At 46.3% G+C, this 288,358-nt stretch overlaps 1 protein-coding gene across 1 annotated transcript; it reads right to left on the bottom strand.

Moving 5' to 3' along the window:
- Positions 1–49,216: 49,216 nt before the first annotated feature.
- PPP1R14A (protein phosphatase 1 regulatory inhibitor subunit 14A) lies at positions 49,217–283,122 on the bottom strand. The gene is made up of 4 exons (XM_085625940.1): positions 282,530–283,122; positions 138,376–138,456; positions 137,627–137,659; positions 49,217–51,092 (listed from the first exon to the last, which is right to left on the bottom strand). Exons 1-4 carry the CDS (start codon positions 282,731–282,733, stop codon positions 50,970–50,972), a joined length of 441 nt encoding a protein of 146 aa, XP_085482066.1. The 5' UTR covers positions 282,734–283,122; the 3' UTR covers positions 49,217–50,969.
- Between the last annotated feature and the right edge of the window lie 5,236 nt (positions 283,123–288,358).

The raw sequence follows: 288,358 nt of genomic DNA, 5'->3' as shown, positions 1-288,358 counted from the left end.
GTACAATGATATGAACTCTGCCATGAAGAAATCAAGACTCGGTTCCAATTGTGTGTCTTACTCGACCGCAGTGTGTGCCGGAGGCAGCGGTCAGTGCAGGGCAACCGCTGTGCAGCCAGCTACTCCTGGATCTCTACCACACGGCGTTGAAATGGCATGTGGAGAAGATTCCTGGTTGACGGAGGTGGAGGCACCAGAACAGAGCGGGTGTGCACCCTGCGACGATGCTGTGTCCTGCCTTGTACCTACTGTATTGGATTGGTGTGAGCAAGACAAGTGTGGTCGGAATGCTATGCTATGCACAGAGTTGGCGGCACCACATCGAAGGAAGAATAGGGATTTAAACTATGCCATAAAATATGTACTCTGCCATTGTGAAATCAAGACTCAGTTTCAAATGTGTGACCTACTTGTCCGCTGTGTATGCCGGTGGAGTACGTCAACAAGAAAGGAGTACAGCGGGCCTTGCTCGCGGAGGCCATGATGGTCTGAGAAGGCTGCCAAGGTCCTGGGCCTCGGGCTTGGAGCTTGCACCGGCACGTGGTGGGCCCTCTTGGAGACACTCCGGTGTCGGCAGGTGAGCAGTGAGGCCTGGATGTGCAGGGGCGGACAAGACTGGTACGGGGACAAGCGGCCCGGGCTGCGGCAGGTCACAGGATCGCAGGCACCGCCGCACACGGTGTCGTTCTCGTGGCGGGATGAGAGGCGCCGCCCTGGCAGACACGTTGGCCATTCCGGAAGAGAACCACGCCCAGGACTATGTGCTTTTTATTCACACCCCTAGGCTAGCCTGGCATACACCGGGCCTGCACGCTCTGCACATGCTTACAGGGGGGACGTAACAAGCTACATTTTCAAGATCTTCCCCACTGGCTGGGGTGACATGGTTGCGTCCACTGTCCACAACACTACCACCACCAGCAGTATATGTCGACATGGCTATGTCTGTGGTCTGCATACTGCACTCTGTCCAGCACTTTCACGCCACACTTGGCATTGTGTGCATTCTCATTCATGGGTCACTTGCCTCCTTCGCACATGCCTGGTTCCCACCTCTCCCCACATTCTGCTATTGTGTGGCTGTGGTGCCATGCCGTTGATGACTCATGTACATGGCTAGCCCAGGTTACATTGTGCTGTCGTGTATGGTGGGTGGGCATGTTGTTTGGCATGTTGTATGTGAGTTTGTAACATGTGCATTCCCAGAGTTGTGAGTTGCATGATTGTGGAGTTGAGGTTTATGGCGTGTTCATTTGGTACTTACCAACGAGCAGTGCATTTCCGTAGGTGCCATCCTGGAAGCACCGGTTGATGATGGACTGTCGGAAGATGTATGAATCATGCACACTGCCTGGGTAGTTGGCAACGACATTGGTGAAGAGTCCCCAGTGGTCCACTATTGCCTGCACATTGATGGAATGCGTGTGCTTTCTGTTGCGGTAATTGTGTGCATTGTCAGCAGGGGGCACAAGTAGGACATGTGTGCAGTCAATTTCCCCCAACACGTGCGGGAATCCAGCTATGGCGTAGAAGCTTTGCTTGGTCTCCAGCTGTTCCTGCGCAGTGTGGGGGAAGTATAGGTACTGGGGTGCCAAGCTGATGATGGCATCCAGGACCGGTATGAGGAACTTGGATAGGGCTGGCTGTGAGACTCCTCCGACTCTGGCGGTTGTTAGTTGGAATGCCCCAGAGGCCAACAGGTGCAGCACAGCCAGCAGCTTTGTCTGAGGTGGGAAGTTGGTTGTCCGCTGTGTTGGTACCGGCAGCCTGTGGGCAATGATGTTCAGGATGCGGAGGATGGTTGTCCTTTTGAGTCTGTAGTGGGCAATGACATTCTCTGGTGTGAAGTCTGTGAGGCTGGTGCGTTTCCTGTAGGTGCGCTGTCTTTGTCTGCGCTGCCTCTGTGGTGGTTCTTTTTAGGTTCTTTTCCCTACCTGCCTTTTAGGTCTCGCGCCTAGCGTTGCAGTGCGCAGAACTGCTCGCGCAGCGAGAGTTCTTTTGTACGGGGTTTCAAAACGGAGCCTGTAATCGCACACGCTCGTGTGTGTGCTTTTCCTTTTGTGGCCCGCTATTGGCCTATGCAGTGCATCTTTTTATTAAAGACAGCACGCAATAGGCCAAAGGCGGGCGCATTGCTCCGCCCATGGCCTATTGGTGTCTATTACGCGCACCAAAGGCCATGTGGTTTCAATTATCGTGCCCAGACACGCGCGTGATAATTGAAACCACATGTTTCGCTGTGGAGCGCGCGCACGCACCACTCGTGGGCTTCTTTGTTTTCCAAGCGATCGTGAAAGTGAAAGCGATCGCTTTCCCTGCCGCTTGTGTTAAAAACTGCAACTTGTGCTGAAGATGATGGGAGTATTTGGCCAATGCATGATTTCGCTGAGAACAGTGGTCACACGATCGCCTTCCTCCAGAGGACCGGGTGTAGTTTCTACAAGCCTTTTCACTTTATGAAGGATGAAGAATTTCACCATGGATTTGAAAGTACTGCCAGGGTAATACAAGACTTGTTTGGGTACTGTACTTGTCTATCCAGTGCAGGTGGGCATCTTCTGCAAGTGTGGAAGGGCCCTATCTGAATTCAAACACAGCAGCTCTGTAGTGACTTCTACCGTCGCTGTGCTCGGCTTGTGAGTGAACTGCCCCCCGCCCCCTCGCTGAGAGTGAATGTAATGTGAAGACCATTAATAGGTACAGGAGATTAGATGATCTGTGCCCTCCAATCTGGGTGTCTAACCATCTTAAAATGGTAAATTAGAACATAAGGGACACCATCTCATGGTGTATTTGTATGTATATATACTGAAACATGAACCCCTATGTGTCTGTCACCACGTTGGTGCCAGCCACTTTCCTGAAGTTCGCAGGTTTCACATTCTATGTAGGTGCTTTTTCTACATGTATTTTTATTAAACGATAGGTAGTCCCTGCCACCTGCTACACATTCTATCTTGCATTTTAAGATCTTTTTTTGTATTTTCATTCATCCTTTCGCACCCCTTTATTTTAACATAGCCATAACTTTACTGTAGAGTTGCTATAAAAGCTTATACTATGGTATATATAGTGTGCACATTTTTCTTTAAATAATAAAAAAAAAATGCCATTTACAATGCCAATAGCTCAAACTCCAACAAATGTGAGACCTATTGCATTGCAAATGCTTGTTCACATTGTCACTGTTTCCTAGCTTTCTCTTACTTATTCTTTCCCTTTTTGTGCTTTTCTCTCTATTGCTCTGAGTCAAAGTCTGGTAATGGAAAGCAATTCCCAGAACCCCAAAATGAGTGCCAGTGCCCATCACCTGCAACTACCCGCAGTGATTAATTACTGATTGGTGCCTTTATTATTTAATATTTACGATCTCCAAACCAAAACCCAGGTAACTCAATGAACAGGTTTGTCACAAGATTACATTTACAAAGAATGATATCAAGTGCATTTGTAAAGCGTACTATCACCCGCAAAGTTATCCTGGCACCGAGAAGGTGTGTGCGTAGCTCTGCCTATGGTAGGATGGTTGATTGAAAAGCTAGATCTTCAGCTTCTTGCAGAATTCAAGAAGAGAGGAGGAGGCTCTGATGTGCAGTGGGAGGTCGTTCCACGTTTTAGGACAGATATAAGAGAGCACTTATTATCCTGATCTTGTTCTGTGTATCTATAACACACCCCTCCTTATTGCAAAGGTGACCTGCACGGCAAGAGGCGGATAATAGCCTGGCAGTGGTCTCACCTTGATGAATGTGCGACTACAGGGAGTCACTCCTCTCCTACGCTCAAGCTACTCGTTTGATGAAACTCTGTTTGAAAGAGAGTGTATATTACTATAAACCTATCTTGGAGGGTAAAAGACCCCGAGAATCCTTTTTGGGAAGAGAAGGTGTGTCTTAGGATCCTGAAGGTCCAGATGAATGCCAGAGTGACCCACCATTGTGGGCGCATTTGTATCGGCAGAAGCATATCGAAACCTTTGCAGTAGGGAGGGTTGAAGTGATCCTTATTTTCTCCTATCGCCACCATCCTTCTCGTTTTTAACCCTGGCCGGATGGCCCAGGAATAAAATTATAATCAGGGACAAATCCAACCTAATTGTAGATTTCACAAAGCTGCACTGTTTTTTTGGTGATCCCAAAATCTTTGTGTATTGTCTCCCTATCCCTTTTGCTCCACCCCAAGCGTTGGTCTGCGCAGGGGTGTCTGTCAGCAAGCCCGATGATGAAGCATGTCACAAATATGTAAGTGAGGGACAGTTTTTACTCACTGATCATGTGCCGCCACCAGAAAACAGGTTCCTACCTCGCTTTTGTGCGTTATAGATGATTACTGAGGAGGTTGTGGTAGGAATGTAACCTCTCCCCCCTTCTTTTTGTGTATTTGATTACTGGTTCTGTGTATGCATGGAATGTGGTCAAGTAGGAGTCCTGCAGAGTGGAGATATATGGGTCGTTGGTGGAAGGCGATGCGACTGTTCAGGTAGGTGGGGCCTGAGTTGAGTAGTGCCTTGAACGTGTGCATGTGAAATTTGAAATGAGAGCGTTTGTGCATCAATCAATCAATCAATCAGGATTTATAAAGCATGGCAAGCCACCCACGAGGGTCTTAAGGCGCTGGTTACTAGCTGCTTCGCTGTGCTCTGTTCATTCGAACAACCATGTCTTGAGTCCTTTTCTGAATTCCAGGAGTGATGTGATGTTCCTGAGGTGCAGGGGAAGGTCGTTCCAGGCTTTGGCTGCCAGCTGAGAGGAGCCTCCTCCGCTGTTAGATCAGCAAACCGGGGGCTGTCTGTGAGGAAAAGGGAGGTAGATCACAGGTGTCTAGTTGGTTGGTGGAAGGCAATTCATTTGTTGATGTATGCTGGTCCTTCGCCATGCAGGGCTTTGTATGTGGTGGTCAATATCTTGAACTGGCATCTCTTCTGGATCAGAAGCCAGTTTAGCTTCTTCTGATGTGAGGTGAAGAGAGTCCATCTGGGGAGGCCCAGGATGAGTCTTGCTGCTGCGTTTTGTATTGCTGTAGTCTCTTCAGGAGATGTGCAGTGATTCCAACGTAAATAGTTTTACTGTAGTCCAGCCTGCTGGTGACGAGGGCTTGAGCGACGGTCCTTATGATGTCAGTTGGGAGCCACTTGAAGATCTTACAGAGCATGCGTAGGGTGTAGAAGCATGTGGACGAGACTGCATTTACCTGTTTCTGTATAGTTAACTTGTTGTCCAAGATGATGCCAAGGTTGCAGACAGGTCCAGGAGGATGAGGACTGCTGTTTCACTGTTGTCTAGGAGGGCCCTGATGTCGTCTGTGGCTGCTATTAGAGCTGTCCCAGTGCTGTGGCTGGCTTAGAATCCAGATTGAGAGGGGTCCAGCCGGTTGTCATGTTCCAAGTGTTTGCCGAGTTGCTGGTTGATTGCCTTTGAGAAACGTCACCGGAAAGGGGAGCAGGGAGATGGGCTGGTAGTTCTTCGGATCTGCTGGGTCAGTGGATGGTTTCTTCAGGTGTCACACAGGTCTTGGGAGAGGGTGATGTTGTTCCTGGTGACTGTGGGATTGGAGAACTCCTTCATGATGGTGAAGAGCTGTTTGCTGTGGGTTGTGCTGGCTCCTATGTGGTCTGCTATAGCATTCTTCTTTGTTTCTCTCAGGAGGTGATGGTACTAGTTGAGTGCTGTTTTGAAGGTGGTATGGTCTTCTGTTTTTTTGCTAGTATGTCACTTCCTTTCTAGATGCCCCCAGTTGCGTTTGGAGGATTTCAGCGCCGCAGAGAACCAGCTGGCTCTTCTGGCTGGTGCTTTGGGTTTGGCTGGCTTGGAGAGGGCGATTGTGTTGGCGCATTCCGTTATTTAGTGGGAGTAGTTCTTAGCAGCCTGTTCTGGGTCGGATGATGTGTCTGGGAGGTGAGAGTTGAGAACATTGTTGCACTATCTTCCAATACCTTTTTCCAGTTTCTGCATGTGGAGCTGGGGGGCATGGTGCCAGTGCTGGTAGATATAGATGTGGGTAGGGAAGGTGACAAGTGGTTGGAAGCTGATATGCCCCAGGAGGTCAGTTGTGTTAGTGTCGTTGAGATGGAAGTTAAGGTCTCCTAGGAAGATGTAGTCAACAGTGATTGGGGCGATGAGATCAGGGGTGATGTTGCAGAAGCTGGAGCGTGGTCCCGGTGGTCTGTATGGGAGAGTGCCTCTGATGGTGTTTTTTCTGTCTGTGCGAAGTTGAAAATTAAAGATGCTTTATTATCGGGGTTGGGGTGTCTAAGGCGGTTGTGCAGCAAATGGAATGCTCGTGGATGATGGCAATTCCACCTCTTTGTTTGGTCCCGTTGTGTTATTTTGTAACCTTTGGGTGTGCCGATGGCGATGTCTGGCACTGAGGCGGGGTTCAGCCAGATCTCTGTGAGGAAGATGCTGTCTGGGGTGAGGGATGAGATTGTGTTCCAGATCTCCATGGCGTGTTAGCTGAGCGATCATGCATGCATTGAGTAGAATGCTTGAGTTGTGCCATGCCCGTCTCGGTCGGCGTGGTGGGTGCAGTGGTGTTTGCGTTGTCTCCAGTGTTGTTGGAAAATGGGCAGCAGGTGGGAGAGGCAAATGAGGAAAAAATACAAGGAGAAGCATTACAAAATGATGGAAAATTCTGAGAAAGCACTCAGAAAAACAGGGGGGGGAGGAGAAAGCAGTTAAAAATTAGGGAAAAGCATAAGAAAGCACTCAGAAAAATGGGGAAGAAGCAGAGCGGTGCAGCAGCATAGGACAGCTGGGCCTGAACCAGTGTAGATCCCGGAGGTGTAGTATCAAAAGCCACTGTAGTTCCCTCAGGTGTGGTGTGATGCGAGTTCTGTGTGGGGGTTGCGGGTGAGTCTAGCTGCCGGGTTCTGGATGACTTGTAATTTTCTAGTGAGTTCCTTGGTGATCCCAGTGTAGAGGGTGTTCCAATAATCCAACTTGCTGGTGACTAGGGCATGAGTTACAGTTTATCTAGTTTTGCTTGAGAGCCATTTGAAGATCTTCCGCAGCATATTCAGGGTGTGGAAGCAGGATGCATTGACGGCGTTGACTTATGTGGTTATGTACAGTTTACTGCCAATAATTATTCTGAGGTCCCTTGTGTGGGTTCTGGGTATGGGTGTTGGTCCGAGTTTGGCTGGCCATCAATTGAAGTCCCATTGTCAGATGTTCTTGCCGAAGATCACTAATTCGGTCTTGCAATGTTGAGCATGAGATAGTTGGTTTTTATCCAGTTAGAGACTTTTGTACTACAGGCGGTGAACCGGTTTCTTGTTTTTGGAGTCTTTTCTGAGAGGGAGAGTATGAACTGTGTGTCATATGCATAGGAGAGGATTTGATGTGTGTGTGGGTGACACTGGCTAGAGGGATCATCTGTAGATGAGTTTACGGGTGCCAGGCTGACAGCTTGTGTTATCCATTAAGAAGACACAGATCCACTGGAGAAAGTCCTTGGATGTCAATCTCATGCAGGTGCCTGATGAGGATGGGGTGTCAGACCGTGTCAAATGCTGGTCCTGGAGAATGAGGGCTGCAGTATCTTCCTCTCTCAAGAATCACATGGCTGTTGTCTGTGTCAGCAATGAGTGCTGTTTCTGTACTGTGTTTGGGCCTGAATGTGGACAGTGCGATGATTGTGCTTGATTAGTTTCTTTAAGACCTTTGTCCGGAATGGTTGGCGGGAGATGGGTCTGTAGTTGGAAAGCATGGTTGGGCCAGCGGATTGTTTTTTTAAACAGGTGTATGATGGTGGCATGTTTCCATGTGTCCTGGAACGTCGCTGAGTCAATGGAGGCATTGAGGAGGGGTGTTAGTACTTTGCTGATTGGTAAGAGTCCTTTGGTGAAGGTGTGGCGGTGACAAGGGTCAGATGAAGCCCCTAAGTGGATGGTCTTAATGGTAGAAGCGATTTCGACAGTGGTGAAGGCAGGCCACAGGGTCAGGGTTCGTTTATTGGCTGTGATGAGAAGTTGAGTTGTTACGGTAACGGGGTCCAGTTGAAGGTCGACATTGCTGTATATGGATGTGATTTTGTTACATGAGAATTCAAAGAGCTGGTTACAAAGGTCTTGTGAGGGGTGATGGTGCTGGAGGCAGTAGGAGGCACGATGAAATCTTTGATGATGGAGAAGATTTACTTGCTACTGTTAGCGCTGCGTCAATGGGAGCTGCAAGAGCTGTGCACTTGTTAACATCAAAGTACTGTGTGAAGGCTTACAGATTTGTGGCAATAATGTTTTTCAATATTAACACATTAGGACCAGGTAGACCTTTCATAAGGCGGTTTAAAATTAGTCATGAGGGACATGTGTGTGCTGCAGGCAAAACAATGGTGAAAATAAATAACTCTGTTGGAATATAGATATATCACTTGGAATGCCCTGTGTAGCTGATTTTATTAACGTGCTCGGATCTTTGACTAAGCATGAGCTAAAGAATGCCCTAAATAGAGCTATGAAAGTGAGAAATAACCATATAAGTGGACGCATAAAAGGAATAATGAGATCTACGGGGTGTAGATCATCATCTTTGGGTGGTTTCTTTAAACTTGTCAGGTATCATCCCAGTCACTAGCTATTGGGAGCTTTTGTTCTCCTTTGGCCTCTTCTCTCGCAAGAGCCTGGTTTTCTTCCTCAGCCCATTTAATGGCAACCTGGCACCACCATTTATGGCGGGGGAAAACACAGTCCTCTATTTTATAATGATTGCAATTATTAGTGATGACTAGTCCAGTAAAGGGTTCCAGTTCAGTACTATTGAAATTGCATTTATATGGCGCTTGCTATCCCGGAGGAGGCATTCAAGTACTTTGCAGTGAGTAGCATGCTACTCTGAAATCCAAGGTCATTGGTTAATTTGGGGGTTATTGGAATTGGTCTTGAGCTCTCAAGGAAACAGAGTAATGTCTTTACTCCAGTGTTTTGTGGCAGATTAGATTACTACATGTACAATTAGAATTCTTTTAAGGTATTTAAGTACCTTACAAAACAACACACCATATTGGACATATGTTGAGGTCACATCAGAGAGCAGTAACACCATTAAAAATACAACATTATGTTTAAGATACATAGCATTTGTTCCAAAGCATTAATAACTGTTAGGTATCCTTTTAATGGTAACATTTTCTCCAAAATATTTTACACTTAAAGTTTAACTTTGTGTTTTAGTCACTGATAACGAAAAATAAGAAAAAAATACCCTTTTTAGGTCGCAGCCTACCAGACAGCACAGCTGTCTGGCTTGCTAAAGACATTCAGAAAGCTGCCCTAGGAATGCATTCTGCCTGTTGCTTACCATTAGCTTTGTGGTTTGTAATTCACATTTTCTGGCTTTCTAGTTGCTGCTTTTATTTGCTTTGGGCTGTCCAGGTTGAGTTACTCCAAATTGGGTTTACTGTATTCTTCCACGAACTCACTTTCTGTTAACAGGCCTTTAAATCTTGTTCTCTTCTTGTCACATTGGCTATGCATTCAAAGACAGAAGTCAAATGTTAAGCTCTTTCCCACAGGGAGCTGGGTGTTTACTTTTCCTTCTCTGGCTTCAAAGTGAAAGAACGTACGTGACAATCCTGCTGAGTATCCATGTAAGAGGAGACATGTAATATACTTTTTTTCAGGCACACAATTGTTTTTTAACTGTGCCGATGTTTCAAAATAGATCAGAATTAGTACAATTGAAGCACTTTTTTTTTAATTCTGAAGTGTGGTGGAAACAAATATTTGAATATGATCAAAACACTAGGGGCCTCATGTAGGTAGCCAAATACCGGTCGGTAACGGCCGATTTTCGGTAATTATACCGTTACCGACCGGTATTTTGGCCATTGGTATGTAGGGGGACATATTTTGCTTTCGGAATTTACCGAATCGGTAAAATTACCGATTCGGTAATGTTACCGAATCGGTAACTTTTCCGAATCGGTAATTTTACCGATTCGGTAAATTCCGAAAGCAAAATCGAGATGTAGGGGGAGTGTGTGTGTGTGTTTATGAGTCGGTATTTACCACCAACTTATAGTTGGTGGTAAATAATGAATGTATGTGGAAATGCATTTTTACGCGCGTAGCAGTGTGCAATGTGGCATACATACATGCCCTTAGGGCATGTATGTGTGCCACATGTGCACACATGGCCGAATCAGGGGTGCAACAGGGTGTCAATGTGACACCCTGCCACCCTTGTATGTGTTCCCCCCATTACCGAATCGGTATTTACCGATTCGGTAATGAGGCATACCTTCCCATCAATGGGAAGGTATGCCTCATTACCGAATCGGTAAATACCGATTCGGTAATTACCGACTAGTAACGATTCGGTAAAAAATACCGACTCATTACCTACATACCAGTTACCACTTCTAAAATACCGATTCGGTATCGTTCGGTATTTTAGAAGTGGTAACTGGTATGCTACCTACATGAGGCCCTAGGTGATGACATTTGCTCACATTATCGTTTGTACACAGTAAAACTGTATTTCGGTGCAAATGTAATGGTCATTTCAATTGAAAATGTGCTGTCTGTAATGGCAGTGTGTTACCACTCCATGCATACTCCACACTATGGCACTCCACTCTATGGTCTTCCACTCCATGCCACACAACTCCATTCTACTACACTCCACACTACAATACGCCACTCCAATCTACACCGCCACTCCACACCACTTACCCCACTCCACCCCACTCCAATCTGCCCCACTGCTTACCAATAAATCCCACCCGATATCCCCAATCTACTCCATTCCAATCTACCACATGCCACGCAATCTACCCCACTCCAATCTACCTCACTCCAATCTACCCCACCCCAATCTACCCCACCCCAATTTACCCCACCCCAATCTACCCCACTCCATTTGAATCTACCTCACTCCACACTACCTCAATCCACTCTACAACAATCTAAATCGACCCCACTCCACTCCAATCTACCCCACTCCAATCTACCCCGCTTCAGTACAATCTACCCCACTCCACTGCAGTCTACTCCAATCCACTCCATTCTATTATAACCCACTCCACTCAAGTCTAACCCAACAACCCCACTCCACTCCAATCCACCCCACTCTACATCAGTCTACCGCACTCCACACCAGTCTACTACACTCCACTCAGATCTACCCCAATCTAATTCACTCTAGCTGACTCCAATCCACTCTACTCCAACCTATCGGAGTCCAATTTACCCCACTACATTCAAATTTACCCCACTCCACAGCAATCTACCAAACCCCTCTCCACTCTAGTTAAGTCAAGTCAATTTATTGAGCGCACATATCACCCGAAGGTCTCATGGCGCTAGCGTACGACTCCAGAACCTGCTGAGAGAAAGATGGAAAGGTACTAGTGATCAAACAACCATGTTTTTAATTCTCTGCGAAATCGGTTATGCTCCATGATAGAGAGCAGATGGGATGGAAGTTTGTTCCAGAGAGTGGGGCAAGAAAGGAAAACTATCTCCCGCAATTTTTTGCGGTACGCACTCTGAATGAAGTAAGAAAGGATTTAGTGCTAGATCTGAGCATCCTCGTTGGCCTGTACCAGCTAAGTTTTTTTGTCAGATAGTTGGGTCCTCTTCTGTGCAAAGTTTTATGTACTAGACAGAGGATTTTGAAACCAGTACGTTTCCTTATGGGAAGCCAATGGAGGTGTTTCAGGCTAGGGGCTGATGGAGCCCTGGAAGGAAGATTCAATACCAGTCTGGCCGCTGTGTTCTGCAGGACCTGTAGCCTGGAAAAGAGTTCTTCATTGATTGAGGCCAGCAAGGCATTACCATAGTTAATACGACCTATGATCAAGCCTTGAATCAGTGGCTTCCTTGATTCGATTGGGATCCACTGGAAGATTTTTCTTAACCTACGCATGAATCCATAGCAAGTACCTATTAGGTGATCTACGTGATTTTTCATTGATAGTTGCTTATCAATCAACACACCCAGATTATGCACCACTGTTTTTGGTGATGGACAGGGACCCATTTTGAGAGGCCACCAGTCCTTTGACCAAACTTCCTGTTCCCTGCCAAAAAGAATGACCTTGGTCTTGCTCCCGTTTAACTGTAGATGATCGAGGCTCATCCAGTCATCTATATGGATCATGCAGTTTTTAAAACCGAGTTTTGTATCAATGGGATCAGGTCCTAGGGTGATCAGAAGCTGAGTGTCATCAGCGTATGACACTACAAAAAAAACCATAGGTTCTGACCACCTTAGCCAACGGTGCCACATAAAGATTAAAGAGCAGAGGGCTCAAGATATAAGCCCTGCGGAACTCCCATCTTTACTGGTCGGCTGTGAGAGACCATCTTTCCAATCTGAACAGTAATGGTCCGGTCCGTCAGGTAGTCACAAAGCCAATTTAGAGCCTCACCTCTGACACCCACCTCCCAGAGCCGTTGTTTTAAAATGCTGTGGGAGATGGTGCCAAAGGTGGCTGACAAGTCCAGCAAGATGAGCATGGCTGACTGCCCGTTGTCCAGGGCTAGTCTGATGTTATCCATGACTTCTACCAATGCTATTTCTGTGCTATGTGCAGCCCCGAAACCGGACTGTGCGGGATCCAGTAGTCCATGATTCTCTAGATGTACAGTAAGTTGCTGATTAATCAGAGACTCAAGCACTTTTTCAAAATAAGGGAGCAACTATATGGGCCGGTAATTACTTGGCGTCTTGGGGTCAGCAGTCGTTTTTTTTAAAATAGGCCTGACCCTAGCAGCTTTCCATATGACTGGGACTGCTGATAACGTGGTGGGACCGGGTCTACTATAGAACCTGATTTAATTTTAGCCAGGGTGCTTATCACTTCCTCTAAGGTAAACATGGAGAACTCTTCTAACAAAGGGAGAGTGTCCTCAGTATCATTTTGAGGATTCTTTGCTTTGTTGGTGTCATAATGCGGGACGGAATTATGAATTGCAATGACCTTTTCCTCAAAAAATGTAGAAAGATAAACTACCCAGTCTTGTGTCACTACAGCGCATTGGCTGTATAGAGGGGGGGGGGCGGTGAATTCCTTTAATATTTTGTAGAGTTCCTTATTAGAGTTACTAGCCTTTTCAATCCTATTTATAAGGAAGGATTTTTTTGCCTGTTTAATATTATCCAAGTAGCTACGATAAGTGAGTTTATACGTTTCCCTGTCTACAGTACTTTTTCTTCTCCTCCTTTTCGTTTGGCTGTCCTGCAAAACAGTTTTTCTATTTTTAGTTGTTCTGTATACCAGGGTGCTGCCCTGGGCTTAAATGTAATCCTTGTAAGAGGGGCTACAATGTTCAATGTTGATGTTATTGCAGCCCCAAAGAAGGTAGCTGCCTGGTCAATACTCTGTGTGGGGAAAAAGGAGAGGAGCTAAAATGAGCAGAAAAGGCGGTAGAAGTAACTTTTCACCAGGGTCTTCTCCATGTACATTCAGGACTGCGATCCTTTTTTTCAGTAACTACTGATACAGAGAATTTCAGCATATCATGATCTGTCCACAACAGTGGAAAGGGCGGCTCCACTCCAATATTGGTTGTATTGGTGAACATAAGGTCAAGGGTCAATCTACCCCACTCCACCACAATCTGCCTCACCTAAATCTACCTCAAGTTACCCCACTCCAATCTACCACAATCTACCCCATTCTAGTGGTTAATTTGTAAAAAATATAAGTGCCAGGGCTCTCGTTAGGAGGCAGCTTCGACCAGCCCGTTTCTCCTCTTGGCGCTGCCTAACTCAGAACCAACTACTAACAGTGAATCCTTACAAGTGGGAAGAAGATGTGGTGTAATGGCAAGAGCTGCCAACTTCGGAGCTAGGGAACCAAGTTCGAGTCTCGGCATCGGCTCAACATCCTGTGATTCTGGACGAATCACTTAATCTCCCTGTTCCTACCAAAATGAATGTGCCCTTAACTGGTGCTCAAGCCCCGATGTTGATTAAAAGCTGGTGCTGAGCACCGGAAACCACAGGCTCAAATTAAGCACTGCTCCATTCAAATCTACCACACTCCAATCAACCCGACTCCACTCTACCCAAAAGAACCCTTCTCCACTTTAATCCACCCCATTACAATCTACCTACCACACTCCACTCAAATCTACACCACTCCAATCTACCCCTCCCCAGTCTACCCATATCTACTGCACTCCAATCTACCCCACTTCACCCCACTGCAATCTATCCCATCGCACTCTACCCCAACCCACTCTATCCCTCTCTAATCAAACACAGTCCACTCCAATCTACCCTACTCCAAACTACCCTACTCCAATCATCCCTCTTCCAATATACCTCACTCCACTCATCTACCCCACTCCACTCCACACCAATCCATCCCACTCTGCTCCAATCTACCCTAGTTTATCCCACTCCAATATACCCCAATATACCCCACTCCAATATACCCCACTCCAATCTACCCCACTCCAATCCACTTCCGTTCCAATCTACCCGCACTCTACCCCAACCCACTCTATCCCTCTCTAATTAAACACAGTCCACTCCAATCTACCCTACTCCAAACTACCCTACTCCAATCATCCCTCTTCCAATATACCTCTGTAGGAGAGTAGGGTCTGCTATCCTATGGTCACCCCAAATTTTTGCTTTTTGCTTCACTGGTTTTTGACATATTGAGGCTGTGGGCCTGCCAATCAGACCCCCAGCCTGCTGTTCTCTCTACTAAATTAAAACTATGCACCCTAGGTGCATAACCAATTGGAAGTGGATCACCCTGTCAGCCCCTGTACCAGTGTACACTAGGTACCCAGGGCATTGGTGTACCCAAGGCCTGCCAAGGGCTGCAGCATGTATTATGCCACCCCAGGCTTGGCCTAACGATTTGACACAACTGGCTGATCACTCAGCTGGGGTAAGTTGGTGTAATCACCTCTTACTTAGGTGTAGTATACCTATACCTAACCTTAAATGGGACACCTGGTAACCTATAAGTCACTCCTATGGCAGGCCTTAACAATCCTGAAGGCAGAGTGCTTGGTTCCATGTGAGATGGTGCTCTGGCATGAGCTGAGCCTGTCTGCAGTGGTCGGAACAACTTCCCTCTACTGTTTCCAGATATCGTCATACCATATACTCTTAAGTGCATTATGAACCTCGCGGTTAAATGCTATCTTTGGTTTGGCTTTATCAAAACATGTCGAGTAAGGTGTCATACGACTTGGAATACTAACCCCTCGCCAATTCTGGCGACGGGGTTAGCATTCCACCCTTCTAGAGGGACACGACATGTACAGTACCTGAAACCCGGGTAAAATCAGACATAGCCTCAGCTCCACAAAATGGATGCTGCCACCACAGACACAAGTCTGCCCTCCTGCTGCTGGGAGTCCTTCCAGCTTGGGAGGTGTGGACAAAGGGTTTCCTGCCAGGGGAGGTGCGAGCACCACCCCAGACAGGATTTTGTGTATTGGTCAGGTAGGGCTTGAAAGAAACCAGACATGCCTGTGGCTCACAAGGAGCCTCGGGACATATGCCAGTTCAAACCGGTCCTGGGGCACACCAGTCCCGGGCCTGGGGCGAGCTGGACAAAGGATTGGGGGTGTAACCACCCCCCTTCCTGGTCCCACCCATAGGGAGGGACCTAGCAGGTAGTCCGGCCCCTAGAATCCGAATAAAGGTAGGAGCTGTGTCCTAAGACTTCAGACATCCTGGAATCAACTTGAAACTAAGAAGAAGACGGGAACTTCGACGCTCTGCCGCACAGAGGACTGAAGCCAATCTCCCCTGTGGTCAGGGAGTGACCACCTTGCTAACGCAAGCACCATCCAGCGAATCAACGTCTGCTTTGCCGCCGCCTCCCGCCGGAGCCCGAGCCCAGAGACTGACAAGACCTGGACCTCCAGACCTCTCACCGCCCGATCCACAGTCCCTGCAAAGAGGAGACCCGTGGAGGCACCGAGACACGTGGAGCCAGCCATCTTGGAACGACTACGACAAGCTGACAAGTGCAACAACCGGGGCTCCCTCCAAGTTGTGCTTTGGGTCCTGAGAAGCCCAACCCTCGAGCAGCATCTGCACCAAAGGTGAGCCCTCCAGCATCTCCACGATCTGCGTGGGGCCCTTCTGCATTTTGCCACTCGACGCGCCTAACCGGTTGCTGGCCCGCTGGCTAGTGGCCATCTTGGCGACGAAATCTACAACAAACACCGCTGGTCTGGTTGCTCCAGACTGGCCCTTGCTCCCCTCCAAAGGAGCCGTTCCTCTGACCTTGCTGGTCAGAACCATCAGCTCAAACTCCTTGCCTACAACAATTGCTTTTGCCAAGGCTTGTTTGCTTCGATCAAGTCGCCGACACCGCCGACAGCGAGAGCCTGCGTGGGACAGCTCGTGACTCGACTCCTGGACGTCGTCGACCTTCAGGGACCACGTGGCTGCAGAGTCAAGCTACACCTTCCTTCCTGTTTGCACCCGACATCGCCTGGTACCCACCTGGTGCCACGCTGGTCACTGGCTAGTGACTGTGAACACTGTCCCCTCTGCTTACAGGTCTTCAACATCTCCGATCCACTCTTGGGTCCACTGCATCTCTCCCGGACCGACCGCCTGCAGCATCTTTGTCTTCAAGCTCAACGGAACAGATAGAAGAAACCCGACGCACTTTGAGGCCTATGCACCTGCTTCCTGTGGGTGAGGTAAAGCTGGTACTCCGGTGCCCAAGTGTAGTAATACATCTCTAGTGCCTGTGTTCCAAATCTTAAGTTCCTAGTTAACCCGGAAGATCTCCTTTGCAGTAACTTTGTACTTTTTACGCACCCATTGAAACCTATGGGAGCACGCGTGTGACTATTTGCTCTGCACACGCCACCCGTGGACCTCCTGGTCACTAACTGACGTTAGCTCCTTGTAGGCCCAGCGATTCTAGAGGCCTTAGGCCTTTCCCCTTTTCTGTTCGTGGTACTTATACCACTATTTTAGTATATCGTTCGAGTGGCCACCAGGGCCTATCCATATAAAGTGCAACTTCTGTGTATTCTGTGATAATCTTGTTTGACGATTTGTGCTCCTGTGCTCATAAAGAGACTAGGGGTTACTTTGATAAATAAATACATATATATTTTGAATATATATCTGTGTGGTGTCCTTTCATTGGTATAAAAGGGGGTTGCATTTGGTAAAACAGCTGGCTTAACACGCTTCACGAGTTTAGCCTCAAAGACTGCTTAGCCTACGCTACCACTAGGGCAGCTAGTCCGAAAAGGTTGACTTACAACCACACCATAAGGGTTGCTTGGCATGGTACAAGGTGATCACTTTAACTAGTGAGCATCATATACCAGGCCAACTTCTCACATTGGTGAGCAGCGGTTGGATTTGAGCTTGCTGTGTTTTACCATTGTAATCTCTTGGTTACCAATTGAAAGATCACATAGGTACCTGTAGGTACATATAAAACAAGATTAGATATACTTAAGTTCTACTGAACTTAGTTGTTGTAGAGCAAAGGGAGTAGCACACCCTGACTACAACTACTAGATAGGTTTAGTAGGTAAACCCAAGTGTAGGTAGATTGCAACACATCCACCCACACTTAAGAGCAATGGCCGGGGCAGAGGGGTCCACTGTACCCATCTCTGTCGAGAGTGACCCCCAGAGGGCACCAACCAGCTTTGCTACCCTTAATCAGAATGAGCTCAGGCATTTGGCAACTCTTAGAGGCCTTAAACAGCCCAAGAACCCAAACTCTGCTGAGCTCAGAGAGCTCTTACAGAATGATGAGAATCAGAGAGCACTCAAGAAAGCTTCCCAGTTAGCCCCCTTAGGGACAGGAACAGGAGGCCCCCCTTCTGAAGATGCCACTGAAGTACCCCTTCCCAATAGTCACCCCTTAGATGGGATGCCTACCACAGAGGATGAGAGTGAAAAGGATACTGACAGTAGTGAGGATGAAGGGAGAACTAGCCCAGTGCCAAGTGTTATACTTGGCCCAGCTAAACCAAGGCTATTGGGGACTGACAGTGGGTTCAACCCACTGGATCTCCCCAGTGGACTTAACACAGGGCTGGGAAGGCAAAGGAATCGCTCAGGTGACTCCAATGCTTCCCATGGCTCTAGAGGCTCTCAAGGTCACTCCAGGAGAAGGATGACCACCCCTCAGAGGAGGGAACATGAGGCCAAGATGCAAGAGGCCCAGCTGAGGATCAGGAAGCAGGAGCTAGAAGTAGCCCTGATGGAAGAGAAACTTAGCAAGGCTAGACAGCATAAAGAGAGTGGGTCTATACCCACTGGTGGCAGCATTGTCCCTAAGGACAAAGATAGGGTTTTCGACAATAGAAACCTGTCTAAGGTTGTGCCCCCCTACAAAAGTGGGGATGACATCCACAAGTGGATAACTGCTCTTGAGAGAGCCTGCAAAGTACAGCAGGTTCCTGAAGATCAGTGGGCAGCAATCCTCTGGCTCTCCTTTGAGGGAAGAGGCAGAGACAGACTCCTCACTGTTAGAGAAGAGGATGTCAGAAACTACAGAGTCCTGAAGAGTGTTCTAGTTGATGGGTTAGGCTTAACCACTGAGCAGTACAGGTTAATGTTCAGAGACACCCAAAAGACACAGACTCAGGACTGGTCTGAATACATTGAATGTGCCACTAAGGCTTTGGAGGGTTGGTTGCTGGGAAGTAAGGTATCTGATTTTACAGGATTGTATAATTTGATGATGAGAGAACAGATTTTAAATAACTGTCAAAACCAGCAACTGCATCAACACTTGGTTGACTCTGATCTGACCTCTCCCCAAGAATTGGGAAAGAAGGCAGACAAATGGGTCAGAACCAGGGTTAAGCAAAAGAACCAGAACCAGGGCCAAGGGGGTGATCAGAAGAAAACAGACCAAAAGGGTGGAGATCAGAAATCTAAAGACCAGAAGTCTTCAACAGGGCCCCAAACTACTACTAAGGAGGGTGGGTCCCAACAACAGTCCAAAAAGAAGAAAGAAGGTCAAAAGAAACCCTGGTGCAATCATTGCAAAAATACAACTCACTGGACTAGTGATTGCAAAAAGGGTGGAGCCCCCAACACTGTTGCCCCTAAGGCACCTGCTCCCAGTACTACTGTTAGCAGTGTTGGTCCCCAGACAAAGGGTGTAGTGGGAATCACTATGGGAACCGAAGGAGATTCTGACTTAGACAGAACCCTGACACAGGCAGTCTTGATCTGTGATGGGGACATTGATTTGTCCCTGACTGTGAGCCCCAGTAACCTGGGCAAGTACAGACAGACTCCTTTAATTAATGACAAAGTGGCTCAAGCCTACAGGGACACATGTGCCAGTGTCACTATGGTGACACCAGGCTTTGTGGACCCTGGACAGTACATACCAGGTGAGAACTACCTGGTGACCAATGCCAGCAATGCCACTACTTCACACAGTGTGGCAGTTGTTCTCATGGGGAGGGGTAACTGGCCTCAAAAGGGTTGTGGTTAGTGCAGACCTCCCAGTAGAATGTTTGTTGGGCAATGACCTAGAGAGTTCTCTATGGTCAGAAGTGGAGTACAGGACTCATGCAGAGATGTTAGGTATATCACCACATGTCCTTGCTGTGACCAGGTCACAGGCCAAAAAGTGCCTCACTGAACCACAGGTCTTGGATCCTGGAACAATGGACCAAGCACCTACCAAGAAGAAGAACAGGAGGGTCAAGGCTGTGCCTTCCCCCCTGCCTCAGAGTGATGATCAGCCTTCCCAGGAAGCTGATCTAGAGGACCCTGAAGGAACTGTCCCTGAAGAGCTTGAACCTGACCAGGTTGAGTTTCTGGGGACAGGGGGACCTTCAAGGGCTGACTTGAGGCAGGCTCAGTTATCCTGTCCCTCTCTTGAACCCCTCAGACAGCTGGCTGCTGCTGAGGCTGCTGGGAATGCTCAAGGTACCCATAAAGTGTATTGGGATGAAGGGCTCCTTTATTCAGAGGCTAGAGACCCCAAGCCTGGTGCAACCAGGAGGTTGGTTATACCTCTGCAATTTAGGGGCTTCCTTCTTACCTTGGCCCATGATATTCCTTTAGCAGGACACTTAGGCCAGAACAAGACTTGGGACAGGCTTGTCCCTCACTTTCACTGGCCCCATATGAATGAAGATACAAAGGAGTTTTGTCGCTCCTGTGTTACCTGCCAAGCCAGTGGCAAATCAGGTGGCACAACAAAGGCCCCCCTGATACCACTACCTGTGGTGGGGGTTCCCTTTGAAAGAGTGGGAATAGACAGTGGGTCCCATGGATCCTCCCACTGCATCTGGGCACAGATTTATACTGGTGGTAGTGGATCATGCCACCAGGTACCCAGAGGCAATTCCCCTTAGGACCACTACAGCTCCTGTTGTGGCCAGGGCCCTGCTGGGAGTATTCTCCAGGGTGGGGTTTCCTAAGGAGGTAGTATCTGACAGAGGTACCAACTTTATGTCAGGATACTTAACAGCTATGTGGAAGGAATGTGGTGTCAACTACAAGTTCACCACCCCTTATCACCCACAATGCAATGGGCTTGTTGAGAGATTCAACAAGACCCTAAAGGGTATGATCAAAGGATTACCTGAAAAGCTCAGGCGAAGATGGGACATCCTTCTACCCTGCCTTCTGTTTGCTTACAGAGAGGTCCCACAAAAAGGAGTTGGCTACAGCCCCTTTGAATTGTTGTTTGGGCACCCTGTGAGAGGCCCACTGTGTTTGGTGAAGGAAGGCTGGGAGTTACCTCTCAAAAAGCCTAAGCTAGACATAGTGGACTATGTACTTGGTCTCCGCTCCAGGATGGCTGAGTATATGGAGAAGGCATCCAAAAACCTTGAGGCAAGCCAGGCCTTACAGAAAGCTTGGCATGACCAAAAGGCTGTCTTGGTTGAGTTTCAGCCAGGACAGAAGGTATGGGTGTTGGAGCCAGTGGCCCCAGCAGCACTCCAAGACAAATGGTCTGGACCCCATACAATCCTGGAAAAGAAGGGAGAGGTCACCTACTTGGTGGACCTAGGAACTCCCAGGAGTCCCCACAGGGTACTCCATGTTAACAGGCTTAAAGCATATGTTGACAGGGCAGACATGGGCTTGCTCATGGCTACAGATGAGGGACAGGAGGAAGAGAGTGACCCTCTCCCAGACCTGTTGTCTCAGAACCCTGAAGATGGCTCAGTTGAAGGAGTGACCCTTGGAGGCAACCTCACTGCCCATCAGCAGACTGAATGTAGACAGGTTCTACAATCATTTTCACATATGTTTTCCTTGATACCTAGTCAAACTGACTGGTGTACCCATGTTGTGGACACTGGTGACAGTCTGCCTGTAAAGAACAAACTTTACAGACAACCTGACCACGTCAGGGACTGTATAAAGGCTGAGGTACATAAAATGCTGGAATTAGGTGTCATTGAACCCTCAGAGAGCCCCTGGGCTAGCCCAGTGGTCCTGGTCCCCAAACCTCACACCAAAGATGGCAAGAGAGAGATGAGGTTCTGTGTGGATTACAGAGGACTCAATGCTGTCACCAGGACAGATGCACACCCTATTCCAAGGGCAGATGAGCTCATAGACAAACTAGCTTCTGCAAAGTTTTTGAGCACATTTGACTTAACAGCTGGCTATTGGCAAATCAGATTAGCTGAGGAGTCTAAGGCCAAAACAGCATTCTCAACCCCAGGTGGGCATTATCAGTTTGTGGTGATGCCCTTTGGTCTGAAGAATGCACCTGCCACCTTCCAAAGGCTGGTGAACCAAGTCCTTACTGGGTTGGATGACTTTTGTGCAGCATATCTTGATGACATTGCTGTCTTTAGCTCCACCTGGGAGGATCACCTGATCCACCTGAAGAAGGCTCTTGAGGCCCTGCAGAGGGCAGGCCTCACTATCAAGGCTACTAAGTGCCAGATAGGGCAGAGTAAGGTTGTATATTTGGGCCACCTTGTAGGTGGAGGCCAAGTTCAACCACTGGAGAGTAAGATACAATCCATCAAGGACTGGTCCCCTCCAACCACCCAGACTCAAGTTCGAGCTTTCTTGGGCTTGACTGGGTACTACAGGAAGTTTGTTAAGAACTATGGGTCCATTGTGACTCCTCTTAATGATCTGACATCCAAGAAGATGCCCAAAAAGGTTCAGTGGACAGTAAGCTGTCAAAAGGCATTTGATGACCTGAAGGAGGCCATGTGCTCTGCACCTATCCTGAAAAGTCCTGACTACTCCAAAGAGTTTATTGTCCAAACAGATGCTTCTGAGTTGGGTGTGGGAGCTGTGCTGTCACAACTTAATGTAGATGGTCAAGACCAACCCATTGCTTTTATTAGCAGAAGGTTGACCCCCAGAGAGAAGAATTGGTCAGCTATTGAGAGGGAGGCCTTTGCTGTGGTGTGGGCCCTGAAGAAGCTGAGGCCATACTTGTTTGGCACTCACTTCAAGATTCAGACCGACCATAAGCCCCTCTTGTGGCTAAATCAGATGAAGGGTGAAAACCCCAAACTGCTTAGGTGGTCCATTTCCCTACAGGGGATGGACTTTACAGTGGAGCACCGGCCAGGTACTGACCATGGGAATGCAGATGGTCTCTCCAGGTACTTCCACTTAGGACATGAAGACGAGACTGGTCAAGGCTAGTTTAATGTCCCAGCGTTTGGGGGGGGGGGGTTGTGTAGGAGAGTAGGGTCTGCTATCCTATGGTCACCCCAAATTTTTGCTTTTTGCTTCACTGGTTTTTGACATATTGAGGCTGTGGGCCTGCCAATCAGACCCCCAGCCTGCTGTTCTCTCTACTAAATTAAAACTATGCACCCTAGGTGCATAACCAATTGGAAGTGGATCACCCTGTCAGCCCCTGTACCAGTGTACACTAGGTACCCAGGGCATTGGTGTACCCAAGGCCTGCCAAGGGCTGCAGCATGTATTATGCCACCCCAGGCTTGGCCTAACGATTTGACACAACTGGCTGATCACTCAGCTGGGGTAAGTTGGTGTAATCACCTCTTACTTAGGTGTAGTATACCTATACCTAACCTTAAATGGGACACCTGGTAACCTATAAGTCACTCCTATGGCAGGCCTTAACAATCCTGAAGGCACAGTGCTTGGTTCCATGTGAGATGGTGCTCTGGCATGAGCTGAGCCTGTCTGCAGTGGTCGGAACAACTTCCCTCTACTGTTTCCAGATATCGTCATACCATATACTCTTAAGTGCATTATGAACCTCGCGGTTAAATGCTATCTTTGGTTTGGCTTTATCAAAACATGTCGAGTAAGGTGTCATACGACTTGGAATACTAACCCCTCGCCAATTCTGGCGACGGGGTTAGCATTCCACCCTTCTAGAGGGACACGACATGTACAGTACCTGAAACCCGGGTAAAATCAGACATAGCCTCAGCTCCACAAAATGGATGCTGCCACCACAGACACAAGTCTGCCCTCCTGCTGCTGGGAGTCCTTCCAGCTTGGGAGGTGTGGACAAAGGGTTTCCTGCCAGGGGAGGTGCGAGCACCACCCCAGACAGGATTTTGTGTATTGGTCAGGTAGGGCTTGAAAGAAACCAGACATGCCTGTGGCTCACAAGGAGCCTCGGGACATATGCCAGTTCAAACCGGTCCTGGGGCACACCAGTCCCGGGCCTGGGGCGAGCTGGACAAAGGATTGGGGGTGTAACCACCCCCCTTCCTGGTCCCACCCATAGGGAGGGACCTAGCAGGTAGTCCGGCCCCTAGAATCCGAATAAAGGTAGGAGCTGTGTCCTAAGACTTCAGACATCCTGGAATCAACTTGAAACTAAGAAGAAGACGGGAACTTCGACGCTCTGCCGCACAGAGGACTGAAGCCAATCTCCCCTGTGGTCAGGGAGTGACCACCTTGCTAACGCAAGCACCATCCAGCGAATCAACGTCTGCTTTGCCGCCGCCTCCCGCCGGAGCCCGAGCCCAGAGACTGACAAGACCTGGACCTCCAGACCTCTCACCGCCCGATCCACAGTCCCTGCAAAGAGGAGACCCGTGGAGGCACCGAGACACGTGGAGCCAGCCATCTTGGAACGACTACGACAAGCTGACAAGTGCAACAACCGGGGCTCCCTCCAAGTTGTGCTTTGGGTCCTGAGAAGCCCAACCCTCGAGCAGCATCTGCACCAAAGGTGAGCCCTCCAGCATCTCCACGATCTGCGTGGGGCCCTTCTGCATTTTGCCACTCGACGCGCCTAACCGGTTGCTGGCCCGCTGGCTAGTGGCCATCTTGGCGACGAAATCTACGACAAACACCGCTGGTCTGGTTGCTCCAGACTGGCCCTTGCTCCCCTCCAAAGGAGCCGTTCCTCTGACCTTGCTGGTCAGAACCATCAGCTCAAACTCCTTGCCTACAACAATTGCTTTTGCCAAGGCTTGTTTGCTTCGATCAAGTCGCCGACACCGCCGACAGCGAGAGCCTGCGTGGGACAGCTCGTGACTCGACTCCTGGACGTCGTCGACCTTCAGGGACCACGTGGCTGCAGAGTCAAGCTACACCTTCCTTCCTGTTTGCACCCGACATCGCCTGGTACCCACCTGGTGCCACGCTGGTCACTGGATAGTGACTGTGAACACTGTCCCCTCTGCTTACAGGTCTTCAACATCTCCGATCCACTCTTGGGTCCACTGCATCTCTCCCGGACCGACCGCCTGCAGCATCTTTGTCTTCAAGCTCAACGGAACAGATAGAAGAAACCCGACGCACTTTGAGGCCTATGCACCTGCTTCCTGTGGGTGAGGTAAAGCTGGTACTCCGGTGCCCAAGTGTAGTAATACATCTCTAGTGCCTGTGTTCCAAATCTTAAGTTCCTAGTTAACCCGGAAGATCTCCTTTGCAGTAACTTTGTACTTTTTACGCACCCATTGAAACCTATGGGAGCACGCGTGTGACTATTTGCTCTGCACACGCCACCCGTGGACCTCCTGGTCACTAACTGACGTTAGCTCCTTGTAGGCCCAGCGATTCTAGAGGCCTTAGGCCTTTCCCCTTTTCTGTTCGTGGTACTTATACCACTATTTTAGTATATGGTTCGAGTGGCCACCAGGGCCTATCCATATAAAGTGCAACTTCTGTGTATTCTGTGATAATCTTGTTTGACGATTTGTGCTCCTGTGCTCATAAAGAGACTAGGGGTTACTTTGATAAATAAATACATATATATTTTGAATATATATCTGTGTGGTGTCCTTTCATTGGTATAAAAGGGGGTTGCATTTGGTAAAACAGCTGGCTTAACACGCTTCACGAGTTTAGCCTCAAAGACTGCTTAGCCTACGCTACCACTAGGGCAGCTAGTCCGAAAAGGTTGACTTACAACCACACCATAAGGGTTGCTTGGCATGGTACAAGGTGATCACTTTAACTAGTGAGCATCATATACCAGGCCAACTTCTCACAACCTCACTCCACTCATCTACCCCACTCCACTCCACACCAATCCATCCCACTCTGCTCCAATCTACCCTAGTTTACCCCACTCCAATCTACCCCAATATACCCCACTCCAATATACCCCACTCAGATCTACCCCAATCCAATCCACTTCTGTTCCAATCTACCCGCCGCCACTCCAGTCTACCCCAGTCCAAATAACCCCAGTCCATTACAATTTACCCCACTCGACTCCAAACTTCACTGCAATCTATCCAACTCCTCTCCACTCTAATCTACCCTTCTCTACTACACTCCAATCCACTCGACCCCACTCCACTTCAATCTACCACAATCTGACACACTCCAATCTACTACCATCTACCCCACACCACTCCAATCTACCCCACCCTACTCCAATCTAACCCAATCCCCCCACCCCAATCTACCCACCCTATCCACCCAATTATACCCGACTCCAATCTACCCCTCCCCGATCTAACCAACCCTAACCTATCCCTATCTACTCCAATCTACCCCACTCAAGTCCAATCTACCCCAATCAACCCAACTCCACCCCACTAGAGTCTACCCCACCCCAGTCTACCCCAATCCACCATACTCTAATCCACCTTATCTACCCCACTTCATTTTACCCCACTCCAAACTACCTCAATCCACTTCACTATGATCCAATCTACCCCACTCCACTACAACCTACCCTACTCTGTCCCAGTCTACTCCACTCCAACCCATTCCACTTAATCTAACCCAATCAACCTCACTCCACCATAATCTACCCATTCCACTACACCACAATCTACCCATCTCCAATCTACCACACTCCAATGCACCAAATCTACACTACTCCAATCTATCCCACTCCACTGTACCACACACCGCTCTACCCAGATGTACCCCACTCTAATCCACCCACTCCAATCTCCCACACTCCACTCCAATCTAACCCGCTCGACCCCACTCCATTTTACCCCACTACAATCAACCCAACTCCAATCTACCCCTCCCCAGTCTACCCCACCCCAATTTACCCCTATTTACTCCACTCCAATCTGTCCCTCTCTACTCCAATCTACCCCGCTCCACCCCACTGCAATCTACCCCACCCCACTTTAGTCCACTCTGATCCAACCCAGTCCACTTCAATCTACCACACCCCAACTACCTCACTCTAATGACCCCTCTTCCAATCTATCCCACTCCACCATAATCTACCCCACTATACACCAATCTACTACACTCAAATCTACCCTGCTCTGCTCCAATCTACCCTAATCCAATGCTCCCCTCCAATCTACCCTCCTACACTCCATTTTACCCCACTCCACTCTGCCCTAGTCTAATTTACCCCAGTCCATTCCAATTTACCCCACTCCACATTTCACTGCAATCGATCCAACTCCTCTCCACTCCAATCTACCCCACACTACCCCACTCCAATTTTCCACAATCTTCCCCACTCCAGTGTAGCACAATATACCCCACACCAGTCCTATCTACCACACTCTAATCCATGCAATGTACTCCACTCCAATCTACTCCACTTCACTTTACCACATTCTGCTAAACTCTACCCAAATGTACCCCACTCTACTTCACTCCCATCTTCCCCACTCCAATCTACCACACTCCACTAAAATCTACCCCACTCCAATGTAACCCAGTCCACTACACTCCAATCTACCCTGACCCACTCCACCCCAATATACCAGATTCCAATCTACCCAAACCCAATCTACCCCATCTTCTCCACTCTACCCCACTGGACTCCAATCTACCCCACTGTATCCCAATATACTCCACACCACCCCAATCTACTCCACCCAACCCCACCCTTCTAGAGTCTAACCCACTCCAAACGACCCCACTCCAGTGATCCCTGTTCAATCTACCCCACTCCAATCTACCCCACTTCATTCCAATCTGCCCTACTCTAATCCACCCATAGCTGCCAAGGTTTCAGGTTGCTATGTGTGATATTTTCAGAGTAATTAAGAGTTACATCTCAACGACTATGAGCGACTCTTTCTCGCAAGCAAAATCAAGCAATGAGGACGAGAGAAACATATATAAAAAATTACACCCATTTGAGCAACGAGAAACTCTAAGAAGATCTTACAACTGCTGCAAAGCATCAGAAACAGAAGGAAGGATACTAATGAGACAGACTGCGTGACTGCAGTTCTAAGTAACCGAGGGCAGGCAGGCACTGCAGCTGCTCAGAAGATGATCTCATTGATCTGATCATTCATGTCCGCACGCTACCCTAAAAAAGCAAATTCTTTAGCATAGCAAGTCAAACTAGGAGATTATATCATCACTCAGTCTCAGCCATAATTAGTTGCTAATGCGATAGGGTAAAAAAGAATGGTGGGAAGTTCAGCTCAAAACCTGGAGGTGTAAAGCTCTAAACATCTGGTACTGAAAATAAATGAACAAATACAAATTACCCTCAAAGTGTAGGGTTGGGTGCAGGCGTAGATCCCGCTCCCAGCTCCTCAAGGTAGAAAGCGCTATTAATTGACATATATTGCAACAGTTGGCGCAGGCTGGTGTGATTCCTGTGTGAATTTATTCATCAGGCCTGTCACTTCAGTCTCAAGACATGTGACGTGCCATGATTTGCAGGTACAGAGGGACTAGAAAGATGACACCAGTGATTCGCACTAAGCAACGCTCCAATTAGAGTTACCTGTTTTAACAATCTACAGTTTTGAATAGACAAAAGGCTCGGTGGCGTACCCGTACTCCATGTTGTTAATTGCTAGGAGTGTGAAGGCAGCAGTGAAGGTTGCAATGTTTTCGGATATTGCGTGAGAGGAGAGGGCAGGCCTCTGTGTACCGGTTCTTGTTAACCGCTTGCAGCCGGCTTCCTCCTAACAAAAGAAGGCTCCACCGTCAACAAACATCTCATGGGCTGTACCATGAGCGTGCCCACAAGAAGAGTAGCAACAAAATAGGCGTGGCACATAGTTGAGTCTAGACACTGTTTGAATTTTTGAGAATTGCAACTCTTTATTCCTTTTTTTTGTAGGAGGTTACCATTGGTTGTCTCTCGGACGTCAATGTATGAACATGTGAATATTGTCTTGACTCATTGGAAGCTCTTACTGTCTACCACCTCTGAATATTACCCAGCCTGCCGGCAGCCTCGAACCAGCCCGGGGTACAACTTCAGTATTAACACCTACCGGCAGGCAGCTGATTATGAATGCGCCCTGCGGCCTAAAAGCAAATTAAATTAACAAACACTCAGCGGGCTGCACTCTCACTAATTCCGCTTACTTGCGAGGAGAGGCACCACAATTTATTACCACAACGGCAGGCAGTCGCCTGCCTCCTCAGAGTCCTGGCTGCTGCAACGACTCACTCCCTCAGCCAACGCGGCGACAGGGCCATGATGACTGATTTTAAATTAACCTCGCAGCTGTACAAGCCGCGCTGCCATTATTTGCTGCAGCCTCCCACAAACTCTGCAGCAGGACCGGACGTCCCACGGCACCCAAGTCTGACTCTGTGACTGTGTCACTCAACCTGACTAGTTGGCGGATGTCTTGGTAGTAACCTTTGGGCACTGCCTCGACATGCGGTTGTGCACTCATGTCACAGCGGGAATTGCCTTCTAGAGATACATAGTAGCAACAGCTAGTCAGCCCGCTGAGTCCCCATGCCTGTAGGGAGCAACGTGTGCATGCCACAGTGCTCTGACAGACACTCCAGCGTAATCATATCAGTATCAGGCAGCGCTAACGGCTTGACAGCCGAGGCGCTATGCCTATTATGCATGACAAAGCATTTCCGTGTAGTGATGCGGACCACCACACTGAAATGCGTTAGTCGAACGCCTGATGCGTGATATTCGTAGGACTGTCCACCCAATCTACCTCACTCCACTCTAATCTACCCCACTCTACTCTACCTCAACCTACCCCACTCCAATTCACCCACACCCCAGTCTACCACACTCCATTCCATTTTACCCAAGTTACCCCACTTCATTACAATCTACCACATGCCACCCAAACTACCCCACTCCAGTTCAATCTAGCCCACGCCACCCATTTCAATCTACTCTACCCCATTCCATCCCAATCTACCCCACTCCAATCTACCCCACTCCAATCCAATCTGCCCCAATTCACTGCACTCCACTCTTTCCGAGTCTGCCCCACTCCACTCTACCCAAATACTTCCCAATCCACTCTACCTCACTCCAATTTACCCCGTCCCAAACCACTCCAGTCTACCCCACCCCACTCCAATCCAATCTGCTCCACTTCACCCCAATCTACCCCAATTCAATCTACCCCACTCCAATCTAATCTAATCTATTCCACTCCAATCTACCCCACTCCAATCTACCCTACCCCAATCTGTCCCACTTTATCCGAAACTACCCCACTCCATCCCATTGCAATCTACCCCACCCCAATCTACCCCACACAACTCCAATCAACCCCTCTCCCCCAGTCTACCCCAATTCATCCCAATCTACCCTACTCCAAACTACCACAATCTACCCTCACCCCATTCCATCCTACCCTACTATAATCTACCCAATCTACCCCACTCCAATGTACCCCACTGCAGTCTACCAGATTCCACTCCAGTCTACCCCACTCCACTTTACCCCATCCCAACCCTCTCTTCCCCAATCTACCAGCCTCCACGCCAATCTACCCCAATACATCCCACTCGTCTCTATCCCAATCGACCCTATATACCCTACTCCTATCTACTCCACTCCAATATACCCAACTCTACCCAAATTCAATCTACCCCACTCCAATCTACTAGGCTAATCTACCCAACTCCCCCACTCCAATCTACCCCAATCCACCCTACTCCAATCTACCCCACCCCAAACGAGGGCCACTAAGGTTTTAGGCATGCTGAACAGCAGCCACTCTACACTGGTGTATAGGACGGCTAAAACACATTGCCAAAACCAATTGCTCTCGCATATGCCAGAGCTATTGGCTTTGCCAATGCTTGTTTATGTGTGGAATCTTTACATGACAAAAGCAGTCCCTAATTAAATGCCAGGGCTGACTGAAGGTGCCCACAGGTCATAAGGCACTTCACATGTATAAAATAAGGGTTTTAAGTCCAGTTTTCTAACACTTCACAAATTGTAGTCATTCTTTAATTTTTATGGCAAACATTGTAGTTCCTCTGTTGACACTGTCTCAGGTTCGGTTTGGAAAATCTGGTCACACATGCACTAGCGCCGGGTGCTGTCTGAATGGGCCTCTCACCCTTACTTGCCCCACAATGGCCCATCATCCTCCCAGGGCTGAAGCCTCACTTTAAAGTAAAAGGGGACACAAGTGGATTAAGAGGGTTAATATGTCTCCTGCAAAGCACATTATGTAACATATTTTTATTTTATGCAGTTAAGTGGGTTACTGCCTTTAACATGGAAGTCCTTTTGTCACTTGCAGTTCATAAATTGTAGTCCTTCTAATATAGCACACTTAGCTATGAAAGACGTGTGACTTCTACACCTTGTAACCCTCACTGTCTTATGCAACACTGTCTTATGCACAATGATTTACACACAAATGATTTATTGTCAATGTATAATGTGCATTTGTGATGTAAAGCACTCTAACACCCTGCACTGGGATGAGTAGCAATATAAAAGAAAATAGTATTTAAATTGTCATTTGTGTAAATAGTGGGGCAGACCAACACATCTGAAATTCTTACAGTGCATGCATATCTCTTCTATACAGGAGCTGAACAAGGCCAAAACCATGCCTTGTACTTGTGAAGTAACAAGCTGTGTTCCTTTGTTTACCCTCCATTGCGTTTGAATCTCGGTGTAATGCTCATGTAGCCCCCAGCAGGTCCAGTTCTAGGGGGGTACACGCCCACCATCGTGTGGGGGTGCCTTGTTTGCAAGTATATTATGGCTTTAAAATCACATGTTGCCCCTTTCCTTGCCTCCAGCAATTTTCAGTCCACAAGAAAAATGTAAAGGATAACTCAGGTGATTGGAATTTTGTCTAGTGGAAGTTTTGACTCACCCTAAGGTAGACCAGAGGGTTAATATGCCTGCTGCACAGAATGTGTACCATGCAGGTCACAAGGGGCATATAATGTAAATATGTCAGCGGGTTACTGCTTTTGTCAGAGAGACCCTTTTATTACTTGCAGTTTATAAGTTAAAATCCTAAGTTAGAACAGTGAGTTATTAACTGTCAAAGAGTTGCATGCAAACTGCAAGGTATTGATTAGAGCATTACGATTCTTTTCTCTGTCTTTCATTATCCTAATGTTGCAAAAAAGGGTTCATTCGGGTAGAAATCAATTCTTATTAGTAAAGACAACCCCCCAAACATGGTGTAAGGTTTTAAATTCTGAGTTTGTGCTTCTCCAGACCAAGCACTCTTACACTATACTGCCTACCATTTTGGATGAAACGTGACTCCTACATCTTGTAGTCCTCTGTCTTATATAACCTTTCGTATACACGGATTTACACATGTATGATCGATTGTCTTTGTGTAATGTGTGTGATATAAAGTGCTCTGACACCCTACTCTGGTATGTGTGGTTCAATAAAAATAATTAAATGTATCTGCGAGAGAGGGGGTTATGGAGACTTGAGGGGCACTGTTAAAGGGTGGTAGTGAGGGAATCCGTGGAGGAGGTGGTCATTGGGGGGTGCCAACAAAAATATTCGCGCTGGGCACCACCAGCAGAAAAACTGGCCCTAACAAAAGGAGGCCCGATGGCCCCTTAACTTACGCCTTTGTTTTGTGCCCAGTAGGAATATTAAATAACAAAGCCCCCTCGCTGCCTGCACGTTGCTTCTCGGGTGGAAAGTTGACAACTTGCACGTGCTGCTGAATGTGTCCCGGTGTCACTGGGACGAGTTCAGCATATTTTAATGGGGTCCGTCTTCTTGGCAGGGTGGATGGCGTCCACGTTGTGAAAATAGTGGTTGGATGCCATCTACCCACGTGTACCTCCAACTTCTGCCCATAGTGCAGCACTCAATGGCTTTGCCTCGTGTAGCACCAAGTCTGCGATAATTCATGCAAAGTGCGCATCTTGGCAGGAACAGTGCACAAAGCCCACCGGGTTCACAGCAAGCCAGATCAACTAAAGTCATGGGAACATGCTGGACATGTATTTGAAGAGAACTCTAATGCCAAAGGAAAACTGCTGCAATCAGTAGGTGAAAGTAAAACTGTGATTTTCCAACTTATATTGGTTTAATTTCAACTGCATCCTTGGTCATATGGTGATGCAGTTCTGCAGAATTGCTGCAGACTTCCACTCAGTGTTGCATTGACTAACCTTGGTATAGACATTAGGATGCTTGCCATTGCCTCTTGTGCAAAGGGCCTTTAGCGGCCCCCATTATGGTTCCCATAAGCCAGTAATACGGGCTGCTCATCTATTGGGGTGTAATAAAGTTGCCCCACATTGCAAGTCACCACATGCATTAAATAGAATTGTACCACTTTTATTTGTCCAGGTATTTCCTCGGCTGCAGTTCTGCAAGCCTCTATTCTTTCATGTGTGTAGCCCAGGATCAGTCCTGTTGAGTGGCAGGAAGGCTGCAGGACCAGGCTGAAGTCAAGTGTGCATGTCAGGTTGGACAGGTCTCTTACTGTGACCAGCGCAGACTCGCTCTGTGTTAACAAGGCAGGGGGGACACAACACACACCAGATCTCCTTTGGAGCACTGTCCCCGACCAATCCTTGCATTGCTCTCATGCGGTTTGTTATACCCAGCATGGGAGTAACACAAGAATTGGTTCTGGTCACAGATCTTCAGGGTGGCCTGTCCCTAGGGACCAGTGCTCACAAGGCAGCACAGTGACAGGAGTATTACAGAACATGGACAACCACTGCATTACTTTATTTTGAAAACCATGCAGTGATTGGCCAGGTTTCTGTTTTTTGCTGGTGACACTCAGGTCTTCCCTCTGTGTACAACACCCTTGATGCCACTGTGCACGAGGGGAACAGAAAAGAGCAGTCACGCTTCCTTGTCTTGTCCTCCCCTAGTAGAGCACGTGTTTCCAGGCCCTGCCAGAGTCTCAGTTCAGCCCTGTTTTTTTATGCCAGCGACATCAGATGAAAGCTTCACCATCACCTCACAGTGTGTAGCCAATTGGAGGGGGGGGGGGAGAAACAGGGGATGGGGGGGGTCATAAAACTTAAAAGTACATGACTCAAGACACATTTTGTTGCCCTTTATTCCTCGGTCCCACCTTTGGTCAGCGCTGGGCCAAGCGCCGCAAGTTGCCATCCATATACTCAGCGTTTCACCTTAGAACATCAGACAAGATCTCTGCATTGAGAAGTATGGTCTTAAAAGTTCGTTTTTACACATGAACTGAGAATCCTTCCTGCTCCCACCCGGATGACAATGTTCTTAGTAACATATGAAGCAAATCAGGGATCGGTGTACCTTATATGTGGCCTAGATTCATATTATAGATGGAGCAACATTATAGGTTATTAAATCAACTACAAAAGATGTTTTTATAAAACGCACATCCTGAACTCACATTTTGAAAGTGCCGATATTAATATGGAATAAAAAGGAGGCTTAGTAAAAAAAAAAACAAATAATAATTGTCTCGGATCACACTGTTTGGTCAAGCATGGAAGCCTGGATGGATCTGTGATTTTTCAGTTTCACATTGTGCAATTCAGCTAATAGAGGGGAATCTATTGGCTGAATCTGGGGAAAACGCGATTCGTGGCTAATAAAGTATTCACCTCAGATCACACAGTTTGGTGGCTGGTGACATTTCAAAGCGTTCACACATAGAATTGCTTTATAACCCTTGCTTTCTCACAAAAATGTTATTAAAAGTAGCTTTAAAATGCACAATTTCCCCCTCTTTTTAGGTCTCGCCTGAGCCAGCGCTTTAGCGCTGCTCTCGCGAGAGCTTTTGTAAACGGGGGATTTGGAAGTGCAAACTAGTGCTTTCAGGCCTCCAAATAGAGTGCATGTGCGCCGGGCGCGCACACCATTTGGCAGCCTGCGTGATCATTTCGCGGCCGCTTTGATGTTCTCAGTGAGCCGCGCGGCCACTGAGAACAACAAAGCGGCCGCGAAAGTGCTCACCATTTGCCAGCCTGCGTGCCTCTCTCCCCTACCCCCACCCTTATCCCACTTTCTGCTTGTTTAACTTAGGACCTGCAACCGGCGTATCTTTGAGACCGAGCCTATGAGATGTTTTTACATACTGGCTTTGTTAAATCTGCGCTCCGTTTGATAAAAGGGCGTTTACTTCTATGGCATAGATATATTCACGCTGTAAGCTTGGGAGTCTGTGATCTCCTTACGTAAAAGCCGGCCGGGGGAAGATGTTTCACTGTGACTTATAAGACGTGCCTTTTCCTGAATGTGGCAAGCTATTGAAACTGAGCGCGCAGGCCCCCGTTTTGCGGCAAACAGCCTTGGTTGTCCATCATTTCAGGGTTTGCATGCCATGGGGTGGTTTTCAGAGCAGTGGCTACCCTCAATTGTGGTGACTTTCCGATGTGCAGCGTTTCTCCTCTACGTGCTTCAAAGGGAGGGTGCGGGGGATGGCTGAGCAAATAAGCCCCCCCCACCCCCTCGAATCAAACACATTTCCACACGCGGCTCTGCCACAGCGCCCCCGAGTCACTTTTACGGACACCACTAGTACAGACTTCCCTCGGGACCAACATATGTGCTCTCTGAAAGTTGGATTCTGCTCCCATGCAATAAGATGTCGCTTACAAAAATAGATTTAGACAATGGCGTCTATATTCCTACTTATATAGATTTTAGCAAACACAAACATTTGCACAGATATATTTATTTCTTTGTAGTCTGTGGTTTCTTGGCGAGTTTAAAGAAACCAGTATATCGAATACAGTGTAATTTACTGATTACTGTCATGTAAATCTCATTAGCAGGCTAGTATAAAAGACTATTGAGGCCATGACGCCTGCCACTTTCCATAGGAGTAGCTGAGACAACCCCATGCTCAAAAAGCAATAATCCATTCCACCAGCACGCTCAAGCTCCCTGACTCGCAAACAATAAATAAATAAATAAACCGCTTCTGTTTCACTTTTATGAGCAGCGTCATATCTCTGAGCTAATGAATTCAGCCGCACTATCCAGGCAGTCTATGGCCACTTGCGGATAATGGACAGTTTGCCAACAGCCAGAGGCTCAGCCACCGGCAGTTAACACTCCGACAAATTAGTCGTAAGCTGTGCTAATGACTGGTTTTAACAGAATTATTACTGCTGTAAACCAAAACCAATCCTTGTTTAAAACTGGGCATTGAAAACGTTTACAGACAATGTATGTTTTGTTTCAGCTCTACCCTTCGTTGTCAGTATTCTCAGGAGAAAAGCTGACATCGGTGAAACTACACAGGAGCCGCCTCAGACATACATGTAAGTGCAACATGTTGTGCAGACTCGATTATTTGCAATGATTAACGCTATTCGGGACCCTTTATTATGGGGCCTTATATAATAACAGATGATCGAAGGGGATACAATGTAAGATCTAGGGTATAACAATCAATTCTCGGGATCTAGCTAAAACAAGCACTGGCATAGCCAATAGGTCTCACTTTTGGGACCTTATAAGTATTTTAGTTATGCAGCACAATATTCTTGGTGCAACAATATCAACCGTTGCATGGCTAAACACTTATAAGGTCCCTAAGGCGAGACCTATTGGCTATGCCAATGCTTGTTTCAAACTTTTCTCTGGGAAACAACTTCCCCGACCTAACTTAAATGACTTGAGGGTCGCTGGCATTTCTCGCTCACGAAGTTAATCTGGTCACCAACATTTACAGCTCACCACTTTGAAATGTGACCAGCCACCCCTGCTCTAGAGGTCTTGGATCGACAGGAAGCACAAGCTAAAAGAAACAAGATACGGCGTGCAGCGGACCATTTGTAAGAGGACAAAACACATTTACTCCCAAGAAAACTTGCGGAGTCAAGATCAAAGGCTGCTCTGTGGCTTAGCCTTTATCAACTGTGCGTTCCACTGACGTGCTCTGCGCAAGATGGAGGAGGGGGTCAAAACGAGGGGATAATAAACACTGCTGACAGACACCCTTTGTTGCATCCTGATTGGCTAAGATCCTCTCCTCTTGCTCCCAGCAGTGTTTGCTTTTAAGATAAAACGGTTCTGATGTGCTGTGGATGAATACTCGACAACGAAAGAGGCTGTTCATTGCGGGAAATAAAAACGCCACGTTCCAACTGTTAAGCCGGGCCTGGCTGTGCCTCTCACCACAATACAAAGCCCTTATTTAGGCTACAAGGGAGACTTTGATGTAAAACAATGGGGGCTGTCGCACTGGGAAGTGATGGTTGAACAATTCACGTTTGAATCGCTCTTTGTTTTCGGGAAACCGAACCTCACATTTTGATGTTCGATTTGGTTCTGAATACAGACTGCCACAGGGAAAAGGATGGGATTCTAGCTTACCTTCCCATCTCCCCTCAAGCCTTTCCAGGAGTTTGAACCCGTTGCCACCTGGTTGTAACCTGGCAGTGGACACCCCAATCTTCCTACCCATCCCTTCTTAGAGGTCAGTGCTTATTTTGTAAGAAATTAGGTGCCAGTTCCCTCTTCGGGAGGTCACCGCAGCTCATTGCACCTGCCAGCGTTGCCAATAACAGTACCAACACAGCTACTAACCATCACACTCATGCAAGTGTGACAGTTAAGACTATTCCAGGTCCCTATAGCTATAAGATTGGCAGGTAGTAGTCGTTGTAATGCATCTTAAATTAATTAGCAACTTTTGTTGTGCTCATCTCTAAATTAAAGAAGGAGTGCCACCATGTGGCAGACTGTCACAAGTGCTGGTGTTGACAAGTAAGTGCTGGTGCAGAGTACCAGGAACCACCGTCTTAAATTAAGCATGGTTAAGGATTTTGGTTTTTATTTTTTTTGTTGTTGTTGCTAATTGAGTATACTACAGAAAGAACCACCCTCATCTTGGTGCTACAGCCATCTCGGATAGAACCATAACAAATTGTCAACATACTTCATAGAACAAGGGCGGAAAATGAGATGTGGGCTGTTGGCTCGATTGAACGTGGCTGTGAGCCACACCCTCTTTCCGGGAAGAAGTCACTTAAAGCCGGATGCTTAATAAGCCCTGGTAGTAAATAACCCCTTAGAGCATCATCGGTTAATAACCACTAGTAAGTAATTTTTGCAGCAGGAATGCATGAAGGTCACTTTCAAAACTATCCTGACAACAAGATTGACATTTCTTACCTTAGAAGTTGTGTACATAAAACATAAAAAAAAACAAAAAGAACCCAAAAAAGAAAAAAGAAGCAGTCAGAGGTTTAAGAGTTCAAATGCAGGTCACACATAGGCATTACCCATATATATATAATGTATAGTGGATCACCTGCATGGCAAGGATAGACCAGGACTTAGCCTAGAGAGCTTATATCTCACGGAGTGTTAATGACAATATAGCCAAAAGTAGAGTTGGCATCAAGTGCATCCAACTTTTTAATCAACCCTAGTCATAGGTTCAAAGCCATCATCAACGCCCATGGACAGGTTCAAAGCCATCACCAATGCCCATGGACCGGGAAAGCTTGCGGTTACAGCTGGAGTGAGGTTAACTCGACAGGACTGAATTTTATCCATAATAAATACAGAGTACAAGGGCATATCACATAATGGCTGTAGTAGAGCGATAGCGTCCCTGAGAAATGATCACGATTACCCAGAACTGAGAATTAGGACCAAGGGGGTCCTAAATTCATGGTTGGAGTCCTTCAAATGTTTTGCAGTAGCGTTATGGAGGATGGGTCCGAAGGTATGAAAAACGTGATCCAGCACAGGAAGAGTAAGAGCACACTCTGATGGCTTTCCATTTCCTACGGATGCCTACAGGAGCATTTTCAATGTTCTTTGGTTGAATGAAGAGTTAGGTGAGAACACCTAGGTCTTGCACACAATCTCCACCACAGAAGGCTTTTGCTGCCATTTGTGGTGTTACTTTCTCTGACTGCGCCGCTGGTCTACAAATTCCTTTACTCCTTCATGGCATAAGATGACAAGGAAGATTGCCTGCGTTTGAGCGTTGTATGCCACAATATCAAGGTCATTCATATAGACCAACAAAAATATTGCATCCACTACATCAAGGTGAGCTTATATGTTTCGGAAGAGTAGATTTAGTATTATTCATTCCACATCCGCTCACCTTGACAATGTAGTGGAAGTCGATATCATGGTGTTTGTATCTTCGCAAGTCGATTGATTATTTCAACAGCTATATAGTGACTTCCACATTGAACTGGAGTCAAGCCTCAGATATAAATGGCTGCCTGCCCTGATGCTTTCTTTTTTATATAAAACATCTTGGTGCTACCTGTCTTGTTCGGAATCGTGTTAGGCTGGAGGAAAACAAATGCTTTTGTATCAAGAAAGATGCCCTCCAGCTGGAGCCAACGGGCGCGTGTTTCCTTCTGGTACCCAGATGAAAGATCATTCCCTCAACAGGGACACATGACAAATCCAGTCCAACTATTTAGTGTCACTGATGAGCCAATAGGAGTTTCTGCGACAGTAAAAACATTGACTGAGGGTGAAACTTTTGTCTCTACTAGGAAAAAAAATCAGTCTTGGTTTCTTTCAAGATCACTGATATTAAGACAGAAGAGGCTTGCAGTACCATTTGCAGCCACTTGTGGCTGTTGACCGGATTAAAAAAACAGAAGTGATCTAAGCTGCCGACGTTTATAACGTAGGCAACCTAGGTTAAAAACTCAATCTAGGCACTCAATTGAAAAGCATGTGATTCTGGGCAAATCAGTTCATCTCCTTGCACCTAAAAATGTGATCATGTGAAATATAAACTTATGTTCTGTCAGAGATTTAAACCCTAACTTGATGTGCACAATCTGGTATGTCTTCCAAAATACCCCTGATAGCATGCGGCATTTCATTTCTCCTCCACCTGAATTTGATCCGATGGGAATAATTAACGGTCTGGCAGAGTGGGAACTCCATGAAAAACTGACAAGGTTCCCACTCCGTCAAACCCACGGTTACTTGCCTTCTGAGGTCAAGGGCTGGATTAATCATTTAGCAAAATAAGAACATGCTTAGGGCATCAAGGGAAGGGGCATTACAGACATTTGCCATTGCCAGATTTACCATGGACCATATAGTGCAAAACTGCAAATGTTGCAATTAGAAAAAGTAAGAGAAAACTTTTCACATATAAATAAAGGGGGAGTACACAAAAATAAACATCGCTTTCTATCCTACTGTAAGGTTTGCTTCATTTCTGCCACCAGCTTTCCGAAAGCAGAGCCCCAGTTGGCCATCCGAAGCCCTTGATCAGTCAACCCATCTATCACAAAGTCATTGGGTCACAGTGGCAGATGTACCGGTCACTTGTTTACGGTGCAGCATTCACCAAGGGTTTACCGAGCATAACCACCCCACCTCCCATCCCATTAACAGGCTTGCCTGAAAAAGATAAATAAAAAAGCCACTGACATGCAGGAAGAAAACTTCCTGCGCGTAAACGAAGCTTCTTTTTTTGCTTTTCAGAAACAAACATGAAGAGGCTGGTGACTCGCTCAACATTCAGCTTTCCCGGAAGTGTTACCAATACTTAAGCAGATGCATGTTCGATGAAGAGTTTCTGCCAGGTAGGCAAGGACATCTAAATGTGGTCCTCCACTGGGAGTCAGAGCCAAGGCTTCTGCTGACCTGGGACATTGCCAGTGTCCAAACAAGCCCTTGAGACTTTCCATCCCTAGTCCCAGACATTGGCACATCCTGAATGCAAACAAAATTAGAAGACTTTCAACAGTAGTGGATCGCTTGTCCACAAGCACCGCTGGAGGATTTTTATTAGTAAATACTGAAATGGTTGCCATGCATGCCATGGTAATGCAAAATCGACTTGCCCTTGATATATTATTGGCAAAAGAGGGTGGAGTCTGTGGAATGTTGAAAGTTCAACACTGTTGTACTTACATTCCTGACGAAAGTAAAGATTTGAAAATTTTTATTAAAAATATTACAGAATTGCATGACGAAATTGCACCACTGGAGGTTGAAGGTGTTTGGGAAAAGATTGGAAAGAAATTATCAGCTATTAAAGATTTTGTAGTAAAACTAGGTAGTATGTTTAGGTAAGATTATTTCCATTAACATGTGTGATTTTCATAGTATTAATAATAAAATTAGGGTGTATTTGTCGTAAAAAGGATAAAAATCAGAAGTGAAGAGAAAATTTAAGGAGAAGAGATAAGAAACAAGAAAGAATTTGAAGAGATAGATTGAGGAGTTTAAGGAAAGCATGTATAAATCAGCAAAAAGAAGAAACAGGGGAAACTGAAATATGAATAAAAACAAGAAATCACTTTGAAATTCCGTAAAAGGGATACAAAATTTTGTTGGTGTGGTGATATAATCACCAAAGGGGGGATTGCTGGAGCGGGTAGTACAACATTTTGTATACCCCCCCCCCCCCATTCTGTAGGTTTATATTAATCCGAATAATCAATTAATTGTAATATTATTAATCCGTTTGAAGTGATAACTCACCAATAATATTAACAAAAGAATTACACGTGGGATTTGCATTTTGCATGGCTAAACTAATTGTATAGTAATATATGTACGCATACTGATGGTAGAAAATTAGAATATTGCATGATATATGTTGCTTATGTGACGGAATTGTAAATTGCACCAGATGACATCACTGGGTGAATATAAACGCTTTAAAATGTGGCTATTATGCTAGGTAATTACATACACATAGGGGAATTAGTGAGGGTTTAACATTTTATTAGCCATTTCTATGTTTTAATTAGGTTTTGTGTTTGTTTTGCTTAAGTTGACCATTTGGGCCTAAGAAAAGATGGCCGACTGAGACACACAACGTGACTGCTACCGTTCCACGAGGTTTCGGGTGAAATGCGCCTGCGCAACAGCAAGCAACAATGGCCTCGTCCTGACCCCAGGCAAGATGTACCAACCAAGGTCGTACTGGGAGAGTTGCCAGGACCAGAAAACAAAGGACTCTTTAAAACCGGAACCAGCAAGTGTGATGACTTAATCAAATAGACTGAGAACTTCACCGAATGACCCCAAATCCACCAATCAGGACTGTCTAAAACTCATTCTTGATACATTTTGACATTAAAATCATTATAAAAGTCGGTAGAATAGTTAGTGCGAGGTTTGGTTCGGTCGATTTGTCTTGCTGCGAATTTCCTGACATTCTGCTGACGGAGAGGACGGTGACACTGCTGGACAGATGTTTTCCATGAATCTTTGACAGACGGAATTGTGGCCTGACTTTGATGAATTGAAGATATTTCCACGACTTGACTGACTTAGAGGACGACTAATAGCCAGATTAGGTAAAGATTCTCTTTTGTGGTTTGATCGATGATTTTGTAAAATTTGCAATTAGATAAACTATGCTTTGATTAATTGACAAATGTATTGAGTGATTTTTTGAAGAAATTAGAAATAAGAGAAGAGTATAGATAAAAGAATTGAATTACCAAATACCCAAATTCAACTAACTGATTCATCGCCAAATGAGGGGAACATCACGAGGTTTGGAGTTAATAAAGGTATTCAATGTATATTAGGGTTTAGGTGAAAGGATATTCCTTTCATGTCAGCATATGGAAACTTATCCCTCCCGGGAAAGCAGATCAATGAAGTGTGAGTGTTGGTGTTATGGGCCCCACCAATGAATGTATTGAGTTAATGTGCTATTGCGATATTTGGTCTGTGCCGAAGGGATGATTTGACATTCCACGCTGCAACACCAGAATGCAATGCATCCACTACTCACACCTGAAATGGAAAAATGCGAGGTCACTCTGTAGGGCTGAATGGATGACTTCTTGTACACACACAACAGTAATACATTTCTTAACCCCCCCCCCTCAGTAAGCACTGTCCTTCCTACCTTTTAAGATATACTACTGAGGTTTGGATAGCTTGCAGCAAAACCCTTAGCAAAGGGACGTTATGCTTCTCCCTCCCACAATGATACACAATACTAAACATGATCAGATGTACAATTGCCGGTTCCGTGAAGCTGTTGCCCATCAAGTCCCAATCGCCTGGCATCATAGCTCGAAGGTCCCACCCTTGCTTAGAACTGCCATGCAGTATCAGCTGGTAATCTTGTAAAGCTGTGGAGCCAGAGGCAATGGGCCCAATAGGACAAGGTAGATTAGGCTCCATACATTTCCAGCTGCACGGATGGAAATCCCTTCCAAATCAGAGGACCTAGACACAGGGCTGCAACTTAGCTACATTCCCCAATCACTTGCACAGGCACACTGCAGGCAGGGCAACCAGATGCAACCTTTTAGCTGCATTCAGTGTGGATGATAATTTGCTTGAGCAAGACCACCTCCTAGTACAATGTCCTCCAGACCCCCTCACGCTCTGCTGCTTGACCGAGCAGACAGGGACCTTCTCAGGACATGGGGGAAATCAGGTCAGCAGGACAAGCAGAAGATATCCTGATTAACTGTTTCCACATTTCTACTGGGTCTCAGCACAGTGCTGAAGAGCCTCCTGCAGGTAAATCAGAAGAGAATATGGGAAGTGAAGAACCGTGTGCATGTTTGTGTATGTTCACGTGTTGTCAATGGGTATAAATGCATGTATGTGCAGTGGGAGAATTCCTGGCAACATTTTGGCCATCCTTGGCAATGGAGTTCCAACCTCGACATAGTGGAGAATCTTTTGAATATTCCGGACATAATAGCCCACCCTCAACATAGTGCATCTATTCTTGACAGCGTTCTATTGATGGCATAAACGGGGCCAGTCGTTCAGTACTATCAAAATGATGATTAGAATCCCTACAAGGTCACTCGCATCCATGGTTATTTGATGGCTAGGAGAAAGGGCATGAATGACAGAATCTGGGAATGCGTGACAGTAGTACGTTAAGTGCATGGTAAAAATGAATTGGCAAGTTGGTGTTTGGAGACCAATACCATATGTACTAAAAATGCCTTTTGAGATTTCAATATTATACACACACTTATTTTAAACTTCAGATTGCGCAAATTGAGCATATTTACCAATAACAAAATTGTTGGATTTCATGGTGGAATGTCTAGATTTTCAAAAAATATTTCAGACTAAAAGCATTTTGAAGACTCATTAATTTGAAGTTGATTTGTGAGGAATAATTCAATCTAAGTTCAGTAGACATGTTGCCGATTTTGTGTTGTTGGGACCCCAAGGCTCTTACTGCTGGGTCTTTTATTGGAAGACGCGTGGGGCAGCATTTATTCATCGAATTTGATAAAATAGTCTTCGAGATGATCACCTCTGCTTTCTGGTGCACCATTTGACTGGTATAATCTGTCTGCTGTCCGATAGTGTTAACTCTAGAAAACTCCGCAAGAGCATTGTTGTATGAGGCTACAGGATTTGTCTAGCTAATCTCTTTACAGTTTGGTTGTGTCATTTATACAGTGCGATTTATCCACCCGGCTCCTTTTAATCAGATTTTCAGAAATACAATGATGCAATCTATACAGCAGGGGCAGGATGGAACACGAAGTGAAGAAATGTGCAGCTTATACTTTTGAAAAATTAGACATTCCACAATCAGATTACTTTAAACAGTCGGAGGACACTTTAGTCAATTTCAGACGAAGGTGGGACCCGGCACGACATTCGAGGCAAGCGTTTGCCTGGCCCACCATGAAATTATGGAAAGAGGAGTGCATTACTACCCTCTGAGATTTTCTTGGCGATCATTTATTTTATGTATTATTGTGCTGTACATAGCACTTTTTGGCTCGGTTTGTTTGAAAATTTCCCCATGGGCAGAGCCATCTTGAATTTGTGAAAATTCAGGGTTGCTGGTTTTGCAACTGTAGTTCAATTCCAGGTAGGTCTCTGAACAGAGACCAAAGCAATGGATCCAGACTTCCTTCAGTTATGTTGCGTTGGGGCAGTGGGCCAGAGTGCAATAAACAGGGTTCCAAAAGTAAAAAATAAAATAAAAATTCGTCTGGTCCTTCAATTTTGACATTTCCCTTCCTATCGTTTAAGACCCACTCCTATGTGGAGTCTCAATAAGTTATGCTTGGAAATTGACTTGAAAGGGACGGGGTGGGGGGAAGAATTGGGTAAACACTTAAACCTCCAGAATGCTTGACAAATCTCAAAGCCCCATACAGCAGTGTATTGCACATCGCAGACAATTCAAACGATTATGGGCGTTTGATTTCACATACTCATTTGCAACATGTGTACATTACCTTTCTTCACATCTACATTCTATTTGTTTTCACTTTTTCATCCTGCTCCTGTGACAGAATAAGATTTTGCAGTGTGTGTACTGGTTTTTCTTTTTTTTTGTAGCCAGTGTCTCTGGCTCGCAGTAGTAGGTTGTGGGATGAAGCTTCGGTCTGAACGTGTGGCCTAAGACATGGCACATACTTCATTTATTTGGTCATGTGTTTGCTTTTCTTGTGCAGTCTTGGGGTGGTCAATAGTTGAAATATGGTTGTTTTCTAAAGTTTGCTGAAGCAGAAAAGGAAGTTCCCTAGCTTGGGCAATAAGCTCCCAAGGCCAGACTATCCATACCGGGCATCGTGAGTTTCCCTGCAAAGCTGGAAGGGTGGGGCCTGGTATTGCAGCGTGGGGGCCTGTTTTGATACTGGGAACCAGTTTTGCAGCAGTGTTGCAATATTGGCCCCCAGTAACAAAAGGAGCAAGCAAGCGTCTATAGCCTACTGGGGCCAGGCAGTGCTTCCTCGGGAGCTGGTCCGATAAAATTGCCAGGGCTGCTTTGGGTTCCCAGTCCGGCCCTAGCTCCCAAGGGACTGTGTCTATGCATCCCATATATGAAATCTGGGTGAATGTTTTAGATGGCATTTGTTCATCTGAATGCTGTGCTTCACATTCAGTGGGATACCAGTTTCTGAAGGTATGCTGAGCCTCTGCCGCAGTGGGCTCGTTTATGCAGAGGGTTTTATCCTAGACTCCACTGCAAATCAACAGAAGTCTTTCACGGCTGGTTTGGTGGCTCTCCACGAGTTTGAATCTGTCTGGCCATCTGGTTTTGCAACTGCCACTGCAGACTAGATTGCAGCCACCACACGAAGACATCCTCTTAAGAGTTCAGCTCGATGGTTGTCTTCCAGAAATGGCAAGATTTTTCTCTGCAGTGAGAGCGGTGTTCGGCCCATCTTATTTATGAACTGAAAGGGTCTGGATTCGAATAGGTGATCCAGATTGACCTGTCCTGCATCACTGGTGGATCAGAATGTTGCTGACCTTTTCAAGCGGTCGGTGCCTCTCATAATTCCATATCAATATACCTATTCGCTGGAGATTGGCCTGTTGCTATACATGGGTCATGCAGCTGAGAAGCAGCTGGGTTTAGTAGATGCCCAGTAAGTTATAAAGATCTTCAGAGAAGTTATGCACAAGCCTGGATAGATTTTTCCCTGAATTTAGGACCCTGGTAAGGTTGAATAAACGCTGTTCTTAACAGATTGGTTTAATACAGATGCATTGAGTGTACATTTGCAAGGAATGAGATCTCTAGCTGTACGACCTGTATTCTCAGCCGCTGGTGACCTAATACATACCAGGGGACGCAATGGTCCTAGGTACTCCTCAGGCAACACTCCAATACTTCAATGTGAGCCTCAGAAGGAATAAGTGAGGCTTTCATAGTAAATTATGTGAGATCATTCAAACCAATACAATCCAACCAATGCCCTGGTGTGCTTCTTAGTTCCTAGTGAAATAGTGTGCAGATATCCACACTGCATATGTAGTGTAAGTAAGCAAGCAAATAAACGTTGTTACTCTTCAGTAACATAAAAGTACTTCAATACATAAAGTCACAAAAGACCAAGCCACCGTAGTAAAGAAACATGCAGAAGAAAAACCATAAAACATTTAAAACAATTTAGATGGGATCCAACGTCACAATTTCCCTAATTTTTTACAAATCTGCCTTATACAAGAGGCCATAGTACAGCACCAAAAGATTATTCAATTGTTACAGGAATAATGAAGCTGTCATAGATTAAACATTTATAAAAAGGGGTAGAACACATTTTCTGCATATCTAGTGCATTTTGCATGTCTTGAGGATGGAGGTGTAAGAGTCGGAAGTAGGACCAATTAGTGCTTTGTCATCACCTTTATATAAAAAACAATGTCCATTTGTGTGAAGTAACCCTAAAGCTAATCTGTCAGACCAGTCTAGGCCTTTGGAAGACAGGAGGAGGGGCTCTATTTTCAAGACAGTTTTGCACTCCACTAGACAAATTCAACCATAATGAATTTAACTTCCCTGGCCTGAAGTACTAGAGTCGTTTGAAGGCATTTGGATGCCACATTCTTTTTATGTTTGAGGAATTTATTAAGCGCTGGTTTACCAACGGTCTCTTGGCGCTGTGAGGGGTGGGAGAGCCATCCTAAGGAGCTCTAGCAATAGGCTAGGGTGAACAACCAAGTTTTCAGTTTTTCCTCCAAACTGGTATACTCATATGTTAGTCTAATGTCTATCAACAAGAAATTCCCGAGTGTGGGGCCAAGTACCGAAAAGCGAGAGCCACCCATTCTCTTTCGCTTGAATCTAGGAATAGTCAGCATATCCATAGTGGCTGATCCGAGATTCTGTTTGGGAGAGTACCTTGAGATCTTCGTAGATATAAATTTGGGGCCCATTTCATAGAGTACATTAAAAACCATGCAACCTGTTTTAAACATGGCCTGCTGAGTCTCAGGAAGCCAGTGTAGCTGCTTCATAAGTGGCTTAGTGTGACAGTGTATCGGTTGCTGCAAGACTAGCCTAGCCGCTTGATTTTGGATCAGCTGCAGCCTATGGGTTTGATTGGCAGGAAGGCCTAAATAAGTAGCGTTGGCATAGTCCAGCCTGGACATAATCAAGGCTTGCAGAATAACCATGCTCGCCACCCTTGTGAAAAATGTCCTGATTTTCTTAAAGGTCCTCATGTGATACACAAGTGGAGGTGACCAGGTTGATCTGTGCCTGAATGGATAAATTAGCATTTATTTTAATCCCCAGACTTTTGACTGAATTCTTAGGGATAGGTGGAGTACCCAATGCAGCTGGCCAGTGTGCTGGCATCCACTGCTCGAGTCTTGTTGGAGAGAACTATCTCTGTTTTATTAGAGTTTAATTTGAGATAGTTGTGGCTCATCCAATCTTTAAAGAAAAGCATAGTGCGCTGGAAGAAATCCTTGGATTCCTCCATCTCAATCGGGAAAATTAGCTGCATGTGGTCTGCATAATTTTATACCTTTACTCCCCTGTTTTGAAGAGCGTGGATCAGGGGACAAATATTTATGTTAAACAGATGAGGGGAAAGAGATGATCCTTGAGGTATACCATATGTAGTATTGACCCAGGCTGAGTTGAAAGGTGCCAGCCTGACGGACTGGGTGCGTTCCTCTAAAAATGAGAGCATCCAATCCAGAGCCGTGCCCCTCAGACCTGCCGCTGCCATTCTATCTGCTAAAATGGAATGATCCACGGTATCAAGTGCAGCGGAAAGGTCTAATAGTACCAAGGCCCTATCTGCCCCTTCCTTCAGCTCGTCCACTACACTCACGATAACTGATTCAGTAGAGTGCGATGGTCTGAAGTTCACCTGGAGAGTTCAGAAAATGAGTTTCTTCTATGAAAGCACAAAGACGTTTTGCTACATGTGCCTCCAGCAATTTTGCCGGATAAGGTAGGAGCGATATAGGTCTGTAACAGCTCAGAAGGATAGGGTCTACTCCACCTTTCTTTTGCAATGGGACCAATACTGCCTCTTTGAAGGCACATGGGACTACCTCTTGCGCTAAGGAGGCGTTAAGGAGAGAATAGTAGCCGTGAAATGTGAAAAGATCTTTTTGTATCCTAGCAGGACAATGGTCATTGGGGGAGCCAGGTTGCATCTTGGTTCGGAGTTAATCAAGCCGACCTAAGGTAATGTTTTGAAAACGACATCATTATGGGATTTGCATATTGCTTATGTGATTTCCATTCCTGAGGGCTAGTGGAGATAGAGTTCTGGATGGTCTTGCTTTTATCTATAAAGAAAGTATTCAGATTGTCACATAAGACTTGGGAGGGGGTGATGGCCAATGTAATGAAGTCAGGATGGAAAGTTCATGGACTATTTTAAAAATATATTTGGATTTGTTTCCAGGGCGAAGTACCCAGTTTGTGTAGAAGGCTTTTTTTGCCTCCACAATAGCAGCTTTATAGTCAGTTAGTGCTTTGTCATACGATTTCCTTTCTGCAGGGGAGTAACTTCTCCCCCATTTCCAAAGGTGAGCATGCAGTTCAGGGGTAAACTATGTACCCTCCTGGTTATATTAACCATAAAATCTGGATCTTTAGAGCCATGCTTGGATGATTTGTTTCAAAGGAAAGATTCTCAGTTGAAGCTTTGAAGTCCGTATTAAAATAGGGATTATATTTACTCAAATATTTCTTTAAACAAACAAGAAACTTTACCTCTTGTCAAAGAGGACATACCTCTGATCACTCCTCCTAAGCAGGTATGCATGGGAAGCACGACGTTTCAACCTGATAAGTGAACCTCTCTTCTGGGTAGTGGCAAAGCTAATAAGCCAACAAAAACCTACACTAAAGGTGCAAGAACAATATCACACAAAACCTGCCCAATAGCATGGAAGTAAATTGTATGAAGAATTTAATATGTAGAACTTTGTCGACAAAAATACACCCTTAACAAGGTTGCAAGTGTGAGCAAGAAGGCCCTTTAAAATGCTAACATGGAGTTCCCTTTAACCAAGGCTTCCAGTTTGAAGAATGTTAACACCATCCAAACAATTTAAAGACAAAAATACAATTTTATTACTTAACTAAAACTTGGTGACGGTTCAACAGAAAATAGCAAGATAAACATGTGTAAAACTTCGACAAAATGCAACATTAATGTGTTTAAATAATAAGGTGGTCCAATGTCAAAACAGGCAGGGCAAGGATTTCAATTTGTACAAGAGAAAGTAACACTGAGATTGCCCTACAAAGCACGTACTAATTTCCAGAGGTTCCTTCACTATACAAACCATGAGTATGGCCAACATAGAAAGCAAATTTGGTATTTACCCAATTTAAACCTTTCCTTTGCTGCATCAGATTCACAGCCTTCCATGGTCTTTTTGAACCAAAAAATCCATGTCTAAAACAGTCAAGACATTGGTCTTCGTAACAGGGCCGTATTAACAAGCCTGTTACCTCACGAATTCTGAGCTTAAGATTTAATGAATTTTGTTTGTACAGGAATAAAACGTTTTATCGAATGGATCAAAAAAAACCAATCTTTATTATCTGCCTTCATTTTCCTCCCTCCTGACTTCTGGGGTACAGGTGCAGTGCTGCTGAAGTAAAACAACTTTGGTATTTTTTTATCAAACCATAAAGGTCTGGGGAAAACAAAAAAAGCTACTTCTGACAAAAAGGAAAGCATGGGCAGCAAAGGAGATGACCATATCAAATCATTAATTCCAGTGGGCTGTAAGTAAATCAAATCTACATCAATCAAGGGAAAACCCCCTGGCAAAAAGGATGGCGCGTGAAGAGTTGGTGGATGGAGGGCTAGTTCAGAGGAAGGCAGAGCGAGCAAAGCTGGATATTTATACTAGTGCTGCTTCCGAGTTAGTTTAAATGTCAAATAGCTCATTCATATATGTAACGTGTACTAGATAATCCTCCTCCACACTGCAATGAGAAATTCGATATATGCTGAATATTAAAGTGACAGCTTCTGAGATTTCAAATGTCCAAAACTCATGTAAACTCCTAAAAAGCAAGTTAAAGTCAAGTGTACTAAATACATTTAAATATTTACAGAGGGTTCCCTTAATGGCCTACCCTGTGAAATGTGAACGTATTAATTTAAAAGACACTAGAAATTGAAAATGTACTGAAACAAGTGCAAATGGATGAGGATGCATGCCCTAGCACACATGCCTAGGTGCCAACCTCAGTGGACCTAAAACTAACTGGATGCCAAAAAGTGGGTCATCTTTGGTTCACCAGGCGCTTCCATTCCACTATTTTGGTTCTTTCCATATAACCCACCCATCAGTTCCATTGTGCCCTCATCCCTCATGCCCACCCGCTTCAGGGGTAGCAAGACAGAATAAAACCCTTGCAGGATACATCTTCAGACCATGGTGGTTGTATACTAAAATGGCGGCCTTCGATCATCAAAACTGCCAGTACCACCGATCAGGCTTGGTCTCGGCAAGAGTTTTAGTAGAAATGCTGAAGAGTTACTGAAGCCCTTTGTTATTGATGCTCAGTTACAATGTATGTAAAGCACCTAGAAAAACAACTATTGTGGATTACATTGGTTCAAGGGAAAATAAATCTGCTTTGGAGCAAATAAATTGGATACCAATGATCAAAAATAAGAGGGGTGGCTTTTCAACCTTTTCTTGCTCTCAGATTGTGCTCAAGTATTCTCTGGTTTAAGTATTAGGCTCCCACTCAGGTTTTTGAACTTTCTACACTCTTAAAATTGCAAAAAAAGAAAGTCAAATCCAGGTGTTGCTCCTCCCTTTGCACCTCTTGCTGCTCATGCGTGTTCTTTGTCCTCGCTCACAGCTTCCATTTCTTTATGATCTCCAAAGCCGTTTTTCTTCAGGGAGTTTTGTTTGTGAAGACCCTTCAGGTTCTGGAGAAGTTCTTCGATGAAGGCCTAAATGGACAGAAGTGGTACAAGCATTTAGAGACATAGCGGTAGTTCATCCAAATAGTGGCGTTTAACAGAATCAATCCTAAATCAGATTGCTGGACATTGTACATTTGTAGCCCTTTTCTTTATAAAATAGGTCTAATTTTCTTCAAGCTAAAACAGAAGTAAAACTTGACAGGGTTATGACAACCAAACCATTGATTCCTATATCCCAAATACATTTTTGCCTAAGACTGTCCAAAGAGACATTGGATGCCAGTTAAGGTACAAGAAATGACTTCTGCATTGTGTACCTTAAATATTAGATTTTATTATTTGAAATAAGTGAGGACACAAGTTACAACCCCCCCCCCCCCCCCCCACTAGGGTTTACACCACTCTTACGCTAGAATTCTAAGATTGACAGTTAACATTTTGCCCTCTACTGGGGATGTTGATCTTTGGAACAACTTTGGTTCAGCACTGGACTGGATTTGTGGGCAGTCTAACGTTGCCAGATAGGCCAGCTTGAAAGGGCCAATTTGCAAACTGACAAACACTGGGCTTTTATGTGAAACTGCCAGTCAAGGTCAAATTTTCAGTTGGCAGAGGTACCCACAATGGCTACTGGCCTAGACAAATGTTTGAACCAGCGAGTGCTCTGTTACCATAGCAACTAGAATGTTTCCATTGTTTCTGAAGTCAGAGCATCATTCTCTCAGCTGATAGGATGGGACCAAGGCAAGTAGTCAAAAAACAGATAGCTCCAGGTAGCACCAGGGGAATCGCAGCAGGGAAGTACCATCACCTAAAGAGCACAGGGAGCGTCCGGGATGATGCAGGCTCATCCTGGTCGCTTGATGAGACTGGGTTACCCCTCAACCCACATCAAGAGTCTCTTGGGCATCTGGACTGTGGAACCTCTTGGCTCCAGTGCAGGGATACCGATCTTCCACTGAGTTCAATCAGTAGGCTGCAACTTGTGTGTCACTATGTTCCTACACCCTAGGGAGAGCATTCTTCTGACTCCAGGTTCAAATTAGTGGGCCCTCTACCAACTCTCCCTTCCGGTAAGAGATTAACCTGGCTCGGTGGATTTGTAACTGCTATTTCACAGGGGGGAAGACTGTTCACAGGCAGTAATGAAGAGGTGGATTTGGCACGGGAACTCTGCCCCCTGTAAAGGGGAATGGGCTACCTATCTGCCTCTAACCACACTTCGGTTTGGTAAAGGGGACAGCAGATGTGCCAGGTGGTATGTCGTAAGAAAAGGGGTTATTATTTGGGGTAGTCTGTCACCCACTTTAACTAATAGCACTAACGTGTTAAGGTGAACCCTGAAGTCACTAATTTAACCTAAGCTCAACCCCCTGGGCTATTGCACAGAACAGACAGGCTTAACTTGGGGCAATGTGTGAAGTAATTATGCAGTTCCAAAACAGTAATAAAGTCAAAATTTCAAACAAATCTCAAACTGAATTACAAACAGAACAACATTTATGACACCAAGGTAACAAAAATCCGATGAGGGAAACCAGAGCTATGAACTTTTAACGTTCTAATAAAAATAGCACCAAAAAGCATCAAGTGCCAATGATAGTCTAAGGAAGCAGCAGACCAGGACGTAGGCACAAGTTCAGGCCAAGCTTGATGGAATACCTCCTGACTTAGTCTTTTATGGGGGGGTCAAAATTCTCCAACAGGGCAGGCCCGAAGCTGTATCAGAGAGGAGCATTGGAATCCAACACCTTTGCTGGGGGGGGGGGGGGGGGGGGGGGGATCTCCCTCAAAGCTCTGAAGGTCTTGGAAGTCTGAAACTCCAAGGGTCCCAACATTTCAAGTTTCAGGAGCAGCTCCTCTAGGTTACTTCTAAGGCTGCCAGGGTCTCAAGTGTGGAAATATGGATGTTTATGATCAGTTATGTCCCCTATCTTGGACCCCAACGGTTTAATGTATAAATCACAAGTACATGTATGTTTCCTCCAGTTCCAGTTATGAAGACGCAAACACATGTGCGTCCACCGTCAACATGTCCTCTTTCAGATCCGCCATGAATGGGCCGGATATTCTATTCCTAAGTATGAAAGGCCACCGGCTTTATATGGTTCATTTATCCCATTTTACAGTCCAGGCGAGTAGGCCCTGATTCTGCCATTAAGCCTTTTCCTGCCTTCTGCCTCTGAAAGCTCCAGTCTGAGCTCGCATCTGTATCCATGAACTTTGTCCTACTCCCTGCGCGGCTAACGGTGCCTGACTCGACCTGTCTGCTTGCCAAAAACTGTATTTCACCTTCGAGATTATCTGCTCCGCTCCCCATCCAATGCATTCCTGTCTAGTAGTTTAAGTAAACATCCTTCCAGCTACCGAGCAAAGGGCCCGGCTTCTCTGTCTTTATGCAAGTAATTCATAGCCCTGTTACTATGGAAGATTTCTGCCCTTGCATTTCATGTAGACACTTAGACGCTTGTACACGCACTCACAGTCAGTATAGAATAGATTTTGTTCGAGAGACCTTTCCTTTTGGATAACATAGTTCTTTAAACATAGGATGTTAGATATGATTTGGGATTAGGTGGACTTGACCCCCCAGACTTCTGTCTCCACATGTAGAGCTAAATGTCAAGTCCCCTTCACCCCCTAGTTGCACGTCAATCACACGTCATGCTGCTGCGCGCGCATCTCTGCCAAGTATTTCTGCTGACATTGCGAAATTCTTTCATGGAACCACCCATTTGTGACATCATACCTAATGACGTTCTTTAGTTACGCCTAGTTACACCCATTTTAGTTACGCATGTATGTTTTTATCTCTGTTATCAACTGTTACGCCTCCTGCATCTGTTTCACTATAATGCCTCTTCTATAAATGTGATTATCTGTCAATAAAGTGTTGTCCTTCACTTCCTGAACCTTCGTGGTGATGGAATATGGAGTCCTCAATTCGAATTGATTTTGGAATAAAGCCCGTTCCGAACCTCTAATACCACGGATTCTGCCTCTTATTTTACTGAGCTATTATTATAGATTTTCCGCATCAAATTAAGTACCGGTAATTAAATTATTTACCACATATATGGCGCCCGAACAGGGACACTTTCTCATCTCACGCGCCAGAGGTGCGTTGCAGGCCCGGTCTCCTGTCACAGCTGGACGGACAACAACGCGTACCCACAGGATTTCCTGTATCTCCCTCCTGCCGAGCGGGGGTAACTGAGGCTGCGATCAACACCCAGACGAGGCGGTGAGAAGTGCGAAGTATCCCGACCAGAGCCTAGCTGAGAGAGCAAGATCCGAGGTATACAGAGGCCCACCAGTTTCCGAGGTTCCGAAGTTTCGAGTCCAGTCCAGTCCGGTTCAAGTCCAGTTCAGTTCAGTTCCGAGGCCTTCCGTTCCGAGCTACCCGGTGAGTACCATTGTCGGGGAGGCGTTCTGACGTGCACATAGGTTGTGCCGGTCAAGACGGGTTTGGGTACACAAATCCGGTCTGCACTGTTTCAGCAGTGTATCTGTACTGTTTAGCAGTATATCTAGTATGTCTAGTATATAATTCAGAATTACCTAGTTAGTGCCGAGTATTATGCTTAGTGACTAGTTCCCTAAATGGCCATCATTGTTGTTCATTAAATGTTAAATGTTAAATGTTTTAAATACGTTCTGCATATTGTGGTGTGAATGACTGTTCATTATTGTGTTTTGTTGTATTAAACGTGTTCAAAATTAGGTATCAGATCAGTTCTCAATATGCCGCTCTTTTCGAAATTAAGACAGATAAAAACTAGAAAAGGGGTACTCGAAGAAGCTGTTCCCATTCCTCCTAGGGACACTCCAGGGTACTTCATGTATCATAAACATGGCCTAGACGCCATATTATTTCTTGATTTATGGGTAGACTACACCAAGGAATTACCAGAAAGTCAGAGGTGGCCCGCAGCTGGGACTTGGGATGCAGATTGCATCATGAAAGTAGAGGAAGAATTATGGAAAAAGAAAGCTAGACAGTCACAGAAAGATGCCATTGAATTATGGCGTAAAGAATCATATAGACGTACAGAAAAAGCGCTCAGACAGGAAGAGAAAAGTAAGGAGAATTCAAATAAAGTCCGAGAAAATCTATTAATTGAAGAAGGTACTAGAGTAAAATCAGAACAAGTAGACAGACAAAGAAATGCCCTTATGAATGGTATGTATCCTCTTCTGGCCGAAGGGTTACCTAAGGCTACTCCGGAGATACCAAAAGACTTGCCACCCCCATTGTTTCCGATAAAAGCACATCCCAAAGGGCATCCCAGAACCGCAGAAGATGTTTTCCTTTCCTCTTATTTAGACGACGCAGCTCCCGAGTATGCTAATACTGCGCCACATAGACCGCCTGCTGAGGGGGTTCAACGCCAAGACCCTCCTCCGTCTGTACCTCCGCAACAACAAATTCCGACACAAGTTCCGGCAAGCACATCTGTTTCTACAACTGTATCCACACCTATGGTTGCTATATCACGTTCAACGAATCCTTTCACATCCAGCACCCCAGGTGGTGCTACAGGAGGTACATCAAACATTTTTTCCACGCCACCCAGAGTAAATAAACTTTCCTTTCAAGAATTAGCCCACCAACGTACGCCCAAACTAGTAACTCCCGACATGCTTAAGGAACTTCTAATAGATTGTAGATATGACCCTGTGCCCGGCAAAGAGGACGAAATGCTGCTGGCATCATTACGTATCCGACGAGCTGCAATATATTTAGGGAGGCTACCAGGAATGACTACACATTTAGAAAATATATATCATTTTGTCCAGTCAGGGCGAGATTCTGAAAGTATTAATAGAGCCATGGAGTACCAGAAAGTGGAAATACAGGGGGAACTGTTACGTTTCCTCATAAATTGTGTGATCAGAAATCAAGACCGACCAGGGGTAAATCCGGAAGAAATGCGAATTCTTACCACATGGAGTCGGAATATATCAGAGGGGAGACATGATAAACGATTAAGTATAGTAGCTATGTGCCGAAAGATCCGCAAAGAAGTAGAACGAATACACGAAGAAAGATTAGCAGTAGACCAGCCTGAACAAACTGAGGAGGAGGAAGAATTAGAACTGCCCATAGGACAGTTAGAAACCATGGCCTATGTAGGTAGAGGAAGATCTTGCAATAATACTAGATGCTTTACTGATCCGATACGTCCGATACGTCCAGATAATAGCAGAAATTTCCAAACCCCTATAATAAATATAAGGTCCCCGAACATTCGTTCCAAGCCGCTGACAAATTACTCCGAGAACGAAGGGGTTATCATATACTCGATTCTATGGACGAACAAGAATTAGCCAGGTCAGCCGTTCACTGGGTTGACAGTCCCGGAAAATATAGTGATGATACACTAGCACATACGTTTTTGAACCTCACCCCAGATGAACAGCGTTTAGCTGGTATCTATATGATTCAACAACTCCTTATATTATATAAAAGCCAACACTCCGATCCTGGTCCCTTACCTGATATATTGACTGAATTACTCACGAATAAATGGAGAGGTTCAGGCACTGAGTTAATTAGAGAAATACTAGAATCCAGAAAGCAGTACATTCTTTTTGTATGTCCCGAACATGTCTCACTGCCCATCAAGGAAAGAACGACGTATTACATGGATAGACAGAATCCCTTACGCGAAGTCCACCCGATAAAAGGTGAGGACAATCAGTTTAAACGTGTGTTTGTATACACACCCATATCTAAAATAGAACTATTAGAAATGAAGAAAGTGGTACCCAGTCATGACAAAGACCCAGCGGGTTTCCACCGTGAAATTAAAGACATGTTGCTCATGGGAGAGTATACCTATCCCGACATTATGAAAATATTGAAGGTATTAATGCCTGCGGGCATTTACGAAAAACTCAAGGAAAAGGATTGGGAGGTGGGAGACCAAAAGATAGATTGGACAGCATTAGAAAACGAAGAAAAAGCTCGAGGTCCAGGTTCAGGGCTTGGGGACAAGACCAAAACACTACCAGGTTTACTAGTACAGGTACTGCCACGTTTATTAACTACGAAAAAGGAAGACTGGGGTGCAATCTCAGCCTGTAAACAAAAGCAAGATGAGGACACTAGTGATTTCTATGCCAGATTCGAAAAATGTTTTGGTATAAATAGTGGAATAAAAGCAAGTAGCGAATCGTATCCACATCTGTTTGTGACAAAATTAGTTGAAAATTCCTTGCCCCAAGTTAAGAATAGAGTATTGAAATTCGAGAGTACCTGGCAAGGTAACACTCCGTCACAAATGTTACAAATGCTACAGTACCATCACAATAGAATTAGAGAGGAACAAGAACATGAACAAAGACGCATGAGAGACACGAAAATGAAAATGCTAGTTTCCCAGACAGTTCCAGCTGACGGTCATAAAAAGGGTATGACACAGTCCAGTGTTTCAGTGGGTTCTGTAAAAGGGACATGCAACTATTGTAAACAGCCAGGTCATTATGTACACGATTGTCCAGTTTTAAAACATAATATCGCCATAGGTAATACAAAGGAAAGACCACGGCCACTTAGACAGGATCAGAACCAACAAGGAGCCCTGCAGCATGCACAGTCCATGCCAGCTCCGCAACAGTCTATGCCAGCTCCACCACCGCAGCCTATTGCTGCCACACAAACAACGACACAACAGATGTACCAGACCGCACAATATGACTATCCTGATTATCAACGATACTCATGCAACAGCCTAGAGAGGGAAGTTGGCTTACCCCTTATCGAGGTCCCTGTAGATCAAGAAGGACCTTATGTACACAGTGAACTATTAGGCCAAGATAGAAAATTTTTACTTGATACAGGGGCAAGCCGAACAACCATAAAACGTAGTGAAGTTCCAGGGGCACCCCTCTCAGGCTCACAGAATATTTTCAGGAATATTTTCAGGAAAACCTATCATTAACGAAGTATCACAGCCTCTTCCACTTACGATTGGTCCCTTGACACGAACTACAGATTTATTGCTTACTAAATCATGTCCAGAAAACCTGTTAGGTATAAAAACATTGAAAGCTCTAGGAGCTATAATATGTTGTTCTCCGGAAGGAGTAAGATTGTTTCTACGTGATTTCAAAGGGCACTATGTGTCCCGAGACATGGATCACCGACTGCAGACTTTACCCACACATTTATGGGCACAAGGCCCTACAGATGTTGGTTGCATGAACATTACACCATATCGAGTCACACTAAAGACAGGAGTGGTACTACCACGAATGCGACAATACAAGTTACCCCCAGATGCTGTAGTGGCTTTACTGCAAATCATTGACGAGCTTATTACCCAAGGAGTGGTTGTGGAAACCGACTCCAATGTATGTAATTCCCCGATAATTCCGATTCTTAAACGAACTGATCCAAAAGCCCCGCCAGTATATCGATTGGTTATTGATCTGCGCGAATTAAATAAATGTATTGTACCACAATACCCCGTAGTCCCAGACATTTCTTCATTACTGACAGCCATTGATTCCGAAGCAACATTCTTTACTGTAATTGATCTCAAGAATGCCTTTTTCAGCGTCCCAATAGATCCGGAAAGCCAATACTTGTTCGGATTTAGTTTAAATGGACGAAGCTTTAAATTCACACGCGCACCTCAAGGATTCACAGAAAGCCCCAGCATCTATAGCCAAGCACTGAAACGAGAACTTGACAGTATCCACATGCCAGTCAACACTGCCCTGCTTCAATATGTCGATGATCTGCTGATCACCGCTAGAAGCGAACCTGAATGTGAAAAAGCCTCACTGACGGTTTTACAATTTTTGGCCGAAAAGGGGCACAAGGTGTCCCCTTCTAAGCTGCAATTCTGTGTCCAGCGAGTTGTTTACCTTGGGCACTCGCTGTCCAAGGAGGGAAGGCAGCTTACACCAGATCGCATCCAGTTAATTGCTAACATGCCAATACCCAAGACACAAAAGGAGGTGCGGGCTTTCATAGGCCTCACTTCATACTGTAGGCAGTGGATCCCTCAGTATGCATTTCTAGCAAAACCACTCATTCTGTTGACAACGCAGGAGGCAGCCACATCGACTGTCCTCCCTTGGACTCAGGAACATACACAAGCTTTTGAAAGCCTAAAGAAAGCTTTATGTCAAGCACCTGTTTTAGCAACACCATGTTACAATAAACAGTTTACACTCTTTGTTACAGAACGCGAAGGTACTGCCTTGTCAGTACTCACACAGGAACAAGCAGGATCACACAAACCATGTGCTTATTTTTCTAGTACATTAGATCCTGTAGCTCAGGCTCTGCCTGCGTGCCTGAAATCAGTGGCAGCAACAGCTTTAGAAATCCGACAAAGCGATGCCATAGTGTTAGGACACCAATTGACAGTACAAGTACCACATGCAGTAGAGGTTCTTTTGAACCGTACACAAACCACACTTGACTATAGCAAGACTCACCGGTTACGAATTAACATTGTTTCAGCCACACATAGAAATCAGACGTTGTAGTACATTGAATCCTGCCACACTGTTACCAGTAAACGGAACAGACCCACTAGCACATGATTGTATTGAAGTTATCACTATCATGACGAAACCCAGACAAGACTTGACAGACGTCCCATTGTCAGATCCAGACCTGACGTTGTATGTAGATGGTTCATGTATGAGAACAAGTACATGAGAGTTAGTGGCCGCGTATGCAGTCACAACAGACACTGAAGTCATTGAAACAAATTGCATAAATACCTTGTCAGCTCAAGCAGCAGAGCTCATCGCTCTGACACAAGCCTGTATTCAAGCCACAAATAAAAAAGTCAACATATACACTGATTCACGTTATGCATTCGGAGTTGTACATGACTTCGGCGTGCTGTGGCGAGAAAGAGGTTATTTAACTTCTCACGGTGCCCACATTCAGCACGGACCCCTCATTCATGCCTTATTAGATGCAATACATCTACCCACTGCAATATCAATTATGAAATGTAAAGGTCATACGAAAGTTACTGATATCATTTCCCAAGGCAATGATCTAGCTGACAGAACAGCTAAGCAGACTGCTCAAACTCACACATCTGACATGACAAAGACAATAGTTCCGACACCAACACATTGCATGACGGTTAAGGATCCCGCTCTTGATGTAATTGACATACAGACACATGCTACACCAGATGAAATAAAGAAATGGACTGAATTAGGAGGGATCCAAACGGATCAAGGATGGATGACGAAGGAAAAATCTGTATGGTTCCTTCCTGATTCTATGGTTCAAGTTATCATTAATACAATACATAGTCCAGCGCACCTAGGAGAAAAAGCTATGCTAGACAGCATTCAACACATTTGGTTCAACAAACATTTACGAGCAGCAGCTAAACAAAAAGTTCGTACCTGTATGATCTGTTGTCAGTTTAACCCAGGTAAAAGCATTCCCGTAGAACAGGGTGGATTTCAGCCTCCTGATCACCCTTTTGAAGTCCTCCAGATGGATTATATCCAGATGGAACGATGTCGAGGATTCAAATATGTTCTTGTAGTTGTCTGTGCTCTTTCCCGTTGGACAGAGGCATACCCGGTTTCAGATTACACTGCCCCGACTACTGCCAAACAGTTGGTTCGAGAATTCTTCCCACGGTACGGTTTACCACGTGTTGTCTACTCAGATAACGGCCAGCCGTTCTCATCCGAACTAATGAAACACGTTTCACTTTTGTTAGGCTATCAATGGAGATTTCACTGTGTCCGACACCCCGAGGCAGCAGGTCTCGTGGAACGACATAATCAAACTCTGAAAATTAGATTGTCCAAAATATGTAGAGAGAAAGGTGTCGACTGGGTAGTAGCCTTACCAGTTGCACTCTTTTACATGAGAATGGTAGCGCACTCTCGAACAGGGCTATCCCCTTATGAGGTGATCTTTGGCAGACCACCAAATATGTGGGGGACGCCTATACCACGCAAAATAACTGATGTTGACTGTAATATGCTGACAGATTACTTGGCTTCCTTGATGTCTGCACTACAATCTTGTCGTTCACAGGTAGCTGCAGCCTTTCCCGACAACACCGAGGTGAAACCCCATGACGTAGTTCCCGGGGACCTGGTGTTAGTGAGGAATTTTGACCGAAAGACTCAGCTGGATCCTAGGTGGAAATCGCCTCAACTAGTACTGCTCACCACGAGGACAGCCGTGAAGATCGAAGGTCGCAAAGGTTGGATACATTCAAGTCATATCAAGAAATTTCATGGACTACCGTCTGATGTAAACGATACACCTCGCGTGTCTTCACCGATTGACTCAAAGCTTCCTTTGGTTGAACAGTGTGATAAGGAACTATATAAACTAAAACTACGGTCTAACAAGTCAGACAATTTGATTGTTTAAGTCCTCTCCAAGGTGAATCGGTCGAATTTGTCTCTGACATGTATCCTCTGGACCGGAATAGAGAAAGAAACCGAAAGATGCAGTTGAAACATGCGTACTGTAAATCACTGCGTAGTCATTGCACAGTGACGTTATTAATTTTGTTTTTCTTAAGTCTTTTTATAATCGCTGCAAGTATATTGTTGCACATATATTATCCTATTTCTAAACATGTTTACAATGTTACTGCTGAACATTCTTTTAGTGAATTACCCCTGCATGAGTTGTCCTATAGATTTGCGCTGCGCAATAACACTTTTATTAGTATGTTACATCATTCCCATCAGACTAGCAATGCTACAAATTGTTGGATATGTGGCCGACTCCCTCCCTATCAGAACTATAAGGGAATTCTGCCTCTCTTTCCATATCCGTTCACACACAATGGCTCCTGTGGAGCATGGTTTAGTTTAATTAATTCCTTAGATTCAAACTTAGTAACTTATCAAGACAATTGGGTATGGGGAAACCTGAACTTAGTTTTACTCAAAGTCTGCTACCCTAACAAGGAGGGACTTCCCAAAAGAACAGGAACTGATCTAGAAAATGAAGTATACGGATTAGGGAATTTCACGCTTAATCTCATGATCCTGAATGTTGAATCCGAAGCTGCACCAATTTTTCCCGCTATGTCAGTATTTCCAGTTAAAGGTGAATTGTGTGTAAGAAAGAATGGTTCCATACATATGGGCCATAGTAGATGCACCACTGTAATAGAATTCAGTGATCAAGGCAAGTCTACCTTTAGAGCTTCTCGCCATTCCTACTTCGTATGTGGTCAGACTGCATATACACGTTTGCCTCTAGATTGGGATGGTACCTGTTACATCGGATTCCTTTTGCCACCTGTTTTCCTAGCTCCTCCTGATTATCACAGAAATACTCATTTAATACACAATAGAGAACGGAGAGATCTCCCAATCGTCGATTACACTGAGACAGCATGGCAAAAATACACAGATTTCAATAAAGGTCTCTTTCCCTATATAGGTACAGTTACCAATAGTAAGCTGATACGTAGATTAACCAGAACCCTTGAAGCAGTAGTGAACGAAACTATTTCCGCCTTAGGCAATTTAACAGAAGAGCAGTCTGCTATGCGGATTGTTGTGCTTCAAAATCGTCTTGTCCTTGACGTCATCCTGGCCGATAGGGGCGGAGCTTGTAGGGTCATCGGATCAAGTTGTTGCATTTTCATACCAGAAAATTCGCCGTCTGCATATAAAGCCATAACTCGCCTTCATAAGATTGTAAGCCAGATACACCAGAATCCAGGCACCTGGACTTGGTCCGGTTGGTTTTGGGGTGTATTGTCAGCCTGGGGATGGAGGGTCCTATCCTTCCTAGGTATTGGCTTTCTCATACTATTCAGTTGCTGCTTATGCCTACAATGTGGACCAGCGATTTGTGGTCTGTGTGCCACATCGTGTATTCCACCACCAAGATTTCATTCATCCCGGAAGAAGAAAGAAGAACAAATGATGCTATATGAACAGATCAACGGATTGATGAAGATTGATATCTCCTAAGGGCAAGTAGGGGACAAGGAGGGAATGTGGAAATATGGATTTTTATGATCAGTTATGTCCCCTATCTTGGACCCCAACGGTTTCATGTATAAATCACAAGTACATGTATGTTTCCTCCAGTTCCAGTTATGAAGACGCAAACACATGTGCGTCCACCGTCAACATGTCCTCTTTCAGATCCGCCATGAATGGGCCGGATATTCTATTCCTAAGTATGAAAGGCCACCGGCTTTATATGGTTCATTTATCCCATTTTACAGTCCAGGCGAGTAGGCCCTGATTCTGCCATTAAGCCTTTTCCTGCCTTCTGCCTCTGAAAGCTCCAGTCTGAGCTCGCATCTGTATCCATGAACTTTGTCCTACTCCCTGCGCGGCTAACGGTGCCTGACTCGACCTGTCTGCTTGCCAAAAACTGTATTTCACCTTCGAGATTATCTGCTCCGCTCCCCATCCAATGCATTCCTGTCTAGTAGTTTAAGTAAACATCCTTCCAGCTACCGAGCAAAGGGCCCGGCTTCTCTGTCTTTATGCAAGTAATTCATAGCCCTGTTACTATGGAAGATTTCTGCCCTTGCATTTCATGTAGACACTTAGACGCTTGTACACGCACTCACAGTCAGTATAGAATAGATTTTGTTCGAGAGACCTTTCCTTTTGGATAACAGTTCTTTAAACATAGGATGTTAGATATGATTTGGGATTAGGTGGACTTGACCCCCCAGACTTCTGTCTCCACATGTAGAGCTAAATGTCAAGTCCCCTTCACCCCCTAGTTGCACGTCAATCACACGTCATGCTGCTGCGCGCGCATCTCTGCCAAGTATTTCTGCTGACATTGCGAAATTCTTTCATGGAACCACCCATTTGTGACATCATACCTAATGACGTTCTTTAGTTACGCCTAGTTACACCCATTTTAGTTACGCATGTATGTTTTTATCTCTGTTATCAACTGTTACGCCTCCTGCATCTGTTTCACTATAATGCCTCTTCTATAAATGTGATTATCTGTCAATAAAGTGTTGTCCTTCACTTCCTGAACCTTCGTGGTGATGGAATATGGAGTCCTCAATTCGAATTGATTTTGGAATAAAGCCCGTTCCGAACCTCTAATACCACGGATTCTGCCTCTTATTTTACTGAGCTATTATTATAGATTTTCCGCATCAAATTAAGTACCGGTAATTAAATTATTTACCACACAAGGACCACATGTAGGGACCAGGACTCATTGCAACAGATACACCTAACAAGGTCTATTCCAGGTCCAGTTTGTACTGGTCAATTGGTCACTTCGTCACTTCAGGGAAAGAACTCCTGCAGTGTGTGTGTACTGGTAGCCACACAGGAGGTCAGCCAACTGACCTTTGGAATCCACTTTGACCTGGGTCCAATCCTTCAGGGCTCCTTTCACATCACAGGTAGCAGGTCCAGTTCATTTCCTATTTTTTGCAGTTTCAAAAAGTGTTTTGAGGAGGGTGCCTGTGGATGGCAAATTTATGGTTGGCACTAGCTAGGGGCTACTCATTGGCTCCTCCCTAACAGGATTAAAAGTTCCCAGGGGCAACCCTACCCACTTTTGCAGCAGGTCTTGTTTACCAGACTTCAAATAATCCCATAGTGCCCTCCCTCCCTCCCAAACTCCAAGATGGAAAAACCCTTACCAACGCTGATGTACCCACTGAGAGGTGCAGCCAGGGAAATGAGCAATCCCCCTCTCTGTGGTTCCTCAAAACTGGTTTGGAGGCTCCCTTCCTCTGGTTTTGGTGCCACTCTGACTTTGGTGAAACAAAGGTGTACCTTCTCCAGGTCTCACCAGTTTACTTGCTAAAGGGCAAAACACCCTTAACATGTTAAAGTTTGAGTCCAACAGTCTTCTTGTCAGGGGAAGGAAAACACCTCCCAACACCCAGGTAATTTGTTCCTGCTCTGAGAGGAGTTCACACCTCATTAATAACAAATACTGGTATACCAGCCGTCAGAAGGTGAATGCTAATTAACCAGCTGGAGGTTTAGGCAGGTAGAAGGTAACTTCCAAAAATTACTTTTCCTAAATAGTTATTTCATTTCATCAAATCTTTATTTCGGCCGCCAGGGCCATAAAAGAAAACACTGTACATCATTAAAAAACAATATAAACAATTATAATTACAATAGTACAACAGCGTTAGACTCGTTTATAAAGACTTGATGTATCGCATGCGGGTAAACCACATAGATGTTAAAAATTTTGCCACTGCAAAGACTACTGGAGGGGAGAGGTCGGTTTCCAATATTCTATAAGCAGGAGCACATGGACTAAAACCCATATTTTTAAGAAGGGGCCGAAGCCAATAGTTCCTTGCTCTGCGATAGGTCGGGCAGAAAAATATGATGTGGAGGTCCGTTTCCTCAGGGAGTAAACATAAGGGGCATTGAGCAGAGTGGTTTGTATGTGCCCAGCGTGCTGTATAGGCCCTTAATGGCAGTGTGTTATATCGCCATTGCATAAATAGTTTCATCGTTAGGGGGGGGGGACCCATATCCTCGTAAATAATCTCTAGATAGAATGAATCTTTAAAACACAGAAAGTATGCTGTTTGAGAGCCCTCGCGGGCGCTTGAGATGGAAAGACTCCGGTGATACTCATAGTAGGCCTTGGAAAGAGACCCTCGTGAAATCTTTGGGCACGCCTGCGCTGGATCTGACCACAGTTCCGGTCTACCAAGTGCTTCGCAGGTATGTTTGATGTAGGTGAACCATGGAATTGAAGTACTTTTGCACAGACGCAGAATCTCAACCAATTCGGCTCTATATTTCCAGAGATCCTGAGACGACCAGATTTTACGCCAAAAGGTCAGGGGTTTAAGACCGAGGACCTCTGAAATCGGTCTCAGGCCCAGGTCCAGTCTAAGCTGCATGAGTGGAGTACTAGTCGGTAATGCGGTCAGCCGTCTGAGAAAATCATTCTCCGTTGTCTGGAGTTTCTGCCCCATAGTGTGACCCCATAATTCAGCTCCATACATCACCGATGCTCTTGCTTGGGTTTTATAGATCTGCAAGCGGGGCGCGAACGGCCTATACGTCAGACCCCCTCGCCATCCTTGCAATGCCCCCCACAAGCTGAACAAGCTTCATATTCATCTTGGACAAGTGGGGGTCCCATGACATGGACTGGCTTAGGACCACCCCTAGGTATTCAAACGTTAATACCCGTTCTAGCCTGACTGTCCCAATAGAGGGCGGTGCTCGAGTTCTGGGGGGTGGATTGAAGATCATGTATTTTGTTTTTGTGGCATTGATCTCCAATCTGCGGTCTGTACAAAAACGCACAAACCCATCCAGAACTCTCTGGAGACCCATGGGAGATTTAGAAAGCAGCAGGGTGTCATCCGCAAACATAATTGCGGGAACCCTGCTGCCATCAAGCTTGGGAGCGTCGGTGTTACTCAGCTGGTTGAGAAAACTTATGACCCCGTTGACAAACAGGCAAAAGAGCAGGGGTGCGAGAACGCACCTCTGACGAACCCCCCTGTCAACGGGGAAAGCATCAGACAGGGAGCCGTCCCTACCACACCTGACCCTGGCAAAATTTCCATGGTGGAGTCTCTTCAAGATTGATAATATGTCAGCCGGGGCCCCTAGGTCCATTAGGACTGCCCACAGCTTGTCCCTTGGGACCAAGTCAAAGGCAGCCCGTAGATCCACGAAAATCGTGTATAAACTGCCGCCCTCGAGAAGGACCGTTTTCCAGTAGATAAGGTGCAAACGGAAAATTTGGTCAGTAGTCGAGATCCCCCTTTGGAACCCTGCCTGGTATGGGCTCATAATCACGTTAGCTTCGATCCATTCCTGAAGGCGATTCAGGATGAGTCTACCAAAGATCTTCTGGGAGACATCAATTAAGCTAATAGGTCTGTAGTTGGCCGGAAGCAGAGGCGAACCCTTCTTGAAAATTGGGACAATCTCTGCGCCCAGCCAAGTACCAGGGATAGCCATGCCTTCAAGGATGGCATTAAAAAGGATCGTGAGATAGGGCGCCCAAACATCCGGCTCCTGTTTAAATAGGTCACCTGGGATGCCATCCAGCCCAGGTGCCTTCCCGGATGCCAGGCCAACTACAGCCACACGCACCTCATCGACTTTAAGAGGGACCACCCGCCCTTCTTGATGTAAAATGGAGATGGTACTATTTGGGACATCCTGTGGCGATTGGTAGAGGGACTGAAAGTGGTCTTGCCAGACTTTTGGTGAAATATTGGAAAGTGTGGCCGGGGCCAGTTCCTCTAAGCCAGAGTTGACACAGCACCAAAATTTGCGCGAGTCAGCTCTGGCTAAGAAAGTAGTCAATCTTTCCCACTTATCATGCTCCCATTCCCCTTTGGCATTAGTAATTAGGGTTTTGTAAGCTACTCTTCTTGCCCTAATATCCTCTTTATCCTTGCCTATTTTAATGGAAAGTAAGAGGTCGGTCTTTGCATTCCGGCAAGCTTTATTATGCCACAAGGGGAGGGGGCTTTTCCTGCCATGCCTGTTTGTTTTTTGGGTTAGGCATTCTGAAAGGTGTTTAACCAGATCAACATGGATCTGCCCAAGTTGCATAAAGATAATCTGGGGAGCTCCTTCAATTCCAAGGGGACCTTCTCTTGGTGTGAGACTAGATGTTCCCATTTTACTCTACGCCTGTTATTGGCGAGAGCCAAGAGGTTCTCCTCTGCAGTCCCTGGAGTACCTCTCGGGTCCAGTCCAGGATGGTCATAGAGTAGTTCGAGGGCGTTGTGATCACTATCCTGTCTAGATAGAACACTAAGGTCCCTTACACGTGTCCATGAAGACAAAGGGACCATGACAATCTATACGGGATTCGCAGCCCTTTCGGTTAAATGTACATCTAGAAGGGATGTCCGACTTTAGCCTTCCATTGCAAGCTCTAAGGCCAAATTTCAGGGACAGGGAAGTAATTTGTAAAACTAAAGGGGAGCAAGCTCTTACGGCCGGAGCCTGCGTGGGGGGAATGGACCACAGGAGATCTTCTTCCGAGGTCAGCCCCTCTAGTATACCTGGAAGTGGCTCATAATGGCAATTTAAATCGCCACCAATGATGAAAGGGATGTCCTCGGGGATTGTTTCCAAGACCGTCGCTAATTTTGCAATAGTGGGCGATTCCTGTGCGATGCTCACTGGCCGTGCATAAATATTGACCAGGAGCAGATTATAGGAATTAGGCAATTCCAACAATACAGCTAAAATGTCTTCTGAATCGGTTGGAAAAATAGTGGCCTTACAGCCCAGATCTATAGCCACCCAAATGGCTAAACCGCCAGACGGGCGGCCCCTCCCCCCCCCAGGTCGCATGTACTGAGAATGTGGCGAAGCCAGTTTGTGGGACCTCTTCTCTTGCCCAGGTCTCCTGGAGGAGGCAGATATCTTTGCCCCCCTATAAAGGAGCTCCAGGCCGGGTTGGTCCATTTGTTAGCTAGGCCCGCAACATTCCAGGATAGAATCTTTAGGGGAAACAGAGCGGCCGTCACGTTTTGAGATTCTGGGCTGCATGGCTGGTCCGGACATGGCTCCAGATGCAGATCAGAAGATATGCTAGGGATTTGAGCATTGCTGCACCTAGCCAGTGTGGGCGGAGAATAGGTAGTCCCCTTAAGACCATCTGCATTTTGAAAATTAAAATGGTGCTCCTGTGCAATTTGAATATCAGAAGACAGGGGGGAGATGGAAGAAGAAATTTGATGCGAGGCTGCACCACCCCCCCGAGTGGGTGGTCAATCCACCATGTCTAAAGGGCTAAACCTATTGTAAGTGCGTGGGTAGTCGTAACAAGGGGGGACGACAGAAGGGAAGTCCCTACTAAACCCTTGGCCGCCCCGCTTCCCTCCCCTACCAACCAGTGTCCATCGTTCTTGCTCCTGGGCAAGCAGTATATTCGGGTAGAAAAATGTAAGTGGCTGGGGTTGGATCAGGGATCCCTGGGTATTATGGGGCCAGTTGCAAATATGTGCCACCGTCCGTGGATCACGGAAGTTGATCAGTACACAATCTCCCTTGGTAAGTTTGATGGTAGACCCCAGCCATGGAACCCTCCTCACCATGAGAACCTCGCTATGAATGCCCTGGGGTAGGGGTCTGTTTTAGGAGAGCCAGTGGATGACCTTGTTTTTCAGGGCATCAGCTGGCTACTTGGCAAAAGGGCGGAGTTCCGGAATACCAGTTAAAACAACGATATATGGAGCAGCCTCCGGGGGCAAATGAATTGGGCCACAGCCAGTGTCAGTGCCTCCTGTCCCTAATGTGGGATCAAATGTCGGCCCTCGGAAGTTGGAGTCAGTAGGACAAGGTGTGGGCAAAAGTTTAGGTATGTGCGGAGTGGAAGCAGTTTGGGCGCCTAGTTGTGCGGACTTGGGCGGAGAACAGATTTCCTTCTCACGGGGAATTTGGGGATTGCTTACATGTTGCTTCTCTGATCTGGGTGTTTCTAGGAGTGATTGAATTCCCTTCTGCAGATTGACTAAGGAAGTTTCTACTAGAGCCAAACGGTCCAGTAGTGGCAAAAGTAGGTTCTTCAGGAGAGAACTAAGATCAGAAGTGAAATAGCCAGCCCCACACGATATAGGATTGTGTCCCAGAGATATATGGGCGGGTATGTCTATGGGATCTGACCCTGTTTCGGTTAGACTTGATTGGATACGATCCTCATATTGGGCTTAAAAATCTTGAACTTTTGCCCTTTATTATTTTGTGCATTTCTTTTCCTCTTCGAGATTGCGCCCTCTCGCTCTCCCTGACTAGATGGTTTAATTGGGGGGTTGCTACAGTGAATGTTAATCTGTTCTAGGGTTAGAGGGGGCCTTGGTGGTGGAAGGGAGGAAATGCTAAGTTCAGTTGAAGCTGAAATGTCAGAGTCAATGTCAAAAATAGGTGGGATAGCTGGCTCAGGGATGCCAGAATCAGGAGCAGCAGAAGCTACATTAGGATCCTGCGCATGAGGTGGAGAGATAGCCTGAGCGAGGGGACCCAATGATGATCTTCTTACCCAGTCAATCTCCTGGGAAATACGTCTTTCCAGGACAGTAATCTCATCGATGAGCAAAGAGCCCGCCTTGGCAAAGTACATATCTAAAGTGCCAGAGGCAGCTTCGGCAGCGAGGGCGGATTTGCTTCTAGTTTCCCTGGCAGACATGGGTGCGGTCAGGTGAGGCAAAGAGCCTTAGGGGCCCCTTAGTAAAATCAATAGATAATAATGGGGCCCTGGCTCGCCCGTTCGAGATGTGACTTAACCACTGAATAGGACTTTTAATCAACATGAAAAAAAATATTTGAATGAATATTTTAGCAGTTTTCTGTAAAATGTTTATTTAAGTTTGTAATTTGTACTTTGACATTTTCTAGGATACAGCTTCAGCCCTACCAGTGAATAGCCTTTGGGGTCTAGTCACTAGAGGAGCATTCCAACTTTATTTTTGCCCAGGTTTGACTTTTAAATATCAAGCACCATACCCTAATGGGCGACAAGGTTATTGACAAGTGACTTAATATTTATAAGGCGTGTTATGTTGATGGAATTAACCGCAGGGTTGTAGGCTGCTGCAGCTAGGCTACATATGGTAGGCCTGAAGCCATGTTTTACAGGCCAACCATAGGGATGGCACCTTGGGTGCTGCAGTCGACTGATGGCACTTAACTTCCAGACCCTGGATATATTTCCTACACCATGTACTAGGACTTCAATCCAAGTTAAATATGTCAATCAGGGGTAATGAAAAATAACCATTTTAAAGTGGGAATCACAGGAACTGTTCTCTTGTTTAGTAGGGGTAAAGCACACAGTGAAACAAAACAGCACAAATTGGATCCAGAAATTTTTTAAAAATCAGAGTGGACCATGCAGTGAAGGCAGTTTGACATGAGATCCATGGGAAAAAGCAGTTTGGGTTGATAATGGGGCTGCTTCTGTTCCAGTTTAGAAGGGAGACTGTAGTCTACTCTAGAGATTGTCCCCAGTGGGAGTAGGGCCAAGACTCATTTCAGTATGGTGCACCCCATATGAAATAGCACCAAAGAAATCTGGAAACATTGAGTGGAATGCAACCCATAATAATGGCTAATGGCTGAGATCAATTCAAGTCTTCCATTGACTTATTTGTGCAGTTTAAGCGCGTTTCTGTAGTGAGTCCTGAGCTCCCTTTGCCATTCAATTTAAGCTGCACCTAACGGATGAGATGTAACTTGGCCAAAACTGGTCATGGGTGGTTTGCGTTTGTTTGGAGAGGATCTAAAATGGTAGTATGTCAGGAGTTTTCACATTTCCAATTTTGCTTCTTTAACTGTATATACATTATTCATTTTAATGTATTCAGGTTTATATTATTTAATTTTGTAAGAGTCAGGGACCCCTGAAAAGGCCTTCTGGACCCCCAGGTGTCCCCGGACTGCAGGCTAAGAATCACTGCCTTTAAGTATCATACTTCCCCAATCAGGGGGGGGGGGGGGGGGGGAAGGACACATTGTTTTTGAACCATGTAATCAACTGATGATTTGACTCAATTGGAAGCTTTTAAATTCACTGTCACCTCACACGAACCCCGCTCCGCAGTAACCTGGCGTTGCAGCACACTGGGATGGCATTCGGCCATACCCAGTGGAGCCCGATGATGAAGCGTGTCACCAACCAGGTTGGCGAGTGAGGGCTTTATATAAAACCTATTTAGGTTTTTTCTCCTTAAACAACCTACAGTGTTGTTTTGAGTCAGCAGACTTGTGCTCCTTTGACCCCAAGAGGTTGTGTATAAACCACACGGACTTCGTTGATTTTTTAGATCAACTGATGAACAGCAGAAATATTAAGAGATCAGTTACATAAAAATGAAGTGCCCATTTTCCAACAAGAGTTATCCGGTGCAATGGTGAGGAATGGTATCAAATAGCCCCTTCATGTTGGCATAGTGGCTTGAGATTAGGGTTTTAATAGTTCACTTTGCCACTGGATTCAAGCAAGCCTGGCTGAAGACGGCTGAAATGCCAGAAACCGGTCCTAGGAAGTGTTGGATTGGTTCTGATGCTCCGTCCATCACCACCCCCTTTTGTACCTCTTTGTTCGCCATAAGTTGGCAGGGTATGCTCAGACGTGAGTCCCTTGCTCACTTTGCCACTGGATTCAAGCAAGCCTAGCTGAAGACGGCTGAAATGCCAGAAACCGGTCCTAGGAAGCTTGTTTCCGGTCCAGGGAAGGCATGGCTTGGCAGTTCGGGCTGGACTGTTCCCATGAGGCAAAGGGTCAGATTGATTTGCATATGGCCATGTCTGAACTGGGGTGGCAGAGTGGGCTAAAGAATGGTGATGGATCAAACCCAGATCTGTTGACTGAGTGTGAGTGTTTGATTGGTTCTGATGCACCGTCCATCACCACCCCCTTTTGTACTGGCATAGTGGCTTGAGGTTAGGGTTTTAATTGTTAGAAGTCACAGGGTCTCCTCAACTCCAGGGCAGATTGAAAGGCTAGTGGTTATCAATGTGAGGATGTCTGCGTAATGGATCACAGTTTACGTCCAGTAGCTGGGCTGACCTTTTTCACAACATTAAAACCCCTGCAATACACCGGTCCAACAATTTCCCAACGAAGTTTAAAAAACAAAAAAAAAAAAAACTTAAGAAATGGCAATATCGGCCTATCTTGCCATGAAGGGCTTATGGTGACATTTACAAACCACGAGGCAATAGGATGAGTGGCTTATAATGGTCACTTAATCCTGAGGTGGCATTATAAGAACATATGACAATTTTTGGAATTCATTTATATATTTTATTAATTGGCTTTAGTAATATTTAGAGCATTTGAGAGTCATACGTTTAGTATTCATGGTTTGCCAGAGATGGCAGATATCTGTAAATGTTTTGAAAAATGTGTTTGTGGAAGATAACGTGCTAATATTAAATGTGTTTTATGCAAAAATATGCATTATAAATCACATTTTAAATGGAAAGCACATTGTAAGGACAAATGTACTCTAAAAAAAAAATCACATTTTAGAATGCATGTTTAACAAAATACAGTACCATCTTGCAGACAGAAATCTGCGTTTACATTGTTTATTTTCACACAGTGAGATGGATTCACTGGTAGCTGCCAACATCAAGAATGGGCCTGCAAGTGTGAGTTTGTCAGGTGCGTGGGTTAATGGTCTAAGAGCAGGACTATCATTGTGAAAGCGCAATGCAATGCTGTGTAACTTTCTTTAGGGAACTTAAATACCACTGTTAATTAAGGGACATAATTCACAGTTAGACCTCTTATGCGAAATTTGAGCTTTGAAGCCAATGGCAAACAGTCTATAAGAAGACTTGCCTGTGAGATCTAGATATAATACACACCAACACATGCATAGATGCTATTTACGTAAATTTAGCCATTTGTTTTTTGGGTCATGCTTGACAGCGCAACTATTTGCCAGACGTTATGTAATCGAAAAATTAGCTTTCAGAATTAGTAAAACGCGACTGTGGCTCTGTTCAGATGTTGGTTCACCCAGGTGCAGCTGTTAATTTGGACAAATGTTCCCACAATAGAGCGCTTACCCTCCAAACATCTGTGATCATTTTGTTTTTTGTTCATCACTAACATGCAGAAAATGGACCACACATGTCACTGCGATGCTATTACACAGTGCCTTCTGATGTATCTGCACCCCACTGAAACAACTAGAAGCCAGGGGACCCCCCCAAAAGTCCCAGCTATTATTTTTACCCAAATACCCAAAACCTACACAAACCTGTGCACACAATGTGAACTCAGCGCATCTACTTTCCTCTGAAACTTCTTGTTCAAACAGGAGTGTGACTACACAACGGTATAAGACCCAGGTTGTATTCACTAATCATGTTCTCAGGAGAAGTGGTGGGACAGAACTAGTAACTGGACCGATATTGGCCTCGGGCAGATACAGTGCAGCAATGGAGCTTGGTATGGAGATAGTGGTGGAGACCAGGCACGGTCTCTGTGTCAAACGGGGACAAGCGATGGGCAGACTGGAAAGGTCATTTGGGCATTCTACCCTGGAATATATGCGAAGAGACAGTGCCCTAAGCGCTCAGTGATCCAAGTGTGCAGTTGAATACGATTTTCTTAAAAAAATCAAAAAAAATTAACACAAATCAAAATTGTTTAGCCCGAAATGAATTGTTAGTTCACATCTGAGCATGTGTGAATGTGATTGTGCGCATTCAGACCTGCCCCGTCCTCAACTTGCAATCCGCTTCTGATCTACAAAGTTTAATTGCTTACGATTATTTTTTTAAACATTTATTTAATAAAGACATATCAAATACATTGGGGAGGGACTACAGTAGACTAAGTATTGTTACTTGATGAAGCCATTATCCTCGTAGGATATATCTTTATACAGTTAGTTTGCTCAAAATTGTTACGAGTGACAAAAAATAATGGTTAGAAGGTATATGGGTTCCTGGACCACAAGTTAAGAATCTCTGTTCTAGATAACAAGTGAATAACAAGGTGTATCCTTCTAAAGGAAAAACAGTGTCTGAATGCAGAGTGAACAATGACATGCAGAGTGAGCAATGCAGGAGTGTGAAGGGTTAGGTGTGGGTGTAATATGAGTGATGACTGAGTGGGCAGGATGAGCGATCGGTGTGATTGCAGGGCGAGTGGTGAGTGAGTGCAGCGGGAGCCTTGTGTGAACAGTGTGCAAGAGTTCCATTTAAGAGCTGTTCGAGTGTCCAGGATGAGTGTGAATAGAGGGTGAGCACTGTGTTCGCAAAGCAAGTGGTGGGACGGCAGTGTGAGGTGTGTAAGCGCTGAGGTGGGTGAGTGGAAAGCAAGCGGTCAGTGCGAGTGGTGTTTATTGGTGGCATGTGAGTTCACCATGCGGTGGGTGAGTAGTGTATGAGTGCAGGGCGAACAGTCATTGTGCAGGGTGACCAGCGAATGAGTGGTGGGCGCAGTGTAACATTGCAGAGTACACGGGTGACAGGCACGAGGTGTACGAATGCATAGTGGGCATTTTGTAAGTGCAGGACGAGAGGTGTGCCTACAGGGTGAGTGGTGGGTCTTCAAGTGACAGGCTTGTCTATGTGAATGCAGAGTGAGCTGCATGCTTGTGTGTGCAGCACAATAAAGCCAAGCCAACTGGTGTTGCCAATGCTTGATGCCTATGTTACAGGATAGCTTGGTTACTCGCTAACTAAACTAGGCCATCACCCAACTGGTGCTCTCCAAATGCTTTAAGCAAAAAAATGTTGCTGTTGGCGTTTTGTGCTGAGAGAAATACAGTCAAATTAAACAATTAACTTGGAATGTTTTCTGGAATGTTCCTGTGGGCAGTGACAAACACAAATAGGCTGTTGATTAAGAACCCTGTGTTCTCACGATCCAAGCTGCGGAAGGAGACCTAATGACTTCCAGCCACCTCATGCGCACCGATCATCTTATTTTAGTTGTCTCCGGACTAAAATTGCCTTTGCTTCAATATGTCAGTGAGGAAAATGCAGCCCTCTTTTTCCAAATACTCCCCCTCTACAGCTTTAAAGTGCTGCCATGTATGCGCCCAGTGTGCCCTTGGTTACTAAGTGCCAATGCTACCTCTGGTTCCTGGCGTAATGAAAGAAGCAACAGAACAGGCATTGGCAAAGCCAATTGGTCTCACCTACGCAAGATCGATCCTCTTATTTTTATGTTTTTAGACGGGTTGCATAGCTGCTGTGGAACATGGCTTTAGGTCAAGAAAAAACAAGCATTTGCAATGCAATAGGTCTCACATTTGTGAGAGTTTAAGCTATCGGCATTGTGTAAATTGCAATGCTTTTTATTTATCTGTTTTGATAATTAACACGAATAAAAGGCAGTGTCATTTACAATGTCAATAGCTCAAATTCTTGTAAATGTGAGACCTATTTAATTTCAAAGAAGCGGCAGTCATTGTCCCGGGCTGCATGGGAAGTAAAAACTCGCATGGCGCTCAATGTTGCAGGAAAGCAGGCCGTGCCTGCAGTAGGGGAAACTCATTGAAGAAAATAGTCCTTACAGACTGAATAAAACGTACCCTGTAACAGTAGTAAAAAGGCCAGTCCTCAAGGGAGGTTACTAATGAAGACAAGGTGGTACTAAGGAGGGAATAACAAGCCTATTAATGAATCAGAAGAAAGCATTTACGAAGGACAATGAAAAATATGGGCGGAGTTTCAAGACCATACTCTAATACAAGCTTGACCTAAAAAGATGCTATGACGAGGCCAGAGTCGGAGTCGTCATGCTTTTTACAATTGAAAGACTGTTGCACAGCAGCATGGGAAAGTGGAAGCCAATGAACTGTAAGTAATGGGGGGGGGGGGGGGGGGGGGCACAAAAAGACCGTTTTAAACTTTGTTAACAATAGATTTCAGCAACAGTGCATGCGCAGTCTCAGGCGAAACCTAAAAAGTAAACAGGTCTTCAAGTACCCTGCATGCTCTATGGTTTCCATTCCTTCCTCAAGCAAATAGTAAGTTTTTGCTGGCTGAATGCAGAGAGGGGAAATCAATCCTGCCAAGTCATTAGGGGTCAAAGGGTGGCAGATCACTTCCACTACCACTTGTGAGCCGTGGAATGCACATTCCAAGTACTTAGGATGGGTAAAGAATCCATAAAACATTCACCTAAATGACATGTACAGGGTGTAAACATGGCATCTAGCTCTGAAGGCTCTTGACAAGACACTAAACCATTGACGGTCATTGCCCTCTTCGCATTCCTCCTAGAGTGCCCCCCACACACACACATCTCTTCTTATAGCTCCACTGCCCAACCACCATCCAAAGCCCCTTTAAATGCATCCCGCCAAGTCCAACACAACCCTCCTAGAGACCCGTCCCATCACATACCTCCAATCACTCCCCCGCTAATCCCCTTCCACAGCCGTCTTCAAACATAGCGCTGCTGCATCCCTACAATACAAGGCCGCAATCTCTTGGTCCTCCACTCCCTCAGATAGGGCCCTGTCCCAATAAATCTAGGTAGCGCAGCCAACCTTTGTTCCAACCATCCTGCATCTCAGTGCAGAAGCTTCTAGACTCTCCCGCTTTGTGCGCTATGATTACATACACTATGACTATACCATTCTATCAGGCATGGGGGAGGGGGGGAATGGTTACTAGGTCACTATGAAACCATGAAAGGCCAAGAGACCACAGTCATCGGTGATAAGGAGCGAACCGGACATTACACGGGCTTGATCCGAACTACTGACTGCAAATAAATAAATCCACTCACGACAGAATAAACAGCTGTAGAAACATTTCCAAACCCATCCGCGTCCGTCATCCAGAAACAAATGCTAAAACCGCACAATTCCTTTGCCTTATAAAGGTCGGTTTTGACTCCGACACAGGCAGGCAGTTCTGATCGCCGAGACTTCCTTATCGGCCTGTGGTGTGAACGGGGCTATTGTGTGGTGAGGTCGCAGAGGCGCGCGGCGCACTCTACAAAGGCTCCTCTGTCCAGGACCAACCGCTCGTGCTGGCAGGACAAACTCAGACAGGTGCCAATCAGAAGGAAGCACGAGGGTGACGGTTTAGGAGACACCAAGGGGTGGCGGGGAGTGAGCTTCAGATTTGTCGACAAACACGCCGACATAGGTTTACATACATTGTAGGACAAGCAGGATGCGTGAATTGGGTCTATGAGGAAGTATCAAGGAATGCGGGGCAGTAAAAAGGAAAAGTAATGCGGATTGGTTGGAGTACTTCGATAGCACTATTTTGTAAAAAAACAATTTTTTTTTTTTTTTAGGAGATTCAAAACAGAGGGCGAGTGTGTGCGTTTGTAAAAGTTTCTGGTGGAATCCCACCGACTGAAAGCTCTTGTACCAAACTATTGAAACAGATTTATTCGGGGTGTGCCACACGCCAAACACCCCCACTGATGCTAGGGCCCTGCCAATGGGGCATGCACGATTTATCGAAACACAATCTAAAACCGCTGGATCAGGAATTTATCCGGTCCAATAAATATCCAAATCACATTAAAATCCGCAAATCCGTCTATTTACCGCGCCCTCCCTCCTTTTCACATTTTGGCAGGTTGGTTCTGTCACAAATATCTCCGGGGGCGGGTTATCGCACCCGTTGTAATTACTATCCCAAAGCAAACTGGTTTTTGTGCCTGAATCGTATAGTGCCAATATCGGCAACCGTTATCATATCATACATCAGTACATAATCATAATAAAACACACGACTCTGAATGTAAGTGGAGAAATATTGCTGCAGGTTTATTAGCATAATAAATATGCAAACACGGTGGGTTATCTTACGGGCGATCCCAGGGCAGGCCAGCCCCATGGCGCCTGCCCGTCTGATAAGCCTAGGGTCACCATGGCAGCGCCAATTGGTGACCACCAAATGTTGGGAGGGTCCACCCCTCCCATCCGTGAACCTCGAGTCCACATGCTTCACCACGCCCCCCCGTGATGGGTGGGCGGAGCATACATGGCAGCCCCCGGTTGCTCAGACCCACAACCGCCTGTCGGTAGCGGGGCGCCGTAGGTCTTCCAGTGGACACGCTAAAAGATCCCTGGGTATCCTGGCTTAGCACCACACGGTGCTGCTGCATGCTATACCCCTTGGTATGTGCAGACCCTGGATCGCCCTGTAACTCCTCCTGCAACACAAAAGTGAAAGTTGTTAGAAAAACCTTCCCCCCCCTTCTTGTCCCTCCTGATGCCGGGTAAGCGGATGGGCGGGTAAGGCAAAACGAGCGGACAAGAGGGCGAGGAGGGGGCGGGGACCGAATATGTACCCCCCTCAAGGCTCCTCCCCGCCGGAAGCAGCTACCTGCTTGGGGTCTCCCTAGGTCAAGCCCAGGGACAAGACCTCCCACCCCTGTGCCTTCCTGTGGCACTAAGGCGGCCGCCCTCAAGGGGGCGGGCCGCTGCGCAACCCCCACCCCGGGCAGCCTTACATAGTGCCAATATCGGCAACCGTTATCATATCATACATCAGTACATAATCATAATAAAACACACGACTCTGAATGTAAGTGGAGAAATATTGCTGCAGGTTTATTAGCATAATAAATATGCAAACACGGTGGGTTATCTTACGGGCGATCCCAGGGCAGGCCAGCCCCATGGCGCCTGCCCGTCTGATAAGCCTAGGGTCACCATGGCAGCGCCAATTGGTGACCACCAAATGTTGGGAGGGTCCACCCCTCCCATCCGTGAACCTCGAGTCCACATGCTTCACCACGCCCCCCCGTGATGGGTGGGCGGAGCATACATGGCAGCCCCCGGTTGCTCAGACCCACAACCGCCTGTCGGTAGCGGGGCGCCGTAGGTCTTCCAGTGGACACGCTAAAAGATCCCTGGGTATCCTGGCTTAGCACCACACGGTGCTGCTGCATGCTATACCCCTTGGTATGTGCAGACCCTGGATCGCCCTGTAACTCCTCCACAGCCTTGGGAGTGGCCACCGTCACTACCAGGGCCCCCCACCAGAACCCCTATTAATAGCAACCCGCAGCTGTCAGAGCTTCTCCTAGATCCAGTAAAAACAACCCCATGCCTAAATCCGAGAGGTGAACCCCATCGCCTTTGAGACATCCCGTTGACTTGGCATGCAGAAGGCCGTGCCTGATGAAACCAAAGCCTCTTTGCTCCGTGAACTTGCGCATAGCGCTGTTAACCTTTCTTCTAGATGCCTCGATGGCATCGCCTGAGCGAGCACCATGCCAAATAGTACGTGGAGTCATCTCAGACCACCACAGCTCACACGGTCCCAACAACACGCTCAACTTGCAGAAAGTATCCCTCATGTCTTGTAGTAGAGCTCTCCTTCCTAGTGATGTGAGGTCATTCCCCCCCAGGTGAACCACCAAGAGGTTGGGCGGCAGCCACCCTCCCCGGAGTCTCTGCTTAACCTTCCGTAACAAGTCGCACCAGCGCAAGCCTGGGAAACCCAACCACGTGATGTCCGTGTTGGCAAATCCATTCTGCCACTCTCTTGCCGCCGCCCAAAGTGCCAGTCTTGCAATAATTGAGTGACCAATTACCCACACCTTCATACCTAATAAAGAGAAAATTGGTTTTGAGTATATGTTTATTAAGCGGAAAAGAAAACAACACAAGCAAACTTCAGCACATCTGCAGTAAAGGTATACGTCAATCAAGAAGAACCAGCGAGGGAGGGGAGCCCTGCTATGAATGTGGGCACGACAGACAGCCCCCCCCAAGTGACCCACAGCCCCCCCGGCCACCCTTAGGGCCGGATGTACCGCTTGAAGCAATGCGACTGCCAGCGCCCCACCATCATAATACCTTCTGCAGGCATTCCCGCCAGGAACGCTGTGGTGGCCGCACCTATGCGGAAAGAGTGGCTGCTGAATATTTTGCCCCTGACCTCATGGCCGGACAGCCTAAGGCAGGCCTTGAGGATGTGGTCCACTTGAAATCTAGTGACCGGGAGGCCATCCTGATGCACTAGCAGGTAACCCGCCCCCCGCGGGCGAAGCAGCAGGTAGGTTCTGACACAGGCTACCGGGCAGTATCTCTCATCCCCCAGGCCATGAAGCACAACTACCCTCCCTCGCCCTAGCTGGTCAGTTTTGGACTGTCTAATGACTATTTTCAAGCACCCCGGTTCAAGTTCTACGTCCTTTACGTTCAGTGCCACCCCCGAGGGGTCAGATTTGGAGCGGGCCACTAGTTCCCCTATCCTGAAGGCACCAAAGAAGGCCAGGGAAAAACAGGCCGAGAACAGCGTAGCTTCGTACCTAGAGTGGGTGGCCCTATCCATACAGTCCAACATTCCTTGTAGCAGTGAGAAAGTAATGGGGGACCTGGGATCCGGGGATCGCGGATCCATTTTCGCCCACCCTCGCAGAGCTGCCTTGATCACAAAAGCCTTGGTGGGATCCGCCTGCCCCCTCAATCTTGCGTGGTGGCTGATGGCAGCGAGGTGGCCCGATATCCAGGAATGAGTTTTCCCCTCCCCTCTGGCCCACAGCAAGAATTGTTGGACTCTAAGTTCCAGCGCCACCTGATCCTCCTCCCAGCCCCCTGTAATTGCACAAAAGAGGGTGACACAGCTCCCGTAGCGCTTCGCAGTTCTGGGGGCTAACGACCGCTCTCCCAGCTCCCTCATCCGTGGTCCCACTTCAGCAGCCGCCACAAGTGCGGCGGGAAAGGGGTCCCCTCTTGACGTGCGCTCGGCCAGGCCTCCCGGAAGCGGTGCCACTGGAAACGAGACAAAGAGTCAGCGGCAACATTAGAAATCCCTGGAATGTGCCTGGCCCTGCACTCTACGTTGTTAAATAGGCAGGCCCTGGCAAGCTCTCGCAGTAGACACAGGACTAGGGGGCAGCTAGCAGACTGGGAGTTGATGGCCTGCACCACCGCCAGGTTGTCAGACCAGAAAAGCACCCGTTTGGCGGCCAGGGCCCTGGGCCAGAGATGAAAAGCAACCACAATGGGGAAGAGTTCCAGGACCGTGATCTTGGACGTGACCTTTTTTCTGTGCCAGGCGTTGGGCCACCTCTCTGCGCACCACTCCTTGTCCAAAATCACTCCGAACCCTTCCCGGCCAGATGCATCAGAAAAGAGGGCCAGCTCCCGGCTGTTGGCCCAGGGGTCGCGCCAGATGACAGCCCCATTAAAGTTGACTAGAAAGTCTGCCCACATGACTAGGTCTTCACGCATCCCCTTGTTCAGCTTGACCATGTGGTGCTTCCTGCTCACCGAGGCCGTGGCTCTAGCTAACCTTCGCGCAAAAGCCCTACCCGCGGGGATGACTCTGGCAGCGAAGTTTAGCTTCCCCAGGAGGCTCTGAATGGCAGCCAAGGAAACCTTCTCCCTCCCTACCACTTGGCTAATGTGATCTCTCAGGTCCCGCACCTTGTCAGCTGGCAGCCTGGCCTCCCCCGCCACAGTGTCCAGCTCGATCCCTAAGAAAGAGAGAACTTGAGCCGGGCCTTCCGTTTTCTTAGGGGCCAAAGGAACGCCGAAATGATGCATCAGGGCCTGAAAATCAACCAGGGCTCCCTTACATTCCTGAGTGCCATCCCTCCCGATGAAAAGGAAGTCATCTAAGTAATGGGAAAGCCCTGAAAAACTGTACGTGTGCTGGAAGGCCCAATGAAGAAAGGAGCTGAAAGCCTCAAAGAAGGCACAGGAAACCGCGCACCCCATGGGCATGCACTTGTCAAAGTAGTACATGCCGTCCACCTTGAAACCCAGCAGGTGTTGGCTGCTGGGGTGCACTGGTAGTAACCGAAAGGCCGACTCAATGTCAGCCTTCGCCAACCAGGCTCCTTTGCCAGCCCTCCTTACCAGGTCAAGTGCAACATCCAATGTACAATAAGACACCGAGCAAGACCCCTCCTGCAGGCCGTGGTTTACTGAGCCCCCCTCAGGGTAAGACAAGTGGTGAATTAACCTGAAAGACCCCGGATCTTTTTTAGGGACCAAGCCAAGGGGGGAGACCACAAAGTTGTCTAACGGGGGCTCCCTGAAAGGACCCGCCACCCGCCCCAGCCTCAGTTCCTTCTGAACTTTTTCATTCAAGACCTGTGGGAGGACCCTGGCAGATCTGAGGTTCTCCGCATCGCGGCCGGACAGTGGACCTACATAGGGGATGGTGAACCCCAGCGAGAAGCCTTCAAGCAGGAGCGCACTGTCAGCGGAGAGGGGGTACAGTCTGAGTAGCTCTAGCATACGGTCCAGGAGGACCGGGGAAGGACCCTTGCTGGCCAGGGGCGCAGGAGAGCAGGCGACCAGGTCAGTAGGAGGGAGAAGGAGGGGTGGGGCCGCAGCTGGGGGAAGGAGTGTAGGCGAATCAAGCCGATGGCTTGGCGGAGTCAGCAGGCTTCTTGTCCTGTTTGGATTGGCACGAGGCAGCGGGGTGACGCCCCCCGCACTTGCTGCATGAGTGCTGGAAACGGCACTTGACCCCCCAAGAGCAAGCGCCGGCATTGAAAAGGTTGCAAGTCCCAGGAGAGACCCGCTTGGCCCCCCCTCCCCTGCCACCCCCTCTACGCCCGCCCCGAAAGGACTGCCTCGCTTGCTTCGCATTGAACTGGGAGTTCCCTGTCTGTCCACCTCCTCCGGACCCTTTGGGAAGAGAGGCAGGACTCTTGGATCCCCGAGACCCCATGTGATCCATCCACAGCTGTACCTCTTTCTGGTCCCATTCCATCTCTGGGCAAATGGCCATCTTTTTTCTGAACTCCATGTCATAATTAAGCCACCCTTCCCCGCCCCACTTCTGCGCCTCTGTGTGAATTAGCCTCTGGTACAGTACCAAAGCCTGGCCCTGTTCAGGAAATTTTTCAAGTATCACAGATTGAAGGATGGAAAAGGCGGCTAGCCAATTATCTATTGTTTTATCCGGCCACTGCTGGTACCTGACCTTCTTGTCGTCCTCTTTCCCCCCAAGCCTACGCGCGTCTTGCCCATGCTGGCCCAGCAGAAGTAGTGAAAAGATGTCTAAAAACTCACGCCTCCAGATGAATTCTTTTACAGCTAAGGGGACCTCCCAGATGAGCGAGCTGTGGCCAGACAGGAGCGGGGCATGGGTAAACTCCTTCTTTGCTGGGGCCTGCGGAGGAGAGCGTGGAGCTGTGGCGCTAGCTAGTTGCGTGGACGCGCTGGCCCCCGGGGCGGGGGGGGCGGCGATATCAATGGCGGCAGCAGACTGCCCGGTTAGCGGCTCACCTCCTGCTGGTTGGCGCAGCTCCCCCCCAGCCGGGATGGGCCCCGAGGCCGGGGGGCCAGCGGGAGCCGCATTCTCCCGCCTGGCGGTCAAGACAGGCCCTACCACCGCCGCCGGTTCTGCACTTCTGGGCAAGGAAATAGGCGGTGTGCACGGCACCGGGGACAGCTCGGGGGCGTGACGACATGTCCCATGTGGTGCCCAAACAGTGGCTGCAGCGGAGAGAGCCCCTCCCGCACTGTCAGCAGACGGCCGCCCCACCGCTGAGGCTGCCCGCGAGAAGCCCGCCCTGACCTCATCCATGAAATTTTTGAGTGTCTCATTGAGGTTGGCGAGGTCCTCCCTGGATGCAAAGGTAGTGACATGAGGGCTTGAGCTGGTCGGTGGTGGCGGGCCAGCCGGTGACGTCGGGGGCGGGGGCCCGGAGGAGCCCTTGACGGCGGGCACCGAGCGGACCCTGAGTGCAGTACGTTCAGCCGGGAAGTCTCTAACTGTGGCCCTGCGGATTCGTTTGGGGCGAGGGGGGCCCGCCTCCTCGTTCGAATCTTGTCCCGTTGTATGGCCCCCAGAGATGACCCCCGAGTCCTCAGGGCAGCTGGCCTTGAGGAGGTCTGCAGCCCAGGCCAGTCCTTTGGATTTGGCCATCTCAATAATAGCTGCTAACTGTGCGTCTTGCGAATTGCCCGGCTGGGTCTCCTCGACCTGGGACGGCGTTGAGAAGAGCGCTGGGGTGCCCTCACTATCCATCTCGGACTGGGTCCTAACCTGAAAGAGAAATGAACGTAAGCCTAGGCCAATACCAATAGAGACCGGCCCCTACCCCCCTTTAACCAACCGCGCCGTCACACACGCTCCTACTTACTCTCGCGGAAGAGAACGCACCTCCTTCAACTCAGAGCGGAAAGCTGTCCCCGATTTCCTGTATGCAAAGAACAAAGCTGTTAAAACGTGCCCAGGGCGGAGTTGTCCTAGGCCGAGACAACCAGGAGCCTACTCTCCCCTTCCTTCCCCAGCCAAGCCACACTTACACCCTTTATCCGGCAGCAAGCGTGATCGTCTGGTATACTTAAAACCTTCGCACGAACCTTCGCACGATCTAGGAGGAAGAGAAGAGAGGATGACACGACAATATTACTTCCTTGCTGCTCAAACCCACATGCATGGAGGTGATGCGCGCGCAGAATCCCGGGTACAAGGCATTCAACACAGGCCTGAGATTATCTCCCAGTTCCCCGGACGCTACAATCCCTTCGCTGCTGTGAAACGGGTGGCCAGGATGACGTGGAGAGAGCCCTGCTGAATCATACGACCACGGTGTGAGATGATACCTTTAGATGACGTACCAATAGTTTGTCGACGCTTTCATGTCCGGAACTTAGAAGAAGTGTTATATTATGCCTTAATGCGCATCATTACGCTTTCAGAATTGGGACTATTTTGTGTGTACGTTTGCAAACGGGGATGTGTAAATTTGGAAACATTACACCTAGCACGCCTACTGTTCAGATATTATGAGGTGGAGCAGCCTGGTCGCTGAATGAGATCCTACAGCTTTGCAACAATTGCAGAAGTGGTAATTATGCACAGGGATGCCGGCAGTAAGAAAGTTCAGCAGATAACTAGAAAACAGCTTCACACAAAGAAGATGACATGGAAAGGGCTTACGTAATTGTTCATCCTGAATAATATGCCTTCCCAGGTCGTGCACTCTCCCCTCACACCTTATTATCAGAAACCAATGAGGGGAAAAGTGTAATGCTTTGAAATCATGATTCAGGAGCGAGAGCGGCAAACCTCAGGGGGCGTTCGAGAGCCATCCCTGAACAAACAATTGCAATACATGTGTCATCAGGGCCAAACAGGACTGGACGTGCCAACACGCCACACTGCGCAAAAGGCCACTGACACCCGCACACCAAATCTCTGTTCTATACTGCCTAAAACCTGACCTCGATCACGGGAGCGAACCCTCCAACTTCCGAGTCGAGGTCAGCCGCCTTATCCATTAGACCACATGGTCTCGCTAAGCAGCGCCTACAACCGCCAGCGCGTGCATAGTGCGTGCCCCCCCGTCTGCCTCGATGGACGGGCCGAAGGTCCCCTCGCTGATCCCGCAGGAAGGGATGTCCCCCGGACCCACGCGCGCCCCGTGGCGGCAGACATGGCGCCCCGATCAGTGCCCCTTGTGGCCTGATCCCGTCCGCCTCGCGACGCACTTTCCCCCCCCCCGTGGGCCCACGACATGGCGGCTAGGGGGGGAGGAGGGGGGGGGGGGGCCAGACGCGAATCGAGCGCATGCCGGGGCAGCTGGTGAGAGCTCGCAGCTCGCTAGCGCAGCTGCCGTACAGCTTCGTAAACCGCGAAACTCCGTCCGAGGCCCCAGCGTCCCCAGGGCAGGCTGTTGTGTGCCCCGTGACCCCCGATTGCCAGTGAGCTACCCCACCCCGCCCCACAGTCCACAACAATTGTCGGAGCCGGGAAGGGAGGGTGGAGGGAGGGTGGGGGGGGGGGGAAAATGGCGGGGGAGAGGTTGGGCGTGGGCCGGCGACCGTGGTCCGAATCCGCCCCATCGACCCCCTTCCATTATCGAGTCACCGACTAACGGTGAGACGAGCTTGGCCCAGGCAAATTTAAATTATTAACCGACGCGCTTTCCCCTCAAAAGCACAGGCTCCCGTCCCCCGCCACGACTCTCCCCCCATCTAAGACACCAACATTAATCGCCGCGAGCGACCAGGGGGGACAAGAGGAATCGTACGCTCCTACCCCCGAGCACGGCCAAGGCCTCCCACAGAAGCCGACTCGATGTGCAAATGAGGGAGGTGTGGGGGCGGTGAGCTTCAGGTTTCCGACAACCATGCCGGCATATCATGTTCAAATACGTCTTTTTTGTGCATCTTTTATGTAGGGCGGACCCGACCCGAAGGTATTGGAGTGCTTTACATAGCACCGTATTTACATTATACATAGCGGCACGGGGAGATTACGTGATTTGCCCAGAATCACCGGATGTGGACGAGACCTCGAGGCTCGAACCCTGGTTTCCTGCACCAAAGTCGGCAGCGCAGCCGACGGACCACATCTCCTCCCTTAAACACGATATGGGGTAAAAGGACGCGGGGCACAGGACCGGGGTACTGGGCCATCAAAATCTATTTGACCGCGTGGCCGCGACCCTCAGCACTTTCCATTGACGCACACCCGATCCTGCCCCCTCACAAACTCGTTCCCGAGCACGGCCCCCCCCCCGCCCGTGGCCCGCCGACCACAGGGCCCTGTCTCCTGGTACTGCCCAGGGACAAGGCCGGGGCGAGAGGGAAGTAACCGGCAGACTCACCTAAGTGAAGACGGGCGACACGACGGAGCACGACGACTGCAGGTAAGGCAAAACGAGCGGACAAGAGGGCGAGGAGGGGGCGGGGACCGAATATGTACCCCCCTCAAGGCTCCTCCCCGCCGGAAGCAGCTACCTGCTTGGGGTCTCCCTAGGTCAAGCCCAGGGACAAGACCTCCCACCCCTGTGCCTTCCTGTGGCACTAAGGCGGCCGCCCTCAAGGGGGCGGGCCGCTGCGCAACCCCCACCCCGGGCAGCCTTACAAAGTCATGACACTTGTAAACGAGGTACCGGACAGATGTATGGACTAAAAGGGAAAATAAATGCAATTTTTGGGTATCAATGAGTATAGCAGTGTTCTAAATATACCAAGAGCCTAGGCCGAGGTTAATCACTGAAAAGGAGGGCTTCAGAGCTCCAGTATGCGAGTGGGTCAAAAGTTCTTGGAAGACACTGTTCCTGGAAACTTACAAAACCGGCCCGCCAAGAATCAATTGCGTGACCTCTTATCTCATTTGGAATAAGGAAGTACAACCACTACAAAAGGGTGTGGGAAAACCCTCGAGCACATGAGACGCCTGGTCACTTACGGGCAGGAAGACAACGAAGAAAATTAGCGACTGCCCACATAGCATGCATGCGTGGCTTAAGTCAAGGAGGAAAACACAAATTAATTACAAGCAGAAAGATGAGCCAACAAGTCAACCGGAAGAGCCAAGTCGAGGCTCGGGCTTGGTTCAAAGAACCTGTTCATGAGCCGAGCCATGAACATGTTTGGCATGCAAGTTGTGCAAACAAAATAAAAATGATACATTCTCTTCAAATCTTTTAAAAAGTTTATTTCCTAAAATGGGGAAATCTTTAGTGTCAGATTATATCACTGCATTTGGAGACACTTCTTAAACATGATAGTTGTTCAACATGAACTCAAACATTCATGGCCTCCCAACCTCCCAATGAAGGACAATGTCATTAGTGAACTAAGAGGCAGCTGTCATGCGCACCCTATACGGGCCTAGATTATTTTCCCATGGAGCAACAGTATAGTCTATTAAATCAAGACGTGAACTCCTGTATTTCAAGGCGCTCTCCAAAGCAATAATAAAGGCGGCAAAGTGAAACAAACTACTTGCCTAGTATCACAATTTGGTCAAGTAGAGAAGCTGGGATTGATCTTGGTTTTTTTGTTAAACATTGTGCAATTCAGCCACTAGATGGGTATCTCCTTTATAAATTTAATAATTGTTCATTAATTCTTTGTGCACGAGGACAGAGTGAGAATGGCAGGTATACTTCACATGAAAGCCCAACCTTGTTTTGGGCTTGAGGATCTAAGAGGACCTCGAGCTGAGCTCGAGCCAGGCATCTTGCTCGAGCCTTCAGGGTTTCGCAGTGCTTAATTTGAGTTGGTGGTTGCTGGTGGGGGGCACCGGCACTTATTTCCCTGCATCAGATATTTACAGAGTGCAAGATTACAGATCGGAAAGGCAGAGAAAGACAGCAAAACAGTCAAAAGGAGAAAGCAGGACCCGGTAAAGGTGAGAAAAAGGAGCAGGGAGTGTGGCAGTAGATTAAAAACTACTAAGCTTGGCATTCGGCACACGGACGTTAAATTGCACCGACCAGCTGGCTTCTGCTCACAGCTTCGGCCACCAGCATTCTCTCACAAATTAAGCACTGGGGCTCGCCCACATCTACATTCAACCAATAAGGTAAGTCAGCTCCCTATGTTCACGCTTGCAAGCACAGCACCAACCTCCTCCAGGCCAGCTCTGTGGATGTCCAGCAACCACATTCCATCAAGCCACAAAAACCCTTTACATTGGATACTTAGAACAAGAGATAATTTAATCTAACATTTATAAAAGTGTGTTTCCTGAAAATAAGACATTGTTCTTAGCTCAAATGTGTTACACCCCAGCTGTAAAGTAAAGTGAGAGCTCAGAGCCAGATTGTCATGTCTGAAATGTGACTGATTGAACTTGGGTACAGAGAGTTATCCGTTTTATTCAGTGCAGGGTTCAGCACACCTCATGACAAAATATTACATTTTTAATTTATTTTATTTTCAAAATAACGCAGCAGGGGCAAGAAAACACACAGTATGGTCCGCCTGAGGTCCAAACCCAGTGACCTGTGTGAAGGAACAAGCATGTAAACCCCCCCCTCCCCCATCTCATGATATGCATCCACCAGTACAGATTCAGCAGTAGTATTTGAACATCAGTTACAGTCAACATCGTCTTCACCTCCATCAGGTCGCCACTCGGCCCTGTGTTTCCATGATGTCCCCAGTTTACATCAAATATTGGATCCATTTAACCCACACCTCACCGAATTTTCGGGAACAGCCCCTACAAGCATTAGTTACTTTTTCAGATGTCATTTACATATCCATTACCAGTTTCCAGTCTTGTAACTGGAAAACTAACTTCCAGAATACTGGGATAAATTGACATTATTGGAGCACAACGACCGATACATGCAACCAACTCCTTCTCTCAACTGACTATTATCCCTTGAAAACCTTCCAACCTTCTCTAATAGAACCGCTGCAGTTACTGTTCCAAGTGACATCACAGTATCACCACATTACATTCTCCCTCGTCAAATAAAAAAACGATTCAACAATGTTCAATTAGTCTTTCCGTTTAAAAAAAAAAAAAAATTCTTTGATTCTGTGCTTCCGCTCATTTTGCTGGCTATTCGATTGTACATCTTCTAGTTCAAAGCTTGGTCTGATTTTCTTAAAAAAGGTTTTATTTCTGGTTATCATTCTGCTGTCATTTCCTGCAGTTACTGCCGTTCCTTGAATCTGTGTCACTTCCATAGGTATAGGGGGAAACCTACTTTGTGACTTAACCTGCTGTTGCCAAACTAGCACAAGATCACCAATTTGGTATTCCTTATTTTGACCTTCACCATTTTCTGCACATTACATTTTTTCTTTTGCCTCCTTATCCTTTTCCATTATTTTCTTATGCTCTTTTGGTGAAATTGCTGGAAGATGTAGCAGACCAGTCTGTCTTGACTGACCAAACAAACTCAAAGGGCATTTTCCAGTTGATACATGCAGGGTATTTCTGTAATCTTGCAAAACTTAAGATAAAGCTTGATTTAGCGATATTTGTGAACGTTTTGCTCTTTGCACAGCTTTAATAGTAGCAATCAGTCTTTCCACCATTTCATTAGCTTTAGGCCACATTGGTGTTATCCTTCTCTGCACAATACCTAGATAATTCACAAACTTGTGAAATTCTATTCTCTATTGAATGGTGGCCCATTATCGTTTATTAAAATGTTAGGTATTCCCCAAGTTGAGAATATTTCGTCTAAGATTGGAAGTACTGCTGACAAACGTTGAGGATACCAATTTCACAAGGAAAAAATAATTAGTCTATTACTGCTAGCAAATAGTTTCCAGAGTCCAATGGTCCATAAAAGTCTGCTGCTACATTTGACCATCCAGCAATTCAGACAGATGCAACTCTTCCATCCCTTTTTCCTTAGAGGTACATTGGGATATGTAACAAGACTGAACAACCTCTTCCACTTGTTTGAGAGAGAAATTGTGGTTTCCAAATTTAGACAAACTTTGTTGTTGCAGAGATGCCCGATTACTTTCAAGTGCCAAATCAATCACACAACGTTGAAGACTTGTTGGAATTATTTTGTTTCGTCTGAGCAATATTCCAGACAAAGTTAGATAATTCAGAATTTATGTTCTTAAATGCAAATTTATAATTTTACATTTGACTGAAATAGACTTCCATTATTTATTAATCTCCACTTGTTTACATGTATAATTCTTTTCACTTCCTGAAGAGTATAATCTTTGTGTTTCTTGAATTCATTCCTTCTCTTTGACAATTTCTGGAACTGCTGATCTGACTGAAACATATATACACATCTGCATCTAATTGTTGCTCAAACCTCTGCTTTAGATGGATGTCTAGATAAATAGTCTGCTGGATTATACTCTTTTCCTGGTTTATGTTATGTTAATATGACTTCAAGCGCACAAATACCTGGAGGTGTCTTGGCGCTAAACCCGACAGTTTATGGAGGATTCTAAAGTCATGGTCTTGGTGGCATCTTTGTTTCAGGGTAACTAAAAATAGAAATCGGAGCTTGGTGGTCAGTGATAATTACAAACGATTTTCCATATATAAAGTCATGGAAATGTTCACATGCCCAAGCAGCCAAACTTTCTCGCTCAGGTTGAGAGCATCTTTGTTCTACTTCAGATAGGCTTTTGCTTACATGGGAGACCACATATCTAGGAGTTTCCCTCCCAGGTTTATGTTGCACCAAAATTGCACCCAGCCCTGCAGGACTGCCATCTACCACCATCTCTGTACATAGATGTGAATCAACATACTTTAAGTTTGTTGCGTTTGATATTTCTGACTTCATTTCTTTAAATGCTTGTTCGCATTCATTACTCCACTGAAATTACCGTCCTTTCCTTGTTAATTCTCCAAGTGGTGCGCTTACAGTTGCAAAATCTTTTACATAGAGCACAATAACTAGCCATTCCTAGAAATGATTGTAGTTCTGTTTTATCTTCCGGTCTTTGTATTGCATCCAGAGCCATTTTAATAGGATCCGGTCCCTTTCCTTTGGCAGAAAATATATGCACAAAAAACGTTAGCTCATTTTTATTTCACCATTTTTTTAAGATTTAGTGTCAGCCCAGCTTTTTGAAGTTGACAAACTCCATCTAATGCCTGATCATGCTCTTCCTGTGTTTTTCCAAACACCAAAATATCGTCACTGTAGTTCATACTGTTTTGCACTGGCCTTATAACATTCTTTATGATCTCTTGAAAGATCTCGGCGGCTGAGCATATCCCAAACTTTAATAGTTTGTATCTAAATAATCCCAAATGCGAAGAAAAACGTAGTGATATACCTTGATTGGTTATGGATTTACAATTGAAGATATCCTTTGCATGAATCAAGTTTTGAGAAAACTGCAGCCCCATTTATAGTACTAATCATAATTTAAATGAAGGCCTGGATACCGTTCTTTCAATGGCTGTGTTGGCAATCTTCATGTCCACACATTTCCTGATGTCATCAGAATCCTTTTTCGGAAAGATTACAATGGGCGATATCCAAGGAGTTAGCCATTGTGAAGAACTAACTACCAGAAATACTTGGATATATGCTCTTTATTAGAGCACAGCAACTCTGGTAAATGCAACTACAAACTCCTACTCTTAACTGACTATTATCCCTTGAAAACCTTCCACCCTTCTCTAATAAAACCTCTGCCCTTACTATTCCAAGTGATGTCACAGTATCACCACATCATTACAGTAACATTGTGCATTGCCCTACTCCCAGTGTCCGGCTTTTTCTTTTGGCTACTACTAGGCCAGGAGCTGGGCCAGTCGTTGGGGATTCCCATAGTGATAAATTTAGGATCTAACAGGATATGTGTTGAGAACACTCCATTAGGTTCCCCAGTAACTACTACCAAGTAGTCTTGTATCGGGGGGCAGGTCCAAATAGTTTGAAAGGAGCAGTCTTCTCAGGTATCTCAAACAATGCAGGGTTTGCGCCCTTCCCATGGCATGCAGCTGCCGACATCCTAATACACACAATGTACGATTTTAAATTGCACTACGCATAGTCGTGATTGGATAGCCACTTCCCTCGGGTGCATGAGGGCCACCTCCCAATCTATGTCCTCCAGTGCACACACCCATTTTTGTTGCAATTTATGTGGAGTATCAGGAATGTTATTGTTAAGGATTTTTTACGTGAGGGAGTTCGCTCCCCTATCCAATTCCTCCTGTATGAGCCCTCTAGAGGGGCATATTCTGGGATACTGTCTCCAGGGCGTCCCTCTGCTCTCCACGCATGCTTTAACTGAGCATACTTTAAATATTGATTTGCGTTCATACCAAATTCTCCTTGGAGCACGGAAAATGGCATCATATCTCCATCTTCTTAGGTCTCTAACCCTGGTTATCCCAATTAGCTCCCAGGCATGAAATCTCTTCAGTTTGTGCATCTCAGGAAGCTAGTTCCCTTCTCGTTGGGGAATTGTCCTTGTAGGTTTGCCATGCCATCCCATAGAAATCATAGCCCTATTCCAGGCTGCAATTGTGACCAGAGTGGCAGAGAGGAAACTCCGGGCCCCTCTTCCTCCATACAGATAGTGAAAACAGGACCTCTTATCTCAAATCTAAAGGTTAAGTGGTCCAGGGGAGCGAATAACTAGTCATTGACATTTATAAGTGGGCCACCCAATAATGAGCATATATGTCTGGCAATGCCAACCCGCCATTGAATTGATTTTGTTGTAGGGTTTGGAGTGTAATACCGGTGAAGGAAGTGACCTGATTAGGGCCACCTGGGTCACTCGAGACCACCTCTCAGCCTTCCATACAAATGAAGAGTCGGTCAGACAGAATACAAACAAAGTATATTTCATTCAGGTACACTTGAGCAGAGTCCAGTCGGACCAGTATCCTAGGATCGCTGCAGAGGGACTGACCTCAGCAAACATACATTATGTATGTTTCTGAACCAAGAATGTCCTGCCCATAAAGGAAATCTACTAGCAGGTGCAGCTAAAACAAAGAAGTACAGTAAGACGAGTCTCGACTGAAACCCACCACACATTATCTTTATGCCAAGGTCGTTCTGTTCGTGTCCATCGCTAGGCTAGTGGGAGAAAGCCTCTATCTATGGGAAAGGCATGCGTTAATGAGAACAGTATTCATTAGCAGAGCAAGGCCTAACCTTGGAGAGATGAACATTTCCACAGCCTGCTTCTCGAGTCAGGGAATACGTAGACAACCTGATTCAAAATGGCGGCTAAACATAAAATGGTGCTGCGAATGCCAACTTAACACGAGAACAAAGCACAAACAAAATAGCAAAACATTTTCATTTTAATCACTGGGGTGTTTGCCATCTCATAGCAGAGTCTGCATGTCCCCCTCAATTGCACTTAAAATCTCGGGAGGGATCTGGTAAGATGCATGTTGCAGCACAAAGTAATTTAGGTAAAGAAATCATTTAAAACATTGCTGCCCTCCCGAACATCATAAGGGGTAGCCCACGCCAACTCACGGTCTTCTCAGCAAGTCCACAAAGATATCAATCTTAAAAGGGTGTATACATATATACCTAAATATGTAAATCCATGATTAGTATGCATCGGGTGGACTGGGAGTGGAGGCACTATTGTTCCACCCTGCCGTAGGTAAAGTACCGATTTGCCCCAATTAATGCGATACCCGAAGGTTTCCCCGTATTTTTCAAAAAGTTGAAAGGTCGAGAAAAGGGACCGGGTCAGATCTGTAAGGTACAAAAGAACATTGTCCACAAAGCAAAATCTTATTCGTGCACCCTTTGATAACCCCTGCTCAACCCTGTGGTAACGTAGCACGAGCAGACAGGCTTATCTCAGAGCCAGTGTGTGAAGAATTTAGGACCATACACTAACACAGTGAAGAACACTACAAAGGGACACCACACAAGTAGGTATATACAAAAATAAGTATCTTTATATAGACTTATCACAAGACCCAAAACGACAAAAAGCCACAATACTGTAAAATGGAAATACTCTTAGAATACTGCAAACATAGTTCAAAGTATGCAAAAAGGAGTTCAGTTCAAAGCAGTGGTCTCTGCGACCCTTCTACTCACAAAGTACCTGGATTGGCAGTGCAAATAAGCAAAATGTCGCAATGAAGCTGTAGCGTCGATTTTCTACGTGAGGCTGGTGATGCGATAACTCCTTGCCGTGAGGGAGGAGGTGATGCGCTGGACTGCTGATGCGAGGGAAGGCGATGCGATAAACTTCTGCATGCGAGGCCGGTGATGCGATGACTCCTTGCCGCGAGGGAGGAGGTGATGCGATGGTCTACTGATGCGTGCAGGTTGCGATGCGAAGAAATGGCGCTCCGCCCGGGAGCGACAATCCTGGTGTGATGTGATGGAAATGGCATCCGCGCTGCGATGTCATGATGTGCAGGTCGCTGGGATGGGATGCGATGCGATGATCTGGAGGCTGCGAGCACTCAGCGGCAGCAGCGCGACGATTTCTCGATGGCGCTCTCAGCTGCAGCGGCCCGCAAATGTGCGGTGTGAGGATTTCAGGTTGCGAACACTCAGCAGCAGCGCGATTCCCAAAATGACACTCTCGGCTGCAGCAGCTCGCAAACATGCTTTAGCGGTGATTTCAGCCCGCGTTCTCTGCAGTAGAACTAGAGGTCCTGGAATTCTCAACAGGAGCCTCACCTGCAAATAGAAGTCCTCGCTGGGAGGATTCAGAAGGCTGATGGTGAAGTCTAATGTGCCTGAGACTTCGACAGGAGGCAAGCTAGATTCAAGCCCTTGGGCGATTGCTTCAGCAAGATCTGTGAAAGTTCTCTCCAAGTCCTTTGCCCTCTTCTTCCAAGCCCACTGGTAACCACTGTAGGCCAACCCCAGAAACAGCACACTGGCACAGGGGCAGTCCAACTCCTGCAGATTCCTTGGTTACACAGACAGAGGTTCGTCTTGACATCCAGAAGTAATACAAATTACGTAGGGGTTTCAGCACAGATATTTATACCCCAAGAGTCTTTGTTCTAAACAGTCACAAGTCACTGAACCCAGCCACAACTGGTTCTGCTCAGTCCTGGAGCACTTTGTTTACAAGCTGCATCCTTCCTTTCAGAAAGAAGGGGTCTGCTATCAGACGCACAGTGGGAGGTGGAGCCAGCATTCACCTTGCCAGGCACAGTCCAGCTCAGATCAAAGGGTCACCCCTCCCCTACTCCAAATGCAGATCTCTCTAATCAATCCAGGTCTGACTCAGCCTGCCCTGTCCCTCCAAAACCAGACAACCAATACACAACAGCAGAGCACACTGGAAGGCTTAGGCAAGAAAATACCCACTTTCTAAAAGTGGTATTTTCAAATACAGAATGTTAAAACCAACTTAACTAAAAGATGCATCTTATCCTGAGTTCAGGCATACTAAACTCAAATTTCTACCATGTTCCCTGAGTCAGTTAGTATTATAAGGTGTAATAATCAAACTGCCCACTCTGGCCTATGGAGAACAGGTAGCCTTGTAATAGTGAAAAACGAAAATGGCTGTAATTCACTATTAGGACATGCTACACATACCAAGACATGTCCTACCTTTCACATACAATGCACCATGCCATAAGGGTGACTCACATGATGCCAAGGGAAGGTTTAGGGACTTGAAGTGGGTTCACTTCACAGTCAACATGGCAGTTCTGGACTGCACGCAGAGCCTGTAATGGCAGGTCTGAGAAACACTTTTCAAGCTGCTTCTGTGGGTGGCGCAATCAGCGCTGCAGGCCCACCAGAAACATTTGCTCTAACAGCTCTGGGCACGCACGGTGCACTCTACAGGGACCAACAGGCAAATCAAATGAGCCAATTATGGGAATACCAATTCATATAGTCAATTTACCATAGGGAGCATTCATGCTGTGGCACTGGATGGCAGTGGCACAGCACCCAGAACGTCCAATACCAGCAAAATCAGAAGAGAGAACAGCGAAAAATGGAAGGGAGACCCACACCAATAGTGCCAGGTCTAACAGGGCATACCAGTGCAGGCCTGTGGAAAGCAGTTGCGCCCCTGCTCTGGTTGGCATCACTTATGCCTCAGCAAGACCAGAGTGGGTCATCCCAAACCATTCCTCCCCCCGCAGCCCCTTGAGAGAAGCCCAGACAGGCCCAGAGGGTGGTAGGCTGAAGGCTGGGCAGGTACAAATGGATGTTCCCTGCCCAGGTAGTGAGTAACCCCTCACGGGAGCTTTCCCTGCCTTGGAGTTCGGCTATCCTCAGGAGGATACTCGGGGTGTTGCTGATCCTCTTGTGAAGCCTCAGAGCTCTGAGCACATCCTCACAGTCAAGGCAGTGTGAAAATGTGCGCCTTCCTACACAAGCTAGGAAGAGATGCAGACATGGCATTTTGAAACCTGGGTCGGTCTGCCAAAGCAAGCCTGGGAGTGCGCACTTGCGGAGTGTTACCCATGTGCTCAGCAGCCCTTACCGACTGGGGTGCACGCACGGGCCCTTGAGATGTTTCGAATAGGTGTCCAGCCTGCCGTTGCAGTCGAGGTCACTCCATGGCACCTATGACATGTTTGCTAGGTGCCCGGCCTGCCCCCCGGGGCCCGTGAGTGCACACCCATATCCCCAGTGTTCTAACACTGCTGATGCAGGCCTGTGTCCGCGCACTTGCACCCATGTGCCTGGTCCAACGTAGAAGGCTGGGTGTGCACAATCGCACCCTCAAGGGGTCAACTGTGTCCAGCTGGCCCGGGCAGGGGGGTGGGAGTGCACTTTCACCTAAGATGATAGGGCTTAGTTAAGTCAATGGGCACAGTTTGCTAGCGCAGACCAGTGTGTGCACTGGCATATATAACGATTAAACTCATAAGCAGACTGCAATTGCAGGCCGCTGTATGTGCGTACCTGCACCGATGGTGCCCATGATTGCATGTACAGTGAACCAAACCAGGCCTGTGTGTAAGCATGGACACGCATATTAGTTAAACCTGTGTCCAGTCTGCCATTGTAGACTGGTGTGGGCGCACTTGCACCCCTGGTGCTGGTGACTGTCCATTCTGCCATTGCAGATCAGTGTGCGCACTAGCGCATGTGTGCCCAGGTAGTGAGGAATTCCTGTGGGTGTTTTCACTACCTATGAGGCTTGCTCTTCCCTCAAATTAAGATAGGGAAGTGGTTGACACTACTTCAGGCTGCAATAGTGGATTGCAGCGGAGAAGCCTCGTGAGGTTTCCCCATAAATGGATTCGCTATGCCAAACCCGTTCCAGTGGTAAAGGTGGTTTTGGCATACTCCGAGTCTTGTGTGCTGTGGTGCCGGGCTACAGTAGATACCAGGGGGCGGGGGAGCACATCTGTACATTCCACAGCAATAGTCCTAAACCATTGGCATACAATGGAAACTACATGCCTCTGCCATTTGAGGGCTGGAATGAGTAGATAGGAGAAAGCAGTTTTGACACTTGGCCCCTCAGGCCGGATCATGGCCCCACTAAAAATTAAGATCTACATCCCACTACCCCATGGCAGACAGGTCTACAATTTAGGGACAACACCTGCAGTTCAAAAGGGAAACCCCTAAACCACCCCCAAATTCAAAGACACATTATAGTAGATACTTGGGGGGGGGGGGGGGGGGGGGGAGACGCGGGACTGGAAAACCGGACTGCGTGGTGCACATTTCCAGAGGACTCTATTGTGCACATGGAGTATTACTGCGATTGAACAGGACAGTGTAGCCCTTCTGAAAAGTGGCTGGACTGGGTCTGAAGTGTGGCCCCCTGAAATGTGCTCTCCAATGGCCCTTCGGCAGGCCTACTGTTCTCAGGGATCGCAGGAACATCAAAGATCTCCTACGAGGGACCTACGCCATCTACCATCTGGAGATCAGTGACCTCTCAAGTGCCCACATCAACTACAAAACCTCAATGGGTAGCACAGTGTGAGCATGAAACTAAGACCTCCCTCCTGCCCCACCAAGGCACCTGAGGAGCCAGTCTTTAATGTACTCCAGGCCGGCTTCTGCGAGGGCTCAGGACTGCTGGCTCGATGTCGCCGGTGGATCAGGCCTGTCGGAAGGCCAGCCTGATGCAGATAAGGGCACGCTGGGCACACAAGCCCCCACAGCACCAGCTGTCCGGGTGGGTGGCAAGAAAGGAAGGCGGAGGGTAAGTGAAGGCCAGCTCCAACAAAGTCCTCCTCCTACACACCAGCCCAGGTCTTCACGTGCAGGATGATCCCACCTCCATGCTCGCTGTCTCATTCCTCGAGGCCGGCAAACAGGACAGTCCATGCACTCCTTCTGCGGTTCGGGGGGGGGGGTTTAACACTGCCAGCCCAACAGGAGTATCCCAGTCACGGCTGAGTCCAACACTGTCCCAAGGAGTACCGCTTTCTCCACCAATGTGGTCAGGCCCACCCTCGTCCTTCCTCTGCCACGATCCGGAGGAACGGGCACCACTTCCTGCGCGATGTTGCAGACGATCCAGTGCTCCTCCACACCACCACTGTGCTTCAGGGCCAACATTTGGCAGTCGCCAGTCTCTTCATCCCTTCCAGCAAGATGACTCTGCAGAAGGCTCTCAATTCACCAAGGGGCAGCCCCCGGTCCACCGTTACCCGGGCTGGGCCCGGGTCAGTCACAGGGCCACCAAATCAGCCTTCGCATCCAGGGATTGCCTCTAGGCTCGGTGGGACTCTGCACTTGTGGGGCATGAGGATTAGGACGGATTAGTTATGGGCCCAGCGCGGAGTGTACTTCAAACGTGTCAGAATCCACCGCCATCCTGGCCACGCTCCACCCAAAATAGAATACAATTAAACAATTGCAGCAAAAATAAAAATCGATGTCAAACATTTTAGGAAGGTCTGCAGCAACATCAGCAGATCATTTACATGTATCTGGAGAATTAGAAAACTGATTTTCTGCATTTTTTTGCAATTATTCAAGAAGACCAGATGCCCCTCTGTTGGCTGGATATTAAGATGGACTCCGAAAGCAGAATACTTTGTAAAGAATGCTTGTATTGGTCACTTACATTTTACGGTACCAACATCGCTCCGACACCACTTGCATCAGACTTTTTGCACCTAAACTCATCCATGTGGACATCCGCTACCTGCGCTCGGATGACAAAGTATCGGTCTCCAACAACCCTTAACACATACAGCCTACACTACCATTTAAATCCTCCAGCTATGTCACAAAACCAAACACCTGCTAAGACACTAGAACACCAACATCACACTCCCACCTAAACAAAACCACCAGGCTTGTAATAGTTGGTAACGTGTTTCTCTCCAACATAAGTAAACAACTAAAAATGCTTAATCAAACTCAAAGCGTGAGGCCCAGCAATAATCGAGTGTCTACACTGAACAGCCAGAAAATCAGAACACCAGATAACCAACTTATGCAACCAACGTTGCTAAAGTTATACCTGACAGAAAAAAAAGTTTTACCACAGTACTATAAAAACACCTCAACACATGATGGAACTAATACCCCAACACAGCAAGAAATGGATTAAACATAATCACTGAACCCATTTAGATGGAAAATGTAGGAAAGTGCCCTTTTTGGACATGGTCACCCCCCCCCCCCACCCACCACCAATTTTTGCCCATTTGATGGGATTTCGACTGGAAGCGCACTGGGTTCCTGCTAACCAGGTCCCCAGTGCCAGATCTTTCCCAAAACGGTGCAATTGTTTTCATGAGATTGTTAAACCGGGTACCATTTGTGGCAAAGTATTTAGAGTGCATAGAAAAAGTTACTTCTGAATGGATTAAAAAAGGTTAACATAAAAATAAAATCTGCTCCACTTACAAGGGAAGTTATTTCAATCAGATGTATGAATCGGCATGTAAAAAAATTGATATACTTAAATTAACAGATTTATAGCATCTGTGTAGACATAACCACATCCAAGCATAATTTTTACGTCATTAACCAAGACGCTTTGATTTTACTAAAGTTACATGCGTAATTAACTTACTCATAGGGGCTTTCAGCCAATCCTCTTAATACATTGGTCTGTTAATCGGCGAGTCACATTTTCTGCTGCCCACTACAGCATATAGCATGGGACAAAGGGTCAGCCCACTTCAGCAATTGTCTAACTTCATTGCGAGTGCACCCTGTTCTTTCACATTGAGCACATCCACACAAAGTAGTTCCTTTCAGTGCCAGAGACTAATACGTTAATGCTAGTTATTCATTTTTGCTCTAATTTATTTAAGATGGAGGGCCCTACAGCTTCCCAAACGATAACATTTCGGGGGGAAAAAAAAACCACATACAAGCCCTGACCAACCCAAAAAATACTGACAACCAACGCCAGACTTCTTGAAATTGCTAATGCTGGTTTAGTTTTGTTTCATCTCCCTGTGTTAGATATGTCAGACATGGGTTCAATTTATTAGCTGGACTCGGACTAGCAACATACTACTGGTTCTACCTTGATAAACTACTTTTCCTACCATTTCTGTCCTTAAACCGCAAAGCCAAAAACCTACCAGCTCAATGAACAAGCCTCTCCCAATCAAGAATGACCAGAACACCCATAACCAATAACAAGCTCAGACTGAGACGGTAACACTGGAACCACTTTGAAAGACACAAATGAAGCTAACATTAGCGGTTGTGTGCGGGGCACCGGAGTCTGCTATAAAAAACGAAAACAAAAAAAACGAATTACAACACCTCACAAAAGTGTGATTTTAAGGTCCTTGCTTCATTTGTAGCTTCCAAGAGAACGTTTGTGACACATGGAGAAGTAGAATTTAGAAAAGATCAGGGTGTGCAAATTAGAAAAGGATAACCTGCAGCTGGGTTTGGTTAACAAATTCCTCAATGGCAAGAGAAACCCTTCCTCAAATGTTTACGCCTACACGTCAATGCGCTGGAAACCAGGGAGTTTCGGAGTTGAAAAAGGGCAAAGGCGCCATCAGTTCGGTGCCATCTCCGAGCTTGCACGGCTAGGCGAAAGCACAGCCAAAAATGAAAACCAAAAATAGCACGGCGAGGAGTCAAAGGAAAATTGAGCAAGAAAGGGGTTGAAAGTGGTGTGAGAAACCACAAACCAAAAGGAATGTGGAGCTCTCAATTACCCAACATGGGGAGGTAAAAACACCTCCTCGAAATTATGGTACATTCCAACCGCAAACTCGATGATTTGAGGACATGTATGCGGGCAGGACAGCTGCGCTAACACCCGGGTCCTTTCAAATGTTGCACTTCGAAATGTCAATATGATATCCAAATATGAATATCTCTTGCAGCACACCAGGCAACGTAGACCCCAATTAGGGACAAAACCGACCAGAAGAGACAGTGGCTTCTGTACAAACACTTTTGGGGTTGAGCTGGCAGTGGTTTAATTTGGGCCTAGACACTTTACAACTCGCACTAGGGTGATTGATGGCAACGTCTCTAAACCCATATTCGAGGGCACAGATTAAATACATCTCTAGAGGCTACGATTTTCAAATAAATAAAATCTGAAATTTATTCTCACAAACTTATGCCTACACTTGAAGCTCATTTTAGCCGTTTTTGAAAACCAGAAGTGCTTCTGGGAAAACTGCAACAGTGCTTTCGATAGAAATTGTGTAGTGCTTGGTAAAATCCATGTCACTTGCATACCAAACTATTTTCACACGCATAAACGTAACGTGGACATTTATGCATGCTTCAGTACTTCACAACCAACGCGTTTCTGGTTGTCCACGGGTAAACAATTCCTCCTGTGGAAACCCCCCCTCCCCCTGTGCCTCCATCTACTGTGGTGAAGCGTCCTTGCCATTTCCACTCTGGGAGCAGTTTTACTCCGGTGGACAGCACAAAGAACAAACTCAGCTTCACTAAAGACTTTCCTAAGCGACGCCAGTAAAGAAAGCCCTTGGTCATTACCTAGTCCACAGAACATTACAACTGGGAAACTGATAAACAGGAAATCTCTCCCCCAACTTAAACTTTTCTTGAATAACGAACTGGTGTTTATTAACGAAGACCTATGCACAGACACTTGTGTTTTGAACGACCGTTTTTCTCACTTTTTCACCTTGGTGTATTTTCTCACTGATTTGTTGGGGGCATGATGAAGCACACATAGTTTGATAGAATGTCAAACAAGGATAGTGAGTTCCAGTATGCTCTAACGTATTAATTCATAAAAAAAGACCCATTGAAAGGGATTTAGGCTGTGTGTGAGAGACTGTATGTTCTCAGTGGGTGGGTGTGTTACTGTATGGGTGCATGAGTGCATGTGTGGATCTGTGAATGGGGTGCGCAAGTCTGACTGGGTGCATGAGTGTCTTTGAAGTTCTGCGAGTGGCTGAAGAGAGCGGGTGCGTCAGCCAGAGGGTGCGCGAATGTGCGTCAGCCAGAGGGTGCGCGAATGTGCGTCAGCCAGAGGGTGCGCGAATGTGCGTCAGCCAGAGGGCGCGCGAATGTGCGTCAGCCAGAGGGCGCGCGAATGTGCGTCAGCCAGAGGGCGCGCGAATGTGCGTCAGCCAGAGGGCGCGCGAATGTGCGTCAGCCAGAGGGCGCGCGAATGTGCGTCAGCCAGAGGGCGCGCGAATGTGCGTCAGCCAGAGGGCGCGCGAATGTGCGTCAGCCAGAGGGTGCGCGAATGTGCGTCAGCCAGAGGGTGCGCGAATGTGCGTCAGCCAGAGGGTGCGAGGGTGCATGTGTGAGTGGGTGTGCAGGTGCAAAAGTGCATGTATGGGCCTGTGAATGGGTGTGTGATTATAGGTGCATGAGTGAATCTGTGAGCGGGTGCGTGAGTGACTGGGTGCATGAGTGTCTTTGCAGGAATGAGAGTGGCTGAAGAGTGTGGGTGCGTCTGTGAATGGGTGCGTATGCGTTTGGGTGCGTCTGGGAGTGAGAGTGTCTGTTGGTCTGTGAGTGGGTGATTGAGTGCTTGAATGGATCTGTGAGTGGGTGCAGGAGTGTGGGTCTGTCAGTGGGAGCATGGTAAAAATGTAGGGGGCAGACGGGAGCAGTTCCTCATGCCAGCTTGCCCTGTGACGGTCCTCCTGTCCAGCTTGCCTGCAGTCCAGTATCCTCTGCCTTTGGTTTTGTGTCTCTCATTTTTCTGCCTCTTTCTGCTTGCTCCCGACCTGGATTCTGCCTCTTGCTGCTAGTTTCGGACCTCTATGTTGTCTTTTTCTGCACAATCTGCCAGTTATTTAGTCTTTCTACTCGCTCCCGACCTCTATTTTGCCTCCTTCTCCTAGTTTGACCTTAATTCTGCCTCTTTCTTTCTACTCCCATCGGACCTTTATTTTTGCTTCTTGTATCTTGGGGATGAAGAGGGTAGCCTCAAGGCCCCCTGTGTTCCAAGCCGGCTTCCTGCCTGCTGCGGCAGCCGGCATTGCACTTGTACGAAGGAAGCTGCTGGAAATGCAGCTCCCTGCGTATGAGAGCAATAGTTTCATCTCTCCCTGCTCGCATGTCTGGAGGCAGAGAAAAACAAAATCTCTGCTTCCAACACACAGGATCACTTTGACAGCTCCTGCTTCCTGGTAGCGGAGTATTTGTTTTTGCACAGCTCCCACCAAGCAAAAGTAAACAGCCATGGCCTTGGGGGGTGGCGGTTCTCAGGGTCACATATGGGTCCAAGAGAGAGGTCCCTTCCTTTCACTTTAAATGGCCTGCCATGGGAAAGGTGGTGGTCCCTGGGGCAGAGTACAGTCCGGGCAGGGGCCACACGACACCCCCCTCCTATAACAAAAAAAAGAGCCCTGGGGAGGGGTGATCTCCGGGTCCCAGCCCATACTAATTTTTGAATATAGCCCGGTGGTGGTCTACACAGAGGCGGGGGGGGGGGGGGTCCATGTGCCCCCCATACTATTTTTTTTAATATAGCCCTGGGGAGGTGGTAAGGCCAGGTGGTCTGGGAGCCCCCCGTTGTTTGTTAGTATGAGCCCCGGGGAGGTGGTGGTCCCCGGGGCATTAATAAGTCCTTGGAGGGGGGCCCCATGCTCCCACTCCATTTATGAACAATCTGCATGCCCCCGGGGACCTAGCCCACCCGGGGGCCATTTTCAAAACAAGCGCGGGAGACTGCACTTGGTTTTTCTTTTCTATACATTTTGCCGTAAAATCACAAATTGTTTTTTAAAAATGCTTTTTGCCCTGAATCCCTACCACCAGAGCTAGAGGGTCAGGGTATTCATACCCTGTCCCCTTTTCTGCAGCTAATCACAGCTCTGCACAAGGTTATTTGCGATGTCATTGCGATCCTAGATATGCAAATTTGGATTTCCTTTAACTACTGAAAGAATTTACACCAAATAACTGAAAGCGTGAACTGCACAACCAAATCTTTTTAGCCAAATTCAGTGTCATTGGGTCCAGTGGTTGAGACTGTAGTTGTGCTCAAAACCTCTATGGAAATTAACAGGGGGTCACTTTTTTAGAACCCCTTTTTTCTCTGCCGTGCTTGATGGATCTTCCTAAAACTTTCCATGTGCAACAAGAATCACTGGCACACATTTGGAAAATCACGTGACTATTCGTCAAATTATCTAAAAGATAGGTATGTCAAAAAATGCATTTCTTATGGAAACATGGTCCCAACTATAACTACCTATAGGCGACTGCCAGTAAGTAATCTATGACCCGCGGTAGCCAGTGGGTAATTATAGTATAGTTTGCAGCCCCGCCATGCACAGCGTTGTCAATGCAATTTCAGATGTTGCATTGATGTTAATGATGTCATAGGCCATTTCATGACAGATATGCAAGGTAATTAGAAGGGAATGTCACTAACTGGAGTCCTAGTTAATTTAGGGCTAGAGTTCTAGTCACTTAAGATAACTAACCGGTGAATTTCAGCGGTTTTATTCTTTTAACCCCTTCAGCGCGGCGGGAATTCCCCCGCGGTGCTGAAGGGTTCGAGCGCGGGCGGGGCCATGACGGAACGGTTCCGTCATGAGCACAGCGCAACCGATGCTCATGACGGAACCGTTCCGTCATGGGCATGGAAGGGGTTAAATCTGTATGCACCCAACTTAAACATACCTTTTTTCCAGTGGCATATGTATGTGTATTGTAATAAATATATTTGTACGTACATACATATATACATACATACCAACAACCTCTGGGTAGCAGGGATATCGCCCGGTACTTATCTCAGTTACTGGCTAACCACCAGTATTGCAATTCTAATACATAAACAAAGTTTACTGAGTGTTTACCAACAAAAAACATTCTTGTTGATTTCTTTTGTTATTCTTTATTCATGTTCTCACAATGTATCATGATTATACAGTGATACTGCCTACAGCCAGCCAACACGCGTTTCGCACACTCTCGCTTCTTCGGGGCTTATACTTTGTTTGTTCTGGTCATGTTTAGAAAATGAACCCTTGTTTTTGTCCTAAAATGTAATCTCAAAATCCAAATTTAACTGAATCTCACGGTCTTCTTTCTAGATTTTTGTAAATTTTCCTTTCTTCACTTTTTATTTGTAGAGAACTGTTCTACACCTTTCGCCTATTTAACTTTGCATTCATTTCATTTTTTGTGGGAAATATTTTTTGTTGAATTTTCAAACAAAGAAAAACCAACTCTACTGGTGTTTGAGTCGCATACATTTGGTTAATATACATTTTACCAAAGTTTTTCAATAGATTGTATCCCATTAGTTGTCTATATGTTGGAGTGGTTACAATTCCATCTATGAGAGGTTATGTCTCAGTACTGCCCCTTCGAGTAAAGGTCCTCTTGCAATTGTAGGGCTATAATTGGCCCACAAACAAGACACATAGTTTTAATTAATAAGCAACCGCATCAGTAATAAGCAAACCAGTTCTTCCCCCTCCCTCCCCCTTACTACCTCCTACAACTGGTGTGTTCAGGTTATGTGCAATAGGTCTAAGAAACCATGCTCTGTGATGCAAAGTAAATAACTCAGTAGCTCCCTAGTTGGTCAGCTCATTCCATTATAGTCCTATGTGTATTATTATGGTGCCTGATCAACTCTTCAACTCTCCTGTAAGACGGCTGCTCAAGGTGCTTCCATTTATGTTTCTAGTACGGTGTCCCCACCCGAATCCAACTCAGGGTCACGTAACAATGCAACTAAGGCCTCCCACACCCTTGCAGTATCAAGTGCTTTTTCGTTAGCTCTCTTAGCTTGTTGGAATCGAACTATGCTCCTACTTGTCGCCCATTTGATAAAGCCTGCCCTCCATTGTGGAAAGGTGGGACCCTGCTTCGATTTCCAGTGCATTGTGAGCTCTCTTATCTAACAACAAGCCCAAGTCCCAGAACTTGCTTGTGACTTTCGTTCTAGTTGTGTGGGAACCAGTGCAAGTGGCGTACACACTCATATCTGACTATTTGTCGATCTGTGACCTTTCGGAGTAAGTCAGCCACCTCCTCCCAATACATTCCCAATTGTGGGCAGCTCCACATCATGTGGGGAAAGTCCGCTCCTTCTAGATTGCAGCGTGGGCATTGGGCAGTATCCACCTTAAAATACCTATTGATCTTAGCTGGGGTTAAGCACACTGTGTAGTATATAAAAATGAACCAATTGAAACCTGGCGTTACGTGTGCTCTTCCACGCTCTTTTAACTAGTTGGGTCTATGTTGTCTCCCTGATTTCCCTACCAAGGTCTGCCTCCTATTTCCGCTGCAATTGAGTCAATGGTTTTACTCCCTCATTCATCATTCGCCTATACAAGCATGACAGCTTTTAATGTCCCTGCCGCCATCACAACGTATTGGCAAGCCAAAGTCGTCCACGGTTCTGTTAGCCCTCCTCCCCAGTGCCGTTGAATTACTGATGTTAAGGCTGAGTGCAGTAGAAAGTCGCCCCTGGGAAGGCCGTATCTATTCTGCAGTGTCTGGAAGGGTGGGAGAACGCTGTCCTCTTATAGATCTCCCAGCACGTGGACCCCCAACTCCTCCCATGCGGCCAGCGCGGTCCAATCCCCCCCATGTGCAGGAGTGCAGTACACATGCCCAGGGGTATCTCCAGGGCATATGGGCGGGCAATCTCGCCTCTGCGCTGAGTCCGATTCCAGCATAATTGTAGTGTCCGCTTCTCATGGGACAATCCTGCAAGGTGCAGTCGCTGCTGGAGGATAATGAAGGACAGTATGTTACGTGGGATCCACCGACTGGCCAAATCATCCGGGCCCCTGAACTCCCTGGCCACTGCTTGGGTGAGCCATTGCAGTTGTGCCGCCAGATAGTAGAATTCAGAATCTGGGAGTGTTTTAAAAATCGAACTTGGTATCCATATTGGCAGCGTTCTAAAATACAGCAACCGGGGTAAAGCCACCATTTTCAACAGTCACTTGACCTGCTACCGAAAGGGGCAGAGTGCTCCAGAACACCATACTACCCATGATGCCTCTTAAATCTCTGCCTATATACCATCCAATAGGTCTTCCTGCGAGTGATATATATTAGTTTGAAGATAAGGTAGGCAGTGAGGTTCCCACCGAATATCCTCTACTTGCATAGGGCTAGTCATCGATTTGTCCACAGGAAAAAGGAAAGTCGTCGCCCAGTTCACCTGCAATCCCGAGGCCGACCCAAAGGTACGCAGCAGAGATGTCGCTCCACGCGGAGCTCCCTCTGTATCAGCCAGGAACATGAGGTCATCAGCAGAGAGCGATATATATATTGCATGTCTCCACGTAATTCTAGGCCAGTATAATGTCTTCCCGATCTGGCTTGGGCCGCCAAAGGTTCAATGGCCAGTGCAAATAGTAGAGGGGAGAGTGGGCATCCCTGTCGCGTGACTCGCTCGATTAAACAAGGAGAGGATGTGGTCGGTCAGTCGCTCCTGTCCGCACCCCCGCAGTGGCCGATCTATAAAGTATTTCAGTCCATCTCACAAAAGCCTCCCCAGGCCCAGTGCTCTCAGGACCTGAAACAAATAAATATGGCCACTCCAGGCTATCAAAGGCCTTTGCAATGTCCACGATAAGACCGTCGTGGATGGTGCGGCACTATGATCTTCCCCTAACATGCGAAGTAAGCGGCGTACACTAGTGGATGTATTCTGGGTGGGTATGAATCCTGCCTGGTCACAATGGACTAGCTGTACCATATATTGGAGGAGTCGAGTTGCAAGGCTTCTACTTAAAATTGTATAATCCGTGGTCAACGTTGAGAAAGGGAGATAGGCCGCCCTGTCAGTGGGGGTCCCTCCAGGCTTTAATAAAGGAATAATAATTGCTTCCCTAGTGGTGGCAGGTAGCTGTCCCGTTTCCTGGAACACTGCTAGCAACCGCGGTGCTAGGCAATCTACATATGTTGAATAAAACTCTATGGGCAGGTCATTTATTCCCGGAGTTTTGTTGCATGCCAAGTGTTTGATTGCGCCCCGTATTGCCCCTAGTGTAATCTCCTGTCCCAATAATGTCGCTTGTTCCTTATCCAATTCTGGAAGGGTCAAGTCTGATAAGATCTCTCCTGTATAATTCCCAACTTGGCTCAGTTTGCTTCGATATAATTCGGTATAGTAATCTAAAAACAGCCCATTAATCTCTTGTTGGGTGCATACCAGCTCTCCCGCCGGAGAAGTCAGTCCTAAAATGGGCGCGCCCCGAGGATTCGGATTTGCTAGTCATGCCAATAAGGTGCTCGCCTTGTCTCCCTCTGCATGCGCCGTTGCTTAATAAATTCTGTGGTCAAAGCAGCGTAAGCGTTCCACTTGGGTTGCTACTGCTTCCCTAGCTTCTAAAATTTCTCCTTGTACGTCTGGAACTTCTGGGCGATTTCGCTCAGCTGTACGCAAATGTTGCTCTGCTGTGTCAATATCGTTCACAAGCGTATTCTGCACCCCCACCATCTTTGAGAGACACAGGCCCCGTGTTAGCACCTTAAAAGCGTCCCACTCCAGCGCCACTGTGGTAGCTGTCCCTTTGTTCTAAAGTATTGGGTGATACCCGTCTTAATTTCCTCGCGGAATACTGTGTCCTCCAATGTTTTTGGCCGCAATCTCCAAGTCGGCACTGCAGGTCTCTTTCTGGCCCAACACAGTCACCAGCAGAGGGTTGTGGTCAGAAAGTATTCTCGTGAGGTATTCACTGAGTCACTTTAGTGTGGATACCAGGGGTGCACCACAACACGTCAAACCGCACGTGCAGTTCATGGAGTGCGGAAAAATAAGAGTAATCTCGCTCTAAGTGATATGCGCGCCATGTGTCCATCAACCCCCACTTCTCCTGCCACGCATGTCTAGCCTTGGAGAGTTTATGTATGGGAGCGTCGGAGAGCGGTGGGTGGGATCTATCCATTGTGATGTCAGCTATGGAATTAAAGTCCCCCCTCCCCCCTCCCCCCTCCCCCCCCCCCCCCCCCCCCCCCATTAAAACTAGCCCAGTCAGGTAGTGAGCCAATTTCCCAGATAGGTGGTTAAGGAAGGGGATCTGATCCACATTGGGAGTGTATATGCTGCACAATGTTACATCTATCCCATTGAGGCGGCCCAATACTGCCACAAACCTCCCCTCTGGATCTACTGTGCAATTTATCGGTTGGAATGTGACTCCCGCTCTAATCCAAATCAATGCTCCCCTTGCAAAAGCCGAATAAGTAGTGTAAAAGAGTTGCCCTCTCCATCTACGTTTCAGCGCTAATCACTCAGTTTGATTAGGTGACATTCCTGTAGAAAGGCTATGTGAACCCCTCTACGTACCAAATAAGCATGCACCTTGTGGCGTCAAACCATCGTATGTAGGAACATTCCAGGTTATACATTTCAGATCAAGTAATGTCCCCATGGAGAGTTCCAACTCTTCTAAGAATCTGCTCGCTCTATCTGAACACACCAGTGGTCCTAACTACCCCAAAACAAAATCGTAAATTCCCCCAACTACCCCACCCTAGAACAGATTCTACAAATCTAGTACCCATCCAAACTAACACTCAAAGAAACAAGCAGGTGGAGGCAGCCCAGGGCCGTAGAGGTCGGACGTATTCAAATCTCCCCTAACCCGCGCCATACCCCCAGTAGTATCTTGGCCCTATTATCTCTAGGGTCCGCATGAAAGAACTGCATATGCTAATCATCTAGCCAACCCCAATGTTCGCCCCCAACCTCCATCCAGCAGGCACTCGCAGAGAAGGGAGAATCAGCAAGTAATGGCAACACCCCTCCCCTTTAAGCATTCCCAAAACATGAGTCCGCTATATTAGGCGTCCACAATCTAGTCTGCCGTTCCAGGTGTTACGTGAGGTAATTGGGCACTTCGTGTCTGATTCGTCAAAGTTAGACTCCATGCTGCCTTTTTCGGACTCCGTTGCCACCAACTATGTCGCACTTTTCCCCTGAAAGATGGTTGATACTGCCAATAGTGCAACCGACCGTTCCTTCTCAGTTTGGGTTTCCGACGGTATTTGGGCAATAGTGGAGCATTTGCGGAGACATCGCGAACGGCGCAGCCATGGTTCCTCTGCAGAGGTCTTCATATTACGCCCGGCTTCGCCAGTTGCTGCTCTAAGATTCCAACCAATTCCAGGCTTCATCCGGGTTATCATGAAAGAAGGTTTTACCATCCACTGCCATTCTTAGGCGTACAGCAGTGAATATTGGAGGCCTTCATGCCGGAGCACTTTTTTGATCTGTAAAAACGAGGCACGGCGGCGCTGCACTTAAAGTGTGTAATCCGGGAATAAAGTCACTTTGCTATTGTCCACTTTATATGGGCCTGAGGTGCGAGCTGCTTGTAGTAGAAGGTCCCTATCTTTATAGTGGAGAAGTCGCGCCACCACTGGTCTGGGTGGCCTGCCAGGGAGCAGTGGCCTGGTCGGCACTATGCACTCTTTCCAGCGTGAAGGAGGCAAGGTCCTCAGGGGCAACCTCAGTTCTAAGCCAGTTTGAGAGAATCGGCATGTTAGTCCCCTCAACTCCTTCCGGCAATCTGATCACACAAACGTTACTTCTTCGGTTCTGCCCTTCTGTGTCCTCGGCTCTCCGCTCTAAGATTTGCAACCGGTTTGTGACATCTGCCATCTGTGCTTATAGTGCTTTCTGAGTAGGCGTTAGGGTCTCCAAGGATGCCTCTGTCTGCTTAACTCGATCGGTGAGTTTAGCATGATCTGCATGGAGGAGGCCCGCTCTTGTGCCACATGCGCAATGTCCTGTTGGAGAGCATCTCTCGCATCTGTGATGGCCTTAAGGATTTGGTCTACTTGCTGCTGCATCAGCCCTTCTTGGGGTGGTGTCACCTTATTTTGTTTTCCGTGAGTGCGGGTATCCTCTTCCACTGCCGTGTTGTCCCCCCCTGCTTCCCCCGCGGCTTCCCCATTGTTGATATCGTTGTAACTTCCCGCTCCAGTGCCGCGTCACACGTGTGTATCCAGCACCAGTCCTGGGCCACTCCCAGTGAGAACTCTCGTCTGATTACTGCCGCCACTTGTCACTGCACTAATTCTTCCTCCGTAATAGAGGCCCTGATGACATGCCCCAGCAACCGGCGCGGCGACAACAGCCACCTCCCAACTCGTGGCAGTAGGTTGCCACCACCGTGCTGCAAGTGTGGTGCGGCTGGAGCGTCAGTCACTGTTTTGGTCACATGGTTGGGGTCCGCATGGAGAAGCGGCACTACGTGGCCCTCCGTTGGTCTCGGCCAGACACATTAATCACATGTGGAGTGGGAGAGGGAGTCAATTGGGCCCCACATACATTCGTCAGTGAAGAAGGCCTGGAGCGGGTTCCAGCTACCATGTGCGTCGCAAGTCCACCTCTATCCCCTCATCACAAGGTCGGAGTTCGCAGTAGGAATCTCCAAGATGGTGCGGCACGGGTTCTTGCCCACAGCAGAGGGGGGTCAAAGTGTCAGCTGGCGTCAGCCAGTCTCAATACAAGGCAGGTGGCGTGGGTCTAGGCATCCAGTCACTAGTAAAGAGTGTGTCTCTGGGCCCAGGCTTCACAGCCTCCAACAGCCCAGCTCCTCCGACAGTGATCTCCTCGCCTTATGGGGATCAGCTAGAGAGGAGGGGCTGGGGGGGGGGGGGGGCGCCAGAATTGCCCGGGAGACCAGCAGGTGAGAGTCACCAGTGACAGTGGCACAAAGAAAGTCCACTTGGGAGAGCAAGGCCCCAGTACTTCACAGCCAGCACTAGGCACAAAAGTGCATCATCCACCTCACAACCCACTATCTTGGAACTCGCCGGCAGTGAGCCACATAAGAATGTCGGTGCAACCCCGCCGAGTTGCTGAGCTCCAGTAGTCTCTCGCCCTCTCAGGCAGTTCATAGATGTAGCGTCAGCAGGGCCTCCAGGCCACACCTCTCAAATGTCCTTAGACACACTATAACTTAAACCCGCAGCTTCGGGTGGCAATCCACTAGCCAAGTTAGCAAATTCAGGGGCTAGGTGGCTGCAGGCTGGCAGTTTCTGCAGCGCCTCCCCACCGCATGGGGGGACCCAGGGGGTGCAGGGCGCGAGCCAGGTCTCCCCCTGGGTGGCTTCGCACAATGGAGCGGCCACCCAGGTGCAGGGTAGGGGGTCTGATTAGGGGCGCGAGGCGCGCCGAAGGTGATAAGTAGAGGGAGGCAGGGGCGGGAAAAATCACTGGGCCCTCGGGAGCGGGGAGGAGGGGCTGGTTTACTCTTTTTGTGCATCGTACCATACCGTAGGCCTACCTAGGAAGAATGACGTCACAGGAGGCGGTGCGGGAAGCGGTCCGGGTGCTCTGCGAGGCAGGCAGAAGCGACCTGCTGAAGCCGGGAGTCGCTGGACAGGCATGGGTGGGCCTGACACGGGCGCCGCAGAAGGCCAGCAGCGGGGTCGCGAAGGCGGTGGCGGCCTGTTTATCCCCGGGGCAAGCAGCAGCTATGGAGGTCCTGCAAGGTCTGGAGGTGGGTCTGGAACCGGCCCGTGTTGAAGGGGAGGAGGCGCAGGCTGGCCCTTCCGATGAGGTGTCCGCATTGTCACAGGTACGTGCGCCCGCCTGCTTTACTGTGGCTGGGAGGCGCGCTACAGTGCGGGGAAGGCGGGGGAGGTCCCTGGCATCGACCGGGCTTCGTGGGAGGAGCGCTGGGGGCAGGGCCGGCGGGCTGCCTATGCGTGCTACACGCGGAAGGAGGGCGAAGAGCTGTATTGGGCTGGAGTCCCCCGGGCCGGTGCAGGAGCAAGTTACCCCCCCGCTGGCTGGGTCTGAGAGTTCGGGGTGGCAGAGCAGCACGCAATTGGTGCAGCTAAATGGGCAGACTTTTCTGTTGAGCCCGGCACCTGCCTTGCCTGTGCTGGTGAATACGGACCTCACCTCTGAGGGCCCCTCTGGGGGGACATCGGGGATATGGTCCCTGCAAAGTGTGGAGGGAGCCTCGGGTGTGGTGGGAACGAGGGCAGGCCAAGCAGGAGGAGGCGCACTGGGGCTGAGGAGTACACAGGGAGGGGTGGATTATCAGCAGTTGCCGGGCAGATCGCCCGCCTTATTGGGCGCATGCCCCCTGGCTTCGCCGGTTGATTTCAGCGGCCAGATTACGGAGAGGGGATCTGTCGGGGTGTCAGGGCTCAAGCCAGGCGTTCTTCCTTTGTCAGGGGTTACCACACCCAGGGTACCGGATTCTCAGGTGGGCCAGTGGGTCTGGGTGGGCAGTGGGGGTGCCCTGGGAGTTGGTAGGAGTGGGTTGTTGGGAGATGGGGAGTTTGCTGAGGGCGAACAGGAACCACAGGGTTTGAGCGGTTTCCAGGAAGATATGCCGGTTTTAGCCACACGGCTTGCGGCCGGCCGGCGTTCCAGACGGATGGAGCACACTGCGGCTCTGTCTGGGGGGCCTACTACGGGAGGGCGATCTGGAGCGGATCTCCTTTCTCAGTTAGGTCACCCTTCTGCTCACACGGATGCACAGTGGCATTTAGGTTCGGGGAGTGGGAGCTTTTTGGGCAAGATGGGGAACAGTGGGGCGCCTTCGGGTGTGTTGGAGACATTGGGGAATATGGAAGTGGACAATGAGGACTTGGAGGATGGGGAATTGAGAGACGGGGATGGTGACGAGGAGAAAAAAGTGGGGAAAGCGGTGAAGGGGCAGAGGGGTTGTTTGGGGCAACCACATGTGCTTAGTTTTTTGCAGAAGTCTGGTGCGGACTATGCAAAGGAACAGGCTCTGGCAGCTACCAATCGCAAGCAAGGGGACCGGCCAGGCAGCAGCCTTCGAGAAGCTACATTGTCTACAGGTACGCCGGGGTGGTGTTCTGTTTGGCAGCCCGGGGGTCCACCGCCGAAGGCCACCAGATCAATTGGCATTGGGGGGGGGGATACTTTGGGGGACAAGTCCTCTTCTGAGAATCAAGGTTCGTCAGGGGGTGAGGGGAGGGGAGGGGCTGCATCCGTTCCTGGGTCACAGTCTATTGCGAATCAGAGTAAGGGTGCCTCGGAGGCAGTGGAGGAGGATAAAAATATACACAAGAAGTTGCCTTACATGGGGATTGCTATGCCGTTGGGCTCGCATCTATCAGATAAGACAAAAAGCAGGATTTGGCGTCATGAGTTTGTGGATGTTTTCAAATTATTGCACCGTGATATTCAGGCAAAGGAGGGCTCCAAGGAGGAAGAGTGGGAGCTGGCGAGGCGGCCTAGGGTCCCTAAGAATATTGAGAACTGGTCTTCTGCTTTCCTGATATATGCCAGCGTATATTGTGAAAAATATCCAGATAGGGCGGTGGCAATTTTCAAATACATGGATATTATTCGGAAGGCTCAGTTACTTTGGGGGTTTCGCATGGCTGTCCTATGATGAGGAGTTTCGAGCACGTCTAAGTGTGTCGCAGGACAGGCCTTGGGGCGATGTGGATTCCGAGCTGTGGCTCCAATGGATGGCGTCGTCTCAGCCGCCGGCTACTACGCACACGGCTAGTGGTTTACCTATCTCTTATCGGCCCTTTCCCGCTCGTCCCGCCCAGCCTGGGGCGGGGTTTGGGGGCAGAGGTCAGACCCCTATTTTTGGAGCCTGTTGGAATTTCAACAGGGGTTTCTGCAATAGGCAGTTTTGCCGATATAAGCATGAGTGCTCCCAGTGCGGTGGAAGGCATCCCCTCACGCAATGCTTCGCCGGCCAGTGGTTCGGTGACATGGGTAGGGGGCAGAGGGGGAAGGGGAAATGCTCTCCAGTTTGCAGGAAAGGGGTCCTACTCCGGTTAAGTTGGAGGTTTTGGGGCACTGGTTGCAGGAGTATCCTGACGTTGAGGCCGCCAGTAGGCTTTTTTGGGGTTTCAAGGACGGCTTCAAAATAGGTTACGAGGGGCCTAGACTGGGTAGGTGGTCCGATAATTTGAAGTCCGCTAAGGAGATGCCACAGGTGGTTCAACTGAAGTTGCAGGGTGAAGTGGAGGCAGGAAGAGTTGTTGGTCCTTTTTCCAGCTGTCCTATGCCCAATTTGATTGTTTCTCCACTGGGGGTGGTCCCCAAAAAGAAAGCAGGGGAGTTTCGCATGATACACCACCTGTCATGGCCTGAGGGCTCCTCCATTAATGATTTCATATCGCCTGACGATGCATGTGTGTCCTACGCTTCTGTGGATGATGCCCTGCGTTTGGTTAGATCGGCAGGGAGGGAGGCTCAATTGGCCAAGAGTGATATCCAATCTGCTTTTAGGCTGTTACCCATTCATCCTTCTGACTTTGAACTTTTGGGAATGCAGATGCAGGGAGCTTTTTATGTAGATCGAATGCTTCCTATGGGCTGCTCTATCTCTTGTGCCCTCTTTGAACTTTTCAGCTCATTTCTGCAGTGGCGATTCACTCAGGTGACTGGGCATGCCCTCATTTGTCATTATTTGGATGATTTTCTTTTCATTGGAGTTCAGGGTACAGGTCAGTGCCAGGAAGCTTTGCTGGCTTTTCAGACGTTGGCGCAGGAGCTGGGTGTGCCATTGGCCCCGGATAAGACAGAGGGTCCCAACACGACGATGGTGTTTTTGGGTATTGAAATAGACACCATTGCAATGGTAGCAAGGTTGCCAGCGGGGAAAGTTCAGGAAATCACTGCATTTTTGTCCTCTGTGATTGACGAGCGCAAGTTGGAGCTCAGGAAGGTGCAGAAGCTGTTGGGTTATCTTAACTTTGCATGCAGGGTGGTCCGGGCTGGGAGAACATTTTGCAGGAGGTTGGGCATGGCCATGTCTGGGGCTTTTCTTCCTCACCACAGAGTGCGTATTTCAGCGGCTACACGGGCTGATTTGGCTATATGGTTGACATTTCTGGCAGAGTTTAACGGGGTGTCTTTGTTTTTTGCGGACGAAGACATGATTTGGCAAGTGCAGATCTACTCGGATGCCTCTGGTGCGCATGGATTTGGTGTATTTTGGGAGGGCCGCTGGTGCGCTGAGAGTTGGCCGCGTCATTGGATGTCGCAAGGGCGCAGTATTGCTTTTCTTGAGTTTTTTCCACTTTTGGTTGCCTTATATGTCTGGGGCGATGAGTTTCAGAATCGTTCAGTGCTTTTCCACGTTGACAATTTAACGGTGGTTCAGTTGATTAACCAGCAGAAAGCCAGGGATTTGAGAGTTTTACGCTTGCTGCGCGCTTTTATGCTCAAATGTTTACAGCTCAATGTTGTGTTTAAGGCGCGTCATATCCCGGGAGTGCATAACAGTATAGCGGACTCTCTGTCTCGTTTACAGTGGGCGAGATTTCGCAGGCTGGCTCCTGGGGCGGAACACAACAAGACGCCAATCCCGCAGTGTGTCTGGGAGTGGGGGGATTGAGACTTGCCGCTTTTGTGGAAAACTCCATAGCGGCTTCTACACGACGGAGCTATCAGCAGGCGTGGAGAGAGTTCTTGAGCTATGGTAAACTGTGTGCTGAGAATAGGGGGAGTTGGACCGATGCTCATCTGGTGCTAGGTTTTGTGTTACACTTGATTGACAAAGGCCTCACACATACTACTATTTCTGGCAAGTTGGCGGGGCTTTCTTTTTACGGGCAATTGTGGAGGGGGAGGGATTTGGTTCAGGGGGTTTTGGTGAAAAGGGTCCTCAAAGGTTTAAGCAGGGTGCAGGCGGGGACGAAGCAGTTACGCAGGGCGGTAACCTATGATTTGCTGCAAGGAATGCTGCGGCAGTTACCTTTGGTATGTTATGATGAGTCTGAGTGCAGGCTGTTTAGATTATGTTTCTTATGGTTGTTTTTTGGGGCTTTCAGAGCCTCGGAACTGCTTGGGCTGCGGCATAGGCCAGGTATCCGCAGCGATGAGGTATTTATTGAGGGGCACAGGTTGAGCCTGTGGTTGAGAATGTCAAAGACGGATCAGCTGGGCAGGGGTAAATGGGTTTTCTTAAACAGAAGTGAGGACGGTTTGTGCTGCCCGGTAGGGGAATGGGAAAGCTTCAAGGCTTCTAGTGGTTTTGCTCTGGGTCTTGTATTTTGCCACGCCTCGGGGCAGCCTATTTTGGTGGCTCAGTTGCTGGCGGTCATGAGGAAGGTTCTTCTTCTTTTGGGGGAAAACCCTTTATGTTTTGGGACACACTCTTTCCGGATCGGGGCAGCTACAGAGGCGGCCAGGTTGGGGTGGTCCTGGGCAGACATACGCCGTATTGGGAGATGGAAGTCCAAATGTTGTGAGAAATATGTTCGGAAAGTCTCTGCATAGCTCCTCTTTTTTCTTTGGTTAATCATTGTTTTTCTGTCTAGGTCTGGCACCAGGGCCCGTAAGTTTGAAAAAAATCGACATGGATAGTAGGACACTCCTTCGTTAAATGGGCTGCAGTCTATGCCGAACAACAGATGTGTGGGCGTTCCCTTGGACTGCGCAGTGCCAGCCACGAGGTGGTATGGAAAGGAAAAGGGGGAATGCGTTGGGAGGGTTTGTTTCCGGTGCTGGCCACGATGTGCTCTGGAAGGGGACCGCCACATTTGCTCATTATTCATTTGGGTGAAAATGACCTCGTTGATTTGTCAGGGCTGTCGTTAATAAAGTTGATGAAACATGATTTGGAGGTCCTCCAGGCTACCTGGGAGAGCACCCAGTTGATCTGGACAGAGTTCATTACAAGGTTGCACTGGAGAGGAGCACGGCGTCATGCAGCAATGGAAAAAGCGAGGCGAAAGGTTAACCGCACTATGAGACATTTTTGTGAGGGTCATGGGGTGCGGGTCCTAGCTCATCCCAACATTAAATGCACCGAAGGGTATATGTTTCGTGAGGATGGGGTACATTTATCTACAATGGGGCAAGCATATTACCTGCTGGAGTTGCAGGATTTGATTGGGCAAATTTGGAAGGAACAAATATGGTGCGCTTGAAAAAGGGGTTTGTGCACTACCACCAAGTTGAGGGGTGGGGCAGGAAAACTGTGGGTTTTCCTGGGTGGCGGGGTTTTGCTGGGGGGGTGGGCAGCCTTGAGCGGGTTAGCCTATCCTCCAACGGGGGAGGGGGGGGAGCAGTCACGTGATCAGGAAATGAGAAGTAGGGGAAAATGCACACAGGGGTCGGGATTCTGTTTAGGGGTGGGGTTTTACATTGGGGGTTAGGTTTGGGGTGATTTGAAGACAAACTTTGGAAAGTTATTGCATTGCAAAAATTATGATTTGGCACCTGTCTTAATAAAGTGGCCTTTTTTGCTAACAAGTAAGTGGTGGTTGGTGATTTATTGTGCGAGGGGGGACCCAGGGGGTGCAGGGCGCGAGCCAGGCCTCCCCCTGGGTGGCTTCGCACAATGGAGCGGCCACCCAGGTGCAGGGTAGGGGGTCTGATTAGGGGCGCGAGGCGCGCCGAAGGTGATAAGTAGAGGGAGGCAGGGGCGGGAAAAATCACTGGGCCCTCGGGAGCGGGGAGGAGGGGCTGGTTTACTCTTTTTGTCCCACCCACCCACCCTCTGTTTCATAGCATTGTTTTTCTTACCCGTTTTTCCTGGTGTTGGCATTACACCGACGTTCTGTTTCCTTTTGCCACAATAAGACAGGTTTTTTCTTGTGTTTGTTTTTACGGCTGGATAGTGTCCTGGGTAGGCGGGGTTTTGCTGGGGGGGTGGGCAGCCTTGAGCGGGTTAGCCTATCCTCCAACGGGGGAGGGGGGGAGCAGTCACGTGATCAGGAATTGAGAAGTAGGGGAAAATGCACACAGGGGTCGGGATTCTGTTTAGGGGTGGGGTTTTACATTGGGGGTTAGGTTTGGGGTGATTTGAAGACAAACTTTGGAAAGTTATTGCATTGCAAAAATTATGATTTGGCACCTGTCTTAATAAAGTGGCCTTTTTTGCTAACAAGTAAGTGGTGGTTGGTGATTTATTGTGCGAGCAGCGTTATCCAGGCGTCCAGCTGTGCGGCGCTCCTCACTGTTTCCACAGCCCTGAATAGTAATGAGGGTCATAGATTGGCGGGCCAAGCTGGGGTGCGGGGGGCCTCTCCCCCAACAACGCTGTTACGCGGTGGCTAGTAGGCGAGGCCACACACCCACCTTCACGAGTCGCAGCCCTGCTGATTAGCTGTCACTCTCTCCGCCGCAGGCTCACGCTGATCTCTCGTGGCGTTGGGCTCCAGCCAGCCCCAGAGCAAAGGTTGCGGTGCGAGGTGCAGTGCAGTCTTTGTCCCGCTGGTGCGCCGAAAGTAGCAAAGTCGTGGTCAGGGCGCATCCGCTATGCTGCGCTGTGTCCCCGCAAGTAACAGTCTTTCCTCCATCAGGGAAGCCGGATCAACAGGTCCGCCATCTTGGCCACGGCTCGATCGGTCACTTGCCGTGTCCCAGGTTTCATGGGGCACCTCGGAATGCCAGCACTGCTATAGAGTGCTGCTAGGACCCTCGCACACCTCTGTAGAGGATCCAGCGCTCGATATTGCATCTCTGCACAGGATAATTACTGGGTCGGCGCGGAGCTGCAGGCTCACGCGTCCTCCATTGGCTCCTTGGCCACGCCCCCCCCTTTAACTTTGCATTCATGGTAAAGTTTCCATAGTGTCACATGGGATTACATTCAGTATCCAGTTTTTCTACAATACCATTCCAGCGTAGGTCTAGTCAATTTGCTTCAGTGTGTAGGCACTCCTCCCCCACCCCACCGATACGGGAGACACCGCTTTCTCCCGTCAAATTTGCTCTCCAGTCCAGTCTAGGCACCCCCGGGGCTAAATGTAGGATTAATATGGGGCGGGAGGGGAGGTGGGGGTTTCTGGTTTTTAGTAAAGCCAACTCCTTGAAATAGACACGCTCTTGGCATAAGATAGCAAATCTGATTTAGAGGTGACTGAGGAGCAATTGCCCAAAACCTGATGCCAATATGGAAGCTTCTATCACAAATGTTACGTCCTGGATTGATGCTACAGTTTCCCAGCTTGCTCTGGTGCAAACCAATGAAAGTCATAGAAATCACCCTCTGCCCCTTTGTCTACCCCAGATTTGAAGGAAGGATAACAAAAATGCAGAGCTGCAGAACGTAAATGGAGGAAGGATTACGATTTGCTTGATAAAATCAAACATAGCAGTCTGCAAAGAATATAAAACTCAGATATTTAGTGACAATGCAATATTTTTCTGATACCAATCAGCCCAAAACTCCACTAAAGAATTGTTCAAAACTGGCCTCCCTATCATGTATGGACCAGGACAATTCTCCTGACTTCTTTTCAATTAAGGTACATAGTATACATGCTGATTTTTCAGCTAACAATAAGACTTCCGCTAGACACAGGGCAGGCTCATCGTTAGCGGAACCACAGACCTACTCGAGTACTACAACTAGTCAGAATGGTCAGTAATTTCTCCACTTTGGAGGAAAAGTGGCAAAGTTGATTGAAACCACCAAGACTGGCTTCCCCTCAGATCCTGGTCTTTTTTTTCTTTTCACAGCTGGCCCCTGACATGATCGCAGTTCACCTAACCAGGTTACTGAACAACATACTGGAGACAGGGCACTACCCGGAGGCCTGGAAAAGGGCTTCAATACACCACATTTTGAAAAAATCTTCACTGGACCTCACAGTCACTACCACCCTATCTCTCGGTTGCCTTTCCTGCAAATATTCCAGAAAGCCTTAAATGAAGATCAGTTTTCTTGGACTTCAACAATATTTTGAACCCTTCCAACATGGATTCAGACCAAAATGTTGCACCGAATCAGCTCTAGTGGTACCAATAGAGGAAATCAGCAGGCAGGTTGGTGGACGAGAGTGGCAAAGCAGCGTTCAGATTGTTAGACCTCTGCCGCCTTTGATACGGTGAACCATGATTTTTTTAAAACAATCTGCTATCAATGGTGGGGGGGGGGGGAAGAGATGTGGGGCACTGCCTTGGCTCTATGTTGTGGGCTACCATGTCTCTTTTGTCCTCCCTTTTCTTGTCCTATCTTGCTTTCTCCTCTGGGGTCTGGAATGCATGTGTACATTCCAGGTGTCCAGGGATGAGCTGCGGGGGAGGTTCTGGAACTTGGGGAGCTTTGGCAGTTGGGGAGCTGTGCCACTGCTGGGATGTTGTGTTGCTGTATAACCGTGGTCCAATTCTTGGTATCCTGATTAAACTACTGGAGGACTTCTACACGTCTTTGTCATCTTTTCACTGGCGACGAGTTGTACCTGTGTGGGGACAGGTGTCTGGACCACTGGTTTCCCCACCGAACCCACAAGAAACTGAAGAATACTGATCACAGTTCTGCTTGAAATGCGGGAAAATCGTTCATGGACACCTAATCGCACCCGGGTTCTGCTGCTCACACTCTGAGGAGTTTTTAAAGGTTAAGAGACTAGGAAACCGGAGGCAATTGAAATGACGGTTAATTGAATCGTCGCTTACCTCGGTTGCCCTGACAACGTCGCACTGAAGATCACCTGTGCCGTTGGATCAGCTCGGGCCTTGCGATTTCTCGTCACTCTCGCTCCTTGAGGCTGCGGACCGATGGTGGATATTGATCTGGAAGGTTGATCGGAGCGAGGAGTCACGGAGCTCTGAATTTCAGTGTCGGCGCATGCGCACTGCAACTGGAAACCGGGATGGAGGCTGATTCTTCACACATGCGCGGTGGTGTTCTTCCAAGCGCTGATCTCTGGAACATGCGCGCTGATGCGCACACTTCTTCTGAAGAGAGCTTGTAGAGTGCCAGTACCCGTGCAACGTTACAGGAGCCCACGGGAGAGAGCCTGTGGAGTGACAGTACCTCGAGCAGTGACAGTACCTCGAGCCACATTACGAGAGCCTACACGAGAGAGATTGTAAGGAGACAATATACTCAGCACCATTACGGAACTAGCAGAAGAGAGCTCTTCTTGCATACATGCGCGGTGATGCGCACACCTCCTCGTTGTAGCTCACTAAAATGTAGATGGATAGATCATATTCAAACCGGCAAACATATTGATTTGTTTAAGTAAATGCATGTATATTTAGGGATGAGACTATTTCCTATGTGAGTATATCTCTGGGATTATCGCTACTAGCATTTCCAGTGTGCATTTCGAGTTTACTGCGTTCTTGATTGTTTGAATATTTCTCATTGAACTTTGGTTACGCTGGTTAAAGTACTGTTTACTGTTGGTTTTAGTGAGGTTTACTCACCAACATCATTCAAGATTAGCAACATAGTTGGTCTTTTCATGTAAGTTTTAACTTGGATGTTTATTATTTATTTGTTTATTTCCTCACCTTCTCTCTTTTGCATCATGGCTACTGGAATGTCACAACCTCCACAATTTCTTTCGGAATCTGGTGATCCCATCTTGCCATGGAAGAGATGGAAACCTTTGTTTGATTCCCATTTGTTGGCCATTGGGGGAGAGAAATTTTCAGCGGTACGCAAGCAAGCTACGTTGTTACATAATTTGGGGGTTGAGGGCAGACATGTATATGATGGTTTGGATGAAATTGTTCTTGGTCGTGGGGAAGGTGAACCGGAGAACATTTATGATATGTCCATCATGATGCTTGAAAGACATTTTGGCTCTAAAATTAATGTGGTTTTAGAACGCCATAAGTTCTTTAGCAGAGTTCAGGGTAAGCAAGAAAAAATTATTAGTTATGTGGCGGCCTTGAAAACGATGGCTCGCACTTGTGAGTTTGAACAATTGACTGATTCCTTGATCAGAGACCAGGTTGTGAGATGTACGAATGATGTAAAAGTCCAACAGAAACTTTTAGCAAAGAATCCTGATCTTAAAGAAACCCTAGCCATTGTTGAAGGGATGGAAAACACCAATATGTGGGTGCGGGAGATGAGGCCTGAAAAAGCTAATGATGCTTCAGTTGATGAAAAAGCAATTCATGAGATAAAAAAAATGATTTGAAGAAAGATGACCCTAAGGAAAATAAGCTTGGGTTCAAAGGAAGTGTATGTGACAAGGAAAGGAAATTTCAAGAGTCAGAACAAGCTAGTTCTAATTCTAAAATTTTTAATTCTGAACAGAGCGGTTTCAAGAATACCAGGCCTGGTTTTAAGTGTTTTAGGTGTGGTAGTGACAGGCATCTTCCCAACAGTTCAAACTGCTTTGCAAGATCTGTGACTTGTAATAAATGTGGCAAGAAGGGGCATTATGCAAGGGTTTGTCAATACAAGGGCAACCAAGTGGTACGTTTTGTCAATGAAGAGAAAAAGTTTGTTTGTAGTATCAAGGAGAATGGCCTTGTGGATGGTGATGATTTAGACATGCCTGTTTGTGAAGTATCGATTGGTGGTCAACTATTTCCTGTCTTGGCTGATTCTGGTTCACCCTATACTATGGTGGGTGATGCAAATTGGGATGCTGTCTTTGGTTTAGACAAGTTTGAATTGTTTCCTCCTGACATCAATCCTGTGGGGTATGGTGGTGTCAGAATAGATGTGTTGGGATATGTAGTCAGGAAAATTCAATATAAAGACAGGGAAACTGTGGGGAAGGTGTATGTGGCGAAGAGGGGTGACAATCTCCTGGGCTGGAGGCACCAGAGGGACATGGGGATTACTTTGAATCCCAACTCTCCAGAGAAAGTCTTACTTTTGTCTCGAGAGGTGTTGTCTAACAAGGATGTCAGTTCATGTTTTCCAAGAGTTTTCAGTGATGAGTTGGGGTTACTTAGGAACTTTGAACACAAGATTATATTAAAAGAAAATGCTCAACCTTTTGTTTCCAGAGTAAGGAAGGTTCCACATTTAATGATGGAGCCCTTAAAGCATGAACTTGATAAGTTGTTGGGTTTGGGAGTCATCGAGGAAATTGAGTGTTCTGAATGGTTGGCCCCGATCGTTTTAGCTCCCAAGGATGGTGGCAAGGGGATCCGCATGTGTGTGGACTTGCGCGGACTTAATAAGCACATTTTGGTTGACAGACAACCTTTGCCCAACATCTGAGACCCTTGCTCTTATCAAGGATGCTAAGTGTTTTAGTGTTATGGATCTGTCATCTGCGTACCATCAAGTTTTACTCCATCCAGATTCGAGACACTTGACATCTTTTGTGACACCTCTGGGTGCCTTTAGATTTGTTCGTATGCCTTTTGGCCTCGCTTCTGCTGCGGCATGTTTCCAGAGGGTCATGAATAAGGTGCTTGAGGGGTTGTCGAAGGTTCTCATCTTCCAAGATGATATCCTGGTGTATGGGAGAGACCAACAGGAACACGATGAACATTTATGGATGGTCCTACTGAGGCTGCAAGAGGCTGGTCTAGTGATCAAAAAGGAGAAGTGTAAATTTGGAGTGTCATCTGTAAGTTATTTGGGACATACCATCTCTGCTGGTGGAATTAGTCCTAAATTGGATCTGGCTGAGAGTATTGTGAAGGCTCCTGTGCCTATCAACAAAGATAAAGTGCGATCTTTTTTGGGTCTTGCGGAATTTTGCTCCAAGTTTGTTCCAAATTTTGCAGCAATTGCATCTCCCCTTAGGTTGCTGCTCAAAAAAGGGGTGCAGTTTTCATGGTCCAGTGAATGTTCTTCTGCCTTTGATTCTATTAAAAATAAGATTGGTTGTATGCAGACTTTGGGGAATTTTGATGCTTGCAAGAAAACTGTGCTGTGCACTGATGCTAGCATGCTGGGGTTGGGGGCGGTTTTATCACAAGTTGTGAATGGTGAATCCAGAGTAATTGCCTTTGCGTCTCGTTCACTCAAGGGTGCGGAGGAACGCTACTCTGTGATTGAGCGGGAGGCATTGGCGGTTTTCTGGGCTATACATCACTTTAAGTTTTATCTTTGGGGCATACCTATTGTCATCAGAACTGATCACCGTCCTTTGTGTCAAGTTTTCACCTGCAGGGAATCTGATAATATCTCACCTAGGATCAGGCGTTGGATGGAAGGGTTAATGGAATTTAATTTTGTAGTGGAGTATGTGCAAGGTTCGAAGAATGCAATGGCTGATTGTCTTTCAAGGTTGCCGTTGGAGCAGCCAGGTGTGGAGGTGGAAAACTCTTTGGTGGCATGGGTGCATGAATCTGCGGTTGATTCTGAGGAGTGGTCTTCTAATTCTCATGAGGACAGAGATTTGGAGATGCTCAAGGAGTATTCGGTCAAAGGTTGGCCTATGGACAAGGAGGTACCAGAGTCCTTGAGACCTTTTCTTAAAATAAAGGATGAACTGAGTGTTTTTGATGAAAAAGTATTAAGAGGTAATCGTGTAATACCTCCACAAGGGCTCAGGGGGAAGATTGTCAATTTGGCACATGAGGGGCATTTGGGGAGGAATCTGACCAAAGCCAGGGTGCGTGAGTGGTACTGGTGGCCAACGATGGATCGACAGGTGGAGGATGCTGTCAAAGATTGTTGGGATTGTGCGAACAGCGACAAGAGTAAAAAGACTCGGGTTGCGCCTCTTTCACCTGTAGATGTTCCTTCTGAGCCATGGTCCAAGTTGGGTTTGGATATTTCTGGACCTTTTGAGCTTTTTCCTCCTGATGAGCGTTATGTGTTGCTTTTGGTGGACTACACCTCTAAATGGGTAGTCACTAAATGTGTCTGTTGTAAATACCCGAACTGTTATTGAATTCCTTTCTGAGGAGTTTTCCAGAGAAGGTATTCCAAAATATCTTATCACTGATAATGGGGTGCAATTTGTCTCGCATGAGATGTCCAGATTCTTAAAGGAGTTGTCTATCATTCATTTCAAGACGGCTTTGTATTCTCCGCAAGCTAATGGTCTTGCGGAGAGTATGAAGAAATTGGTTAAATCTTGTGCCCAGAGGGCTCTACAGACTAGAACTTCTCTTAAGAAGATGCTCAGGGAAACATGGTGGGCTCATAGTACCACCCCGAATTGGCTGACTTCTGTTTCTCCTTTTTCTATTTTGAGAGGGAGAAAGGCTCATGACAAGCTGAGTCCTGCTTGGTTGAAGCTGGATGTGAATGATTTGAGGAAGGATGAGCAGGTAGATGTGAAAAGAAGGGTCTATCAAAGAGAATATAAGCGCAGATTTGATCAAAGGAATTCCACATCCCTTAGACGCTGGTGTGTTGGGGACGAAGTTTTGATCAGGAATCCTGGTCTGCTGAAGAAGGGGCGTCCTAGGTTTATGGGTCCTTTTGTCATCAGGGAGGTCAGGAGGAATGTGGTTGTGTTGGACTCTGGTGATGTATGGAGCATGTCAAGGTTGGTTAAGTGGGAGCCTGGTGTTGATGCTCCTGAATCTGACCAGGCATGTGAATCGGGTTCTAAGGAGATCTATGGTAATGCTGCTACATGTGCTTCTGGTTCCGGCACTTGTAGGAGGTTAAGATGTAGGCCGAATTGGCATAAAGATTATCTTATGTCTTGAAATGTATTCTTTATCATTTGAATGTGGCTGTGTGGCATAAAGTTTATTGTATGTCTTGAAATGTATATTTTGTTGTTGCCATTTCTCATTCCTTTTGTTGCTAAGGAATAATTTTGATCCCACATGTTCTGTTCCTTGCATTTTATTTCTCATATAAGTTTTTCATCCTTTATTTTTAAGGGTAGGGGATGTGTTGTGGGCTACCATGTCTCTTTTGTCCTCCCTTTTCTTGTCCTATCTTGCTTTCTCCTCTGGGGTCTGGAATGCATGTGTACATTCCAGGTGTCCAGGGATGAGCTGCGGGGGAGGTTCTGGAACTTGGGGAGCTTTGGCAGTTGGGGAGCTGTGCCACTGCTGGGATGTTGTGTTGCTGTATAACCGTGGTCCAATTCTTGGTATCCTGATTAAACTACTGGAGGACTTCTACACGTCTTTGTCATCTTTTCACTCTACTTGGCTCTTTTTTTGTTCAACTAACAGTACAAATGGTAGAGATGAGCTGTTTCAACTCTAGCCCTTTTTCCCTTCAGTGTAGTCCGGCAGGGGTCCTCTGTCCCCTACGCTTTTTAACGTTTACATAATTCCCTTGGCGGAATTCATTCAATCATTTGGTTTCTCCACCCTAGCTTATGTCGATGACACGCATATAATTGTATCCATTCCCGCAGAGGAAGGCGTAGCTGGCAAAAAATTTAATTGTTTGACCCAAATCTCAGTTTGGATTCAGGAAGACTGCTTAAAATTAAACACAGAAAAAGCTGAGGCGATTCTATTCAGGAAAAACAAAGCAGTCTGAAATAACTCCTGGTGGCCTGACAACTTTGGCCCTCTACCATAGCCTGTTCCGAAGGAAAACAATTAACGTATTTGTAGTGGATGATCAGCTGAATCAAGATGAAAGATTTCCTTCTATTCCACACAACTTGCAAAAGATAGTGGTTGCTCTGATCCCATCAAGAATGGACCTTTATTTAGGGCTAAACAAGTGATTGCAAACCAAACTCCAATCAATACAAAATGCAGCTTGGCTTCACTACAGGATACCCAAGTTTTGCCCGGCCAGAAAGAAGTTATTGAAATTACCCAGGCTGCCTGTGCCTGAAAGGGTAGAGTTCTAGGCGCTGTGTACAAAGCATAAAGCCCTGCATGGATCAGGCCTCACTAACTTCAAAATACTTTGAAGTGGTATTCCCTAGAGAGAACTGAGGTCCTCTTGTACTAATCTGGTAACCATCCCAAATATAAGGAAGGCTAGCTGAGGTGGTAGAAGACTTATTCCTAGCTAGCAAACTGGGATTCCATGCTGTTGCATTTACGATTGGAATTATCAGTTTTAGGAAATCTTTAAAGACATAGCTGTACGGTAGCTGTTCTAAGTAGCCTGTGTTCTTTGAGAAGTTTAGGTCCGGTAGCACCAAGATGCCTCGGTATTTGGGCACTCCGAGCCTATATGTATCTGGCTTTTATCAAGACTGAAGCACCTGTGTACAGAACTGTCCCCTTTACATATCACAGCACTTGGCAAAACCCAACTACATTTTTGATTCTGTTTATTAGTTCATGCTGCTTAGAGAAGCTAGCAATAACACTGTCCATTAAGTCCAAGAGTTGTTATAATTATAAGCCCACTGCAACCACAGCCCTTACTATCGAAACAGACACTGCGATTACTGGAGTATGAATGACCTACTTGCCAAGAATTTAATTCAAAGTGATTTAATATACCTCCGCCAGGTTCCGCATATGAAAGAACCCATGATATGACATGCGAATGTAGCAAATGACTGTCACTGAAAAAAAATGTGCTTTATTTCAAATGTAAAAAAAAAAAAAAAAAAAAACACTTGGGATGTGCTGAAAAAAAGTTACGTTAAAAGTATCTAACAAATACATAATTACGGGCAAAATAATTAGTAAAAAAGTCCTATTAAGGGATATGCACACTGTTTAATTTGAGCCAGTGGTTTACGTTGCTTGGCACCAGTACTTGTCATCATCGACGCTTGTGACAATCTGCCACACGGTGGTGCTGTCTGGCTAATTGAGATAACCACAACAGTCAATTATCAATTCAATATACATTAAAAATAACTAATACCTGCCGCCCAAGATATTCTGATAGCTTTGAGGGCCTGGAATAGTCCAAATTGTCACACTTGGAGTATGATGGTTAGTAGTTGTGTTACAATCACTGGCAGCATGGCAGAAGCAATGTGTGATGCAAGCTGCAGTGGCCTCCTGACGAGAACCCGGACACTTTAATACAAATTAATGACTGATTTTGCACTCCAAAAGGTTTGTGAAATTGACATTGGGTGGACGTTTTCTAATAGGTTTCCTAAAGAAATTTCCTGCCAAATTGCTGGTTATTGGAGTCAAAATCTCCTGCAAATAGATTTTGCTACGGCATTGTCACGCAAAAACCTATGCTGCAAAGGATTTTTCCTTTTACTTTTTAAGCTTTGAATTTAAAGATGTAGTAACAAAGGTCACAAAGTTGGTAAGCTAAGACCCACAAGGCCATACAACCATTAAAAGTGCTGTTGTAACCCCATTTATAAGAAGCTTTGGCAAAGCCAATAGGTTTGAAGTTTGTGTGGCATACTTGCCTCTGCCAGCTCTTAATTGTGTACGGGGGAGCGAGCACAGACAAAACCATCTGAAAATGGATGCTTGAAAATAAAGCACACTTTTCTTCCACTGCATCCATTTTGCATATGGTTTGATGCCTCCTGATCGACTTGGGGGTCTCTAGTTGGCACAGGTATGCACTTGTGACAAATAGGGACCCTTGCCTCTAGTCAGGGTAAGGGGGTACACTCCTAAAATAACCCCTGCTCACCCCCTTGGTAGCTTGGCACGAGCAGACAGGCTTATCTCAGAGGCAGTGTGTAAAGCATTTGTGAGCACATACAGTAATCAAGTGACAACACTACAGAGGGACACCACACAGGTTTTATACCAAAAATAAGTATTCTTTATATAGATTTACCACAAGACCATTAAACGACAAAAATCCACAATACTGTTACTTTAGATGGTAGAATTTAGCTTAGTTCTCTTAAGTACTTAAATGCAACACTAAGTCAATGTACCTTTTGATGCGACACACAGGGCAACGAAAGTGTTGCAACGATGTTGATGCAATTAAGTTTTTGGTGCAAAGAAATAAAGACGTGAAGATCTTCCAGATGCAGCACGCTTCTCCGATGTTGGAAGGCTCGACTCGATGCGTCAGCTACAGCGGCGACATCCCTTACGCGATGCGACAGCGGCCTTGGCGGCGACGCTCTTCTCCGACGTTGCGAGACGCTCCTGCTCGATGCGATGTTGCAGCAGCGACACCCCTTTACGCGATGCGACGACAGCAGCTCTGAATGAGACGCTTCTCCGTGGATGCGAGGCGCTTTTCTTGATGCAGTGCAATGCGTCAGCTACGATGGCGACACGCTTCTTCGGTGGTGAGACACTTAGATGATGCGAGACGCTTCCGCTCATTGCTGCAGCGGCGACACTTTACACGATGCGACAACAGCTCCGACGGCGGCACGCTTCTCCTCGAGTCGCACTTCCAGCTCCTTGCGACATGCAGTCCCTCAGAAGGCCCAACAGCAGCAGTATGCACTTCCAAAGGACTCTGGGGAGCTGGGGGTGAAGTCTGTTGTTCCCGAGACTTCAGCAGGAGTCAAGCTCTTTACCAAGCCCTTGGAGATCCTTCACAAGTTGAGCAAAAGTACACACAAAGTTCCTTTCCCCTCTCTTTGGCAGTAGGCAACCCCTGCAGGCCAATCCCCCAGTTTCAGGGATAGTCTCTCCTCAGTTTCTTCTTGGCTCCTCTCCTCAGCAGAGTTTCTTCTAGTTTCCCAAAGTGATCTGAATTCTTGGGATCAGGGTCCCAATACTTATACCCCCAAATCATTTGTCCTTTGAGGGCAGAGGGGCCTTTGCCTTGTTCAACCCGGTTCTGGTCAGTTCTGGAGCACTTGGTTTACTTGACTCCTCCTTTCCTTTCAGAGTGCAGGGCAGAGACATCAGAAGCACCACAGGAGGTGGAGCCAGCATTGTGGAGGAAAAGCACAGCCCTATTCAGGTCCCAGGTGCAACTCCTCCCTCCCATCTAGATGCAGATCTCTATTCACCACTGGGCCACCTCACCCTGTCTCCTGGAATTCCCCAGCCCTGTCACTCAAACTCCAGACAAGGAATACACATCCTAGCAGAGGCAGGTTTGAATGGTTAGACAAGAAAATACCTACTTTCTAAAAAGTGGTATTTTCAAACACAGAATGTTAAAACCAGCGTCACTAAAAGATGTATTTTATCATTCTGAGTTCAGGCATACTAAATTTGGATTTCTACCATGTTCCCTGAGTCAGTTAGGATTATAAGATGTAATAATCAAACTGCCCATTCTGGCCTATGGAGAACAAGTAGCCTTGCAATAGTGAAAAACGGAAATGGCTGTAATTCACTAGTCGAACATGCCACACACACCAGGGCATGCCCTACCTTATCCTTACAATGCACCCTGCCCTTGGGCCTACCATAGGGGTGTCTGATATGAAGGGAAGGTTTAGGGACTGGCAAGTGGGTGCACTTGCCCAGTCAGCATGACCGTACCAGACTGCACGCAGGCTCTGCAATGGCAGACCTTAGACACTTTTACAGGCTGCTTCTGTGGGTGGCACAACCAGTGCTGCAGGCCCACCAGCAGTATTTGGATTACTAGCCCTGGGCACTCCTGGTGCACTGTACTAGGGTCTAACAGGTAAACCAAACCAAGAAATCATGGAATCACTAATTTATCATCAATTTACAATAGGGAGAGCATATGCACTTTAGCACTGATCCGCAGTAGTAAAGTGCCCAGAGTCATAAAACAGCTAACAGGTCAGATTAAAATATAGGTGGAAGCCAAAAAGTTCAGGGATGACTCTGCAAAAAGGGCCAAGTTCAACACCTCCCCAGTATCATCAAACCTTGGACTGTAAAATAGCACCTTATGCATTACAACAGAGGCGGAAAGACACTCCGACGTCCAATAGACAACAGGCTGAAATTGTTAGGATGGAAAAGCCCCTCACATGGTGAGAAGATTGCCCTGCCCGAGTGCTTCTGCTGCAACGTCTGGATATCTGGTACTGATATTTGTGGTCATGGGGGAACATAGATTGTGTGTGTGCCATGGTATAGGCCTGTCCTATGGATTGTGGTCTTTTCGGTCAAGGAGGGGCACCCAAAGCACCACCGTTAAAGTCTTTGCTAGTAGTTAAGTAGCACAAGCACACCGTGTGATCTATAGAAGTGAACAGGCCCTGTACCTGCGTCTCTGGAGAGAGGTCCACAGACTTACTCATGTAAATTTCTGCTGCTGTGTGCTTAACTCCCCCTTGGCCTACATCAAGTTAGTATGTAGCGATGTGCAGCGTTTGTGTGGTATGAATGTGTGCTGTGAATCGTACAATCAATGGAAGGTTCCGGGTTTCATTTTGTGAGACCCTGGACTGACTGGAGGAGCACGAGGAGGTAGAGCAATCCCCCCCAACCTCTTCCCCCAGACATATGTGGCTTGCTGCATTCCTGTGAGCTGGGTGGGACATTCACTGGAGATCGAAGAGACAGGCTCTTTAGTACCCTCCAAAGGGCGCCCTGTGATTCAGAAAAAGGTCACTGGAAAGGGGGGCTGGGCACCTCTCAGGAAGGAGGTGGGGCTGATAAGAGAATCAAAGACTAGGGATGGGGGTCCTGGGGTAACCTTTTGGAGCACATCTCATTGTGGTTGACATTCAGGTGTGAATCTTCAGTTACTCCCATGGCGTGTTGTGGGGCTATCAGTTTTGGAGTAACTCCTGCTATGACAAACCTATTTGTTAGGCAAAGGCAGGAAAGGGGAGAGGGAGCTTCAAAAGGAAGCAGACCCCCCCCCCCCCCCCCCCAACACAAATTCAAAGACTCAAACACTAAATCACATTGTGTGTCTTGAAACAGACCAAGATTATGAGCTCTAGGCCCCAAAACTTGAAATCTGCCAAGCAGTCGGGCTGTGTGAGGAAGGGAAGGTCTGCCAGTGACAAGGACTGAGCCAAGACCCGCCAGTCTCCCAGCTGCTTGATGGGACATCCAAGACCACCTGCCCCAGGAGCACCAAAGCCTGCCTGCTAGCCAAGACCAGTGTGCTCTCTGAGGAACAGAAGAGTGCTGAAGAAAGCAAGGTCCAGTGCGGGAATCCTAGTGAGTTGATCTCTTGAGCGAGGTGACTACTGTTGCACTAATCTGATCATCACCCATGTGCAAGTTCAAGTTGGCAACTCTGTATGCCAGGGGGGGGGGGGGGGGGTCATCCTGAGGATTACTACCTTGCTGATCAGGCAGTAGCCCATATGCAGAGTAAGGGTGGTTACCCCAGATGCCAGGAGGGGCCATGGGAAAGGACTTGTGGGGTACAAGTCACCGTCATGAGGAGTCTGCTGTTGTGATCTGAAGTCACGTGTGGGCCCGCACAGGTCACAACTAGAGCAACCTGCCCCCACCTGCGGAAAGGAACAGAGGAACTTACCATAGGAAGCACTGTGGATGCCCAGTCGCTGCCCCTGCAGAGTCGCAAGTGCTACTCACCAACAGTAGCCACTGCCACTCCCCACAGAGACTGGTCGTGCCATACTTGCGAGAGCCGGAAAGACTGATCTCAGGGCCTGAAGGCTTCAGGGGAATTGCTCTGCTACCTGGCGCTTCAAGCACTGGAACACTTGACTTTTAATAGAGTCTGAGTGGCACTCCTGAGACTCTGACTATTAGTGGGGCCTAACTTGAATGCCGCCTATAGTGAATGAAGAAAAATTTCCAGCCAGAGGGAAGTAGGACTCCGGCACCTGATTATTCAATAGAGCCCTAATCTCAAGAGGCGGTGTCTTTTCTATGTGTATGCTGTATTTCACTTTGTAAACACTTTGTCATAAAAGTATTTGACAGGATCATCATTTATTGCTTCTATTGAACGCATAGAGTCGCGAGGCTGTGTTCACCCCCCTGCATCTACCTTCCCATAGAAGCCTTGGACTACCACTGAGACCAAAGCTGAAGGGGCTCTTGCCCCAGTCGCTGTGTGTTGGAAAACAAGGTAGTATCTGGGAGGCCTGCACAAATAGGACGAAATTTGTCCTTCACTGGGAACCAAACACCCCATTGTAGCGCTGGACTCTGAGGGTAGCGTTGCAGAGCAGTCGAAGACTTACTCAAGGGAGGTGGTGTGGGCTAGTAATCGCCATTTACCAGTAAGCAGAAATAACACTCAATTGATTGTCCAGTCTGTACTTTGCTTTACAAAAAGGAAGAGCACATTTATTAAACACACTACTCAATACTATGCAACAATTTACAAATATACATAAGCTGTTGGAATTACTTTGTGACATTGCATAACATTCGCACCACTCCCATGTATGCACATCATCTTGACCTCCAATGCAGTAGGTTGACCATAACCTGGGGTGAGGGCCTTGCTCACTGGCACCAGCCCAGTAGCGACCCACCCCCTCGATCTCAACAAGCATTTAAAATGGGCACACCTGCTATGGTGACATAACCCTGACTGAGCATTTCATACTGACCATACAGTATACACCTCTACATTTTAGGGGCCAACAGTCTGGGTTGTTCTTCACCTAACGCAGCAGCAAGAATACATGTTTAAGCATTACTTAAAGTGACAGCACTTATCATAGCTAATAACCATTATAATGCATTGCAATAAAAGCCCCTAAAAAGCATCACAATTATAATCACAGGATTAAGCATATACAGCCAGACACCCTAGCAGGAATTTCCAGCAACATAACCCCACTTTGCTTATGACTTCACATTACACATGTGGCCTTCAGTCCTTCAATAGAAAGAACATTAGTAAATGCACTTCTCTGGCAATTTTACCTCTTCACCTCCGGGGGATGCCCTTCTCTAGAAATCCCCAGCTCAGCCCTCCGTACTTTGGTGCAGTCTCTAACATACACCGCTGTAGAACAAAGGTTCCAGCCCCAGGATGCTATTGACCGCTGGCTGAGCCCTTGAGGGGTTATTTCCATGCAGTCCTAGAGACTTAGGGAGGGACTTGCCATCTTCGTGCTGGGGGAGACTGCTTTGCTCCTGCAGCTCCCCTGGCACCTTCTCACTCACTTGGCGGTGACCCCGTCCTCCTGGGGCCACCACATGCAGATAATGGGCATTTTCCTGCAGGTCTGTCTAGGCTCTGCAAAGCATTATGGGGTGCTCTTCCCCCATCCCATGCATCTTGTGAGAGACTCTCCTGTGCCGGGGAGACACGCGTTGCCAGTGATGGAGGCCCTGCACCGCATTGGCCCATCGTTGGGGGTCCGGTCCCACCCGGACCCCGTGCCTGCCACAGGTGAGTCAATGGCAGTTCAGGGAGCCCACCCCTGGCTGCTCCGGCGTCTTTTTCGGGGGCCCGGTCCCACCCAAGTACCCCACCTTGCCTCCTTGTTGGAGCCGCTCTGGGTCTCCACCCCTGGCAGTTCCCGCCGGCTCCCAGTCTGGCCAGGCGCAGAGGCTCCGGCTCCCTGGTTCTGGACTCCCCTCCTGGCACAATTCAGGGACCTGAGACAGTCAGAGGGTTCTTCCTTTCAACTGCCCATGGTGCCAGGCTCAATCACCAGTCTTCCTCAGCAGAACACACCCCAGAGAGCACTCCTCTTCCTGTGCAAGACATTTTTAAAATAATTTTGAGGGGTCTGGCAGGAAGGCTCTGCTTGCCTCAGGCAGTAACACATGACCTCTCTGCCCCTGCTCCCTCCATCCTGCCCAGGCCTCTGGGATAGTAAAAAAAATAAAAAAAAAAATTTAAAAAAAGAAGCCGTCCTGGGGTCTCATGCCACATTGTCTCTGTAAAGCTCATCTCCTCCCCCCACACTCTCTGCCTTCTCTCCAGAGCAGCTTGGTGCCTGGCACCAGATGACCGCTGCTGATGGATAACCTGTAGGTCCACCCACCTTCTCTCCCTCTTGGAGAAGAGACCTTCCCCCTTGGAATGCTTCCTGTGAAGGGCCCAGTCTGATGCTACAGCTTGGGGAGGAAGGTCATTAATCCAGCCTGGCAGGGTCACACCCAGCCAGGCTCTGGTTATGAGCAGAGTCAGAGGAGTATGAAATTTCTGGATGACCCCTAAGCAGTACAGATATGGTTTTGGACTCCGCAGAATACTTATTTTTACACAACTTCCAGTGTAGGTTGATGCGTATCTGGAATTTGTACGCCCGAGGGAAGGGAAACTATCCCATGTGGTTCATAGGAGAACAATGGAGTGGTCCTTCAGTGAAAACAGAAAAGCACACCGACTTTCCCTTACATGATTCTTTCCATAATATAAAAGCCTATTCCAGGTCACCACCCAGCTCTGCATAATTCCTGCCACACCATTCTATCTATACCTGCTCCTGGGCTGCGCAAACCAGGAATCTCCTCTGAGCAACCCCTACATGTGTGCACATGCATGTACACACGTGTCTGCATGTAACCAGCCCAGTGCCCCTTACTCCAGCTGCAGCGCAGCAGCCTACTCTCCCCAGGGGGACACCGGTAAAATCCACATGCAGTCATCATCATAAGTTCACTGTGGGCGATTCCCAACTTATGAGGCTCTCCCACAGTAAAAGCTCAACCATCAGGTGTTCAAAAAGCAAAACATCTGGGTGGCTCAGATGGTCAGAACTACCTTCTAACACTCAGGACCCATAATAGGTTGGGCCCCGAGACATCAGGAGTAAATTACCTCAACCCGAATACCCAGTGTAGTGTTGGGCTACTTTTGGACCCCTGGAGGGCAGTTTTCATAACAGAGCTGATTTTGCAGCATAGCTGCATTATCGGCCCCCTGTATCAAAAGCAGCAGCGGTGAGACGGGAGTGGTGCTTTCCACTAGCACCCCCACTCCCCTCAAGGGCTGGCCAACATGTTTGCCAGTGCCGGTTTCCAGTACGGGTGTGGGTTCAAGCCTAGAGTTCAATAACACGACAAACAATGAAGAATCCTTATCGACTGAAAAGATAATTCAGGAATCTGGTTTATGGAAATGTATAGAGTGATTTGAGGTGCACCAGTCCTTTATTAAGACCTGCGTCATGTCTTGAGTCAGAGCTGATCATCGCCTTATGCTCTGCCCTGAGCTCAAAAATACAGCCATTGGAAGTAGTGAAGCACAGCAGTGTTCTCTTATAAACAGTGACTTGCAGCTGGCATAGATGCCACATTTCCAGCAAGGACATCTTGGGTATGAAGGGACCTGTAACCGCTAAAGCATAGTCAGAGTGTGCAACGAGTTCAACTCCAATCAATCACAATATTGTGGGACAAGGTCTTAAACAGAGAAGCAGATCAGCCACTTACCTCTGTGTTGTTGCTGCAGGACTCCAAGATGACCTGAAATAATAACAATCATTAAATTAGGACAGAAGGCTTTCGTTCAATATTCAACCACTACTGGCTGACCATCAGAAGTATTTTATTAACTGTGCAAAAGTAACCTTGTGCCAAACCAATATTTACAATAAAATATGAAAATGCATCAGTACAACTCTAATAGCTATTAAGCTAGCTAATGACTAAAGCTTTGACTTTGAGGGCAAACGTGGATCCTATTTTACTGAGGCCTCATTCAGGTAACAAATACAGTCTCTAAGCTACATTTATGAATTGTCAAAGGGTTTTCTGTGGTCCTCTCCACCACTTTAGGAATAATCAACTAAAGCCAATAATAGTCCAGTATGAAGACCGCGAGGCAACCTAGCATGGGCTACATCTGTAAAGAGGATTTGTCTTTTTAAAGTGTTTTGCATAAGAGGCCATTTTGAAGCCAGCATCGGGACAACTAGTCAGCCTAGTCCACTTAAAAGTATTTTACACCTGTAAGAGATGGCAAAAAACAGTCAGTTCAGAATCTTGGTTCTGTGCTGTAATTGAAAGGCATAGCCACCATCTTATGCCACAGACCTGATTTATGAACTTAAATGTTCTGCATTGGAAACTCCACATTTTTCTGTGAATGTGCCATCTAACAACGTCCATCAACCTAACATCCCTCTTCACCATTTCACCTTTTAGGTAAAACCAAAACAGTCTCTAAATCGGTTTCTTACCTTGAGTTTTCTGCGCCTCTCCTCATCACTCCCAAGGTCCAATAGATCATCAATATTTACTTCATCAGGCATCTCCGATTCCTATGACGAAGAAACATGGTCATAAAACATTGAAGATACCCGTATCAGATCACCCATCTATACACTATCCTTAGGGTCAAAGCTGAGCACTCCGATTCTACATGTACAATATTAAACTGCAGTCTAATGCATTGTTTGATGTAATATTTATTTTCTGGGGTTTATCTAGCACATGGCTACCCAAAAGTCCTCCCAGTGCTTGTAAAGACCTCCGCTCTGGTGAAATATCTATAGGTCCCAAAAATAGGTATATTTTCAATAGTTACCTAAAGGTAATTTCTGATTTCTCCCTCCTAATTTGAAAATGTAGCTTATTCCAAAACTTGGGAGCTAAAAATGAAAAGGAGCTTCCGCCACCTTTTACTCAAAGAATTACATCACTCAAAGAACTGATAGAACTCGATGGAAGGTTCAACACCAGTCATTTCTACCATTTTCTTATACCATTGAAGATCAGAAGAAACTGCTAGTTTGTAACATCCCACAACTTCTGCTACAGGCAGGCCAACATTTTCATACTGAAACCCACCAAGCAGAGCAAGGTCTATGACAATCTAGTTAAGGCAGATTGGTTCTTCTCTAATGTCTCCTATGGGGACAACAAACACGGATTCTTGATCCCAGCCCTGCTGGTCTTGGCAGCAAAAACACTGCAGAGACTAGATGCACCATAAGACCAGAGGATGGTCCCCCCCCCCCCCCAAGAAACTTCAGGCAGAGTAAACCCATACAACTGCTTACTCAAGCTTAATTACATGTTTTCACTAGTTTCTACGGAAAATAGATACATTACTGTATTGATCTCGACTGTGCCTTCATGATAAATTACTCCTTTGATTCTTAATCTTAATTCTTTCAAAAAGTCTCTTTAGGCCGACCCAGAAGTGTTTATACTCTATGTATACAAGTCATATAATTCTCACCTTTACTAGCTCTAGCCTGCCTCTTCACATTCATATTATCCTTGTTTGCTATTTCTACACAAATCTACGTTACCAGTACAGAAACTGAAAATGTATTTAATCTCCAGTAAATACCAGAGGAATACAAAGGTGTGTTTATATCGACTTGGTACTGCACATGGGCGATGACATCTGTTCTTTTTCCAGAAAGCAGTCTGTCACAGCAAGATCACCGCCAAATCAGATAGCCCCACAACACAGGCCATGGGAGTGACCAGAGTTTCAGACCTGGATGTCAGCCAGAGTGATTTGTATCAAAAGGTCACCCCAGGACCACAGCATTGATTCTCATTAGCAGCATTTCCTTCTGAGATGTGTCCAGGCCCCGTCCCAGTAACAGCTCTCTGAATCAAAGAGCTCCCTTTGAAGTGTAGGAAGACCCTGGCTCTCCCTTCCTCCAGTGTGTCACTCAGTTCACAGGAATGCAGCAATACACAAATCTGGCTTTGTGATCCTCTACCTCTTCTCCCCATGTTCCTCCATTCAGCGGTGAGTTTCCCTAACATGGAACCCAAAGTCTTCCCTGTATTGTACCATTCACAGGCACACAAACACCCAGTAGATGCATATAACATATACAGACTGCACAGCACTACATTATCCCTGTATTGTACAATTCACAGGCACACAAACACCCAGCAAGTCTGCCACACACAGTGCATAGCACTACACAAAATAGATGTAGGCCAAGGGTGAATTAAACACAGCAGCAGTACTTTAAATGACTGAGCCTTTAAGCCTCACTCCAGCGACAGATAAAAATTACTTATTCACTCCTACTGATCACTAGATGGTATGCTTCCATCAGCGCGCTTGTGCAGATTAATTCCTGGTAAAAGCAGTAGCCTTTCATCACTATGAGGGTACTGCTTGGGAAGCCCTCCCATTCCAATAGACCACAATCGGTGAGACATGCATATGTATTGGCATACGGGTATTATCTGTGTACGCACAATTAAATAAAAAAATGTATATAATAATCTGCATTCGGAATTCAGACCATTACATTTGGGGCACTCGAGGGCAGGGTGCACGTCCATCACCATAAAGGACTTTTCCATCCCAACACAAGCACAACCCATTGAGTTGCGGAGTCTGTCATTATCCAGTAGAGAAAACAAAAAGATCTGGGTAAAGCCAGGCCTTTATAGCTAAAGAGGGAGCAAAAACTGAACATTTTTTAATTATTGCCCAAGGGGTGTCTGTTAGAGGGGACATCACTTATGTTCGAAGGGCAAAATGAGACAGAATAAGGGGATAAAAGTGTTTAGGACCGGGGTGTGACTTGAAAATAATGCAAGTCATGTTTAGGCCAGCACACCACTAATTCCATTCATGAACTTGCCTCAACAAGGGACAAACTATTAACATACGTGCTCTGTTGCACTGAACTGGAGCGTCAGTGGTCCACTAGAACTGGAAACGAGTTGGATCCACCTAGTTCTTGCAGCTATTGTTGAGCAAGTGCTGACCATGGCTCAGAGAAATGCATACATGCCAATAGACCAGATTCAGGCGGGAGACTCTAGAACTATGAAGCCAAAAATGGCTTTAATTCGACTATCTACCGCCTAAAGTTGCCTGGTCTTTCATAGAAGTCAGCAGAGGGGGGGGGGGGGGGGGTTAGAAGGCCATCAGCACTCCTGTTCTAGTCCCATCCTGGCTGGAGTTCACATGTGTATGTCATCGAGGAAACAGACATTCAACTCATCACTTTACAAGTACTCGAACTAAACTAGGATTTCAAGGCAGTTTTTTGTATTTTTCAAAGCCCTGTTTGTAAGAAATATGCATGCACTGTAAGTGTATTTACCAATCTAGATGCATCTTACTTTCTAACATGTATACAGCGTTTACTAAGTAGCCTTTACTACACAATTTTTTTTTTTTAGCAACCTAGAGTAATGAAATGTAGAGGAAAAAAAAATAAAGTTCTACACTTATGCCTACCAGTTTTCATGAAGCTTTCATACTGGTTCCTAACTCCTTGAATTTTATTATAAGGAGTATAACTTGTGGGGATGAAGCTAACATACGTATCACTGCAGTAACCCACAGAGGTCTGCATAAAATACAAATCAGCGACCTGAAAGTTACACCTTGTGCCTGCAGCAGGCACATTAACCCTCTATCCTATTTTACAAGGAGTCAAATGTCCAACTACACTGCACAAAGATTTCTCCAGGAAGTACATTCACAACTAGCTTCATTAGTGTTCTTATGTCCAGGAAATTTCTTGTTACCACAAATCTTTGCAACAGGTATCTTAACCTGGAAGGTATTTTAAAATGCAGTCTGTTTTGAGCACTATGTAACCCTGACCAGGTTTACGATCAAATGTTCTAGTTTCCAAATTCTTTGTAGCAGTTTTTAACAATAAATGTCCAAGTTAAGTGCCAGATTCTGCTTATAACACCGCCCCTCATGGCTCTCTCCACCCCTTCCTGCTGCTACCCTTTGAGGCCCAATTTATGGAATCCCAGAGTAATGTTTTCCATCACCAGCACTGTGGTGAGCTAAGAAAAAACAGTGCAGTTACAACCTTAAAACGAAGGAGTGCTGAAAAGAGGCCAATTGACGTGGATAATGTCTAAACAAATACTTTACCTCATACGTCTCAGTTTAACAGATGAATACAACAATCAAAAGAAGTGTGACCAGTTACACTTTGCAAAGGGGCTGCCATTACGGCAACGTGTGTGGCTCTTTTTTAAACATTTGATGTCTTTGAACTAGAAGCAACATGCATTTTTGTTGAAACCTGCAAATTATGTAGAAGGTGGTCGATTATGTGGCGCGTAGGGTAAATCTGTAATTATGCTGTAAACACTGTGGTAACAGCATCCCATAATTCAAATTGTCCTGTGAAAAGCATGCGAGGTGTCTGTGTTTCAGTTACAAAAACAAGGTTAAGCATTTTATTTGGGCATTTTTTAAGGGAGAGTTCACTGTAAATAAGTCTCGGTTGTGTTTTATGTAGGTCTGGTGAGATCAGGTGGTGTATTATTTTGGTGTTTGCGTTACACTGCTTTCAGAATGGTAAAGCCCAGCTGTTCATGTACTAGTCTGTTTTAATGCCTTCGGTGTAAGAGGAGTAAGAAGATATGTCGCAACGGCCAAAGCTGCCGCCTTTGGAGCTGGGGAACCAGGTTAGAGTCTCGGCGTTAGCTCAACATCCTGTGATTCTGGGCAGGGTCGGATTGGTAACACGGGCACTCGAGAAATTGTCGACAGGTGAGTAGCAGAGTTCTAGCTGTGGGCTGCTTTTTAGGGCAGCCTGGGGGCTGTCTGTGCTGTTAGGATGCCGCCAGCAGCTCAGTCCGTGTGTCTTGTTTTCGTCTGTCAGATACCATCTGACAGTGGTGAGTTTTTGGATACCGAGGCGATGGCTTCATTACTCCACATTCACTTTGAGTTTAGTCGCTGTTTAGGTTGTCTTATTGATGTGTGACACTGTCACAGTTGAGGTTGGATCACAAGGTCAGCGCTGTGATAGGCCGCGGGTTGCGGTCAATTTGGTTTGCAGAAGTGTCAGCAAGTTTTATCGCAGAGTCTTGTATTAGTCTGCCAAATGTCTTCTGGGTTGATGAGCTTTTGATGGCTGCCGCGGTGGTTGCCTTCGGACAGTGATGAGTTTTGGGTACCTGCTGGGGCGATTTGCCCTCAGGCAGTGATGAGTTTTTGGATGAGGTGTTGCTGTTTCAGTTTCACAAGGTTAGCGCTTCGATGTGCCTCGGTTAGCGGTCAAACGGGTTTGTAGAAATGTCTGCAAGTTTCCTGATCAATGGGTTATCTTTTTGATCCAGTCCTTTGTAGAATTTCCTGGAGTTTGCGGAGATGGTCGTCCAACATCTCAACGCCTAGGTCTCTGTGGAGGTTTGCTGTTCTTGTGAAGATTGGAGCACCTGCTGCAATCCGTAAGGCCCTGCTCTTTAGTCTCTGCAGGTCTTTCCGATGCTGCGGGCGGCAGCCGCTCCAAACTGGTGAAGCGTACGTCATGGTTGGTCGAATTATTGCGGTGATTGCTCGCACCTTGCTCTGCAAGGGCATCGACTTGGTCTTCAGGAGTGGGTATAATGCAGACAGTTTTGTTGCTGCTTTCTGGCAGGTCTTCTCTATGTGGTTTCTCCATGTGAGTTTAGAGTCCAGAGTCACCCCCAGGTAGGAGCTGCTGTTTCGCATTTGATCTCATCCCCATTGAGGATCGCTGGGTGTTTTCTGTTCAGCTTCCTGGTGAATGTTGCTGTGGTTTTGCTTGTGTTCAGGGTGATCTGCCAGTCGCTGTACCATTCGGAGAGTCTGCTGATGGGCGGAGGCATCGCTCCCTTTCTCTGGCTGGGCCGGCCCATTAATATATGCTGATTGAGCGGGGGCAGGGGGCCTGAGCATAAGTGTCCTCATTTGCATTCATGTATGTCCCAGCAGTGTGAACTAATCTGCATTTATTTATTTTTTCTTCTAAGTGAAGTTAATAAAACATGCCCCCCCACCCCCTTTTTCATAAAACTTTGCTGAAGCAGTGTTTTGCGGAAAGGCAATACGCAAATGTGGGCCACTTTTTTTGTTGTGCCTGGGTCGATTTTTGATCCCAGTCCAGCCCAGATTCGGGGCAAATCACTTAATTTCCCTGTGCCTACCAAAAAATGAATGTGTCCTTGTGTAACGTAACTGGTGCTCATGTAAAGCGCTCCAATACCTTTGGGTCGAGTTTGCGCTAATATATATATATATATATATATATATATATATATATATATATATATATATATATATATATATATACATACACATACACACACAAAATATTCCAGCTACAGGGCTGAACGCGGAGGAAGCAGCAGTCACTCAATATGAAGCTGGGCCCAATGTCAACAAGAAATTTTACTCGTTCATTTCCTTTGATAAGGCCGAGGCTGTTGGGAGGGTTTCCTTGTCCAGAACATTTCTTGTCAGCAGTTCGCCAGGACTTCCAGTTTCCTGCATTAATCAGCAGAAAAGAAACAAGCAGACAAATGTACCACCGCCCATACTTTCTCTGTGCTGACTTCCCTCTAACAGGACAAATGCCAGCACCCAGGTACAGTTCTGGTAAACGCACAGTGGGTTAACAACGACGTGATTCGAAATGCCTTGTAGAGGAAATAGATTTAGAATTGTTTTATTAGGCCTCTGCTCTTGATGCCACAAAATGCACTGGTGAAATGGTCACGCAAACATAATACATGTTATTTATATTGGCGAAAAGGGAAACTGGCCATAGTAGCTTTGAAAGAAGGAAAAATGGAGTCTGAGGAGGGAAAAAACTAAGAAATCAAGTTTTCTGTGAAAGGTGTATCAAAAGTGTGAACTATTTGTTGGAGTAAGAAAAGGTTTTTACAGAACACAGAAAACAAACAGTAGCAACAAATAGACACGAACAAACGTTGGCAATGCCAGTAAGCCTGGGTTTAACTTTAATGTAATAACCTGCGCAAACACAGGCATGCAAAAATGATGTTTCCAAGTGATAGCACATTAATGCTAAATTTATTGGCTTTGTCCATGCTGGATCGTAGTGGTAGAGGAGTTGGAGTGTCGTTCTTGTAGTGACAGTACTGTAGGTGATCGTATTAGTGATAGCATTTAGAGTGGTTGTTGAGGTGCTGGTCATATTAGTGGTGGCAATGTATTACTGGCATTGGTGGTGTAATGTTAGTTTTGTGGTGTTGGTAGATTTGGAGGTCGAACTAGCTGGTGCGATTAGTGGTATTGGTAGTTAAATGATGGGAATATTGGTGGTGATTGAGCCAGTGTATCAGTATGTTTTAGTGGTGAAGGTGCTATAGTTGGCGATATTTGAGGCCAATCTAAATGTAATTGTTTAGGTTATTAGGGGTGGTATTGGTGGTCATTCTATTGCTGCTTTAGTATTGGTGATGCTTCTATTGTTGGTGTGGTACTAGTGTTGGAGGTGGTAATGTGACTGATGGTGTTGTTCGTGGTATTGGAGGTTCTCATCAAGTACCCACATAATGTGTACTTCTAATGTATGTACTTCGTAAATGCTTTTGGTTTATCAATTAATCCTAAACGTTATTCGATTTGGCAATACGATCAAACAAGTACAAAAGAATTAGATAAAAATGCAAACAAAGTAGCAAAAGAAATTTCAACGGCTGACATCGCCTCTAGGAGTATCCAACGTACCCCTATATAAACCCCCAAGAGAAACGGGTACATTGTAACAAATTGACTGAAGTCAAGTTGTAAAAACAAAAAGTCTGGACTAACAGGGTCAATATAAATTAATAAAAGTGGTTTAAAAAATGTGTGACGAAGCTGTGAAAACATAGGGACTATCACAATGGGCAAAGTATCACATTAAAGAAAAATTACAGGAGCAAGATGGAGGATCAGTAATCTTGTATCATGTTCCCTCCAGGTACAGCAGCTGGTGGCAAATGCAAAAACATATGGACAGAATGCAGAACAAAGTCATACATTCACCCCAGTACAGAGATCTGGGCCCAAATCCATTGTGTTTTTTGTTCAGCATGCCTGTTCCAGTTTGGACCCAGCCATATGCAGATCAGTCTTGACCCTGTGCCTCATGGGAACAGTCCAGCTCAAACTGCCAGGCCAGGTCCTCCCTGGACTGGAAACAAGCATCCTAGAACCAGTTTGGGGGTTTCACCCCTCTTCAGCCAGGATAGCTGGATTCCAGTGGCATGGAGAGCACGGGACCCACGTCTGGGCATACCCTTCCCACTCGGGGTGACACATGCAAAAACAGTTGGACAGAATGCAGAACAATGTCATACATTCACCCCAGTACAGAGATCTGGGCCTAAATCCATCGTTTTCCCCCCCTCACCATGCCGTTCCAGTTTGAACCCAACCATATGCAAATCAGTCTTGACCCTGTGCCTCATGGGAACAGTCCAGCCCGAACTGCCAAGCAGCAGCTGGTGGAACAGACCCTGCCTAAAGATAGTTAACACACTGATGGATACGCATGCCATAAAGCAAGTATGGCTCGATCCCTGGAACTGTCTTGATCATAATAACTTTATGAAATAGTGGTTTAGTCAAAGCTAGAGCTTCTCCCTTAGCTGCCATTTTTACATTAAAGGACTCCTTCAACCAGGCAACATCTGGTTTAGTGATATTTAATGGATTGAAAAATAATTCAGGTCTACCCAACTTTATAAAATTCTCGATATAAGCCAGCCAGAGTATGTTGCGTGCTTCATCCAAGTTCATGCAATCCAGTATAATCTATTCAGACTTGAAACATTTTAAGCAGACGCTACAGGAGAGCAAAACGAGATGCAACCGTATATAATCTGTAATAACTAAAACCAAGTTCTTCATGTAAGATTTGTGGGATATATTGCCCCAGACCCAGGAGACCTCAGATATTTGTTCTCAGCTATCCCAAGGGAATGTACATTTGAGTAGTCCCACATTTCACTACCAAAAGTGGAAATTGGTATGCATGTGGCTTTGTATACTTCCACCATGATTTCTGAGCTCTATGACCAAAGCCGGAAGAAAATTAATTAAGCACAAGCTTTAAGGGCCCATATTCTTTAATTATTGGTTGCCAACTAATTTTTGAATCTAATAAAATACCTAGTTATGTAAAGTTATCCACCTTACGTAGAATGTGGTCCTGGACAGAAATAGTAGCACCTTTTGTATTCTTTGGTCCCAAGACCATAACATGTGACTTTTTTAAATTAGTACGCAAATCCAAGCTGCTCATAAAAACAAAGGTCTAAAAGCTCCTGTCAAGATCTAGCCATACGAGCAAATAAAACTGCTCTCTGCACATATATGTGCAGATGATGCTATCTCCCACCTGCTCTCGGAAAATCTACACCCTTTGCCGTAAGTGCCTTCAAGATGAATGACATACATAAACAAAATATACATTTATCACATATGGCTGGCCTGTCCCAAGGAAGGCTGTCCAATGTGATTAACAAAAAGGAGTTAGGAGACAGCGTTAGAATCAAGCTTGTACTCTAGTTATGACAAACACAATTAAAAAATGCTTTCTGTATACAATGTATGTATAAGAGAAGGGTCTGAATGTGAAAAAACGTGTGATGTAGTGTGCACGTTTTTGATTGGAAATAGTTCATGGATTGCAAAGCAAACCTTCCATAGGGGGTGGAATGATACAAAAATCGGTCAATATAACATGACCGAGAAATACCTCTGGGCGAATTTAAAATGTAAATGTCCAAAACCATGGCTGAAAGATGCTAATACAAATAAGTCAATGGTTGAAGGGGGATAACCCAAAGCCCAGTATTGATATTTCAAGCAGTAGCTCCTGCACTAGCAAGACATCTAAAAGGTGCACCAACATCAAAAGAAACTGCACAATCTCACAGTAAACTCCACATTTCCCACAATTATTGTGAACTAGAAAAGAAAACAAGCATTTGCAATGCAATAGGTCTCGCGTTTACGTGAGTTTAAGCTAATGGCATTGTATAATGACAATGCCTTTTATTTAGGTTTTAAAAACCCAAAACATAAATAAATGCATTGTCATTTACAATGCCAATAGCTCAAACCCGCGTAAATGCAAGACCTATTGCATTGTAAATGCTTGTTCTTGTCTGACGTCGTGCACTGGACAGCCTCTAGGCGCTGGGAAGTGTCAGCCCAAGATTGGGAAGAGATGGCTGGAAGTGTTTGAAGTGGAATGAATGGCTTTGAAGGTTGGAAGAGGGGGAGAAAAGGGTGATATACGTTTTAAGACTTAGTGGTACGAATGTTGAAAGAGCCGGTATAAGGAGCAGAGAATGGACGAGGCAGCCGGAAGTGGTGATTTATTAGTCTGAGGGGTTTTAACGGTATGAGAATGACCAGAGGTAGTATGGGGGTGGCCGGGTGAGTTGGTGTGATGGTTAGACCAGGTGAAACGACAGTTAGGAGTTGCTGTTTGGCATTTAGAAGTTATTATTTTATATTTCAGTGTATTTATGTTGACATTGCAAACGAAACACTGAACGGTATACCGATGTGCGTCTTAAGCGTACAATGCACATTGCAACATTCCTCCGCCCGATAATACAGCAAGTGCCATTGCCACGTGTTTATTATAGGCCATTGTTTCCATCATCATCATAATGCACGTACCCCAACGAAACAGTGATGCACTTAACTTTGTCCCTATCCCCAAGTCATTGTTACTTGGGAGTAAGAAGTTATGATATACACAATAGATGTGGTTAGGGTATGAGGGTTAGTAAAGGTAGAACGAGGGCCTGCTGGCTCAATGAAGTGCTTCAGACGCTGACCTATGGGAGCCTTGATGTGTGAGGGTAACAGATGGCAGAATTCTGAGTCCTGCGGCACGGGAGTTAGGAGCGGTGTATGACAGAAGGGGTTGAACTTAGAGGCCACAGCAGTGTGTTTTAAGGACAGATGGGAAGGGACGAATGGACGTGAGGTTTAAAAGAGGGGTGAACCGACGGATTGAAGACGACGCGTGGTGATGGTTAGATGCGTCGGTGTGAGTGTTGAGGGGGTGTGAGGGTCCGAAAGTGGTGACCGCGAGTCAGGATGTTACAAGCAATGAAGACGGTTATAGGGTGTGTGAGGGCTTGACCCTCCGGTGAGCTAGGCACTGTCGCCATTGTGAAACAAGCAGGAGGTGGGTTAAGGAAGGGGGTGGCAAATGGTGTACATTTCGCGGGCGCTTTGATGTTCGCAGTGGCCGCGCGGCTCACTGAGAACATCAAAGCGCCCGCGAAATGTACACGCAGGCTGCCAAATGGTGCGCGCGCACGGCGCACATGCACTGTAGTTGGGGGCCTGAAAAGCACTCGTTTGCATTTCCCAATCCCCGTTTTCTATAGCTCTCGCCGGAGCAGCGCTAAAGCGCTGGCTCAGGCGAGACCTAAAAAGGCAGTTTGAATTCAAAAGGTTATCAGAAACAATTCATACAGAGACAAAGGACTAGATGCCAAACCAACGAGGAATTCAATCAACACTACTAAGAAAGTACTTTAAAAGTAGACCATCTCTTTATATACTTGCATATTAACATCGAAAAAACGGTTTATGTGCAAGTCACTATGGAACATACCCAGTCATTTTTAGGTCGAAGTTTAAAGTCTGGTTTGCTAAAGACATCTTGGGGTCATTCGGAAAGATGACCTAGGAATGCATCTTACCCGTTACTTACCACTGGCCTTGTGGGTTGTAACTCAACTTTGCTTTCTATTTGCTATGTTTTAGGCTGTCCAGCTAGAGTCCATCCAGTGGAGCATATGAACAATTGTTACTTACCTGTAAACAGGTGGTTCTCCAGTATTGGTGTCTTTCATAGATTCACATGCTTGAATATTCCCCGTCGGAGTGTGAGTCCCACGGTAAATAATATAGCAATATATACAGCCATAATATATTACCTACTGGCGGTCGCCAGTAGGTAGTTATAGTTAGGACCACGTTTCCATAGGAAATCCGCAACATTCTATTTTGAATAACTTTTGCGCCGGTCGACGAATCCTCGCGAATTTTTCAAAATAGGTGGGGCGCTACGCTCCGCTCCTACCCTGAAAGTCTCGGGGGGTTTCTTCAAGCGGGGGCTGAGATAAAAGGGGGGTCCCAAAACGCGTTTTTCCCATGCATTTTTCCATAGGACCTTTAGACACAGCTACAGCCCGAACGGCTGAACAGAATTACTTGAAATTTGGCAGAGAGGTAGTCCTCAGGTCAAGGAAGTGCCTTTTGTAGGTTTGGTGTAAATCTGTTCAGTAGATTCTGAGAAAATAGCCTTTAAATCAATATATATATATCTGAGCCAGCTTACGATGCGCTTACGGTGCGCTCACCGTACGCGTACGGTGACGTGCGCGAGCGCGATTCTGATTGGCTCTTAGATCTTAGTAAACATTCGAATCGGCCGAAACCAGGAAGCGGCGGCCGCCATTTTCTCTCTCGCACTCTGAGTAGGGCAGCATAAATGAAGCCCAAAAATGGGTAAAGGGGCAGTATATTGAAATAATAATCACCCAGCAATGATATACGGGCCCCCAAACAACCCACGCGTTTTTTTCGAAAAATCGCCGATTACGCTTACCGTACGCTAAAATTTTTTTTTAAAAAAAAAAAAGTATCCACACTCTCCCCACCCCATGTGCAAATGGTGCCCGAAGGGCACCATTTGTGCATGGCTTATGAAATAATTGAAATTAATAAACAAAACATTTCACAACGATGCGCATAATATGTCCCCCATGTGCGCACGGTGCGCGAAGCGCATCGTGCGTACATGGCCCATCTCGCATAATGTGGGCACGCGGTGCGCGCAGCGCGTGACCGTGCGTGCATGGCACTAACTGCGTAAAGTGGGCGCGCGGTGCGCCAAGCGCACCACGTGCTCACTGTGCGCGCACGGAACGAACTGCGTTAAGTGGGCGCGCACGCCACGAATGGCGCAAAGTAAGTTAGCATTTAAAAAAACGTACAAATTCACTGAAAAAACCATAGGTTTCACACACGTTATAGTTAGGAATTAGCATTTAAAAAAACCTTGCAAATTCACTGAAAAAACCATAGGTTTCACACATGTTATAGTTAGCTGTACATTTTACTGATAAAAAACCAATGAAATTCCCCCGTTATAGTAGGCAACTAACTCACGCGACCGTAATCCTCTGCTGATGACATATGTGTCTTTATGAAAAAAAAATATTTGTAATATATGTATAGCTAAAATTTAATGAAAGAAGACATGGGCAAATAAGTGTCTAAATACAGTATTACCATCAGCAGAGGATTACGGTCGCGTGAGTTATAGTTGCCTACAGTAACTATAACGGGGGAATTTCATTGGTTTTTTATCAGTAAAATGTACAGCTAACTATAACATGTGTGAAACCTATGGTTTTTTCAGTGAATATATATATATATATATATATATATATATATATATATATATATATATATATATATATACACACATATACATAAGTAATCATATAAAAACAGATATAAGTAAGTAATAACATCAAGAATGTCCCTATATGAAATTTCCATAGAGATACATGGAAAGAGAAAAAAGACATTCGTAGTCTCTCTGTCATTATGTTAGTCCAAACTACGGCCAATCAGGCGCCAGCTCCTCTAGAACCTTCTCACCTCAGATTTTCGTAGCACCAAAGTGACCTTAGAGTGTATGAGGAGAAGAGAGCCTCTGAAGGGAGGAGGGAGGGTCGCATGTGAATCTATGAAAGACACCAATACTGGAGAACCACCTGTTTACAGGTAAGTAACAATTGTTCTTCTCCAGTATTGGGGTGTCTTTCATAGATTCACATGCTTGAATATAGAATAGCTAGCAGTAACAATCATCATTGTTTCCATGATCACACAGCTTTGAAATTATAATGACAATCAATCTTCTTATGCATATGACAGTACTGAATAACTAATTGTATAAATGCATCATATGTCAATTATATATGGAAACAATATGGAGGCGGGAGGAAGAGGCTCACCTTATTTAAAAAGATTGCGTAGCACTGCCTGCCCTACTGCAGCGTCCTCTTCGCTTAAAGTTGCCAAGCAGTAGTGCTTAGTAAACGTGTGTCTGTTCGACCACGTAGCTGCTCTGCAGATGTGTTGCAAAGGTACTCCAGCAAATAAGGCAGTAGATGATGACACTGCCCTAGTGGAGTGCGCTCTCACTGAAGACTGTAGGGGTTTGTTTGCCTTTTGGTGGCAGAAAACCATAGCTGCCGAAATCCATTGTGCAATCGTCGGCTTAGTAACCTGACGTCCTTTATGACAACGTCCATATGCTATAAAAAGTTGATCGGACTTTCGAAACGAACTTGTCCTACTGATGTAGAATTTTAGGCATTGCTTCACGTCCAAAGAGTGCAATCTTTGCTCTGCAGGTGTCTGCGGATTGGCAAAGAAGGTCTTTAATATTACTGGTTCATTAATATGAAAATCAGAAGGCACCTTGGGTAGGAATGATGGATTGGTGCGTAACACTACAGCATCCGGTTTGAACTGCAGGAACGGAGGTTTGACGGTAAAAGCATGAATGTCACTGACACGACGTGAAGACGTTAATGCCAGAAGTAGTGCGACCTTCCAAGTTAGATATTTTAAGTCGGCCTTGTGAATGGGCTCGAACGGAGGTCTCATCAATTGCGCCAACACAACGTTAAGATGCCACAACGGAGGAGGGCGTTGAATTGGCGGGAATTTCCGAAACAAACCTTTAAAAAATTGACGGATTATTCTTGAGGAACAAAGGGAATTTGATCCATCCTGCCAGAAACGGGAAATTGCTGCTAGGAAAACCCGTAGGGTTGCATGAGACAGTCCAGAATTAGCTAGGTGCAAAAAGAAAGGTAGTAATTGGTGCGCCGTGGAGTGTAATCGGGTGGACTCCGTTAGAAACACACCAGTGGCAGAATCTTTTCCATTTGAACTTGTACGTCCTGATTGTAGAGGGTGCTCTTGCTTGGGCCAAAATATCCCTACAATCCTGCGGGATGTCTAGATGGGCGAACTCATGGTATTCAGGTTCCAGGCCGATAAGCTCAGTGAGGAGGGATTCGGATGGCAAATTCTCCCTTCGCTCATTGTGAGCAGATCTGTCCGATGTTGCAGGAGGATTGGTTGACATTGGGACATCAGGAGAAGTTCTGAGAACCACGCTTGTCGGGGCCAGCGTGGGGCTATTAGAATCAGGTGGCAAGGTTGTCTCTTCATCTTCCAAAGGACCCGAGGTATGAGGGGAATTGGAGGAAAGGCGTACGCAAATAGATTGCACCAGTTTATCAAAAGGGCATTCCCCAGCGACTCCTTGTGGGGGATGCCAGCTTGCATAATTCCGGCATTTCCGGTTCTGCGGCGTAGCAAGAAGATCCAGTTGCGGACGACCCCATAGTTGGAATATCCTCTCTAGAGTGGGTTGGTGTAATTCCCACTCGTGGGTCGACGAGGAGGACCTGCTCAGGGAATCCGCTAGGACATTGGATACTCCTGGCAGGTGTACTGCTGTAATCATGATTTGATGACTGAGAGACCAGTCCCAAATTCTTTGAGCTAACCTGGACAGACTTGGGGATTTTGTTCCGCCCTGTTTGTTCACATAGTGCATACAGGTTGTGTTGTCTGTCTGTATTAGCACTGATTCTCCTTGGATCAAGGGCAGAAAGGACTTTAGAGCGAGATAAATCGCCATCAACTCCAACCTGTTGATGTGCCAAGTTCTTTGGTGTGTTGACCATCTCCCTTTTACCGAGAGATCCTCCAAATGTGCGCCCCATCCCTCTAATGAGGTGTCTGTCGTGATTGTCCAGTCCGGCGGCACCAACAGAAAAGACCTGCCTTCTGTCAAGTTGGCTGGATTTGCCCACCATGCGAGTGCTGACCTCATTTGATCTGTGACACGTACCATGTCGTGGAAAGAGCCCGTTACTTGACGCCACTGAACATCCAGTGCTTCCTGAATAGGACGTGTTCTCAGCCTGCAATGGGGAACTAAGGCAATGGAGGATGACGCCATCCCCAGAAACGATTTTAACAACCTCACAGAAACTGACTCTTTTGACTTGATCAAAGCGACCAGCCGTAGAATCTTTTGCAGACGCTCTTGGGAAAGAAACGCTCTTGCTGATACCGTTTCCAGAGTTGCTCCCAGAAAATCCCTTTGCTGAGCAGGATGAGGTTGGGATTTCGCTGCATTGATGGACAGACCTAATGAGCGAAACACGTTCTGGCATAGAAGTATGTGTTGTCTTAGGTGAATGCTTGACTGAGATTTCAGGAGAAAGTCGTCCAGATATGGAAAAATTTGCACTCCCTGAATTTGCAGAAACGAGATTACTGGAGCTAGTACCTTCGTGAACACACGAGGGGCTGAGCGCAGACCAAACGGTAACACTTTGAATTGGTAATCGTGTTGACCCACTCGAAAGCGCAGGAACTTGCGATGCCTTTGTAATATAGGAATATGAAAATAGGCATCCTGGAGATCTATAGTTGCCATGAAATCTTCCTGCGAGAGTAGACGCAAGATGTCTACTAGCGTCATCATACGAAAGGATTGGCTCTTTAGGTATTTGTTTAGTGCCCTTAGATCGAGGAGGGGCCTCCACTCTCCGTTCTTCTTCGTGATCAGAAAGAATCTGGAATAAAAACCCTTTCCCCTTTGAGATACTGGCACCAATTCTACAGCTCCCTTCTGCTTTAGAAGTCGAACTTGATGCAAAAGTTCTTTCATGTGAGCAGGTGGTGGTCCGAAGGGTGGTGTGGGAGGAGGGAATTTGGTGAACTCTAAGGAGTGTCCTTTTTTCACAATGTCCAAAACCCAACGGTCCCTTGTGATGGAGGACCATTGAGAAAAGAACAGAGAGATTCGACCTCCAACCCTGCATGTCCGTAAAGAGTCACTGTCTTTTAGATGAGTTTCCTCTATATGAGGATTTCCCTCTATACGACTTGGAGGCCTGCTGTCGTGAAGACTGCTGTTGCTGGCCATTCGAATATCGGTTGGATCCTTGATTATAGGGTTTGTATTGATTACTACCCCTTCGAAAATTGGAGGAGGTGCCGCGTCCGCGTGCACCACGAAAATTTTGCCTTTGAAATTGTAGGTTTCCTAAGGATCTAGCTGTTTCAGTATCCTTCTTTATGGACTGGAGTGCCTCATCAACGTGACTTCCAAATAACGCCTCGCCGTCGTAAGCCATGTTAAGGATCATGGACTGTACCTCCTGTCGAAAGGATGTTGATCTTAACCATCCTTGCCTGCGTAGAACAGCCGCTCCGGCAAGCTGACGGAACCCCGTGCAGGCGATGTCTACTGCACAATCAATTATCTCCGCCGATGCTGCTTCTCCCTCTTGAAGCAACTTCATTGCTTCTGCCTTAGATGGCTCCGGCAACTCTTGCAGCACATCTGAAATATCAGCCCACACTTGTCGGTCATAGCGACCCAAAATGGCCAAGGCATTAGCTGCTCTAACCACAGTAGAGGCCATTGAAGAGAACTTACGCCCTATGGCATCCATTCGACGTCCGTCACGATCCGGTGGTGCGGTGACCGTCGACGCCGTATTTTTTGCCTTACGTTGCGCTGCCTGCGTAACGACTGACTCAGGTTTAGCCTGTCCCGTGAGGCATGCTGGGGTTCCTATTGGTGCCTTATATTTCTTCTCTAATCTAGGCACCTGTGCCGGCAAGGTATTCGGTGTTTGCATCAACTTCTTGCCTTCTTTCCAAATAAATTCCACAATAGGAATAGCATGAGTGTTTAAAAGGTTGACTCTTAAAATCATACAGGAAACAATCTTCCTCTCTGCGCTCCGTTGTCAGTTTAAAACGTTGCGCCGCCCTCTCCATTAGTTGGTGAAAATTCGCTATGTCCACTGGAGGTGAATCCCCTGTTACTATCTGAGAGGGGGATGGAGTTTGTGCTTGGTAATTGTCCCACTCCGCCATATCATCGTCATCGTTATCCACATCCCCACTATCATCTGGGATTTCACCCTCTTCTGTTTCTTCCTGCGGAGGCTCATAGTGAGGCAACACTCTCTCTGGGACCTGTCTTGGTGGTGCAGACGGTAGCAGAGGTAAAGGATTTACATTTGGTAGCGGTGGTATAGTTGTTGGAACCACAGGAGTTAACGGGACCTCAGAACGCTGTGGAGATAGAGGAAAGCGTTGATTGTAGTCGTCCAACATGCGTTGGAGATTAGTTATGAGCGACAATGGAAGAGTCGCCGTTGCATGTTTCACAGGCACTTGCTGTACGTAAACTGGGTCTTCACCCTCACTGCTGTCATCCTGGCATTTAATTATCAAGTCGGATGGGCTTTGCGCCGTTCCAAAGGACTCCGGTAAACCCTCGGACTCCTGATCAGAATCCGTAGCAAATAAAGGGGAGGGAGGCTGCGCATCCCCTACAGGAATAATCTCTTCCTGCCTCTCGAGGCTAGAACCAGTTGGTAATGGTGTCAAAGGAACCTCAGTGAATGATGAAAGCGAGGCTGAAGTTGCATGAGGTAGCTGTTCCCTCCTTGACCCTTGGGCAGACGATATCTTGTTCACCTTTATCCTAATGAAAGAACCTGCCGTCGAGTGCTGCATGGTATGCACTGTGGACGTCTTCAGCGAAGGCCTCGTCGACGAAGCTGTTGATAATGGAACGCTGGTCGACGGAGTAAACGTCGGCGGAATCTGTGCCAACGAAATAGACGTCGACGGAGCCGCCGTCGACGAGGCTTTAGTCGACGAAGCCACCGTCGACGAAGCCACCGTCGACGATCCCGTCGACGGGATCTTCTTCGTCGACGAAGTGGAAGCCGACGAGATCGAGGACGCCTTCGTCGACGACACGAGTTGCATCGACGGTACCTTTACCTTCTTCGTCGACGACGATGTAATGGCCAAAATAGAAGTCACCGCCCTTGAAGTACTGATGGTCACCGTCGACGGGGATAACGTCGACAGAACACTCGTCGACGACGAAGCAGCCGATGTCGTCGTCAGAGTCACAGTTGACGAGCCAGATACAGCAGATCTCGTCGTCGGCAGCATTGTCGACGAGGCGGACAGTCTTTTTCCTGAGGACTGGGAAATAGACGCCTCTACAGCCTGAGAACTATGTCCCGAAGGCGACAAAACAGTAGGTGAGACTGCAGAAGTGGCAGTTGACAGTTTCTTTTTCTTGAGGAAAGGAGATGGTAACTCCTGCACACTACTGCGCTTAGAGGCGGTCGGAGAACAGCCAGAAAGAAGACTTTCCATGTCAGACACTGGGTCATCTTTATCCTTCAGTCTCTGAAGCCATATTAAGAGACGGCCTTCTCTGTCCTTTAAAGTCTTTGTAGAAAAAGTTCTACAAAATTTACATTTTGTCACTTCATGATCTGGGTACAAACAGTAAATACACTTACTGTGTGGGTCCTCAGAAAATAAACGCAGCTTTCCACACGAAGAACATGGTCTAAACAAAGATTTCTTACTTGAAGACATTCTGACTGACAAAAACTGAGCAGAGCTCAGGGAGACTCCCTGTCACACGACGTGCGGTAGAAAATCTGAGGTGAGAAGCTCTGAGGAGAAGGTTCTAGAGAGGAGCCGGCGCCTGATTGGCCGTAGTTTGGACTAACATAATGACAGAGATAGACTACGAATGTCTTTTTTCTCTTTCCATGTATCTCTATGGAAATTTCATATAGGGACATTCTTGATGTTATTACTTACTTATATCTCTGTTTTTATATGATTACTTATGTATATGTATATATATATATTATGGCTGTATATATTGCTATATTATTTACCGTGGGACTCCCACTCCGACGACGGGGAATATTCAAGCATGTGAATCTATGAAAGACACCCCAATACTGGAGAACCAGTTTACTGGGTTTTTCTACAGTACTCGCTTTCTGTAAAAGAGGCCATTACATTTGTTCTCATCTGGTATCATTTACTGTGCATTCAAAGAAAGCTGTCAAATGTCACTGTGTTCCTAGGGAGCTTGGTGTGAGAGGCTTTATCTGACAATCTGGGGAGGGGGTGAAAAGGGGTTGCTTTTTCCCTGTGGTTCTGATCTTTTTCCATTTGCTCTCTCTGCCTCCGTTGCAGCTTCTGGGTTTTGTTAGTGCTGCGACACCCTTGGGTACTGTGAGCTACAAATTTATTTTAACTTACTAAAATCTTTTTTTTTTTTTTTCAAGCACACACAATTTAAAGGTTTGTAAATGAACGTTGCAAATCTTTCAGAATATATCAGACTTAGAAAAGCACAAATGAAGCACTTTATTGTAATTGTGAATTGTGCTGGAAACATATTTGAATACGTCAAAACACAATCAGTACACTAGGTGAAGCCATTTCCACACATTAAAATGTGTGCGCCGTATAGTTTCCAGTAACTGTCTTTCAATTGAAACCATCATTCCATTTGCACAATGTGTTGCCTGTAATGGCAGCGCACTACCTCACAATGCATACTCTACTCTATACCACTCCACAACACTACTCTACACCCCTCAATGCCACTCTACTCTAGGTCACTCTAAAACTCCACTCTATACCAATCCATGACACTGACACTTACTCCACGACACTTGACCACTCTACTCCACAACACTCCATGCTACATCACTGCACTCCGACACTGTACACCACTCTACACTATGCTCCTCAACAACCCTTTACTCCACTCTAAGACACTTGACTCTATGCCCCTCCCCTAAATGCCCATCCACTCTGACACTTCACTCCACAATGTCATGGCACTCTACGCTACTCCCCTCCATGACCATCTCTCAGCTCTACTCTACGCCCCTCCATTTACCGATACTCTACACAACGCCACCACTGTACTCTGCTCCCCTCCACTCTATGACGCTCCACAACACACCACAACACTCTAGGCCCCTCTACCCTACTTTGCCACTCCGCTCAACTCCCCCTCTGCTCCATGCGACTCTACAACACTTCACCACTCTACTTCATGCCCCTCCACCCTACTCCAGGCCCCTCCATTCTATTCTACGGCCCTCCGCTCCATGCCTCTCCACTCTACCCTACGACATTCCAAACCACTCTACGCCACTCCACACCTATCTATGCCACCCGAGTCTATGACATTATGCCACTCCACGCTTCTCCAAACCACTCTACAACAGTCCACTAACATTTAGCAATGCGGAACAGCAGCCACACTGGTGTACAATACCGCTAAATCACATTGGTAAACCCAATAGCTCCTGCACAGGTGAGACCAAAGCTTGTTTGACTATTCTCCCAGTCTTAATATTTCTGTGCACAAGCTCGGCCCATTCCACACTAGAATAGACAATATTGCATCAATGGATGCAGAAAAATAACTGCATAAAGGAGGGAGACAACAGAAATTCTACGTGTGCCCCGACAACCGAGGCCCTCTTTTCGTCATGGCCTGCAGCAAAGGGCCGGTCCTCAATCTTACTGGATAAACCCTGTAACCTGGAAATTTAGTTCAGGCGGTCCCTATAAATCTTCGAGCTTGGCATATAATTAGTCCAGTCCTACATGGAAACTCAAAATTCCCCTTGATCTGACAGGCCAGGCCATTGCCAGTCAGGCCAGGACTACTTTTCTCCAAGCTATGTCCTCATTGTTAGGGGTATACAGAGGAGTGTATCCAACAGCATATTCCTGGGCCCTCAACCATAATGTTTACTGACTACTCAGATATGCTACAATTAACTACTCCCTTCCTATATACGGATATATTCCAACACTCTAAGGAGACTGCAAGGTCTTATGCAGGGCCTTACAAAAGCACATCAATGCTTTATCACTTTAATGCAGGTGTTAAAACAAATGTGTGATAAACTTTGCAGGATTTCCACTACAGCAGACAGTGGAATATATTTATCTAAAATGTAATCCGCAAATGTAATGTTTACCTGCCAAAAGTTAGTAACTCTCGGTCAAGACCTAAACATACAACCTAAAGTTTTTCTAGCAAAATCAGTCTGGTTATTAGGCAGACAGTTTGCAGAAAACTATGAAATACCATCCTTTTAATTAACATGTAGGCACGAGCTTCAACTGCAACAGTCTTACTCCCTTACTGAGGTTAACCTAGTAAGGGTTACACATCAATACTGTAACTATTTGCTGACCAGGGGGCCGTATTACACATTATCACTGTTTGTGCCCAGTGCCCCCAGGGCAGCGCATTCATGTGAAAACACGGAGCAGCTGCTCCGTGTTTTCACTGTGTAGGCGGCACCTGATTGCACTTTCAAAGGGGATTAGAGATCCCCTTGCAGGCGGGTGCAGTCAGTGACAGCACCCACCTGCAAGAGGATGTCTGAGGGGTCCATGGGGCACCCATTATCCCCTGCGGGGGCTGCATACAGGGGGGGGGGGGGGGGGAACACTGACAGTGCACCACCTTTTAAATGGCTCACTGTCAGTGCGCCTCCTCAGGCTTCTTTGACTGCTTCCCCGGTCTGTAATATGGCGAGGGCAGAGTCAAACGAATTCCCTCATTACATAGGGCATGCCCCTATGCAAATGACCAGACACCCTCTGAAGGTAGTGCTGGTGCATTAAGTGTGCCAGCGCTATTGGTATTATAGAAGTTATATAATACCAAAATGCCCTGGGGGCACGCAAAGTGGTCACAAATGCCCATTGTGCCCCCAGGGCACCATCTGTATTACGGCCCCAGGTCAGCAGGAATCAATGGCCGATTGTATCAACACCCTAAGAGGTCGGGTGGCCTGGGTGTGATTGTGCGGCAAGCACCATTAGTGATTAGGTCAACTCTGGAGATTAGTAGTGCGGTTTCAGGCAAACACTAATGTCATTAACCAGGCCGGTTATCACTGAGTAAGCCATTTCTCTGCAGATATGTAGGTGGTTGGTGAAAACTGTTTTCAGGCCATGCCTAATGCAGTGTAGTCACAAATGCAGATTTCAGGATAGTGAGGAGTGAGAATTTAATGTAGGACGTTCAAAACCCAAAATACACAATGGGTGCACAGCCCCAGTTGGTATGCTGGCACACCTTTAAACTGCATGCCCAATTACAACAACAAAGTAGTGTCTTCAGTGTAGGCTCGAACTCTGAAAGCAGTTTGCACATGTGTTTGGGAAGAGTGCATCCATTTGGGGCTGTGGTTTGAAACTGCTGCTCCTTCACTAGCAACAGACCAGCCTCTTTTAGTATACAGCAAAGACTTCCCCCAGTACACCTTTGTCTGCCTACTGAGGGATGCCGATGTCCCTGGGACAGCTGTGCATTCCTCCCAAGGGGCACACACACTGTGTGCTGCACTTGGGTGACAGTGCTCCTGCCTAGCAGATTTTTTTGCCTTTGCACCTGTGAAGTTATGTTATATAGCCTATAAAGCGTGCAGCTGCCCCAGTAAAGAGGCGTCCTGGCACTAAAACAGTCAGGAGAGGGCCACCAGAAGAGCTACAGGAACCTACTGTTAAGCGATGCAGATGCAAAGTGATCCCTCATTTGCATGCAGCCACACCCTGTGAAAATGGCAGAACTCAGTCGTGATCACTCAGGTGCAAGAAGCGCACCACTGATCTGAACTACACAAGCATCTTGAGCCCCTTCTATAACAGCAAAGTGTACCAAGGGTGCAAGAAGCAGGCACAAACACCTACCGCAGGACACTGTCGCTGGTGTACTAAATGCTGAAACGTTCATCAGCTTGACGATGTGTGGTCAGGATGGACAAACCTAGACTCGTGATCATATGGCAGATGTCCTTGAAGGGGAACAGACACTTATAAAGATGCCTAGTTCGGAACTTCTGATTCGTGAACTGTAATGGACTTCAGGAAGATCTGCGTAAGGCTGGAATGTTCATAAGGTGATGAAATGCAACATACTAAAGGTGCCACTTTTAAGGCCGAACAAAGGCGAAGCCAGACTGAGGTTGCTTGTGTTCCTGCTGTAGGCGATCTGGCTTGGCATTTCAGTGTGAACTGTTCAATTTGGAGCATGACCCAATCTGATTTGCATGTGGCAGATCTGTCTGGAGTGACACTTTGGCAAAAACAATGGACTGCAATTCAGCAGAAGTATATTACCAATAACTTAAGTTAATTCAAGCATTCCACCCATCTTCTTTTTCTCCTTGGTGAATAAGGCACACTTTTCCAGCCCCCGTTTCCAGCAGTTCAGCCTAACTTTCCTGGCTAGATGACGGCTATCGGCATTTATCTTTACTTGATGGACTGATCAGCCTGCAGACATATCCTACGCGTTCAATATTTAGAACGCACCATGTAACGGAGACACTAATTCCATGTTCTGGGCTTTAATTCACCACACTAATGCAGTCTAGGAGCTACAGTATTGGTCAGCTTCAATTTTATAGATGGAACCCAAGTACCTGGAAAGCAGAAGTCTAGGAACTGCCCCAATGTCTGGGGTCATATGGACACTAACATTTAGCAAGGACACGCACTACCAATTAATCAGAGGTTGCAGTGTGGCGTGCTCCTGGGGCTTCACTTTCTTATCCACAAAGTGTCGATATATAACATTAAACAAAGTTGCATCTCCTACAGAGGAGATGTCCCCTGTGCACAGCTCAGAATCCCACGAAGTGGGTAATCATTAAATCATAATATGGTCCCAACATTTATGCAAGTTGTAGTATAGACGTTTTATTCACATCATAACTAATGTATTCAAGTTTTTCATGAAGACTTCTGGGTATATGGGTGTCATATGGACACTACCCAGGACTACCCAGTGGCGGCTGGCATCAACCAGGAGGTGGCAGGCACACATGCTCAATTAAAGTTAAAAAATATAAAAAAATAAAACAGGTGCATGTACAAATAAAACTTTATATAATAAAAGTAAAAAACTTACCTTAGAACAGAAGCACAAAAACAAAATATGTATTAAAAGAAAACTTGCCTTAGGACAGTACCTCCTGCTCCTGACCTCATGACTGCAGCTCAGCCACCAGGAAACTCCCTAGACCAATCCTGGCAATGCTCATGCTGCAAGAGCAGCGTCCTGATTGGAGGAAGCGGCCTCATTTGGCGCTCCGCATTGCCCTGGAGGCCTGCACAAGCTGTCTTAATACAGCTGGGTTAGGGATTTTGTTGTGATCTCTGTAGAAAGACACCTGGAGCCAGGAGGTATTCTTTTTTTTTTTTTTTTTTTTTTTTTTTGAAACCGTTTATTGCAGTTTGAAAAGTTACAGGTATGGGCCTACAACCACACGGCCGGCCGCTAGAGCATCAAAAAACATATTACATGCATACAGCAAAAAGTCTCACAGCGGTGCAAAGTAGGTAAACAGGAGTAATCAATGGTGCAGGCCTCACGGCTCCATGCCCACAGTACGGTTCCATTTTCTTAAAACAAAACAACATAAACAAACCACAACCGCAAGGCAACCCTCGATCCAAAGTGACAACACTTGCTCCATAAGTGGGGGATCCAAACCAGCAGCAAAATTCTGAAGAGGGGGACGGGAGTAGATCAGGGACTGGGGGACCGCGCGCCCGCGGCCAAGGGAGGGGGGCCATCTAGGGAGACGGAGCCGGCGAGGCAGCCGGTAGCAGCGGCGGCTCACAAATACCCCCGCGGTAGGCGTTCCAGGGGCCCCAGAGTTTCATCCACGCCCCAGGCTTACCCCTCGCCACATACACCACCTTTTCACGAAACATACACCAATCCATATGCTCTTTCCAGGCCGACACCGCAGGGGGCCTCTGGGATCCCCACAATTGAGCAATATCGCGCTTAGCTATCATGTATCCCAGAGTCACCCACCGCGTCTGCGGTGCCGAATAGTCATTAGGTTCCCAGACATTCAGCAAGCATCTCCTCGCTTCAGGCAGTAGCGCGACACGCGTAACCACTCGCAGAACCCCATGCACACCACGCCAGAATCGCTCCACCTTCGGGCACTCCCACAGTATATGCATGAAAGTCGCCAACGCGCCACAGCCACGCTTACACATTCCGTCACTGGCAAAACCCATACGTAGAAGCCTTGGCCCCGTCACGTAGACCCGGTGAAGGATCTTGAGCTGGACGAAACGAAGGCGAGCCGGGATGGCCACCTCTTTCGGAGAGGCCACCGCGGAAATCCAATCCTCGTCGTCCAGCTCCAGCCCGTCGGCAACCCAAGCCTCGCGGAGACTAGTCAGCAGGCACGATCTATCGTTAATCAATTTTTTGTATATGAGGGAGATCGTGCTGTCCGGGACATGGCCATCTAGCACTCTGTCCTCCAGGGGGGAAGACTCCGGAATGGATGCAACATCCGGGAAGACGGAGCCCAGCGCATGGCGGACCTGTAGGTACCGAAAGCACTCACTGCCCTGCAGCTGAAACTCCGCCTGCAGCGTCTCAAAAGTTTTGAATCCCCCCCTCGTCCAGAGATCTCCCACCGTGCTGATTCCGATCGTGTCCCACTTCTCGAAGCCCTTCGACGTCCACAGGGAGCCCAACCTCTCAGATGCATACAACGGAGACGCCCGGGTCAAACGGTCCTTCCACCCCATAGCTGCATTAGCCGCGTGCCAGACACGCACCATGACACGCGTCGGTCCCGTCAGACGGGAGTCGGGCGCGCCAGAGTAGAGCGCGCGATTGTAGTCGCCACCGGGTAGGAGCATCTTGTCCATCTCAAATGCCGGATTCAGGGCGGGCCCGTAAAGGCCATGATTAATTGCAGCTAGTTGGGAGGCCCAGTAATACCGTTTAATGTCCGGAAGGGCGACCCCTCCATCGTACCACGGGAGCGTCAGTTTAGCCAGAGCAATACGCGGCCTCCCGTCCCAGAACAGGCGCCGCTGGAGGCCCTCCACCTCACGAAAGTAACGTGCCGGGACCAAGTCCATGGTATTCTGGAGGGCGTAGAGGAAGCGCGGCAGGGACATCATTTTAAATAAGGCCGCTCGGCCGAGCGGCGAGAGCGGCAGACGCCGCCAGCGCACCACGTCCTCCCTCAAACGCTGGAGGGGGGGCAGCAAGTTCCGCTCATAGCGGGCCTCCGGGTCAAGAGTAATATATATACCCAGGTACCGGAAACCCTGGGAGGCAATCTGGATCGGACAGTCCCGTGGCAGGACCGGAGCCTCCCCGGAAAGCACATAGACACAGGATTTCGCCCAGTTGATGACCAGGCCTGAGCTACGACCGAAGGAGCGCAAAACATCAACCAGGACGATCAATGATTTGCGCGGGGAGGCGAGATACAAAAGGATATCGTCAGCATAGAGGGACACGCGGTCTTCATGCTCGGGGGTCCAGCGGAGGCCACGGATAGAAGGGTGCCACCGCAGCCACTCCGCCAGGGGCTCCAGGGCCAGGGCGAACAGAAGAGGCGACAGGGGACAACCCTGTCGCGTGCCCCGCCCCAGCGCGAATGGGGCCGATACTCGCCCATTCACCACCACCTGCGCCAACGGGCCCGAATATAGCAATTTAACCCAGCTGACGAAACCCGGGCCGAACCCAAACTTCGCCAGCATCGCCCAAATATATGGCCATTCAAGCGTATCAAACGCCATGGTGGCGTCCAAGGACGCCAAGATGGCCGGCTCCCGCAAAAATGGGACACGCGCGAGCACCCCGTGTAGGCGCCGCAGATTGAGCGCCGTGTTGCGGTGTGGTATAAAGCCCGATTGGTCTTGGTGGACCAAATCGCCCACCACTCCAACCAACCGGTTGGCCAACACCTTGGCAAGGATTTTGGGCTCCGCGTTCAAAAGCGAAATCGGCCTATAGGATGTGACTCGTTCACGGGGCTTCCCCTCCTTATGGATCACCACAATTGTAGCCAGACGCTGGTCCAGCGGGAGGGAGCCCTGCGAGTGGGCCGCAAGGAACATCGCGCGCAGGTGGGGTGCCAACACATCCGGGCGTAGCTTGTATAGCTCAATGGGAATACCATTGGGGCCCATGGCCTTGCCGGACGCAACCGAGCGAATAGCCGAGGCAATTTCGTCCGAGGTGGGAGGGGCATCCAGCGAGTCCCTATCCTCCACCGTAAGGGAGGGCAGTGCGATGTCCCGAAGCAAGGCACGGGAATCTTCCTCCGAGCAGGGAGAAACCGGGGAGTAAACTTCGCGGAAGTAATCCGCGAAGCAGGAGACAATGGCTTCCGGCTCGGTGACACACACGCCATTCACGCTCTCAATCAAAGGCACCACGCGGCTCGCTCTCTCCCTCTTATCCAACCACGCAATCAATTTGCCAGCCTTGTCACCCACATCATACAATCGCCCCTGCTGCTCTCTACTGAGGCCCCTGGCCGCCTCCGTGACGAGGGCCCGATAGGCCGCCTGCTTTAAATGCAAAACATGCAACTTGGCGTCTGTTACCCCGCTCCCCAGGTCACCCTCCAGTTCTGCAATCTCGGCCTCAACCCGGGTCACCTCCTCCCGCTCGCGCCGCCGGGCATTGGAAATAAAGGAGAGGGCCTCCCCTCTAAGAACCACCTTGAAAGCCTCCCACAGGGAGATGGCAGACGGGACCGACCCCACATTCTCATCGAAATAGCGCTGTAAGGATTTGATCAGGTCGGCACGAATGGTGGGGTCGCGCAAATACCATGCATTAATCGGGGCCACCCTGCCATCCCCCCTCGGGAAGACATCGAAATGCAACAACAATGGGGAGTGGTCTGAGATACCCCGTGCCAAATGGCGCACCTCCCCCACCCTCCCTGCATGGGCCGCCGGGACAAGGATGTAATCAAGCCGCGAGAGGCTACCATGGGCCCCCGAGTGGAAAGTGTACTGTTGCAATACAGGATGCTTCAAGCGCCAGCAATCTACCAGGCCCAGCGTGTCTAAAAGGCCGGGCAGCCACGCCTGTGCCCGGGGGAGGTCCCTAGGGGGATGGCGATCCATAGACCCAGAGGCAACCGCATTAAAGTCCCCTCCAACCACCAACAGGCCACTCGGAAGGTCCAGAAGGAGGCGCCCTAGATCCGCAAATGTAGTGGCTTGTAGCCCAGGCGGGACATAGACTGATATAAAGATAAACACTCTACCCTCCATACGTCCCACCAGAACAGTGTAGCGTCCCCTCTCATCATGGCGCACCTCGTCAATCTCAAACGGGAGCGAGTTCTTGACCATAATACCCACCCCCCGCGAGCCCGAAGTGAAGCCGGAGTGGGCCGCCAAACGATAACCCCGCCGATTCATTGCATGAAAGGTGTTACCTATAAGGTGCGTCTCCTGCAGGAAGACAACATCCGGTGAAATGCGTTTTAAATACTGCAGGACCACACCACGCTTAATCCTATCCCCCAGGCCGTTAACATTCCATGACAACACAGTCAAATCCCTACCCCCCATCATACGTCGAAACAATCGGTCGTCCCCCACCGAGCATCTTAAGAACAATAAAACAGTTGCGGGTTTGCCCTGCGGTGCTAACAAACAACACACCCCCCCCACCCCCCGGTCCCAACAGAACTCCCCCCTCCCTGCACCCCTGCATGAGCCCAGACAGCCCCCCCAAAGTGCAGTGTGCCTGTCGCCCCATAGCTAAGTACTAACTAGTCCCCCAGAGGAGGAAGGAAGCCCCCAGCAGACCCCACCCGACCTCCGTGGGAGGGGAACATACGAAAGCAATATGTGGTAAAGGAATAACATCCCGAGCAAGGCCTATACAGTCACCCCTCAATTCTGATCCGGCGGGCCCTCCCCGCCAGCCGCGATCCCCCCGCCCCGATCTCCAGGCAAAGTGTCCAACCAGTCCCCAGCCGCCTCGGGCCGGTCGAAGAAGTGCGTACGGCCATCCACCTCCACCCTCAGCTTAGCCGGAAAGAGCATTGAGTACTTGAGGTTTAGGTCCCTTAGGCGACGTTTAATACCAAGAAAGCTCTGTCGCTGCTTCTGGACCGCCGGAGTAAAGTCTGGGTAGAAGTGTACATCCATGTTGTCCAGCCTGACCGGTCCCTGTTGCCTGGAGGTCTGGAGGATGGCATCTCTGTCCCGAAAATTAAAAATCCGGGCAATGAGGCCGCGGCGGGGCACCGGTCTTAGGGCGGCCCCCGGGGACCCGGTGGGCACGCTCCACCGCAAAAAGCTTACTCAGCCCCCGGGGCTGGAGATGGGTGAGGATCAATTCTTCCACGAAGAGATCCGCCGCCTCCGCCTCTCGGCCCTCCGGCACACCAATAATACGGACATTATTCCTCCGGGCCCGACCCTCGGAATCCTCCAATCGCCGGTCCATCAGGGCGCTCACCTGGCCAAGCCGGCGCACCTCCTTCTGGAGGGCCACCACGTCCGTCGTGAGGCTCGTTGTGGTGTGGGCCAGGGAGTCGACTCGGTCGTTTGTTTTTGACAAGTCTGCCCTCACAAGGCCCACATCCACCAGGACCGAGTCAATTTTTTGCGCCAAGGTATCGAAACGCTGGTCCACTGAGGCCTTCATCTCTGCGATGGCGCCCATGACGTCCCGGAGGGTCAGATCCACTGGATGGGCAGATGCCTCCGTCGGGCCCACCGGGGGTGACCGCGATGTCTCCGGAGAACCCTTTTGGAGCGTGTAGCGATCCATACTATTGGCCTGGTGCGCCGTGCCACGGCGGGTTGTCTTCATCTTCGCCCGGTCGCCATCTTGTTTGGTGGACATGCTGGCCCTTCCACCGTCGTGCCAAGATCTCCAAACAGGCCGCTATACCAATTCACGGGCTCCGGGGGGGGGGCGGGGGCGACCACCGATCCGCAGGGCGACCCACAGCCGGCGGGTCAGCCGGGCACTTGGACAGGACCACACCACCGCACCCCGCTCCGCAGCCCGACCCCGCTAGAAGCAAGGAGGGCGCAAAAGCGAAAGTGAAAGTGCGGGGTACGCGAGTCGCCCAGCCCCGCTCGCCGCTGTTGTTGTTCACTTTGTCCCCGGATCGCCCCACCACTCCAATCCGGGGGGCCGGCGAGGAGAAGGCCGCAACCTTCGATCGACGCTCCCACCGGTGTTCGGGGCCCGATTCGGGCCCAAAAAACGGGTGGCGCCTCCGCTCGGGTTCCAAAACACAGTCCCCTCAACAAGGACAGGATATCGCCAGGATTAATTCAGGAGGTCGCGGAGGTCCTCGGGAGCCTCGCACCTACGCGGCCATCTTGGTTGCGCGCTAGGCTCCTCCCCCAGGAGGTATTCTTAAGCCATCTTTATTCAGTCTCCAGTTCAGGTTACATCTGTCTCTACTCCAGCCAGCCTAGTGTGGTACCAGCCCCACCAGGAGCAGCCTCCCTAGCTGCTCAGCCCATCTTCAACTGCCAACACTCATCCACTCAGACACCCAGGCATTCCATGCATCACAGGCACACCAACATTCTATGACCATCTCACGCTCTGGCTGAGCAGCTAGTGGCAGCAGGGCTGGACTAAAATGATAATCAATTAAGTAGGATATAACATTATCCCTTTTTCTTCAACAAAAACAAAACATGCAAGTAATAAAACATCAATGAAGAACTATCCACAAGAAAAATGAATAATGGTACAAGTCCCACAGATGCAAACAAAAAATTAAAACATCGCAGTACAAAGAACCATTATACACAGAAAGAACGGGTAAGATAAATACATTTGATAAGCAATATCTCCCATCCCTCCCTAAAAGAATAAAACATTTTGAAGCAACAATAACATTACCAGAAATACATTTGAAGCATTTTGCATTAAACACTATGACGTAATGCACTACAACGCAAAGGGTAAAAGACCCCACACAACCAAAGCCCCAATGTATAACTAAAAGTAGCTCTAAAGACAGCATACCCTACAACTACAATCCCAAGAGAAAGGGAAACAAACAAGTATATGGATCGTCACCCATAACAACTCCCGTGAAGGGATGTACATTAGTACTGTGCACAACTAATAATGGACTAAACCATACCCCAACCCAATGTGAGGGTTAACCTAGGTACAAACTATTTATTGACTAAACCATAACCCAACCCAGTGTGAGGGTTAACCTAGGTACTCCAAACCCCATGTAGAGGTTACATACCCCCATGTAGGAGTAACCAAACATTAATACAAAAAGAGCTCTTGACCCCCTTGTGGAGGTTACATACCCCTATGGGAGTAACAAACTTTTAACTAATCACAGGGCTGTTGCCCAGAACCTTCCCTCATGTATGGGAACAATGTGAAGACCACACACAGGACCTTAGACCCCCCATCCAAAACAAAACGAAAATCTGTGGCATCACGACAAAAGATGTGCTAATCTCACTAACTTAACCTCTAACAAATGAGAACACTGTAGCTTTAATAAACTACACACTACACATATGTCTTTAAAGACATATGCCCACATCACACCTGCTAGTATGCATCCTGTCACCCAAGTTGTGCTTGGACAGCACTTCCCTTACGTAAGGGAACCCAAAAAAACACAAGCTCCAACAAAAAGAATGAATAATCATTACAGCCACCATAAACCCAGAGCTATGACAAAACCAAATGTTCAATAGAAAACATGTGAGAGTTACAGGTCACCTTTGTACCTGAATCATTGTAAGTACATACATATATAAACACACAGTGTGCAACAAAATTGGGTTTTCACCATTCCTCACAGTGTATTCCTCAACTTGTACTGGCGAAATCCAGGTAGTCAGTAGATCCTTCAACTAGAATTTCCCTCACGAACACCGCGTTGTCCCCGACCCACTGTCGATAGGAAAAACTTTATTTAGATTGGTTGGCACTAAGGAAGACACATAGTCTGCAAGTTAGCTGCAAACAAGAACACCACAAGGGGAAAAGACAACAGCGGCCGCCAACCACAACATGGCGGCACGCTGTCGACGTCGCTGCAGAGTGGCTCGCGGCACATCCGTGCACCAAAACATCCACAAGAGACAGAAGACGGAGTCGAGGCAGCCGTGTACGTCACACCGAAGGTGGAGGAACAAAGAGAACTTCGCCAGAGGGCTGCACGCGACCCAGTTGCGGGACAAAGGTAAGCGCGTGCATAGCTTGTCTCGTGACATGGCTAGATTTAAAAGTGAGAGCTGCGGTTGAACTGCCAAGTGTCCAAGGGGCAGCCCAAAACTTAAAAATAATAAAAATTGGCTTACCACAATGTTCACACATATAAAGGGGGTGACCAGAGAACGTTGCGTTACCACACGGCTCCAAATGAAAAACGTAGAAAATGTCACCATTTCACCCTGTGCCTGGAATTCACCGAAATCGCCCTTCTCTCGCATGACACAAAAATGTCTTCTGCAGTGCAAACAGGAATTCACACAATCGACACCATAACTCCAGGACACAACTTAACGAGCAGCACACCTGCACTGCTCACTGTGGTTATCGTGATATGTCACCGCTGGGCAGTGTGCACACTCCATATTCTGCCACAACTGTGCGGCAACTTCAACACGCTGGCAATACCGAACCTGCAAAGTCGTGCCCAAGACACCGATCACGCACCTCGCCTCTAGAGTATACATTCAAAGATTTGCAAATTCAGGGCAAGACCGTAGTTTCTTTTTAGCAGAGAGTTGCATCGTAGCTCTTTGGTATTAAATACTTGTCAGGAATCAAACATTGTCCATCTTTGGTACTGCTGCACAGAAATCGTTGTGAAATAGAACCTTTACGCCCAAGGTCCAAACGTTGCTTTAAATCTCAAAAAAAAACTGCCACTGTACCAAAACACCAAAGTTTTTCATCTGTGCAACCACTGCACACTTCACGTTCTTATGTCTTTATGATGACAGATCCTAAAATGTCTTTTTCTTCTTTCTGTGGCTGGAACACCATATTCAGTTGTAGTTTGACAACTCCTCCAACTCACTATAATCCTTTTGTGGCAAACGTTGTGGCTGGAACACCAGATGCGGCTGTAGCTTAGCTACTCCTCCAACTCACTGTAATTTCTTTAGATGTTTGTAGTATTCCCAAGCTGTAGTGTCCTTTTGATGACACTTCTCTTTGGGCTGTCCAATGGAAAGGACACTGGTGGGGCTGGCGCTGGCTTCCCTGGGAATTCTTTCTTTGTAGATGTAGTTGCTTGTTAGATCTCTTGGTCTCTCTTTAAGTTTCTTTGTAGTTCCTTTGTTTCTGTGCTGTACCAAGAGACTCTAGGGTCCAAGTCCGCTCGTCGCCAAAATAAATGTTGTGATCTCTGTAGAAAGACACCTGGAGCCAGGAGGTATTCTTAAGCCATCTTTATTCAGTCTCCAGTTCAGGTTACATCTGTCTCTACTCCAGCCAGCCTAGTGTGGTACCAGCCCCACCAGGAGCAGCCTCCCTAGCTGCTCAGCCCATCTTCAACTGCCAACACTCATCCACTCAGACACCCAGGCATTCCATGCATCACAGGCACACCAACATTCTATGACCATCTCACGCTCTGGCTGAGCAGCTAGTGGCAGCAGGGCTGGACTAAAATGATAATCAATTAAGTAGGATATAACAGATTTCAAAGTGCTCAGGTCTGACTGGCAGTCGCAAGACAGCCAGGCCAACGGGACATGCGCATTTTGAAAAGTGCAAATACAGCCCACTCTCCTCCCTGCTGCGGTCATTCTGCAGCAGCCCCGTCTCAGTCCTGACGCTCAGTGCAGGACGGGAGCATGAAAAATAAATTGGCAATGTACTACCATTTTATTTTTCATCTCGAGGCTTTGGGTGGGTTTTTTTTTCTCCAAGTGGGGCGATGCTCCTCCACTCTTACAGAGGAGCCGCCCCTGGGGCTACCCCTGGTTTTGATAGCAGTTTAATCTTTTGGCCGGCAGCCCAGGAGCGCAGATACCCGTGCAGACTGCGCATAAGGCAGCCTGATAAGGAATGAGACACTGAATGTTAAGACAACCGGCCCATGAATAATCGACCTCCAGGCCGATTATTCGCTGCAAGGATATTTAACAATCCGTCCTGACCTTGAAGAATGCGTTCTTAATTTAAGAACTAACCTTCATGGCTCGGTTTAATCTCTGCGAAATGGAACAGATAAAGTCTTCCCCAGTGCACTTTCAGAGGAAGGGGCTGGATCTCTGTTCCAGTGATAGATCTGCAAGCCCATTAATCCGGTACTATCCTCTGAAATGGACCTTGGCATCCCTCTCGGACCTCACCAGCCTCTCCAGTACGTCATTCTCCCTGGAGCGAGCAAAGCTGCAAAGCATTTTTTCCTTCTTAACCTCGTGATTTTTCTCTTCACTTTACAATCCGAACAGTTTAAAAAAATATATTTAAAAAACTAGCAACAGGATAACGTGCTGTAGAACAATGGTGCACTTTTAGCTGGAGAATTCAGCCATTTTTGTGGACGGATCCTGCAAGTGAAATTGGGAAACTGCAAATGTATGCAGTTTGCCAACCCCGAATTCTTTCTATCGTGGGGCGCAGCTAACCTACAGTGTTTCTGGAGCAGACTAGGAGAGCCAGAATTTGTAAGGGTTATTTAAAGGAGCAGGAAATGGACTTGGAGCAGGAAAATGACTTGCAGCGTTCCAGATAAAATAATAAATATATTTCATGGTGGAGTGCTCAAAATACACTTGAAATAGGCAATTTTCGGGCCTTGTGTGCAATTTCACACTTTCTGAAGCACCACCCCTTATTCTCTGCAGTATTTCTCCCAAGCCCCGTCTCTTATCAGCCACATCAATAAGGGCCTATACAGGCCATTAACGAATACTGCACTTGGGGTTACTGTGCCGCCCTGGTAAACAATCTGCATTCACACTTGAATCGAAACAATCTACGGGATATATAGGATACTAGGCTGTAGTTGAACATTCTCATTAAAGCAGGGATGGCCCAGGGCGCATGTGCATGACTTTAGTCATATTAACCTCTTTTGGGAGGTTAATGAAAAATCCAAAGAAAGAATCGTGCAACACATACCTGAAAGGAAACATGACAAATTTACACTGATTAGACTACAACTTGTACGTTTCGTTCAGTACAGTAGTATTTAAACTTCATATGGCGTTCGACAGAGGCATAATTGGGGTCGGCAATGTAGAGCAATGTGCAGTGGTGGCCGCTACGGAACTGGGGTGGTGGGAGAAGGTGGGATTTAAAAAAAAAAAATGCTCTTACCCCTGTACGGTCTCGGCCTCTCCTTCGTCCATCTTCTTCGTCACCCAAAAGCACACAGGCTTCCCAGACTCTCCGACTCCCCTAGCCAATCACAACGCTGCTGTCATGAGCACCACTGCAGTGTCATGATTGGTCTGAGCGCCCAGGTTCTGCGTTTAGACAGGGACTGAGAGCCTGTACAGGTTCTCTACCCAGTCTTGCAATACAGCAGGGTGAGGAAAATGCTAAGTGCGCATGTCTGTTTGGCAAAGACCGCCAGCAAATCGTCATGCACACTTAAGCGCACCAAACATTCCTCTCCCTGCTGGCTATGACAACAGCCCAGCCCTACCCCCTAGAACTGGCACAGTATGGAAAAATGAAGTGATTAAATAATCGATATTTTTCCTTATTTGCACGACACTCCTCCGCCTTAGCGGAAGGTTCGGCACAGGCAATGTGTTAGTCTTCGCCATGGTTTCATTTAGACAGTTTCTGTACATTTGAGTTCTGGCCACACGGCCTTGAATTTTTGCCTCTTTGCAATAAATGAGGCTTGCACGTGGGTTCAACAGTTTGACACGGACTATCGTATTCATCAAAAGGTTGGCCAGTTTGAAGCAGCAGTCTATTGATGTTGCATGGATTTCAGCTGGCTGCACCTTCATTTCCGTGACCATATTTAAAATATGTAGGTCTGTTTTATACTTGGCTGGTATGTGCTCGTCCTACTTTTCTCGTAAGATCTTCTGTCTGAGGGAACAGAGTCTCTGGAAGAAGGTGTTTTGTATGTCAGTTGGTGGAGCGCTTCAGCATTCAATTGAGCTGAAAGTTTAGTTTTTTGTTTTAAGGGGGTACATTGTCATGAGCTGACCCAGGGGTCTCCAACCTTTTCTGTAGATAGATACTTATGGTCAATGAAACACATTGCGCGGGGGGGGGGCGTGGCTTGGACGGCAAGGAGGATGCTTGCCTGAGTTTGCTGCTCTGTCAGCTCAAGGAGTTTCACTGATTCCAAGAGTCACAATGATCATAGGCACAAGGACAAGGGTGATAGCAAGAGACCGGAAGGGCAGAGCTGCCAATAAGCATCGTAGGCATTTGTGAAGACTACAGTCAGCGCTGTGGTGACACCAGGTAAAAGCGGGAGCTCGGCAAGACAAAGGGTAATGGCGGACTTGGAACGAAAACAAAACAGACCAGTGAGTTAAACACCGCCGCCATTTTAACCGGGGAGCCCGTGAGCAGAGTTTGAGTGAGAAGGCTCAAGATCCAAATCTGTGAAAAGCGGCTATCTTTTAAATCAACTGCTGTGAGTACAAACGTAGCTGTAGCTATTACCCTTGATGCCGAGAAGGCCTTCGACAGAGTATCATGGACCTTCCTGGAGCAATGCATGCAGTCCCTCAATTTAGGAGAAGGATATATACGGAATGTGATGGCTCTGTATGGGGAGCCAAGAGCCCGTATTGTCATTAACGGGTCACTCTCCAAACCACTTACGCTACAACGCAGCACTAGACAGGGCTGCCCATTGTCCCCCTCGCTTTTTCTGCTGGCATTGGCACCCCTTATCAGCTACATCAAGGCAAACACAAAAACAAAAGGGGTCAATATTAATGGCGTTGAAATAAAACTGGCCGCATACACGGATGACATTCTAATTGTAACGGAGCAACCAAAGACCTCAATTGAGGTCCTGATAAACACCATAGAGTTATACTCCGAACACTCATGATATAAGCTTAACAGGGATAAATCAGAATGCAAACCCCTGAACATCCACTGCACTAGGGACATCCTAGGGGTGATAGGGCCTGACCTGGCAAACAGGGTTTATGAAATATCTAGGTATACACTTTGGAAACCACCCCATGAGCACACCAGACACAATGAGAAACTATTGCTAGAAAAATTAAAGAAACTCCTGGAGGCCTGGTCCCCGAAATTTATAACTTGGTGGGGCATAATTGAAACGATCAAAATGACCACCCCAATGATCAACTACCTGATCAGCATGCTCCCACTCCTACTCACAGATTACTTCCACCGTAAAATAGATATCCTGATCACTAAATTCCTATGGCGAGGGAAGAAGGTACGGATGAGCATCAAAACACTAAGACTGGAGAAAAAACTGGGAGGGGTAAATCTAGCAGACTTCAGAATCTTCCAAACATTTCTGGCAAAGCAGGGGGCTTACTGGATATAACCTCCTCATGGATACACACCGGTATGGCTACAAGTCGAGAGAGTCATACTGAACAATTTAAACCCAATGGTGCTGTTAACAGCGAATAAGCATCTTCACGCCTCCAGTTCCATTTTTAAAAACAAAAAAATTGCCCTACTAAGAATAGATAAGAAAATGGGGAACAGCATAAAGGGCTCCAAGTTGGATTCACTCTGGGCCAATAGCAAGATCAGATACAAGAGTAAAGGCATCTCTCTATCCAGGTGTCGAAGACTAGGCATCTCCCACCCAGACCAACTAGAAGGGGGATATCCAATCACGTTTGTCGAACTGAAATCTAGACATAACCTAACAGACATTGAGTTCTACCACTTTCTGAAAGTCAAAACAGCCTTATCCAAAGCCAAACTATCGCCCGCCAAACCGTCACTCTTACAGTACATGGCAAAAATCAGACTAGGTTACCAGGTATCACACCTCTACAAACGTCTACGCCCAAAGTCCACCTACGTTTACGATAATACAATTAATTATTGGGTAAAACAAAGCAATGACACTTAATGAGCAAGAACTGGCTATATTATGGATCTCTGCCTCACGTAATAAAATCTCCCTGGTACAATCGCAAATAAAATTCTGGCTACTCCATAAGGCTTTCTGGACCCCTACACGTTTATTCTCACTAGGCCTCAGGGAAAATAATCTATGCTAGAAATGTAGCAAGGAAAAGTGGGACCTAGCTCATCTTATCTACTATTGCCCAACACTCAAAACGTTCTGGGAGAAAATCTTTGGTTTCATAAATAGAGCACTGGGCTGCACGCTAACAGCTGAATTTTCCTCCCTCGCTACTGCATTCATGACCTCAGAACTAAGATCAGAGCATGACAAAGACCTACTAGACCTGCTGCTGACCGCGGCGGTAAAAATTGTCCTGGCCAATTAGTGGAGTCCTTCCAAGACCTCATACAAAGGCTGGGTCAACTGGGTTACACACCTCAGAGGCGCGGATAACATTGCACTACAAAACTCACCCTGGAGGCCAGCAACTAGGGGGATGTGGAAGTCACTGGACACGTACCTAGACTCTTACGAACCCCCATGAAACCATCCCGGTTCCCTCCCCTCCCCCTGTGGGCAGTGGGGAGAGTGAGCTGGTGCACTACTACCATGGCCCGATGGGGCGTTGGGGGGGGGGGGGGAGGAAAGAGAGGCTGACATGGCTACCAATCTTGCCACAAGCTAATCAGTTGGGTGACTGCTTTGTCACGTGGCTATAAGTCCAATTAGTCTCATTACTACAGAAACTCTTGTATTCTTTCACCCCTTTCTTCCCTGCTTCTTTCTTTCCATCTATCATCCTTAGCCCAATTTTCCAGCAAGTAAAGTCAGAGGGGATTAGCTAAACATATTTTAAAGTGCCTGTAAACACTGCTCTGTAAACTACGTTTGGCTAACCTTGTAACAGAAATGTTAATGTATCTGCTTATAAAATTAATTTTTTATTTTTTTTTTATTTTAATGAAACGCTTTGAGAGCTACTAATATTAGTCTTGTAGAATTTCATTTATTTTTTTTTAATATGAGTTTATCGAGTAGATCTGGATACTGGTGACCAGGAATTTAATCTGGACTTCAAGCTTTTCATGAGCATGCTGTGCATGGAGGTCTGCCGGTCAGTTGGCTATAGTCAGTGTGAGCAACATGTGCTAAGAGGAGAGTGTTCAGGTCTGGTTGACAGTGCATTTTTCCTTGTCCGTGTTTAAGCGCCATTCCGAAGCCTACTGGGGAAGTGTGATCAGATAGCCGCCAGAGTTTCCAGTTTATACACATAATAGAGAAGTGCCGGGAACAAGTAATAGCTGAAAGGTGTTTAGTCAGATAAGGGGATCCATAAACCGTACGTGCAGTATGTCTCATTGCACATGTATCGAAATGCAGCTATATGAACACTGGAGACGGAGACGTTATTGGGCAGTCCCCAATCTTAACCGGCTGACCTACTTTACTCTGATCTATATGCCACAACTTCAGCCTCTTAAACCAAGGACGCTTCACATTCCTGGCCTTGTAGTTTGATTTCCCATTCGAAGTAAGGAAGTCACACCATGCCAGTGCCGTCAGCTAACCTACGACCAGCTGATGTTGTCCCATGCTGAAGGGTCACTTAAAACAAGCATTGGAAATGCAATAGGTCTGGAATTTGGCATTATAAATTACAATGTTTTTACCTATGCAATAGAAGTGCCCTCCCCAGCTTAATAAAATAAAGAACTCTTGTTTTTATGTAGTACACCTGCTATGGTGCTGTAGCACACAGAGAAAATGGTAATTTCAACTCCTCGTTACAACATGCAGTGGTGTGATGGTGCAGTACAACAATTCGGTATGTGTGTCTTGACGAAATAGGCAGTCACCTAGGATGCCAAGTAAGGCGGTGTGTTATATTAGATGGAAAACTAAAAACAAAAAAAAAAAAACCAAAGAAAAAATAAATAAATAATTTTTTTTGAAAAAGGTACGGCGTGCGACTGCATAATTTTCTTCCAGGAGTAACAACTGACAGTTAGTCTAGGGCAGACAGGACGCAGAGTTGCGACTGGCCTAACTCTGAATGTTTGCAGTCTCAGAATGCCCTGCAATGCTGCCAGCATTTCACTCAGTGGCGCACACTTGGATGGGTGACAGATTGCTGCCTTGGTATGGACACAGTCCGGTTTAGCCTAGTCTTCCCCACAGGACCCATGCAAGCTTTCCTTGGGATACCTTGCATGGGGAGGTGGGAGTCAGTGACCCTTGCGGAGCACTTGAAACTCTGCGCAAGCCTGCTGTGGCGGCAGGGTATGCGGACATCCAGGCCTGCAACAGCTAGTTTCCTTTACTGTAATGTGATGCGATAGCCCTTGCCCCCAAACATAATTAACGTTGTGTAATTGTTGAAGATTCCAGCTCTATTTCACGAGACCCATGGCCGTGTGTCAGCACAGCCCCAGTAATGGAATAGCATTTGGCATCACATGAAAATTAAATAAGGTTACCTCAAGGATGACTTACTCTAGTCCATGTGCTGTCTCCCCTGTTCTAAAAACCCTCCTGCCTACCCCTTACCACTGATCGGGGCCATTACATGGCTAGTGGATGGCCATTAATATTGTGGAACTGGTGTGAGAAAGCAGGCATGGTACCAGCTGTGTATGGCTTGTCTTTAACAGTTGGAAGAAGCAGTTTCCTGTCCTGCTAGAAGGTGGCAGTGTATTACAGGCTGGAATAAGAGCATATGGCCAAACAGTGACAAAACTGCAAAAAAAAAAAAAAAAAAAAAAAGAAAAGCGAACAGTTTATTCTATTATTGCTCAACTGATTTCTATGCCATTCCTTGCATCTGAAAAGTTGACTGATTGATTATACCCTTCTGGGATTGGAACCCCTGCTCCACAGATTTACACACAACAGGGACCATTGCTTTAATTAATGAAGAGGCACTGGTGCCCATGTATATTGGGGACCCACAGCACCCCAATAATGGCGGCCTTTTACCAACCAGATTTGTGTCAAGCAGTGGTGAGGGTGCAGTACCGCAGACTCACTAGGTGTCCCTTGGGACCTCGATTGGCCACATATGGTACTGCACCCAGCAATATGGCTGGGCAAAGGATATGGCACAGCGGTGACAGCTGCAGACTGGTGAGCTGGGGGTTCATGTTAGAGTCGGCTGTCGGTTCAACATCCTGTGATAATGGGCTTATGGTTTCATTTCCCCAAACCCACGGCGAGGTGGGCTATATAAATAAAAATGTTTAATGTAAAATAACGTAATGCAACGTTCTTGGGGATGGCAAGCAGTGTCGTGCAGGGGGGTGGGGGTAGACGGCAAAGAGATTAAAAGATGGCACAGCTTTGCAAATTCTGCCTAAAGTAACCAAAAAAACGAAAAAGCTAGCAAAAAAGCAGTGGCCTTTGAGGGGCACTGGGGGCCTGTGGTTGGGAGGCACAGGGAGATTAAGGGACATGAAGCAACCAAAGTGGTGTTGTGGGACGAAAGAGGGGGCATGGGAGATAAAGAGACAGCAAGCAATTGATGGGATCGAAGCTTCATTGCACAGGTAAACAGAACAGGTAACAAGTAAAGAAGCAAGCCAATTGAAATTATATATATGGGGCGCTACGCTCCGCTCCTACCCTGAAAGTCTCGGGGGGATCCGTCAAGCGGGGGCTGAGATAAAAGGGGGGTCCCAAAACGCGTTTTCCCCATGCATTTTTCCATAGGACCTTTAGAACTAGCTACAGCCCGAACGGCTGAACAGAATTACTCGAAATTTGGCAGAGGGGTAGTCCCTAGTTCAAGGAAGTGCCTTTTGTAGGTTTGGTGTAAATCTGTTCAGTAGATTCTGAGAAAATAGCCTTTAAATCAATATATATATCTGAGCCCGCTTACGGTACGCTTACCGTACGCTTACCGTAAGCGTACGGTGGCGTGCGCGAGCGCGATTCTGATTGGCTCTTAGATCTTAGTAAACATTCGAATCGGCCGAAACCAGGAAGCGGCGGCCGCCATTTTGTGTATTTCACTCAGAAAAAAAAGAGTGAAAACAAGAAAAGGGGGCAATGAGGAGAGTTACAGACCCCCTTACATTTGTGAGGGGGTCAAAGAAGGACTGTAAAGTACAAAGAAAACATTTATTGATTTTAAAAAAAATCACGGGGTACGCGTACGGTAAGCTTACGGTAAGCGTACGGTAGAAAAAAAAAAAAAAAAAAAATGAAAATCAGATTTAAGTGTTTAGATATTAGGGGGCTCTAAAAAGAGCCGTTGTGTGTATGAAATGATTTTAGTGGTACCTACAAGTAAGTACCGATGCAGAGTCTAAGGTTCAAGAGGAAGACTCTGTTCCCTTCATCATTGAAGTGCACACCATCTCCTCTATAAATGTCTTGCATGTCATAACGCAAGTTGTTGTGGTAAATGGCACCCATACCATAGTCACCGCGTGCTCACTGTGCGCGCACGGTGCGCGAAGCGCACCGTGCGCGCACGGAACGAACTGTGTTAAGTGGGCGCGCACGCCACGAATGGCGTAAAGTAACTTAGCATTTAAAAAACCGTACAAATTCACTGAAAAAACCATAGGTTTCACACACGTTATAGTTAGGAATTAGCATTTAAAAAACCTTGCAAATTCACTGAAAAAACCACAGGTTTCACACATGTTATAGTTAGCGGAAATTTTACTGATAAAAAACCAATGAAATTCCCCCGTTATAGTTAGTGCAGGCAACTATAACTCACGCGACCGCAATCGTCTGCTGATGACATATGTGTCTTTATGAAAAAAAAATATTTGTAATATATGTATAGCTAAAAATGTATGGAAGAAGACATGGTCAAATAAGTGTCTAAATACAGTATTAGCATCAGCAGAGGATTGCGGTCGCATGAGTTATAGTTGCCTGCACTAACTATAACGGGGGAATTTCATTGGTTGTTTATCAGTAAAATTTCCGCTAACTATAACATGTGTGAAACCTATGGTTTTTTTAGTGAATATATATATATATATATATATATATATATATATATTCACTGAAAAAACCATGGGTTTCACACACGTTATAGTTAGGAATTAGCATTTAAAAAACCTTAGAAATTCAGTGAAAAAACCATAGGTTTCACACATGTTATAGTTAGCTGGACATTTTACTCGTAAAAAACCAATGAAATTGCCCCGTTATAGTTAGTTCAGCTAACTATAACTCGCGCGCCCGCAATGCACTGCTGATGACGTCACATATTACATCACTCATGACATGGTCAGTGACATCACTCATGACATCACTGATGACATCTCAAATGACATCACTGATGACATCATCCAGTGAATGTGTATTTTTCTGAAAATTAAATATGTTTTATATATGTATATCTCAAGGACGATGGAAGAATAAATGGGTATATAAGTGTCTAAATGGACGATTTGTTTTTGAAAAATTGATTGTATAACTGACTGATTAAGTGTATCTTAGTGAATACATGGCTTAGTGAGTAATGTTTAAATATGTAAATATCTGTATCAGTCTCTCACTTTGTGTATAAGTGGCTGCATGGGTTGGTGAGTAGCTACATGGGTGTCTATATAGGTTATTAGTTGGTTTTTTGAGTATCAGTCTGAGTGTCTGCATGGTTCGGTGGGGGGTATTACGTAGTGCATAGGTGCATGTATGTGTTGAACAGAGCATGTGTGCAGGACTGCATGGGTGGATGAGTGTGTGTATGGGTGTGTTAGTGAGTGAATGACTGTCTCAATAGTGTCTTTATGAGTAACTACATATGTTTAAAACTAGTATATGTGACTATTGGTGTATATATGTGATTATATGTGAGAGATTGAAAGAGTTCCTGTATGAATAAGTATGTGTTTCTATAAGTGATTGTTTAAAAGACTAAGTATGTGTAAGTTTCCGTAGAAGTAAGTGTGGTGGTGTGTGTATAACTGTATATGCAAGTAAATGTATGTTTGATTCTTTATTAGCATGAGTGACTATGTGTGTGAGTTGCTCTATGGATGAGTGGCATTGTGTAACAGGATGTATAGGTGTATGAGTACATATGATGAGTGAGTACATGTATGAGTGACTGTATTGGACTGTTGGTGAATGAGTGGATGTGTATGTGGATCTTAGAATTACTGAAGAGGTTGTTGTAACTGTTATTGGTATGTCCATTGTTTTGTAAATTTTAGTCTCTATTTTTGAATGTGTGTGTCAAAGGTTATATTAGGGGAAGAGGAGGTCTGCCACTCTATCACAAGGATGATGTCATCAGTGATGTCATCAGTGATGTCATTTGAGATGTCATCAGTGATGTCATGAGTGATGTCACTGACCATGTCATGAGTGATGTAATATGTGACGTCATCAGCAGTGCATTGCGGGCGCGCGAGTTATAGTTAGCTGAACTAACTATAACGGGGCAATTTCATTGGTTTTTTACGAGTAAAATGTCCAGCTAACTATAACATGTGTGAAACCTATGGTTTTTTCACTGAATTTCTAAGGTTTTTTAAATGCTAATTCCTAACTATAACGTGTGTGAAACCTATGGTTTTTTCACTGAATTTCTAAGGTTTTTTAAATGCTAATTCCTAACTATAACGTGTGTGAAACCCATGGTTTTTTCAGTGAATTTGCAAGGTTTTTTAAATGCTAATTCCTAACTATAACGTGTGTGAAACCTATGGTTTTTTCAGTTTATTTTTTTCGTTTTTTTAAATGCTAAGTTACTTTACGCCATTCGTGGCGTGCGCGCCCACTTAACGCCACCAAAAGCACAGGGGGTGGGGTCAATGTGGATAGTGGTTTTTTATTTCGATTTTATATTTTTATTATAATTTAATGCAATTTTTTTTTATTTCATTTTTTGTAAGCCTTTTTTTAATAATTTATGTACTATATCCTGCATTATCGAAAGGTTTTTTTTAATGCATTTTTTTCCGTGCGCGTACGGTAAGCTGACGCTACGCGCTTGTAAAATACGCGTACGGTAAGCTGACGCTACGCGCTCTGGACGTAATTAGTGCAGCGCGCCTACGTGATACGTGCGTGCCGTACGCGTATACCCGGAAGCAACGTCGCGGTTACGCAGGGGCGTGTAATGCGCATGCGCGATACGTGATACGTGCGTGCCGAACGCGTACACCCGGAAGCAACGTCGCGGTTACGCAGGGGCGTGTAATGCGCATGCGCGAAAGTGACGTAAGCGCTGCGTAAGCGCACCGTAAGCGTCACGTGCGCGCACGGTAGGCCATGTGACTTACAAAGAACACTTTTTATTGGTTGAAATTACTTTCACTTCCAGAAACTTCCCACACCACACCCATTCCCCTCTTTACTGCTTGAAAGAACACTTTTCATTGGTTGATACTACTTTCAGTTCCAGATTCTTCCCACACCACACCCATTCCCCTCATTTCTGCTTGTGATTCTCTAGGAGCAGGAGCTGGATTGACATTGGGATACAATGGCAGAACAGCAGAGCTCTTCTGAGAGTGAGGCCAGCAGCACCACCATGATCCAGAGAAGGAGGAAACAAAAGACTTCTTTTGTATGGGAGTATTTCACTTTTCCAGAGGGGGAGAAAAAGGTCAATGCTCCAAAGGTCACTTGCATACTTTGTGATCGTGTTTTATCAAGAGGAAATCCAAGTAGGAAATATTCCTTTGGAAATCACTCTATGATGAGACACCTTCAGGACAGACACCCAAGGACCTTTGCTCGACATACTGGAGAAAACTCTTCAGTAAGTCACCAGAGCCCAGCCTCAGATGCTCAGCCGAGTACATCATCGGCAGCTCAGCTGAGCCCTTCCTCTGTTGTTGGAGCATCACCTTCTTCTTTTCCTTTGGACATCAACCCTCGATTTGCGAGTGTTGAAATGAGGTGTACAAAATGTGGTGGTCTTATTGCTTTTGGGGAGGTCAGTCTTCCCCTTATTAACAATAAGATAGACCAGCATGTTTGTAGACGCTCCTAATACTCCCATTCTTTCTTTCCTCCATCCCTGTATGAACCCAACGGCTCTTATAAGAGCCAACCTTACCTCACAATTTTTTTTATTTTTTTTTAAGCTTCCCTTTTCGCAAAAAATTTTTTTCCGTGCGCGCACGGTACGCGTAATTCCGCAGATCGCCGTGCGCGTACGCTACGCGCATACGGCGATTTTTCGAAAAATAATTTTTTTTTATTTTTGCCCTTGAGGGTCCTTCTGGGACCCCCTGACCAAGGCTAGGGGGTCAGGAACTGTCGAGCCTGCCCCCTTTTCACATTATCCACCTTTTTTTTTCACCCCCCTGACAGTTCGAGAGAGAAAATGGCGGCCGCCGCTTCCTGGTTTCGACCGATTCGAATGTTTACTAAGATCTAACAGCCAATCAGAATCGCGCTCTCGCACGCCACCGTACGCGTACCGTACGCGTACCGTAAGCTTACCGTAAGCGCACGGTAAGCGCACCGTAAGCTTCCACAGATATATATATTGATTTAAAGGCTATTTTCTCAGGATCTACTGAACAGATTTACACCAAACCTACAAAAGGCACTTCCTTGACCTGAGGACTACCTCTCTGCCAAATTTCTAGTAATTCTGTTCAGCCGTTCGGGCTGTAGCTCGTTCTAAAGGTCCTATGGAAAAATGCATGGGAAAAACGCGTTTTGGGACCCCCCTTTTATCTCAGCCCCCGCTTGACGAAACCCCCCCGAGACTTTCAGGGTAGGAGCGGAGCGTAGCGCCCCACCTATTTTGAGAAATTCGCGAGGATTCGTCGACCGGCGCCAAAGTTATTCAAAATAGAATGTTGAGGTTTTCCTATGGAAACGTGGTCCTAACTATAACTACCTACTGGCAACCGCCAGTAGGTAATATATATATATATATATCTATATCTCAATCACAAATAGCACTCCTTCCACCTCTACCAAAGCCTTGGCAGCGAAGAAAGAGATACGAACCACTTCTTTTTTCAGGCAAGATGTTTATTTAGAACCTAGCAGCAGTCGACAGATGACGCGTTTCGGGCTTCGGCGCCCTTGTTCACATAAAGGCTGCAATAGATTTCGCCATTTTTAAGTGATATGCCCTTCCCACAACAGTCACATGCTCCAGAAGTTAATGAAGAACATAGTAAACAGACTACATGGATATAACCAATGTAATAAATACATATTAGCAATGTAAAAATCCCTGGATAAATCCAAATACACGTTTATAAGCAGCGCAAAAATTCATTATAACTGCATAAATGCATGTAATCATTAACAAACGTGTAATTTTGAGAAGGCAATGTGCAAAAAAAATTTTTTTTATAAAGTGCATAGCAGAGCTAATTGAAGAATTATTTTACAAATATATCATGTGCAAATTAATGTGATGTTTAGTGTGAAGAATATTGGTCGCAAAATGGTTACAAGAATAGAAATAAATATAAAATATATATTTTTTAGCAACCCGAACTCGGCTGAGATATTACACCAAGTGAAATATATTATAAGATGGCTCACGTCCAAGTTTAACCATTTTTTTTTACAAAAAAGAATAAATGCCATCCCTTTGATACAAGGTCTCTGCCGTAGTGTAAATTGATCACCCTTAAAAATCGTTAGTACAAAATTACTAAACATTTTTCTTTTTTTTCCTTCTCCCGTAACCACAAATTTCACCGATACTCACAAAGTCAAACAATAGATTATTTAGAACCAAGTCAAAAAACAAACTCAAAATGTCTGTACGATATAAAACACATTAATCCGGGTAACACACAGAATACCTATTCACAAACATGTGTACATATCTTCGGTGTTATTCAGACCATTTGGGCATTTGCTATCGAAGTTGAGAATAAATTTAGTTTCCAATCTCCTAAGCAAAGCCTCTCTGTTCCCTCCTCTGCGTGGTTTAGGGGACAGCAGCTACCACATAATATTTTAAACAAGATAGATTATTACCATGGACTTGTTTGAAATGGCGTGCCACTTGGTAATTGGGATCACTATGCAAAATGGCACGTAGATGTTGAAGGATTCTCTCATGTACCTGTAGTTTGGTACTTCCGATATAATTAAGCCCACAGGTACAAGTGAGAACAAACTGCAAAATCAGTTTTACAGTTATGGTTTCCCATTATCTTGTGTGGTGTAGGGCTGAATGGAGTACAGTATTCTGTTGTGTTAACCCCGAACTTGCACGCCCGGCAAGATGAGCATTTGTAAAAACCATCCTTTGGTTTTAACCAATTGGGTTTGGTTCTTATTTCAGGGCTGGTAAGATCTAACACGGCCCCCATGTTTCTGGCTCTACTGAATGTTATAGTGGGGCTGGATGGCAGACTCATTCTTAGAACAGGGTCAGTGAGTACTATTCCCCAGTTTTTGTTAATGATGGATCTAATTTTACGTTCGTTCTCACTGTATGCTGTGATTAGTCTAGGACCTTGGGCCTTAACGGTTGTCTCGGGAGTAGCTGGTGAATCAGATAGAACCTCCGAGACAGACTCTTTTGCTGTTGGAGCTGGAAGTAAACTGGCTCTAGATCTAGATGATGTTTTAGTTAGAGCTGAAGTCAAGATCTCATCTGAATAGCCTCTAGCTTTCATGCGACGCATGGATTCTGCCGCACAAATGTTAAATTCTGCATCCGTGCTGCATATCCTTTTCAGGCGTAGCAATTCCCCATAGGGAATGCTTGCAATCAGATGTTTAGGGTGGGCACTGGAGGCATGGAGTGTAACATTGCCAGCAGTGGGTTTTCTGAAAAGGATGCTTTCTATTCTCATTAGCTACATACAGTTTGACATCCAGAAATTCCAAGCTGGAATTGTCTATGTGGTGGGTAAAGTGGAGATTCAAATTATTAACATTGATGTTTTCAATGAATTCCAATGCTTTATCTTTATTACCATGCCACACGATGAAAATATCATCGATAAACCTGTAGTAGTGCACTATGTTTTCTTCAAAGATGGAAGAATAGTCCCTTTTAAGTACCTGCTCCTCCCACCAGCCAACGTGCAAGCACGCGTAGCTGGGGGAGAAGCAAGCACCCATGGCCCCGCCCCTTAATTGCTTAAACAGCTCCTTTCCAAATAGAAAGAAGTTGTTGTTAAGACACCAACTCATCATACTAACTAGGGCCTTGTTGTGCTGATAGAATTCGCACGGTCTTTGGTCCAAAAAGAATTTTACAGCTGACAGTCCTGCCTGGTGATCTATACTGGTGTACAAGGATTCAATATCCAATGAAATTAGATACATCCCATCTGACCATTGAATGTTCTTAATTTTACTCAAAAAAATCACCCGTATCCTTGATGTAACTGGGCAGTGTTTTTACATGATTTTGCAGAAAAAAGTCAATATATTGGCCCACCTGTTCTGCTACACTTCCTATAGCGGAAATGATGGGCCTACCAGGAATAGGAGAGACACCTTTGTGCACTTTCGGTATTAAATATAGCACAGGTACAATAGGGTTCTCATTATGCATGAACTTAAACTCATCATTGGAAATAAGGCCATCACTACGTAGTTGCATTAACAGTTTCTTCAAGGAATCTGTAGCCCCTTTATATTTTTTGATGTTCGATGGCTCATAGCAATCACTGTTGTCCAGTTGGCGTTTTGCCTCCTTGATGTAATCTTCTCGGGGCCAGATTACTAGGTTGCCCCCCTTATCTGATTTCTTAATGATGATTTCGTTGTTTTCACTTAGTTTTTTCATTAACTGGGCATAGTCTTTTTTCTTTTTTTCAACATGTTTTTTGTTTAAATTTTTTGGACTGCACCCGTTTATTCAATTTTTTAATGTCCTCCACCACACAGTCGTGGAACGTGTCTAATGCATCTCTGGGCATCATGGGTATGTATTTGGATTTTTTCTTGAAGGGGCTGATCCCAGCACCTTTTTGTAGCAGATTGATGTTGTTGAGTCTAGTTTGAGTTGAAAGATCATCATCAACCTCGTCACATGCTGCCTCGCCAGTATTCAAATCATGTAGGTCTAAATAGATTGGAATATCAGCAGCCCTGATGCCTAAACTTTCATCATGGTTGTTCATTCCTTGTTGCAGCTCTTCGTCTTTTTCTTTTGCATTTTTCAAAGAGAAATGCTTTTTCAATTTGAGTTTTCTGACGAATCTGAAGACATCAATCCTCGTTGAGCTGTAGTTGAAAGATTGGCCAGGGCAAAAATTGAGACCCAAGGATAGCAACATTTTTTCAGCATTAGACAAAGGCACTTTGGACAGGTTGATTATGGTTTTATCCAAGTCTACTTCTTCCGAGTCCAATTGCGTTTTTTGTTGTTTTTTCCTCTTCTGTTTGTTGATTTTTCTTCTTTCTTTTCTTCGTCTGTTTTTTCTTTTTGTGTTTTTTGCTGTTGTTTGCTTTCCGTTCTCGGTCTCAGTGATCGCAGTCTCTCTGCTACTAAAAAATCCAGTTCCTCTCCTGAATCGAGTACTATAGCTGGCATGGGCCTCTCTCCGCTTTCTATGCTTGATTCGCTTGAAATGGAAATTGAGTCAAAACTGGCGCTATCTACCGCTACTTCTTCTGTTGTAGTCGATTTTTGCACATTATTCTCCACATTGCTTTTACCCTTCTGTTCCCCAAATTTTTTGCGGTTTTCATTATTGTATTTTCGGGCAAATGTGAAGATTTGCCCGTTGTTATAATCTACTTCGTCCCTGGCAAATTTATGTGCTTTACGTTGTTTTATTTTATCTTCGTGCTTGCGCAGTCTCTCCTCAATGGCAATTCTAGCATTTTTGATGTAATCAATCTTGGCAGATTTCTTTAGCTCCTCTTCGATGTTTTCTATTTTTTTGATTATATCCACCCGATCTATTGCTGCATATTTAATCAAAATGCGGACTGAGGTCATGGAGGCTTCCAGGTTGTTTTGCGCCCATTCCTTTAACATTGCAGGGTTGGGATTATCGTAACTTGGGGCTAAAAGGATACGTAGACCCCTCGGGACCCGTCCAACTTCTGCATATTTAGTTAATGAGCAATGCTCCCACCACTTGGTGATTTCCAAGCGTTTGTACTTTTCCAGGTCTTTTAATAGCGTCTTTTCACTTTCATCCACCCCTGCCGATGTGCTCGCTGTGGGTACAGTGTTTGCGTTTGCTGCTGGTCTTTTGCAAAACAATTCTTCCGCTGCCGCTTCGCGCTGGCGTACAGCCTCGTCTGTCATGCTGACTGCTAGGTTTATATTACAATTATAACCCAAATCGTATCTCGGGTTAACTCGTATGTGCCTGCTATCTCCCCACCTCTGCCACAATGCCGTCGTCACTCACCGGATACAGTTCTACTCCGCCTTCGAACCCGTTCGGTTCTACTCGCCGACCAGTATCCTTTTGCTCTCATGTGACGCGTGGCGGTTCGAGGGGGCTGCAGCCAATGTTTCACCACGAACATCCACTTCGTTCGACTTCAAGGCGGCAGCCACTTCCGGGTGATATATATTTCTCTCCAAGTATAAATAACCTGAACATTAACACATGTAAGAAGGGCAGTCCTCATGGGAGGATAAAAATTCCCAAAAAAGGGACTACTAAATGTATGCACCAATGGAAAGTCAGCAGGTCTAAAGGACAGCCACGGGAACCAATGAAAAAGATGGGCGTTTCAAGCACATATCCTAGATAGATCATGTCTCAAAGAGACAGCGCAAGCGCTGCCTAGGTGAGACCTACACAGTGACGTTCCATTTCTTCACATGCTAAATAGTTTAGGCACACAGCTTTTCCAAGAGCCATAACAAAGAACAAGCAAGCTTACAACAAGTAGAAACAAAAACGAGCCCTCTGGTATAAACAAGGGGAAGCTAGGGAGAATGCTTGGCACCCAGCAGGGGTTAGAAGCCAAGGGAGCCAACAGATGATTTAAGTAGATTTCAAGCCAGCTCAGATCACATGCCAACACAACTTTGAGCCAAACGTTCGAGAGCAATACTTCAGCAGAGTTTCTCTGGTCTCGATTAAAACACAGGGACTCTGGTTTAAAAAATCTTGGGGCTTATCTAGAAGGACAGAAGATCTTGCTTCCAAGTAAACACAAGGAGACACCAGCACCAAACAGACATCCAGTAAACAGTTTATTTTACATATCGCCACCCTAACAGCAAGGTTCACTAACCAAAGACCCAGGGCACAGACAGGCCCAAAAACAGGTAACCACACTGAGTGCAACCAGCAATTTACCCATTCTGCAAGGACCTGGTTCGCAATGTAAAGGACCATTTAACAGGCTACCTGAACCCCAAACTAAAGCTACAAGATAACCAGGTGTGTGCGATCAGCCAACTACTACGCATTCAGCTTGGGGGTAATTCACTCCCACAAGAAAACCTAAGGCCAAAACTGAGTAACTAGGAGGTACCGTTAAGGCAAGTGGTATATTTAGTATCAGCCACTCAAACCAAGCAACTGATGTGTCGCAGAGCCATGATTTAAAGATCACCAGCCCAAACTACAGAACTCGACACTCATCAGGGCAGTGAACCAGATCGGCAACCTTAGGCAGGGCCACTGGAATTATGAGATTGTGCAGCCGCTGCTATTTTCGTATAATTATAGATTTGCCACACAATCCATCATCTGCTGCATAATCTTTGTTTTGTTTCTAGCTCCAACAGTTCAAAAGTTACAAAAAAGTAAGCGACATGTGTTGCTGCACAGCAAAAGGTCCTTTGCAAAGCTGGACTGGTCCCCTTTCTGTTACTTATAGCTATATTTGGGTATTAAACTGATGCTAATGAGGAGCAACCAATGCCAGACAGTGTTAGCAAGTTTAAAAATGACAAAAAAGTAGTACTACTACTACAATATCTGTCACATCATGCTGCATAATTTGGGTTTTTCTTGCCGCATAATTTACTCAACCCTGCCACATAATTCGGCCCTCTCCTCCCACATAATTCCAGTCCTCCTGACCTTCATAAGCAACCAACTAAACAGGGAGCTATGTAACAAAAAGTAGCAGTGCATAAGGGCAAACTACTGCGGCAGTTCTCTGCATGTTGCCCTCTTTGGAGAAGCTAAGGTTGGTGCATGCAAAAAGGAAGACCACATACATTTGAGGACATGACAGATGACTGACCATCTGTTTCTTGCTAATTTCGTGGAAAAAAAAAAAAAACTTTATTCAACAAACACCCCCTACTACCAAAGGAAAGAACAAGGAAGGGTGTAGAAAATGTGGAGGGGACTCGCATGTAGAAATTGATAAGAGTGAGTGAACACAATGACTTAAGAAACGAGGAGAAAGATAGGGAAGTGAGGACACGAAAGATACCAAATCTTCCAATAGATTTCCGTGGCGGCTGCTCCCGATGGTACTAGGTAGGGCGGCAAAGGGGGAGGGGCATGTATACATTAAAAAATATATATATAAAAAAAAAAAAAAAAAAAAAGACTTACCTGACGCTGAGCCACTCAATCTTTCTCCTCCACCGATCCTCGAACTGGCGGACACTGCGCAGGCTCCCAGATACCAATCCCAGTGCTTCTCTCATGCTGGGCATACTATTCCCAGCATGTGAGAAGCACTGGTATTGGTCTGAGTGTCGTGCTTCGGCGCTCAGACAGGGACTGAGCCTGTGGCTTTTCTCCACCCGACTGTACAACACAGCCAGGTGGAGAAATGCTAAGTGCCCATGACGGTTTGGCCGGCCTAACAGTCATGTGCACATAGTTGTGCCCACAACTTCTCCTCCTCCTGAAGCTGAAGATGGCCCGGGCCTGCAACTCTGTTACCCCAGCAGAGGCAAATGGGAAAAAAATGGTAATAAAATTATTTTATAGTCGTTTCCTTTTTCACCGTGGTCTCTGCTGATCAGCATCAGTGGAGTGAGGCTCAACCGCCATAGCGTGGTAGTCATTGACTTGAGCTAAACAGTTTCAAAAGTTTTATTTTAAATTTGAATGAATCATTTTAGATCCCCGTTGCGGGGCAGAGCTAAAATGGCAGAATCGTATTAAAGAGTGCAGTCTACATGGGTGTGAACACAAGCATGGTCAGCGGTCCGTTGTCTTGCAGGTTGTGGTGGGCTGCAAAGTAGGGGAGAAACTAATCTTAATTGCAGAGCACACTACAAAATATCCTTTTAGGTCTATTTCATTGGTTTGCATTTTATTTACATTTTATGGTGTCTCAATACTGGAAGGGAACGCGATCAGGTTAATATGCATTTGATGTGGCAATTAAGTAGAGCTTCACTGGTTGAACTCAACTGATGTACCAGAAACATTCATATATTATTGACAGTATACTGCAGTTTTTATTAATTTGTTTAATTTTGTATGAACAAAAGCAGCAGCATGGGACTTGCAACCCTAAAAAGAGCCCAAAAATTAAATCTGTACTCTAGATTTTTAACTTTACAGATTTTGTGAATTTTAAGCGTTATTTCTGCAGAATGTGCGGGCTACAGTTATGAGGATTTCACACATCTAATTTGCAAGCTCTCTTCAAAACGTAAACTTTATGGGAGTGTGCCTTCAGTGAATGTGAATAAAAAAAAATGTACTGCATTGCAGCAGGATTCAACTCTAGCAATCTTATTGTTGGACGTCATGACGTTTTGTGAAGCTGTTTTACGATTCACAAATAAAACTGTTTCTCACTGTACTTGATTTTATTATCATGTGTGCATTCATGGCGCTTGGGAACGGTTCTCTTATTAGACCAGCTATTTTATTAGCTTGTACTGTACTATTTTAATGTTTTTATTAGCATCGCACTAAACAGGGCTGCTCTTTTGAACTTTGCAGCACTGAAGAGACAGGTAGCAACATTCAAGTGTAACGAAAGACACTGCCATTCAATTTTAACATCGAGTTGAAATTGAAAAATTAAGAGTAAATCAATCATTTTACATCTCTAGCAGTCAAACGCGGTTCAAAAGGAACCACACCGCCGAGTTTCTTATGAAATTCAAACACTAAAAACAAAATACCGTGACCCCTGCACCAAGAATTAAGTTGTCACTGAAACTATAACTATGCGGTAGGGGGGGGGGGAATTATGCAGCAGGGTTGACTAAATTATGCAGTAAGAAACAAAATGATGCAGTGAAACGCAGTACATTTTGCCATAGTATTCACTTTCCCTTACATAGCAACACTGTCGGGGTAAATATTTCACACATCACCAAGCTATTAGTAACTTTTGATCCGTTTGAGCTACAAACATTTGGTTTAAATCTGCAGATTATCCAGCAGATAGATTATGTGGAAAATGAGGCAAATAAATAATTATACTAAAAACGTCACAGCATCGTATAATTCCATGGCCCCGATTATGCTTCATCAATTGAAATAATCTGCAGATGGACTGAGGTAGCTTAGTTAAGTATCAAGTACCTTACCCACCAGCAATGAGAACCGCAGATTTTCTTTGCTCCATGGCACCTTTGCCACAGCCAGCCATTCAAGATGAGCAGTGAAGGTCAGAGGTTCGACTTTCAGTGTAAGGGGAAACCACTAGGGCCGGCAGGTCCCAAGGATACTCCCTTCTGCTAGAAGCAGAGTCAAGAACATGTTAGGCGAGAAGCAAGGCAGTGTTCCATAACAAACAGGAAACAAGCATTTGCAATGCAATAGGTCTCGCATTTGGAAGAGTTTGAGCTATTGGCATCGTACATGACAATGCCTTTTATTTATGTATTAAGAAAATCTGCACAGTGCAAAGTGCGTGTTTACGCACTGCTGCTTGCAGATTTTTAAAACGCAAACAAAAGGCATTGTCATTTGCGATGCCAATAGCTCAAACTCCTGCAAATGTAAGACCTATATCATTGCAAATCCTTGTTTTTAGACTCCTATAGTTTAGTTGGTTGGTTTATTCAAAGCATATGTGGTGAAAATGAACCCACGGTGACTCCCTCGATAACTCAGACCATAGCGTCTTACAGATTCCACCAGTGACAATGTTGTGGGCTTCACCACTGAGTCAGAGGAACTGGCAAGGATTTGCAGGGAAAGCAAAGACATTAGCTGCGCTGTCATGGCTCTATTGTAAAGCGCTACAGCCTTGATGCACAGATGGGGGAAGGTTTGATTCAGCATTTATTTGATCATTATTTTGAAGTTTGATTCTGACCATTAATGGGCTTCTGTTCCTGTATGGGCAACCCAAACTTGAAGTTTCTAACTGGCTGGTTCGGGACACTCATGTGGCACACATCCCAAAAGCATATTTTGTTGCAGGTGTTTACTATTGCACTTGTAGGCAAGGCACCAGAAATTGTGCTAATTTAAGATCTGTGCACGCCTGACAATATGTGCAGCTCTCCTATGAGGCAGTATTAGGCGAACAGACAGCTCCAGGCATCGATGGTACTATACAGCGCCATGACTAGAGTGCCATGTAGAGGAACGCCTAAAAACGAAGACAACCATAATTGGCAACCGACTATGATAGAATAAGAACATGGAGCCTGTGAAAGGGAATAAGAATGTCGGATTAAGTGTGACATGTTTGACCACAACTGCCAACTGAACCCCCAAATCATGTGAAACTTTGAGCTAGTCCTGGATTCCAACGTTTACAGCACTTGGTGCACCCGTAGTACCATACTGGAAATGCAATTTTACAAGTTGCAAAATGTAATGGACTGTTGACTGAAAGTTAGGTGCTCTTGTAGCTGTTGCGAGACACTGGTGCCACTTGGCAGCGACGAATCATGCAGCGTCAGCTGAGTTGCATTAAAACTCAGAAGTATACTGCTGCAGAACTCTGGAAGGCAGGAGCTGCATCACAATTGCCTATGCCTAACAAACAAGCTCAAAAAGTACTGAGAAAATAACAAAGTAGGTGAGGAGGGCAGTAAAAACAAGGCCAGTGTGCCTGACATACTAGCAACCACGAGAGGCCTAGTGCGAACATCTGGACACCCCCGCCTCACCTTTATTCTTGGCCAATGTGTCAGGAGTGAGAGGCTTGTCTCGAGCGCTCCAACTATAGTCACACGATCAGAAGTTATAGTTAGCGTGGTGGGTTAAGAAGTGGCTGGTAGTCGTGCTGTTCAAGCCAGGTGTTGTAATCCTGTGGCATTGAGAGGGCGCTTTCACGCACGCACAAGCAAAAGGGAGAACGCTACTGTTGCATGGCTTTTTGACGTCAACTACCACAACTTGCCATCATAACTACAAGCAACGCTTTATAGAAATAGAAGACTTCCTCGAACCTTTAACTAGACCACCTACCATGCAAGACAAAATTGCAATTATTTTCAAGAATGTGAGTTATGAACATTTTCAAACTGGAAATTTGAAATATTTTCTGTATGATGCAAACTCCTTTATTTTCCAATTTTGTTTTCCCGCTAGCATTATTCCTTGTACTACAATAGTACTACTTTATAAAGCGGACACTTAATTTACAATATGCTTTTAGGAGTAATCTTGTATAACGCTTACTGGCATCAGGGTGCGAGGCACTCGCACAGGAGAACAAAGGCAAACTCTATGGTGAACGCTTACAAGACGAAACAATTACACATAAGCGCATGCAAGAGCAAGCACTGACGAGCGGCGGCGATGGCAGAACCTAAAGAATAAAACAAAATTGTTCTTCCACACAACAGCTGAAGCAGCAAAGCATAGAGAAACAGCACTTTACCTGTGCGCCTCACCCTTGAACGGAAGAGACGAACCGGCAAAGACAATGAATTTGGAGGCGGCAAAGAAGAAAGACAGTGGAGTGAACCAATGGTTCAATTGGGGAGAGGATCAGGTCAGTCGGCTAGACTGTCGACTTTGGTGTTGGAAACCAAGGTTCGACCCTCGGGGTCGCGTCCACATCCTGTGATTCTGGGCAAATCACTTAATCTCCCGTGCCTGAATGTGTAATGTAAATACGGTGCTCATGTAAAGCGCTCCAATACCTTCGTGTCGAGTTCGCGCTATATAAATATGCAACAAAAAAAAAAAAGTAAAGAAAAAGCCCGTGAGTGGTACGCGCGCGCCACTGCGAGCCATGGCCTATTGGTGCGCGTAATAGACACCAAGCGCGTAATAGACACCAATAGGCCATGGGCGGAGCAATGTGCCCGCCTGTGGCCTATTGCGTGCAGTCGTTCATTAAAAGACACACGCAAAGGCAAATAGCTGCCCACAAAAGGAAAAGCACACGCATGAGCGTGTGCGATTCCTAGGGCAGCTTCCAAACCCCGTTTTTCACCTACAAAACGGCTCGCGCGACCACTGCTGCGCAGTGCAACGCAGGGCGCGAGCCCTAAAAAAACCAGAGATTGAGTTGGGGAAGAGGTGTTAAAATCTCAAAGATTTAAAAATAACCCTCGACTGATTACACTTCCACAAAGGCCAGAAAAACTGCCAGAAAGCTCTAAATTGCCACACAATACAATGCTGGCCATCTGGTCTCTGCATTCCCTTCAAAACTGCATTGAAGTTACACCACTTCATTTTCCAGTATACAACTACCGTTTAATGACGTCTGCTCTGATGTGTGCCGTCATGGACCTGGCTGTGACCGGTTGCATCCGCCGGACAAACAGCAGAGGTTGCTCTTCTCCCATCTGGCGGCCAAGACCTGGAATGACCTCCCCCAGCACCCCAGAGCCACTACAGCAATTCAGGAAGGACCTCAAGACCTGAATGTTCATCCAGCAGGAGAAGCAGCAGCATGATCCGACAGTGGCTCAGCCAGCAGCCGAAAAATAAATCTATAGTCAAATATGGTTCTTTTTTTCAGATGCTGGCTCAGAGCCAGCAGGGCGACACTCCTACACCATTGCGGAGGAGCTGCCACGGAGCATCATTTAAAAGATAAAAACAACTGGGGCACACAAAAACACAATACTTATTCACTGCGATATAATACATGTATTCCATAATTCCTGTATAAAAACCTGCTTCTATTTTCCAGATAATTGGCGACTCGTGACGAACCCAGTTGCTGATTATAAAGAAATGACATCAGAACTCAACTGTAGTAAGTTAGTGCAGTTGTGTTCTGACCTCACAATTGCTGCTGCCAGAGCCAGCAATATCCGATAGGACGGCAGCCAGGACATGGAGCACAATTCAAGCAGCGGTTTAAAGGAGAACATTGCTTTTCTTTTTTCGGTTCTGATTTTCTTGCTGTACACTGACCAGCACAAAGATATTTATGGCAACAGGTGTATCTTTTTGCACTCCTTGTGTAATTACAGAAAGGTTTGAATATTTCGCCATGTTTGTTCTCTAGAAAAAAAAACTGACTTGTATTAAATGTTCAAGGGATAGAACCTTATGGGACTTCAAAGAGGAAAGCTTTGGGTGTGGAGATATCCAATTTGGATACACTGACCGGTTTGACAGGTGAGGCTTAAAGTATTTGAGCAGCGTTTCACTAAAGTTCATTCAGTTACTTAATGGTTTCAGGACCATGTCAAGACCCCAAGTTTCAAAAGCTGCTGATGAACCAAGAATGAAGATAAGGGAAGAGTGGCCTTCAGAGAGATGCAGGATGGTATGTACAGTTTTAAGCAGAGAAGTCTTGGTGATGTGGCCAGAAAAAAAGCAAGAATGAAAGTCTTAGTTTTGACAGTATTAATCTAGTTAGTTAGCAGCAGGTATTTGAAGGATCTCTGGACCTGATATACAGACAGGTTGCAAATGGCTGTCCCAAACTGCGCACCAACTTTTTGCAGTGTGTAATTCTGCAATGCAAATTATCCAGTCACAAAATCTTCAGGTATGTGGGAATGGAGTGGGTGGGTGAGAGCTGCAGGAAAAATAAATCAATAGGAAAAGCACAGACGCAACCAGTGGACCATGGACCACTGCCTACACCTCCCGCTCTCCACCGGCGGCCGCCCAACATCTACAGATCCAGCCTTATTTTGATCATGCGCCAATGTCAGCGATGAATGGACTCCCCGCTAAGGGTTTCTCATCTCTGAATCAACTCAGCCTCCAAAAGTAAACGGGAAGCAGAGCCCAATAGATGCCAGCATGGTCTCAATTTTAAATTATAAGTGTATTATACTAATAGGAGTCTGCAGCCAGGCCTCTTCATTCATTGGTTGGTGCGTCATTCACAATTTTTCCTACCCACTATAGTATCCAGCATTCGCTCGGGAAGTGGGGGGGGGGGGGGTGATATTATGGCTCCCGTGACAGTCCAGCAATTCCTCCTTCAGATCAGACTCCAGGTGATATTACCTCATCTCTAGGAATTAGCGGTCAGTCCAACACCAACCCATGGCTGCGTAGTAGTCCCTAACCACTTCCAGGGAAAGCCAGTCTCTTTCCTGACCATAGCATCAGGTGCTCCCCTCCCCATATAGGACATGCCAGCAATACACATGAGCGGTCTGTAGAATGCACAATCTCCTCCATTTGTACTCTGGTCCAGGCTGTGGGCTTCCAAAAATGTAAAGCACGGGCCTGCATCACTCATGCTTAACCGACTATCACATCTAGCACCTATCCAACACACAGAATGCTGCATTCTGGGTTCATAGTGTGCAGCTGAGCTATAAATTAAGGGAAATGTAAGCAGGATTCAGCAGATGATCCTCAAACAATTTATTCCTATGGGCCATTTATTTTTTGGGTGCAGGGCTCAGCATGCAGGAGACAACCGGCAGTGTTTGCACCCAATTCCCAGCTTTGAGACACTCTGACCGGGAAGAGGTCATTGCCTTGCCTACGAAAAGCTAGTTGCTGCTTACTCTCAAGAAATAACAAATGCTCGAATAAATAGAAGCCTCTTGCTTGAAAGAGAAAGGGTCTTTAGAGACGGGCAGCCAAAGTACTCCAGCAAAGCATGGCAGATGTCCAGCGCTGTGGAGTGCAATTGGCTATAATGCAATTATAATACAGCAGAGGGTGGCTAGGATCACTTTGAGAGATTCTTAAAAACAAGCTTTAGGCCTGGGCTGTGAGACGGCTTTAACTGTCACACCAAACCCTTTCCCAAAACCCCCTATACATTATATGTAAACACAGAAGAGCTTTTCATCATCAGGAATTATCCATTGGTCCGTTAAATGTCACTCACATTTCTCTGCCGCCCAACACAGGATACAGCATGGGTCAGCCCATTTTACTGACTGCCTCCCTTCACTTTGAGTCATTGCACAAGGCTTGTGCACATTGTTCGCATCTGCCTGAAAATAGCTCCTTATAGAAAATTTTCCATTTTTTAAAATGGACTTAAAATACTGGCTATTTATTCTTCCAGCACTGCTTTAATTTTAGTTATAAAGTGTTTAAGTGACATTGTAACACTAGAGCGTGTACAATTTGAGTACCTGGCTAGGTGGCTCTTTATCCTTGTTTTTATGTTATCCCCCCCCCCCCAAAGAATTACAATAGAAAGATTAGCGCAACTGAAAAACCAGACGCCGCAACAATGATTTTTAAAAAGGTTTATACGTTTAAGGTTATTTTAAGCATATAGCAGCCATATTTAAGTAACTGCATTGCTTTCCTTTATATTTATCGCATATGCGAGTAATAGCAAAATAAACTTGCAATAGAAAATATTGAGCTAGTAACATACTGGCAGGAGATATAATTTGCTATTAAGGTCCGATGGGGGCGAATACACTTTCACATTAAGTGAGAGGATGCTAGGCTATAAAGAGGACAGTTGTGGCTATAGATCCATCATTGCAACAATGCTAGTAGCAGCTCGACTTGCTTTGCCAGAGTTTGGATTTCACCCAAGCCTCCTTCAGTTGCAGAGTGGTGGGCTATTGTCAGAGAAACGAGGGAAAGAGAGAAGGCTCTAGCTAGAGCAAGGGGAATGAGAGCCCTGCAAAAGTAACTATGTGGGGTTGCCTGGAGGATTCATAGTGTACAGGTACAATTGGGATTCGGTATATTTGCAACTCTATGATTTGTGTGTTTTTTTTTTCCAGTCAAGATATGTTTGGTTTTGTACAGTACTGGCGCCTTGGGGTTTTGCGTAGAGTGAACCTGAACTCTGCGATTTATGCGGTTATCCTTTTATTCCTGCTATTTTGAACTGTTAGTGAATCAGAAAATATTGATGTACCTTATTGACAAATAAAAAGATTTAAAAAAAATAAAAAAAAAAACACTGCACTAAGGCGAGAATTATTAGATTTGCAAATGCTTGTTTATCTCAGGACAAGGTCGCTCAATGGGTTAAGCGCTCACTACATCTGCAGGTCACTGGTGCCACCGCTAGTATGTTACCTCAGAAACGCATCCTGCCCTGATCAATGGCGTACTACTGAATTGAGATATTGCTTCTAGTACTCAAACTGTAGTACTCTATACTTCCAAATAAAGGTGAAGTGTATTGCATTCTTTCCAGATAGAAGTGCGCGAGACGGTGGCGCCATTCGAGTAAAAGGAGAAAGGATTCCTACAGCATCACAAAGGGTACACGCAGGGCAAAAAAAGCCTTCCTTTTTAAAAAAATCGAAGGAATCAATTAAAGAGTTTCAGTTTACAACTGGAGGCGGCTGGGTTGGCATTTTGCTGGAGGGCTGCAGGGGTCTGAGGCAGAGGAGGACGGGTCCCCGCAGCTGAAGGCTCCAGCGAAAGCTTCGGAGTTAGGACTCGACTCCATGGAACGACGCAGCGACATACAAAGGTGTATTGTTACACTACATTTTGCAAGTGCTTGTTTGAGCAGACACCAGGCCTGGGGGTGTCCCATATTGGCCTGCATGGGAGCCAGCCGTGCCAGTTATGCCATCCAGAAATGAGCACGGTACAATTAATTAATCTAAACGGAAAACAGTTTACATAGCGTTCATTGTGAAAACCTGGCACGTTCAGTGTCCCGTGGACTCGCGTTGGACACTGCTGCAGTGGCTTCGTCTTGGATGGGACACATCTGTGGTAAAGATAATACTTGCAGGGCGCGCGTAATGCAATAGTAAATTATAAATAGGGTGACCGGATCTTGAAAACAAAAAACTGGGATATTTTGCAAAAATAGAAGGACTACAATTTTGCATCAGCGGAGCGGCGCCGAATGACAGCTGTTAACATAGAAACACAAGAGGCACAACAAAAAAAAAAAAAAAGTCTTCACTAAAATCAGTATCCTACCGGTTACTTAAATTGCTTACTTATAACAGCTGTTTAATAGTACTGCTTTAGAACACCCAAAAAGTGCCTCAGTGGTTTGTCGTCCCACTCTAAAAACCGGGACATGAGCCAAAATTGCAGAAATCTACCAGGACTGTCCCGGCAAATCCAGGACGCCTGGTCACCCCAATTACAAAATGAATTGAAACCACAGTCACTTTACAGTCAACAGTATAGGACACACATTGTTACATAAGACCTGTAAAACGTATGAAGTTCTCTGCAGTGATAAAACTCTTAAATCCGATGTAAAGCACCTTCACTTAAACTCAAGCGTTTCAACAGCATCCAGTAAAAAATAAAAAAATAAAAACCTTTAAAAATACGTGGTACAATGCAGTAGCAAAACAAATCTCTAATCCAGTATAAAAGGCCTCAAACACAAAATCCCTAAACAATCAAGGAGTAAAAAAGTTCACAAAAGGCACATTGTTCATTTGTACTAAACTCTACCCTTCAAGTGTGCCTGGGCTACTTCCATTAATGAACTAGATTTTTTGTAATTTGGGCTTAATGCAAATCTCAAAGTCACTAATCGCCCGACAGCACCCCCTTTTGATAAACAAGCATTAGCAAAGTCAATAGGTTTTGCCTATGCGAGAGCTATTGGCTTTGGCAATGTGTTTTAGCCATGTTGTACACCAGTGTGGTTGCTGTTCAGCATGGCTAAACATTAGTGGTGTGGAGCAGATTGCAGTGGAGCAGATTGCAGTGGGGCAGGCTGGGGTACAGTGGAGTAGATTGGTAGAGTGCAGTACATTGGAGTTGGGTAGACTGGAGTATACTGAAATGGGACAGATTGGAGTGGGGTAAATTGTGGTAGACTGGAGAGGGGTGAGATAGCTTGTAGTGAAGTGGAGAGGAGTGTGTTAGATTGTAGTGGAGTGGGGTAGAGTGGAGGGATGTGGAGTGCCATGTTGTAGAGTGGAGTAGCAGGTCGTTAAGTAGAGTGTCACACAATGGAGTGGTGTAGCGTGGAGGGGCATAGAGTGGAGCGGCGTATGCATGGTGTGGTAGTGCACTGCCATTACAGACAACACATTTTCAATTGAAAGGACCATTAGATTTGCACAGACACAGTTTTACTGCACACAGACAGTGTGGCAATGTCATCACCTACTGTATTACATTTTGATTGCATTCAAATTTGTTTCCACCACACTTCAGAATCACCACAAAAAAAAAGAATAAAAATTGTTTGCACTTTCATAATTCGGATATATTCTCAAATATCAGCACAGTTCATTTTTGTTGTGTGCTAGAAAAAAAGCCACTTGTTTCAAAGCACGATTGCACATAAAACCTATCACTCGGAAGTCAGAGAAAGAAAAGTAAACACCAAGTTCCGAGCCTTACATTTGACCTTTGTCTTTGAATGCACAGCAAATGTGACAAGAACAAGGTTTTAAGACCAGTTTAGAGAAAACGAGCACTCCGAAGGATGCCGCGAACAGGTGATGCTCCAGCAAACTGACTAACTCAAGCTGGACAGCCTACAACAAATCAAGCCAGCAATTAGGAAGCAAGTAAATGTGTGTTGCAAACCACAAAGCCAATGGTCAGCAACAGGCGGAATGCATTCCCAGAGAAGCTTTCAGAATGCCCCACAAGTAGTAATAAGCAAATCAGACAGCTGCCCAGTCTGGTAGTCTTTGACCTCAAAGGCCCAAGTCATTTAAGTAGCACCGCTCTGATCATCTAGTCAGGAACTTAACTTCCCTGGGAAGGCTGTCAACTTGTAATCAATGGACGGATGAAACTTGGGGTTTATTACAGAAACTAGGGGATGACTGCTGGCGTTCAGGCCTCCAGACTGTTATAGACTTGGTGTATGATGTAAGAAGGAAGCAGATTTCATGGTTTTCAAATAATTCCAGTACTCATTTGAGGAGCCACTCAAGTCAAACCCCTAGGTACCAATATTTCCTGAGCTTCTCAACTAAAGTATCACCGATTTCCCACCTTTTCCCTTTGCAATGTATATCACCAACAGCGTGAAAGAGCAGCTTTACCAGCATCATCTGCTAATGTGTTCTCTTTATTGAATTTGTGGAGGACTGCAATGGACTTCTGAAGGCCTGATGTGTAATTAAAATTGTGTCATCTGCGTGTTGCTGAGACTGAATAGAACGTGTGCAACTTTAGGGCGTGACTTGCCTTAACTCTGAGGATCTCTCGCAAAACTGCCATGTACAGACTGAGTAACGGCAGTGCCGCCCCCCCCCCCCCCCCCAAACCCTGATTTAGTCCTCTGTCATTTTTCAAGAACATGGGCCAGTTTATGCCAGTTTGACCCTTACCCATGGGTTCCAGTATAAAGACTGGATGGTCTGAAGTAGCAGTGAGAAAATGTCCCATCTGGCTAATTTTGACCAGACAATAGCACGATGCACTCCATCAAAAGCCATACAGCAGTCGATAAAGCAGACAGATTACTTTTTTTTTTTTACTTTTACCGTCGTGAGTTAGCATGGATAATGCAAGGATGTTGAAAACGTGTTACTATTCACTCTAAATCTAGTCTGCCACCGGTATTCGACCTTTTTTTAATCTATTCTACGTTTCAAGGTCCCTCAGTAGCTATTTTTTTTGCATAGACAATCGGTATTTATGGATGATTGGGTTGGAATTACCAGAAATTGAGCATTGTAAGCGTCATGTCACTCCCCTCCCTCAAATACCATATTACACTTTGCATGTTCGTATTTATGCCAATGCATTTTTCTCTTTTCGCTAAATGCATTTAAAATAACCAGGACACAAAGGGTTACATTTATACACCAAGGTAAAAAATCATGTTCAATGGGCCTTCTATAAGGAGAGCGGTTTCTTGTGTAAAGTAATTTACATGCACTCTCAGGCAGTAAATAATGATTTTCCAGTCAATTTACTCAAATAAGGAAATTATTTCTGCACAGCATTAATAAATGTGACCATTATAACAGCTGCTCCAAATGACGTTATCAAGCCACATTTATAATCACTGCCATGGCATAAAACTGGTTATTAAAAAAATTAATTGGAGTTCGACTATTTTTTAACAGATTCAGCCGGTGAGCTGCCATAGTTACACAAGTTGCTTCCCTGTAAAGCATGTTGGTAATCACAACGTATACATAGTGGGTTTTTATTAAAAATATGATGGTGTAAAGTTCAGGGGGGGCGGGGGTCCTTCCTATGTCCTAGACCCAATGGGAGGCTGCTTTGTTAGAGTTTAAAAATAAATGAATTTGATCCAGGGACAAGGGTGTAGTAGGCAGTGTATCCAGCACCAAAGAAAAGGGTGCATTTTCCTGCCTTCGAAGTCTTACAAATAGATGGGGTTCAACAAAGGATCTAAGCCACTCTCTCCTCTGGCTGGGTGAGCCACACATTTCACAAAATCGTAGACAAAGGGGAAGTCATGTTATCACCTCCTTGAGGCAATGCTGCATGTGACCCCTGGCCCAAGCATGGCCCTTCCACGTGACGTATTGAGCTTCTAATGTGACATTAAAAGCTCTCTGGTGTCTATTGATGGTGTCACGTGACCTTCCTTTGTTAAGGATTGATCAGACGGGTTGTTATTCTACCACTCGTGGGACTAGCCCCGATGAAAGAAAAAAACCAAAACGCTCCATTTTCCGCTCACCACGGATCCATTTCGCACGTTGCCAATCTAGACCTTTACGCATAAACCCGGATTCTGGCACAGAGCATATTTCAACTCCAATATGGCTTTAGACTTTGCCGTCACTTACAGCACAGCCGTAATGTATCGTGGGAAAATGTTCAACGAGACTATAGTATCTTAAACGGCGCGCATGCACCAGGACTGCATGTTAGGACTCATTCTGGCCTGGCAAGAGCAGCTAATACTGCACAGGGCAACTACTGCAGCCTGCGGTAGCTGTATTTACCCAGGGCTGTAGTACCAGGGCCAAAGGAGTATTACAGCAGTGGTGGCCAAATTATGCAGCAGGGCTGTATAAATTAAGAGGCATAGAAAGGTAAAGTATGGGGATGAATGTGGCATATTCTGTAGCAGTAGGGACCCAGATGTTAATTTAAAACATCAATATCCCGGGTAAAAAGAGGTCCATCCTTCGTATCAGATGAACTGAAAACAGCAACTATATGGTGACCAGTTAACCCCCTGCAAAGGATGGGCACTGTACAAGATCACGTGTGCAGTGTTTTTCCCAGTAACTTTGAAACTCATAATCAGGGCCGGACTGGCCATAGCGGGCATCGGGCGTTTCCCTGGGAGGCTGGATGCCGGTTTTACAGCTGTGGGGCCGGTTTTACTGCAGTGCTGCAATATCGGCCCATAGTAACAAAAGCATCAGTGTTTCACACTTGCAAACCCCTGTGCATGATCCAGAACAAAAGATTTCGATGTATCAAAGGGTTTTACCATCCCTAGTCTAAGAGGGGAAACGGTGATGAATAAGTGAAAAGTGATTTGTAGCGCGTGTGGCTACTGTCAGTGTCCCAGCGCTAGACAGCAGGGCCAGTAAGGAGGATGACAGTCCTTGAAGAGGTGGATTTTTTATTGTTTGCGGTACTATTTTTTTTGTCTGCGATGGGGCGTTGGAGGAAGACTGCCAGTGCTCAGCTGTCAGGACCGAGCAGGCAGATCCGCCCCGCCTTTCCCTTTTGGGGCAGGGACAGCGAACAGATGTGCGGATTGCGAGCAAAGGGTTTTTTGAAGACAGTAGCCAAATCAATTTTGCAGGTAGTAGGGATCGGTTTTGCAGAAAGCGGCACGAGCTATTTGAAAAAACACACAACAACCAACTTTTCTGTTGGTCTGCAAATAAACTCCAGCTGGTGGATTGCGCTGCAAGTGTTTGTACATCCATAATTATGCAGAAAACGCTGCGCCTGCAGTATCTATTTCCAGGTCACTCTGAATGAAGCTTCTATAGTGGCTTAAGCTTAACATATAAAGCCACAATTCCCTTCCACACCTAAAACAGAAATATTAAAATATAACACCAAGCTAGAAGGCATTCTCTTCTCATCTCTGGGGCAACCAGTTTTTAAAGGGCAAAGTCCCTGCTGAAAAACGTTTACCGCTCGTGCCAAGGGACTCTGGCACTATTGCACTCCAATTATTAAATGCCCCAGCACCTACTAGTATCGTTGCCTTACGATTAAAGTAAAGTGATCAATGATCAGTGACATCACTACATTAAATTGACTTTAGTTCACATATTGGAGGGGACTATAGGGAAAGAGCTCAAATGAGAACGGGCAAAGTCTCAGTTTAAGGTGATAATTCAAGCGCTGTATTCACATTAAAGAGGCAAGTGAGGCAACCAGCAGAAGCAGACAGAGGGTTATAGTTGTAGTCCATATGGAAATGTAGAGCAAGCACTCAAGTGGATGCGGAGGGATACACTGAAACAGCCAATAGCATTTTATGAGAGAGTTACTCCATAGGGCTGAGCCAAACAGTGACTGAAAGCCTCAAGCCATTGGCTGAGAGGCTGGTCCCAGAAGCCAATGGCTGAAAAGATAAGATCTAAAACGCACTATGCATATTGTTAGGAATAGCGCCGTTTCACAGCTACACTGTTTAATTCAATACCAAAAATAAAAAATCTATAGCTACTTCAGGGACAGAAACGGGATCCTAAGGCAGTTTTATACAGTTTATTTGCCAAGGTGATACAATTAAAATATTATGGCATCACGGTATTCCATGCACAATGTTCTACTTCTTGAAAAAGGATGTGTTTTCTAGACCATCCTTGGAGGATATATATAGATTTTTAAAATATAGTCCCAAAAGGTTAAGTGTTCAGCATTTTAAAATAAACTGTGCAGAATGTTGGTTGCCTGAAGCACTAGTCTAGGGAATATGTAAGCAGGTGAAAAGCAACCCACCACTGCTTATGTAGTGAGCATGCTTTACATCATACAAGGTGATGTTTTATTGATGTGTACAAAGTACTCACACCTTATGCTATCTGCAGTCGTTCCTGTTACCTCTGAAAAAAACCTCTAATCTGTTGTCCGGGGCACCCATGGGGCAATGTGCTCTTAACTTGAGCTGTTCATTGGCACAGGGGTTAGAAGCAGCTGAAAGGGCTGTTGGTGGAGCACTACACTAGAGGCACATGGCTGGTGCTTGGCATCCAATGTGACCTCTACCAGCAGCCCTCAGGGTCAGCGTACCTTTAAACATTTTTGTGATCATTGTTTTTTGACTCCATTGCTTTTCTACGGGAGGCACAGCAAAAAGTGGCAGAAATGGCACAAAGTTGTGGTCAAACAAAGGGAAAAGACATTTAAAGGTGATGCCAGTGGCGGCACCTCTACTAAGGCGGAGGAGTGTTGCCCCACTGCTAACTCAGCAGTGCACAGAAGAAACATAAGATCATTTTATTTTTCTATGTGGAGCTCAGAGCCAGATGGGGATGGGGCTGGGCTCCGTGACGCAAAGCAGAGTGAGGAGTGGTTTGCACTCTTCTTAGTGAGCATGACGGTTTGGCCGGCCTTCTTAGGGGGCATTTAAGAGAGTTGCAAGGCGACTTATCGGCCTCTTCTGTCCTCAACCACGCACCTGAAAACTCCTCACAGACCAGGGAACCAGCGGCAGGAGTCTCATTTCAGTAAAGATACCCTCACCTAGAGAAAAAAGTAGAATTTTAAGCAGAAGGGAACGGGGATATTGACTTTTGGGAGCACAGGGTTGGCTGGGGGGGGGGGGGGGGGGGAGGGGAAGGGAAGAGACTAACCTGATGTCCTTCCTGGACCTTTCTGCCGACCCAAAGCTGTCTGGAGTTAATAGTAGAGGGCTTCGCCTGGTGACTGGTACCTCAGCAGGGACAGTGCATCATGCAAGCCCTGGTGTTGTATATTTGGTATCGAACTACATGCATTTCACATCCCTCTTAGACAGAGGGGAAGCTTTCACGAAATGGATGTTGTTGACATTACTCCCAAAGGTGCCGCAGGAGAGCGGGAACGTGAATGGTTCTCTGTGTGTGAGGTGTATAGAAATAATTTTTATTAACAATGTATTCTGGGGTGGGTGCACTGCGATGAGGAATCCTGGCTAAAATGTTCAATTTATAATTCATGAGACAATTGCTGCACAGTCGGTGCGCTGCTTTGCCTGATCTTGCTTCCTTTGTTCTCACACCAAACGTCTACGTAACTGCCGTTTTCTTTCCTTCCTGGAATTTAGTGAATTGAATAGCTACGTCTTGGTTGAACCATATAATGATGTTTTGTCTCTCTCTTCCTGGGGGAACAAGGAAGGGTGAAAGGGGGGGGGGGGGGGCTATGGATGGATGCAGTTGGATTTGTTGTACGGTGACTTGCACGTTGTGAGCGCACTATGCTATGGAGCGTGGCAGGCCAAACACATTTTTGGGCAGTCTGACAAGTGTGGATGTGGTCTAACAGCTAGGGCGGTCGACCTCAAATCTGGGGAACTGTGTTCGTGTCTCTGCAATGACGCTCAACATCCTGTGATTCTCGGCAAATCACTTCATCTCCCCGTGCCTAACAAAAATGAATGTGTCCTTGGGTAACGCAACTGGTGCTCATGTAAAGTGCTCAGATATCTTCTGTTAAATCATTGCTTTGAGCAGGGTAGGCAAAGTTAGTTATAGCCTGTGTTGGGTAAACTAGGAACCGTAACTGGTGAAAATTGAGATTCAAAAAGTAACCAGTCGGCCATCAAGCATGAGAGACCATGACTAAACTTTCCCTTAAGTTCCACGCACCAGCACTAATTGCCAGTTTGGATAACAGCATTTTAATGTTTTTAAATTCCCTTACAGTTTTAGCAAATTGAGAGATTTTAAACACTTTCTTTCAGCATACTGTAATAAGAATATTTTAACGATTAATTAATTGAACGATAAAGTTCAATACATACAAACTGGTGAAAAATCAATGGTTAAATGAGTTTGAGCCCAAACCATAACTCAGTTTAACAGGTTTTTTTTTTTTTAATACATGAAAGCCACACATTCATATTTGTGTGGAATAAAAATGCTTTATTGTAAATATTTATTAAAATTATGCATTGCTGTGCATATTTATAAAGATTGTGATCAAGGTCTCTGGAAGACCGAAACCCGCAATGGCGGTTGGTGCAGGGCACCGTATTAAATAAAAATAAGTACCAGCAGAATCGGGTCCGCTTCGTCTGTTTCCCAGGATAAAGGGACGGAGCTCAAGGCGAGTAATTTGGAATTTATAAAGATTACTTTACAACATGGTTGATCATTTTTTGTGGCGAAATTGAAATTCTGACAAGGCCAATAGATCTGCTTAATATAGGTTGAAGTGCTGACCGCTTCCTAACGCCAACCTTTTAGATTTTGGTGTTGACTCTGACAAAGCCAGTAGGTCTGCCTTATTTAAAAGGATCTCTTTATACTGTTAATTTGGTCTATATTTTTTGTTACTTTGTTAAAAGAACTCAGAAATTCACTTACTTTGCATTTAACCCCAATAGCCTATATTTTTATATACATTAATGTGTTTGTTCCATTTAAGGGTGGGCGTAAACCTCATAACCCCCCCCCCCCCATTATATAGATTTTCTTTTATGGGGGTACTACCCCCTTACATAAAGATATGTTTAACTATGTGTGGGTGAATACCTAAACCAGTAGGTCGATTTGAGGTTCCCACGTAAACATGTGGGAACCACTACATTAAAAACTGGGTTAGAACCCCAGGTGGTAGAGAACATTTAACACCAAAAACCACCACAAACATTTATGGGTAGCTCTAACCAGTACAAGGCTGCACCCTCTGAACTAGCTCTTTCACCAACTGATGGAAAAAAAGGCTTCCTTAAGTCCAAACAAAGCCTAAAAACCTCTATTCCTCTTAGGGCCAGGACTCCAGACCTCTGCTGGCCTCACGTTTGACTCGCTCATGCACATTGCACAACTACTTGCCATTCAGGGACCCAAGACTGGCGCTTTATCGGCATAGACTTTTGACTTCTAAATACAAGGACTCAAGATCTGGCACTTCTACTGAGACATGGAAACCTCAGTACCCAGATACCTGTGCAGGGGGGTGGGGGGGGGGGGGGGGGAAGACAGTGATGCGCTACACAAATGATTTGAGGACTTTGCTGGCTGGATCACTTCCATTTCATCCTACCACTACTCCCCTTGGTATATACAATTAAGCAATGTTTAAGAGCCCTCTGGATCCCAGTGCTGTGAGACCTGTGGTTTGAGTGCTCTATAAAAGCTATGAATAAATAAAATACTCCCATCTAAACGATATTATACTACTAAGGGTTGAAAAGACCAGACCCACTGCATGCATTCTAGAAAACCATCCTTCAGCAGATTTACAGACAAGATTGCATACACCAGACTAGAATTATATAAACAACTTGACTTTTGTTTAAATCTTCCTTCCTTTAGAACAATGTCCAACACTAAGTGTACCTCCTTAAGCCTAGCGTGACTATCAATGCTACATTTTAGGAGATCAAACAATGAAAAATCCTGCATGGCTATCCTGAACATGCCTATCCTGAACATGCCTAGGACACGTTGGATGCCTGGGGTCTAACAGTGCCACGTCACCAGCTGTTTCAGGTCCTGTCCCACCACCTTGCGCCTTACTCTCCGTTTTGAATTCATGATTCACGGGTGAAATTCAGGCAGGAGGGAGCTCAGTGGCTTCTGAAAGTGCCTCGTAGCAGTTTGGATACCATAAAAAACAAGTATTTGCAATGCAATAGGTCTCGCATTTGCGAGAGTCGGGGCTATGGGCGTTGTAAATGGCAATGTCTTTTACCCATGCATTTTTGTTTTGAGTGTTGTGGCTGTATTCGAACCAGTGACACAGGCCGGCCGGAAAAAAAACACATGCGAAGCAACAACTCAACAGCCTGAAAATTAAAATCAATTACAACAGCTTTTACCCCGTTCCGTGCTCATGACGGAACCACGCTGTCATGAGCCACGGGCGCCGTGTGCTCATGACGGAGTGGTTCTGTCATGCTGCGGCCGTTGGCGGCCGCTCCGCCCACGCGGCGCTAATTCCCCGCCTGTGCGGGCGATTAGCGCAGTGGGTGGAGTCATGACGGAACCACTCCGTCATGAGCACAGCTCAACCGTGACTCATGACGGAGTGGCTCCGTCATGAGCACAGCGCCACCGCACTGCCCCCAAACCCCCCCCAGCGCTGCGGCGGAATTCCTGCCGCAGCCAAGGGGTTAAAATAAATCTATTTACAACCAGATTGGGTTACTTGACAGAACTTGGGTCAGCGTACATACAAAAAAGTCCATCTCAGAGTATTTCCGCTGGAAAACAGACTCCACGGGAGGTACACAAACATGCTGGAGAGCCTAAAGCAAATAAAGACAGCAAACCGAAAGCAGGCTAAGCTGAGGGACAACAACACAATGGCAACAGTAAACAATGGATGGAAGGCAGTCTGGCAAGCTTTCATCAGGTCGTAAATATGTCTTAGGAAAGGCTTGGACTTAATAAGGGGGGTTTGATTTCAGACCTTTCTGGTACTAGTTTATTTACCCTCGAGGGCACAGCTGTACAATAGACGAAATAAAGTTCGCCCGCTCATAATCTGGTCACGTGCTGCTGCGTGGCACAGTTCCTTGATATTAAAATGAATTCCGTGCCATCCTCTGGTAAATGCATGCCCTGTGTTTAAGCAAACTGCAGCAGCCCTGTGGGAAGGGTGGATTCCTTGTAGCGCAATATTGTGCATGCTCAGCATTTGCACTGCAAATAATTCACTAATTCTTCTCGTTCTAAAACAAATGTGTGCGATGAGCTACACAACCCCTTTGTGTTGAAATCGTTTTATGCCTTGCGTTTCACTTCCCTTGTATGCCAAAACTGACCTTCGTCAAAGGCGCTTCGATTTTCGGAGTCACTCGGACACAAGAAACTTTAGTTCTGCAGGTGGATGTAAGGGATGGTTACTGGTCTCTCACACACAATGTCTTACTCGTGAGCAGAGGCTGTTCACACGGTTTGCTGCTCTTCAACGGAATACCTAATGGGACAACAATGCTATCACCTAGACATTGTGCACAGCAAATGTACAATACAAATGAAATTCCACACAGCAGCTCTACCTTCACCTAGCTAGATTGACACCCCCCAAAACCTTATGGATTCTACTCGCCCACTTGCCACCTCCAGTTGCTGCTCTGGGAAGGGTGGGTCGGGGAGGGGAGGGGTTCCCGCAGCACTGAGCTCTGGGGAGTCATTCTATACTGGGGCTTGTGTTTGGCTGTGGGAGTCACTTCAAATTGCAGCCTCTCTGTTCTGCACACTCTGGAGACACACAAAGCGAGCTCGTCGTTACCATCCCATCACGCCTGATCCCTCGGCACTTACAAACCGTCCAAGTGCTGTAAAGCGCTATAAAAGCACCAGCATGATATAACAGCATCTACAAAGCGCTGCGAGAGGCGAGGACCTCACAAAAGCACCACCATCACTTACAACGATACATCAACTTTGATGAACCCCATCTCAATCATCAAGAAGCACTGGTGTTGATAGTTAAGTGCTGCTGCTGAGCACCGGAAACCACCGGTTCAAATTTAGCACTGACTGACGTGCTCCCATTCCGGCTCAGTTCATCTGCCCTGCAGGGGATCGTTTCTCTGCTGGAATTGGGAGATTTTGGAAACAGGCTACACGCCAATATCAAACTCTATATATAAAATAAAGTGACGTACTGCCTGGCACGTAGGAGCTGAAGCAGTTTCTGTATTACACTCCTGGCGCCGCCCTTTGCCTGGCTCTGAGGCAGACCCCATTCCTGGACGGTTACCATTCCTCAGCGAATGAAAGATGTACGGAAGGTATTGTGAGAGGAGCTCCTAGTGCCGCAGGGTTAGGACATCTACACGTCCGAGGCTGGAAGTAAGAATGTCACAGGCTTGATTTCAGAGACCCGACTGGGAAATGACACTCGGTGGGCAATAAAAGCTTCATGTTTAGGCGGCAGCGGAGTAACGCGGAACTTGCGAAGAGAAAAGGGGACATTACACAGTAAAGAAAGAATGCGCCCCTCTGTATGACACAAACAAGTAATAGCAAAGACAAATCTACACATTTCCAGATCAGTGGCTCACTTCAAGCCAAGAATACACTGTTTTCACGGTCATCGTTCAGGATGGTGTGTATTTTCCAGGGAAAGCCTGGCCGTCATATCTAGGAAAACAAATACATTATCCCCACATACTCAGAACAAGCCGGAAGTCAGGCGCTCTTGCCCGGGACGCGGACGGGGCCTGCTCCGGCAGGAAGAGAAGCCGGCATGCCGTGCTAACGCGGGGCTCCCATGCTGGAGGGAGAGCCCCGCGGTGGCAGCCGGAGTGGAGAGAAGCCCCGGGTCCCAGGAGGGGGCCCGGGTGAAGAGTGCAGCGGCCGAGGCTGCCCACGACAGCGCGGGGCTCCAAGTAGTGAAGGGAAGCCCTGCAAGAGAAGTGCTGCAGCCGCGAGGAGGAGCCCCCCCCCCAGAAGAGCAGGCCGGTGATTAAAGAAGGGCTAGGGGGGCTCCGTGTGGGCTATTGTTGCTCAGAATTACACTTTACGCCAACAATAGCCCATACGGAGCCTCCAACGTCATCGGAAGCGGGACAGGAGATGTGTACATTGCGTGTGTGCACGTGCGCGTACACCGGCTCAAATCGGCCAAAAGCCTTGCGCGTGCCCATCTCCTGTCCCACTTCCGAGGCAAGTCAGCAACAATAGATCTCGCTGCGTTCGCAGGCGAGACCTAAAAATTACAGGAGCCAAAACTGTTAAATGAAGATCAGTTTCTGAAGAAAATACCCCTCCTCTTTTCCATTTTGGTGGACCTAAATTTTCGAAGTTTACAATGTTCAAAAAACAAACCTGACGATTTGGGAGAAAAGAGTGGCTAGCTAAGTGGGCGGCTCAATTCTTGGGAAGACGCAGTAAACCAAAGACCTTTGAGATCTGACAGGACCTTCAATGGACTACTGACTAGAATTTGAACCTACCCTGCCCCCTCCACTCTGCCTTTATTTCAATTTACAGCGCCTTAAGTCAAGGCTCTCCTTTTAAGTTTAAAAAAAATCAAATTTAGCCCAAGTGCCGGCTGCAAACTTTGTAGAGTGGAGGGTGGGCAAAAGGGGTTGCTTAAAAATGTATATATCAAAACAATTAAAAAAAATTAAGTGTGCTGACCATGGTTGCTGGGGTGTCGCCATTGCTCCAGCCTTCCCTTGTAACTCCAAGGCCCCAGCTAACTCTTAACCAATCCTGGCGCTGGTCTCACAGCACCAGAGCAGCGCCAGCATTGGTGGGAGCAGCCTCTGACGGCACTCACAGGGGCACTGGAGGCTTTTGCTTTCTCTAACCCAGCTCAGCTGTCTTGAGGTTAGAGAGGTTTAAAGTGCGCATGTGTGGCTGATCGTTGCAAGACGGTCAGCCAAAGAGATATGTGCACTTACAAGTGCAAAAGGCAGCATACCTTCTTCTCTGTTGCTGCCATTCAGCAGCAGCCCCGCCCCCACTCGTGTCCTGACACTCCGTTAGGGGCAGAGTGAAGAAAAAGAAAATCATGAATTAACTTCATTACCATTTTATTTTTCCATCTCTGGGAGCATTTTAGTGGGGCAATGTTCCTCCGCTATAACAGAGGAGCCGCTCCTGGCACTGTATACATTTTCACAGTAGTACAATCTACCGCAGTCAGATTTCTGTCCCCACCACTGTTCCAACTAAAGCAATATCTTTAATTGTATGCAGACTTAAATACATAAAATGCAGTCCTTGGAGACCAGATTCACCTCAAACTGCAGCGGGTTTTGAATCAAACGACAAGGCAAAATTGCCACTGCGGACCTGGGCACCAGTGCACATGGCTAGCCTCCAGCATCATAACAGCAAGAGCATAAAAAGAACAAGCATTGGCATAGCCAATAGGTCTCGCCTTTGGGATCTTATAAGTGTTTAGCCATGCAACAGTTGCATAACTAAATACTTATAAGGTCCCAAAAGCGAGGCCTATTGGCTATGCCAAGCGGCCGTGAAAGTGATCGCGATCAAACATCAAAGCGGCCGCGAAAGTGAAAGTAATCACGGCGCGCGCGCCCGCGCACATGCACTGTAGCTCTAGGCTGGCCTGGTAGCACTTTTTGGAGCCCTCTCAATATGTCTCGCCAGACCAGCGCATGCGCTGGGTCAGGAGATACCTAAAAAGGACAACAAAATGAACAATCATGACACAGGCACACGTTAACCTGTAATCCGGTTTATTATATTATTGCTGATAAGGTGATGCTATGCTATATAGCATCTTTATGCTATTTCTATATTCTTTGTGCTAACTTCCTGCCAATATTGACAGATATCTACGCTGTTAGTTTAAATTGCACATCTCTTGTCCACACCAATTCATCATTTTCTTTGTGTTTGCATGCATCTGTTTTGCATCTGAAATAATTCATGTACCTAGAAGTCCTTATGTAATGTAACTGGCTCTATTGTAAAGCGCTTGGACTCCTTCGGGTAAAGTATGTGCTATATAAAAATGCATAATTTTGCGAGCATGCATGAGAACAGCGTGAACTTTAGTTACAAATGGCCCCGCGGCTCCAAAGTGAATGTAGGGACTCATTTAGCTCTAAAATAGTGACAAATGCAGTTTTGCATTATTATGCTAAATTCTTCCAGAATTTTGCTAAATTAAGCAAATGATGCAAATTGTACACATCCCATTATCCGTCTTGAATATCGCAATATGGACCTCAAATATCGGGTGGTCGTATTACATAAAAAATTTCCAAAGATTGTTTGTGAGAGATAACTCTGTGTCCAGCACATTGGCGGTGCAGTCATAAACCAAACCACAATACTGTATGAATTGCATTTCCAAATTTAGATTTGCATTTTAATATCTTGGGTATTGGGGGTGGGGCGGGGGGGTAGCTGGTTGGTGCCATCTGGCAAAGCTTGCTTAATGGACACATCTGCGGTGAAAACAATTGAATACATGTCATTCAATGGCCTCAGAGTGCCTGGTGGTGAGGATATGGGTCTTAGCCTGGAGCACAAGGATTCTATTTGCATCCTATACTCCTCTCAGTAGGTGGAGGAGGGCTGTATGTGGTGCTATGGGTTGAAGATGTTCCCAGGAAGCTCACATCTTGATTTCCTTTTCTCTATATTGTTTTAGTTGTGCAAGAGAAGACACCTGTGGGTGCTCCAAGATCCAACACCTTTTGTGTTTCTTGAAGGGACACTGCTCGCTCTACTCATGCTCCAGGATATGTACAGACTTTTAAGCGGACGAGAACAAAATGGACTTCCCATTTGGTTGAATAGAGGTAGCCTCCATTTCAGAATGTTGGCCGTGGGATCACTGCCTTGAAACGACGGAGAGAACCTCAAAATGGAGGCAGCAGAAAATAAATTCAAAATTACCTTTCTTCCTTAAACACAATATCGGATCATCACCCAGAAAGTTAAGGACTAGAGGGTCTGTAGACCTGCCGGCTCATACGGTGTCACCGTTTGGCACACAATTTTGGCTCCTTTCACGCGTGGTCATCTGGTGAAAAGCCAATCCCACATGGGAGCAGGGAAAACAACCTAAAAGACAGTAAATTATGCATTTCCAGCTACTTTCAGAGACTTTAAACTGCTGAAGTCCATTAAGTGGTGTCAAAACACCCCAGGAGATCAGCACCAGCCTCCATAAGCTTTTTTTGGGGGAGGCGTGGGTTTGGGGGGGGGGGCACATTACTGACAATACGCACTAAAATTACTCAGACAGACTCACTGCCCTGGTTAGTGTTGCAGGTTGAGCTTAAGTGGGTGCAGGTTGCGCTTAAGTGGGTGCACCTTTTACAGACCATGACAGTGTACCAAATTACAGTTAAAAAAACATGCCCTGTCCCCAGCACAGGCACAATGTTCGCACCTGCACTGGAGAGCGTGCCCCTGAAAGACTGAACCGTGCTTTGAAATCATGCCTCCGATTTTTCAATTCAATAAACTTTATTTGGCTCAATGGAGCCATATGTGCATAGTGCAAATATAAACAATACATGTTAAAACAGTGAGCTTATTAAAACATTGGCGATTATTGCTAGGCACCCTAAGGCACAAATTCCTGTTAAAAGCAAATTAAACCATTATTCAGCCAAAACACTAATAAGTCCTAAAAAATTTGGGCTAAAAAAGGTGCTTTGAAATCATGCCTCCATCTTTCATTGACATCTGACATAGCCTCATCGTGAAAGAGGCAGGGATTCAACCCTGTCCCTGGCCACTCCCACCGGCAGATGCAACTAGTAAGGGGATGCCGGGGGGATGAGGGGGGGGGGGTCTAAGAGCCCCAGGAGCCCTGTGCCACTCCCAAGGTGAACCCTCAGGAAGATTTACTGGTAATGCATCACCTCCTAGGATGCACTCTCGGAGCACCTCCTAACAGATTGGCTTGGTGGCCATGCCACCTATTACAGAGGCAATGTGATTACCTCATTTATTAAAGGCCACGCCCCCATACAAGTGAGGCAATATATGTTGCAAAGTCACCCTGTGCCCTGGGCACCCCCCAACTTTTTGCTGACTGGAACTGGTGGTAACTGACTGACTGACCCTGGGCTCTGCCTAACCAGGCCCAGGGCCAGTGCCAAGCTGAAAGGAACACATTAGATGTATATAATAGGGCAGGGGATTGAAACTACCTAGAGGTTCCCAGTACCCTGGGGTATGGTAGTATAGAGGCCAGCAGCTTTTTCTGCACTAGCATGTGTGCAGTGCTGAAGCCTGAGGTCAGTTTAAAAGCAGCACTGGGTGCCAGGACTGCTTTGAAACAGTAAATTGCTGTCCAAATTCGACTTTGATGCTAGGAATACAGTAAAAGGAGAATCTCCAATATTTCTACAGATTCAGAACCCCTAAAGTCTCCCCTAGTTGCACAGGGGGTGGGGGGTCCTGTAGAAATTAGGGAAATACTTATAAAATATGTTTTTATAAGCCCTGGTGCTAGAAGACTGGCCCAAGTCATTTCCCCATTGCAAACCCCATGGCCCATAGGTTAACATGGTAGGAAGTTAAAGATGAATAAATATTGATAGGAGAGGACTAACCGGACCATTCAAAGACTTCCCAGAATGGTAGTAGTAAATCCAACAATATTATATTGTTGAATTTCTCCTAAAGGGTACATACAAGAAGTTATAAGACTTTCTTGTTTTGAAGTCCAAATTCAGCCTTCCAGTGGTCTGCCCTGATTGGTCAGAGATAAGTGGATTGGCCAGGCTGCTTTGAAGAGGTGATAAAGGGCCACTCTGCTGGGAGGGCAGTGTGCTAGTCTATAATGTATGCCAGGCCAGGAGGTGGAGTCGTAAACTATGCTCTTCAAAGGCAGAGGGGAGGCCTGGGTTTCAGTTTCATTTTGACACTCTTGACCCAGAGTCAGGGCTAGGCTTAAGGAAGGTATGTGCAGATGGTAGGGGGAGAGTCCATGGAAATAAGCCATCCCAGGGGGTGTGTTTAGCCAGCTCTTACCTCCTTGCTGGAAAATCAGCCATTATGGATTTGGAAGAAAGATGCACTCTGGGACAACATAATGCCACACTCTGCCGGATGTGGTCATAACTATGAGGAGTTACCCTGCTTTCATTGGTCAGAAGTGACCTGTGGCTTGACCCAGAGAATTGTGAATAAGTATCTGAGAGGGGCAGAGCCCGCCAGATCTGCTGCTTGAAACTACTGAAGCAAGACGTGCCCTGCTGCAAAAGTTCTGCTGTGCAAAGACTTCTAAGGCCTGACCTCTGAAAACTGCGCCATCTGAAAACTGCAGCCCTGTGGATTACCTTGCTACAAAAGGACTAAGAAGTAGACTCCCTGCAAGCTACAGGTTAACAGAGCTCAACTGGACATCCCCACAAAGAATCCCCAGCCTGGAGTACCAGTGGATTTGAAAGGGTTTTGTTCAAGTGGATTGCGGAATTGAAGTTTCACACTTTCAAGGACCCTCTTGGAGATTCCAGAACCTTGGACTGTGTGTTGGATACTTTGGGACCCGCAAGCAGAACTTCAGGAAGGAGTTCTAACTGGACTTAGCCTGCTGGAGAAGGCTGCACCGTGGTGAGACATTCTCCAGAACCGCTTCTAAAGGTGTGTCCCTGTCAGAGAAAACGAAATGACTAAAAGGGGCACTGTTGGTTTCTAAGCACTAGAAAGTGACTAATCTTTAAAAATTCATAACTCTGGTTCCCTACAGTGGGATATTTTCGTTTTGGTGTCATTTGAAAGATAAAAATATTACCTATTTTTATAAATTGGTGTTGGATTTTTATTTTGTGTTGTGTCTTAATTATTTACTGAAATGGTGTTTTTGAATGCTTTACATACCTGTCTTTGAAGTTAAACCTGTCTGCTCGCAGCCACGTTACCAAGGGTTGAGCATAGGAATAATTTTCTAAGACCTATGCTGGCTCCTATTATGTGTTGGTGGCCTTATTGCTAGTGGCAGACCGACATTTGCCCCTACCAATAACCCACCTTCCAACAATATCCCATTGTGACACCCGTTCTCCAGGGCTGTGTGTGCGCAATACAGCCTCAGGTGAGCCTTTTAATCCAGAGTACCATTTGTTTTTAAGATTTAGGCTCGAAAATGTTGGTATGAAGATTTAGTGTACATGTCCAATAAGTTCCTTTGCACTTATTATCATATCAGCATTTTGCCTGTCCAATTACCTCAATATTTCTAGCAGCTACAGCTGCTACAACAGGAGATTGAAGCTCACACAATCGGGTTGGGTGGTAAAATGAAATATCACCCAGGTCTCCGGTCAGCAATTCACCCCAGGACACCCGACCCTAACCCCACTGAATTTCTAAAGACTAAAAATGCCTCTGGTTATTGCCCTTTAATGAACTAGTTGGACTATAGCGCACAGGGGGTACAAAGCACTAGTTTTTGATGTTACTCCTTTAAGTAATGTAAACCTTCCCTGTATATGCACAGAGGCAAAAGGAGAAACTTATGAAAGCTGTACCAGGCACAAGCGGTGAAAGGCACTCCTCGTGCAAAAATAATAAATCTCTATAAACACGCCTTCTTAAATCATGGTACGAGGTTAGCCGGCAAGGATTTCCAATCAGAACATGCTCATAAATGTTTTTTAAAAAACAATACTGTAGACAATTTCAGACTTGTGGTACCTCAGCATATTTTAAATTAGTCAATTTAAAGTTAAAATATTTATTTTGAATTTACGAGAGGATTTACCATGACGCGAAAGGTTTCTTTAACTAGAAAGATTGGATAGCACTTTAGTCATAGTTGCCAAGGTTGCCAGGTCCATGTGTTGTGGGGATAAACCAGGCCAGGTTTTTTTCCTCCAAATTCAGTCTGACTGGTAGTCCCATTTTAGAATGGCACAATGGGAAGACTACAAAAGGAACAAATGATGGAAGGAATGCTGAATACAAACATTCACCCCAGTCACACAGATCGGGTATAATCCTTTATTTTTTTGCTCGCCACGTCACCCCACCCTGGACCCAGTCATATGCAAATCAGTCTTGACCTTGTTCCTCTTGGGAAAAGTCCAGCCCGATCTGCCAAGCCAGGTCCTCCCTGGACCGGAAACAAGCATCTTTGGGTATGCCCAGACGTGGGTCCAGTGCTCGCTGTGCCACCAGATTCAAACTAACCTGGCAAATGAGGGGTGTTGCACCAAAACTAGTCCCAGGATGCTGGTTTCTGGTCCAGGGAGGACTTGGCCTGGCAGTTCAGGCTTGACTGCTCCTATGGGGAACAGGGTCAAGACTGAATTGCATATGGCTGGGTCCAAAGCGCAACTGTGACTGGGGGTGAATGTTTGATTAATTCAGCATTTCGACCATCATCTGTTCTTTTTGCGTAAACTAAGACTACAACTCCCAGAATTCAAAGACCAGCCTGGACTAGAGCAGCACACATTGTATGGACCAGCAAAACTTGGCACTGCTGTTTAGGTAAAGAGGCGGGGTGCAGGACCTCATGGAATTTGAGCACGATAGGTTAGCAACAAAACCGCATGCCAGTCAATTAGATTGTAGCAAAGTGCAAAAGATAGAAGAAGTCCATTGGTAGAATTTGCGCTTCTTTAAGTTAAGAAAATTCCATTGGCGGACTGCCCACTGTATTTAACTGCTCCTCTAGAAATCTAAGCTCTTCCCGTTGAACCCAACAGGACCTTCCTTAAAGTATTCTTCCTTCACATATTATGCACAATACAAGGCTAAAGGGCGGTGTGCTCCCTCCCCTCTACAAACGTTCTGTGCTTCCAGAGCAGAGCCCTCCAATTATGCTTTTATGCAAGTGCTCCATTATGACAACCAAACTCTCGCCATTGACCGCTGGACACTTCCTCTCAATAGACTCCCTGGAGGACGAGGAAGCTAGTCAAGGAGGGTGGCTACACTTCTCTTCTAGATGGGGCACCCGTGGTTCATGTATGAATGGATCCCGTCAGCAGGCCATGGCTCTGGGAGGAGTTCCATGTTTGCTGGTTCGCCCATAACTTTATTGGCCTCTGTCAGCAATTGAGGTGGTGGTGGTGGGGGCTGGGGTGAATGATCAACGGTAGTGTTTTGTGAGGCATCTATAGGCTGTCACATCAAACTTGGGTGGCACATGGCAAATAGACTATTCGGCAATTTAACTTAATATTGGCAGCTACGTTCAAAGTAAAAATGGCCGCCTGCTGTAAAATCTCACCAAGCATCACTACCCTAAAGCACTTCAGTCATACTGTAGGACACTATTCACCATGCACAAAAATATGCACCTACAAGATGAGAAGAACTGCCAGGATGATGGGATGAGACTCCACTGTTATTAGAGATACAAATCCTTTAATCCGGACAGCACAGGTAGATGGTTTACTTGTGAGGATTGTCAACAGCTCCACCGTGAAGGGAGACAAGAAGCCTAGCGGAGGGGTAAACTGTCAGGATGCCCTCATCTGACAGTGCCAATCTAACTAGTGGCCTGAAAGCTAAAAAATGATCTGCACATCTTCCTTATATAAAGCCATTGACCTTGCCCTTTTAAACGCACTGTAACAATTCAAAGTGCTTATGTATTAAAACTTCTTACAGCAATGCTACTACCATTTAGGTCCAGTTTGTGCTATATACAATTACAACAAGATTAATAGATTGTGGGCAGATAGCCAACAACCTCAGGGACAAGGCTGAAGCATAGTTGACCCACTTCTGCCAGAGACCGGGAGACTCGCATGCCAAGCAGCACTCAAAACGCAACGGCAACCTACATACAAAACGTATCCGCAGTAAAAACGCCAGTGACCCAAGTGGAGCACTCGGAGTACATTTTTGCACCCTGCCTTGCTCAAGGAAAAGTAGAAAACCAACCTATTTAGAAGTAACTTGGTATTAAAGGAGTTCGATAAGAACAGCGCAGGGAAAGGCTAGGTGATTGCTTCAGGTGTCACCAGGAGCAGGGGTTGCTAGACTGCTGCCAGGTTCAAAGTTGCCCAGGACAGTAGAAAAGCCTACACAAGTATTAGAAACCCAGAGTACCCTAGCACTATATATATATATATATACACACACACACACACATTCATGTTTTATTTAGGCCTACGCGGTGAACTGCACTTCGTCCGCGGAGTTATCCGCACTCCACGAAGTTCCAAAAAACTCCACCTAGATTTCTCAACACGGGTGGTCAGAGATGGTCACGACCGCTTATGTGGAGAAACCTTTAATCCGTGATGAGAAAGCTGCCGCTCGGGTAGAAAATCTACTCAAGCAGAAGAAAAGTAGCGCCCTCTTATGCTGTGCATAGTGCCGTTTGCGCTGTTTTTACAGTGCGTGACTAACACCCAGGGCTAAAAATCAACACAAAACCATGACCAAATGCACTCTGCCGCTTGCAGAACTCTGCATAGTGGCAGAGTTTTTTTAAACCAGTTCTGCGTAGTGAAACTCTGCGAACTACGCCCAGGTCTAGTTTTATTGGAACTTTTCTTCCCTTTGAGCTGCTGTATTTCTGAAGTTGTTATATGATCTAGCGAGGTATGTAAAGTAGACTCTTGCAATCCTTGCTGTGCAGTGCGGAACTCACCCTTCCACCCAGTGCCTTTACCTACCGTAGTAGGTGAAACCACAGGGACCTCAGTGAGGTCATCCGGTGTTCAGTGTCTGACTGGCATATAGAGCAGTCTAGCAGTGGCAGAAGGGCTGGTCTGGCAGGTCAGCACATGCGCCATTTTTGTGGCAGATTTTTGGCAGCTTGATGGTCCAGTGGGTCTCTTTTAACTGTCGATTTCCAAGATGCTACTCAAACATTGCATGCAGCGCACAAACGCAAGCACTCCTACAGAACTTGCAAACCACTATACAGCAGGTCTTTAAAAATGCAAACCTGCCCCGATTTGCAAATGTAAAACACTTTAATTAGTTGTCCGATTCCCTAATTGAGGCCACTTATTTTAATGCCTAACAAAATAGAGAGCAAAGACACATTCTAACTGTAAAAGAACCACCAGTCAAAAGGCAGGAGAGTGGTCTCCTTGTTGGAAAAAGGCCCTCACACACCTGACAAGAAGGTGTCTTGCTTCATCATCGGGCCTGCTCCTACTCGGGCTGGCGCTGCAATGCCCGATCAGGCGCCCGTGATGGGGCCTACTTAACGGAGATCTTTATTCCGAAGCCGTCAGGTGGAGTACGAGTGAGGGTCTTAGTGTAGGTGAATGTGAGAGTGTAGTGAAGTTAAAATAGGGAAAAATATTCCAATCAAAATAATTTTAATGAGTTTGGTTCTTCCCCTAATTAAAATTAAAAATAAAAAGAATCGCGTATGGTCACCCTATGTTGTGATGTTATACGCTGAAATGTGAGGTCATTTAGGTACGTATGCTGGACCTGTTTACCAAAACACTTGTTCTTCTTTCCCCTCGCCTTTGTTTCCACTTATTTTAGTGCCCAGCAGGCCCATTTTCTGTTCCAGACTAACCCTTCCGGGGTTGGGCATCATGTCATACCACTGAATGTACATTATTCACAGGCTCCTCTGTGGTCTTAAAAAAGGGCAAACTCTACTCTATTTTCCCACAGCTTCGGAGGAAAAAAAAAAAAAAAAAGTCTAGGACAAGGGTCACACCCCACGGTGCTAGAAAACAGACTAATCAAAGAATATTGTCGTCATTTGCTGTCTCCTCTGCTAGAGTAGCAGCTATTGAGCACGCAGACCATATTGTTAAAACAGCACCAGCATGCGGCATTAGATAGGTCCCCTGTGGAGGGAATTAATAGTTTTAAACACAGAAACATCTCCCCCTTTATGGGCACAGGGGTTCGGTAGACTGAACAGGAAGGCGCATTAGGGCAGAAAAAGGGATGAAACCTTTAGAAACAGGTTACAATAGGCTAAACAGAAAGAATGTCAATTGACCTCCATTTTCCTGCTGTAAAAATGAGTGAATAAAACTGTCCAGTAAAAGCGGAGAGCCAAGAGAGCCTCACACCCCTTTCAGACATTCCTCGCGCGGTTGCTGGTCAGGTTTGTGGACATTCCACTGCGCGCCTCTTTAAACAAAACCCGCCAAACACCAGAATAGCAAGGCAAATTTCCACAAAGTAGAACGCTTGACGTTTACGTCATCACCCGCCCTCTTCTTTCAACCGAGCTTCCGGGCTCGCTCGCGGGGTAACGTCACTACAGAGCGCGCCGTCTCTAGCATCAATGTAACGATACCTTCCCTTGACGCACCAGCCCCCGGGGCAGCGTTGAAGCAATTAGTGCAGAATCAATAATTTATACACAGCTGCGACTTTTGGCCACCATTAAACGGGTTCTATTGTGTGGGGGAGGGGCGGTCAACACCATTTCCAGTCAAAGGTTATTAAATAGCACTTGGGGCAGGGCTGGGAACAAAAAACAAAACAAAAACAAAACAAAAAAAGCCTCGTGAAAGACTTTACTGAAAAATCCATATTGCACCGGGTTAGCGCAGCAATGTGTTCTACCATCACCAGAGGGGAATCGAAGAAAAATAACAAAAATGCAGCATATTTTCTCATATATACATTGGCGGAAAAAACCTGTCACACGCCATCCTAAAGGTAAACGTGAACTTTTTAAACAGTTTAATCTGTCCATTACATAAGAGCAGCAGCAGGTCTGTGGGACTAGAACAAAGTTGTGAGCTAGTTTCACCGTTGCAGGAGCTTCAGTCAGCCCTGACGGACGTCCACTGTTCCCTGCGGCAGGATTTGTCACCGAGGCAGGTTGCCTTTCAGATGCTGACGTTAGATGAAACCTTGGTCCAGACCGCGTTAACATGTAAAAATGGCAAAATACGGAAGTGATTCTGCTTCAAAACGTGTAGCATAATTTGCGTTTTCTTGGCACTTAATTTAGTCAGCCTGCCGCATAATTGGATACTTCCACATAATTCCAGATGCCCTACCTATAGTGCTGCCTACCTAATCATCAGAGCGGCATTGGCAACCCCTTGATAAAATGTTCAACTGCTCTGTAGTCTGAGGCACTACGCCCTGCCGGGCGTCTACTTCCTCTTGTTCCCCTCTAGCAACAATGGGGTGTATGATTGCCTTCTCACTCGCAACAAGCCAAATCGTCCACATGTCTTCCATCTACTCCTTTCCATACTTTATTCCTACTTTAACACTTTATAGTGTTTTTGAAGCAGTTCTTAATTTGTTAAAAAGAAAAAAAAACCTAAGTGCCAGGGCCGTCGCCAGGAGGCCACCGCAGCTTGCACCACCCATTGTCACTGCCAGCTCTGCCAATGACGGTACCTACACAACTACCAACTATCACACCGCTACAAGTGTGATAATTCAGACTGCTTGAGGCCCCAAATGCTATAAGAATGGTGTATGCAACAAGTATTTGTTCATATTATCTATTAAATAACAGTTGTGCTGCTTATCTATAAATTACACATGCAGCACCATCACAAGTGCTAGTGTTGACAAGTGCGGTGCCGAGCAGCGGGTACCACCTGCTCAAATTAAGCACTGCCTTGAAGTCCCAAGAGCAGGGCTGGATTTCACCCGAGCCTCTGGCATGGGAGACTAATGGGCTGTCAACGATTGGATCAGTTTTGCTTGCAAAGCACTTCGACACTCTTTGCCACGCAAGTCTCCAAGCATTCCCCGATTCATAAGAAATGTGTTGTCTCTAGAAATCATAGCTGCATGCTAGAAAGAGTACATAGCCGAAGGGTGGAACACTTTAGTTTTCTAACTTCTAACCCAGAGGAAGTGCAGGCGTGCACCAGGAGATCTTTCCAAATAGGTCCTGCCTTCCTTTATACTGTATGATCGGGCGTAGGTGTCAATGGCGCAGCAGATGAAGTGGCTCCAGGGCTCAGGTGTGTGGTGCCCAATTGATCCCAGTTAGTGGCTGTTTTTCACAAGGAAACCCAAATCCTTGCTTGCATTAACACCTCTGACACCCTTGCTAAACAGCTGTAGCCGACAATCGTATTTCAGTGCTTTGCAAAATGTTTTGTAAGAAAATAAACTTTACGTCGGGATCTGATGTGCTGCTTCCACCCAGTCGCGGCTGCCTTCCCCAAAGAGTTTCTGTAATTTTGGCGGGCCTTTGACAGAAGAGTTGAGGCAAGCTGATAGCTGCTCAGCACTGTACCATGTTCCTGGACTAAAAAAAAAGCCCTTGGGTTAAAGTTTCTTGCACATCATAGTGCAATACGTCACAGGACACGCCCCGCGACGTTACACGTACCTGCGACGTTACACGTACACACGCAGTGAGAGCCAGGGTCTCAAAGAATAAAACCATGGATGAAGGCTGAGCAGTTCAGACAGCGCTGCAGTGTTCTGCATCCCTCATTTTGCCTGCTCTTTGCTCCGCCGCTTCCATTAATACACTGCCAACGAAGAGTCACCCCTCACCACACCATCTTCTGCCCCCAAGTACCGCATAATGCACAGGGGGAGAAAAGTAAAGAAAACAGTCGCTGCTATAAGAAAGACGTACCCCCGCCAAGTGGTAGTGTGCCAGCCAGCCGTAAGCCCCACCCAAGGCCTCAGGCACCTACAGAATAGCAGTGCCCCCTTCCTCTGCCACCTGCCCACACAAGACCCCATGATGAGCGAAGGGCTACAAGGAGGAACACCTACAGGGCCCAACCAGCAACAGACACCCCATCACGCGGGAGCAGCTGCCGACATGCAAGTCTGGCCACATCCCATTGGAGGTGCCTCTATCTCACTACTCCCCGTCAGAGAGCGGCGTGACGATGCCACGGAGGCCCACGTTGGTGGCACAGTTAAACCACTATTTCAAAGCCACCAAGGAAGCAGACGGTGAAATTAAGGGACCCCTTCTCCTCCACTATGTGGGGGGGGGGGGGGGGGGGAGGAGATCTTTAAACTCTTCAATAACCTCCCAAACACAGGTGGGGATGTGGACTAGGACGGTGCAATAGTTGCCATTAATGCCTACTTCAACCCTTTAATGAACCCGGGTTTGAGCAGTTCAAGCTCTGGCAGGTCCACCAGCAAGAAGCAGAATCCATAGAGGTCTTCTATGCTAGGCTGAGGAAGCTCAACTGCACAGGCGACCCTCAGAATGCGGTGCAAGCCCAGCTCATCCAGGGCTGCAGGCCAGCCTTCACCACATCCTCCTCCGGGGTGCCCCTGGATGAAATCATGACCTTTGCCTGCTTCCACAAACTCTCCAACAGGTCGAAACCTACGGAGATGGCATTCAACAAGCTGTCAGTGAAGCAGGAAGCTGAACAGACCACCCAAGTTCGACACTGCTGCTACCGTCTTGAGATTCCCACCCTGGCAGACAACATTGAAGTCACTCACCCTGGAGGAAGGGGGCAGATTTGTCCGGACACCATGGGATCTCGTCACACCACAATCCAAGTGTCCAGCCACGAGCAAGAAGTACTCCACGTATCAACGAAAGAACCACATCACCAAGACTTGCAGGGGCAGGCGCTGGGCCTCAGCGCAGCACCTCATGACAGCAAGGGGTGCATGCCATGTACATGAACAGCCCCGAACCAGTCAACAGGATAACACCATGCCAGAGTGACAGCATCTACAGAGAAGATGATGAAATATCAGTCACATGTGCCTTGGGCTGCTATGATGGCCCGCAAAGCATCTGGCCAACATGGCAAGTCAATAGGCGAGAGACCAGTAGAGTCTATTGAACACAGGCGCATCTGTGAAAATCTCAAGCAAGTCCCTATTCCAAGCCCTACAACCATGCCACAACCTGCTACCCATGAAAGCAAAGATTCACATAAGGTGGCACCTCTTCTCTAACTAGAAGGGATGTTCCGCTGTACTGTCACACGACAAGGTGGCATGTGCCGAAAAAATTCTTGGTCATCTCTGAAGGCACAGAGACAATCAGCTGTGACATCACTGAGAAACTCCAGCTAGTCAGGTTTTCAACCACCGTAGACAACGGTTTTATAAGTCGCATCTTGAGAGACTTCCCTCACCTCTCCAAAGGATCTGGCTAACTGAGTGGACCTTGTATGTCACCCCACAGACTAGTCAGTGAAGCTAGTGGCTCTGCGCCTTAGGAGTCTTTTTTCACCTTCAACCCCACAGAAAAACGAACTGCAGAGACTAGAGGATTAGGTCTCCAGCACAACTCTGTGGGCTTTGCAGATGGTGGTCGCTAGTTAGCGGCAACAGCTGGGCAGCATCAGCATCTATCAACATGTAGTTACTCAACAGGGCAATTAAGAGGGAGTGTCTTATCACCAAACATGGATTACTTGATGGCTGACCTAAACGGCTCTAGGTGGGTCACCAAACAAGACCTAAACTTATGCTACCACCGTCCTAAACTCAAAGCGGTCTGCTGATACAGAACCACTCTCGACCCACAATGGCCTCCTCCGCTACAGATAGCTCAACTTAGACATATCGTCAGTGTCAGGTGTTCCAAAACTCCATTCGCCTAGTCCTCTCTGGGCTGGAAGGAGAAATAAAGGTCAGTGTGGACATTCTCATACATGCCCCACCATCAAAATCCACCAACATCGACTAATGGGTGCCCTTGGGTGGATCAGTGATGTGGGGTGGATGCTAAACTAGCAGAAGGGCCAATTCCTGCAACAGGAGATTGAATTATATGGGTACAACTTCTTAGGCAAAGGAATCGGTTTCGGCCCAGAAAAATTGTCTGACAGCAAAAGGCACGGCGACCCCCTCACCCACTCAAATCTGAAGCGTCCTCAGATTAGCAACCTACTGTAGGAGATTCATCCCCAACCTGGAGACTCTGGCATGCCCATTGAGATGCCTTTCAAAGTTGACTGTCCTGTGACATGTGGACAAAACCAATCTTTCCAAGTCATCAAGGAAGTGCTTCTCCCACATACCATCATGGCGTGCTTTGACCTGACTAAGGGATCGGAGCTAGTCATGGACTTAAGTCCAATTGCACTGGAACCAGTGCCCCATCAGAAAAATGTATCAGGGGCAATGGGTAACAATTGCATTCACCAGTAGGGCCCACAGAGACTGAAGAGACAAGGCCACACTGAAAAGGAAACACTTACAATCAAGTGCGGATGCAAATCGCTTCCATTTATACTTGTATGGTCGACCATTCAAAGTAGTGACAGATCACAAACCACTGATCGCAACTTCAGCACTGCATCCCACACCATGCACTGAAAAATGGACCCTTCAGTTCCAAAAATATCAACTGACTGTCTGGTGCAAATTGGGGTGTGTCAACTAACTTTCGATGCACCCCAAACCACAGGTGGAAACATAATCGGACATGACCCTACAGCAGGAGCGAATGGCTGTTTGGTGGCAGAGAATGGATGCCCATGCACGATACAGCTGACCAGTGCCTTCTGAAAACAATAGAGACCACCGTGTCAAAAAAGTGGAAGGAATTTCTCAGAAACTTTCCTACCAGCGCAACCCAACAGCACTTAGGAATGTGAGAAACTAACTCCGCGTCACAAGCCAAGGGAACCTCCTGAGAGGCCATCGAAATGTGATCCCTTGCCAAATGAGACTCCTGGTATTAAACCTGGGTCATATTGGCCACCAAGGGGCAACAAAGACCAAGGTGTGGGTGAGGCAGAAGGTCTGGTTCCCAGCCATGGACACATAAGTGGAAAAACAAGTGGCCAAATGCCACTGGTGCCAATTCAGCAGCGCTCCAGAGAGGCCAGCTCCAATCAGAGAGCCCCAGTGACGGTCCCCGGTTCAACATCAGTGGGGGTTTTGGGGCGCTGCACAATGGGCACCACATGTTTGTTGCATCAGACTTCTACTCCAAATTCCCTGTGGTGGCGGTGCAAGCATGATAGTCTATCACACCTGGAATGCGTTGGATAAAATATATGCAGTTTTCAGAGTCCCATCGTCCACGAAGAGCAAAAATGCATTCCCCTCCCCCACCCCCTCCAAGGCCAGGAGTTTCGGGATCACATGGAAGCACGGACCATCAAGCATAGAATGCCTCACCGGTCACAGGACAACTTTGAGTGTTTCCATTAGCCTCTACTTCTAAGACGCCCTATGGATAGGGATGGAACCACAAGATAACAGGGTATGTCCTGAACTGAACCCTGGGGTCCTAGTGACACTCTGCACAGGGTACCTGCTGATGTCTGGTCCTGACAAACCTGCAAAGAAGACATCCCTCAAGCATGCTCATGTTCCATGGAGCCTCTGGGTGAATGGGCCAGCCAAGGCCCCAGAGAACAATCCAACACCAAGGTCAGTATGACCCGGAGAGAACATCCAAGTGGGCAACTGGGTGCTGCCGATACACAACCATGAAACTGGGAGAACATGCTGCCTCCCCTTCCAAAGCCATCCCCTTCAGGTAAACCAGCAGGGCACGAGGATTAGGATTACCAGGGCAAGACGGTTATGTAGAATATTTATGTATTCACAAAATGGAGTCAGTCTGAAGTGAGGGAGAAACACCTCCCGAGTCGACCTGATAATGACCCATCGAGTGTGGACTCGGGGAGACCCCACCAGCCCAGGCGACGAATAATACATTCAACAGCTTGAGGGGAAATCACAGGAGAGAATCCAGAGAGCCGGAACAGGGTTAGTCAGGAAGGAGATGTTTCCCAGATCACCCGAGGCACCAAATCCTTAGGCCTCGAGGCTGGAAGACTGCCTGTGAGTAGTGTATACTAAAAATAAGCACCATCTACCCTTCGGCAGCAGAGAGACTCAAGTGTTTTGATTACGTTCATTGTTCAACATCTTTCGAAAAATTTATAAGGAATGTAAATACCATTGTGACCCCCGAGCGAGGGTCAGTGGCTGGCGCTAGTAAACAGCCAGTAAGGCGCATGGCTGAGGCTGACGCAGCACCTCCGTGTCCTGCGCCCCATCTCGCCCGCTATGTGCCCCGCGCCCATCACTACCACACATAGAACATCGCACATCATCATGTCAAAGTCTTTGTCTGACCGAATTTATGGATTTGGCAGTCATGAAAACTCCTGCGTACGCCTCAGTGGACGGGCCTCATCGCCCCGTTCTCACTCTATGTGGAAGAGCCGCCGCTGCAGTGCCCACGACCAGCAATCATTTAGCGCAACCTAACCCGATGCGCAGGTGTGCTAAGCACGCAGCTCCAATCCCCGCAGGTGCACTGGGCGGGCTGTCAGACAGCCGCTCCCAGTCCTCGCTGAAGGATGACGTATGTGGCAGATGGCCTGTGAGGAGCTGCGGCCTAGCTTAGCCATGCTTTCGCCTCCCTTCACTTCCAGAAGCTTCTGAAACCACATAAGCGTCCCTGAAGTCGCGGTTTCATTCCAGTTTAATTTCCCACCATCGCTCAGACGTATTATGAGCCGCTGGGGGAAGTTTTGTTTTGGGGACTGCTGCTGCAGTTCCAATCTTCCACAGATCTGTTCCCTTATTTGGAGGCAGCGTTAATGCTCGGAAGGAAAGCGCTGTCATTCCTCGGAGGCCCCCCATGCGCAGCTGTATTTGGCACGGCTGCCGTACCAAGCGACAGGGCTCCTTTTAAGGAGAGTGGAGGCGCCGGTCCAGTCCTCGGGGACCACAGGGGTCACTCCACAGTCCCCTCTTTTAAGGACCGCAGGGAACACGAAACAAAATTTGCAACCTGACGGCTTTAACAGGCCAGGCCCACCGCGTGATATCACAAAGGCATGGAGAGTCTAAGCAACTCTTAACGAATTTAACACAGCAAAACAGGGGTGCCCAGTATCAGAGGCGCAACTACAGCCAATTTTCGGGGGGGGGGGGCGCTACCAAAAATGTCGGGGGGGGGGGGGGAGGGGAGAGAAGAAGACTCTTCCAGCAGTATGCAGAGTGGAGATGCAGGGGCTTAAAGAAGGGGTGAAAAATAAAGCGTCGCCAACATGTATATGGTCTTAAAGCCCTGTGAAGTACTCCGGTGCGGCTGCAAGAATACGAACGACAACCCACAGCAGCTCAACACAAGCATTGGCATAGCCAATAGGTCTCGCCTTTGGGATCTTATAAGTGTTTAGCCATGCAACAGTTGCATAACTAAATACTTATAAGGTCCCAAAAGCGAGACCCATTGGCTATGGTAGCACTTTGGAGCCCTCTCAATAAGTCTCGCCAGACCAGCGCATGCGCTGGGTCAGGCGAGACCTAAGAAACTGTGCTGGGAAGCTGTCTCAGCTGTGCTGACACAACAGGGGGGTGGAACCTGAAGCCCTTTGAGCCCAATGGGCGTTGCACGCCTGCCCAGTATGGAACTGGGAGCCAGATTTCAGAATATCCACACCAGTTCAACCAGTTGACTCTCGGAGGAGGGTGAAGCCAGATCAATTAAAAAGTGAAATTGTTGGCAGGGTAATACAAGTGTGCAAAACAATGTGCACTAACGGAAGTAACGCAAGTCGAGGCTTGTTGCCTGCAAAGAGTATAAATTATTGGAAAGTTTAACACCCGCCAAATGAGGAGGAGTTCATGTAGGTTTCCAAACAATACATTGGAGTGCAATGGATCTAAAAACAATCTCTGGGGGTCCAAAACTCCTGGCATGGATCCAGGCAGTGTCTCATACGTCTGTTCCTCCAGGGACAGACGTAAATAAAGGCTAGCATCACAAACAGATATCACACAGAACATCACTGATCCGCCACCTGCATCAGGGGCGCCAACAATTGGAGAATCAAATTCACATTTTAAAGGCGGTGTCAACTTGCTTACCCAAGTGAAAGTATCCAGGGCACACGTACTAAACAAGCATTTGAAATACAATAGGTCTCACATTTGAGAGAGTTTAAGCTATTGGCATTGTAAATGACATTGCCTTTTATTTATTTATTTGTTGATAATTAACATATAAACGGCATAGTCATTTACAAAGCAAATAGCTGAAACTCTTGTAAATGCAAGACCTATTTAATTTTAAAGAAGCGTCCGCCATTGTCCTGGGCTGCTTTGAAAGTGAAAACGCACATGGCACCCTGAATTTTGCAGGAAAGCATGTTGTGCCTGCAGTAGGAGAATATCATTAAAGCAAATAGTGCTTACAGACTAAATAAGACATATCGTGTAACAGAATTAAAGGGCCAGTCTTCATGGAAAGTCACGAATAAAGACAAGGCGGTACTAAGGAGGGACTAACAATCCTATTAACAAATCAGAAGCCAGCATTTACAAAGGACAATGGCACAAGCCAATTAAAAATATGTTCGGAGGGTGGGCGGAGCTTCAACTTTAACTTCATACTTAAATACAGCATGGTTCGCAGAGCAACACACGCGCTGCCCATGCTCGACCTAAAAAGATACAGTATGCAAGTGATATCATGGCGAGTGGCATCACAGCACGAGGTCATGCCATGTGGCATCACAGAAGTGACCTCACATATTAAGACCTCACGTTTAGCAGGTCTATCATGAGTACATTTAAGCGCATTGCAAGAGTTAACAAATGAGATTTTGCATTGGGGTTGCACAAAAAAGTGGCACAACCCCGATGCAAAATCTGGGCCTCAGCTTTTATTTAGAACGGTCACAAAGAAATTTGCAGCAAGGAGAAACATGGCAGCAATCTGTTCTGCTGAATTGGTTGCAAAGTCTGTTTTTATATCATATGGGGTTAAGGTAAGTACTGCAGAGATCTTGATGTGCCCTGTAAATCTCAGGGAATACTACTGGTAAAATATCTCTGGAGGTTAACACTTTTGCTGGAGAGATCTGTGTTTTGTCTAGTCCTAGATTTTAATTAAAGTGGTATAGAAGGTTACTGTGTCTCCTGTAAAAAGACATCATAACACCGATGACAGATTTTTATTTTATGGAGATAGCTAAGTGGGTTACTGCTTTTAACACAGATCCTTTTGTTACTTATTGTTCACAAATTGTAATCCTTCTAATATAGCACAGCGAGCTATAAAGGACATCTGACTCCCAACACCTTGTAACCCTCACTGTCTTATGCAACATCTTGTATATTGATTTATACACTTACAAGATAGATTGACAATGTTTAATGTGTATGTTACGTAAAGCGTTTAGACACCATGCATTGGTGATGTGCAGCTCTGTAAAATAATTCAAATAGCACTATTTTATGTATGTGTTTAAATGCTGGGACAGACCAAAACATCTGATATTCTTACAGTGCTTGTATATGCCTTCTATATAGTGACTGAAAAAATTCAAAAGCAGGTCTCGCTCAAGTACCTGTGAAGTGATAACAAGCTGTGTGCCTTTGGTTCCCCTCTGGTGCATTTGCATCTAATTGGGAGGCTCCAGACCAGGTCCAGCCAGGAACATATAGGAATGAAAGGAGGCCTGATGACCTCATCTTCAGCTTTTATCTTTAGCATAGTAGGAGGAGAAAATAAACAACCATTGGCAAAGCCAATAGATCACACCTAAGCGAGAGCTATTGGCCTTGGCAATGTTTTAGCCATAATATACACCAGTGTGGCTGTTATTCAGCATGTCTAAAGGATAGTAGCATAGAGTGTGGTGTGGCAGATAGAGTAGTGTAGATTGGGGTAGAGTCGAGTGGGATAGATTGGTGTAGAGTCAAGTGGAGGTACAGTGGGTTAGATTGATTAGCCTAGTAGACTGGAGTGGGATAGATTGAATTGGGATAGATTTGAGTGAAGTAGAGTGGGTGGATTATCGTAGATTAGATTGGAATGGAGTAGATTAGGCTGGAGGGGGTAGATTGGAGTGATGTGGGGTCGATATGGGATGGGGTGGAGTAGTTTGGGAAGAAGTAGATTAGGGTAGATTGGAGTGGGGTAGATTTAATTGGGGTGAAGTAGGGTAGATAGAGGAGAAGTGGGGTAGATCGGGATAGAGTGGCATATGATATATTGGATTGGAATGGAGTGCAGTGTATTGGGGTATATGATTGGAGTGTGGTAGACCGGAGTGGAGCAGGGTGAGGTGGGGTAGATAATAGTGGATTATGGTAGGGTAGATTGGAGTGAAGTGGGGCAGACTGGAGTAGAGCGAGGAAGATTGGGGTGGAATAGATTATATCTGGAATAGATTGTATCTGGATTGAGTGGTTTGAGGTAGATTGGGATTAGGCAAGTTAGAGTGGGGTAGGTTAGAGTGGGAAGGGGTGGATTTAGATTTGAGTGGAGTCGATATTGGAGTGACAGATTAGGGAAGAGGGGAGTGAGCTAGATTGGAGTGGAGTGTAGAAGAGTAGATTGGGGTAGATTATTAACTAGGGTTTTCTGCACAGCTTTAATTTAGAAACACCTTTATCACAAAAGTGTAAAAACATGATAAAGTCTGTTCAAAATACGAAAGTCTATATCATTAGCATGTAGAATTGTTATTTGTTTTTCACACAATTGTGATAGTTTTCAAACATTTAGAAACTCACTAGCTCTACCCCCATTCCCCAACAACGACAATAGTAAATTAAGAGGAGTCCGTAATGTGCACTCTTTGGGTAGCCTGATTTTATATTGTACATGAACATTAGGGTTTATTAAATCAAACACAGGAGAAGAAGGTTTTGTACAACACACATCCTTAAGTCATGTACTTAAAGATCCACACGTGAAAGTGAATTAGGAGGGAAGTAAAATAAAACAATTGCCTAGGATCACACAATTTAATAAAGTGGAGAAGCCAGGATTAATACTACGTTTTTGGTTTGTGCAATTCAGACACTAGATATTTATGCTTTACTTCCCCTACACCCACCTTACTGACATTTCCCACCAACCCCGACACCTCCCTGCTGGCATTATTTCAGCCCCCCCCCCCCAATCACATCACAGACCAAACTTTGTGGCCCCCTGGGAAAATGTAGGCGAGTACTCATGCTGTAGACATTCCCTTGGCGCGGGACCTACAGACTAAAATGCTCCTCGGGGCGCCGCACGACGCTATAGGAATTCCCGCCTCAGTCAGTGCATGCGCCAGATACAAAGTCCCACCGATGACGTCCTCCGCGTTACTATAGGAACTTGAAGCTGCACGTGAGCGTTGTAGTGAGGCATGCTTACCATGCACTGTGTAGTCACAAACCGTCCCTCGGCGTGCACGGCTAAAGTTCATCATACATGGAGTGCCAATTCAGAACACATCTGCCACACCCCATGATGGCATCTGGTACATATCGTGCATCCATTGTACGCAGTTTTGATTTACATTACATGCATTTTTTGCTCTCTGTAGCACCAGACGTTGTGTTGTTGCAGTTGAAGTGCCCTTGACCGCAGTGGCGTGGGTTGGGGCGGTGGGACCGGTCCGCCCCAGGCGGCACTATTTTGGGGGCAGACATAGGCATTCAGATAAGGCTCGGCTTGCTTTCGTGGACGTTCAGGGACGGGCAGAGAAGGAATAGGGACTCGGGCAATGTCCTCTTTTTTGTGCTGGCAGCTGTTCCCACCCCCCCCACCTCCTCCATCTTCCTATTATTCCCTCTCTTTCTGTCTTGCTCCTCACTTACTGAAAACCTTAACTTGAAGAAACAGTTCACACCTCTTTCCTTCTTTCATTTAGTTGCTTCTCTGTGAAATGGATCCAAAAAAGAACACTCTTGCGGGAAATGCCCTTTTTCTGGCATTTTTCTATTCCAAAGTGCAGCAGGATGGAGAGAAATAGGTTTTAGATATGAAAAATAAATACAAAACTAAATAAAGCAAGACCGAGTGGTTGCAAAGTGGCCAGATTGGTTTTATTCACATCCAAACACATCAGCCTCACTTTACAGACTTTGCAGTGAAGCGCTACTTTTGTTTTCTCGTCTTGCTTTGAACAGCATTGTTGTCCCCAGGTGGGGAAGTGCACCATTCCAGGAGGTACTGCAAAACCTGGTTGATGGATGGATTGGAAAACAAAATGTGTACCATGGCTCTGTTTATGGATGTGGTCTTTTAAACCATACTGCTTACGTTTACTTAGGATATAAGCAATGGACATTGAAACGGTTCCCTTCAGGGCCCTGTAGTTATGTCCTTAACTTTTCAGGTAAAACCACTCGCTGATTTCTGAATAGTGAGTGAGAGATCGTTAAGGTAACCATGTTGTGTCGGCTTACATTTCACATGCTTTACTTAATCTTGCATTCCCTATGAGTGTTTGCTTTTACTTTTTTTTTTAGGCAGCATATTACTCTTATCAAGTGCATAATTTGAATTAAGCAACATCCAAGTGTTTATAGCGGGCACAATTAGGTTGTAGCTGAAGGCAGTGAGAGTTTCTCTCAGTGGGGCAGTATGGTGTTCATGGGGGAGGGGGGGGGGGGGGGGTAAGAGGATGTGGCACTATGGCCAGAGCTGTCGAATTTGGAACTGGGTTCAGCCTTCATGACCAGTCCACCAGACCACTCTACTGAGGGAGCATATTCCCATGCTAGACCATACACGGCCCCACTAGACCTTAGAACGCTTGATGTCTTAGCACAAGCAGGTGTACCCTAGTGGTGTCAATTGTGGGTTAACCTTGAAGGCCTGTCCACCACAAACCATACTGAAGTTTATCTCCAGTCTTGTGGGCAGGCCTACGAAGCAGCACACCCTAGAGCAACAGTGATCCAGTCACTGTGACTGTCACTGAGGTCACATGAACCATGAGCAGGTTAGGGCGGTGCAAACAGTGTGACCGCACTGGGTACCTATTTCGGGTGGGTGCTTAGTGTTTGCAAGTATATTATGGTTTAAAAAGAACTTGCTGCCACCTTCCTGCCCTCCAGCAATTTTCAGAAACAATAAAAAGGTCATGATAACTTCGGTGATTAATGTTCTTCCTAGAGAGAGATCAGAGTTTTGTCTAGTGGAAGGGTTGACTCCTGGAAAGGTAGCACAGAGGGTTACTATGCCTGCTGCAAAGAAAATGTACCATGCAGATCACAAACTGCACTGCTTTAATGGGGGAGGACCATGATGAATGGTCATTTAATGTCAGCTGTAGATGATGGATCCCTGAACAGTGTCATGTATGTGCATGTTTGCATTGTGCGGAGGGGATTACCAGGTAATTGTTCACGCAGCTCTCTGATGGATGTCACATGCGGTTTTTCTGAGTCCCCAGATAGATCATGCAGTCTGTGTTCTCTTTTGTACTGCTAGTCACTGCCAGTCACCGGTGTATTCAACTGTGTAGCCTTGGACCGTGTCATGTATGTGCATGTAACTTGCATGATCGAGGTAACTATTAGCGGCGATACTACGTGTCTCTCGGTCCTCTTTCAAGTGCTTGCGGTACTTTTTCCCCAGCAACCCCCCCCCTCAGGGGCAGCAATCTGAGGGATAGCCCTGGGCGCCACAAGCTCTAGCTACGCCTCTGCTTGACCGATAAGGAACAGAACGGATGTTTGACAGCTCTGTAACGCCGCAGCATGGATCCTCGCGACGCAAGTTCGCTTAGAGAATGCACACCCGCTGGCCCTACCTACCTCGACTCAAGTTTGGCACAGAGAAAGGAAGTCTGGAATGACTGTCGCTTCCTCATCAAGGCCATTACTTTGTCTTGCAGGGTTTCCTCAAATTGAAATTAAAAGGCACTTAAATGTTCGGCATGATTACACCCTGCAGCTTCCTTACTCCCAAAGCGCGTCAAGACATCAGGGTGACAGACGCCTATGATGATTGGACCTCTCTCGCTCTCTTAGGAGCAGGCCTTCTGCTGACGGTTTAAAGCAGCAACTTCACAGCCTCAAAACAATCACGGACACCACTATTAAGACGTCAAATTATAGTCGAAAGTCTGTTTTAAAATGCTTTTATATCGCACGAAGTTGGCCCAAAGCCATAGGGCGCTTTCCACGTGCATTAGATTACATTACATATTTGAGGCATGAGTTTAGGGGATGTGCCCAGAATCACAGGGTGCCGAGCAGAGGGTGGGACTCGAACCTGGTTCCCCAGTTCCAAACTCTGCTTCTATACGTATTTATTAGAATTCAATGAGCAGTTATAAAGTTGAACAGATAAAAAGAAACTCATGACTTGGTCAAAGGTGTGTAACAGATCAGCGGTGGCTGAAACTGCAAGTCTGTCCTCCAACCCCCACCTACTGACATATTAGCTCACACAAACCACACTTTTTACTTTTACAATGACAGTGATTGCACCGGTTCAGAATTGAGCAGTAGGTCCAAGTTTGCACCAGTGCAAATATTTAATCTGGGTATGTGGGTCCAGTGTGCCATATCTGGCCCTTGGCACCCTACACTTGTGTAGCCCCAATAACTGCAAGGCAGTCCCCCTTGAGTCAGAGTTGGTCTCCTCGGGGATCGTCGCTGGTGAATCAGCAAAGTAGGTTTTCCCCTTTTCTAGCTGCTGCAAAGTAGGTCTTGCCGCTGGCCCAGTTGTCTACTGCGAAATACTGCCCTTCTCTCAGCAAGTTCCGAGTTTACCTTGAGCTTTAAAAACTCATTTATACCCTCCCACCCCCACAACTCTACCATGCCATTAGGAGCTTCTGTTGACAACGTACAGCATGCAATAAACGTATGTCCGTCGTCCATAACCAAGTTTTTAGGTCTGGTCTTGAAACAGCTTTGTCTCATGGGCCTCCTGTAATAAAAAAAAATTAGAAATATATGCATACATAGAGGGGCTTTAGATCTAGCCCACAGACCACTTCAGCTATTTCACCAGCCTGAATTAATCCCAAAAACCCTAAATAAAAATACATACATAAAGGGACTTGGGGCCTGCCTTCACCCATTGGTCTGTTCAGCGGTCAATGACATTTTGCTTCCTCTTAGCACAGAATACTGGCTGGGGCAATAGGTCCGCCCACTTCAGCTATTGGCTCCTGCACCGAGTAACTGCATGCTTTCATGATCCCATGCACACCAGCCGACAAAGAAGTGCACTTCAATGCCAGGTCTAGTGGCCAATACTGGTTTCAAAATAAGGTTTAGGAATGTAGTTTTTGCTTTTCCAAAATGAGAAGTGAACAGACCTTAGTATTACACGATTTAAAAGGTACTTAATTTATCAACCTGGGATTGAGGATTGGTCCTATGACCTAGTGATACACTTCACTTTGATCGCACGCAACTATAGGAAGGCCTATGTAAGGGGTTCATCACAAACTCCAGAATCTCTGCCTCAGACCCGAGTACAGATGGAAAAGCCATGGATCCAGCTGCAAAACTAGTTACGGCAATCCGAAAACGAGTACTGGCAACGCCAATTGCTATCGCATTGTTGTCCTCTTGACTTTGCAAGTGCTTTTTTGCACAGCATCATTAAATGAAGCAAAAAAAATAAATAAAAAAACCACAAAGTGTGATGACAAGGTGCCATTTTGTTTATCAAACTAATAAAGGCAGAAGCCACTTTATTAGCAAATAAAAAAATAATAACTGAAAGCACCTTTTGAAATTCAGCGAGGCCCAGCATCAAATTAATGTCCGCTTCTGAGCTGTCCAAAAAAATATTAAAATAGTTTTAAACGGAGAGCGTGGTAGGAGAGCAGTGGAGCGGGGTGGGGTGAGCAACTGGGAATGGGCAGGAGTCGAGGAAGCAGCATAGGTGTGTTAAAGTGCAATTTGGAATGTGTAGGGGAGCATCAGCAAATGTTACCTGCCAGAGATCCCTTCCAAAAAAAGTAACCCTTAAAATTTCAAGTACTGCAAGGAGACGGGGAACAATAAAAGTGCTGAAATAGAAGCAATGGAGAGCAAGCACACACACTTTCGCTGAGTGTTTAATACAATAGGAAAACAATTCTTTCCATATGAGCAGTGCAAGGATAAAAGTCAGCAAATCAAACAAGTTATAATCTCATGACAAACAAAAAGAGGAAGGAAAGCCATTGAATAAGTACAAAGCAAATAAACAAGCCGACCGATGGTAAGCAATGGCCTCTAAGCCCATTACAAGTTGTTGGTATTGTCTACAAGTGGTCTTTAGCAAACACAAAGAAAAGACTACATGACCCATATGGCAGAAGCGCCTGGCCATGGAGTAAAAAACAATTCCCAATGAACTCCGAGATCCTAAAGCCACCTTGAAAGATGATAGGGCTCCCTTACTGATCTGTGCCCACCTAGCAATTCCATAGATCTTTCCAGCTACATCTGGAGCAATTTCAGTCTGAACAATCAAAAAAGGCCAGACTTCGCCTTCAGTGGCGCCCAAGACAGCTTAGGCTAATCCTTTGCTACAGAAAATAGGACTATATAATATGGACCCAGTTCACTGCAGATGCTTTGCTAATAGACTCCTCTTTGCATCGAGAGCAGCTTTCAAACAACTACCACCCCTCCTCAGACGTGAGGGCACTGCACGAGAGTCCAGACTGCTTTTAGACTCAGAAATACAGATATCTGAATGGAGATTGGCAGTGTCAACCTGATTAACAATATTCAAAAATGACTTGGCTTGTGTCTCAATGAAGAGGCCAACATTGGTGGGAGGAGTTCCAACCATCCTCTCTGCTTTGTAAAAGAGTCCCTCTATTTTACCATGTAAAAATAAAAGCATTTGGCACAAGTTACGGTTGACTTGCCTTGGTCCTTCAACAGATTGAAAAGGTTTTACTTTTTCCCCCCAATTGAAGAGATAAATGGTCTGTGTCCTTATCTGGCGCCTGTTTATTGTAGACCAAGTAGCACAGAATGCTAAATGAAACATTGATTCTGATGGGTGTGAAAATTTACTTAACTCCATAATTTAGCAATCAAAAGAAAAAAAGCATTTGGATTCAGCACCAGCCAGTCAAAGTCCCAATCAGATTGCCCTCTACAAAGCAAATAAAACACTACAAATGTACCCATCAGCAAGGAAAGAGCCACACCCACCATATAAGGAATGTTTTGCCTGGGCCTTTGGAGGGGAAGAGGAACATCTTCAAAGGCGTGATCTGTCAGGGATGTTTGTTATCCACGGTAGCCCCTCTCCTAGGTGTTAAGCGGGTATGGGAAAATATGACGGCATGAGGCAGCAAACGTTAAGAATTCTTAAGTTAAGAAAGGTCTTAATGTCAATGACACGGTGGTTCCACCATACTTTACAATGTGACCATTGAGCAATGCGCCAGGACACTCCTTGGAGTAGTTGTGCGTGTTACAAGTTGCATTTCATTCATTCTCCTCTGGTTCGACTCAAAGATTTTGTACCTGAAGCCTTTTTCCTTTCAAGAGTAGCACAAGATGGCTGCCCATCCAAGGGTTTAGGCAGACGGTAAAGCGACAGACCAACGTCTTCCTCTCTAGGGCCTGCTGCATAGGAGCCGCAGTCTAAGAACCAAGTACATAGCAGGCTACATGCCCCACTGTACAAAACCCCTCTCCTGCAAGTGTACCACACGCCCTGTGGGACGTGGGCTCTAATGTGTTAGTCTGAGCTGAACGCTTCCTCACCATTCTCCCAATTTTGAACTAGTGAGGTCTGCAAAAAAAGTTAACTAGAGCGCATCACGGAGGAATAAAATTGAGGCAAGCTGGAAGGATAGTCCTGTGGGTTAATGCGCCAATTACAAACATCTGTGACCTCATGTAAGCAGCTGTAAATCACAGTGGGAATTAAGTTGGATAAACATGAAATCAGTCTTTAGAGCAGAGGATGTGTTTAATATCAGATGAGAGTCATCGCAATTATTCGCCAATATGTAATCTGAAAAAAATAAGTTAATAATGTGACTGTTTTAAGGACTATAGTTTGGCAGAAGTGCAGCGGAACTAAAAAAAAAAAAGAAAAAAAAACACTACACAAAAGCAAGGATATGAAGAAAGTTAGGGGGAAAAAAAAAGTGTGGCGCAACAAATTATGCGAGTCACCATTCCAGATAATCACAAGCGTCGGCAAAGCTAATACGTTTGACAAGCACTTTTGAGTAAAACGGGTCAAAAACCCAACTTCAGTGTGAAAGAAAAAACAATGATTTATTTCTATACACTATATCTATGAGGTAATACATTTAATGAGTGATGGTTTGGAGTATTTTTGGAATGGTAAACTAATCCCTGAAGCATTACAATGCAGGCAATTCTTAGGAGGTGTAAAGATGCACGTAACCGCAAATAGCATACGGTGAGAGAAGTACTCCTCTGGGTGGAGCAAGAGGCCAGAGTGTATATTTCAGGGAATTGCTAAGAGCTATAGGTCTTACATTCAACTTCATTGTGAAGTTGGAAATAGGATCCGAAGCTCCCAGACTGGATCGCACCTCCCCCCAATATGAACGAGTCAATGATAGGACATCAAACTGCTTTAGGAAGAAGTTCAGGTTTATTACAGCTAAAATACTAAAAACATCTTAAAATTTTCAATATTTTGCCTTCAATGTAGACAGCAAACATCTACGAAAATTTGTCAGAAGATAAACACATTTACTAGGGGTGGGCGGAATTTGCGGAATTAACCTTCGCAAATTATCGCGAGAATGTTTAAAATTATCGCAAACAAGCAGAAATATCGCGAAGATGCGGAAGTTTTTTTCCGGCATGTTCGCGCGATTTTCTGCATGGTTGCGGGTCGCCAACTTACCCATGTGGCTGCTTGCGGGCGCGGCCATCTTGTTTTGAGTTGTTCTCGCGGTGCATGATCGCGAGAAGAAAGACGTGATCGCGCGACGCATGACGTCACTGCGGGCGCGAACTGTCGCGAGACAGCGCAAATGGCTAAAAACAATACAACATCTCATGGAGAACGCGACCGGATCAAGAAAACTTGTCGGCGAACGCAGGGATTCAGGTAAGGCGATCGCGCGCGCGCGAGAATGTATCATTTTACAGCGCGAGCAAGAAACAAATTATCGCCAAGCTGCGGAAACCGGAATTTTTGACATTTTCGCGCTCTCCGCGGAACGCAAAAATGTCAAATTATCGCAAATTCCGCGAACGGAACGGAAATTTTGCCCAGGCCTAACATTTACACGATAGATTAAAACTGGCAAATCGTTACAATTGGTTGTTGCTATAAGAATTGTTTACAGTTCACCACAGTTGAGCCTCCATTGCTTCACCAACCAGCACCAACGTCCAGTCAACCTTCCATCCCAAGAAGAATCACACAGGTGGACTCCACCAGCACCCCGAGGGTCCGTCCCCACTCCCTGTCACCTTGTCTGCAAACCCTGGGGCCCGCCCCCTCCAACACCAGGCTGTCTGCAGAGCCCTTAAAGTGTGACCAGGGGCTGCAGCCCCATACCCTACATTGTAGAAACGAGAGCCCTTGCCCCAAGCCAGTGTGAACTAGGGTGACCAACCATCCGTGAATTTCACGGACTGCCCGCAATTTGGGCCTCTTGTCTGCAAGGGTTTCTTCCAGGATGCCTTTTGTCCGTAATTCCAGACATTGGCGTGAGCTGCCCTCTGCAAGCAGCCTGTAACTCACTGCAGGGGCCAGCTCACGCTCCTGCTGTGATTTGTGGCCTGCAGCAGCCCCTCCCGACCTGGCACAGACTGCCATCAGGCCCTTTATCATTCTGTAGGTTGGCCCAGTTATCACATACAGAATGATCATGGGCCTCCATGCCTAGTGACAGCATTTCGGATCGGGTTTTTTTCCAGTGGGGTAAGAGGGGGAATGTAAGGCCTTCAGCTTTGATTTTTTGGGGGGAATATGCAAACGCAGGCGTGTTTCACTTGCATACACAACAGATGCAGTGAGTGCAAGGTTATCGCAACCTAAAATAAACTTATTTTGACTTGTGCTTGTTGTCTATTTACATATACACTATTGCGCGACTTCCACTGATGTGTATGCAAAACGTACCTTTTGTCCCAAATTTTTTGTCCTGAATTTTTACCCTTTGTCCTGAATGTTTGTACTCACGGTCCTGAATTTGCACCCATGCCAGTTGGTCACCCTAATGTGAACATTCTTACTCAGGATTAAGATTACAGTCTACCCTCTCAGTGCTGCCCTAGGTAATGAGTTGGAGGACTCTCCCAGCTGTTGTAAAGCAATCTTGGTGTTAACTTTTCTTGCTAACAGCAACATTAGGTCTTACTTATGGCTACATTGAGACGCTGGACCAAACAAGGGGCAGTTGTATGTTTCCCCACCAAAAAACCCACATTAAGCAAAGACCAAATTTGCTATAAACTAGGTATGACTTGACTGCTGCACAGGAAACTTCTTCCTTCAGTCTTACTTGTACGTGAACAGTTGAGACGAGGCACGACTTATGAGGCAAAATTAAGTAGAACAGTCCTACATACACATGTGATACAAACATTTGGCCCTTGTGGGCCCATGTCATTAGCACATCTGACCAGCAATCCCTTGCATGCATGTAGTTGAAATTTCATGTGTTTCACAGAACGTATGGGCCAACGAGTGTAAATGTTACAACTGATTGAAAACATGGAGCCACTTGACAAGTATGCCATGCTTCCTGTGTTTGTATTAAGGACCTTCCCCATAAGCGCTAGTTTACTCTAGATGCAGTTTGTTTGGTTGTGGGATCTCCAACCATTGGCTTGGAAGTGTGTGGTCAGTAAATGTTTGTTAGATGTCTAGTCAAATCTGTTTTAATTAATGTGGAGGTAAAATGAGTTTTACACTGCTAAAGAACTCTGTTAAAATGTATGGACGGGTGGGTCGAGGGACTTGCTAAAGGTGGTGGTGGGACGTCCACTGCCTGACCTTAAGTAGATTACTTTCTAGAGAGGTTAGGTAGGCAAATAAACAGCTATGATGCAGCAGTTGCAGCTGAGGTGGCGGCGGGGGATAGGAAAAAAACTAACAAACACATACCTCTTCACACCACTCTCTCTCTCTCTCCCAACCGTTGCCTCTGTTCCCGACAAGTCCAGGAAGCACATAGGTTCCCCTAAGCCAATCAACGCTGCCGTCCCCATGACAGCAGCGTCTTGATTGGTCTGAGTGCTGGGACTGTGTTCAGACGGAACTTTGAGCCTGTGCAAGTCCGACCCGGGTTGTGTATTACAGCCCGGCAGAGAACATGCTAAGTGCGCATGACTGTTTGGCTGGCCTGAGCGGGCCAGCCAAATCCTTATGTGCACTTAGTAAATGAACCACCCCTCCCAGTGACATCAGCCCCACCCGCCATACGAAATAGAAAATGATAACTGCTATCAGTTTATTTTTATTTTTTTTCACTGCTCTGAGAGCAGTGGGGCAACGCTCCTCCGCCTTATCCTGTGCTGCAGTGTTGCGTGCATGATGGTGTGGTATGTGTAAGATGATTGCATCTGAAAGGCTCTGTGATGGAGTCAGTGTGGTGAAGGGAGGCTGCTCAGCTGTCAGCACTTTGCACAAATTCGAGTTGGTCATTTCCGCGCTTTCAAATTTCGATCCCTTAATTTCCACCCTCCGCTCCGCAGCTGTGACCTACCTCGCCCCGCCCGCTGCACCAGCTGCTGTCCTGGAAGCAGTAATTGCCGCCTGGGAGCGGGTGTCATCCTCCCCTCATGACTATTTCATGCGGTTTGTGCTAGCGGAGCCCTTTATGAGGGGCGTGGCCAGACTCCTGGACTACAGAGGGGGCCTCAACCCTTCACTGCCCTTCGTCCTTTAAATCAACGGATATCTGAGATTATGGATATGGGAGACTCCTGGGCATCCCATATTGTTAAAGGCGAGGGGGTCAGTGAGGCGTTTTTGCGTAATTCACTGCACTATGTGCCTCTCAGTTGACTGAGATGCGTTAGAAAGCACCGGCATGCTTTCATTCAACTTCGGAGCGCTTTCAAACAAAACTGTGATCATGAAAACGGGAATTAGACTGCACCAATGAATTGTGCAAAAATCGTGCAACGGTTGTGCAAAAAAACACAAATGGACGGAGTCAGGAGACCTCACAGATACACGGGAGCAGGGACACCTTTGTTTGTCTAGACGGAAGGTGTGCAAGCCTTGGGTCATTGTATATAGCATGCACAGGTACAGGATTCCACCAGCATCTCTGGATGGTGGGCCACATTGTGGGAACATGAGTAAAACTACCAGTGCAAAAACAGACTCCACACGTCCAGCCAAAAGTTGGGGAATACTTCTACTGGCTCAATGAAAGTAATTGATGTAATCCTTAAGTAATAATGTAAAATTGAGCTGGTGCATACTTCTTGTCGAACACAAAACGGGCACGGATAACTTCTTGACTACCCGATAGAAACTATTTACTGCATTGGACACCCTTGCGGGTGAAAAGCGCTTTAGAAATGCACATAACATTGAGGACAGCTGCAAACATCTTCGGAGACGGCAACCACAGGGTAAAATCCAACACAACACTTCACTCCTTACTATACGGCGATGATATGTTCACCAACAGCCCCATGGAGGACCCACCATGGGTAACCCCATAGCCCGAGGCCCATGTCCGCAAGGAAATAACAGGGGGGAGGGCATGCACAATTTAGAAAAACGTGAGGCACGGTTACCATTTTTAAAGCAACTTTGAGGTACTCCACGTTTCCCAAGTCTACAACCTACATCGCTTTTACCACAGGGGTTTCTTGGCTCAACATTCAAATAATCTCCCATCGACATGTGTTACAAAGGTACATGAATTTCAGACCATTTAAATACTCAAGCCATCAACTCTCCTGTATTTGCAAGCCATTTATCTACCGACAAGAAACTAGCCCCTCAAATTATAAGGTGTGCGCTCTATAGCTTGTATCCAACTTTACTATAAAAGAGTTCTACAGGGGAAGAGGTGAAAAGCACCTAATCAGGTCACACTCACGAGGTTTCGATTTCAGACCTTCATGCAGGTATGTCTGTCTCCCCTTCTAGTTCTTCCAGAAGAGTATCAATCCATATTCTGCCACTAATCATTTATTTCAAAATATACTACTGTTCTACACGGATGGTCATGAGGCTCAATGTTGGACTGACCATTGCGGCAGTCTGGCACCGCCAAATTGGCCAACTTAAAGGGTCAGAGTGCACACCTTGTTTGGTCCACTGGGCAGTGACGGGACTACAAAAAAAAAAAAAAAAAACACAAAAAAAAGCCCACAAACTGGTCCATCTGGGAGTGCTAGACTGCCAGAAAAGCCAGTGGAACCCTGATAAATGTTTTATCATTCCAGCCATTATATACAAAAGCAACTACCAGCTCATCCAGTTTTGTTATTAGGAGTTTCCTGTGTCCACTTATAACTTCACAATGAAACACCTGACCTTAAGCTGTGACATGCTACATTGTGTTTCCATTTCGCAAGTATTGGGCATGTACTGTATTTCCGGCTCATTTTTATCACCGTCCTGTCTAATAAGGAGCGATATAAGAATTAAAAGCCCATCTGGTTTTCTTTGGGTATAAAAAAAAAAAACTAGTATGCATCACTCAAAGCTACAGTTCTCTTCTACCCACCACTTCATTAGAATTCCAGCGATTTGCCCTAGAAACTCCATATCCGCGGGCACTTCCATATCATTTAGAGGAATCGAACCCAATTAGCCCCACATCTTGGACAACCTGGTGATGCGGAAGAGTAGATTGTCTGGACTGTCTGAAGTCATTTGGTTCCTCTGTAAAAGCTTTAAGTGGATCCATTTAAAGCCAGTATTCCAGGAAATCTTATCAGGATGAGCCAGCATTGTGTTGCACCACTTTTCACTGGGTTTTTTGCCTTGAGCGGTTTCCCATTCATCTCCTAGTCTTCAGTGAGGTCTTGATTCCCAGAAAGCTATATACAGCCAAGCTATCAATTTCCAGCCAATTCCCATGGTGTATATTGCGTGCACTAGGTCATATGTCTGGGGTTTTGTCTGAGATTTCCCAACCCCCAGGGGCTAGTTTCCCGCAAGTCACATACTGTTCATTGGCGACTCCAAACTCTTGTCAGTGCTTTGAATGGAAACCGCATTCCATCTTGAAACCAGTCTCACTGTTAAAATCCCAATCGTCTTCCAGCTGGTCAGTTCTTGGACCGTGTAGAACCCCGCCACTTAGGAGTGAGTCCCAACCACTGGAACCACCGGGGCATAGGGTTTAATCTATGCAAGCCTTCATGATAGCATCCTAATGCGAGCCCCACTCGCGGGGGAGTCTCCGCTTCACTTGGTATTGGGCAGGGTTATGCGATATAACCAGCAGAAGGTTCCAGCTCTGCCAGCCCAACCGGGTCGGTCAAGATAACCTTCATTTTAGTTCGCAGAGCAACTGCGAATGACAATGAAGTGCAGCCCTTCTAGCACCTCAAATTCAGTACCTATGAGAGTTCGATGTTGGTTGGGTTTTTATTTTAACTAGTGAAAAGCATATGGACTGCCTGCTGCACCTGATCTAATCTGGAACCCAGTGCCGCTCTTTCACACCAAACGCAGGTGATTTATTAGTAGAAGGGAAGAACCATCCCCTAGCCAACGCCTCTCCTCTTCCCTAACACCAGAAGTTCTCATTTCATGTCCGAGCCTCAATGTTTTGGACACAGCGATTTCACTGGAGAGGGTCCTACCAGGTCTCAGATATACATTCACACCCGTCGGCAAAAACAAAGTTCTCAAAAAGAGTGTAAAAACCCATAACGTAATCCACATCAGTGGCCCATTCTAATTTTACATTTCATGTTGTACTTCATCATGCAGTCACGGAGAGTATTTATTTTTTCCACATAGGATTGTGTATATATATATTTTTTCATGCAACAATGAACGCATGTCTAGCGAATACCTGTCAACTCACATGGTGCCACCGTGAGACATATTGGCAAGAGAAAAAAAAAATAAGAAGGGAGAGAAAGAAAAACTGATAAATTGAGAAACCAGATTTGACTGTAAAACATACTGTATTATCACATTTTAATATGCCATTCTCCATACAAGGGAGTTTGGTGGTGAGCCAACAATTATCGGAATCACTTTCACCCCCCCGTTTTTTGTGTGAAAAGTGGCTTCACCAAACCACCTTTTGGCATAGCTAGATTTTTTTAATTTGTAGATCGGAAGTTATTCTTCATTCTGGAACGGTTTCGTCCCAGATGAGATTTTGGAAGAATCCAGCTACCCAAATATTTGGTGGTTGGCTTAAGAGGATGGGCTGAGGTCTGGTGGTTAAGTTGCCTGGGGTCTGGTGGTTAAGTTGCCTTATTTGAAGCAAGGAGACCCAGGTTATAAGCCGAGCTTTCACCTTTCTAAAGTCATGTGAATATTTGCAAGTGCCTCAATTTCTTTATTTGCCATATTTGAAGTATATTCTAAATCTATAGGCAGTCTGCCTCTCTGGTGCTCTCCTGGTGGGCAGCAACCTATGGCCTGCTGTGACCCAATCATTACCTCATAGCTCAGTTCTGGTCACAACCACCTCTTTAGTGGGGCTGGTTTGAGCATTTTTGATGGGGTCTCATCTAGATTATATATACACATATAGTAATAAGTTAGTGTAGAGTGCAATATGGTTTTTAGTGGCTAGTTTAATATGCATAGTGCAATATGCTATTCATAACCATTGTTGAGTGCGGGACTGGGCCATAGTTCTCCTACATCGCACCCAAGACATGGAACGACCTTCCCTCAACATATCAGAGCCTCCTCTCGAGTTCTGCAAGAAGCTGAAGGCCTGGCTCTTCATTTAAGCACCTGGGTTCTACAAACCTACTCACTTGCCGAAGTGCCGGGATACCTTCTCTAGTTATCAGTACACTATACAAATCAATATACCAAAATATAACTCACAAAAGGTGAAACTTTATTGGGTTACGATGCCCCTTCCCCCTCTTTCAACAGTAGTTAACTGCAAATTACATTTTGCATATATAATTTATGCCATGGCATTTTTCATCTGTACTCGTTAAAAATGTATTACCAAAACCAGAATGCAAAGGATTACATTTGTACATTGAAGTAAAATCCCACCAAAGAGCACTCATGACTATTAGGAGAGTAGCTTTCATGTGTGATGCAATTGTAATATGTAATCTGTTAGGCAGAAAACAATGTTTTCTGACACACAATTGCTCCAGGGTTATGGGCAGCCTCTTGTATGGTTATTGGACTGCTCCTCACCACCCCAGCCCTGGGCCATACTTTATGCTTTGAAGGTTTAGGCCCCATTTTAGCTTGCAGGGCCGCAAGTGACTGCCAAGCATGGCATTCATTTACCACCCGCCCCGCATGACCCCTCATTGACCAAAGCACGTGTACTCTATTATGCCGCGCTATGGACATTTTGCTGCGCTGGGTAGGTTGATGCCATTTATAAAGTAGATACAAACAATGTCTGCAAAGTATTTGGATTTGGTCAGGATTATCCAGCCGTGGCCCGTGCAGGTAAGAGCGGTGGGGCCGGGTGAGGTGGGATTGCGACAGACTATGACGAGGGGGGGGGGGGGGGGGGAAGTTAAATAATTAACTTTCCCTTGTCATAGTCCATCGAAATCCCTCCTACCCCAGCCCCACCGCTCTTACCTGCACGGGCCGCGGCTGGGGTTATCATGGAAAATCTGCCAAAAGCAAACAGTGAAACTTTAAGCAATGCACTTTATCACTTCGCAGTGGAAAGTGCTTTGTATACAATGGATGTGGTCATTGAGACAGAAAGAAACTATCTGCAAAACCAGGTGGTCTGGCATTGGCAGCAAGCCATTTGGATGTGTCAGCACTTGCGGCGGTTGCACAAGTTTATTGCTGGGGAACTGCCAGACCCTCTTCAATTAGGACTGGGGTGCAGAATACTGTCTTTGTCCCTGCCCTTTGAAAGTCAAATGTACTCTTACGCATATTCTTATGGATTGCGTTTATCTCGCAAATCGGATCAAGTTTAAGACCTTTTTTAAATAGGACGGTCTTCATAGGAACAAAGCGGTGGAGTTATTGTCTGAGATGCGATACTTGGGTGTGGCAGTTGGGATTGCTCAGTTTTTACGATCTGTTAAATAGAATTTTAAAAATGTAACGGGTGGGGTGAGGCAGCAAGGAGGGGGGCTCATTTAAAAGGTGTTAATTGTTAAATGTGCTTTTAGAATGTTTTATGGACAATCGTCTAAATAAACTTGTTTTTGAACTGGTCAAACCTCTTCAATTAAAACCTACTAAATAAAAATAGTTATAAGCAAAAAATGTTGTCACAAAAGGTTCACGGTGCCATAGACGTCCATGGCATTTAAGAGAACTACTTTGTGTGGGAGCGGTTCCTGTTAAAGGGCAGAAAGCGGTCACTCTGAAGGTAGCCAATGGCTAAAGTGGGCAGAGGAAAATGGGAATGACAGCCATATGGATGAAGAGGGCTGCCCGACAGCCCCTAAAAGTAGATTATTGATCAGATTTTAGTAAAATCAAAAGGCCCTGGATAACGTCAGACTAAAAAGGCATTTGCAGCTCAAAATCTTAGCTATTTACTGTATTACCGCATTAACCAATAGCAATGCCCTGCCAATAAAGTAATCTCTGGTATTATATTGTGGCACAGACGCAAGTGACATCACAGAAAGCTACAGACTCACTGCTGCTATTGTTGAATGATATTTTGAGTTGGGGATAGTCAATACTTATAACAGTGGTGTGTTCCGCAGCTACAAGACCGCATACCCAATGTATGACCCTTCCAATTTGGGACTCACAAATTGCATCTTTTTGCAACTCGAAAAATGGAATTTACAACCGTGTCACAGACACGGTTTGCGATTCACAATGGGGTCGCAAGCGATCTGCCTCTAATATTCATGAGGCAGATCACAATTTGCAACCCCATTGGGAATGGCTAGCACTCACAGGGATGGTGGCCTGCTGGGGTCAGCAGACCACCATGTTTGACTGCTTTTCAAATAAAGCAGTTTATTTAAAAATGCAGCCCGTTTTCCTTAAAGGAAAATGGGATGCACTTAAAAAAAAAAAAATTTTCTTTAAGAGTAGGCAGTGTCCGTGGGACCCATGCCTTCTTCTGAAAAAAGCTTTTTGCTGCCAGTCACAAAGGGGAAGGGGTCCTCTGGGGGCTTCTTCCTGTTTGAGTGTGGCTTACTACCTTTTTTAAGTGGCTGGTAAACGGAGACTGTTTAGCGACTGCAATTGTGGACGCAAAACAATCGTACATGGAAGGGCGACTCGCTATTAGGAAGGGACACCCTTAGCACGCCCTTTCCTAATATTAGCAAGTCGCAAACCCTGGTTTCCAAATCGGTAATAGGTTACCGACTTGCTAAATAGGGTTTGTACATAGGTCAGACCTATTTAGCGGTCGCAAACGGGTAGATTTCCCGATTCAGACCCCAAAAAAATGGTCGTACATCTGGCCCCATGTGCATAACGACTCAAGACTACATCGTGGTCTGTTGCAAAGGTTCAGCAGATGGGAGTGGGGCTCCTTGCTAAATGCCAGCAGGTAAAATCATGGCTTCATTAAGACTGCTTGCATAGTGCCATAATCATTACTGGGTGCAGCCACTGGGAAGATGGGTATGGCCAGAGACTTATGGACTGATTTACAAAGGGCCTCTGCACTTGTGCCGAGGCCCCACAGTCGTGGTGGGGGTCCCCCACTTGTGGCAGGGGCCCGCACTTGTGACGGGACCTCCAAATGAAACTGCAGTGCGGAGGTCCCACCACGAGGGCGGGCCTCCCGCCATGACTGCAGGGCCTCCGCCAGGAGTGAGAAGGCCCTTTGTGCAGGTCCTCGGTGCTTTAAATGGGTAGGTACTGTCCAACACGGAGTACCTGCACTTTAATTAAAAAAGTGTCACTATGTTCCCCCCCCCCCCCCCCCCACAGTCATTATGGGATATCCACAATGAGAAACTGCATTGCGGAGGTCCCACCATCAGTGTTTTAAATGGGCAGATACTGTCCGGTACGGAGTACCTGCGCTTCTTGAATTTGAAAGGAAGAATCTACCCGCACTTCTGAGCACTGCTGCAATACATTTAATGTGAGTACCAGCACTTAGGGCCAAATAGTTACTCAATAGTGAGGACTTGCACTTCTATATTTCAATTTAATGCACTGCAGAGACTATCTTTTGACCTGCAAGGATGTGTTTAAGTTGTAAGATAAACTTAGCATTCTTTCCACCATCCTCACAGAGGACAATTGTTTACCCAAAGTTGGAGTCTGCAAGAAACAGGGGGTGTGTAACAGTGAGCGCCTTGTGCTACAATGTCCAGGGAGCGTACTCGTCCAGCCAGGGCTGGCTTTAATGCTGATGGCACCTGATGCAAGAATGTTAGTTGGCACCCCCGATGACATACTTCACTACATATTCCCTCACTACCACCCTTTAACAGTGGTCCTCAAATCTCCATAACCACTTTCTCACATGAATGTATTTTGTTTTATAGTGCCACGTATGCCAGTGTAGGGTATCAGCACGTTTACATCACACACATTACACATAGACAATCCATACATGTGTGAATCAGTGTATAGGAAATGTTACATAAGACCGAGGACTGCAAGGTGTAGGAGTCACATTTCATCCATACTGGTAAACAATATAGTTTAAAGATGCTTCGTCTGGAGAAGCACAAACTCCGAATTTAAAACGTCTGGGGGTGCCTTTACTAGTAAGAATTAATTTCTACCCAAATGAACCCCTTTTGTGACATTAGGATAATGGCAGACTGGGTAAGAAAACAATGTTCTAATCTAGGACATGCAATCTGGCATGCAGCTCTTTGATAGTTACTAGGTCATTGTTCTAGATTAGGATTTTAACTTCTAAACATCAAGTGAGAAAATGATCTGTGACAAAGCAGTAACCTACTGAACTATTAACATTCGTCCACTTCTGTGATCTGCATGGTGAAAATTCTTTGCAGCAGGCACATTAGCCCTCTGTGCTACCTTACGATGAGTCAGAACTGCCACTAGACAAAACTCCACTCTCCAGCAGACCTATTAATCAGCCATCTTGACATTTTTATTGTGGTCTGGAAATTGCTGGAGGCAAAGAGGGTGCAGCAGGTGCTTTTACATCCCACTATATATGGAAACAGGCACACCCCTTAAGTCAGTGCCTTAACAGGCACCGGTTGCACCGCCCTAAAGCCTGCCCTGTGTCCAGTGCTTAATTTATAAAAATAAATACATTTGGGGGTAATATTTTTGTTTGGAGCCCGCTGCTTTCCAAAGGCCAGGACTACCAAGGCGGTCCAGTCTACACTGGTTTCCACCTCATGTCTCCATTTCGCTCTAGTAGGGTCTCTTTCATCCCTTCTTCCTCCCTTTTTAACTTTTTATGACCTCTCTCTACCGGCCCATCTGTACTGTCTCTCGGTCTTGCTCGGAGTCAAAGACGTGATGATTAAATACATATTCCAGGTACCCTCAAAAATAGTGCCGTGTCCAACACCTGCAACTCCTGGCACAAATTAAGCGCTGCTGCTGTCCCAGATAGGTCGGTCCCTGAACTCCCAGGATGTTGCATCACAAATCCCTACCGCCATTATAATGCGTAGGCATCCAGCTGGCCAGATGCAGTGCTGCAGCAAGTGGGTTTGCCAGTTTACAAAACAGGCACATCTGGACGCCGATCGAGTTCAGAGCTTACGAGTAAAAGTAATTTAATCAAGTGTAAAAGAAATGTAAACTGCTTCAGTTTAGAGTCCGTAAAATTACACGCCATCTGCACTGTAGGAAAATCGGTTTTCCTCTAATTATTATCTCAGCCCTTTTCATTTGTGTTTCATTACTGCTTTACATAAGGGGTAAGAGCGCCTCAGAAAAACAACTCGACATGTTGAGCGTACTAGTCATTTTCAAATCCTGAGTTATGGGGACTGTGGTAGCAATGGGTGGCTCGTGGTACAGAATACCGGGAAGGGTCGACGTCAACGCCATCTTGTAGAGGAGCATTCCTTCAGTTGGGCTGAAGGGCCTGGCCGAGGTAGGGGTTGCCTACTGACGGCAGATGTGGCGATTCTTAGAAACTTCAGTCACCTCCCCCTTTTCAAAATGGAGGACTGAAAAACGGAGACTATGTTTTAACTTTTGTTTCAACTTAAAAAGGCCCGTTTGTTGTACTTTAACTGCGGTCTGGGAAATACCTCAATCTTCAGGTGGTGGAGGGCAGTCATTAGTTTGTTAGGAAAAAAAGAAGGGCCTCAAAGTTTCTTTGGGTCCTGCTGCGGAGGTACCGAATGCCACAGTTGCCCAACACGACACCAAGGCTGCCCGGTCTTGATTCCACTCCAGGCCTTTTTACTTCCACCACCATTAACTTCTAGTCTCTTCATCCAAATCCTGTGGGTTCTTTTTCTTGCTTTGGGACTATTAAATCATCTTTATCTTCACACTCTTTGTTGTATGCCTCTCTCTTACACTGGGTCAAAGTTAAAAAAACAAAACAAAAAACAAAAAAACACCCTGGTCCCCGAAATGGGGTGCTGGTGCCCACCGCCTGCAAGCACTGGCACACATTAAGCACCATTGGAGAAGTAAGACCTCAGAGTCCACCTGGCTAGATGCACTTCCTTGGGGCAATAAAAGACAGATTTTCACACCGACCTGCACAATTAGCTACCTGAAAAAAAAAATTACTGCCACAACTAGCACTTAAACAATTAAAACATAGGAGGGAAGGAACAGTCAGAAGAAAAAAAACGGGAAGAAACCGTCCTATTATGATGAGGGAATAAGTTCAATGAAACCAACACAAGGTGCACAGTCCGTGGCAGAACAAGATAGCAAAACAATAGTTGATGTAGAGAAACGCAAGAGATCCTACAAATAATTGGGGCAACCCCTCACAGGAGGTAGGAGTCCATCAGCCCACCCTTATTGGCGGAGCATCGTCATCTGGTACTCCTGGGAATCACTGTCTAGGCCCATATATGCAGATCCCCAGGGACTCTGCCTAGGTGCACCGACCAGTGATACCCAGAAAGGGAATAAACTCCTGCCAGGGTATGTACCCAAGTAGTTGAGGGCTCCAGTGGTGTGCAGTGCAAGAGAGTGAAGTGAAGTTAAAAATGAATACTTGGTCAAAAAATATGTTTAATGTGGATCAACCAAGTTTCATGTCTAAAAGAACCTATAGTCTGTTGTATATTTTTACAGGCTAGTCTTTGGTTCATGTGAGAGTGTGGTCGACATGTTTCAGCCGTTACGGTGACTTAACCCGGCTTTCTTCAGGACCGAAAAAAAGAGCTACTGCAAAACTAAATATAAGGTGATAGAACTAACCCCGTACACCAAATGTGAGTGTGGGATACCGGTGTGGCGATTGAGCCTTTTTTGGTAGGGTGGCAAACTAGAGCGTAAGAACGAGGTCTTCATTCCTAAAAAAGAAAAAAAAAAATATATGAACCTCATGCATATCAAAACACAACTACTGATTGCCACAGGGCAAAGCTGATTCAGCATCACCCAGATTAACAACTAAACTCCAAAATGATGTTTTTAAATACTAAATTTGTATAGAAAATTGAAAAAGACTCACCCAGCTTTATGTGGGAGAACAGCCTCACCTCACCCGGCTGACTGCTCGGAGAAGGAGGCACCGCTCTGTTTAAATGTGGAGAAAGAAAACAGACAGATTGCCAATGGATACCCATCTGCTCAAAGCTCGACACACATATTTAAACAAATTAAAAAAGAACCAAAATTGATTAAAAAAGTCCGAGACCTCGTGACCGCCCATAAAAGTCTAGTAGTGTTAAGGTGATGTCTCTTTAGAACAACCTATCAGACATCCAGTATGACCAGGGTCAAGCATAACTATGAATGATTGTTGTTAAGTTGTTGAAGGAGCTGTCAACAGAATTCCAACAGCCAATTCTGTATTGGAAAACATAGAACATGCTGTCTTCCACCTTGCCTATCTGTCAACATCTCTGACTAACTTGCAGGCTGTCTGAGAGGCGTTTGGCAGGACAGAGAGGGTGCTACTTAGTAGCGATCGTGTTAGACATGCGCGTTCTAAAATTACAATCAGCTGTATGTGCGCGCTTTAAAGAGACAGGTCCAAGACCTCATGACTAGGTCTATGTAGTTAAATTGATGTCTCTAAAGAAGAACCTGTCAGGCATCCAATATGACCAGGGGCAGATATAACCATAAAAGATTGTTGGTGGGTAAAAGAGAAACCAACCCTGGAATCTGTCGCCAGAAATCAACCAACCAGTTCTAAGTTAAGGATTATATCTAAAAATGAAGTAAGCACAGAGCACACGCAGCCTGCCTCCTCACCTGTCCGTCGATACCTCTGACTAACTCACAAGCTGTCTGGGAGGTATCGACAGGAAGGGGAGGCTGCTATTAATAGCGCTCGTGTGAGACGCGTGCGTCTTAAATTGAATTCAGCTGTTTATTCACTTGCACTGAAGCAGCGTCTATGCACAGTGAAGCGCATGCGCCTAGGATAAGCGCTAATTGAAACGCGCATGCGTTAGTGTCAGACATTACGCCGATGTACCTAGTCAGTCCGAGTGTGTTACGAGATAATCAAAATAATCAAAACAATCAAAACAAGGAGAATCACCACAGGATAAGACCGCCTACGTTTACTGAACGACAATATACCATGGGCTTCGGTCTATACTTGAATCAGTTAGACTGTCTCAGTGTTAATCATTCTAGTAAACACTGATGTTTGATCTAGTTCAGTTACTCTATCGTCTATCAGCGGGAGGAATAAGCTCCTTTATAGCCTTGTGAGCACCCAAGGTTTCAGTCGATATACCTTTCCCTAGAGACATCGCTATCTGTCTACTGAACCGATGCCATTATAACATCCCACAGAGTGCAGATATGTTTAGCTTCACGAGAACTTGTTCTGTAGCCTAGTGTACATTGACACTACATGTAATTCAGCAAGGGATTATACATTACCAACTGTCCCACAGTCATGGTGGGCAAACCACTCCTTGTACCTTTTCTAGGACTCAACTTTTGCATGTCTAAAGAATGAATAACCTACACCTGACTAATTCGCCAGTTGACATGATCACTTTACCTTTGTCCCACACCACTGATTAGTTGCACTCTAGTGCCCCTATTGATTAGCACTAAAGACTGGGCTTTCCATCTTCCCGGAGTATTGCTATGTCTCACGCATGCGCGGGAAGACTCCATTACTCCCCGACGCAGGCGCGTTAGACACACGAGGTCCCCACTATTGGCGCGATCTATACCGCACCTTATACGTAGGCGGTCTTCTCTTGTGGTGACTCGCCTCGTTTTGATTATCTCGTAACACTCGAACTCGTGGGGATTATAGATTATATATTACCACTGTCCCACAGTCATGTTGGGTAAACCACTCCTTGTGCCTTTTATAGGACTTAATCTATTATTGTCAAAAGAACTAATAACTTACACCTAACCTAATCGCCAGTCGACATGTTCACCTTATTCTTGTCCCACACTACTGATCAGGTACACTTGAGTGCTCCTATTGTTTGGCACTAAAGACTGGGTTTTCCATCTCCCCGGGGTGTTACGACATCTCGCGCATGCGCGGGCCGACTCCATTACTCCCCGACGCATGCGCGGTAGACACACGAGGTCCCCATTAGTGGTGTGATTTATACCACACACCGCACCGTAAACGTAGGCGGTCTTATCCTGTGGTGATTCTCCTTGTTTTGATTGTTTTGATTATTTTGATTATCTCGTAACACACTCGGACTGACTAGGTACATCGGCGTAATGTCTGGCACTAACGCATGCGCGTTTCAATTAGCGCTTATCCTAGGCGCATGCGCTTCACTGTGCATAGACGCTGCTTCAGTGCAAGTGAATAAACAGCTGAATTCAATTTAAGACGCACGCGTCTCACACGAGCGCTATTAATAGCAGCCTCCCCTTCCTGTCGATACCTCCCAGACAGCTTGTGAGTTAGTCAGAGGTATCGACGGACAGGTGAGGAGGCAGGCTGCGTGTGCTCTGTGCTTACTTCATTTTTAGATATAATCCTTAACTTAGAACTGGTTGGTTGATTTCTGGCGACAGATTCCAGGGTTGGTTTCTCTTTTACCCACCAACAATCTTTTATGGTTATATCTGCCCCTGGTCATATTGGATGCCTGACAGGTTCTTCTTTAGAGACATCAATTTAACTACATAGACCTAGTCATGAGGTCTTGGACCTGTCTCTTTAAAGCGCGCACATACAGCTGATTGTAATTTTAGAACGCGCATGTCTAACACGATCGCTACTAAGTAGCACCCTCTCTGTCCTGCCAAACGCCTCTCAGACAGCCTGCAAGTTAGTCAGAGATGTTGACAGATAGGCAAGGTGGAAGACAGCATGTTCTATGTTTTCCAATACAGAATTGGCTGTTGGAATTCTGTTGACAGCTCCTTCAACAACTTAACAACAATCATTCATAGTTATGCTTGACCCTGGTCATACTGGATGTCTGATAGGTTGTTCTAAAGAGACATCACCTTAACACTACTAGACTTTTATGGGCGGTCACGAGGTCTCGGACTTTTTTAATCAATTTTGGTTCTTTTTTAATTTGTTTAAATATGTGTGTCGAGCTTTGAGCAGATGGGTATCCATTGGCAATCTGTCTGTTTTCTTTCTCCACATTTAAACAGAGCGGTGCCTCCTTCTCCGAGCAGTCAGCCGGGTGAGGTGAGGCTGTTCTCCCACATAAAGCTGGGTGAGTCTTTTTCAATTTTCTATACAAATTTAGTATTTAAAAACATCATTTTGGAGTTTAGTTGTTAATCTGGGTGATGCTGAATCAGCTTTGCCCTGTGGCAATCAGTAGTTGTGTTTTGATATGCATGAGGTTCATATATATTTTTTTCTTTTTTAGGAATGAAGACATCGTTCTTACGCTCTAGTTTGAGCCTTTTTTGGTAGGGTGGCAATCGCCACACCGGTATCCCACACTCACATTTGGTGTACGGGGTTAGTTCTATCACCTTATATTTAGTTTTGCAGTAGCTCTTTTTTTCGGTCCTGAAGAAAGCCGGGTTAAGTCACCGTAACGGCTGAAACATGTCGACCACACTCTCACATGAACCAAAGACTAGCCTGTAAAAATATACAACAGACTATAGGTTCTTTTAGACATGAAACTTGGTTGATCCACATTAAACATATTTTTTGACCAAGTATTCATTTTTAACTTCACTTCACTCTCTTGCACTGCACACCACTGGAGCCCTCAACTACTTGGGTACATACCCTGGCAGGAGTTTATTCCCTTTCTGGGTATCACTGGTCGGTGCAACTAGGCAGAGTCCCTGGGGATCTGCATATATGGGCCTAGACAGTGATTCCCAGGAGTACCAGATGACGATGCTCCGCCAATAAGGGTGGGCTGATGGACTCCTACCTCCTGTGAGGGGTTGCCCCAATTATTTGTAGGATCTCTTGCGTTTCTCTACATCAACTATTGTTTTGCTATCTTGTTCTGCCACGGACTGTGCACCTTCTGTTGGTTTCATTGTGTCTATTTGGGATTGGAGGTGTTGCAGTCCTTAAACCAAGTCCCTTATTTTGACCCTTGTTTAAATTTGTTGTTTGGAGGGAATAAGTTCAACATGGCTTCCTTATAACTGCACGTAGTGAGTAATTCATGTAACCGCATTATCCATTAACTTTCCAGCAAAGAAACCACAAATCCTGTATTGCGACGGCACTGGGCAACATGCCAACCACATCATTAAAATGTAGCCTTTAAGCCACGATTATTACCTACTCACCAACATTATGGGTATATTACCTCTGCTGATAAAGAAAATCGCTAGGGTTAATAGTAACACATCAGCCAATGATCTCATCGCAAACCACAAGCTCACCGCCACCTTCTAAGGGAATTTTGAGCTGGGAGGTATTTAAAACTTGGGAAATAAAGCTGTTGGTACGAAAAAGTCCTCTGCATGGTAATGGACCCTGCCCTAAGTGCCCAACTGTACTGCTCTGGACCCTAATGCTGATTTTTGTGGTGACAGGCCAGCATGATCATGTGTGTACAACATAGGCCCGTTTCATGGACTGAGGGGCACCTAAAGTGCTACTCTCATAGTGGTGGAAGGCTACGGCCTTTACAAAGAGTTAAGCAGTACAAGCGCAGTGGTGGCAGCATACTGTGTAGTGATCAGTAGGAGTGAACAGATCCTTTTTACCCCAGTCACTTACAGGTTCCGCTACTGTGTACTTATCGTTGGCCTACATCAGGCTTGTGTGAAATGATGCATGAGTGGTGCATGCGCGCAGGGTGTATGCGTGCCTGGGTAAGCTGCAATACAGTAATTGTGCTGTACATGCATGTGCTGGATGTCTGAATGCCTGTGAGGGGTATAATACATGAAGAGCACTGTACAGTGCATGCATGGTCAATGTATGTGCGCCTGTGAGGGGTACAGTAAATGAAGGCTACAGTGCCGTGCAGTATGTGTATATTAAATGCATGTACTACATGTGCCGGAGAATGGCACAATACATGGCAGACTATGGGTTCCATTTTGGGAGAGCCAGGCCTGCATGGTGGTAGAGGAGTCCCACAGACAGATGTGTATTGCTGCATTCCTGAAAACTGGTTGGGACACACTGGCAAAAGGAGAGCCAGGTTTCCCCCATACACTTGAAAGGGTGCTTTGAGTCAGAGGGGACACAAGGAAGGGAGACGGCCTGAAAATGCAGGCATGACAACACAGTGCCTTTACCACACGTCTTTTACCACACATATACCTTTACCATGCCTTCACAATGATTATATATTTGTGTTAGTGTATAAGATGGTAAGGGTGTTTTTAGGGTTTAGGAGGGGGTAAGGTTAAAACTAAAGGTGGTGTTGAGGTGCCCCCTTCAAAAAGATTTTTTTTTAAAACGTTATTGAATAATTTTCCGACACCGGGCAGTACATTGAACACAGATTACCATACTTTATACTAGCTCTATCCGCCATCCCTTGTTGCACATAATATAAAACAGAATATTTTTATACTAATTTTTTTTTTTTTTTAAAGCAGGTGGTATATGGGGTCTCCCCCCGCATTTTTGAAATATTTTAATGAATAAGGATTTAAAAACGTGTATTTTTGTGGATCCCTGTGACATATGGAATATATGAACTTATCACACTCATAGGTCACTTTTAATTGCAGACACTTTTACCCCTACCTTTGACCTAAAAATGCTGTCAATTATGCAAGGAATGACATATCACTTGGATGTGGGTTTTCCTGCAGACTGAAGTCTGTTGAATGATGCTCATGTAGGTCTAAAGGCCTCTGGTTTGGAGTAATTTTTTCATATCAGTCTATTTATAAAAAATAAATCCTAATGGTATCCTACCACCTCTTTTTTCGTCTGTTGCCTCCAATAAATTTCCACATACAACCCGAAATGTAGGGTCACACTTCACTGTATGGTTTTAGCACACTAGGTTTATATGCTTGTTTGACAACATTAGCACTTCAGTGGACGCACACGTGCCCAGTAGCAGTCACTAAAGCTAGGAGATCACATCCTTTTTTTACTGTTTATCCTACCAGAGTGAAGCTATGGATTAGAAGTCATAAATGACAGCAGGACAAGATACTCAAAAGGCGGGCTGGTTTCGGTTCTTTCAATTTTTAAAGATGAATGTAGACATTTAAACATTTTCATCTGTATTTATGGGTAATGATTAGTAAAGGCAGTGGCGGCCGGCACGGTTCAGGGTGGCGGGGGCTGTAAAAAAACTAAAAACACACCACACACACACACACACACCCCTTACCGCCACATCTCTCCTCTGTCAAGCCGCAACAGGAAGCACCCAGGCTCCCCTAAACCAATCACAACTCTGTAATGCAGCTTTGTGATTGGTCTGAGCGCAGTGGTTCGGCGCTCAGACAGGCAGTGGAAGCCAGGGCATGTTCTCCTCCAGGCTGTAATGCAGCCTGGGTGGAGGACATGCAAAAGTGCACATGACTCTTTGGCTGGCTCAGACAGCCAGCCAAACCGTCAAGCTTACAGTGCTCCACCACTCCTCCCCCTGCCCCTCTGTCATACGAGCAGCCCCACCCTCAAAACTGCTGCAGCAGGAACAAATACAATGATCACAATGAGTTATCTTCATTTTATTTGAACTTTATTTCACTGTTGCAAAGCAGTGGGGCGACGGCCCTACGCCTTAGCAGAGGAGCAGTCACTGAGTAAAGGAAAACCAGTTGTAGCTGGGAACACTGAAGCCAGAATATGGATGGGTAACAATAAAACTGAGTGACAAAATACCTAAAAGGTAAGTTTGGATAGATTTTCTATACCCAACTCAACATAAACATACTTTGGTGATATATGTACATATCTTCAAGATATGTAGTTAACAGACAATCCTTACCTCCTTCTGTGCACTTACCGATTTGATATTTTATCTGAGATATTATGGCCACGAGATTGTGACCTGAAGATATTTTGACTTTGAAATTCAATACACAATCAAAAAACGAGAGCCTTGTGTCACATCAAGCAGCGGTCAACAGCCATAACAGCGAATCTTTATGTTAAGAAGAGATGTTTGCCTCCAAATGTCTTGTGCTGTGCAGTGGTACAATGTATACAATTACGGGGCCTCGAAGAAAGGTCAAATATTCATCTCAGGAAGACAGCGGACACCTGGGTTAGTTGGTAATGCGGCTCCAAGGCTGGACAGTGTTCCAAAGACCAAGCTGGTGATAATCCTGTAAACATGGGCTCTGAACCAGCAGATCGGTAAGGTACCTCCAGCGGGGACAGTAAGAGGTATTGTACATTGCACTAGGCATTGACGGGAGGGCGTATAGTGCAATAATCTTGCATTCTACCTGGATGGGCCCCATGGAAGAGATTAAGGGGTGACACTTTAGCCACCCCTCAGAAGTCAGACCAGGAGGGGGGCAGGAAGACAGATGGAGTAGGGAGCAAAAATTCCTGCCCAGTTGTTGACCAAAAAAGAGCCGCTGAATTTTAACTGCGTTTCCATAATTCAGCAATGGCATCAATTTTCAAAAAGTAGTTTCACCCAATAAATGTGCGAAAATTATTAACGAACAAATGTGTTCAGGGTTCATTTCTGAAGGTAAAGTACCCAACCCATGATTCATGACATCAGAATCCAGCAAGAAATCTCCCAATTTTCAAAACTGAGAATTAGCCAATGGATCAGGATTCTGGCTGTTCACGAACGAGGGTACTTTGTTTTCCCAAAGTGGATGATTGATCAGTGGAGTGACTGGTCTAGACTAGTATAGGGGCGTGGGGGGTTTAGTAGTGGGATTAAGATTACAGATAACACCTACACTGCAATATCTAAAAGTGGCATTCAACGCTAAATAGTGTAATTCAAGTATTCAAAAAGTTATTTACAATGGCTATAGTTTTAATTATAAAAATGCAAATCCAAAAGGCATTACAAGTGAAAAACAATGGCAGGTCTAATACTTAACCTAAGCTTATAGCTAACCTTAGGTCACAGCTTTGACCCAAGATTAATGTTAACTGAAACCTAAAGCATAGACATCTGCCTGGGCCCCAATACCAGTGCTAATCCAAAGCCTTGAACCTAAACCCAGTGCTAAACTAGAGCCTAACAAACTTTCCCAACTGCAGCCCAAGCCCTATGGTACCCTTAAGCGACCTCGCCCTATGTGCATCCTAAAATACTAATTTGCAATTCAATAAAACCAGTAACTGGTACCCTAGCCCAGAACCGAAGAACCTAATCTTATTTTAAATTTTGATTTAACCAAGAACATCATCCGTGTATACCATAACATTTTCAAATGTAGGTTCATTTTGCCATATTTGTGTTTTAACCATTACCATTTTATTCTTTATTGATGTGTAAATGAAATCAATATATTGATTAATGTAATAATTGAATTTGCTATAGGTTGATGAGCCGGGATTTCTAAAGACGTGTTGAAGAGACAGACAATGGGAGAACGCAATTCCAGGTGAATTTATCCTCTATCAGATGACAAACCCGCCGCACTCCGGTAGCTTTGAGACTTATCCCACAATAGAAAATTGATATGAGTGGGGGGGCAATGCAGTGATTTAATAACTTTTTTAATGAATTACCGAAAAAGGCATACGTTTGGGTTGTAAATGACAGATTAGCTCATGAAGTTTTACTGCCTATCAGGATCTGGCCCCATAACAAAGATCATAATCACCCTACAGCATTAAAAATAAATGTGAGCACACATTAGGGGAGAGTGAGACAGATTCCAAGGCCAGGTCATACTGACCGTTGTTGCTAAATTAACAAGCAGATCATCAAAATATAATCTGAAAACTGTACTAGACAAGCACACAAAATTATTAATAACATTACTTAGAATTTATGGGGGGGCTCTTCCATCATTCTGAAACCTAGTGCGCGAACATCCTGCAAACGTTAACTGCTGTTTTTTGCTAGAAAGTGGTCAACCGAATACTTTTGAAAAAAAATGCAAGCCACATCCTGAAGAAGGCTTAGTTAGACCTGTGAAGAGAGAAACATTTGTTTTCTCTTAGACTACGACCACCTTTGCAAAAAGGTGTTCAGAATGACTGCAAGCCAAGCACATCTTAATTTAGCCACAGAAAGTAACTTTTTTTTAATTTTTTTTATTTGACACGCAACAGGTTTCGCTTTTCTAACATGGTCACTACAGCATTTAACTTGGGCTATTGCACCATGATGTTAAACAGCCTTTTTAAGCAAGTGAATATACACTGCAGAATGGACTTGACAGGCATCTATATCTTACACGATACAAGTTTGACTTAAAATGCTTTCACCTCCTGCTGCATGGCATATCCATGTTGGCTGGAGAGATCCTTGGTGAAGGGGAGACTTTCCTATAGGCTTCATCTTGCATGGGAGCACAGATCCGAGCCCACCAGGGTGCATGTCTGGGTCTTAATGTGAAAACCAGCAATGTAAAGGTTTTAAACAGGTGATTAACAAAGGTCCTGCTATAGAGACTTTTATAGCAGTAACCGATAGGTCTCTCCCTCACATCCAGGTACTGGCACCTAAGTTTGTTTTAAAAAAATAGAGGGAGTACATTTGTTTTACTCTCTGAAAATGGCCAATGGTAAAGTATCACCCAAATTACCCCTCTTTAAATTGCATTCAGTCCCTTATAAGGTCTACTACCATTTTACATGCGAAAAAGATGCATTTGACACCCAAAACGTAAATTACTTGCTTACTTTTCTCATTGCAATACTATCTATCTCATTTGACTTGTTAGTATAGCACTCCCAGTAAAGCAAAAACTTCAAAGCGCTAATAGAAGTATAACATTGTCACAAAGCTTCCAGGTTTCCTGTACAGAGAACTACGTGAATGCCTTATGGACCGCTTTAATTTGTAATAAATAAGTGCATATTTGTGATTTGTCATCACCGAAACTTTGAGTTACGAGTATAAACTATAACAGCATAAAAATTGCCATGTTTTTAAAGGAATATTTGAGTTCCTTAGTTTGTGTTTTAAGCAGGGTGAGCCGATTTTCAGAAGGAAAAACCAGAACAGGCCATACATAAAAGTACTAAGCCTTTAAACTTACTTCTATATCTGGCCTGCCCCATTTTAGGTCTCGCCTAGGCAGCGCTTGCGCGGTCTCTTCGAGACATGCTGTATTCAGGATGTGGACATAAATATGTGCCCACTTTCCTCCCATCTTTTTAATTGTCTCCTGTCCCACTCATAGGAAATGGTGGCTTTTCATTTTCAAATAGGCTTAGTAGTCCCTCCTTAGTACTGCCTTGTCTCTTCTTGTAACCTCCCATGAGGACACCCCCTGTTACATTACTCCCTAGGTTTAAATTACAGACTCAGACGATTTCCTTAAAAGGCTTCAGGCAGGGCACACACTTTGTCCTAGCCAAAGCTGGCAGTGGCTACTTTACTCACTAGCACATTCCTCATTTACGCGAGACCTATACATTTTCCTTCATCAGCTCCACACATAGTACAACCTAATCCGGAATTAATATAATAATTATTTTGTCACATTTCAAAGCTACTAATTGCATATATGAACATAGCTATTTGAATGTACTTGTGGAACTGTCTTGCATGCAAAGTAAGGGTAGGGTGGATTTACCATATCTTCTGCAGGGTGCAGTAGTATGTGGCCAAAAGAGGTCCGAGGTCAACATATGTTAACGCACTCTGTAACATGGCTAGGTAAAAAACATTGACATTTATAATGCCAATAACTCGAACTCCAACAAATGCAAGATTGATTGCATTTCCAATGCAATAGCTCTTGCATTTGTTAAAGTTAGAACTGTTGGCATTGAAAATGACAATGTGTTTAACTTTTGCTTTTATATACCAAAGGCAATAGTGCTATGCAAATACAACTCCACTGCAAATAAAAAACGGAAGTGGAAATCATTTTTATTTTCAACGCCAACAGCTCTAACTTTAAAAAATTGCGAGACCTATTGCATTGCAAATGCTGGTTTGCATAGGCTTTAAATATGTATGTGTACACACACACTTTGTTTTATAGATCAGGACCTCCACCCCAAGCACCCCCTCCCTCCTACCCACCCTGTGGCAGTATGCAGCTGCCCCCCTCACGAGTTGCCTGAAAGAAACCGATAACTACCTAACATTTCAGTCTTCAGAGGAGACTTTGAATGGAGCTTATAACTTAATTCTGCTTTGCAGAATGACCCCACGACCTTTGTCCCAAAATCCGGGACATTTACCTAAAATTAAGAAGAGTGTTGGGACACAGGGACAGTCCTCTGTAAACCGGGACTGTCCAGGGAAATCCGGGACGTCTGGTTACCCTAGTTTTAAGGCATTGAAGGTATGATTTCTGCGCTATATCTTTAAATATAGACTCCTCCAGTGCTTTGCAGTCACTAACAGACATGGCTGGGCGCTAACTATCTTTCATTGTGCATCTGATATACTCACAGCGTCGCACCTCAGGTGTAACTGGAATGTAGACATTGTTGAAGTGAATAGTGTGGTGGGTCGCAACATGATCTCCAGTGACAAATTCTTATGGCATAATGACATGGCAAATTAACTATCATAATTACAGATGTGTCAAATCGCACAGAGACACCCAGTTGCGGCTCTTTACACCAGTCTTCCAGTGAACAGCCACTCTCACTGTGTGGCATATTGAGAGCTGCAAACCCCTGCAGAGAGCCAATTTCCGGTTTGTATTTGGGTGCTCATCATTTCTAAAAAGGGAGCAGAAGTGGGATGGACCTAAGAGCAAGGGGAAGGGAGTTCCAAAGCCTGCTTGCTGCCACCGAGAACGCTCTGTCCCCCCATTTTTAGGTCTCGCCTGGCATAGGCTGCGCATGCGCAGTCTCGCTGGCGAGATTTAATGAGATGTGGTATTTTCTGTAAGTGGCATTAAGCCCCACCCCTCTTTTCCATTGGCTGGCGTCAACATTTATGCTAAACTGTGGCCAGCCATTGGAAAAGAGGTGTTGGTGACGTCTTTGCTTGGCTTTGAGCCGTCCCATTTGGACGGCCTCGCCTGCTTTGCGTTCGTCGCAAAAGGTTTCTTATCTTTATGGGGCCAAACACATGGCCCCATAAAGACAAGAAACCTTTTGGCAGAAGCAGAGCAAATAACTCATGGCGAGCGCTTGTGCGATGTGAGCATGCGCAGAGCCTTTCGGTCCTAGCGTCGCCTCTTGTTTAACTGTCTCGCGACCTCTTAGAGAGTCACACACACACACACACACACACACAACCCCACCCCCCCCCAGAGGCTGGAATCTCAGGAGGGTCTCTTTCGACACGAACCAAGTGAGTTCCTTCACAGGGTGAGGGTTTGTATTCTGGGGCAAGCGGGTGAAGGTGCTGGGAGCTCCGTGAGGTCAAGGCGCTACTTGACCACCGGTGGGGGGGGGGGGGGGTCTCTACCAGAGCTTGCAACACAACAGACGGAAGCCGGCCTGCCCACTCTTCCTATAGGAACACAGTCCGTCCACCTCCCCCTCACAACAAACCTAGTCGCTACCTGCTCACAGCTAGAGGGAGCCTGCCCATCACACCCTGTCCACCCCACTAAGGAAGCCTGCCTACCTCCCCTCCGCTCCCCTCGCACCTGCAACTAGCCTGCCCCTCCCCTCGCACCTGCAACTAGCCTGCCCCTCCCCTCGCACCTGCAACAAGCCTGCCCCTCCCCTCGCACCTGCAACAAGCCTGCCCCTCCCCTCGCACCTGCAACAAGCCTGCCCCTCCCCTCGCACCTGCAACAAGCCTGCCCCTCCCCTCGCACCTGCAACAAGCCTGCCCCTCCCCTCGCACCTGCAACAAGCCTGCCCCTCCCCTCGCACCTGCAACAAGCCTGCCCCTCCCCTCGCACCTGCAACAAGCCTGCCCACCCCCTCACACCTGCAACCAGCCTGCCCACCACCTGTGATTTTATACGTTGCTTCACCACAAACTGCGGCCATGCTCTGAGCGGGAGGTGGGCAGACCCCGGGGGTCTGTGGGGGGGGGGGGGGGGGGTCGGGGATCTGAGAGGGAGCGCTGGAGGTAGGACTGAGGGGTCTCAGTGGATGCAAAGGGTCTCGGGCCTCGTGAGCAAGAGAAGGGTTGTCAATGAGGGCAGTACCACCAGTCCACACCCTTCCCCTTTACAGGGCGTGGTAGGTCGAGTAACCCCCTCATGTCGGGCACACAGTTCCAATCTGAAGGTCGAGGGGCACTGGGCTGCCCACTGTACCCCACTACCCTTCCTGGCCTGCTGCTTCCTCTCTTCCCAGTCAGCTTGCCCCCCCATCCCCCCACACATATCCCCACCCCCAGCCGGCCTCGTGTACTCGCTACTCAGAAATGTTGAAAGGAGTGACGTGGGCATCCAGTGCCAGCGACCCCTGCAAATTCAGTAAAACAATAAAACGCAACTGGTTGCACAAGAGCACACAGGCTCCGCAGCGAGCGAAGCAGGCAGAATTTAAAAGTGGCAGCTTGCACAACACAGCGGGGGGGGCTACATCTAAAGAGAGGAGAGGTTCCCCCCCCCCCTCAATAAAATGCTTGAGCTTGGCAAGTGCCATGACAACACCTCCCCCCACCACAAAAGAAAGGTGAACAGGAAATACCGACCAGGCCACAACCCACTCACTGGGGAACATTCCTAACAGCAGCCCCACTTTCAGATTCAACAAAACTATTTCGAAGAAATATATTCGGATGGAAATATTACACACATTTCTATTTCTTAAAAAAAAAAAAAAAAAAAAAAAAAAAAGAGAAAACGACAATTTTAGTAACCTAAACAATGCACAGCTGTGTCCTTCCGCCACTATGTGTAGATTATACAATTTCAATGTATCAAATTCTCCCGACCCAGACCCAAATCAATCCCAACTCAAAGTCCTACATACGTTTAAAACCCTTCTATTAAAAATAGTAAACAAGCATTTGCAATGCAATAGGTCTCGCATTTACACGAGTTTGAGCTATTGACATTGCAAATGATAATGGCTTTTCTTTTTGTTTTCAAAACCTAAATAAAAAGGCAGTCATTTACAATGTCAATAGCGCAAACTTGTGTAAATGCGAGACCTATTGCATTGGAAATGCTTGCTCCTTATTGGTTCTTGGTACGGCCAATTGCATTTGGAGAGAACAGCGCAGGGGTCTGTTAGGGGAGTGCCAATGAATCCATCTTTAATCTAGATGGGTAGGGAGAATGTAGTGATTTGTGAACCATGCAAAGTGCTTTGAAACTAATGCGCTTTTCAAATCAGGAGCCAGTTTACAGCCTACCCTGGACGTCCAGGGCCGGACTGGGAACCAAAACCGGCCCTGGCAAAGTGCTCGGCTGCCCCCCCAGGGGTTGGGGTGCGGCCGAGCTCTTTGCCAGGGCCGGTTTTCGGCCGATTTTGTTACAGGGCAGATTTTGCAGCTGCCCTGCAAAGACGGCCCCCAGGGGCCCAACACCGGCCCCCCCGTGCTGCTGACCGGGGAGATTGCCCAGTAGACGTCTACGACAGTCTCAGAAGCCATTATGATTTGTTCTTGTGAAGGGGGGGGGTCGGCTCAGGTTGCGCTGTGCTCTAAGCACCACTCTATAGTTGGCCAGTTAATGATTGCCTGACACCTCCCCATTCTAGACCCGCCCCTTCAAGGCCGCTCCCTCTCACTGTAAAATTATTTTAAAAGATGGCAGGTCTGCAATTAATCAGGACGTCATTTAGGGGTCGCAACCGTGACCCTTGGCTTACCCCTTGCAACCCCTGGCACTGCCTTTATGCCACTGGCCTCAGAGGTGGCAAAATCAGTGCCAGGACTTTATGGGCATCAATTGGGGCTTCACTACCCTTGATTTTTAACCTCTTCTGTGCCCATGACGAGATAGTCTCGTCATTGAGCACGGTTGCGCTGTGCCCATGACGAGACTATCTTGTCATGAACCCCACCCACTAATGAAACGCCCGGCACAGGAGGGGGAAAGGGCGTGGCAATGAAGGGGTTAAAATGTTTTCTAACAAGAATAGTGAATAATATTATTCATTATTATTGTAATAAATTGAAGAAATTAGCTGCAATGGCTACATCCCTGACAGCTGATGTAAATAAAAAAATGTACCTTTTAATGCATGCTTGGCGAGTGGGTTTATTTGAGAGAAAGTCTGAGTATGGGTTTGTAAGTGAAATTGAGACAGTGACAGGTAGTGAGAGATAATGTGAAGATTGAGTGTTAGTGAGTATGAATATATCTTTTTTTTTTTAAATGGCTTTATTCGACAACTTGTCATAAAAGCATGAACAATACATATAACACTAAACAAATAAATAGTACATAGATTTACACATAATAAAAAGTATTAAATTCATTCCATGATTGTCGAATATTAATCTTAAAATTCATATGTGACCACTAAAATTTCCTAAAAACCTAGAAACCAGCAGTGTTAGGGACATCAGCAATGATTGGGCTGGCAACTAGGATTGTGCAAAACGAGTACGTATAATCCAGACCCCTCTTAAAAATTTAGCTACGGCGATTGCTATGCAAGGGGTACAATCAGACTCTAATATCCTCATGGCTTCGTTATACCGTCGTGTTCCCATGTTTGAGCAGATGGGTTTCAACCACTTGCGTCTTGGACCAGTATAGAGGGGCATACAAAAAATAGATGGACTATTGTCTCAGCCAAGTCAAGACACTTGATGCATTTATCATCAAGAGGTTGCACCCATTTGTACGTAAAAGTTTTTACTGGCAGTGATCCTGCCCTAAACTGAAAATACAGTTTGCGATCTAGGGGGCTTTCAATGATATCCCAGTAGGATTCGCACCATGGTTTAGACTTGAACTCTAAGAAATGGCCTGTGAGGTTTGTTTTCATATTGGCTGAATAGATTGTTAAAGAGACCTTTTCCCAATATATGGCCTTTAGTTGCTTTTTTGATGGGAAGGGTGTTGAATCCGGGGCTTCCCATAAAGAATTAAGATCTAATTTTACCATGAGTGATCTGATCTCACAAAGCCAATGAATTTTGTGGAATCGGTCTGCCAGAATTACATCCTTTAAAGCTTGGGCATGGTGTAAAAGTTCAGGTGTGGTCCAGATTCGCCTCCAATATAGGAGGGGGCGCAACCTCGCTATATCAGCCACAGCTTTTCTACCTAGATCAAGTAAAAGAGGAACAGTGGGAGTACTTTGGGGGACGCCAGCTAAACAGCGCAGAATTTTATTTTCTGCTCTGGATAGTTTGCTCAAATTGTTGAACCCCCATAGTTCAGACCCATACAGGGTGGCACTCAGCACTTTCATATTGTATATCTCTAGTGCTGGAGTGATTGGTTTGGTGATAGAAGATTTAAATGTGGACAATAAAACGCCCGCATGTTGATGGAATTTTAAAGTAGCCATGTCCAGGTGACGCTTCCAACACATGTTGTTCTGGAGTAGGATTCCTAAGTATGTAAATGCCTCTACTTGCTCTAAAGGAGTATTGTTTAGCATAATACTACCTCTAAAAGATTTATGCGGATTGATAGACATGAACTTTGTTTTTGATGTATTAATTACAAGTCCATGCTCCTGGCAAAAATCTCCAAAGGCATTAACTGCCTTCTGTAGGCCACTGGGAGTCCTTGAGATAATCAGCGTATCATCCGCATACATGAGGACAGGTACATATTCCCCAGCTATTACAGGGGCATCGGTGGGGGAACTACGAAGATGGTTAACTATTCCATTAATATAGAGTGAAAATAGGGTGGGGGCCAGGACACAGCCCTGCCGAACACCACGCTCGACGGGGAATGCGTCCGTGACCTCCCCCTGTGCCCCCCCATCCGATTCTGGCAAAATTCTCGTGATGGAGACAGACGAAAATAGTCAATAGCTCCGGGGCCATCCCCAGATCAGCAAGGACTCTCCAAAGATTGCGACGCGGAACCATGTCGAAGGCCGATTTTAGGTCTACAAATACTGCGTATAGCGACCCCTTATTTAAAACCACATTCCTCCAATAGAGCATGATAAAATAAAAGACCTGATCTACAGAGCTAGTACAAGGGCGAAAACCACCTTGGTATGGTGATAGAATGGTATTATCCTCAATCCAAGATTCCACTTTGTTTAAAACTAACCGACCCAACAGTTTTTGGGCAGAGTCTATGAGACTGATGGGTCTATAGTTACTTGGTAGGGATTTATCACCTTTTTTAAAAACCGGGATGATTTCTGCACCCTTCCAAGATGTTGGGATTGGAGCACCCCTAGCCACGGCATTGGCTAGAAATACAAAGTATTGGCACCAGGTTGGTCTGTCACTCAAAAAAACATCCGCCGGGATGCCATCCATACCTGGGGCTCTGCCCCCTGTCACACAATCCAATGCCAAGTTGACATCATTGGTAGTGAATATCTGGGATTGATAAAAGATTTCTTGTGGTAAAGGGCACTCCTATATATCAGAGAGCGAGTGTGAGAGTGACTGCAAGTGGGTGATTTAGTGAGAAGGAGTGTTAGAGATTGTAAGAATCCATGTGAGTAAGAAAGTATGATTGACTCAGAGTAAGTGAATCTGAGCAAGAGTGAGTATGTGTGAGTGAAAAGTGATAGTGAGAAAGAATAAGAGTGAGTGACAATGAATGAAGTGAATGCAAGTTTGTGAAAATGAATAGTGAGAAGGAGTGTGTCTAAGTCAGCATGTAGAATTATACTTGTGTCTGCCATTTACATTGGCATAGTGAAGGTAATTAATGTCTTCTGGAATCATCCATGGCAAGACACTGGCAATCCTTAGCATGGGAGGCACCGGTGACAAATACTGGAAGAGTAGAGGCAATCCTTGACATAACGGTAACATACTGGTGCCGGCACACTAGAGGTAAATCTTACCTTATAGGGTTCCTGTGGAAAAATGCTGGGGCTGGCATACTTGAGGAAATTCTTGGCATGGTGGCACCCATGGCAAAATGCTGGCACTAGCACATTAGAGGTAATTATTGTCATGAGGAAGGACAGTCGTGGCAGAAGAGGTGGCAACCATGACAATGCTGGTCCTGACAGGTCAGTTTTTTAGGTCTCGCCTGACCCAGCGCATGCGCTGTTCTGGCGAGACTTATTGAGAGGGCTCCAAAAAGTGCTACCTGGCAAGCCTAGAGCTATAGTGCATGTGCGCAGGCGCGCGTGCCGCGCTTTACCGCAATTACTTTCACGGCCGCTTTGATGTTTGATCGCGATCACTTTCGTGGCCGCTTTGTATAGCCAATAGGTCTCGCTTTTGGGACCTTATAAGTATTTAGTTATGGAACGGTTGCATGGCTAAACACTTATAAGCTCCCAAAGGCGAGACCTATTGGCTATGCCAATGCTTGTTCTATATAAGGGTCACCCATGACGTGGATGGCATTAGGGCAAAATTCTACATCCGGTATATCGTATGTAATGTTTAGCCTATGGTGGCACCCATGACAAAATACGGGCCCTGGAACAATAGAGGTAGTTTTTGACATTGGATCACTTTTTGAAAAAAAAAAAGGGTTAAACTCCTGCGCGTGTCATGTTTCTTTGGGTTGGCACATCATGAAAAGACGAATATTTAACGAGTGTCCCTCCAGAGCCTATTGTTTTTAACAAATGTATGAGAAAGTTGAGCTACAAAATGCAATATATATCCCCATTTACAAAAAAAGAATTCCCTGGGGCACAAGCCCAACCCCTATTAAAAGTCTGGCCCACTTGCAAGCAACAATTTAGGGCTAGTATTATGCCCCAGAACTTTCAACGATCAGGCCAGCACCCCAAGATAGGTGTTACCAAAAATAGACATGTGTTGTGTCATAATTATGCTTTTATTGTTGATGTTCAGCGATCTCACTTAGTAGGATGTCATCAGGGTTAAGGTAATGTGACAAACTCTTGGGAACATTGAGGTTCAAAGGTCATATGATGTCACTACTTGTTACGTCATTAAGTTTGAATGGCTCGAGATGCCACTTCTGCTACCCCTAGCATTTTAGTGAATCTACATCCATGTAATGAAATCCCCCATAAAGATAGGACTTTCCTAATTTTGGTAAAGAGGTCAGGTTAGGTCTCCAGTTCCTTATTTTAGTCTACAAAACGAATAAGAAGGTTTTTGCAGCTTCTGGGGTTTTATGCAAATGAATAAGGTTTATGCATGCTTCTGGGGTTTTATGCAAATGAATAGGAGGTTTATGCATGCTTCTGGGGTTATATGCAAATGAATAAGAGGTTTATGCATGCTTCTGGCGTTTTATGCACGTGTATCATTCCTGGTTCGGTTCGTCTGGCATATTGGTGGGGGCATTCTTCGGGCTTTTAAGGTGCATTTGGTTGCGCTCTGCTGTATGCCTGGCGAACCAGGAATCCTAGGCATACTAATGGGAGCAGTAATTGTTCGAACTGTGACCACTTAGAAAACCTAAATGACGCAGGCAGCCAGCACATCCGATAAGGTTCCCCCTGTAGAAGACCGACAAACGTGGGAGAATTTTGTATATTGTATCAATGAATTGTTTTTATGTCTGTACTTTTATGAATTCAAGCAATTCGAATAAAGGTCTTTTGATTGATTGACGTGGGAGAATGCTCATCTTAAAACCAGTTTCCAATGGGATGTCACTGTGCCCTCAAATTTCCAGTTGCATACATAAGTATCTCCTTCAGCCCAGGCATCTTCCTTTGCGTTCTGGGATTTGTAGTCATTTCAATCACTAAAAAAAAAATATATCAGGTTGGACTACAAATCCCAGATTATCAAGAAAAACACCTGGACCTGCCGATGTATGAAGTGGCTGAAGTATTGTAAAAAAGGTAGTGTGTGTGACAGAAACCGCAAATCGAAACTGTGAAAAGATGCATAGCTAAGCTTTACAATAAACATATACAGTTTGCTCTGATGCATGGAAGTTACTTTTTCTGATTACATGAGGAAGATGGTTGTAACCTCAATGAGGGAGCAGGCCTGGATAGCATGGGCATTGAATGCCAGTGGAGGGGACCACATAGTAACGAGATCTGGAACTGGGAGCTGCGGAGGGTGGTTTGGGTGGCACTTGGATGTTTTAGTTGGCAGAACAAAGATCCCAGGTGGTGGTGTAGAAAATTAAGGTTTTGAAAGAATTCAGCACTTAAAACATGCACTCTGACCCCACTAAGCTATGTATTTAGCACAAGGCTGCCAGACCCAAGCTCTTGTATCAATATTTGCATAAACTGAGAAACATTTTGGGACCGACCTCCAGACCTCGCAACAAGGAAACATGCTGGAATGTGACTTTTCTTGCTGCAGTAACAATGTGGATACACACACCCACTCACTCAACTACTCCGATTGTAATCGTCCAGAGAAAGGTTTGAATTAGATCTGGTAGGACAGGTTACTCCATCACAATGGTGACGGACATTCCCCTACGACGAAATATAAATCCCATTATATCCTACGGGACTTATATTTTGGCAGAAGGGATTTCCCTCAGCGTTGTGATGGAATAACCAGTCCGCCGAGATCTAAATCAAGCCCAAGATGTACATCCCAGGGGTAGTGTATGCAGCACCCACCTTCACGGCTCTGATAGGCCTAGAGTTTCCAACCAAGCCAGGGGTACCGGTGTGCAGAATTTGCATAATTTCCTTTTGCAAAATTATGGACAAGTTACATGAAATGCAAATCTAGCATTTAACACTACATTTTAGAGTAAAATGTATCCTTGTGTCTAAACCAGAAAAAAAGCTCAAAAACACAAGCGCCGCAAACAGCTGCTGGTGGTCTGGTCGGTCACAGTATTTCATGCTCCTTTAAAATATGTTTTACATGGACAGACTTGAAATCATGCGACGTGGTGTAATTTTGTGAATGATCCGTAACAAGCGTAACATGAAATGCCAGGAATCACCTGTACGATTACAGCGGTGTAATGAATATTTTACCAGGAACTGCAGATGCTGACTGGAGCACACATTCTTACACCAGTCTTGAGTTCAGCTGCACAGCTCTTCCTGTGGGTTTTACCCAGTGGTTAATTTGTAAAAATGAATACGTGTCGGGACTCCTCGTGACGCAACTTACTCCATGCCATTTCTCCTGTTAGTGCCGCCTAAAACCGAACCAACTACTAACCAGGAAAGTGGGGAAGAGGATGTGGCATACTGGCCAGAGCTGGCTACTTGGGGGCTGGGGAACCATGTTAGAGTCTCTGCGTCGGCTCAACATCCTGTAATGCTGGGCAGATCACTTAATCTCCCCATAATACATAAGTGTGTCCTAACTGGTGCCCATAAAAAGCACGGGCGCTGATGATTAAGTGCCAGTGTGCACCGAAAAACCACCGGCTCAAATTAAGCCCTGGGTTTACCTTCCTATGCTGTGAGTGTTTCAGGTTTGGTAAAGAATGATCAGTGCTCACCGCCTGCCAGGACTTTAAGTGGGGCGGGTCTTTCAGTGTCTTAGAGCCGGCAGTAATTAGAACCGGACTTTGAAATTGGTCCCTTTCAAGCTCTATCAAGGACTGTAAATACAAATTCATGTCAGCGATGAAGTCGTTTTCAAATCATGTTTTACTTCATCTTGCATAACCCAAAGAAATGTGCCTTCTCCAGATATCTGATTTTTTTCATGCACATACTGTGACTTGAATCACCTGTAGGTGTCTGGGTGAGTTCAGGTTGTAGGTGGGTATTTATGACGGGCACTTTTGCAAACTCTTGAGGTCAGGCTGGAGGCAGTGCAAGTTTCTCACCGTACCTTTCAGCAATCATAAAAGTGTTCAGACCATAGTGCACATCCAATCATTGGCCTCTCTGCAGAGCGCAAAGGCTACATATGTGCCATTTACAATTGCGAGTCAATGAGTAAGTGTGGGAATGAGGTATGTAGTTGTCGAAATATTAACAGCACACGAGAAAAGAAAACCGGTGCTTACAGGAGCGAGAGTTGGGGGGAGGGTCTGTATGAAGAGGTGCTGAATGGAAGATACAGTGAGGATTTCAGAATGATGTGTGGAGAAAAAAGGCATTAAGTATCTAACAGAGTGACAGACCACAGAGATAAGTGATGTGAAGGTGAGAACAGGAGTAGCCGAGACACTCCGAAGATAACTACCCCTCCCAGAGACCTTTAATATGCCCAATTCAATCTCGTATTTTCAGAATTGTAACATTTGTCAATTCCGTTTACCACAGAATCATTTTGTCCCTACTCATTTCATACTGGTAAAAGCCATTGTCAAAGCCAATAAGCCTGCCTTGTTTTAGACTTATGTCCATTATGTTTTATAGGCCTGGATGCAATAAAGTAACATCACAGAATGATACCCAAATATTTGTCAGGTGACACGATGTGTGAAGTACAGTGCTTTAGTTTACATGCTTTAAGCCACGCCCTTAATTACGAAGATACGCTTCTAGGACAAGATTCTCAGTTACAGTTCTTGAGCTTACAAAGCCACCCCTTATCCTTTACATGGCACCTACGCCAAAGGTGCCCCTGTACCACGACAAACACAAAGCTGTGTCCCTCCGCACACACCCTCATCCAGCCAAGTGCCACTTATTAAACTAGTCCCAAAAGATTATCACACACACCTAAAAAAATAATAATAATAGTAAGAGGGGTAATTAGCATATAGATGGGACATGGCTTGTTTCCAGTCCACCACTGTCTGGTGTGCAGCGTATTCACCTAGGGACCTTTGGGACTGAGCTGCTAGAATATAACCGGTGTATGAATCTTGTGCACGTGAGATCTTGACAAGGAAGACAGCATGCTTATTTACAAAAAAAACTCGGAGGGTTCATGGCCCATCACCGATATGTGACCTACAGGTCACCAGGGGTTCAGATCCCGGCAAGGTCAACGCAGCCTTTCTGACGAACTCGATGAATACCACACAGATAAAGTTCTAAGTAAAAGGGCTACGGATAAATCACTACAGAACGAATTCTAAAATGCCTCAATCATTAGCTGTGAAAGAAGAGTTCTTTTTTGACAGTTTTTTTTCTCACAGCACAAAGGCCAACCATTCGCGTCATTATTTCTTCTGAACCCCGAACACAACGAAAGGTGAAATGGGGAGCAGTTCCTTGTTCAGAGAAAAAGTGACACCCAGGTGCCCTCAGGCTCGACCCGTGGGCGGGAAGCAGAGGTACTAAAAACCACCCTGTGAATGGCCGCTGGGAGGACTCGACAGCAAACACTGCAGATAGGATAACTGAAGTAAAATGTGACTGCGTCTGACCTCTCAGCCCGAGTCGGGGTGGGCAAAGCAGCGCCCCCTGTGTCTCTTACCAAGTCTGCACCATTGAGACAGACACACACACATATACATATCCCCGACTCTCCATGAGAGCGCACCTACCCAGAGACACCCACAAAGAATGGCCTTTTCCATTCCTCTAGACATACCTTACTCCCACATTCACCCCCACCACCATTACTAGAACTCCCACGCCCCAAACACAGCCACTTCCTCTGTGTTACCCAGACTCGCGCACGTGGCCCAAGGTAGGCTAAGCCATACCGAGGTAAGTCAACGCGCGTGCTATGCACAGATGTCATTGATTTGGTTCCATGTCTCAGGAGGCACAAAACGATGGAATGTAGTGCAGCCGGGACCAATTACTAGCGTCTGACTTTAATTCAGGCTGTCCACTCCCACCCGTCCCTTTTTTGTTTCCCCCCGGATTTGTCCTAAGGTACCCCTGGTACAGACCGTCCTATCTCGGGTGTCAGGGGTGACGAAGGCAGCGCAATTATAAAGTAAATGCGGTTTCGGATCCCTCTGTAGATTCTATGGCTTCCTGTCCTTGCCCAAACGTTGCCTGGCTCCTCAACCGTAAACAGGAGACTATTCAAGGTAAGGGATAAGGGTGGGACAAAGGGTCAAGCAGGTGACGCAAACGGCTGTCCGATGGTCCCTGCTGCCATTTTTGTTACCCCGACTTGCACTACCCCGGGCATATTGCATCCATGAATAGCCCCGTGAAAGGGGGGTATTGCCCATCACTCACCCTGCCCAGGTACAGCTCGTCCAGCCGGTCGTCGATCCACTTCTCCACGTCCAGCCTCTTCTGCAGCTCCTTGCGGTCATATTTGACCGTCACTCGGTCTTGGCGCTTCTTGATGCCCCCGTGGCCCCCCGGGGACCGGTTCCCCCTGCACGGGGAGGAGTGCAGCTTGCCCAGCCCCCGCTTTCCCAGCTTCTGGGCTGCCATCGGATGGAGGGGACCGCGAAGTGACACCTGTGCTCTGCCGGTTCTAGTTCTCCAGGCGCGTCTCCGGGCTTTAATCCAGTGTAGATGCCCGGTACTTTATGAACTGTTGCTGTGAAACGTGCACCGTTGAGTGCAAGAGCTAGACGAGGGCAGTGCGGTGAAGAGGGCGGCGTCCAATATATACTCCGGGTGTATTTAGGTTAAAGGTACTGTGTACTGAGGGTGCGGATGGAATACTGTGTAAGAACTCTATGTCGTCATGGAGGTCCTGCTGGTAGAGGCGCTATAAGCGTGCGTTCAGGTTTACCTCTCTGTTCCCTCCCTAGCCCCGCTGCTCTATCCCAGAGCTCTGTTCAGCACTCGCATCCTAATCTGCCTCGCAGCCTGAATTTATAAAGCACAGCGTCTGGTGCGCGAGGGGCGGCGGCCGCTGGGTCCCAGCGCGATCCCGCTGTGGACTCAGCTCAGCTGCGTTGTTATGGAAGGATGCGCAGAGCAGATAGATGTGAGTCATTATTTGATCATGGGCAGCCTGTCAAGGCTACAGGGATTTATTGACCACTTTCGACTGTCCAATAGTTCATAAAAAAAGTTCTTTGGTGTCATTAAGAATTATACAACACCACTTCTAACAGGACAATTCGCCACAAATCTCACCGAAAACGAGAACACGACGGGACGGGTGCTACAAGTCACAGACACCAAAAAACAAAGCATTGGAAAAACCAATAAGTAGGTCGTGCCTATGAAATTTGAGAGCAAAGCTATTGGCTTTACCAGTGCTGTTTTGTAAATTAATATTTAAAAAAAAAACAAAAAAACATTTGAGTCCTTAAGGAGAATTAAACCCATACCATGGGGTATCTCGAAACTGTACACGATGTTCAATATTTTCAAAATTTATAAACGGCACGGTTTATTTTCCAGATACTTTTCACTGAAGCTTGGAGCAGATTTTCAAAAGAATAAGGAAGTGTTATGATTTAAAGACGAGCGTTGGCATAGCCAACGGGTCTCGCCTTTTGGACTTTCCAAGTGTTTAGCTATGCATCCTGGGGGCAAAGCCAACGCGTCTCGCCTTTTGGACTTTCCAAGTGTTTAGCTATGCATCCTGGGGGCAAAGCCAACGGGTCTCGCCTTTTGGAATTTCCAAGTGTTTAGCTATGCATCCTGGGGGCAAAGCCAACGCGTCTCGCCTTTTGGACTTTCCAAGTGTTTAGCTATGCATCCTGGGGGCAAAGCCAACGCTTCTCGCCTTTTGGACTTTCCAAGTGTTTAGCTATGCATCCTGGGGGCAAAGCCAACGGGTCTCGCCATTTGGACTTTCCAAGTGTTTAGCTATGCATCCTGGGGCAAAGCCAACGGGTGTCGACTTTTGGACTTTCCAAGTGTTTAGCTGTGCATCCTGGGGGCAAAGCCAACGGGTCTAGCCTTTTGGACTTTCCAAGTGTTTAGCTATGCATCCTGGGGGCAAAGCCAACGCGTCTCGCCTTTTGGACTTTCCAAGTGTTTAGCTATGCATCCTGGGGGCAAAGCCAACGGGTCTCGACTTTTGGACTTTCCAAGTGTTTAGCTATGCATCCTGGGGGCAAAGCCAACAGGTCTCGACTTTTGGACTTTCCAAGTGTTTAGCTATGCATCCTGGGGGCAAAGCCAACGCGTCTCGCCTTTTGGACTTTCCAAGTGTTTAGCTATGCATCCTGGGGGCAAAGCCAACGCGTCTCGCCTTTTGGACTTTCCAAGTGTTTAGCTATGCATCCTGGGGGCAAAGCCAACGGGTCTCGCCTTTTGGACTTTCCAAGTGTTTAGCTATGCATCCTGGGGGCAAAGCCAACGGGTCTCGACTTTTGGACTTTCCAAGTGTTTAGCTATGCATCCTGGGGGCAAAGCCAACGGGTCTCGCCTTTTGGACTTTCCAAGTGTTTAGCTATGCATCCTGGGGGCAAAGCCAACGGGTCTCGACTTTTGGACTTTCTAAGTGTTTAGCTATGCATCCTGGGGGCAAAGCCAACGGGTCTCGCCTTTTGGACTTTTCCAAGTGTTTAGCTATGCATCCTGTAGGCAAAGCCAACGCGTCTCGCCTTTTGGACTTTCCAAGTGTTTAGCTATGCATCCTGGGGGCAAAGCCAACGGGTCTCGCCTTTTGGACTTTCCAAGTGTTTAGCTATGCATCCTGGGGGCAAAGCCAACGAGTCTCGGCTTTTGGACTTTCCAAGTGTTTAGCTATGCATCCTGGGGGCAAAGGCAACGGGTCTCGGCTTTTGGACTTTCCAAGTGTTTAGCTATGCATCCTGGGGGCAAAGCCAACGGGTCTCGCCTTTTGGACTTTCCAAGTGTTTAGCTATGCATCCTGGGGGCAAAGCCAACGGGTCTCGCCTTTTGGACTTTCCAAGTGTTTAGCTATGCATCCTGGGGGCAAAGCCAACGGGTCTCGACTTTTGGACTTTCCAAGTGTTTAGCTATGCATCCTGGGGGCAAAGCCAACGGGTCTCGCCTTTTGGACTTTCCAAGTGTTTAGCTATGCATCCTGGGGGCAAAGCCAACGCGTCTCGCCTTTTGGACTTTCCAAGTGTTTAGCTATGCATCCTGGGGGCAAAGCCAACGCGTCTCGCCTTTTGGACTTTCCAAGTGTTTAGCTATGCATCCTGGGGGCAAAGCCAACGGGTCTCGCCTTTTGGACTTTCCAAGTGTTTAGCTATGCATCCTGGGGGCAAAGCCAACGGGTCTAGCCTTTTGGACTTTCCAAGTGTTTAGCTATGCATCCTGGGGACAAAGCCAACGCGTCTCGCCTTTTGGACTTTCCAAGTGTTTAGCTATGCATCCTGGGGGCAAAGCCAACGGGTCTCGACTTTTGGACTTTCCAAGTGTTTAGCTATGCATCCTGGGGGCAAAGCCAACGCGTCTCGCCTTTTGGACTTTCCAAGTGTTTAGCTATGCATCCTGGGGGCAAAGCCAACGGGTCTCGCCTTTTGGACTTTCCAAGTGTTTAGCTATGCATCCTGGGGGCAAAGCCAACGCGCCTCGCCTTTTGGACTTTCCAAGTGTTTAGCTATGCATCCTGGGGGCAAAGCCAACGCGTCTCGCCTTTTGGACTTTCCAAGTGTTTAGCTATGCATCCTGGGGGCAAAGCCAATGGGTCTCGCCTTTTGGACTTTCCAAGTGTTTAGCTATGCATCCTGGGGGCAAAGCCAATGGGTCTGGCCATTTGGACTTTCCAAGTGTTTAGCGATGCATCCTGGGGGCAAAGCCAATGGGTCTCGCCATTTGGACTTTCCAAGTGTTTAGCGATGCATCCTGGGGGCAAAGCCAACGGGTCTCGCCTTTTGGACTTTCCAAGTGTTTAGCTATGCATCCTGGGGGCAAAGCCAACGGGTCTCGCCTTTTGGACTTTCCAAGTGTTTAGCGATGCATCCTGGGGGCAAAGCCAACGGGTCTAGCCTTTTGGACTTTCCAAGTGTTTAGCTGTGCATCCTGGGGGCAAAGCCAATAGGTCTTGGCAACCTGACAGTTATTGGTGTTGTCTGTATCAATGTAGTCGGGCCTGTCTTTAGGCGACACCAATGTTAGTTGCAAACACATTGATTGCACAACAGCTATTAACTTAGGATCTAGAACAAGTACTAAGTGGATATCCTGGGATTGGTTTCCCTCTTTTGATAACAGTCCATCTGATGACACAAAACCCATTATGACCAAACCTACCAGCCCTTCAAAAGTGAAGTAGCTCTGTACCACCAAATGGCGGCTGCTGCCAATACGAAGAGGGGGCCGGGGGAGCAGCGAGGGGGAAAAACAATTAAAAACAAGCATTGAAAATGCAATAGGTCTCGCCTTTGATTAAGGTAAAGACATTTGCTTTGCTAATGGTGTTGTATAGCAAAGCAAATGAATTTAACTTAATGAAAGGCAAGACCTATTGCATTTTTAATGCTTGTTATTTATTTAATGCCATTTTATCTAGTGCCAACTTTACCCAAAGGTGTCAGAGCGCTTTACAAAAGAACCAATTAAATTACATAAGGACTTCAGAGGACATGAGTTACATAAAAGTTAGAAACAGAAAAACTCTAAATTCACATAAGAATGGTAGTAAGTACACACGTCTACTACAGATACCAGTGGTTAGAGTTACATATGTACGCGTTGCAAGTTCACTCAAGATTACTATTATAAAAAGCGATTTGGGTTTGTCAATTATATATTACATATTTACAGAGCATGAAATTGTTGCGGTTGTTCAGCCAGTGTTTTTTTTGTTTGTTTTTTGCAGTTTATATAGCGCGAACTCAACCCGAAGGTATTGGAGCGCTTTACATTAGCTCCGGTTACCTTACACAAGGACACATTCATATTTTTTGGTAGTAACAGGTAGATTAAATGATTTGCCCAGAATCACAGGATGAAGAGTCGACCCCGAGGCTCGAACCTTGGTTTCACCAACTCCAAGGTCGGCAGCTCTCGCCGTCAGACCACATCCTCTCCTGTTACACTCACAGGCGGTGGACTTCGGTCGGTAGGGATCCCCGAGGCGGTGGTGGAGATGGCCGTAGGGGTAGAATGGCTGCCTTTCAGGAATTCTGTGCTCAGCTCGTGCCCCAGCCTTTTATGGAACAAACCAGTGCTTTCTGGAAGTTGTAGTGCAGCACTGGGGCGCACTCGCCCTTTTGTGCTCTCTGCCCTCCAGGTGGATAGTGTGATGACACCTTGACACTATGTCGCCGCCCCATGCTTTAATGTGCTCGACCAGTGCGTTCTGGGAAATGTAGTCCTATGTAGGGGTTCGGTGTCCCTCCTCGCGATGGAGGTTGCAGCTGGGGGCGCTCCTTCTGTCCTGCCCCCCCCCCCCCCCAGCCACCCACAGAGATGACGTGTAATATGCTGCAGCTTGTCCCCTGACCCCGTCATGATGTCACAGCAGCGCCCTTGTTTCTATAGCGCACATTTCCCCCCGGCGCCGCCTCGAAGCGGTTCCAGCTCTCCACAGACCTTCTACGGGTCCTGGGGCGGACATGGGTAGCAGCGAAAGTCTGCCCCATCACAGATCTGTGCCGTGTGACGTGGGGGGGTGAAGCTCAAGGGGCAGCCTCTGACCAAGGGGGGCCGGGTCATGCAGGGACTGTCTCTCTCCCTCCCCACTTTAATGAAGGGAAAACTGCAGTGTTAGCCTGGGAAATAAGGCTCTGCTGTTTCGCAGCATGAATGCCTGCCAGGCCACAAAGCGCCTTAATTCGGACAAGAGGTCACAAGCACCCTCGGTCGCCAAAGGAAAGACAACTTGGGAATTCTGAAGGATTGGTGGCCCCATTTACACTAATGTATCTTCTGAGTGCGTTCGTTATGCCATATTGAAAAAAATACTTGCTTTTTATTTATGATTTATTTATGGTTGTGCTATGGTATTTTAAGCACGTTTTTACAGCGCATACTACCATGTGCATTGTCACGCAAAGTTTTTGTAATCTGTGCTTGTTTATGAATGAATTTTAATCACGAACTGTAAACATGACATTCTATATATTGAATGTGTATATTTATACATCTCCAACATAAACAAGCAAATGTACATATCTGCGAGCGCGTGTGTATGTATGTATAATCATCTGCCAGCTGATGACGGGGGCCATG

Source organism: Triturus cristatus, chromosome 9, assembly GCF_964204655.1.
Source record: "Triturus cristatus chromosome 9, aTriCri1.1, whole genome shotgun sequence".
NCBI classification, from domain to species: Eukaryota; Metazoa; Chordata; class Amphibia; order Caudata; family Salamandridae; genus Triturus; species Triturus cristatus.
The sequence above is the reverse complement of the archived record's forward strand: the minus strand, read 5'-3'. Positions and strand labels throughout refer to the sequence as shown.

Coding starts and splice junctions, on each gene's coding strand:
- PPP1R14A (XM_085625940.1), bottom strand. CDS start 282,733: ATGGCAGCCCAGAAGCTGGGAAAGCGGGGGCTGGGCAAGCTGCACTCC. Junction 138,457..282,529: donor ACGAGCTGTACCTGGGCAGG/GTGAGTGATGGG, acceptor TCTTCGTCATAG/GAATCGGAGATGCCTGATGA. Junction 137,660..138,375: donor AGAGGCGCAGAAAACTCAAG/GTAAGAAACCGA, acceptor TTATTATTTCAG/GTCATCTTGGAGTCCTGCAG.